General features: G+C 37.4%; 4 protein-coding genes across 5 annotated transcripts in view; 3 read left to right on the forward strand and 1 right to left on the reverse strand.

Annotated features, from left to right (window-relative positions):
* Positions 1 to 36381, forward strand: part of tomm70a (translocase of outer mitochondrial membrane 70 homolog A (S. cerevisiae)) — an 87425-nt gene extending 51044 nt beyond the window's left edge. The window contains exons 6-12 of the mRNA XM_039744996.1: positions 8723 to 8930; positions 12227 to 12361; positions 13882 to 13989; positions 14256 to 14372; positions 26753 to 26850; positions 27629 to 27751; positions 33458 to 36381. Coding sequence (XP_039600930.1) covers positions 8723 to 8930; positions 12227 to 12361; positions 13882 to 13989; positions 14256 to 14372; positions 26753 to 26850; positions 27629 to 27751; positions 33458 to 33611 — 943 coding nt within the window. The 3' untranslated portion in view covers positions 33612 to 36381. The remainder of the gene's footprint in view (positions 1 to 8722; positions 8931 to 12226; positions 12362 to 13881; positions 13990 to 14255; positions 14373 to 26752; positions 26851 to 27628; positions 27752 to 33457) is intronic.
* Positions 36382 to 52144: 15763 nt separating this feature from the next.
* On the forward strand, positions 52145 to 172626 carry tbc1d23 (TBC1 domain family, member 23). Of its 2 annotated transcripts, XM_039744997.1 has the most exons (19): positions 52145 to 52203; positions 105542 to 105653; positions 112668 to 112773; positions 121454 to 121658; positions 123785 to 123908; positions 127381 to 127505; positions 132420 to 132466; positions 132882 to 132985; positions 136602 to 136724; positions 136860 to 136952; positions 138763 to 138933; positions 145003 to 145045; positions 148083 to 148192; positions 149070 to 149212; positions 149739 to 149783; positions 163126 to 163214; positions 163921 to 164056; positions 168512 to 168706; positions 172281 to 172626. In XM_039744997.1, exons 1-19 carry the CDS (start codon positions 52154 to 52156, stop codon positions 172360 to 172362), a joined length of 2103 nt encoding a protein of 700 aa, XP_039600931.1. In that variant the 5' UTR covers positions 52145 to 52153; the 3' UTR covers positions 172363 to 172626. The 2 variants fall into 2 exon arrangements, with proteins under 2 accessions (XP_039600931.1, XP_039600932.1); XM_039744998.1 differs by lacking the exon at positions 149739 to 149783.
* A 31857-nt stretch (positions 172627 to 204483) lies between these two features.
* LOC120524650 (acrosin-binding protein-like) lies at positions 204484 to 228829 on the reverse strand. Its single transcript, XM_039746476.1, has 6 exons — positions 228796 to 228829; positions 223571 to 223786; positions 223098 to 223192; positions 216464 to 217567; positions 207482 to 207703; positions 204484 to 205046 (listed from the first exon to the last, which is right to left on the reverse strand). Exons 2-4 carry the CDS (start codon positions 223641 to 223643, stop codon positions 216659 to 216661), a joined length of 1077 nt encoding a protein of 358 aa, XP_039602410.1. The 5' UTR covers positions 223644 to 223786; positions 228796 to 228829; the 3' UTR covers positions 204484 to 205046; positions 207482 to 207703; positions 216464 to 216658.
* An 11923-nt stretch (positions 228830 to 240752) lies between these two features.
* On the forward strand, positions 240753 to 268108 carry nit2 (nitrilase family, member 2). The gene is made up of 10 exons (XM_039744999.1): positions 240753 to 240837; positions 243108 to 243226; positions 248088 to 248208; positions 260084 to 260172; positions 261906 to 261999; positions 262159 to 262233; positions 262662 to 262740; positions 264549 to 264647; positions 265667 to 265722; positions 266104 to 268108. Exons 1-10 carry the CDS (start codon positions 240789 to 240791, stop codon positions 266196 to 266198), a joined length of 876 nt encoding a protein of 291 aa, XP_039600933.1. The 5' UTR covers positions 240753 to 240788; the 3' UTR covers positions 266199 to 268108.
* The last annotated feature ends 4486 nt before the right edge of the window (positions 268109 to 272594 follow it).

A 272594-nucleotide genomic window follows, 5' to 3' on the forward strand; every position in this document is an offset into this window, starting at 1 on the left:
GAAGCCAATATCCCTCATCTGTAAAATGTTGAAGTTAAGTTAGTTAAGTATGTTTTTACATTTAATTTTCTCTTGCTTCCAAGAGTTAAGAAGGTTGTACAAACAAGATAATGGTCTGAAATACACCTCAAAAGTTACAATGGAGTTGCTCTAGAAGCACAAGCTAAAGGTTTTGACATGACCTTCACAATTCCCTGACCTAAACCTCATTACAAATCTGTGGATAGATCTCAAAAAAGTAGTGCATGCAAAATGGCCCAAGAATCTGGCAGAATTAGAAGCCTTTTGCAAATTAGAATTCAAAGAAACGTAGATGGCTACCAAAAGCGATTACAAGCTGTGATACTTGCCAAAGGGGTGTTATTAAGCACCGTACATCTCGGTGCCCAAACCTTTACTTCTGGTCTTTTTCATTTTTTTTGGTATGTTGTACCTGTGAATGATGGAAATGAAAATGCAATATTGCTTAAAATATTAAAGAAATATGTCATATTCATGGCTCACAAAATTTCAAAATCCCTGGTAGCCCTTCGGGGAGGCAATCTTGAGATTTTGGTAGCCTGAAAAGAATTTAAGTAGCCTGAATAAAAAACTCAGTCTCTTAATACAGAAAGTTAGATATAGTCAAAAAATTTATTAAAAGAATTTATTTTCAAAACAAAAATGCCAACAATCATGCATAAATCATTCAACAATCAAGTAACAGTTATCAACATAAATATGCATTTGGTTCTAACTGAATTGAAACTTGTATGAACAATATGATGAATTTAACCATGAACCCATCTGTGTCAGATTCTGAATCCCAGATCTCAACTGAAACTACAGATGAGAGAGTACCACACAATGTTGATGGTACAGCTTCATCAGCTTCCACCCTTGGCTTCTGTGCATTAGTTTCTACTTCTCTGTTCTTTGATCTTGCCGGTGTGTTATTTTCCCGATGTCTTGAACCTTTTCCAGAATACATCCAGGAACTAATTGCCTTGTCTGGGCAACAAGTTTCAAACAATTCCCCATTTATAGAGAGATGGCTTGAGGTCATTCAGTGTTTCAGATTGTGTGACAAGATAATTCACCTCTTCATCTCCATAATTTACCAGTTCTTCTCTGGGGCGGGGAACAGTAGAAGGGTCAAAAACTTTGCAATAAGAGAGAGGCTTTTCAGACAGATTTTTAAATGTGCTGTCCATGTACTTAACTCTGTTGTAAATAATCTTCTGAAACTCTGCCCTAAGGGTACCTTTGTCTGTCCCCTCACTACTTCTAGCTTGTCGTTGGCTTTTTATGAACTGAGTTCCACAGTATGCCCATGCTACTGTCATCTTTCAGTGTGAACTTTGTTTCCAAGATTTTGTGGTATTCTTCTGATTTTGTTTGCAGTCTTGAGTTAGCATGATGTGGTGCTTTCCACTAACTGATTTGTTTGCATGATATTCTCCATATGCACATCAGTGGCAGTGTAATTTTATACATCTCAGCCTGCTTGGCAGCCACTGTGTGCTTATCAGGCCACTGAAATCAGCCACTTTCTCATTAAGCAGTTCACTTATTTCACTTGGTTCTTGGTTCTTTTCACTTCTTTGGAGAATTATAGTACAGTATATCTTAAAGATGATTTACAGATGGTTTTACATTTAGCAATACAGAGCTCCATATGCACAAAGCATACAATTATACAACTCAAAATTATATATCGTTCACATCTGTCTCAACTAAAACTCTCCAAAATGTTTCCAGGGCATGATCCAACCTGCGAACGTTGCAACCAAGCCCCAGCCTCACTGAGTCACATGTTCTGGGCCTGCACCAAATTAACATTATTCTGGACAAAAAATTTTAATTACCTTTCAGACAGCCTGGGACTCACAATCCCTCCTAACCAATTAACAGCTGTGTTTGGGGTTTTCCAGAGGGGCTTAAAGTGGAGAAGGACAAACAAATTGTGATGGCATTCACTACACTCTTGGCACGCAGACTCATTCTGATAAACTGGAAGAACCCAAACTCTCCTCTTTTAAGTCAGTGGGAAACTGATGTGTTATATTATTTGAAATTGGAAAAATCAAATACTCAGTTAGAGGATCCGTACAGACTTTTTTCAAAACATGGCAGGATCTAATCAGTAATATTTTAAAATAAGTTTATAAAGCACAGAGAATTTATTAATTTAGGTATGTTAACAAGTCTTAAATTTTACGCCGTTTGGCTTGCTCTCTCTCTCTCAGGGGTGGGGATCGATCTGTTCTTAACTCAATTCTTCTTTTTGTAAAAACTTGATTGCTTTGTATGGATTGTAATAAAATTAATAAAAAAAAAAAGAAGGTTTACAGTGTATACTCACACTTGACCAGATACTCACAACCTTTCACACTATCCAATACTGCAAGTTATAATTTGTGTGCCACACATTGGATTTTTATGATGTGGGGTATCTGCTGTTTCAGTCTCACAGCTACCCCTGTTTTCTCATCCATCATCACTGCAGCTCCATCTAAATTTGCACACACTACTTTCTCCTTCCATGTCTCTTCACTGATACCCATTGTGTTCACTACCTCATCAATAGCTTGCTAAAACACCTGATGCATTTGCTCTCTACACTGGTTAACATTTGATCATGTAAGTGGATATGACACCATTATCTTTCACTTACCTGACATGAACCAACACTTGTTCTATGATGCCAACGTCTGTGCTGCCATCTGCAAGAACTGATAAAAATTTGTTTTCTTGTATTTCCTTTTCAGTCTGATCTCTTGACGTTTGTGCTATTACTACAATACATTCTCTGTATGCATGATCATTGCGATAAGTAGAACCAAGATCTAGGCCATTTACGACTTGAAGTTTGCACAGGGTGTTACATTTTGCTAATGGTAGTTCACTTTTGGCAACATTGTATGCTGTTCTGAAAACGTTTGTCAAGACTTCATGTTGTGCTTTGTTCATTTTTGTTATGTTCTTTGCTATTAGTGTTTGTTCAGAGGCAGAAGCTGCTGACTGGGAACCCATACAATTCTTGTGATGCTCAGATTTGTCATGCTTTCTGATTGGGTCTTAACTTAAATTACTGCTTTCAGTAACAAAAACACTCGTCTAGTTGGAACATTGTGTCATTTAGCTTATCAAGTTGCAGCCATGGAAATTCCTTTGTCCTTGACATCAAAAAGTTGTGATTTCTTTTTACCTCATAGTCAGATATTTCTGAATTCTTCCACTTTGTGGAGGTTTGCTCTTTTTCCTCTGTTCACTGTTCTTCATTTTGACTTGTCTGTTTTTGCGGAGTAGGGCTGATAAATTTGTGTAAATGCACATACACACACACACACACAGGTGTCGGCAACTTTGCACACTATAATTAAATTAGATTCATGGCCCATGCAAACACTACAGAGCCTGTAAAGGGACATGGGCAAAAAAAAAATCCTTAAATTTCTGTGTGAGCACCAGAAAGGTGTAAAGGATTTTTCTGTTTGTCCCTTTAGGGGCTCCATAAAACTCTTATCATTTAGCAACAGTAAATAGATTATTATACGTTTTTACATGGGGTAGCAGAAATGCATCAATTGTGATTGCCAGACATCATATTGTAATAATTTGGTTGGAGATTCAGGGGGCAGATGTGGCTGGACATCTACTGAGCACTGTACTGCACTGTTCTTACATACCGTGCTGCACTTTTTTTATCTGCACACTTGCTGCTCTAGCACAGTGTGTGCACCACCTCGCTCTCACCAACGCCTAGACAGAACATCTCTGTTCCAGCAACTTCCACACTTCATCCTGTCTCTTGTGTTCTGCGCTTTATTTGCGCATTGCACTGCACCTTCTGAAAGCACAGTGCCCGTGCTTATTAGCTGTCCATGACCCTCTGATTCTCCAGCTGGATCATTACACTATGAAACAGAGAAGAGAGAAGTAAACTCATTTCTCATGCACATAAGCATATATGTTGGTGCCGACAAATTGTCATGATTAAAAACCTATTTGTTCCATGAACGTTTTTATTCAAATAGCAAGTCATGAGAGTGGAAAAAACAAATAAAGGAGGGAATTTGATTTCACTCGGAGTATAATTTCAGGTAGCCCATCAGATGAGGCGGTGTTTTGGTAGCCTGATGGGAAAAGTTAATAGCCCCGGGACGATGGGCTACCAGTTTTGCGAGCCATGATCTTTAACTTTATGCCTTTTGGTGTTCAGTTTATCTTCTGCTCGCTTACCTGTTCACATTAAGGGTGTCCAAACTTTTGCATGCTACTGTATATTCCATCAGCATCACACTTAGGGTCATGGACCCCATAGATGTTAAACAATTCTGTTTTTGGGCTCTAATAGATTATTGCTTCTTGGTGCTCCTTAAATGTCACAAGCACAAAAAATTGACTGTTGTGGCCAGTGCCCCAAACCTGACACAGACGCCAGGCACAAGTCCAGCACACACAAAGGCCTTACTCAGTGGGAAATACTTCCCAAAATGTTTTTCACTAATGCACAGTACAAAAGCACCAATCAGGACAGATAATAAAGCACACAGCTCTTTTCTTCTCTTCTTTATCCTTCCTCCTCCACTCCTCCTCCTGGCAAGCTTTGTCCTCCTCCTCCTCCCGACTCTGGCTCCTGGAATGAAGTGATGCAGTCCCTTTAATGCTGCATCCTGGAGCACTTCAGGTAGTCCATCAACATTATCCAGAAGTACTCCCAGGTGTGGTGGAAGCTCGAAGTACGGCTCTGCAGCACCCCCTGGCTCAATTCACGGAACCCAACAGAGCAGTGCCAAACTCCAGTTCTCATGGAGCACTGTGGGAATCAGAGGTGCCACTACAACCCATGTGGCTGCCATCTAGTGATCTGGTTGAGACAGTGTCCTGTGCACATGTGATCCCTTGGTCCTTTCTTTACCATAACCCCCCCCCATCCCCCCCATCTGACACAGACAGGCACATCAAAATGTACACTAAGAAAAAATAAAGACTTTAACTGAACAGAATCTGAGGTAGTAGCAATAACTTTTTTCTACTTTTGAAAAAAAAAAAAAAGCATTTTTCCCACATTTAACCCAGGCACATATCAGAGTACATAAAATCAAAAAGTACAATATAAATTGTTTCCTTCTAAAATAAAATAAATATTTTGGCCATATATGACCCAGGTACATCACAAAGTGCATTTAGCCATATATGACCCAGGTACATCACAAAGTGCATTTAACAGAAGAACTCTCAATGGTCTCAAAGCTGTCAGTGCATAAACCTATAACAAGTGGTAACAGTGAAAAATACACATGAATACTATGTCTATTGCACACTGAGGAAACATAGGGTGGCTTTAAATCAGCACATGTGTGATTATCAGTGACTTTTTTGCAAACAAAAAGGTGGTGGTGTGCATATGTTGCGTTTGTAGAGTTTGAGGTACTGTGAAGGTATATTGTGGCCTAGAGTTCTAGTGCTATTTGTTTTGTTTATTTAGTGAAAAAACATAACATTTGAAATTGAAAAATATAAATGAAAGTATAATAATTCTTTACATTTATATAGTGCTTTACTTGCTACTCAAAGTACTTTGCAAAAACTCCATGCAGGGATTACCCGGGACACAAACCTATGATCTCCTTATTGTAAAGTAGCGACACTACCATTACACCACCTGCGTAGGTGTACTGTTCTGCATAAAATTGTGCTTGATAGTTTAGAATTACAAACGCAGAATTTTTTAAATTGAAGAATATTAACCACAGGTTAAATGAGTTCTATATTCTACAAAAAAATTGTTATGTAGTCCATTAAAGCAATCAGTGCTTAAGTTTTAAAGAAAATTTCAAACTTTTTGCATGTTTTTACCAAATGCAGCCTTTCTAATTTATTCTTTGCTTTGGGTGTTAATTGCTAATAGTTGTCCTTGTAACAGCCATGAATCCATATGATCAAAGCATGTGAGTTGAGGGCCAACCAATCATATGAAAAGTGTGGAGACGATGCTTGTCAGTAACAAAGCTTTCATTGAAGTAACAAAACCCATGTTCGCACTCACTTGATGAAACTGGAATACAACCAAGACGTGGCACACAATTGATTATAAAATTATTTAATATGTAGTCAATGCCACAACCAACTGGCATGGCCCAGGTGCAGGTACAACCATACTGAAGTGTACTGTCACACAACAGCACACTGAATTGTGGGTTGAATGTTGCTAGGATACGTGGAGTGCTGTACTGGTGTTTGTTCCTCTCCTTTTTTTTTTTTTTTTTTTTTTTTGTGTGTTTCTGGCAGGACCACAGGCTTGGGTGACTTCAGTGCTGCATGTGGCCTTTGGGCCGCCATTTGAATAGGCTGGGCCTAGACCCTTTTTGAGTTATCAATAAAACAACTGTGTGTTAGGGAACAATTTAAACCTGAACTATAAGACTACGCTGATTCAAGTGAAACTTGATCAGCTGTTTTAATTTCATAAGCCTGCTTGTTGGAGTGTCCACTAGAGCCACATACAGTGAACATTACAAAAGCAGTATAAAAGAAAGTATTTTAAGATATGTTTATATGTGAGGCTGTTTTTCTTTTTTTTTTTTTTCTTCTTAAAAACCAAGATTGCAAATATAATCTGATCCCTACTTTTGCATGCTGGGTACAGCATCCTTTGGCACAGCTTTTCCTATACTCTTTGCAATATTTTTATATTTTTATAGAACTATTGATATTGAGCAAGTGAGGTGTCCATTTTCTTTTACTCAACACTTTCAGTGTAGCAGTTAAAAAGTGTTTTATGTCAGATGTGTACTATTAGATACTAGTTTTGTGTATGTTACAGCTTTCTTAAAAAGACATGCTAAGTTTTGTAACCATAATATTTTAGTACTTCATAATGCTGTTGATCTTTATAAGACTTCCAGGGTTATTGTGAATAAGATAAAACATTGGCAGTCTGCCACAATATTTCAAGGTGAACATGTAGGCATGCCTCTATGATCCAAAACGTGTTAATGTCATCACTAAGTGGTGTTAAGTTTTGATCTCTCATGACCATATAAACTGGTTATAGTGGAAGTTCCAATGTACTTTTGCAAACCTTTTTCTCATGAACCAAAATTTTTTTTGTTTTTGCAACCCTTTCAGAATAATGGGAAAACCGACTAGATACGATGAAACAATGCATTTCTCCATCACTAACTTATAGATTTTAAAATTTTATTGCAGATTGCTTTTTGTTAGTTTGAGTTACACGTTTTCTTCTTCACAGGTCTATGGTGTTACTTTTTATTTTAAGGTTAGTTATTAATAATTGTAACCTCATTCTCCCAGAATGCATGAGTTTGGTCCAAGCATTCTAGTTTCCTCTCACATCCCAAACATGTTTGTTTTAGGTTAATATGTTTAAATTGGCATAGAGTTCAGTACAATTGGGTTTTTGCACAAGCGTACTCTGCAGATGTAGCAGTTCATCCAGGTCACTTGTTATCACTTTGCTATATAAATCAGCTTTAGTTTTGTATATTCAAATCAAATCAAAGGATTGATCTGCAGTTTATTAAGATGCTTTGGATTCCACTTTTATCAAGGTGCCAATAGTAATTAAATAAGCTGTATGTTTAAGTAATTATCTAATCAACATGAAGTGTCATCATTACTATGGTTTAAAAATGTCATTTTTTAACGCACTGGTTCAAAAGCAACTGACATACAATATTTTGCTGTTTTTAATAAGATAAATAATGCAATCCTCCAAACTTTTTGTATTTAGTGTTCTGTACATTTTAAATGATAGAGCATTGTGGGGAAGGCTTGAGTTTCACTTTTGTCTGACCTGATTAACACAGTTCATTTATTGAAAACACATTAGGCTAACCAGTCTGTTTTTCGTCTGTTTCTGCCAGTTAAACAGAAACATCGTTAGTAACAGAGGTGTGTCAAACATGCTATTTTTGAGAGCCAACCATTAGAATTTTGTCTTTGCATGTTTTCCTGTGTACACCATCATATTAAAAAACTTTTGTGGTATAACAGGAGTGCAGTAGATTAAAATATTTGAGAGATTTGGAATTGTTATAGGTACAGTATTAAATTAATTCAGTGCTTTAAGTAATATAATATGCAGTCTATAAGACATCACTTTCCTCCTACACTGAATTTTATAAATTTCACAGTTGAAATCCTTAGAGACCAAGGTTTGTATGCCAAAGTTTGGGTACCTATCAAATTCACTGTTTTACTAGATCCTTAAGTGAAAGGAATTTAACGCTACCCCTGAACTGTAACATGGCAAATTTCTGAAAATTTTTAAAAACTATATATTTGATAAATTTTGAAGATTGATATTTAAAAGCTTCTAGTTAGTTGTAAAAACTCTGTGCTATCCTATTTTTAAAGTCTTGATGATGTATTAAACTATCCAATACACTTTTTTAATCTTCAAAGCAGTTTTAAACCTTAGAGCATCCATCCTGCTCTTGTTTAGTAACAATTATGAATATCTAAATTAAAGAAAGATATGGATAATAGTGCTTAATTAATGCACTGTCAATAAAGAGAGCGAGATTATGATGGCATGCATGTTTTATACTTTTACTAAACAGCAAGTAACTATAAAGTCGTTGCTTTAAATTGTTGAAATTGCTTTCCCACAGTGTTTTTGATGATTGTTCTATGAATCATTTTATTGTGTATTCTATTAATCAAAATAGCCTCCTTAGTTTCAGTTTCCTTCTCGTTTTTTCCCCTGCAGGTCGGGTTACCTTAAGGCTAAGCAGTTCATGCAGGAGGAAAACTATGATAAAATCATCACTGAATGTACTAAAGAAATAGATTCACATGGGAAGTACACTGCTGAAGCACTATTACTGAGAGCTACTTTTTATCTTTTAATTGGCAATGCCTCCGCTGCTAAGCCGGATCTTGACCAGGTCATCAGTATGGAGGATGCCAATGTCAAGGTGATTATATGCTGGAAATTGTAAATATTAAAAACACATATTGGAAAATTCATCTTAAGCCCCCTTTATATTTACACATCAATTTATGTTGTAATAGTGTGCTTAGTAGAACTTTTCACCTGGGTAGAGGGTAGTTCATTCAGGCTAAAAAGACTACTGTTGATGCATTTTAAGTTGAGTTAATGAAACGTACAATAGGTTTAACTGTAATATATATAATATACACTGCAGCACTATGTTCAAACATTAACTTTCTTGTATTGATAGAGTTCCCTGACTTGCACATTATCATTTCTGATGGGGTAAGGCTACAACAGCATCATGCCCACAATACCTCCAAAAATGAATGGTGAAGAATTATTTTATGATGTTGCTTGAAAGTGTTGAAAGAAGGGTAGTGTTTTTGGCATGTTGACCATTAATGCAAATATTATGTATAAAGGCATCAGCTGCAGTAAGTATCTGTATCCTGTGTCTTGGTCACTTACTTTCATCAAGGCAGGGAAGATATCATCTCTAAATAAACCAGCAGCAAGTCTCCTCACAATAGTGTGGCAGCACAAGGCTGACATTGGAAAGGAGTCATATTTCCAGATATTACTGTAAAAACAATACTTGGGTCAGATATACAGTACACCCCCAAAATTCGCAGGAGCGTTCCTGGAGCACCTGCAAATTGTGAAAAACTGCAAATTTTGGATGTGGTTAAAAAAAGCCTATTTTCATAGTTTAAACCTAAATATGCCCCTAAAACACTTTCATTACAAAATCAGCTTAATACATTACCTAAAAATAAAAAATGTAAAGGTAAACCTGTATACTGTACTGCTATGTCTCCCACAGTGCTAGAATGTAAAATACCGATGTTATCGCTATATGTACTGTAATTCATGCAAGTGCATTTTCTTTGCCAGAAGCCTTAGATGGTGCAGTTCGTTTCAGTGGCATTTTGGGGCTTTAACCCTTAAACTGCCACATACTTGGGTGTTAATGCATCCCTGGATACCAAATACTTTTTTGCTGCACTTTAAGTAAACGTTACAATTAACAAAGAAAATGTGAAATTTTAATGGAACACATTTTTTTTTTCATGCAAAGAGCATCAAAATTACTGCAACATTGATCATTTTACACACTGCTAATGAACTGTAAAAACTATTTTAAAAACTACTGGAACAATATGTACAAAGTGCAGCTGATGCCATGGATGAAAAAAAAAAATCACTAAGCCAACTGCGATTGAACAGGCTGCGAGGTAAGCGTTGATTCTCTCAGGCTCCTCTAGTGCAGCGGGTCAGTCCCAGGGACAGGGTGTCACGCTTGGGTCACAGAATTGCACAGAAACACAGGAGATTGTAGAGACAGGAACTTTATTCAAACACTTCAAACAAACATGTCTCTTTCAGAAGTTAAAATAGCTCAGTATGCAGTTATCAATTAAAGAATAGACAAACATCATAGGGGAGCACAACCCCCAACAGGAGCAGAGAATGTCTTGGGGAGGAGAGAGAAACAAAGCAATCAGCCAAAAAGGACAGGCACGGTTCAGACATTTTAGTAAGCGTAGCGTTGTGCGAGAAGCCACAGTCGAGAAGATGGTGATTTATATATTTTTATGGTGGAGATTCCAGCCTTGACCCGACGCGCGTGCACTCACAAATGGAGACAAAAACAAAGCAAACAGCAAATAAAGAATGTAATGAAAACAAATTAAATAAGAAAATGATACCACCCCAGTTCCCCTTACGGTGATTACACATTAAATACAACAAAGCACAAACAAAACACCCACAGTAAATTATGAAAAAGTTGATTAAAAACGGCAATGGATGAAAATAGATAGTTCAGAGATCTGCACGTTGAATGGGAAAGTAAAGATAGACCTAAAGGTAGTTTCTGAAATGGTGAAGACGGGTGGACGGTTCAAGAGCGCCTTTCTTTGCAGGATGACCATGAATCCACTTACAGTCCTCATGTACTGTATACAGCAGATGGCAGACAATCCAAACGCACAAAATGATCCAGGACAAAATTAATAAGTACAGGTAACCCAACAGAAGGAAGGCAGACAGACAGGAACTTGAAACACAAATTATTGCTTTTGGTCACCGTCCCTCATTTTAAAAGCTGCACTGACATCCTTTGACCTCAACAACCCCAGCACCCTCAGCAAGAGACCAATCAGAGCCACTACAGGGACTGCTGGGAGTTGCAGTTTCAAATTCTATTGGCTACTTTCACCATCCCAAGTCACGGTTCTCTCCACAATACAGTATTGCCATGAAAAAGCCATAAAATTGCGGAGGATATTTGCGGTTTCCACGAACAATTATTAGTTAGGTTCTAAGGAAAAGTCCGCGAATGACTGAGGCCGCGAACTCTGAACCGCAACTTCGCGGGGTCTACTGTACTTCTGTGGTCTGACCTAGCAAAGCATGTTGTTTTATTTTAGCTAAGTGTTTCCTGGGAAGATGACATGAAATTTCAATAAGCAATAAAAGAAAATATAAGGAAAACAGAGTCTGAATACCATAGGCAAGACTGGAGTTTCAGCTGCATACCCATGAAGATGGGTTGTAGGATGTTTGTGGACAGGTTTTTGTGTAAAGCAATTACCGTGTTAAGCATTACTGGTACGCATGAGTGAAAGGGTACTTCAGCCAACAGTAAGCACAAGATCATAGTCTAGTGTGAAGAACTGTCTGTGTCCTCGTTGTACACGCTGAATAACAGGGAGTAGGTAGTGTTATATCTCCTCAAAGGTCTATCGGCGTGCTGATGTACACAGTTTATATAGAAAAGTCGGTAGGAGCAGGACTGTCTCCCTTAGTGCTGCAAATGGACATATTATTCTTATAAATAAAGGCTGGTAATAGGCAGAACTTTATTTGTCCCCAAGAGGATATATGATCTGAGCTAACAGTATGCGTATATTGACTAAAGGGAATGGAAAAATGCTGGTACAGAGTAATGCACTGCTGGTAAATCAGACTTTACACCACCTCCTGGTATAAAAATTAATTCCATCCAAATAAAGCTTAAAAATTACATAGATCCTCCAGTAATGATTACTTTAAACCCACCTCCTAGTGTAAAACTAATCCTGTCCAAATAGAATTTGCTGTCAACAGAGTAGCTAGCACAAGTATCTTGCATGCACCTATAAGTAAATTTTAAAAAGCTTGGGAGAGGATTAAATTGCATTAAAAATATACTTTTTATTTTGTTTATTGTTATGGTTAGTTTACATATACAGAGAATCAGTGTTTTTAATCCCCACAACTTCCTCTTTTCAGCTTCGTGCAAATGCTCTTATAAAACGAGGAAGCATGTACATGCAGCAACAGCAACCTGTGCTATCTACACAAGACTTCAACTTGGCAGCTGAAATCGACCCTCACAATGCTGATGTTTATCATCACCGTGGCCAGGTGAGTCTGCAGTTTTTCTGTACTCAGTAATGTGTGGTGCATCATCTTCCATTTCCTTATGTGCATCGTAATTAAGTTGGTTAAGGCTGGGTAAAACCAAAGTGGAGTAGAATGAGTTATTTAAAAAAAATATATAGCTGTGGTCTTGGTTGGAGGAAAGTGGGAGTGAAGAACAAATCATTGGCACTTGATATCACTAGGTAATTATTTCAGCACTGAATGTTCTAGCAAGCTACAAAACCTTAACCTGCAATTGCTCCGTCCTGGGTATGACATCCGTTCCTGCATGTAGGCCCTCCAACCTGCAGGGAAAAACTTGGGGGTTGGTGGCAGAATTGGCACTCCAGCCACCATACAAAAAACCTCACACTGTTCCACTACATCTGAACTAGTGTGGTGCTGAGGTATCACCCGTCGCATGGCTGCACTCGGGTCCTAATTTGGATCCTGAGTTGGTTTGTTGTGTGGTGTGTGCGGCAATGCACTGTATCAGTGTGTGCTCCAAACCCCTCTCTCCCTCTTTTTGTTAGATATGTTAAAAAGGAAAGCATTTTGAATTTTTTCATTGTACAAATGTTTAACCTGAAAATATTGGATTCCTCTTTTATTTCAGCCATTGTACTAGTTAAATTTTCATTTGTCACAGCAAAAGCAAGGACATCATTTGATGTTTTAATTGAAATGCAAGTTATTTCATTTTTTCTAATTTTTTTAATAAACCAAAGTCAAAACTCTTGTCCATGCAATAATCTAGCCATAAGATTATACATATCTGTAACAAAAACAAGAGTTAAACTCAAAAGTTACTGCCCAGCTTACAGGAAAGCAAAACGGGCATAAGTAAGAAATTTTAGTTTGAACAAAGGATTGTATTGTGGGACCAAAATAAGTATGCAGCTAGGATGCATAAAAGTACCAAGGGTGTGTCTTATTGAACATCCAACTAAGCACTGTCCACTTTCTCCTCCAGTGAGCATCTGGAATAGAACATTCCAGAAATGCTGTTGAAGAAATAAAAAAGGGCATTGATGCCACATAAGACATTTCTAGAAGATGACAGTCATGCGGTTGGATATTGTCTTTATGAGAAATAGCACAAAGTAGCCTAGCAACATTGTTGTAATGAGTAACAGAAACTGTGATGTATCCTTGCCTGATCAAATTGCACTGTTTTGTACTTTACCACTCACCATGTGTAGCTACAGAGACATTAACTCCATGGCAAAAGCAGAACTCTTTGGTGCCGATTGATTAATGCCATTTTACATCAATGCAGACTACTCAAAGAAAGAAGCTGTAATGGATATTTTCAGTGGAGTCTGTAACAATGTTACAAATGATGAATCTTTTCATGATCACCTTGATATACCCCTGTCCAGTTGTTCAGACTGCCTTTGAATTTCGCAGTGTTATTGTATAATATATAGGTAGCTGAAGATAGCCTAATTTTTGCTTTGCATATTTCCATTTCAGATACACTCTATTTTTAAAGTTGCTATTTTGTTCTCATTTTTTTATAGCTCAGAATACTGCTGGATCAGGTAGAAGAAGCAGTTAGTGATTTTGACAAATGCATACAGTTAAGGCCAGACTCCGCTTTAGCACAAGCACAAAAGTGCTTTGCTCTGGTAAGTCTTCTTTTCATTATCTTTTTTTTTTTGGGGGAGGGGGTTTCAGATGAAAGATAATTTTGTGATTCTAATAAAAAAAAAATATGTTGATATGCATCCATAAATATTCTGCGTTGTTATAAGATGCAGCATCACAGATAAACCTGCTTTCAAGTTTGTTTGACATTTCAGAAGTGTTGACTTTTTAAAAACATTTTTTAATTTAAAATCCCAAAACAAATGAAAATTTTAAGTCTGTTTTTTTTTTCCTTTTTTTTCCCCAGTATCGTCAGGCATATAATGGAAATAATCTTTCTCAAGTTCAGTCTGCCATGACTGGCTTTGAAGATGTCATTAAAAGGTTCCCAAAATGTGCTGAAGGCTATGCCCTGTATGCACAGGTGAGTTTTTAGTTTTTTCTTTTTCTTTTTTTAATGGAATTTCTTATAGAGAGAACATGCTTGATTTTACTGTATAATTTCCAGTATTTTATAATGTCAATCATGTAAATCGAATGCAGAAAACTCACACTATTGGTTCAATAGATTATATGCTAACGCCCATCCGAGAGAGCAACCACGCAGCTCACTGCATTTTTTTCTATGTATTGTGCCTACGTGACCACACAATAATACCCGAACTATTATGAAGCGACGTTTGCACTGTTTTGTTTTTAGTATCTCACACCCTCATACACTTGTATCGTAAGAACATCCCTCATCTACGATGGAGCTTTCGATCAGAAGAAAATATGAAGCTGGTTTTAAATTGTCATTTAAGTGGCAAAAGAAATTGATAACTGTGCTGCTGCAACAAAATTCGATGTGTCTGAGAAACTGGTACAAGATTGGAGGAAGCAAGAAGATGTTAAAAAATAAAAAACGTGTCGCATTTTTGAATGGGTGTATTAATCAGGGTCTGATTTTATGATCGATTTTTCGGGTTTCAAGACCCAACTTATACATGAGTATATACGGTAATCACTTTGAGGTATGCTAGAGAAAATGAGGAAAAAATACAGGAAAATGCGAGCAAATTTGAAAATAAATTTAGAGCACTTGATACTCAGCTTGAAGACATTAAGCAAATGTTCACAACTTGTTTTGAAATAGTTGAACAATAGGCTTCCGCCGCTGACAAAAAAGCAATGGCTACAAAATCCAAATGCAAAGTGCTTGGAGGCAGACTAGCTGCGCTGGAAGATAGATATAGAAGAAGGAATATCAGAATCAAAGGTCTCCCTGAAAACCATGAAAGCCCAAACCCAGTGAAACTCATCGCTTAACTATTATCTCAGATAATTGCAGAGGACTTCAAGTAGGACACTGGCTTGCCGCATAGTTTGCTGGAACATCTCAAAACCTCATTGTACGTTTCAACAAAGTACAATCTAAACTAAATCTGATGTCACTTCTCAGACTGAAACAAGATTATTTTTGAAATAACCACATTCACATCTTTCCTGATTTTTCACCTTCAATAGCTGCTAAACATGCCACATTTTACAGCATTAAACAGCACTTACAGAAAGCTGAAATCACATACAGCCTCTTTTATCCTGCTTAATTGAGAGTGGATGTTCAAGTCAAGTTCTACATATTTAGTTCTCTGGATGAAGCAGAAGAAGTGCTGGGGGGAAGAAGACCAGGGACACCCGGAGTGCCTCCGAGTGCACAGCCGCCACTTCCGCCACACCAGGGAATGCTGGCAGGAATTCGTTGGGATGCACCTGGAGCACATCCAGGTGAATATAAAAGGGGCCGCCTCCCTCCATTCGATGGGTGGAGGAGTGGAGGCGGTCAGGAGAAGGAAAAGGCATTGGATAAGAGGCCTGGACTTGAGGGTGTTTGATACGGGAGTATTGGGTTGTGTGCACTGTAAATATTGTATATAATGATTAAATGGTGTGTTGGTTGGTGAACCATTGGTGTCCACCTGTCTGTGTCCAGGCCAGCTTCCACAAAATAAATAAATATTTATTAAATATGATTAGCAGTTAGTTTGAAGGTGAAATTAGAGTCAGGTGTTTTCAATCAATGTGATGACAATCAGGTGTGAGTGGGCACCCTGTGTTATTTAAAGAACAGGGATCTATCAAAGTCTGCTCTTCACAACACATTTGTGGAAGTGTATCATGGCACAAACAAAGGAGATTTCTGAGGACCTCAGAAAAAAAAGAGTTGATGTTCATCAGGCTGGAAAAGGTTACAAAACCATCTCTAAAGAGTTTGGACTCCACCAATCCACAGTCAGACAGATTGTTTACAAATGGAGAAAATTCAAGACCATTGTTACCTTCCCCAGGAGTGGTCGACCAACAAAGATCACTCCAAGAGCAAGGTGTGTAATAGTCAGCAAGGTCACAAAGGACCCCAGGGTAACTTCTAAGCAACTGAAGGCCTCTCTCACATTGGCTAATGTTCACCATCAGGAAAACACTGAATAACAATGGTGTGCATGGCAGGGTTGCATGGTGAAAGCCACTGCTCTCCAAAAAAAAACATTACTGCTCGTTTGCAGTTTGCGAAAGATCTCATGGATATATATATATGTCTGTGTGTGTATACGCTTTTTACCCCCCCACCAAAGGGTCTGTTTAAAATCACAACCTTGGTTTATTGTATTAGGATTGTACTATCTTACATTATCTGCTTCTCCATGGGTACCGTTTAACATCATACCCTGGCCTGTTCAAGATTATATTCTAGGTTTATAGTATTTGGACTGTATTGCCAATGGATATCTCTACTTTATTCCTTCTACACCATTGCTTGGAAGGGGTATCTGGGGAAGGACGTAAAGATAGCAAGCTATTTCTTTCTTTTTTTTTTTTTATTAATTTTACTGTAATCATTTCATACAAATCAATCAGTTTTTACAAAAAGTAGGATTGAGAACAAGTCGACCCCCACCCCTCAGAGAGAGAGCATGGCCAACAGGGTAAAACTTAAGGCTTGTAAATATACCTAAATTGACGAGTTTAATAAGCCAATAGAGAAAATGGAGTAGAAAAAAAAAATGCAGAAATAATTGTTTCCTCTGTGCTTTAAAAGCTTATTCTAAAATATTACTGATTAGATCCTGCCATGTTTTGAAAAAAATCTGTACAGATCCTCTAACAGAGTATTTGATTTTTTCCAATTTCAAATAGTATAAAACATCGGTTTCCCACAGACTTAAAAGAGGAGAGTTAGGATTCTTCCAGTTTAGCGAAATAAGTCTGCGTGACAAAAGTGTAGTGAATGCAATCACAGTTTGTTTGTCCTTCTCGACTTTAAACCCATCTGGAAGAACACCAAACACAGCTGTTAATGGTTTAGGAGGGATTGTGACACCAAGGCTGTCTGAAAGGCACTTAAAAAATTTTGGTTCAAAATGATGTTAATTTGGTGCAGGCCCAAAACATGTGACCCAGTGAGGCTGGGACTTGATTGGCCTGGTCAAGATTATATTCTAGGTTTATAGTATTTGGACTGTATTGCCAATGTATACTTTATTCCTTCTACACCATTGCTTGGGGATTTGTTTTGTTCTGGATGTGCTCTGTTTCTAGGCATGTCAGGAGACTGGGACTTCACGAAGTGTGGTCTAGCCTCACTTGGGGAGGAAAAATGGGGGGAAGTGGGGATCTGGGGAAGGAGGTAAAGACAGCAAGCTATTTCTGATCCTTTTTATCCCCACAATTTTAAATGCCAACACAACAATAGGCTTCATAGCCATAGCTCTTGTCAATATTGGAAATTAAGGTTAAAGCCATCATATGTAATAATGTACTACTCTAATTTAAGATTATTCAGTGACAACAGAACTTCAGAAGCAATTTCTGTATGACCATACAGTGAACTTTGTGAGCTGGAATGTCAAAGGTTTCAATCACAAATTAAAGAGGAAGAAAGGATTCTCTCACCTAACAGGTCTAAACGCCAAGATACTGTTTTTACAGGAGACTCACTTAATCAACAAGGATCAGTTTTGGTTGCAAAGAGGCTAGACTGGCCAAATTTTCCATTCCAGCTATACAAAAAACTAGAGATGTGGGAATCTTAATTCAAAGAACAATTTAATTTGCAGTATCAGATGTAGTATTTGATCCTGTAGGGCAATATGTGATGGGTAATTTATTTAATTGTAAAGTGATTTTGATAAATATCTACGCACCCAATGTGGATGATAGAGACTTCATCCAAAACATATTTGCACCCATTCCTTGCTTGAACATTCATATAATTATAATGGCTGGAGACATTAATTGTGTTTTAAATTCATTCATTGTTATTAGCTGATGATAACTGTGCAAAAAGTATATGTATTGATTACTTTTTGAGACAAATGTGTCCTCAGAGGTTTCTGCAAGAAAATACTCTGGGGACACTCTGAAGGCATTTTTAAGAGGACAGATTATCTCATGTCTCCCACAAAAATCAATCGGAAACCAAGAAGGCCTCAGAAATAATCAGTGAAATTTCCAGAATAGATCAAGAACATACCAGGTCTTCAAATGAGGCACTTTTTAGGAAAAGACAGGCTTTGCAATCAGAACTCAACCTCTTGACAACAAAAAATCCAACAACTCATTTTTAAATTCGCACATCATTACTGTGAACACTAGACAGAAGAGATAATAAGTCTTAGCTCATAAAAATATAATGCACACATTTAGAGACTACTGTAAGTTTTAATATTAGCACTCAGATTAAAGAATTGACAAAAAATACACACATCTAATAAGCCTCAGTTTAAAGAATACAAGACACAATCTAATGCGTTTTGCGATACATTCAGTTTGTATTAAGATTATTTCAGACTACTTTAAAGTAGAGCGCAGTACTAAACAAGGATGCCCCTTGCCACCACTGCTGTTTGCAATCGCCAGTAAACCATTGGCTGTTCTCTTTCAAAATGCATCAGACATAAAGGGGATTTTCAGGGGAGAACTTGAACTGAAAATACCACTATATGTAGATTATATGGTACTGCATATATCAGACCCACAATATTCTATGCCTGCAGCCCTAACTGCACAAGCAGAATTTAAAATGATATCTGAACTCAAACTTAATTTGAACAAAAGTGTGCCTTTTCTATTGAATTCTCTAGCAAACGACAGTAGATTGGTCACCTTCCCTTTTGTCTTTGCAGATTAGTTTAAATACCTAGGGATAAACATCACAAGTAAATAAATATAAAGTTCTTTTTCAACAAAATTTTGCTGTCTGCTTGGAAAAACTTAAACAAGACATGCATACATGATCTACCCTCCATCTTACTTTAGCAGGGAATATTAATACTAGCTATCAAGATGGATATCCTCCCTAAGCTTCTGTTTCTATTTCAGAACTTGCCCATATACTTTAACAAATCTTTTTTAAGATATTAGATTCAATCATAACTTCATTTGTTTGAAATTTGAAATATCCACACATCCAAACAGTAACCCTACAACAACCAGAAAGTGGCATTGCTCTACCTCATTTTCAGTTTTATTACCCACTAGCTTGGTCCGCAATAGAAATGAAATCCTGCAGTAGTTCTTTATATTCCTTGCTTTGTACACCAGTAAATACAAGGTATTGTCAAAATACTAAAAACACAATTGTAATTCTTTCACTTACAATATAGAACCAATGTAGGAAGCACTTCAAGTTAGAGAATATTTTATCTGTTGCACTTCTACATGATAACCACATTTTTTCACCCTCTCAAACTTACACAGTTTTTAATGTTTGGAAAACGTATGGGATAAAATCATTTAGAGTTTTGTATGTCTTATGCATTCTACGAACAATTACACTCCAGATTTAGCTTCCCATCAATGCAATTTTTCCACTATCTCCAAATTAGAAACTGCTCAACAAAATCTGCCCAGTTTTCTTCACTTCCCACCTATTTCTGTTCCATAATATATAAAATCATTTTCAAGTCCCTTCCTTTTAAAGATCCCGAAGTACAATGGGAAAAGGATCTCTTACACATTTCAGAAAAGAAGTGGAAGGTGGCCCTGTACAGAATTCACTCTAGCTCCATATACACACAACAGTCAATTACTCGACTTAAAATTTTTTTATCGAGCACATCTATATTGTTTACAATTGTCGAAAATGTTTCCAGGGCAAGGTCCAACCTGCAAACCTTGCAATCCTGCTTCAGCCTCACTAGGCCACTTGCTTTGGCCGTCTACCAAATTAATATCATTCTGGGCAAAAAAAAGTTTCAATGCCCTATCAGACAGCCTCTGTATCACATCACTCCTAATCCATTAATAGCTGTGTTTGGTGTACTCCAGATGGGCTTAAAGTGGAGAAGGACAAATAAACTGTAATTGCCTTTACTTCACTATTATCATGTAAACTTATCTTGCACAACTGTAAGAATCCTAGCCCACCTCTTTTAAGTCAGAGGGTAACTGATATTATATACTATTTGAAATTGGCAAAAAATCTAATTCTCACTTAGAGGATCTGTTCAAAACTTTTTAAAAACCCGGCAGGATCTTATCTTATCAACAACATTTTAGAATAAGTGTTTATTTTGGGGAGTAGGACTTTTTTCCCTCTTTACTACTCTGTTTTACTCTGGCTGTTGGCCTTTCTCTCTTTCTCATGGGTGGGTGTTAAATTGAATTTATTATTTTAAAGTTTGACTTCATTGTAAAGAAAGTTACATGCTTTTAATAAATTCAATAAAAGATAAAAAAAAAAGAAAAAGAAAACATGCCTTCTCTTCTGAGGTATGTTTACATCAGCAAAAGGAAATTGGATGTAATTTATTACGTTTTTTGACACAATTTTTCCTGAGATAAAAATACATTTTTGTTTATAGTAACAGCCGTGGATGGTGTTTTTATGTAAATAGAAAGTTTAACAAAACCCAATGTGTCAGAAGTCATTTAGCACTATGAAAAGCAAGTAGAAGTGTTACAGTAACAGCAGTGGAAGTATAATTTACTAGCAAATTAAATGTTTTATTAATTAGTAGGTCATTGTGTACAGTGACATGGTAGCACACTCAACTTTCATTCCATTGAAAAGTTTTTAACACTTGATAAAAAAACACATTTAAATGATAGAAACTAACTCATTTGAAGATGACCAACGGTGTCAAATCTAAAAAAAAATTGACTAGTATGGTTCCTGTGTCCGAGCACTATTTCAGAATTCAAAACCAACCAGCCTCACATATTGATTAAGAAACTAAGCAGTATGAATATTAACTAATTTAAAACATTACGAATATAGAGCCTTGTTTTACATCTCTCACAGACTGTCAAAGTACATTCCACTTTTTCAAAAGTTATGTGAAATACGCCCCTGAAGGATGTGTTTTGTCTTCATTATTATTTAAACTGTACAAAAGTGACATTAGACTGAACAGTGACCATTGTTCCATTATCAAGTATGCAGCGGATAAACGTCATTATTTAAATCAACTGGTCCACTTAGTAACTTGGTGTTTAAAGAACCATCTGCATGTTGACCCATTATTGTTGTGGCGGAGGAGGTAGAAATAATGATTGAATATAAATACTTAGGAACTACCCTAGATTATAAGCTTAATTGAAATATTAATACAGAAAACATATACTCTAAATGCAATCTGCAGTTATTTTTCCTCTGTAAACTCAGATAAGGACCTTATTTTCATCTTCATTGCCTTGTTTACTAGACTGACAAACCAAAATTAAAAAAAAAAACTCTAGCTTATTACCAAACATGCAACTAAAGTTATTTGGGCTGACCTAGATAATGAGAGAAGTGTTTTTCAGAGGGCTATGTTGATAAAATTGGAAATTCATTAAACTGGTGACAGACTCCAATTGCACGCAGAACTTGGCTTCAGTAAATCTGGGAGGATAGTCACTTTAAAGAAAAACCCATACAAATCACTCCAGAAATGTCTTTCTTTCTTGTGCTTTAAGTCTCTTTAATAAGGACTACAATATTGGAGATCAAAATCCTGCACTTCTGGAATTTTTTTGTGTGCATCATGTAACATTTTAGGTGAAAATGCACTATCAAGCAGTTTGAATTAGTTGTAAAAGAATCCGTTTTTCAAATGAAGTAAATATTTTAGTTTTGTTCTGCAAGATTTTAACCCAACTTGCCTCTGTTTATTTAAGTTCTGTCTGTTATTGGATGCAGCTGAGAAGGCAACTTCAATGTTTTCGTGTGTAAACATGACTAAATGAAAACCTTGAACTGCTGCTTCATGGATCTAGCATCCTGATTTTGAACCTCCTGCCAAGTTATTGTCAATGTTGAGTTTTCATGTTCTTCCCAGGTTAGTGTGGGATTTTATCCCACATCCCCAAAGACATGTAGGATTAGATGAATAAGCAGTGAATAAGCAGTTCATACGTGAGTGGATGAGTATTTGTGAGCTGGTATAAAACGACATATTATTTGTCTAAAGCAATGATTATTAAACACAGTTTCACTGTCAGCTTACAGCAAACCTGTGCAGTGATTTATTAATTTGAGTTATACTTTTAATTACAGTTATACTTTTTATTTTTAGTTATAACCATTTCTGTCATAGTTTCAAATTATTGTATGGCAGTAAGTAAACCATTTGTACAGTTTGGCAGTAAAACTTTCAGATAGTCAATTCTGCTTTAAACAAATGAAAGGACTAGCTTTTTCAAGACCCTAAATTTTGCAGTATTTCTAAACTGAAGAAAGAAGGTTTTAGGAAATGTAGGCATTTGTGAACTGAAAGTTAAATCAATGGTAAAAATTAACACCTGCATTACGTGTGGGATTATCTTACACTAAAATAATTTCAGTGTTTTGTTTTCCTGAATGTAAAACTATATTTGCTTACCCATGTGTTAGCTCAATAAAGTAGTAATTAATTATGCAACCAAAGAATATCATTTGTTTTGAATGATGAATATACTGTAGCCAGGTATCATCGACATATGGATGAAGGTGCATGATATCGCATAAGTAAAACATATAAATAGAAAAGCAAATTGGTCCAGGCAACAAAATTAGATGGTCACGATGTTTAACTATATACTGGAATAAGAGGAACTATTTTCAGACATTGCATGTCTTGAAAACAGTTTATAAACTACTAGCAGAATACCCGCGCTTCGCAGCGGAGAAGTAGTGTGTTAAAGAAGTTATGAAAAAGAAAAGGAAATATTTTAAAAATAACGTAAGATGATTGTTAATGTAATTGTTTTGTCATTGATATGAGTGTTGTTGTCATATCTATCTCTCTCTCTCTCTCTCTCTCTCTCTCTCTATATATATATATATATATATATATATATATATATATATATATATATATATATATATAGCAAAATACCCGCGTTTGACAGTGGAGAAATAAAAGAAAAGGAAACATTTTAATAATAATGTAACATGATTGACAATGTAATTGTTTTGTCATTGTCATGAGTGTTGCTGGCATTTTATATATATATATATATATATATATATATATACATATATACATATATATACATATATACTGTATATACACATATATATACAAATCTACATATATATTAGGGGAGGGACTCGATTAAAAAAATTAATCCAATTAATTAGAGGCTGTGTAATAATTAATCTTGATTAATCGTATGTAATCGCACACGTAAATTTGCCCCAAATCGCATATGTTTTTTTTTAATTTAAAAGGGTTTTAGTGGGCGACAGAATCAAATAATAGACATGGACATGAATATTGTAAACTCAAACTCTTTTAATTTCTGAAGAAAAAAAAAAAGCTTTTAAGCTGCATTTGAATTTAAAACTGCACTTATGAATATGCTTGTATGTATCAGACGCTTCATATTTTTTTGCTGCCTTCTCAATTGTGTAATTCGGTTTTTGTTCAGCACTCTTTGGAACTGTTGCTTTTTGTCTGTGCACTGCATCAGTTCACGTGAGCCGCTTAGTGTTCTTGCATCGAAGGTTCCCAGCTGTGCTGGTGCCATCTCGTGCGATGTCCACGGCTGTATGTAATGTCAGCTAAGACCCGGCACTTAAAAGTTTCTCTCGCAGATTCACTGGGTTTGTGCCAAACACCATCCTGACCATCTCATGTTCCTCTGCATAAGCACAGTCCTTCACCCGTGAATATTTAGCGTCAGTCTTTCTATTGGATTGCCGCTGACAGACGGCCTTATATGGGCAGGCACTAAATTACAAACACCAGCGGCAGCCTGTCTATGAACTTAATTTAAACTTTAGGTTTACATCGTGCTTTGTTTCCGAAGTAGCAGCACTCATGAATATGGTTGTATATGTCAGTCGCTCGCTTCTTATTGTTTCGCTGCCTTCTCAATTATATAATGCATGTTTTCTTCAGCGCTTTTTGAGCTCTTCCTGGTTTTCTACGTATTGCGTTGATAGTCAGTTCACGTGATTACATGGGAGGCGTGATGACGTCACACGAAACACCGCCCCCCACGGCCATCCAGCTCAACTCCATTACAGTATATGGAGAAAAATAGCTTCCAGTTATGACCATTATGCGTAGAATTTTGAAATGAAACCTGCCCAACTTTTGTAAGTAAGCTGTAAGGAATGAACCTGCCAAATTTCAGCCTTCTACCTACACGGGAACTTGGAGAATTAGTGGTGAGTCAGTCAGTCAGTGAGGGCTTTGCCTTTTATTAGTATAGATAAGAATATAATTTGTGACATGAATTAAGGTAGTTACTATGCTGAGGTGTAGCTGAACTGAAATTTCTCAAAATACTGTGTTTTAAGGTAACATTTTAGTTACAAGATTACAGTTTTCTCTAAAACTTCAGTAAAATGCGGCAAATTTAAATTAATCTGTACTTCTTAAGAACATTCAGATCTTACTCTGATTTCTTTAAAATATATGTTGATTTTAATTTATATTTGTTGAATTGAACTTATATTTACTAAGGTATTAATGTCAGTGGGTGATATGTTGTGATGCAGCGGCTTCTATGTATAAAAAAGTTAATGCTTAATCTGTAATCCCATGGCATTTAGCATACTGTGTCAGACAGTTTGAATTTCTAATTAAGATTGTAAATATAGTATTTAATCTGGTGTAGTAATCGTAGCATGCATTGTGCACTGCTTTGTTAATTAAAAATTAGGGGGCAAAGCCTCCTGCTCGCTTCGCTCACCCACCCGCTCACGTTGCTTTGAACATTTAAAATCCTGTACAGCAGCTGTCCTTTTGTCTCACTGCCTTGTCTTGCAGGACATTAAAGTGTCACCGAGAAAATCATGTCTCGTCTCCTTCCAAGATTTTTTTCATAATAGAGAGATTTAATTCTGTTGAGACAGAATTTTTTTACCTCAATTTACTTTGCTGTTGTTATCTTGCTAGCATTGTCACTAATTAAGAGAAATAATTCCATTCTGAATGTTAAAAACCATAAGAGAGAATTAAATCTAAAATGTGGCTGAGAGTATGGACTACCTTGAATCAGTTAGGGATAGGCAGTTATTGAGTGTTTCTTTTCCCATGAAGTGATACAGTAAACATTAGGAACATTCCACCAAGAATATGAAGTACACAAAACCATTTTAGAATACACATATGTGAAAGATTTAGTTTATTTAATATATAACAGATTATTTGAACAGGCATTAAAGTGGGAGATATTTTAATTTGAGGTTAAATCGTATTCTCTCTAATAATTTGTAGTTTTATTTGCAGGTGATTCAGAATTTGAATGAAAATATAATTTGTGAGATACCATCAATGATAGCAATTATAGGTAAAAGTTGGGACAAATTTAAATATGGAATAATGTACAGCCTGTAATTTTAAAGTTGCAGAGCTAAGGATAGTGATCTTAATACTCAAAAACATAAGTGCAGTGTGGCAGTTCCAGTAAACTATTCTTCACACTCCTGAATATAGTAAATTCATGGTTGTTACTTAGTAATTGCAGTGAAGTGTTTTTGTACATTCCAATGTTAAGTAGGCAGAAATCAATAAGCAGGAATACTTTGTCCACTTTATCTAGTCTACCATACTAATAGAGTAAAATAGTAAGTCAGTCCCAGCCAACTCTCTTATCATCTTGTTTGCCTATTATTAAAATAGCATTTCATGTAATAAAGGAGGAAATCTTTAAGGATTATGTTGCCTTTATCCATAATATTTATGCAATTATATAGTTGTTTTTGTTTAATGCTGATGGTATACCTGTGTTCCATCTATGTTCTTCTGGTCAACAAATCTGAATACATTTACACATCTATGAGATTTACTGGGAAGATGTGTGTTTGATACTGTTTTTTCCAGATATTTTAGTCTTTGCGTTGACTCATTTTTTTATCCCCAGGAAGAATGGAGCTACATTTTTCCAAAGAATTCCATGACTGAATCAATGCCATGGCACATACATTGTAGATCAACTTGCTATTAAGTAATTTTACTTTACTGAATACAAAACTACACTACAAGTCAAAAGTTTTGGAACACCTTGTTTTTTCTTCTAATTTAATCAGTTGAAATGCAATGAATGACCTACGATGGTGTAGTAAATTGCCAGAAGTTTAAATTTAAAGTTTAGTTTAGCAAAAACTGAAAAAAGGAAGTATTAGAATATTACAAATGGGCCTTCTTCAGGGAACAACTAATTAGTATTTTAGTAATTCATTGCATTTCAACTGATGAAATTTGAAGAAAAACTGGAAAAGCTGAGGGGTTTCTAAAACTTTTTACCAGTAGTGTATTACTGAAGTGAGTATAAAGTTTCAATATGTTGGTATCATACATATTTCATTCTTTTTAATTTGTTTTTCCCCCATTATATCTTTTTGTTTAGGCTTTGACAGATCAACAGCAGTTTGGAAAAGCTGATGAAATGTATGATAAGTGCATCGAACTTGAACCTGACAATGCTACAACCTATGTTCACAAAGGGTGAGAAAGGATTCATGTAACATAAATAATTTCAGTCTTAACTAGGTCATTTTGGATCAGTAGGAATTTATTTCATTAATAATAATGACAATTTACATTTCTGTATTGATACAATGCAAGTATATTTTACACCGTAAGGATTTTGTCACTGAAGTATAAATTGCTTATTTTTATATAAAGTAAAAGTAGGCAGTTTAAATACTTGATTAAATACACGGTACAACAATTTAATTTTCAGTATGGCACACACATTTATAATACATTCATTCTAGGAATTGTTGCACCTTTTATATACGTATGTAGAACAGAAGTAGAGAGTGACACCTTTTTTCATATATAAATGTTTAAAATTTTTGGAGAAAACAATTGTTTCAACCTCTATTTAAGATAGATGTAAGATCTGTTGCCATATGATAGAAGTATGTCTATTGTCTTACTGTTTTTTCAGACTCCTTAGCAAACCTTGTATGTGGCATTTAATAAATTCTGAATTTTTTAGTGGACATTTTAATTGTGGCTTAGTGATATGTTCATTCCTGAACTGTAGTTATTATTGATGACTTTAGTGATTGTTATAACTGTTTTCCTCAGTTAACTTGATTTTGTCAGATATTATTCCAGTGTAATAATATAATTTGTGTAATTTTGAGTCAGCATTTCAACAGTGTATAATGTTTGTGTTAAATATTTTATTCCTGATGAAATACCTGACAAATTGCATCCCCCTTGCCCCAAATCTGGAGAAATAATCTGCTTTGTTTCATTTCCTCTTTTGTAGACTGCTACAGCTTCAGTGGAAACAAGACCTTGATAAAGGATTAGAGCTAATCAGCAAAGCCATTGAAATAGACAACAAGTGTGACTTTGCATATGAAACAATGGGAACGATTGAAGTTCAAAGGTGACTAATTTTTTTGCAAGTATTAGACCATCTGTAGTAGACGGAGGATATGCTTTGTTGCATGTGGCAAATTTTGAAAGAGCACATCTCTCTATTTCTCACTCTCTCTAAGTTTTTTCTCTGTATATGCGTATTAGAGCAGGTGTGATTTAAACATAAATCAACATGCTGATATAAGTCGGGACAAACCTTATCAGACCTAAACATTTTAAAGTCTTATATCTGATTTCAATTGACATATGAAAAGGCAATTCATTGAATTGATAGGTGAGGCTTAAAAATGTATCTTAGCCCTGAAGATGTTCTTCGTAATCTCATTTTCTGCTATTTGGTATAAAACATATTACAAACTTTGAAAAAGAAACTTTTTGCTATAAGAGTGATTTGGGGTTTTTTTCTTTGTTTATTTAATTTATTTTATTATAATGACTCATCAGTTTTCTCTTTACTATCCACTAAACTGACTGCATTGCAGACTGAATGTCCCAAATTAAGTTGTTAGCTTAATTGGCACAATTCAACCATATCTATATTCTTTTTGTTTTTTTTGTTTTTTTTTTTTTTTCATAAAATGAGATAGCAGTCAAGTAGAAATCTGATGTTGTGAAAACCTGATTAATGTATAATGTTTTGGATGACAGTTCAGTCATAGGATTATACACTATAATGAAGAAGGAAAAATAAATAGCTATAGATAAAAAATCTTTATCTGGTAACAATGTGATTTCAGCATGGAATTTTTTTTTTTAATCTATGGACTTTCCTTCCCATTACATCTGTATTTTTACCCTGTTTAATTGTTCCTTAAATACATTTTATTGCAGGCGGCTCATACATTTCCATGTCATTTTGTTCCTACTGTCAGGTGACCTCTGCTGTATTGCATTTGTAGTGATTAGGGAATCCATTCCCAGGAATTCGGGAATCCCGCATGTCATTCCCGGGAATTCCGGGCTCCTGTGAATGACACAGTGCGCGGGCATCTCACATGTGAACGGTTTTAGAACAACCGACACTTATTTTTAATAAAACTACTGTAACCTTGACTACAAGCAGTTCATGCTGTCATATAAGTGCATGTATCTAGTTAGTTGCATAATAAGAGTGTAGAAAGCACAACGTGTCGAGCGTGCGGTCGTCCAGGCAAAAGCGCACCTTTCGTGCAGAGTATGCGAGTATGAGAAAGCACGCTCTGCCTCCACTGAAGTAGGCGGCACAATCATCAGATACTGATACACTTGTTCTAAACAACGCCCGCGCTTGCTGTTGCTCTGAAACACTGCCATTTCAGCTTTTACTGATGCATTCAGTTTCTTGTCATCATTCTGTGATGGTAAGTTTCTTGGCACAGCTAATGCGGATGCAACAGACTGACGCATTGCAATTTAAAGTTGCTGTTCAAAGCTGTTGTCTGATGAAGACATCAGCCTGTACTGTCAACAGCACGTGCCACAGACATCAACAAACTCTGCCCTGTCCCAGCATTCGTGATCTGCAGAGTGCAGACACCTCCCAGTCCACTGTGTTCAGTCTTAGTGGGAGCTGGGAGACTGACTGCTGCTGGTCTGTTTTTGACTGAATTAATGAGCAACACACTACACCATGGGCCAAAAAACCGTGCCACTTAATTATTTTCAGCTATAACTCTGTTATTTCTTGATCGATTTTTACATTTTTACATGCTATATATGCGAACTTGGCCATTCCCGTTCAGCCAGGAATTAGAGCAGTTTCATTCCCGAGAATGCTGGAATGAAACATGTCCAATTACCGGGAGCCCAGGATTGGATTTCCTAGTAGTGATATATGCTAAGACTTATTCTAGATATTACTGTGACTGCCCATCACATGTCTGTCTATTAGTGTACAGATATTTATATAGCTCACTTTTGGAAGAAGATATCATTGAAATATGTAGATATTATGTAGATATTGTATGAACATTTTTTTATCTAACCAATAAATATTTCCCAGACAGGGCTACACAAATTTCAATATTGTTTAGTTTGTCTATGCATGATGCAAGGAAGAGTGTGTTGGTCATGTTAAGTAGTTTATAGCATTTTTCATTTGTGTTATTTTCCATCCAGAAGCTTTATAAATCCACAAAAAATGAAGAAGAGACTGTAAGATAGAAAGGCTGTAACTGCTTTAGGCAAACCAAACAAATGTAACAATTCAGATCTTTGATTGCTCTTAAAGAACAGACCTTCCATTTACTAGCAAATTTTCACTAATAGGAGAATAATAAAGAACACTGAAACTTTTTAACTAACACACATCATCAAACTATAATGAATTCCAAATAATAATAAACATATAATGGTTGAACATTATAAATGATATTAATGAAGTAGTTCTAGCTAATGGTGAGTTAGTCTCCTGTTTTCTCCAGACCAGAAACATTTCATCAAGGCTTGTTCTCAAAATAGTGTTTGAATTCCAGCAGAAATATTAGCCCATTGTAACTTCATTGTCTCAAATGGATGTTGGAGTTTTGCCAATGGTGAATCTCTGTTTTTTTATTTCGTTCAAAGGATTGATTCAACTGAAGTTTAATGACTAGGCTAGCCAATTCATTAAATTGAATTTCCCTTTATGTTTCAGGAGTCATTCCAAGATTTTTGTAGCCTTATGACATGTAGCTTTCAGTCTTCAGAAATTCACATTTATAGATGAAAACACTGCTGCCACGAAGAGAGAAATTAATTTGGCAGCAATGTTAAGACATTCATTTGCATTCAGGTGTTATCCTCTGTTCACATCTATGATATCAGTGGATCTAATGAAAGCATACTTCTATTTAAGTACCACGACCAGGATAATGTGTTACTATAGAGACAGAACACTAAGCAAAGCTGGGGAAAAAAGATAAAGATCAGATGAAGGTGCAGTATATCACAGTGTTAAAGAGAAATATTTGGTGTTAAGGTGATACTTTTTTTCTGCTGTGCTCAGCACAAAATCTAAGGTTATGATCAGGTGCTGTGGTCCACCAGTCTTGATTTGGAGGGAAGGTGGCCTCAGAGGACCTAGTTTGATAATATCTTGGTTGATATGAGAAGGATAAGTCTCTTCCCAAAGGAAGTCCAGGACTGCAGAGATGGGAGCAAAAACCTGTTGGGGCAACCCAGCTACACCCAGAAAATTACTGTTACACTGGTGGTGGTGGTAGTGGTGGTGGTGGTGGTGATGATGATGATGATGATGCCAGTCTATGTTGCAGGGTTAATGCATAGACTAATACTGTTTTTGACAACTCTGGTATGCCCATCAGTGTGAATGAACAGAAACTTGCATTTATAAGGCTGTAGGGAGTTTTTGTAATCCTTCAGTGCTGGTGTTCTATTGCTTACTACAGCTGCGCATTTTTCTTTCTTGTTGACAAGGTTAGAATTCTCTTGGGTCATTTAGCTAACAGTCACCTGCTAAGGCAATGTTTGTTAGTAGTGTTTCTTTCAGCAGCACTGTCACACTTGATTTTAATTGCCAGAGATGTAGTGAGTCTTCTAACTTTACATAAGCCATGTTGGACCCTGTGTGATGCTTTCATAAGTAATTTTTTACCATTGGGGCCACAATTGGTTACGTATTTTTCAGGTGGACATTTCTTAATTCAGTGGAACCTCGGGTCACGAACATCTTGGACCACGTACAGGTTACAACCAAAAAGTTTGCCAAACTTTTGCATCCGTTCACGACCACACACTAGAGTAACGAACAAGTGAGTTTCCCTTCCGGTTCGTACGCACCAATGATTTCCGCACATGTTCAGTCTCTCCCTGTGCATTCGCTGTGAACTCTTTGTGCTCTATTTCGTTTCTCTTCCAGGTCGTACGCGCTGATGATTTACGCACGTGTTCAGTCTCTCCCTGTACAGTACATTGTTCTTGGTCAGACGTGCCTCGTGCAGAGAGACTTTGTGGTATAGCGGGTCCACAGCTCATGTCAAGAGGCCAGTTTTAAATAAATAATTGCCACGCTTGCAGCTTAGCGAGGTGGCGTGGTGGTTGATTGCTACAGTGCGAGGCGGCTAAAGGGAGGAAAAAGAAAAGAAAGAGGTTGCGGAGTGAGGAAGTAAGCAGGAAGCAGTGTGGAAAGAAACGTTGTGAGCGAGCACGTGTTCGCAGGCAGGCAGCTTGGCAGTGAGCCCAAGCAGGGGTGTTTTGGCCGACACTCGGTGGGGCAGAAGGAAGTGGTCGCTCCAGCTGAGAGATTAAGGAGCTGGAGTGACCAGAAGAATGACGGCTGGCCGCGTAAGGCAGTTAAAGAATGCACCGGGCTTGTTTTTAAAGAGACTGCTTCGAGCATTGTTTTAATCTCGTTGTATTTAATGACGACTTTTTTCTATTGGATTTTAATCTCCACTTCTGTTTTTATGGGATTAGTTATTTATTGAAAGATTCTGAAAGCACTGCACTTAATTTAATTTGGGCATTATTTTTGATTGTTGTTTTGTTGATTTTAATAAAAGCACTTGGCACTTTTTGCGCCATCCGATTGCTCCATTGTAGTGCCTCACTGTTGTGCTCATCAGTAACATTACTGATGCAGCGAAACCGCATCGTCACAGACTTTACCTCAAAACTGTAATCTCCTTTCCACCCATTTCCTCCTCACTTCTTTCATGCCAGAACTCGACTCATGCAAGGTTAGTTTATGGTTAGTTTTTGTATTACGGATTTTTCAAATGTTTGTTTTTTGGTTCGTAGCATGAATTGCTACAATGTTGCTTTTCTTGGTTGTTTATTAAATAATGGATTTTTCAAATGTTCATTTTTTTCCCGGTGCCTAAAACTCATTAAAAAAAGTGCTTACAGTGAGCAGTTCGTGAATTCTTGCAATGTTACTTTTCTCTGTTCAAGGTTTTCTCAGTGTTATTCAATGTTTTTACATTTAGTTTACTATTACGCTGTGCATTCTATGGTATGTAATTAACTATTTTTGTGCTTAAAATCTTAAAAAAATAAATATATATTTACATACAGTTTGTACGGTCTGGAACGGATTAATTGTATTTACATACAATCCTATGGGGGAAATTACTTAGGGTTACGACCAGAGTTTTGGAACGAATTACGGTCGTGACCCGAGGTTCCACTGTATACCTATGACATTACCATGTGCAAAAACAGCAGCAGGCTTCCAGATACAAATATGTTTGGATGACCACTAATATGCCAATAAGCAGCTGTGCACATCTATAAAAGCTGATTATAACCAAAATCTGCCAGACTGATGGAGATACTGTAGTTTTGTAAGGCTTTTAATCTCAGTGGAAACCTTTGGCAGGTTTACAAGCAGGTATGCAGTTTTTCTTTGTTTTGTTAGTTTAGATTGAACCTACCACTGTACAAATTTCATATGTTGCTTTTTAAATGAGTTTGAACTAATATTGTTATGACAGTTTGATGTTGTCATTTATGAAGATTCCATACAATTATTTCCATATTTCTCAAATCATAAGAAGACTTTTTTTATTTTAAAATTCTAATAATATTTAGCTTTGCTCTTGCCATGGCATTGTTTACATGTCTTGCATCAAATAACAAAGTATTAAATTATTTTGTCTACATGTTAATTTTTATGGTTTTGCTTTAAAAGGTTTGTGAAGTTAGGCTGAACTGCTAAAAGTAATGAGCTTACTTTAAGAGTAAAATTTGTAAAAGAAATGGCTGAACTTTTTTCTCTTGAATATCTTTACAGAGGTAACCTGGACAAGGCAATTGAAATGTTCAACAAAGCTATAAACCTTGCCAAGTCAGAAATGGAAATGTCCCACTTGTACTCCCTCTGCGATGCTGCCTATGCCCAGACTGAAGTGGCTAAGAAATATGGATTGAAGCCTCCAACTCTTTAACGCAGCAGTCATATATTCCTCCTACTTGGCTATTGCTAGGGCCTGAAGAGTTTTCATTTCTTTTGTAAAAGCTGTGTTGGATGACTACATGTGTATTGTGATTCTGTAATTCTGATTTGGTTGACATTTCCTTGGGCGTTAAGGTAACTAAAGTATTGCAAAAGGCTCAAATTTACATGCAGGGGGAGCAAAAGTATGTCTTTAGATTATTCATGATTATTCAGTCAGTCAGGACTGGTTTCTAAGGGTGTCATGTGATCTTGCATCAGTTGTTTCTTGTCATCCTCCCAACCCAGCTGCTCCACTGCATCACGATGTAGGGGTTGCTGCACCTGAATCTTTCATACACAACTTTTTTGTGCGAGTCTTCTGATGGGGTACTCATGTTATCTTTACAAACACATTCTTACCCATGTATAATCAATTCCATTTTCTGTCTATCTGCACTATTCATATAACATGTGTTGTGTACTCTTTATCAGCCAGTACTAGAAATGTTTCATTGCCAGCCAGTTCACTTTTGAAATTGTCTAGCATTTGTGGGTCTATGGCACGTCATCCTGATCAAACATGCCAACCGTTACAAATAACTTGGTGTAGTCTGGATACCTGGATCTTGACTAATACCTAATATTTGGCTACAACAAACTTTCTTTGTAAACCTGACAGATACTTGGCATCTTTTAAAAGAAGTCCATCTTCTAATGCTGTAGACTGCCAGGGCTAATCAAGAAAGCATCACAGAGCTTGTCAGTTTTTTTTTTTTGTTTGTTTGTTTTTTCCCCCCCACCTCATTCCCCTTGCTCATTTTATTCTTGTGAAGACCGGAAAATGCTGTCTGCATGGGAGATTTTTTTAAATGGTTGGGGGAGAATATTAGGCTATTCAAAAGTTTTTTGTTTTTGTTATAATTTCTTTTTATATTCTGTACAGCATGAGTGGGATTATTTTTTCTTTCTTAATAAATATTAATATAATTGTATTGTAAACTTGTTGGATTTTACTGTGAAATTCATCAGATTGAATTATACAAGAAAATACAGAGAGAGAATCATTCAACATATGTGTTTGTCTGAAACTCAACAAATAAGGTGAATGAGTCATTGTGTGTTTTAATGCTGTTGTATTACATTTGCTGCAGTCAAAATATGTAACTGACCTGGCTTAAAACACAGCGCTAAGGACCACATAATAAAGTCTAAAACCATACTATGCAAAATAAGATGTAATTCCACTCACAAAAAATCCTGGCACGTATAATTCATCTCTGTCCATTAAGAATTACAGATATATGAGGAATGAGACTCTTCTCTAGACATTCATGCTGGTTTGATGTGTGGTTGCTGTAGAATCCTGTGAAATGGTAGAAGTTGATTTCTCTTGCTTTGCCATTCCAGCTGTTGCTTTTCAGATTTGGAATAACATAAAACTTGTAATGAGTATATTGTTGCTGTAAGGATTCTTTTCCAGTCTTTTTCCTTTACAACTTAAGATGTTGACTGTTGGAAGAAGATTAATTAAATGTATTCTAATTAATATTCAGTATTAGCGATGTAAATCTTTTAATAATTTTCTCTTGTCTGATTAAAACAGTAAGGTCTAGACTTTCTTTGTAAAGAAAGCAATTGCTCTTTATCTCCTAATCTTTTTGCTTTAAATTTGAGATATTTTAAGAAGGCAAGCTATGCTTGCTTAATGTTACTTTTGATTAAATTACATAGCATCTTTTTTCCTCCTCTGAATTTACTAGCTAATTTGCTTGTGGACCAGGTACAGGGTGGTATTTTTACATGAGTGGTGTTGTGCGGCTTTCTTATATTTAAAAAAGAGGAAATGGCTCTATTACATATTTATAAACAGAGCTAATTGTATACCTTCAAGCTGTTTCAGTACTTTTTACTTCCTGGTGATCTGTCACTAAACACTAAATACAAATAATTTAAAATAAAAAATGTTACTTTATTATATCTGGTCCTCCACAGTGCAGGGGAGGTTGTTGAAGTGTTCAGTTTTGAATTTAAAAAGTGGTAACAATCACTCCTGAGCCAACAGGAAAATGTGGTGCAACTACTGTATGTTCAAGAAATTAATGTAACATGCAAGAGTAAATGTAATGGTACAGGAAATCGTATATTCTCTGAACATGAAGAAATCATACCAGTAAGCAACTGCCAGAAGTACCCCTTCTCTTCCTTTTGTTGCTCAGACTCACTGTAGCCGTCGTACTTCTTTCTTTCCATTAGCAGGCTCTAATGTTTAATTATTCAAGCCATTATAAGAAGCTTGAATAATTAAACATTAGAGCCAATTATATAAAGTACCCACCTCAAATGTAGATCTATGCTTCCCACTGGATTTTAACATGTTCAGGGTGTAGCAAAGTAAAGTGTGGCAGGTATGATGCATTGTGCCAAGCAGGTTATAAATGTCTTTGATGATTAGCCAAAGATAAGTAAATAGGTCTCTTTTTCTTTTTTTTTTTTTTTAAAGGAAGGCCGCTATTTGCTCCAATGGATGCCCCTTTTGTTTTATTTTTTTAGTTAGCTTTTAAGAGAATTTATTGGGGTCAGTGTGCATGTGCATATGTGTGTCTGGGTGGCCTGAAACTTCTCCCTAAACAGTGTGGGGCTGTACAAGGTAACTGCATGTTCTCTAACCTCGTCTCATAGACAATTGCCTGTTGCAACCAACTGCACTGAAGATTTTTGTGTCTTTTGTAAATGGATTATAACAATGTAAATTGAGCAAATAAAAAGAACAATCTGGTCAATTCTTTCCAGTCCTTTTCTGTAAAGCCTTAATGAAAAAAGCAAGTAAGCATGCAAATAACGCTTATTGGAAAGTGTTAGAAGGGGAGTAGCTTTGTCCCCCCATTATTTTTAAAACCTGCCTATTCCATTTTGGGACTGTAGAAGGCCAAAGCCTATCGAACCAGTGGATGTGTACAAGGAAGGAACCAAACCTGGAGAAGACACTGAGGGAATACTCTTATGCATATGCCCACTTCTGTACAAGACACTACTATATATACGAATGCTTAGAATTTCCAGTTAATCTAAAATACATCTTTGGAATTTAGTAGAAAAGCCCACACTAATACAGGGAAAATTTATAAACTCTTAATAGACCTTGATTTGGTCAGGATTCAAACTCCTGCCTCTAGAGCTAAGAATTAGCAGCTCAAATACAAGCTATTATCCATCTAAGTTAGACAAGTCTTTGTTTTGAGGATTTTGAATTCTATGTTTTGGTTTTGAATATGTAATACAATTTTAACACTGTTTACTGTGCTAACATTGGCAAGATCCATAAGTTAGAAGGTTTATTAAAGTGTGTGATATAAAGTGGTTACAAAATGTGTATGGTAGGCTGAAGAAGGGTAAAACCAGTTGTTTTTAAATGTTTGTCAAAACAGCTTAAAATTATGTTCTTTGTGAGAATATATGTCATAAGAAAATTACCTTTGACAGTGCAGAGCTATGTTGCCCTTTTAAGGGGATGGGCAGCCTAGGCTTTTTAAGGTTCAGAGGTGTGGAAGACTTGGCACTTCCTGATCTTAGCCGTAATCTTTGTCTAAGGTTTAAAGGACTATTTTTCAAGTGGACACGTTTTAATCTTAGAAATCCTGAATTAGATAAAGTATTTTTAAAATGTTAATAGAATTGCAAAAGTTAAAATCTTAACTTTTTTTTTTATAATTTTTTTTTATTATTATTAAAATGTTTTTGTAAGCCTGCCGCTAAACTTGTTTAAAGTATTTGAACGTTGGGAGAGACCCGAGACATGCGTCAAGTAAAAGGCTGATTGTACATGGTCTTTGAAACAACAATTTAAAACTTAAACAATTTTAAGGCTTTAATTTCTAGTACTAGAGATTCTATATATCTTACATACAACCTTCTCTACAATGTGCAACCATAACACGTGAAAAAAAGTATTAAGGCAGTTTATGCAATTACAACATTTATATTTTTTAACTTGAGAACAATAGCAAATTTTCTTCTGATCCTGGTCTGGTAACTGTGTGCTTAGTTTATATGGTTTCCATGTGTCTGTAAGGGTTTTCCTCCTACATTCCCAGGATGTGAGTTAATTTAAATGACAGCTCTACTTTGGTCTATTGTGGCAATAGTAGGCTTCTCTATGTGGAGTTATTTTAATATGATGACAGTATTATTATTGTATGCCTACTAATTATGAACTTAATGTGAAGAAAACGTAAAAATGAATACATACTTTAGAACTCATAGAGAAGGTTATTGTAGATTATGAGAAGAATGCACGAAAGTTTATATCAAAGGTTCCTTTATACTAACATCAATACATCTGAATAATGCTACATAGCCAAGTCAGAACTTTTCTTTCTTTTGAATTTTCTTGCTTTGTCTATCAATCAAAACGGTTACATATTTTGACAGGAAGAGCCGGTCGAAAATTCAAAGTTTCTTCATACAGCCCAGATTGTCCCGTGAAAAAGTCATCCTTCTGAAATGAGAGATGAAAAAACATGATAATGTGAGCCATTGTAAAGAGAATAATTACTTCACAAAAACTTGAAGGATTTGGTGAACGTACAGTGGAGTAAATTTGCATCATCCATCCATGTCAAGTGCTCTGCCTAATACTAGTCTGAACTGTGGTAAAAATAAAATGCAAGTCTGATACAGTGCAGAATTAGATGCCTCTGTTCTGCATAACCTCATTTTAAAATAGAGAATTTGAATTACAGTATGTAGTACAAGGCTAAAGGAATGGTTCTAGCTAATGGGATAATCAGACCTGAAGAAAATAAGTAAAAAATATGCACATCGGAAAAAAACAAGATGCAAAATAGAAAATATGAAGAATATTAAAGATAATAATGATCAAAAGTTATGTCAGAGCAACATAATAATTAAAATATGAACATACTTTTTCAACACAAAATCCTCACCCAATTCCATTGAGAATTTCTGGCCCAACTTGAAAGATATGGCAACTTGCAAGCGATAAAGAAATTCTGCCAATTTAATCGGACTGTGTTATTGAAGCTGTGTTATGTTTCTAGAATTACTAAAAAATATTTAAAGTTGGCACTGTTTCTGCTATTCATGAAATCTGAAAGTTGACTGTATCTTGGCACAGCATTGAGCTTTTCACATCAAAAGTTGATGCTACTTATTGGATGGACTATTTTGATGTAAACAATAGTGCAGATGTATCAGTGCTTTTGTGCTTGATGTCAACTATTTACTTGGATAGCTAAGCTCTTCCACATCAAATTATCTGGGGCCTCATGTATAAACGGTGCATACGCACAGAAATGTTGCGTAAGAACTTTTCCACGTTCAAATCGCGATATATAAAATCTACACTTGGCGTAAATCCACGCACTTTTCCACGGTACCTCATACCTTGACGTACGCAAGTTCTCCGCTCGGTTTTGCAGACTGGCGGCACCCAGCGTCAAAGCAGTGCTACTGTTCCTGTGGGTTACACCTTATTTTCCTGACGCGGCTTTATAAATACACCGAAACTAACCGCATATTGTTTATTAGTGTAATGCATCTGATTGTAATTAACTTGTAACAATGTAATGGTAGAGGGAACAGCCATAGTATTCCAAATACCATAACTGCTTTAGCGTTGTTACTCTCACTTCTTCTTCTTCTTCTTCTTCTTCTTTCAGCTTCTCTTGTTAGGAGTTGCCACAGCGGATCATCTTTTTCAATATTTCTCTCACTGCACCACTCAGAGTATTTATATCACTGTATCTGAGTGTGAATTACAGCAGCAGCTGATCGGAAAGAGAATTATCGGTATACAGCTTCAAGGACACGCTGTCTCAGCCACTGCAAAATGTTTTAAAGCCTTTCCTGCATGGACCTCGCGGTTCAGAAACAGAAACGATATCATTTATAAGGTGAAATTCAGCAAAATATGTTTATTAAATTATACAGATAAAACTTTAACTTCATTTAAATAATCTATATTCTTCACTGGGAGTGTCGTTAAGGATAGAATAATTAAACATGTACTACGAAGACATTTCAATGTTCTTTAAACGTTTTGAAGAATCGGCGCTAAGCTTACAGATGGCTTAACGTCTATTACAGAGCTGATTGTATGGCGATCGGTTATTTGGGGAAAGAAAAGCACTGACTTCAGTGACTGCTACGCCAATATATATTGAATATAAAACAGAAAGAGAAAATAACACAGCTAAAAACAGCGACAAATTTCGGCAAAAGTTAAATGCTTGTGTCATGAGCACGAGGCGGCTATGCAGCCATCCACTGTGCATAAGCTACCTTACTGACGGGCGGGCTAAGGAGCCACCGATTCTTTCTCTGCCCAGTGCCACCACAAGCCTAGAGCCGCCCCTGATTGTACTGCTGCAATAAATTATTTCATCGAAGTGAAACGCATGTTTAATAACGTGCTTTAACTCCTATCATCATGAAAATGACATCACGTATACATCTCAGTATTTTAGTTATTCAGAGAACTGTAATATTACGAATGTAATGGATTCTGTGTCCAGTTGGAGGAAGAGAGCCGGTTTAAAAAGCAAGTAGTGATTCACACACATAGAGCACATAGAAGATCAAATACAAAACAAAGCATTTAACGTGCTACTTTAATTACGATGTGATTTGAGAAACTGGTTAATTAAACGATTTTAAGATGAAGTTTATGATGTTCTACTATAATGACAAAATAAACTACGTGATTAAAGTGGAAATGTCGAGATTGAAGTTGACATTTCGTGCTTTTTCCTCACTGTGTGCCTTCTTTCTCTGTACCCTAATAAGCTTTCATATGACACTCAGACAGTGGGCTTACAACTCGGCTTTTCACGGCGACTTTGATATGTGACTTCTTTTTTATTTCCAGCACTGTGCGATTTGTGAATGTGAGCTTTCAAGTTTCTCCAACACGCTATGCCACTCGATCAACTTCCTTTTGTTGATTATACCACGGTTTATTTGAACAAATAGTATGTTTTTCATTTGCCTCCACTTGGTATTCGCTGAAATTCTTATATTTTCCCCGTGCTTTTCCCATTGTCTTTTCACAGAAGGCTGCGCTTAAGGGCGATTTATATTGATTTGCATATTCAAATAGGCGTAATTCTGGGAGGATTTGGGGCGTCACATAATGCGCGTGCACGAGCGTTAGTTTTCACGCTGGTCGGGATTTATGTAGCGGAAGAACGTGGAAGTTGGAGTACGCACAGATTCCTGCATCTGGATTTTTCTGTGCGTAAGCACATTTCAGCTTTTGTGCTTACGCCATGTTATAGTGCGAGTTCTACGCACGGCGTTATACATGAGGCCCCTGGTGAGCAGCCTCAGATGCGGTTAGGGTGACTGCTTTATAGGACACACGGCACTGTTTTCATTTTTGACAACTTTTGATAGGTAAACTGTTCCAAAAAACTTGCAGCATTGTGGGAGTAGTGAAGTAGTGAGAGCAAGGAAGGAAGCAGTCTTGGGTAGGACACCAACCTCAAACTTAACCACTCATGCTGGGGTTATTTAATGTTTCCTATTTGCCTAATGCAGATGACCTTGGATGATGAGAGGAACATAGACTAATAAGGAAAAAAAGCTGAACCTACGTTACAGGAGTTTTAAATCCTTGAATTGCTGTATCATCCAAATTGAAAAACATTTAAATGAGTATCTTAAGTGGAAGACTTATCTAAATTAGCTTACATATCACATATATTTGAACATACAGTGGTGTGAAAAACTATTTGCCCCCTTCCTGATTTCTTATTCTTTTGCATGTTTGTCACACAAAATGTTTCTGATCATCAAACACATTTAACCATTAGTCAAATATAACACAAGTAAACACAAAATGCAGTTTTTAAATGATGGTTTTTATTATTTAGGGAGAAAAAATCCAAACCTACATGGCCCTGTGTGAAAAAGTAATTGCCCCCTGAACCTAATAACTGGTTGGGCCACCCTTAGCAGCAATAACTGCAATCAAGCGTTTGCGATAACTTGCAATGAGTCTTTTAAAGTGCTAAAGAAGGAATTTTGGCCCACTCATCTTTGCAGAATTGTTGTAATTCAGCTTTATTTGAGGGTTTTCTAGCATGAACCGCCTTTTTAAGGTCATGCCATAGCATCTCAATTGGATTCAGGTCAGGACTTTGACTAGGCCACTCCAAAGTCTTCATTTTGTTTTTCTTCAGCCATTCAGAGGTGGATTTGCTGGTGTGTTTTGGGCCATTGTCCTGTTGCAGCACCCAAGATCGCTTCAGCTTGAGTTGACGAACAGATGGCGGACATTCTCCTTCGGGATTTTTGGTAGACAGTAGAATTCATGGTTCCATCTATCACAGCAAGCCTTCCAGGTCCTGAAGCAGCAAAACAACCCCAGACCATCACACTACCACCGCTATATTTTACTGTTGGTATGATGTTCTTTTTCTGAAATGCTGTGTTCCTTTTACGCCAGATGTAACGGGACATTTGCCTTCCAAAAAGTTCAACTTTTGTCTCATCAGTCCACAAGGTATTTCCCAAAAGTCTTGGCAATCATTGAGATGTTTCTTAGCAAAATTGAGACGAGCCCTAATGTTCCTTTTGCTTAACAGTGGTTTGCGTCTTGGAAATCTGCCATGCAGGCCGTTTTTGCCCAGTCTCTTTCTTATGGTGGAGTCGTGAACACTGACCTTAATTGAGGCAAGTGAGGCCTGCAGTTCTTTAGACGTTTTCCTGGGGTCTTTTGTGACCTCTCGGATGAGTCGTCTCTGCGCTCTTGGGGTAATTTTGGTCGGCTGGCCTCTCCTGGGAAGGTTCACCACTGTTCCATGTTTTTGCCATTTGTGGATAATGGCTCTCACTGTGGTTCGCTGGAGTCCCAAAGCTTTAGAAATGGCTTTATAACCTTTACCAGACTGATAGATCTCAATTACTTCTGTTCTCATTTGTTCCTGAATTTCTTTGGATCTTGGCATGATGTCTAGCTTTTGAGGTGCTTTTGGTCTACTTCTCTGTGTCAGGCAGCTCCTATTTAAGTGATTTCTTGATTGAAACAGGTGTGGCAGTAATCAGGCCTGGGGGTGGCTACGGAAATTGAACTCAGGTGTGATACACCACAGTTAGGTTATTTTTTTAACAAGGGGGCAATTACTTTTTCACACAGGGCCATGTAGGTTTGGATTTTTTCTCCCTAAATAATAAAAACCATCATTTAAAAACTGCATTTTGTGTTTACTTGTGTTATATTTGACTAATGGTTAAATGTGTTTGATGATCAGAAACGTTTTGTGTGACAAACATGCAAAAGAATAAGAAACCAGGAAGGGGGCAAATAGTTTTTCACACCACTGTATATCTGAAGTGTGGTGCCATGAAAACATTTTTCCTGCCTTAGTTCAACTTATTATTGCAGATTTTTGACACTGAATATTTTCAGGTCTTCAACCAAAATCAAGTATTAGTTAAAGGGCACCAAAGTGAATAAACAACCTCATTTTTATTTATTTACTGTGGTGTGCAAAAGTATTCAGTTCCCTTGGAAGGTGTCATAATTTTCTGCATGACAATAGATTTGTACACATATTTATCCATTCAGTATTTCTAATATGAACTGTCATGCTGAAGCAGTACATTTCCAAAGTTAAGATAAAGCAGATGTTTAACTGAAGAAGAAAAACTCAAAGGTTGGTGTTCACACAATAAGAATATCATACTAGCAGTCAAGCCTGGTGGTGGTGGTGTGACAGTGTCTCCGGACCTTGACAGCTTGCTGTAAATAAATCTGAATTCTGCTCAGTATCAGAAAACTCTTGAGTTTGAACAAGAAATCATTTAAAAGATAATTTTAATAGTTGGGAAAACTAGACTTGTAAAAATAAATTTCACACTGGTCGTATGATTTGTCATTACTGTTATGACTCACTGTGTCACCATAGATTTGCTCTGGCATGGTGAATATTAGTGGGGATCTAGTGATGAGGAAGAGAGAGACAAGAGATTCACTTCTCATTTTGGTGCTCAAAATATAAAAAAACGAAGTAACATTTCCCAAAATGCAAAGATTAAATGAAACTGCTTCCTCTCTTCATTGTTTTTGAAAAATTTCTCAACATACTTAAAAGAAAGCAGACAGAAGAAATGGGAGTTCAGCATGCCAGAGTCAATGGTACAGTGAAGGTGCAGTCTCTGGTATTGCTGTGTGACAAAGGGCACATCATCTAACTCTATAAATATGAAAACTATTGTACTATGCACCTGTAATTTGTGACTTGCTTTGGATAAAATTATCAATCAACATAAACAGGAATTTATAACTTATGTTTATCTCTTTGCTCATCCATCCTTTGTAGTGAGCCCATTTAACTAAGTTTTAGGGTTGCAGTGAGCCAGACTCTGTATCTTAACAGTAGCAAGGCTGGAACCAGCCCTTTGATAGATAACTAGAATCAGTGTTATTTATTAATGGAATTGTTTTTATGAATTTATCTTTTATCATGTTTATGCTGTTTAAATTCGTATCTATACTTGAAATCAGACTTATTTGTAGAAGTGTCATAGCATTTACCGCGTTACGAAGTGGCAACACAGAGCTGGATGTTTTCTGAATTGTGTTACTTTAGTACCACCTAGTGGACAATTGTAAAGACCTATGGCAGTGGTTGTCCACCTTTACTCCTCCAGTGGCCCACTACACAGGCTATGTTATTTATCGTCTTGTGCTTTGCTGCAGTCTTGACAAAGGCATTTATTATTATCTTACATTTATTAATAAATGTGTATCTGCTGCTATTACACTGCCTGGAGTATCTTTAAAACATAAAAAAAAAATTAATATGCACTTTTCAAAACAGCTTCTATTTTTTTTAATAAAGGTTCATTTTACTAGTGCCTGAATTTCTTATTCATAACATAAAACAATTAGGTATCTATTTTGGATTTTTAGATAAATAATTAACCAGCAATTGCTAAAATACAGAATTTGACACTACTGTACAGGTATATTTGATAAAAAAAAAAAAAATTTAAAAAAAGCACTTCACTACACACTTTATTTACATACGGTATACATAGACTTTATTATCCCAGAAGGATTTTTTTTTGAAGCAGGAAAGTATAAAAACAGAAGACATTGCTACAGAGATCCAATAGATAAAGAAGAACACAACATTTGATAACCAATGTTATTTAATAACATGTTGACTTTATTCTTGACATACACTTTTTTTCTTTACTGTGTCCGTATTTTTTTTTCTTCTCCATGCCTTCCATACACTCAAGATCAATACAAAGAAGAATATTTACTTTCAACAATACATAAAATAATAATGTAGAATTTAACATTTAGCAGCATCCCTACAAGTAACAGAATTTAAAATGTTTATAGCTCTAGGGATAAAAGATTTCTTAGATCTGTTGCTCTTTACCTTTGGAAACCTAAATCTGCCACCTGATGGCAACAACTGGAATTTAGAGCAAAGAGGATGGCTCCTGTTTGACAGAATTGAGTTGACTAACCTATTTGCAACCTGTTTGCAATACATTTCACTGACAGAGGTCTGCTGTGAACCAATAATCTCACTGCTAATTTTTATAATGTTGTTAAGATAGTTTATATTCTTATTGCTGAGGCAGCCAAACCAACATATACTAGCAAATGTAACAATGGATTCAATAAAGAGCTTATAAAATAGTGTCATTATGATTTTGCCCTCTTTAAAACGATTATTTCCTAAGACAGAAAAGTCGTGACTGCCCTTTTGTTACAAATTTGCTCTGTGCTAAGATCAATGATTAGCCTGTTATCAGTGATTCTTCCCAGATATTTGTAGTGCTCTACCATCTCCACTGACTCCCTTTTAATTAAAGTTAAGACAGTGGGTGGTGGGGACCACCTGAAATCTACCACCATATCTATTGTTATGAAAATATTTAGTCATAAATTGGAGCGATCACACCATTGTACAAACTTATCGACAATAAGTCCAATGTCTGTCTTCCTTATCTTGTAAAAGAGTCATCTGCAAAGTTTAGGATATGTCTATCCTTATGTGAACTCCTGCAGTCATTTGTATATAAAAAAAAAACATTAGAGGAGATAGGCAGCACCCTTGTGGAATACCAACAGATGCACTTAAGCTAAGATCAAGTGTAGTATCTATTCTTATCATGGGCCCCGCCTGGTCCTCACAGATGGGAGCTTGTGTGCCAGAAGCTGGTCATGGAAGGCTCGTGGACAGGTGGGGAAAAATAAGCATCTGGAGCTCCTCCAGAACCTCTAGCCCCAACTGGCCATCACCAGTATGATGGTAATGGCTGGAGACTTCATCTGCCCCCTGTAGGAGGACAGGTGTAGCTCTGGCACATTTTCAAGACTAGACACAACATCCAGACTGCTAAGGGAGATGGTGATGAGATTTCCCTGTTGAACACAGCAGGGACTGCTGGGACATACTCGGCCAACTGCACCAGGAGCCAGCCCAACAGCTCAGCCCACTCCCTGATCAACTTTTTCTCCAGAGCACTGAAAGCTGTACACCTTGGTCCCCTGCTTCTTCTCAGACAACAGGGCTATTCAGTTCCAGGGATCCCTTTGCCAAAACTTTCCCCATGGCCCAGGATCATGGAAACTGAATTGTAGCCTCCTGGAAAGAGAATACCTCATGCAGGAGCTAAGGAATGCATACACTGCCTGGAGGAAAGAGAAATTCTACTTCCAGAAGGTAGGTGACTGCTGGGAATGTGAAAATTAAACTCTATAGTTTCTTTCAGGCCAAAGGAAGGTAGCAAGCATGCCAATGACAAAAGGATTTCTGCAAAATGCAGAAAAAGCTGTAAACCCTGCAAGAGCTTCATCAGTGTGACTGGGACATAAGACTTGACTTGGAGATTACCAGAGAGAGCCTGTGAAAGCACTTTGAGGAAGAATCCAAGCGCGTAGCCTTTCACTGTAAAGTGGAGAACCTGGAGAAAGGTGAAAAGTGCAACTCCTTCTCCAGGGAACTGCAATATGAGGAAGGCATTATCAGGACCAGGAAGGAGGCCATGATGGGAGTGATCTGGGATTACTACAGCAGCCTCTACTCTCCAAAGATAACTGAAGCAGACTTGACTAACAGATTCTTAGCATGTATAAACAAAGCTGTGGACCCTGCAGGTGAGTCAGCCTTGAATGTACCCTTGACACTGGAGGAGCTACTGATCCTTCAGACCCGGAAGGACCCTGTGCTGTGACAGATTACCAGCCGAACTCTGTGCCATGCTGTGGGACCTCATCGGCCTGGACCTGTTGGAGCTGTATCAGCAGATGCTGGTAGAGGGCAGAAATGATCACAATATTGTGCAAACAAAAGGGAGGGAGATGTGAGCTGAGAAATTAGTGTCAAATCACCCTCCTGACAGGTCATCCACCCAGACCAGACCAGTGGCATCCCTGAATGCAAAATTGCAAGGGACTCTGTACACTATGTGAAGGAGCATTGCATCACTGCAGCAGGAGAAGATTCGAAAGGAAAAGCACTGGTGCTGTGAAAAGAGATCCTCCCAATTTTGCAATTCCCAGCCCACACAAGGCCACCCGTTGCCACGGCCTACAGAGTCATCACCAGCATGGTCTTTCACTTCATATGGGGCTCCAGGACGGACAGAGTCAAGTGGTCAATCATGTACAAGGAACTCCTAAAGGGTGGAAAAGGTTTCGCTGACATCTCCACCTTGCTTAGGATTCTCTTTGCCTGCATCCACAAGATTCTGATGGAGTACAGTAACAGCTCATCCTGAAACTCCATGTCCCACTTCTTCTTCCTGCTCATTTGAAAAAAAGCTTGGCTGGGACAAGTGGGACCCCCCATGGTTCTACACAGATGTTGTCCGGTTTATAATGTAACACAGATTAGAGGGAGTCTAGCCAGACCTGTCAAAGCCAAAGACTATCTACATGCTCATCAGCACTAAAGACAAAATGGAACCTCACAACTGCCACAGCCACGGTGGTCTGGGTAAGCACAGCCTCGATAGTTTCATGTACTCTTTGAAAAATGCTCACTGGGTTGCCAGGAACTGCCTCTTTCTCAAAAAAGAAATGATGTCAATCGAGGACTGCTGCAGATATATCCGCAGCCTACTGGGAGACTACTCTATCCTGAAAACTTTGAAAAATCGAAGCAATGCAGATTTTGATGGAAGAGAGCCCAAAACCATAATATAGGGAGGGCATGGGACTTATTTCTCACCCAATGGACTCAGAACCACTGGTTTGTGGTTAAGCTTTCGAAGTCTGGGACCCAGTCCAGATTACAATATGTTGTAGAATGTAATAGATTGTGAAATATTGTATTAGACTATACTCAATTTTAATTGATATAATAGATTGAAATAGATTGTACGAGTGTACTAAATTGTGTTTATATACATATATATAACCTAAATATATGCAAATAAAGAATATTTTTGCAAAACAAAAAGAAAAAATCATCAAAACAGCCATTGAAACTCTCTCTTTGTGTTCTTTTTATTAAAAAGTCCAGAATCCACCCCACTAAACAGAACGATCAATCAGTTTTTACAATTAAATTAAGCATAAAAATGTATTTCTAAAAATACAAAATTCCAAATTCATTTGAAAAGTGCATAATTAATTGCCACATCATTTCTACCATACCTTAATTACAGACTCTGTTTCATTGCCCTCTGGATACAGCACTGGAGCGTTTCCATCAGTAATAGCCACATTTAAGAACAGTGGAAAAGCTAATGTGTTGTTTCTCCACATACAATGATCAAGTCAGTAGAAATGACAAAAGCATCATGCGGGGTGGTGGTAGTAGTCAGGGGAGCTATTTGAGCAACGTTGAATGTCACAGCAGTGGTGGCAGCGATGTATATAAAGTCAACCTACCATTTCTTTCATGAGAATGTCACAACTTTGGCATCATGATAAAACATTACATTTCTTTATGGCGATGACATGCTTTTTACATTTTCTTGTTGCGTGATTATAGGCAGCCAGTCTCCATTTTAACAACAAGTTATGCGATGTGCTGTGTTGTATGTGAGACCACTAGACCCTGAACTGCTGTACATGCGTGTGGAGTTCATCTGATATTTATCAAGACATAATGAGGGTAATGGAGACATAGTTTAATGTGTACATTTTATCCAGATAAAATACACATATATGGGTAAAATCTATAAATGAAAAAAACTTTCAAAGTGGGTCTTTGAGAAACTAACAGTCATTACAGGTTGTATGTAACAGGTTTTAAATTCTGATGAAGCGACCCTCGTAAGTTTTTCATAAGATTAACACCCTTTGCTCTAGATTGATTTTTAGTGGTTTAAGTATTTTTATTACTATTTTGTAATTGTTTTCAGTAATCTTGCAGCTCCTTTTGAAGTTTACTGGAGGCCTCTAGTGGGCCACAACCTCCCACAGTTGAGAACTATTGTCCTATGGAATGGAACAAGAGGAATTCTACAAATATTGTTTATATGGAATGTATTATAATGACCACTTGGGTAGCCATATAGGGAACTTGATAGTTCTGGTTTGTAAGGTGCCAAATTAAACTTTTGTTCTAGACTATCAGTGGACATGCCTTACACTTTCCTAGTTAAGCCTAAGTAAACTCAATAAAATGGCAACAGGGAGTAAAAGGCAATTCCAAAATTACAAGAAAACAGCATGTACTGTATGTCTCTCAACCTACAACATGGCTCCAAAATGTTTAAAATTCCTAACAGAGTCTGTGAGAGTGTGAATCTAGATTTTATTTTGTAAACAATGTGTTTTATACAAATAATTAAAAGGTAAAATTATCAAACTCACTATGTATAATTCCTGATCATGGTGAACCTATTGTTTCAGCATTAGACACAATGCAACAACAGACACTGAACGACATACTCACCTACACACTTATATTCACTCTTAGCTGATGTAAAAGTCATATTTGAAGCTTATCCCAGGACGATTGAGCCTAAGACAGGAACCAGTCCTGCAGTCCTGGACAGGACGCCAATCAGTCTAATCAGCACATCATTTTTAATGTAAATACAAAGCACAGTACCCTAGTGAAATGAAGAAACAAAATATGGGGAGAATGCATAAACACCATTTGATCCAAGCTCAGGCTGGGACCCTAAAACAGGAGTTGTGAAAACTGTAGCCACAGTTACCTACTCCTGTTCTCAGCTTTTCTTTATCCATCATTTTTATTCTCGCAGACTTGTTTTCTAAGCAGTCAAAATATATTATACCTAAAACTTAATATTTAATCAATATGCTGTTTGGCTTAACTTATTGTTAATCTTTTCAAATATTTTTACTTCATTTACTAAGCTTTATTTTTCTTACATCAGGCACATTAATAATCATTGAATTATAAAAACAACCTTATTCTCCCCGTCTTTTTAATTTTGTTATCTTTCCTGCCTCTCCACTTTGCCTCCTCCCCATACTGACGCCCCCTTATTTTTTGGTAACACCCATGTTCATTGGTAGACGGGAGCATAGACATACATAGATAGACACCACATTCACTGTGTTGCCCAGTCGACATGATACTTCAGCGCATCCGCCATATTACGAGTGGCAAAAGTGCCATTTAAACTAATACAGGTAGACGTGGAAACTGGGTTTTCTGATGAAAAAACAATAACGTTTAAAACAGTATCGTTTACATATAACAGATTTTGGTGAATCATTTAAATGCAATTATTTATATCCATTTATACACTAATAATGGCAATTATTAAATAATAATAATAATTATTATTATTAAATAATTCCTCCCATATAAGTAACATTTCTCGGACTGCCTTCTTCCGTCTCTAAAACATTTCTAGACTTCATCCTGTTCTTACGAAAAACAGTAATGAAATATTGGTTAATGCCCTAGTCACCTCACGTATAGATTATTGTAATGCTATTCTATTTGGCATCCCACAAAAACGTATCTATCACTTACAACTTCTTCCGAATTCCGCTGCCAGGATAATAACCTGCTGTTCTAAATCCACTGAACATACTACACCAATTCTCTCTCAACCTCACTGACTCCCTGTTAACTACAGAATACAATACAAAATACTGCTCTTAACATTTAAAGCTCTCCACAACCTCATGGATCGCCTCAAGACTTACACTCCCTCTCGCTCACTTAGATCCTCATCTGCAGCTCGACTTTCTGTACCACACATCAAACTCAGTTCAATGGGAGCTCAAGCATTCTCTTGTGCTCCTCAACTCTGGAATTCTCTTCCTTCTCATATACGTCAGCACGATTCAATAACACATTTTAAAACTACCCTCAAAACGTATTTTTTCAAACTGGCATACCAATTGTGAATTTTGCACTGTTACTGCCAATTATCTTTATTTGTTTGCTAATTATTGAGACAAAAACTTAACCAATGTCTGAAAGTCAAAATAATAAGACTGCAACTGGCAGCCTGGTCTTTCCTTTAACAGTAAATTGATACACTCAATGACAAAAATAAACAATTTTATTGTATACAAATTGGCTTAATCATTTCTGAAAACATTTTACTCATTCCTCTCTCAATCTCTCTCTCTCTCTCTCTCTCTCACACACACACACACACAATGTGGTTACTTAAATATATACAGGGTAGAATCTAAAATCCTTGAAACAGAACTGTCTTTACATAGCTTGTTCCGTGTTGCCACTCTGTAATTTGAGAATATTCAGTCTGGCAATATGGTGCAGCCTTAGTTTGTGGAAGACAGACACAACTAAAGACATTAGCATAAAATGATGATTGTCATTTAAAACTGTGTTTCCTCAATGTACTCCCTGAGAAAAAACACATCAATCTTAGCCTGAACAAACTGATTGATCAAAGATACACTGACAGCTTGCCCTAATGTCGCCTGATGGATAACATGCTCAGCTACTTTGACCACCTTGATTGAACTCTCAAAAGGAATCATCAAACATCCTTTGTTTTTTAATGTGAGCAAGTGGTAGCTTTGATCATATGATGCCGGTACAGCATCTGTTACCAAACTAGCATGGCACACATCACAGGACAGCTTTCTCAAAATCTAAGGGCTACCTCCCACTGCTTCCTGAGGTGGATTTCTTTGGGAAACCTTCAAAGTTTGAGAAATGTTAACAGCTAACAACAATCTACATAAGTTAGTGACTAAATACGTTTAGCCAAAACGTTGTTTGAAATCTCACTTGAGCACATAAATGTATAGCTTTGCTATCTTAGCTTGGCGTAGCTAAAGTTAAGATTATAAAACGGGATTTTCTAATGGCCAAATATAACCAAAACAATTATTCAGCCTTACCTATGAGATGTAATCCCCCGGGATCTGGTTTGGAGCGTACAGTGGTTTTTACAATCCCAAGCAGCACATACGTGAGGCATCTTTATCCATTACTTCACTCCACAGCAGTGCCACTCGCAATATGGCGGCGACGTTGACGTACGAGGGTGCTGGTCATGCGGCGTCTTCTACGTCTATGGACGGGAGGTCTGGGCTGGTTTACGACAGTTTTTCCTTGTTTACGGTAAGCAGCCTTGACGTGGATGTCAGTAGCAATGGCGGAGGCAGAAGAGCAAGTCCTCCAGGGCAGCTGGTAAGAGGAAATGCTCTGCCTAGTGTTTGAATTAAATGGAGTTCTGTTGTTTAGGGTAGAGGGTAAAGTGTTGTTTCCAGTGGAAGACTTTTCTTTTTCTTTCTAATTAATATAGCCAGTATAGGTCTCTGATTTGGCGTTTCTGTTTTGTGATTTGATTTACCGTCGAAAACAAATCAATTCCCCATTGAACTGCTCGTGGTTTTGTGCAGATTGTCTGTCGCAGTTTAAGGGAGCGGAGTTCGGGAAAGGACAATACCATATTCTTACGACTAAGAATAAGCAGTGCTTGTAGTTGAGCTTTACGTTGTGCCACTATCTCAACCTATGCTCTTAACTGCGTTTACTGACATTTAAAGTATGAGATGCGGTTTTGCTTTTACTTCAAAAGACTCAACATGAAGTAACAGAAACGGGTGTTTGAAGTGATTTTCATTCTTAGTATATTTGATTGGGTGTTGACAGTATTTGGAGAAGATTCTATTGTTTGGAGGATATAGGCTGCGATGTTTAATATCGTACCAGAAGGTGTGTCAGTTGGTCCTTAAGAGAAGAACTTGATCGGTCGACCGTTCTATCTGACAGGACCTGTGCTGTACTGTCCAGGTTACATAGTTTCTATCCTAATGTTCCGTCGATTGGAGTTGCAATTTTCTGGATGAAAGGTTAGGCTGTACTATTACATGCACACTTGTCTTGTTCGTGGTGCCGCTTTTATAAAAATGTGTTATGTAAAACGAGTAAAGTATACTTTATACTGAAATCTAAACACCTCCGAAGTACCCTATAGCTAGATATGCATTTTACAGAGTGACTGTAAGGGCATTTATTTGTTCCAAAAATATTGACGGTACTGTAAATAAAAAAAAATAAAAAAAACCCACAGCAACTTCTAGAAACCTCATGTTTTGTCAGTCAAATAACCCGCTTCATCTTTAAATTTCTTTCGCATTTGGAAACTTAAGCTATTCCAGGGCAGGTGGTTCTGTAACTGTGAAATTAAGAAATCTGGTGAATTCAAAATCCTGTAACCTAAGGAAAACTTCTGTAGCCAAGCATTTAAATAAAAAAAATAATAATGAAACTGTCATAAATACAGTACTTGAAAGTAATAGAAATAAACCAGTATAACGTCAATGTATTCAGTTTTAGATGAATATAGAAATACAATATTAGATTTTAAGTTTGCATACTTTAACCTGTTAATTATTTTTTAATTAACCCAAACAATGTTTTGATGAATTACTGTATTCGTTTAAAAAAATTTCCCAATAGTGATTAATACACATAAGTATTAATAGCTGCAGCATTTGTTTTCAAAGTGCAGCAGCATTAATAGTGGAGGGCAACTGCAATATTCCGTTTGAGAGCAGTGGTTTATATCCTTCAGATTAGACTGTTTTATTATGGATCTTTTGAAGATTTTTTACTTTCATGTGGAATTTTAGATATTGTACCTGTTATTTCAGTGAAATTAACATATAAATATAGTCATCTGAGAGCTGTAGCGCAGAAAGTAATCTGTAACACAGTGAGTTTATGCTGTTTAAGAAATTAAAGTTCACAGTAAATTGACAATATGCATTTTGAAATTGTATGAAAATATAAACTTAATTAACTTTTACACTTTGGTTGTTTTTGCATTTTTAGCATGAGTAAAAATAGGAAACGGAAGTAACATTTTCCATCTCTGCTTTGTCCTTTTGTTTCGCTCCCTCAATGACGAATATATACTGCATGTATTGTGTCTGGAATGACAAACTAGCATTGTCAGTTGTGCTGCTGCCACACAATAATTTGGCTTTGTCATTCATTATAATGTTCTAAAATCACTGGAAGTCACTTCTCCAATATGGATTCACTCAACACTTCCTTTATAAAACACAAAATCTTTAGACTTTCGCAGTCTACCCATCTCTTCACTGTCCTTCCATCCATTAAACTGTTTAGGTCAGTCAAGCACAGTTCTACTAAATATAATTAGAGTACTCGATGAGGTGTGCGCAATATACAGTAATTTCATGCACAATAACAGTGGTATAATTGCAGAGATGGTGAGATTTTGTAATATCTCAATAATGTGACCTCTGCACAATGGGCATCAGATTAAAAAAAATAATAATAATAAAAACGGGTATTTTCCACAAGATGTGAAGGTTTAAGTTATGAGTTACCACATTCACAAGGAGTTTAATGTAAACACTATCAAGTAACAAGGCATCATCTTCGCAGATACTGGAATTAATGAGAAATTTTCTGTTTAGAGCTACACACAGCTGTTTGAAAGAAAGATATGAGGAGCTCAGCATGTCACCATCTTATCATTCTTTCATGCAGGTAATCCACCTTGGTGGTCTTTTTCAAATTTTGGTAGAGGCAGACATGCACAATCCAGTAGTGCAGTTCAAAGAACACAGTGTCTTTTTATCATCATCTTTTAGTTTTCTATCACCTTCCTGTTCCCATTTACAATCACAAGCTAGCAATGATACTGCTACATCTTTTGCCTCCCTCATCTGTGTGCTTTGTTCTTAATTTGTTTAGTAAATGTGACGTTTAGGATGACCAAATTACATTTTTCTTTTGCTGGATATGCCTTTTTTAAGGTTTATAATATCAGTCTGGTTAGGATATTTAAAATTCCTTATACTGCCTGGGATGTAGTTTTGATTGTTACTCAGTCTTGGTTAAAAACATAGGCCTACATATTTAATTTGTTCCATTCATTGCTGGTAGATAATTTACACAGTTTTACCATGCTTTAGAGTTTTTAGAGACTGGACTTGTGACATTTCACTATCCTGTTTTAGTGAGGTCATGCAAGTTTCTGATTGCCATTTGCTTCTTTACAGACTAAGTAACATTTCTGGCAGATCTAGTTAAATTTTTTATATTATGCAGTTATCTGAGGTGAAAGGTCAGTACTACATCTCAACTTAGAGAATTCAAGTATCACTATCTTATCCAAATTTAGACTTGGATCTCCAATGTAGTTGGGCATTCACATGAAATTTCTGACTTGGAAACTAAGACTTCCTGTTTATCCAATAGCATTTGAATGTAGCTTTAGTGTTCTGCTTGGCAAACTTGCTGGGAAATGCAAAAGGGTTTGAATTAAAAAAAAAAAGGCACACATGGCAGTTTCACTTTGTTGGCAGCTATGGGGATGATGAAGAGCTGTGTTATGACTGAATACCATATCTTAGGAACAAAAGATGCCTTTACATTTGCAGACAAGTTAAAAAAATAAGTACCAATGTTTTCGATCTGTTCACAAAGAGTCAAAAGCTGAATATACTAAGTAGGGATGCACCGATGTGGGAATTTTGGGCCGATGCCAATATCGGATAATGTCTGTACTTATCTGCCGATGCCGATATACATATTTATAAGCTACAGAGAAAAATGAGACTTGATCTGTCTGGACAAGAATTACAGACAAAGTGATCATTTATTTGTATAACAATTTTGCACACCACATTCAATCATTAAAAACAAATGATATCTGCCAGTTTTGGATGGCTACCTGTTGGTTATATGAGAAACAGTTTTGCAGGTTGTTGCTTTAAATAACACTTTTCTCTTTCTTTTTGATGGAACAAATTCAACAATAATTGAAAAAATGAAAACTGAAAAAAAATGGTAAAATGTACAATGACAATGAAATAAGAATAACAACTTTTACAGATTTACAGTTATTAAAATCCCTTCTGCTGAACCACATTTGGCTGGCTATCTGATCCTTTGTTTTACAGTCTGCAGTATTAAATACTACACAATGCTACAATGCTCTTTACAACCGTAAAGAAATAAAATTACTTTTTTTCTGGAGGCTTATCATTTTTTTCTATTTTTTAAGCATGATGGGGAAGTTTTTCTTAACGAACAAGAGCTTCTCTGCCTTGTTGCAGGAAATTCTGTTTCTGTTTACGTTGATCACATTAGAAGCCAAATTGAATAATCTCTCGCTGTCCACGCTAGTACATGGGGCTGACAGGAACTTGTATGCTACTTTGGCAATGGCAGGAAACCGACTCCAGTATATCCAGTATATCATTGGATTTTCATTCCTCAGGATTGGTGCTTCAGAAAGAAATCCCTGCACCTGCCAAGTTGCATGCATACATATACAGCATTATATTCTGTGTAATCTTATCTAAAGAATAAATCTGCATTATGGCTTTTACCAGGGCTCTCGCATTAAGGTTAGAATCACAATAAAAATAAGTATATGGCATTTGAATTGAATGCATGTCTGTATTGTATTTGCTGTTTTTTGAAACTTTTTATTATTCATTTTTTTGCTTTTTATTGTCGATCATGATCTGCTTACAAGTTGCTCATTATTGCTTAAGAGACTCGGGTGAAAACAGTGGCTTCCATGAATGTGATTGGCTCCCTTACAAAAAGCAACGCAAAGAGAAATAAGACACACACCGCACTGGCACTTTCTAACGACAATGTTCAAAAGAAAAACAAACAAAATTGTCAGTGATTGCTCAAACAAAATAAATACAGTCATTTTTTTCTTTTTTTCCTAGAGACCAGAGGATCTTATATCCCTGTGTCTATTTTTTACAGTAAATAAACTGAAGCATTGTGACCCTTTACGTGTTTTACAAATGAAACAAGTGTATTAAATGTTACTTTGTGGTGGTCTTTTAAGTATTTTGTGTATTATAATCAATTATTTAGCAGACAGCATTTTTCAAAGTAACAAAAAAATGTAAAATGAGTAAGTGTTTAATTACGAAACTATTTAGTTAACACGCACCGAACAAAAATATGAAGCAAAGAAGCATAGGCTATAGTTGATCTGTTGCTTGATTGAAAACTAGCGATCTTTAAAATGGGTGTGTTTAACACAGAAGATGCCGACCGTTTAACTAATGACTAATAACAATATGGGTTAACAATACAGAAACATGTATAGGCTGATCCTAAAAAGTTTGGTGCAAAAACAGATCTATAAAATCACGCAATAGTGTCCAGCATGTCTTAAGTAACATGAAGCCAAAATTAGTGCAAGGTAAAACCAACAACCGCTCTTTTACATTTGATTGCCGTTTTTCTTTCTTGCCTTCCAAGATATTTTTTTTTTTTTTATTTATTTATTTATTAATTTTATTACAATCAATACATAGCAATCAAGTTTTTACAAAAAAAAAAAGAATTATGCTAAGAACAGATCGATCCCCACCCTTGAGAGAGAGAGCAAGCCAAACGGTGTAAGCCTTCCAAGATATTTTATACATTTGAATTATGTTAGAGTAGTGATTTTCAATCTGACAGCCCTATTTATTTACGTAAAACAATGTTGTAAAGATCTCCACATAGCTTTTTTTTTTATTTTTTTTTATTATAAACTCTCCTCTGTTGTCATCTGGCTGTTTTCCCGAGGCATCAATATGTTCTCTTCAAGAATTTTGTTGTACATTTCGAAGAGCGTGCATGCCACCTCTTCATTTATCTTGGCCCTTTTCTGTTGTGGACAATCTATCTGTGATTTACTTGTTTGCATTTCGTTCGATGCAAGTTCCATCAGAGCTTGCAACATTATGAGTGCCAGTGATTTTATATCTGCATCGAAATATCTCGGGTCTACAATAGTGGCAACACAGTACATGAGTTCCGTGTAAATCTCAATGAAACAATTGTTTACAGCCTCCAAGAGAGCATTTTTACTGGTTTTGACTCCGAAGTCAGTATGAGCGCTTTTAGTGAACAGTCATTTTAAAGCATTAACTGAGGGAATAACCTTAGACTTCAGACTGGCAAATTTCTTTTGTCAGTTGTTCAAATGGAGCAAGGAGTGTGATTATGTTCTCGATCAGACCCCACTGACTAGGTGTTAGAGTTGCAGGTAACTCAAAATCGGAGGCATAAGCCCCAAGGGCTCTTTTCTGCTCCAGCAAGCTTTGCAGCATATAGAATGTGCTGTTCCATAGAGTCAAAACATCTTGTTGTAACATTTTCGGCTGCATACCAAGTTCAGTTTGTATAGTTTTGAGACACGAGTTGGCTAATTGTGAATGCTTAAAGTGACCGACTATTTTTCTGCTGATCACTATTGTATCCGAGACGCTGCGCTGGGATAGTACGCTGTCATTCACGACAAGCTGTAAAGTATGAGCCATACATGGCAAACTTGATCACACATTCCTCCATAGCCTTTGCAACGTTGGGTGTGTTGTCTCGTAATACTACATGAACATCCTCTTTCGGTATTTTCCATGTTTCAAACATTCTTTTTAAATGGCACAGAGAGTGCAGCACCCGTTTGTGATTCAGAGCTTATTGGGCATGCAGGATTGCTTTCTACAGTCCAACTATGCGGTCGATCCACTGAGTAGTTAAACTAAGCATACTAATAGCACTCGTATCAGATGTCCATATATCAGTGGTAAAGCTTATGGCTGTGACATCTTCAGCAAGGAGTTTGTGCACATGACTTTCCACAGTCTTCTGTGACCGTGGAAGCGCTATGTCAGAAAAATAGCTGTGACTGGGTATCTGGTAACGGGGCTCAAGATGCTCAAGCAGCCTTCGAAATCCCATATCTTCTACAACAGAAAATGGCGGATCGTCCAGAGCAATAAATTCCATCACCTTTGCAGTAATTGTTTGAGCTTTACGGTTATCTTTATCAAATTTCTTTGATTTATTTCAAGTAACTGATCAACATGTTGAGCAACTGTAGCTTTTGATTTTCTGTACGGTGGCGCATGATTCTCCTCTTTTACTCTGAGGAGTTCTGTATATTTGTCAGGATGGCGTGTCTTCAAGTGTGTAATTAATTTCGTGGTATTGAAATTTCGCACTTTGGTCCTTCTGTGCAAAGCATTAGTCGAACAAGTGTTGCAAATGGCATATTTTATGTGACTCTCACTCACTTTGAAAAACTTTCACACCGCAGACATTTTCGCACAGTAGCCCAGTGTCGCCTAAATGTCTAGCACATGCGGAACACAATGAATGCGTCATCAATATCGGTTTGAATTATCGGTCAAATTTAGTCATCGGTCCGAAGCTGATAAAATTATTTTAACCCATTATCTGTCAATACAGATATACTGTAAATACGATATTATCGTGCATCCCTACTTTACAAACAAGCTACATAAGGGATACTTTAAAGTATCAGTAGCAAGTAGGCAAGAAACAATAAACTCAGCTCATGATACAATTCATATTTCGATTCAGGCTTGACCATACAGTATTACCATGATGTGAAATTTTCATAAAAGAAGCTAATGCATAATACTTGTGAGACAATAATAAATCAATACACTGCAAAATAAATGAAAATTTGTGCAAAATGAGCAAATTTAATGTACATTTTTGTAATTTTACTTTTTCATTAAAATAATAAGTATTAAAATACAATATTTGCACTGTAGAAAGATGTGTTGCATGTTGAATAGGAAATGCAAGTTAGAATTTCACTGTACTCTGTACATGTTACACTAATCACCCTACAAAACTATAATATAAAGTTACTATAGTGGGAAACCATCCAAATTTAAAATTATCTTTTTGTTTTCTGAGTTAGCATTGAACTTTGCTCCTACAATGGCTGTTCTTTTAATGCATGCTTAAATGTTTGACTGGCCCTATGAAGAGCTTATAATACTTTGCATGAAGTTAAGACCTTTCCTGTGACAATATCTCCTGCAGTTAAAAACACTCACTCGCTGGGTAAAGACATAGCAGGAATTTGGAAATTTGTCTTTCTCTTCCATGCTCGAGGACTATTGTTGAGAGCCTACTGCAATATTTTATTCCTCCTTATGTTAGCTACCCCAAGTTTTGAATCAGTATTGGTAAAAGGTGTACAGTAATCCCTCCTCGATCGTGGGGGTTGCATTCCAGAACCCCTGTATAGCTGAAAATCCGCAAAGTAGAAACCATATGTTTGTATGGTTATTTTTATATATTTTAAGCCCTTATAAACTCTCCCACACTGTTAATATTATTAGAGCCCTCTAGACATGAAATAACACCCTTTAGTCAAAAGTTTAAACTGTTCTCCATGACAAGACAGAGATGACAGTTCTTTCTCACAATTAAAAGAATGCAAATATATCTTCTCTTCAAAGGAGCGCCATCAGGAGCAGAGAATGTCAGTGAGAGAGAGCACAGAAAAGCAAACAATCAAAAAATCAATAGGGATATTGGGCTTTTAAGTATGCGCACCACGATAAAGCAGCCGCAAAGAAGGGAGCAATGTGAAGATACTCTTTCAGCATTTTTTAGAGTAGCCTCCGTATCCTCTAGGCAAACAGCCTCGGTGCAAACAGCCCCTCTGCTCACACCCCCTCCGTCAGGCACAAAGAGCATGTCAGAGAGAGTGAGAGAGGACGAGAAAAGCAAACAATCGAGCACCGCTCGGGAAGCACGTTGTATATCATTGAGGAGTTTTAATTAATATGTAATACATGCTCTGATTGGGTAGCTTCTCAGCCATCCGCCAATAGCGTCCCTTGTATGAAATCAACTGGGCAAACAAACTGTGGAAGCATGTACTTTAAATTAAAAGTCCCATTGTCCGTAGAAATCTGCGAACCAGCAAAACATCTGTGATATATATTTAGATATGCTTACATTTAAAATCCGCGATGGAGTGAAGCCGCGAAAGTCGAAGCGCGATATAGCGAGGGATCACTGTATTGACATCTCATGCAGAAATTCTCACATGCACATCTTTTTACAACTTGCCACTAAGTGCAGCTTGCGGTTCCCAGTAGCACTTGAGTATATCATGAAAAGTGTTCCAATACAGTAAGTTTGTGCTTTGCTGGTCCCTGTTGATTTGAAAATAGGCCTCTGGACGTAGTGGTGCATCTTTAAAACAACATTGCAATTCACCATTCTTGACAGACTCACTAAAGTCTGTGTGTGAAACACTTAGCCCTTGGTCCCAGCCCACTTTCAAGGACAGTAATGTATCTGTTGTGTGCTGACAACTTTGTCCTTCACATAATTATAGAGATAGTAATAAATGGTTCTACCAAGGTAGAGTTAGTTGTTATACATTAGTTCTAGTTTTTCAGTCATCTTTTTAAATCATTGCTTGTCACTAAATATGACAAACGTTTTATGAGAAAAGGTAGAGGATGCTATGGCTGCAGCTGTGGGTAATTTGGGTATAAGTCCATAAAATGTTTTATTAAAAGTTTAGTAAAACTAAGAAACGTAAATTAGGGATCGACCTATACTACTCCATGGTATTCTTATCTGTCTGGTACTACTGCCTAGATACTCGTATGTGGTATCAAGTGAATCTTACGGCTGGCTGTTTATTAGTACCAAATGAATACTTGACTCTTAAGGGCAGGCAGCAGAAAATTTAAAACATGGACTTGGGCATAAAGTACAAAGTTGTAAAAAGTGGCTGGAGGTAAATCAGTAAGTCACCGATGTCAACTTCTCTTACAAAAGAAGGAAAGAGTATGTAGTAGTCAAAAAACTTAAAGCAATTGTTTTTCAACTGTGACAGTAGGGGGTGCTATCGCTCCCTTGAACCCTCAGGTACCACGCCAAACGCCAGGTAAAGATGCAATAATTCCTCTTTTTATTATAATAATTATGTGCACCAAGCACCCTCAACTCCACACTACTCATTAACTAATCAATACAATACAATAATAATCAATCCTCCAACTCCCAGACACTTAGCCACCGTTCCTCCCGGCTCAGCTCAACGCTCTGGTGTTTCACTGTCCTTTTTATAGTCCTTGACCCGGAAGCATTTCACCCTCTCTGTCCATGTGACCTGAAACACTTCCGGGTCAGAAAAAAATATCCTCCTTTTTCTTCACCCAGGAAGCACATCATTCCCTTTGTCCACGTGACTCTGACATACTTCCTGGGCGTAAGGCAAATAGTCTCTGTGCCTCCCTGCAGCATCCTCTAGCGGGCCCCAATGTATCCAACAGGGCTGAGAATAAAAATTACATTGTCCAGTATTCCCTGCTGGCATTCGGGGCATCTCCACGTTGCAGAGAGGACTCCACCTGGCAGCTTGGGGGTATTGGCCGGGATATGCTGCCGGCCATATCCCACACAACCGAGAAACCAGGACAATGGCTGCCTAAAATATCCTTATGTATTTTAATATTATTTAAATATTATCTCTTTAATATTTGAAGTAACATTCAAAGTTTCAAAACTTTCCACTTAGCTTTTTATTAATGCATTTGACACTGTGAGACATTTTCTGGAGGATTGTTCTGTGCAGTGAGGTATATGAACAGACTTGGGCAGCAGCCAGGCTTTGTTTGGAAATGTCACTAATGATATAGCAATCAGTACATACTTAATGGTAATAAGAAAATGAAAAAAACTGATGTAAAAATAAGGATAGATTAATTTTCCTAATCACAAAATACCATTGTGTCTTTTACTATTTTGAAGGGACATACAGTACATAGATCTCTTTCAATGTATTAAGAGTTCTTTTATTTTACATGTAACATATGTGTGTAGTGATTTGCTTATATCTTGAATTTTGCACACATCACCATTCCCATCAGCCTTTGTTTTGGGTTTACTTGCATGTACTTCAAATTATTCTTGGTCAGTTGTACTTCAGATGTGTCATATCTTTAAGTAAACATCACATGCAAACAAAGTTACATCTACTGTTTGGAAGATTTTTGGAGAAGATTTTCAAATAGAAAACAAAGCAGTCAGTACCATAAAATGCGATCGGGAATTTTTGGGGGTTGCATCATTTTAAAGCCATATTGCCCATCCCAAGTGCCAATGTTATATTGTTTTTATACTAGTGTTATTTCTATATTATTTTTTCTCTTACTTGGAAATTCAATTTAGTTTTAGTTGTACTTTATTTTTACAAGGAATTTTTAAAATAAGATAATGCACGTGGTTGGTCTACCAGTCGGCAAACATCAGCCTCTTTGCATTATTTGACAGTAAACTATGTAACATTCTATCATCTGCTTCTCTCAACTGAAGAGGGCCCCGTGGTGGATCTGTTGTTAGTACACGTTAACCAAAAAGCAGAGCAGAGTGGTTGAAAACTCTGTTCATTTTATAAATAATGATACAAACCAACAACAACAAAAAAAAATAAAAACGCTGATTGTGGAAATGATGTGCAAAATACATCTAAAATAAGAGTAGTATTGCAGTATAGTGTGTCTGGAGTAACACAAAGCCAAAATTAGTGAGAGGTAAAATAAAGTGACATCTCTAATTTACCAATTTTAACTCAATATTTAGGACTATTATACTAATAAAGGCAATCACTGGTTTCCTAGTTTTGGGAATTTGTTTCAGTCTCACTCACATAAGATTAAGAGAGAGTCATTTTTTGTGGGTCATAAAGCTAGTCTTCAACTACTACTATTCTCTCTCACACCCACCCACCCATACCAAACTCAATATACTGTATGAGAGAAGTACAAGTTTTATTTGTTGCTAGCTGATACTCATGCCTATGCCAATGACCATTGTAGGCATACACCAAGAACCGAACAAGATATTTTATTAGAAAGAAAACAATGATATCAGGTTTTAAACCAGAAATATATGATAAGCCACAGTGAATAAAAAAATGACTGTGTGAAGTCAATTAAAAATTAGAACGTATATACATTTATTGAAATTGACTCTTGTTAATATTTTCAATATTTAGCTAATATGTAAATATTTTCAATATTTAGCTAATATGTAAATATTTTCAATATTTAGCTAATATGTAAATATTTTCAATATTTAGCTAATAATGAATACAAATAGGGTGTTCCCTGCATGAAGTTTGAATGTTCTCCCCGTGTCTGCATGAGATTCCTCTGTGTGCTGCTTCGATTTCCTCCTACAGTCTGAAGATGAAGGACGTTAGGTCAGTTGCCAATCTTAAACTACCCCTATTGTGTTTTTGTGTGTGACTACTCTGCTGCTACTGCAGTTGCTATGTGACTCTGCCCTGGATGAGTGGGTTTAGAAACTGGTTGGATAGATTCAAACTCTTAACTGTATTGGCTATTTAAAAAAAATCCCTGCAGCTTAATTGCAATTCTTGCCAACTGAAATAAAAGTATAACTTTATTAGGCTTTTAAATGCTAGAGGGAGTATTTTCTTATCAAATAACATTTCTGCTGTATCATTGACCAGTCTGTTTCTTCTCTTATCCACAACTCTTGAACCTGTGCTAAACATCCCTTCACTGACTGCAGTGGTACATAGTGCTGACAGAAGCTTTTGTGTTAAATTAACCAAGAAAGGAAATCAGACTCTAGTATTGGAGAGCACATTCTGATCTTGGGATAGTCCCAAAAGAAGATATATTTGAACATTTGTACTATATTTGCTTTTTGTATGTTATCAGTATTTTTACTTTTTTTGGACTTGTATTTCATTTGACTCATGCAGTGTTGTTTAAAACAATGTTTCTCCACCTGAAAGTCACATTCAGTGGGTTACCAGCTAAAGTTAAAAAGAAAAAGCCAATTCAGTGGCCAAGTACCTCATGTATTCCCCACCCCGCTGTATTTACCCACTCAACCCCTCCACTTTTTAGTGTTACACAGTGTGTTACTAGAGTTACACCCTCCCCACCCTGCTCTATGATACAACATACATATAGAAATGTGCTCAGAACTCCAGTGGGAACAACCTCCCCTTCTTTCAATTGTGTACCTCATTTGCAAAGAGCACAAAGAAGCCAACAGACTTAGAGAGTACCATATTTCATTAGTGTTACACTGTTATTTAATGTTACAGGAAAATTGTTGCCTAGGGTGTTCACTGACTAAAAACAGAGGCCAAAAAGTTTGAGAACCACAGTTTTAAAACCTGCATGTGAAAACTGCAGGTTTAATGAAGGTAACGCTTGAAAACACAACCCCCTCACAAACCGAGAAAATCTCTGCGCACGCAAAGTGACTTATGCAAAAAGAAAGTGTTCTGCCATTTTATCCTAGCTGCACTTAACAGTTTTACATTAGTAATGTGAACATTTCAAGAGTAAAATAAATCAGAATTATAAACTTAATTTTCTCACATTTGTGATATATATACTTCATAAAAAATGTAACTTGAAGTCTGAATAAAATATTTTAAAAATCCAGTTAATGCTGTTAAGAAGGGACTGAAAAGGGGAAAAAAATGAGGCTTTCTGCAGGCTGTCATGCTATGCTTTTTAAACATTTAACCAATTTAGGTTCAAACTGTTTGTACATAAGCCCTACCCCCTTCCTGCTGTATGTGTACCCTAAATCACCATGCACATTATGAAGAAAAAAAAGTTTTCTGTGTCTATTCTATAAATTTGATTTGATTCAGTTGTGCAAATTTAGCTTAACAACAAAATGAACTCTGACAGACAATGGTGAAACGAGCTATGAAACCTTTCCTCACTAGTCTTCCCCAATTTGCACACTTCAATGACATACACAATCAGAACTTGTTAATGCAGAAAGTCCTTAAGTAACAGTTGCACCTTTTTAACACAGGCAAGGAAGTAGCAGAGAGGTTAAAGTCAAGCAGCGAAAGCAGAGAGAAAGCGTACCTTGGTGAGACTGAGATACTACCTTGTATAGTATGGATGCTAAAACTAAGCAAAAAGAAATGTCAGAACTTTCTTAGGTTAAGGTCACACAATAAGCAGTAGTCATCATTATTTAGAAAGTGTGTCCATGCCAGTGTGAACCACTTTAAGCATTGATGGTGTTACTTGCAAACTGGGCTGCTTGTGTGCTGGTTTTGCACAGAGCTGTATATTGTTCAACATTTTAGTTGTCATAAAAATAAAATTATGAGTTTTTAAAATGTGTTGGAAACCAAAAGTGTTTTGCTGTAATAGATTTTTTCCCTTAGTTCTGACTTTGTTTTTTATTTTTTTGTTAGCAATTTTTTATTTGTTCAAGGAATTTAACATATACACATAGAAAGAAGACCAGTTGCAAAAAGGGAAAAACTGTATTAATTTAAATTCCTTTTTATTTTATTCCACATTTTACATGTTGAAGTGAAATGGCTAAAAACAGAAGCAGACAGAGTCAAGCTGTTTTATCAGCTACTTCATACTGTATCTGCCCTAGCACGAAACACATGAACAAGAGAGACAGAGGGAATGGGAGAAGGAGGGAGAGCTCTCAGTAAGTGGTCGACCTAAAAAACTGTGTGATACCAAATAGAAGAACAGTAGCATAATACATTGAATAAATTTCAGATATTTGGTGTCATGCTAGCATACATTCTCGAGGCACAGTATGGTCCATGTGATCTGATACTTGGCAGAAATCAGCAAGATTTCTTGCATTTTAGCATTAGTAGTACTTAGCCATATCATATGCAATATATTTTTATAGTCTCATTATTGTCAGATATTCTAGGGTGAAGCAAAAAGTAAAGGCAATTTGAAAATTACATGATGGCCACAACAGACAGAAGCTGTCGCAAAACATAATAGCATTCTGCCATTAGTTTAGTTGAAGCCAAGGTCAAATGAACATGGACGCTTTGCTGCTGAATGCACTATTGTTTAACAGTGCACCCTGGTGAAATTTCTTAAAGGGAATGACACCTTCTGAAATTCACTGAAAGATGTTTGCTAAGTATTGAAGTGAAAATGGCATGACTAAACAAACTGTAAAGAGACCTGGGTTTGCTTCCTGGGTCCTCCCTGGGTGGAGTTTGCATGTTCTCCACCTTTCTCCGTGGGTTTCTTCCCACAGTCCAAAGACATGCAGGTTAGGTGCATTGGCAATCCTAAATTGTCCCTAGTGTGTGTGTGTGTGTGTGTGCGCGCGCATGCCCTGCTGTGGGCTTGTGCCCTGGTGTCCTGTCCGCAATTTTTTCCTGCCTTGCTCCCTGTGTTGGCTGGGAATGGCTCCAGCAGACCCCCGTGACCCTGTGTTAGGATATAGGAGGTTGGTTGATGGGTGGATGGAAAGGTTTGGAGTGGGAAGAACAAGTGTAACCAACGTTACTTGATCTGAACGACCATCAACATCATGCACACAAGCCCACATCGACATGGTGAATGCTTTCAACAGAGATGACCGACAGATTACGTTGGCAGCTTTTGAATGCACATTTTGGATATCGGCTATGAATCTGCACGTGCCATAGTGCAGGGGTAGTCAATTATGATTTAAGGAGGTCCGGATAGAGAAACTGTCCTTATGCACAGGTCCGCAGATTCATCATGTTTAATTTGCTTTATAATTTAGTTATACATTACAATTAATTTAAATATATTGAAGTAGCATTGCCATTGTATCAACATCTGCACTGTGTGAAGTCAATGACTCAAATCAAATGAAGAAAGCTATAATTCAATGCCATTTCAACAATATTTCTTTTCAGTGCAACTCTATAGAGCTACATACAATAATATATAATAAATAAAATAGATAAGAAAAAATAAATAACAAAAGTAAAAGCATGCTAAATTTGACATTCAACTGAGAATTATAAATAATAAGTACTTTCATAATAATAATAAGTTTTAACATTTCAACAAAAAAAGACTTGCCTCATATAAAAATCAAATATTAAGTAAGAGTTTTTAATATGTGCATAACTGAATAGGCTTAACCAGTTTCACAGTAAATGTAAACATATTTAAATAACTGTACATATCTTCCCCTCATATCCCACTGCCAACTTTTGTTTGTTCAGTGAGAGCACTTGCTTGGTCTGCCAGGATTTTAAATCTGGGCTGGAATGGTGTCAGTGCCATCCTAATGCATATGTGCAGATTGTCATCACTGAATGTTTTTTGTGTGACATCCCGTTAGCGAGTTGTTGGCCAGTAAATGAATGTGTTAAAATCCTCATTGACTGATCGTAGTTGGCTTTAAGGTCGCTTATTTTTTGTAGCCTAACTGGCAAATTTAGTGGGTAACTTTTTTCAAATGTAATTTTGTGCTTAATTTCATAGTGCCATTTTACATTCCCACTTTTAACCACCGCCACTTTCTCAGAGCAGAAGAGACACAGTGGTTTTGAGCCTCCTACTGGAAGTATGAACATAAACACCTCGGTCCATTTTGGATTAAAAGCCTGGTTTTCGGTGTGAAGCTTCTGCCGTTTAGCAAAAGACATTGACTCACAATTTTGCCACTTTTCTCTCTCTTGTCTTCTCACTCCTTTATATTTTTCTCTCCCTGTCACTGCTGCTGCCACAAAAGAGTGCCAGCTCTTCTAATGCAGAATACAGGTTTTCCGCACCTCTGTTCAGTGAAGGCCTGTCCTACTCTGCCTGTGATTAGCTGACATTCTTACTTTCACCTTGACCAATCTTAGTCTTCATGCTTAAACCCAACCAACTTGAACCCACAAAGGCAACAAGTACTATCCAATCAGAGACACATAGGAGGTCCCTTTCACTGAGTAGTGGTGTAGAAACACTGTCAGAAAAGAGTCGCCGATAAAAATGTAATCTCTGCCAAAACTAAATAAAACTCAGTGATATATCTGTTCTGAATCTGGGTCCGGACCTGGATTGCGGTCTGCCTATTAGTGACCATAGTGCATGATGACTTGGAGTACTGTAAAGTTTATTCAACATGGGTACCCAAACAGCTTCCTGATCTACACAATCCAACATCCTTAGCTGAATTTCAGCAGTTTCAGTCCCCCTGCCCCAATAAGTCTCACTATTGCATTTTATTCAACAATGTCATTTTACATAATCTACAGACCAAGCTTCGCACTGCTAGTGAGTGGAAGTGTGGTGTGTGTTGGTTAGGCATACATACAAGTACAAGTAGCATTGTACCCTAACTGCCTATTCTTTTTCCATAACTGGGTTGTTGTTGAGTTTGGCAGTAAAGCCAGTATTATGCTGCTGTAGGAGCCATAGGTAGCCAGACTTCTTGAATCACTTTCTTCCTGGAAAGACAGTCTTGTGCTATTTGTTTTGCATCTGCTAGGCCAAGTCTATGAATTGTGTAGGTTGTCCTCTGTTTGTTTGGTTGAAGTTTTCTTTGGTTCTGACCTTTGTACCTTCCATTGCACCTGGCGTTTCCTCAAAATTAGTTGATTTGGAAGTGATGTTCATCCATTCTGCAAATGCATCCAAACCAGCAATTATTGGTTGTTCGTAGCAGATCAATCAGGTGGTGTTGTTTATGAAATGGTCACGCAGGCTGATTCCTAAGATTTGATGGAGGAATTGCATTTGGAAGACCACCAGTTTGTTGATCATAGAGCATGATAGGCAGTACTAATGCACTATACAATCTCAGTTTTATGCAATTTGAGATGATTTTTCTTTTCCACAAGCACCAGTTGTCTTGAAGCTGTTGAGCTGTGATGTGCCTATCAAACAAACTGGTGACCTTCAGACACTCTGGGGTTGTGACTTTGCGTCTGCCAGATCTTTACCTATCAGAGTTTCCTCCTCCTCCAGTTGCTTTTGGATTGTGTTGGACACTGTACTCACTGAAACTTTGATTTTTTTTTTTAATTTTTTTTTGTAGTTTCTGTAAACGAAAGATGTACTCTTTTAAGGGTAGTAATGCTCTCTCTAATTGTATTTTCTTTCCATTATCACATTGCTCAAGTAGTACCTAAGAGGGTGTAGTAACACAGAATGTTCCAACTCTGCTTTAAGACAGACAGAGGTTTGTTATGTAATATGCAGAAGTTGGGACTCCTGCGCAAATTGTTTGCTTCAACTTGCAAGGCTTTATTTACTTAAATTGCAGCAGAATATATATAGGTTGTAACCTATTAGTTGTTCCCTGAAGAAGGCAATTATTTATATTCTGATATTTCCATATTTCATATATATAATGGTAGCAAAAAGAATTAAGATGATTACTTATAGTAATTAGTAACTGTTTCTGCATGCTTCATGGTGGAAAACGCCACAGATCCAAAAAGTGTTTAATCCTGTTTCAGTAATATTTTGTAAGAGAAAGTATTTTTTTGGTTATTTGTGGTGTTAGTGGCTTATGTAATTGCCACAAATATAAATAGTTATGAGGTAAATCTTTATTTTAGAGACATTTATTTTTAAAGAATAAAAATATTATAACGTTTATCACATTCATGGCAACACATTCATGAATATTTTAAAAATTATTTCTTATCTTAGAGACAGCAGGTTTTTTTTGTTCAGATTATTTATTCATGCTGCTTTTTTTTATCCCAGGTACCTTACTCTACTTCAGTTAGTAGAAAATAAAGTGTAGTATCATAAATTAGTAATGAAGCACTGCATAGTCACTGCAGCACATCTGTTTAGAAGGAAAGCAAAAATGAGAAAAGGATAGTTTTTTTTTTTTAAATTGGATTTTATTGTTTGAAGCAGAAAGAAATTGTGCAGAAAGACATTTGTGCATAGCAATAGTCACAGAAGCATGTAATTGAGCAACACAGCAAAAATGTGAAGCAGTCATAAATAGCTGTTAGTGATTATTCAGTAATGTGAGTATAGTGAAGTTTGAGGTTACACTGTTTTGCAAAACGGTATAAAAGTGAACAAGTGCTTAAGGCATAATCAAGGAGCTGTAGGGGTAAATAGGCTAAAATTAGTTCAGTTTTCTAGCCTAATAGTTTGAGTAGAGCATTTATAAAGTTCTAAAGCATTTTTAATGTTACTTGGTAGGATATAACATGGGTCTTCATGTTAGAAAGGAAAGGAGAAAAAGTATGCTGAAAAGGGTCATATGGAATAGGTCACATTCAGTTTCACAGCTTTTGAACTTTTTAGAGGCTTTTACAATGTATGACTTAATTTATTATAATAGGGCATGCTGCTTAGATTTGTTATTTCATTCAAGCATTCTTGGTTTGGACTTAGTGCTTTTCTTTGTTATACTGTTTCCACAGAGTCTCTTTCTTTTAGAACATTAGAACAATCTAGACAAGAACAGGCCATTCAGCCCAACAAAGCTCGCCAGTCCTATCCACTTGTTTCCTCCAAGAAAACATCAAGTCGAGTTTTGAAAGTCCCTAACGTCTTACTGTCTACCACACTACTTGGTAGCTTATTCCAAGTGTCTCGTTGTTTGTGTAAAGAAAAACTTCCTAATGTTTGTGCCAAATTTACCCTTAACAAGTTTCCAACTGTGTCCCCGTGTTCTTGATGAGCTCATTTTAAAATACCATTCTCGATCCACTGTACTAATTCCCTTCATAATTTTAAACACTTCAATCATGTCACCTCTTAATCTTCTTTTGCTTAAACTGTAAAGGCTCAGCTCTTTTAATCTTTCCTCATAATTCAACCCCTGTAGACCTGGAATCAGCCTAGTCGCTCTTCTCTGGATCTTTTCTAGTGCTGCTATGTCCTTTTATAGCCTGGAGACCAAAACTGCACACAGTACTCAAGATGAGGCCTCACCAGTGCATTATAAAGGTTGAGCATATCCTCCTTGGACTTGTACTCCACAGATCGTGCTATATAACCTAACGTTCTGTTAGCCTTCTTAATGGCTTCTGAACACTGTTGGGAAGTTGATAGCTTGGAGTCCACTATGACTCCTAAATCCTTCTCATAAGGTGTACTCTCGATTTTCCGACCGCCCATTGTGTATTCAAACCTAATATTTTTACTTCCTATGTGTAATACTTTACATTTACTGACATTAAATTTCATCTGCCACAAATCTGCCCAAGCCTGTATGCTATCCAAGTCCTTCTGTAATGATATAACGGATTCCAAATTATCTGCTAATCCACCTATCTTGGTATCATCTGCAAACTTAACCAGCTTGTTACTTATATTCCTATCTAAATCATTTATATATATTAAAAATAGCAGCGCCCTAGCACTGACCCCTGTGGAACACCACTCTTAACATCGCCAGTTCTGATGAGGTTCCTCGCACCATCACCCTCTGCTTCCTGTGTCTGAGCCAATTCTGCACCCATCTAAAAACATCACCCTGAACTCCCACTTCTTTTAACTTGATGCCCAACCTCTCATGTGGCACCTTATCAAATGCTTTCTGAAAGTCCAGATAAATAATATCATAAGCTCCACTTTGATCGTATCCTTTTGTTGCCTCCTCATAGAATTCCAACATGTTAGTAAAACACGACCTCCCTCTTCTGAACCCATGCTGACTGTTCAGAATAACTCCTGTCCTTGCCATGTGTTGCTCAATCTTATCCTTAATAATTCCTTCCATTAATTTTCCTGTGATGCTTGTTAAGCTTACTGGCCTATAGTTGCTTGGATCTGCCCTGTCACCCTTTTTATATAATGGGATGATATTTGCCATTTTCCAGTCCTTTGGAATCTCTCCGGTGCACAGTGACTTCCTAAAAATATGTGTCAAGGGTTTATATATGTACTCACTAGCCTCCTTAAGAACACAGGATAAATATTATCTGGGCCTGGTGATTTGTTTGATTTCATCTTATTTAATCTGAGCAGCACTTCTCCCTCTACAATTTCCAAATCCCTCAGTACCTCCTTAGTAGTTGTTTACCTCTGGAGGTTATCCACTTGCTCACTTGTAAACACCTCAGAAAAATGTAAGTTTAGGGCATCTGCTATTTCATTGTCTGTATCTTTTAATTCCCTTTACTATTCCTGATGAACTTGACCTCCTCCTTAACTGTTCTTTTACTACTAAAATACTGAAAGAATCTCTTGGGGTCTTCTTTCGCCTTATCTGCTATATTCCTCTCCAACTGTCTTTTAGCCTCTCTGATATCCTTCTTAATGGTTGCCCTCATGTTCTCATACTGCTCGATTCTCTTTGCAGTCATTAGTCTTATATGCCTTATACAGCAGTTTTTTCCTTTGCAACTTCTTTATTATATCTTTATTAATCTATCGTGGAGTTTTTTTTAGTTTCCTATTACTTCCAAATTTAGGTATGTATCTGTCCTGCATTACATGTAAAACATTTTTAAACCTGTTCCACTGCTCCTCGACTGTTTCCACATTTAAAAGCTTATCCCAGTCTATCCTACTTAGACTTTGTCGCATCTGCTCAAAATTAGCCCTGTCAAAGTTCATCTTAACAATTTTAGTCTTTGCATCTGTACTCTTACAAAATACTGAGAATTGTATTACATTATGGTCACTTGACCCTAGTGGTTCAATCACCTCTACACCCTCAATTCTATCCTGATTATTACAGAATACTAAATCCAGACAGGCTTCACCCCTTGTTGGTGCTTTAACATGCTGTGTTAAAAAAACAGTCGCTGATTACTTCTAAAAACTCCTGCTCTTGTGCTCCTCCATCTGTAAGGTTATCCCAGTTAATATTTTAGATCATCTTTGTCATCAGTAAAGATGTTCTGCATGATTTGAAAGTAAAATAATGTGACCAATCAATGGTAAATTCTAATTCTTTTAGTGTGTATTGCACTTGAATGACAGAGTTGAAATTCATTAATTTTTCCATACTGGCCTGTCCAGTTCAGTTCATGAATACTGGGTGCTGGTGCCTCTCCTGCTGACACTATAGGCAAGTGGCAAACTTGAGTGAAATGCCACGCTTACACTCCATTCAGAGGCCACTTGCACACATCCACACTGTGGGACATACTTAAGTTATTTTCAAATGATCTAACCTGTATGTCTTTGGGATGTGGAGAGAAAACATAGTCAGTGCCAGCTACAGTTGTAGCAAACCTAGACTGAGGCATATTTCAAACACGTGACTATCGCTGTATGTGTAGGTGGCCCACCACATTGATGAAATTAGATACTCAAACTGTTCATTCCAAAATAAAATTTATTTAGTGTGTTAAAATTTCCACATTGGCCAGACATTCATGTGGCTTAACTCCTGATGCTTTGAAACATGTGGCATGTCTAATAATAATGTATTAATGGAAACTCATAATTTAAAGAAATGCGCAGTTAACAGAACTGCTAAAACATCTGCTGAAAATGAAAAACGGCAACTGCTAAATTTGTATCATTCACTGGATCTTTAAAACCAAAGTTATGTTTAATTGGTGTAACAACTAAAATGTAAAAAAACTACTGCAGACATTAAACAGTATATATTTGAATGGTATAGGAGCAAACCGAATGCAGTCTCCAGTTTCAGTTAATATAGTTCAGCAATTAACTTACTCTTCTGCACTTGTTGTTACAAATTGGGGCCCCAACAACCCTTGAATCCTCAAAACAATTCAGGTCCTGTACTTTTTTAATTCAGTTCCTTAACTTTTTACAAATCTGGCCTACTGCAAATAGAGGATGTAACATAATTTCATGTGATTAACCTCCATTATACCTTACCACTCCTGGCCTTTTTTTTTAATTTCTTGCTGGAACCATGGACTTTTTAGAAACTCTGGAACCTTTGTAGAATTCCTACTGCAGGAAATCATGCCACTTGCAGTTCCTGATAATTTTTTTAAGCTCCTACTGTAGTGTATAGTTTTTGTTCAGCTAGGAATGTTTGTGGTTTGGGTTCAGGCAAAGAACTGTTTTGATTGACCACAAGCACTGGCACCATCTTACAAATCTGATAGTAGTTTGGACTTTGGTGAGCTATGAGTGAAAATGGAACACCACACTTCACACCACATTATTCTTCGTAGCTTTCTCCTTTGTGCAACGTGCACCACATTAAAGCAATAGTTTTCCCCATGAAGTCGCTACTTCATCAAGGCAATAAGGGGGTCCCCTGTTGTGGTGAGCTGATTTATAGCATATAGGTTGATAAATATTTTGTATGCCTTTATTTGTAAGCTGGATAAAACAAGTGTAATATTAATGTTTCAGCAAGTATATTCGCAGTGCTTTATTGTTTATCTGATCAATCTCAGGATTAGGAATTTATGGTGAGGGGAATGGAGCATGCACAGTATCAGACCAGCTTGGCATGGGTGATGTGTTTGGACTTTGAGCCTATAAGCCATCATCTACAGGAAGGCCATAAACTGACTAAACACAGCAACTAGGGGATGAGTTGTGCCTGAATTTTATTGGTGTAAAGTATATAGCTGTTTATGATTGGTTTTGCATTGTAGGCCATTCTTTAATGATGCCCCATTGGTTTGTGTTTTGTTATAAGAATGGTATAAAAATTGGTCACCCCAGCTTTACCTCCCTCTCTGTCTTTCTCACCATCTGGCCATGAAGAGAAGACCATGATGAAGACAGCTCTAATTTTGCAGCCATTCAAAGACCATGTGGTAGCAAAGCAAGCTAGACTGAAAATAAGCCGAGAAGCACCTATAGACCCAAGATGTACTGCTACGTAGGATGTAGGGTATGGCTTGCCTGTATTCATAATAGGGCTGCCACAAACTATTATCTTGTAAATGATTAATCAATCACCTGTTTTATTTATTAATTGGTTAATCTAGCGACTAAATTTGTCCAAATAATTCAAGTACAATGCTGTATGTGGATATTTATTAAGTAGTTTTATATATGGAATTTGAAAACCTCAGGGAATGAACAAAACACTACTAAAATAACTCCACCAAGAAGACAAACAAGAAAACATTGTTAACATTAAAATATTTAAGTCAGAAAATGTTTTTGATTAATGGACCTACCATAACTTCATGTCAGGAGGCCAACTTGAAACAAGACCAAAAAAATTAGGCCTATAGGTTCTTTTAGACCTCAGTGTTAGAACAGAGAAATGTTAACATATCCACTAGAGCTGGGCTGTATGACCAAAATTCTATATCACGGTATTCTTCTAAATTATCCCGGTTTCACAGTATTCAATGGTATTTTTTTAGGCAAATTGCATTAATATGGACCTTGCTTCAAGCTAAGTTATATACATCCATCCATTATTCAACCTGCTATATCCTAACTACAGGGTCACAGGGGTGTGCTGGAGCCAAGCCCAGCCCACATAGGGCGCATGGCAGGTAACAAACCCTGGGCAGGGCACCAGCAAAGCTATATACATAAATAATAAAACTGCAACTTGCATTTATAATGCTATTTGCGGTATAGCCCTACGGAATCGTATTAGGGCCACGGTGAAAAAAAAAAAATACAGACACAGGGAAGAAAAAAACAAACTATACCTTGAGAACAAAGTTGACATATTGACTTAATTCTCGACATTTCCACTTTAATCTTGATACTTACAGTAAGTCAAGATTAAAGTTGACATTTCCACTTTATTCTCATACTGTATATTTTTTATACAGTAGAATGTCCTAAACTAAACTAAACTAAACGTTTACTAGATTTTCTCAAACCCCGTCGTAGCACATTAAATGCTTTGTGTTAAGTGTTCCCTGACCCAGTTGTTAATCACTACGCTTCTTAAACTGACTTTCTCCGCACTAAGAGGAGGTGCTGGCAGCGATCGCCGCACAGAATCCATTCACTTCATGATATTCCTGCTCTCTGAAAATTTAGAATGCTAAGATATATACTTGATATCATTTTCATGATGAAATGCATTAAAGTATGTATTAAACATGCACAGTAGCGTGGCGGTAGTGGTGCTCCCTCACAGTAAGGGGTCCCCAGGTGTATGTTCAGTGTAGAGAACTTTATGGCAGGTGTGGCGAGGCTCCGTAAAACTGGATGTATGAATGGGTATTGCACAGGTTTAACTTAAATATTGTGTAAATGTTGGGTTTGTGATCTGGTGGTTGGAGACACAAACACAGAATTCAATGGATGTTCTTCTGAGCGGATTTTCTTTATTGCATGCGTGCTGTCTGTCTGATATACCAAACCCTCAGCTCCTATCCTACATTTTTCTTTCTCTATCTAACCAATCACCAAACGATAAACGTCTTTGTGAAATTAAAACTAGTTATAAACCTAGCCCACGGAGTGTTTAGAACTTTAAAAAAATCTTCGTTATACATGTTTAATTATGTTATCCATTCAGGGTTGCTCCCATCCCAGCAAGCATCGTGTGTGAGGCAGGAACAAATCCTGAACGGGGGGGCGCCAGCTCATCGCAGGGTGAATACGAGTAAAACATAGACTAGCAGGGTCAATATAGCATAACAAAACCCCAAATCCTACATGACTTTGAAAGGAAACTGAAGCACGCCAAGTAAACCCACCAGAAAAACATGCAAATTCAAGGCAGGGTACACCCGATACCCCCTTGCTGCAAGGCAGCAGTGCAACCTCCATGCCGCTGTGCCCCCACATGATTAAAGCATGTATTAATGCATTTCATCATAAAAATTATATCAAGTATTTATCTTAGCATTCTAAATGTTCAGGGAGCAGGAATATCATGAAGTGAATGTATTCTGTGCGGCAATCGCTGCCGGCGCCTCCTCAGTACAGGAGGAAGTCGGTTTAAGAAGCACGTACCGATTTAACATGGCTTGGGGAACACTTCACCCAAAGCATTTAATGTGCTATATAACTTACGATAGGGTTTGAGAAAATCTAGTAAATTAAATATTCATTTTACGATAAAGTTTAGTTTACGATGTTCGACTTTAATCTTGACATAAATGTCAAAAATAATTTAGAAATGTCAAGAATAAAGTCAACATGTCGACTTTATTCTCGCCATAAGCGTCAAGGTTAAAGTGGAAATGTCGAGAATAAAGTCAACATGTCGTCACACTATTACACAGTACCCAGGTACATTACACTGTATTGAAAAAAATGAAACAAGTACAACTTGGCTTGCAGTTTTATCTAGTAGTATAGAAACAGTTTTCACACATTTGAACATAATGGTCCACATCCGACCTTTTAAAACCAAAGTATTTCCAGGCAATGGACGTGACTTCATTCTTTTGGCAAAAGTTCTTGTGTGTCATTATGTTCAACTTTATCGTCAGCTACAGCTTCAGTTTCGGAATGTTCTCTATCCATTTTCATCCCGCAATACATATACTACCGCGTGTACTCCATTGCATGCCTATTTAGCGGTGTAGCAGTAAAAAAGGTCCCCCCTTGAACAGTTTCCCGCTGTGCCACGTTCCGAATTTCATTTAGGCAATTTAAACCGGTATTGCGGTCTTAAGAAAAATCCATATCATAACAAAAATAAAAAACGGTTTTCGGTATGAACCGGTTTACCGCCCAGCACTAATATCCACAATCTCAGGGTTAAGGCTGGCTTTCTTCTTTGTGACTATATTTTCAGTGGCTGAAAACAGGTGTTCGGAAGCAGTAGATGTGGCAGGTACAGCTAAATATGATTTTGCCAGAGTACCCAATGTGGGAAACCTTGCCTTATCTTTCCACCACTGCAGTGCGTTTTCACTTTTGGGAAGAATATGCTCTCCAAAATAGGTTAGAATCTCCTTTATCACTATTTGGCTGACTGTGCTTTCATTTGCATCTTCTGCACTGTCATTCTCACTGACTTGTTTTTGAGTCAGACCCTAGTAGTGAGTCCAGTTAAGACACTTGCCTCTTCCCCTCCTTAGCATGAGCTGAGTTTTTGACGTCAATGGTGGACTGTTGCTGTTTCTCTTCCTCTGTAATTCCCTTATTTGCTTTCAGTCGAAGGGCTTGCATTTTCAACTGCACTTTAGATCCTTCTTCTGGAGACAGAAATTTGAGCTTATGAAATCTGGTGTCAAGGGTCGCAGAAGTTACATTTACGTGTGCAGAGTCACCTCTATAGCTCAACTCCAGCCCCCATCTTTTGATAATTTTTGTGAAACTGTCACCTGAAATGCCTGCACAGGAGTGCATCAAAGGTTGCATTATGTGTGGACTTGAGGAGTCCTTTGATTGCAGATAGAGCAGAGATTTTTCACATATTATTCATCACTCAGATATACAGTGGCACACTCAAATGGTTTAAGAGCTTGTTCAAGTTCCTTATACAGACTCCACTGTTCACCATCAAGATCCAGGAAATACTTCTGTTTCTGCATCACATCTGGGTCTGAAAGATCTGCTGTAACTGGCCACTTCTACTCCCAACAAACAACTGATAATGTAATTTGTGCTGTTCCACCTAACACTAACATCTTCAATTAGTTTATATTCAGGGGTGCCCAATTAGTTTTGCTTGGTCTTGAGCTTGGAGCTGGCTTGATTAACTACAATTTGTAATGTGTGGCCAGCACAGGGTAGAAAGATATCCCATGCCTCTCTTCTAAAACCCTAAGCGCTGCCACCACATTTGGAGCATTATTATGAACTACATATATAATATTGTTTGCAGGAATCCACAACTTTTCAGCTGCTCCTTCAATCCAGTTTGCAATATGTACAGGGGTATATCGTTCTTCAAGAGGCATAGTCATTAAACTGCTGCTGCAAAGCTCATGGTTGTCATTAATGAAATGGCAGATAATGCCCAGGTATGCTTTGGTATCGATACTTGTCCATGCATCCATTGGTACACTAACACTGCTGTTGGAAAAAGTGGGGATGACTTTGACTTTCTGGAATGTGTTCTCATATTTCTTTTTCATTATGCTAGTGACGCCAGGTGCGTTTGAGGAGAATACAGCCAGATTGGAAAATTTTAGTCATAACCCAGAATCCCTCATCCTTCACCATTGCCAGAGGTCTCGTGTGTTTAATTAGCATGTTGAGCACACTGTTTGTCAGAGCTACTTCAACCTGTGGTGTGCAAGTATTGTTCCTTAAGAGGAAGTCATCTAAGCAGCTGTTTTATACTAAGAGATGGATGATACATTTGTGAAAAGAATATTTAGAACTGTAAATGTCAAAAATAAATGTTTTCTTTCATAGCTTGACTATAATTTAAATAAATTATCAAAAATTTTTGTGTATGTAAATCCACTCTTAGACTCATTACACATGTAAAATCAACATTCTATACTCTTTTATAGCTACAGCATTAAAAAATTGTATGTTAAACTTTTCAGCAACGATTTTGCACTGCCGATTTTTGTATAGCATTGTACTGTGTTCTGAATATGCAATGACTGCACAACTGATTTTTTTACTATTATTCCCCTTGCATGTTATTGCCATCGTCACATTTAAACATTTGGTTATTATTTTGGCGAATTGTTTCAGAACAAAGTGTTTTTATTGTTTCTTTGCAGAGCTGTTCTAAACATCTGATTTTTTTCATATATAAATGATAAAAATATTTGTTTATTTTAAATTCTTGGTGTTTGTCAGCAATTTTTGCGTTTATCAAAAATAACGTACTGAATATCTTAATCAGTAGGTTACTTTGAAAGTGTAATAAGCACATTATCAATCCATCAAAAAAAATCCATCCTGCACAAGAGGTTTATAAATTCACTCAGAAGAGTTCTTATGCTAATAAATACTCTGTTTCGGACATAGGAAGGGATGTGAAGAAGTGAAAGACAATCTTAATTAACACTGCAGAACACTTCATAAGTGGCATTCAGTATAACTCACACGTTGCCCTTTATCAATCATTAGCCTGTCCGTCTCAGCATACGAGAAAACATGGAAAGAGCCCAGAACCATTTTACTTCAGACATGCTTATTTTCATACCTTTTTATTGTTAAAAACTGGATTTTGCTGAGATTGTACAGTCTGCATATTTATCAATCTAAACTACAGTAAAAATTGTTTTTCTTCTCCAAACAGCCAGCTTCCCAGCTGTGGGCGGGGCACCATATACCACGGTGCCACAAACTCTGTTTCAGTTTGGATCAACTATGTCTAATACATTAGATTAATAATAAAAAAAAAATGCGTCTTCCTGAGTCAGCCTGAGCCATGTCCGAATAAAATGCCAAGAAATACTTAATAATGCTGTCTTTGTTTTTAAAGAATGTTATTGCTACTCAGTTTTGGCTACTAATAAGTGGTTTTCTTTCGGATCCATGAGATAGCAGTTAGAGTTACAAGTTGCTGTCCCTTGCATAAATATCTGAAAAAGAGTGAAAAATGTAACCCGAAATATACCTAGCAAGTGCATTATTATACTGTAACATTATGGTGGCAAATGTGTTTAACAGACCATTTATCTGTTCTATCCATAGAAATACTGTGGCTGTAACTTTCCTCCCAATGCTAAGCACTATTAGTACAAATTTCTCAAGTTAACCAGCCTCACAACACTAAAAGAACTATTGTCAAAGCAAATGTTACTTACTTAAGGTATTGTTGCGTTGTCCTGTGCTATACTTCCAGTGTGCTTAATTTTCAGGCGTTCATGCATTGAACTGGTGTTACTGTGGAACACCATCTGCTTTTTACATAACAAACTATCAACCATTTTCTCAGATTTTCGGGTGAAATGCTCCCACACAGAGGAGGATTTTGGCTTCCGCAGAATGTGGTGCAGTTACCGCCATGATTAGTTTACTCAAACAATACAGAGCAACATAACATGCCTGCAAGAAACATTTCTCGAACAATTAGTCGATTAAGAAAATATGATTTGATTATTTTTTTAGTTGATTGGTCGATTACATTGGGAATAGTGGCAGCCCTAATTGACATTGTATTCTGCTTCCATATTTTTGGGCATTTTTTTTTTTTTTTATCAATAATACATAAATAAATGAGTAACTTAACTCCTGCATGGAGTCTACCTGAATGAGATTGCAGATATAGAAGGGAAGGAGGGATAAAGTGCTAAAGTACTTGATCACAGAGTGATAAGTATATGGGATTTTAGATATTTTATTAAGGTCTATACAATAAAGAGTGTAAAGGTGAAAACAGAGTCATCATTGGACTTAACACAATAGAACACCTGTGCACTCGCATCACTTCCGCACCACATCAACAGCAACAACATTTATTTATATAGCACATTTTCATACAAACAGTAGCTCAAAGTGCTTTACATAATAAAGAATAGAAAAATAAAAGACACAATAAGAAAACAAAATAAATCAACATTAATTAACATCGAATAAGAGTAAGGTTCAATGGCCAGGGGGGACAGAAAAAACAAAAACTCCAGACGGCTAAAGAAAAAATAAAATCTGTAGGGATTCCAGACCATGACACCGCCCAGTCCCCTCTGGGCATTCTACCTAACATAAATGAAACAGTCCTTTTTGGATTTAGGGTTCTCACGGAAGGGCTTGATGATGATGATGGTCACGTAGACTTCTGCCTTTAAATCCATCCATCGTTGTTGGAGCATCATGAAGCTTTGAGTAGGTGGAGGTGGCGCAGGCCACCACCACAAAGAAACCGGAAAAAGAAACAGAAAAGAGAGTAGGGGTCAGTACGGATTTTAGAGCCACCATGAGTAGTTGTTATAAGGAAATTGAACATACAGAGTATCAGGATTAAGTTAAATTAAATTGAATTGAAGTTATAGAAAGGTCATGTTAAAATAATATGTTTTCAGCAGTGTTTTAAACTGCTCTACTGTATTAGCCTGGCGAATTCCTATTGGCAGGCTATTCCAGATTTTAGGTGCATAGCAGCAGAAGGCCGCCTCACCACTTCTTTTAAGCTTTGTTCTTGGAATTCTAAGGAGACCTTCATTTGAGGATCTGAGGTTACGATTTGGAATATAAGGTGTCAGACATTCCGATATATAAGATGGGGCGAGATTATTTAAGGCTTTATAAACCATAAGCAGAATTTTAAAGTCAATCCTGAATGACACAGGTAACCAGTGTAGTGACATCAAAACTGGAGTAATGTGTTCAGATTTCTTTTCCTAGTTAGGATTCTAACAGCTGCATTCTGCACTAGTTGCAAACGATTTATGTCTTTTTTGGGTAGTCCTGAGAGGAGTGCGTTACAGTAATCTAGTCGACTGAAAACAAACGTGAACTAATTTCTCAGCATCTTTCAGTGATATAAGAGGTCTAACTTTACTTATGTTTCTTAAGTGAAAAAACACTGTCCTAGTGATCTGATTAATATGCGATTTAAAATTCAGATTACAGTCAACAATTACCTCTAAGCTTTTTACTTCCGTCTTGACTTTTAATCCTAATGTATCCAGTTTATTTCTAATAGCCTCATTGTATCCATTATTGCTAATCACTAAGATTTCAGTTTTCTCTTTATTTAACTTGAGAAAGTTACTATTCATCCATTCTGAGATACAACTCAGACATTGTGTTAGTGAATCAATAGAATCGGGGTCATCAGGTGCTATTGATAAATACAGCTGTGTGTCATCAGCATAGCTGTGGTAGCTCACGTTGTGCTCTGAGATAATCTGACCTAACGGAAGCATGTAGATTGAGAATAACAGCGGACCCAGGATAGTGCCTTGTGGAACACCATATCGGATATCATGTGTCTTCGAGTTGTAATTACCACAACTAACAAAAAATTTTCTCCCTGTCAGGTAGGATTCAAACCAATTTAAGACCGTGCAAGAGAGGCCCACCCATTGACTAAGGCGATTTCTAAGAATGTTGTGATGAATGGTGTCAAATGCAGCACTCAGATCTAAGAGGATGAGAACAGATAAATGGCCTCTGTCTGCATTCACTCGCAAGTCATTTACTACTTTAACAAATGCAGTTTCTGTGCTGTGATTTGTTCTAAAACCTGACTAAAATTTATCAAGAATAGAGTGTTTATTGAGGTGGTCATTTAACTGCATAATGACTGCCTTCTCTAGAACTTTACTTAAGAGAGGCAGGTTAGAGATGGGTCTAAAATTTTCAAGAGCCGAGGGGTCAAGATTATGTTTCTTAAGAAGGGGTTTAACTACAGCAGTCTTAAGACAGTCTGGAAAGACCCCCGTATCTAATGACGAATTTACTATGTCAAGAATATTGTCAATTAACACGCCCGGTACTTCTTTGAAAAACATTGTATAATTGCAAATAATCCTGGACCATTGATTCCATCTATTAGGTCACATGTAAGAACTCTAGGTGTGATGTTTGATTTTGAACTTAAATTTGACAAACAGATAAATGCTGTTGTAAAGAGCTGTATTTTTCATCTTAGGGTTATTACTAGAGTCAAGCCTTTTCTGTCGTATAATGACTTATAAAAGGTTATTCATACTTTTGTCTCCTCTTGCCTCTATCTATTACTGTAGTGTGTCTGAGTTGTATTTGTCTCGTCTTGAGTTGGTTCTGAATGTGGCTGTAAGGGTGTTGACTGAGGTTGGGAGCATGTGTTAGTAGTGCATTGCCGCTCCCACCACACTTTAAACCACCTGGAGTTTGACCCGAGTGCAGTGGGAGACACCTCAGCACCACACTGAAACAATCTGAGATGTTTTCTGTAGTGGCTGGAGTGACAATCCTACCACCCGCCCCCAGGTTTTAAGGACCTTGCTCAAGGGCACAGCGGAGTGGAGTCACTTCTGCCATTTACTGGATTTGAACTGGCAAACCTAATTGCCGGCACAAATCCCTAGCCTTAAAGCCACCACTCCGCTGTTGACTCGCACCAAAAAAAAAAGGAGAGCATATCTCACCTGTTTTGACTTCCCTGCACTGGCTTCCAGTACAGTATAGGGTGAATTTTAAGATTTTAATATTTGTGTATAAGGCACTGCATGGGTCTGCTTATTACAGATCATTGTTAATTTTGACAATGCATTTTGATTTAGTTTTAATCTTAGTCTTCTAACTAAACTATATTTTATTTTTAGTCAGACTTTAGTCATTACTGATAGATTTAGTCTAGTTTTAGTCAACAAAAAGTAAATTAATTTTAGTCGAGAAAAGTAAATTGGTTTTATCTGACTAAAAGTAAATTTGTCAAAATCAAAATCAGATGAATATCATGTTTAAAATATGAATATGCACAGAATGTACCGCACCTCTAAACTAGTATACTAACATATACACTAAGGAGCCAAACCACATCAGGGCTCTAGACTAACTTTTTGCACTGGTTGCACTGGTGCGCCTAACTTTTTTTCTTAGGTGCACCAGCACAAAAGTTAGGTGCACCCAAATTTTCAACCGCATCACATTTAACACCACAGTTTTACAAGTTCACTTTATTTATTTATTTATTTTAAATCACTGTCCATATAGGCAATATAGACTTGTAAATGATTAACTAACAATCTGGTCAATATAAAGTTCTTTATTTGAAGGCAAGCACAATTCTACAAGAAAGGTAACTTACTGAAAAAGTGTTGGTGCTTAAAGTGCTTTACTGAGCTGAAATTTAAACTTAAAAAATCTCAAGATAAATTAAAAAGAAAATCTAAATTAAGTGTTTTAAGGGCTTCAAACTGAACATCTCATGGCTCAATGTCTTATGGACTATCCTCCATTGCAGTCACATGCCCCTCGGATGGCCAACTCCTGTAGTTTGGCCTTCTTGATCTTTAGCCTTGACTAAACCAGCTGGCCACACTCTCTCTAGCATCAAAATCTTCCAGGCTTGGGCATGAGCATGCACGGCCTCAATGTGTCCAATAAGTATATTCATCGGTCTTCCTCTCCGCAAGATACGACCGTACACAATGACGCATTCCTTTGTGGCGATATCTGTGTCTCCGTCGATCAGGAATGCCATGTACGCACTGTTCGCAATTTGCACAGACGTCTTTTTTTCCAATGTACCTGCGATAACTCCTATAAATTGGGCGCACGCGACATCATTGCTGTACGTCGGATTTACGTTCAAGCCATTTTTCTTCATAAGAATTTTTTCGGACTTGAATTTAGTGAAGGGAAGTTCTTCTTTTGCAATATTGTAGGCAACGTTAAACTTAATTATCATCTCTGCCTCGTCTGATGATCTGTTTGCTGCTGCCTGCGCTGAAAGGCAGCGGGGAGAGGGGACACTTGAGCAGTGCATTTATCGCGGCATGTAATGTGTTTTATAGATGCATTGTGCTTTTTCAGCGTTTCAATTCTAAATGTATTAGAACCAGTCACAAATGCACTACTGCCAGCCATGGTCTTCCCACACTCTTTACAGTAAATACAGTGCATTATATTATCGGCTTTACTGTATCTTTGCCAGGGAAACTGGTCAAGCCACTCATTTCGAAATGTATACACTTTACCCCTTTTAATTTCAGTGGGCTCGGACTCGATCGTATGTGGCTCATTATCTAATGCCGTCTCCGGACTAGGGCTTGCTATAACTTGGGAGGTTGATGGCTCCGTGTCAGAGCATTGGTTTTGATTTTCGGACGGATCAGGCCCTAATTTAACATTCTTAACGAAAAAGCTGTCAATCGTTCTTTTTATCTTCTCTCATAATCCGCGGCTACATCCACTGTTTACCTGATGGGCTACTCACCTCTCTCTGTCTGACTGCATCACATGCATTTTCAAATGTACACAAACGTATAGGAATATCTGGACCACGGCCAATCAGAGGGGGGGGGCAGGATCCACCCTTCACTATCTCTGATTGGTTTAGACCACGATATGGGCCTAATGTGTGTCTGTTGTTGAACAACAGGGAGACTTTAAGAGTCACGGAGTTTCGTTTTTTTTTCCCTCTTGAACGGCTGGTCGCACCGGTGCAACCTTTGATTTTTTTTAGTCGCACCATTGAGAAATTAGGTCGCACTCTAGAGCCCTGCACATGTAGTGATTTTTGAGCATAAAATGTAAAGTAAGTGTAGAAAGTATTTACTCCAAAAGCTCATGGTCAGATAATGGCAACTCTTGCTTGTCATAACGGTTTTCTAGCCTTCAACATGCCTTAGTTATGCTGCTATAAGATTTTACGAAAAAAGCCTGGATCAAGCAACACACATTTCATTTCAGCATCAGGTTTATAAAGAATGAGATTCATTACCTGACCATGTCCATCCATCCATCCATCCTCTTCCACTTATCCGAGGTTTGGTCGCGGGGGCAGCAGCTTAAGCAGAGAGGCCCAGACTTCCCTCTCCCCGTCCACTTCTTCCAGCTCTTCCGGAGAATCCCAAGCGCTCCCAGGCCAGCCGGGAGACATAGTCCCTCCAGCGTGTCCTGGGTCTTCCCCGGGGCCACCTCCCAGTTGGACGTGCCCGGAACACCTCACCAGGGAGGCGTCCAGGAGGCATCCTGATCAGATGCCTGAGCCACCTCATCTGACTCCTCTCGATGCGGAGGAGCAGCGGCTCTACTCTGAGCCCCTCCCGGATGACTGAGCTTCTCACCCTATCTTTAAGGGAAAGCCCAGACACCCTGCGGAGGAAACTCATTTCAGCCGCTTGTATTCGCGATCTCGTTCTTTCGGTCACTACCCATAGCTCATGACCATAGGTGAGGGTAGGAGGGTACCTGACCATGTGCACGTTTTAAATTTATTCTCTGATAGTTTTTGCCCACCAGATGAAAAATAATGCTTCAAATAATACTAAAAATAAAAATTCAAGCATTATTATATCTGTACTGTTCAATTAGTGAATTCTAAAATGCTTACATTTAAACACACCCTTAAATGCTAGTTTTGTATCATATACTTTTAAAATCTGGTTTATGAGAGAATCACTCACGTTTGCAACATTTGCTATTATAAGATTTATACTTACACAATTAGCTTGTTAAAAAAACTCACTAAAGAGTAACATTTAACAGAGGAGTCATATATTTTATATATATTTTTTCCAATATTTCAGAAATATTGTAAAAGAGCCTTTGCTGTGCTGTTTTCAAAGTGCCTTACATGAGTGATATGACTTTATTGCTTAGCCTGTGAGCAAATCCACAATTACAAAAATTACCTTTACTCAATTATTTATAACTAAGAGACTGCATTACATTCAATGTACCGTTCTAATATACCATATGACATAAGTGCTTTTACTATGTTCTTCACTTTCAATGGGTTTTGCACATAAACATTAGTTTACTCTCAAAAACCAAACGAATAACAGAAATGTAGTGTTTGCAGATTTGTATTCAGGAATGAAGCAATGTTGTTTTGCCATGCTATACATGTGCATATCGTATTGATTTGGAGATGCACTTTAAGCTCTGAAATCCTAAATCCAATGCACAAATGGTGCATCTCTTTTCATTGATGATGCCACCAGCCAAATAGCTCCTTTTTTTGAACTTGCCTCAATTTTTAATTGGTACGACTGTTGCCATTTCTGCCACTGTGCCCATATGTGTAAGTGGATGTGTGCAAGGTGGTTTCACTCACAACCCTGAACTGTGTCCACCAGTTACAAAATAGATGGGTGCAAGGATGAACATGTGTAGATGTTCTCATTACAATCAAAGAACTAATGCAAAGTTTCTATTGCTTTATCAGGACTTTTTAGGACACTGTATTAAAAGCGATTAATCCCATGGATTAATTAAATCCATATGTCTGACCTCTTTTTTTCTCCCAAGAATCATGTTGGCCAACATTGCAGAATGTAGTGGAGCAGCATTCTGGCTGACGTGGTGATTTGCTGATGATACCCAAACTTAGTGTTATCAAATTACGAGCGGCTTACAAATTTTTTAAATTGCACCAAAACATTTATGCTTATTGTTTGTTGTGTAATGGAGATGTACAAAAAGCATTACGTTGTTCACTGTCCAGTTGTCTGTCTGTAACATTTTCGTTTGGTTTAGTTTTTGTCAACAATGATTTTAAAAGCATTCATCTTCGTATTCGTCATTAAATTTAATAATTTAAAAATTTAATTTTTGTTCTGTTTTCACCATGGTAAAAATGTCTTGAGTATTTTTCGTCTTAGTTTTTAATCAACAATATTAATACTGCGTAAGATTAGTTATTATTATGCATTCCTTGGAACTGTGGGAAGCTAACAGGTGACCATGCTTTTGCAGCAGTGGCTCTGAGGCTTTGGGACACTCTGCCTTACGAAATTAGAGCTTCTCCCTCAATTTTTAGCTTAAATCTAAACTGAAAATATATTTTTATATGTTATTTCTTATGTTTATTTAAATTTTTATATGTTATATGGATAATTTGTAAAGCATTTTGGTCAACTTGTAGTTGTGTTAATTGTGCTATATGAATAAAGCTGACTTGACTAAATAGAGTAAATATATGTGTTAGCAGTTAAAAAAGTGCAATTAATGATTAAAAACTATTAAAATCTTTTAGTGCAAGTATATTTACATTAAAGCAGTTTAATTGCCAATATCAATTAATTGATTGTGTGAATATAATTGTTTTGAAATGGTGAAGACTACTTTTTTTTATAAATATTGTTTCAGATTGGTACATTACAGAAAAAACTTGACGGCTTGTAATTATGACAAGCATTTTACTTACTTTTATGCCATATGTATTATGGATAAATATTTTTGTACATTTTTTATTTTTATGTATTTTAAGGGTCATTAAATAATCATTGTTATCATATTTTTGTAAATAATTTATTTTGTTTCAGTATTAGTTGCTCACATGGGTGCTGAATCTTTAACAGCTTCATGATTCCTTTCTTTGTGTTCTGTTATGTCATCAATGTGAGCTTCTCCCAGTGTTCATTGTGTTAACTTTGAGAGGGGGAATTGTACCAGCAGAGTTTGAGCACTCGTATGTTTTCTGTTTTAACATTTCAGCCTGTTAATAATAAATATTAACAGATAAGGGAGTTCGGTGTGGTTTCATTACCCAATTCATGGCAGCTCGCATGAAGAGGCACATCGAGAGTCTCCTTCATTTTTGTGTCAAGATCAATTGCCTTTTTTCCTAGTAATTGTAAGACAATGTAATTGAGCGTAGACAGAACCATTGCTGGTAATAAACTGAGATCGAGATGAATGAGTTATGCCGTGCTGAGCAGGCATTGTGAAAACTGCCATCTGCATGTGAGACGCGGTAGCAGTCATCAATCGAATGGTCGTAAGATGTCGTAAGTTGACAACTACCTGTATTTGATTAAGAATATTTTAGGAAACACACAGTGATCTATTTGCTTTTGTTGTCTGTCATAGGTGAATTTAAACATTGGCCAAATTTTATTTTTTATTTTCAGTGTAGTTAACATTTTGAAAGGATTTAGTTTTATTAGAATGCTTTTTTTAAATATACATTCTAAATAGTAACTCTGAATTGTGGGGGAAGATTCTTTTCTGTTAGTTAGACAATTTGATTTCAGCTGGAACTGTAACTAAGCAACAGGGCTTCTCATAATTACTACGTTTTTTATTTGTTTATTTGATGTGCCACAACGTTTGTAATAAGCTTTTCAAACGTATCTCACACACCTAGAAAATATCAATACATAGAGAATTGTGTAACTAGTATGTAAATCTTGAACTGTTTAATATTTACAGGATTTTTGACAAACCATATAAGTGTTTCTTTACATTTTTTATTTTTAGAGCTGGATAGTAGAGTATTTTAAGTTGCTCCTTTTTTTAACAAACTAAATCAATGTACTTGTTTTATCATATCCTTAATTCATTAGAAGACTCATTGCTTTATGAGAATGCAGGATTAGCTTCCTGGAGCTAGTGAATTATCTATACTAATAAAAGGCAAAGCCCTCACTGACTCACTCACTCACAGATTCATCACTAATTCTCCAACTTCCCATGTAGGTGGAAAGCTGTAATTTGGCAGGCTTTTTCCTTACAGCTTACTTACAAAAGTTAAGCAGGTTTCATTTTGAAATTCTACGTGTAACGGTCATAACTGGAACCTAACTTCGTCCATATATACAGCCATAGCCTGCAGCTCGGTCCCGCATCATCACGCCTCCCACGTAATTGAGTGCCTGCCCATATAAGGTAAATATTCGCGGGTGAAGGACTGTGCTTAGCATATTCATAAGTGCAGCTACTGTGGAAACCCTCTGTATGCTGAACAAGCCTTTGTACATATATCAATAGGAAAGCAAGGTGTAAAGCTTAAGTTTAAATTACGTTCATAGACACGCTGCCGCTAAATATTCGCAGGCAAATCCACAGCTTAATACCGGGAATGCCTATTAAACATCTTAGATTCACGAGTACCGATTTGGGTAGTGATCACTTCGATGAATGAAACCTGTTCAAAAAACGCATTACACAATTGAGAAGGCAGCAAAAGAATATGAAGTGAGTGACACATACAAGCATATTCATAAGTGCAGCTACTGCGGAAACAAAGCATGGTGTAAACCTTAAGTTTAAATTAAGTTCATAGACACGCTGCCACTGGCGTTTGTCATGCCTAAGACGAATACGACATTCGCGAGATACAAGTTTATTGAGAGGACACAGGGTATAATCGAGACTTTTGATCACTTTCTAACGGAGTTAAAATTGCTGGTGAAGGGCTGTGCTTATGCAAACGAAGATGAGATGGTCAGGGATAGAATAGTGTTTGGCACAAACTCAGCGAAAGTGCGAGAGAAACTTTTAAGTGCCGGGTCTGAGCTAAAATTAAATAAAGCCGTGGACATCGCAAGATCGTACGAGATATTCGTGAGATACAAGTTTAATGAGAAGACGCAGGGTATAAAGCCTCGATAATAAAGTCCTGGCGAAGTCATGGAGAACATGGAAGGACGAGTTCAGATTATACACAGAACTTGCAATGCCGGAGGCAGAGAAAAACACTAAGGTCAGATTATTCCGTTATCTTATTGGAGAGAGCGGCAGAGAATTGTGTCAGGCGCTGACCGGTGATGTAAGACCTGATGAGTTAACTATGAGCTTGATGATACGTAAATTTGATGAACCTTACAACCCAAAAATAAACAAAACTGTAGAGAGGTTCAGATTTTTTTCAAGAAAGCAGGCAAGGGGTGAAAATACAGACAACTACGTCACAGATCTGAGAGTGTTAGCAGGCACATGCAATTTCGGGGAGATTAAAAGTTCCCTTATAAGTGACCGGAACCAGTGATGCAAGTTTGCAACAAAGATTACTGAGAGAAGACAGACTGACTTTAGAGAGGTAAATACAAATATGCAGAGCCACAGAACTGTCGAAGGAGAACAGCAGAACAGTCACACGGGCTTCCCTATTCTATACTTCTCCCAGTGCATCTCTCTAAACCCTCCGTGCGGGAACATTATCATAAGGCTTAACAATCTTATTGTTAAACCTTCTATGTACACCCAACTGTCCTTATTACGGAGTCTTCCTTGCCTTACCGCTGGCTGCTTCTTTCCATTCACCTTCCTAGCTCTTTATTTAAACAGTTTTCCTTCTCACTTTTCCGTTCCTTCGCTGTCTTCTCCCTTTTTCGTTCAAAATATGCGGCTCCTTGCCTTTTTACAGTCAGTTCCCCTTACGTCACACCATGGTACATTTAGCAAGGAACCACAGGCGTAGTTTGCCCCCAATTCTTCTTAAACAGATATCTCACAGATGGTTAATTACTGGGACATAATCTCTAAAAGGAAGCACACAGCAGAAACAGTTAAAGGCACACAGTAAAAAATTTTGTGACAACCGTTACAAGGCGCTGTCGCTAAAAACTCGCAAGAGATTCCACAAGTTCATAGACACGCTGCTGCTAAATATTCGCTGGAAAATCCACAAGTTAATACCGGGAATGCCTGTTAAACAGCTTACATTCACGAGTAGCGATTTGGGTAGTGAACACTTCGATGAATGAAACCTGTTATCTTTACAACGGTTGACAAACATGGAATGTAACTTCAAGACAACACGTCCTCCAAATACAAACCTGATTGAAAGAAATAATGATAATCAAATCCTTGGTGATAGCAACACTCATAACAGTGACAAAACAATTACATTCACAATCAGGTTATGTTATTTTTAAAATATTTCCTTTTCTTTTTCATAACTTCTTTAACCCACTACTTCTCCGCTGCGAAGCGCGGGTATTTTGCTAGTTTATCGTAAAAAGGTGACATAATATTATACATTGCCCCTTGTGGAACACTTCAAAGCATTTTAAGTGTTATTCTCCTTAAAAATCCCCTATATATTTGAACTTAATATTGAGGGCAATCTAGCCTTTCTTTTAAGCCAGTAGACATTTGTTATTTTCATAATTATCAATTTATAAAATTAGTTCAGAAATAAAAATGACAAATATTTGAATGAAACTGTGGGAAATTGGATCTGGGCAGCAGTTACACATGTTTACCACATGTATTCCAGCTCATTGTACACAGGCTGTAGCAAAATCTGAACACTTAACATGAAACGCCTTGAAAATGAACAAAGGCTGCTATTAAGGAATTCTAAAATAGTAATACTCTTTGACTAACAGGTTTTAACATACAACAACCTATGTTTTATAGTATCTTACTAATACAGTGCAGTTTCGAGTGCATGCTAATTTTGGCTTTAATTAGCCCTGGACATACAATGTGAGCCTCAGGGGGGTATTTAGCCTAGATATTTTTTTTTAAATCATAAAGGAAAGGAGTATTTTGAATAATTTATTTCTTTGAATGCATGAATTTGCTGACTCCTGATGTCTATGGTAGACATGGTAATTGTCAAAAGAATAATGCCTTGGTAGAACTTCTTCAAATGCTATTATAATTATGTAACAAAAATTAAATTATAATTAAAACAAATTCATAGTTTTTCACACACAAAAAAGATGCCATTTTGACAGTCTTTATGATTACTCTTGTCTGGTTAGGTATCTGTCCATCAGATTTTTGTGTGTGTACGGATTAGAGATTAGAGACAGGGAGAGAGATTTACTAACTTACACAGAATACAGTTTAATGGTTAGGTTAAATGAAACTGAATAAAATTAATCACAGATTGAGATAAGAATGCTTGCTTTCATAAGTACCATTTTTATTTAAGAGACAACTGAGTGGATGGAGGATGTCAGGGAAGACATAAGAGTAAGCAGATTTGCTACATTCATGTACTGTGTGTCTTCAGAGTTCCCACTTATGACGTCTCAACTTCCCACTTTTTTTTTTTATTTTTATTAAATGCAAGGTCACTATTGAGTATTGTCTATAAAAGTAGCATTTGAAGCTAGCCTAATAGCCCTAAAATTAAATTTATTGCAGAATTTAATGTTGTGATATGAGATGAAAGATAAGAGTTGTGGTACATCTCAGAGAAAGTTGGGATATCATTGTTTTCTCTGTATTGTCCAACTCAGAGTTCCTACTTTGAAAGCTTTCATATAAAATTACCAGCTATGAAACTAGTATTTCCTATCTGTCCAATAGAAAGTGTTGTGTTCATTTCAAGATTTCAGATATGCAAGTAACAGTGTTGGACACACGTTTAGAAACATATGAACACAGTCAGCATTGTGGGAAGAGTATATATCCTGAAGATCAGTGTGAAGATAACAAAAGTACAAAGTTTATTGGCAGTACAAAAAATTTTATTTATTGTTGTTAGGTGGTCATTAGGGGAGTACAGGTTAAGGGTGCTCACATATAAAGTACAGCTTTAACATATCAACGTCAACAAATTACAATACCTTACCAAAGTTTGCAGCAATCATAGAGAAGCACCTCTGGAGAATTCACAATCATTTATAACAGGCATAGTTACGGTTACCCCGTTGCATAAATTCTGTAATATAACAAACATCTGAAATCCGAAGTGGAATAAAGTTAAATACAACTACGTGGACCAAGCCTTTATTTTTGAGCAAATAACTAACAAAAAATTTTAATTACACTTAGTTGAATAATATGAGTTTGTCATAATGTAAAGAAGAAAATTTGGTAGGAAATTAGTTTTTTATAGGGTATTTATGTAAAAGTTTATTTTCTAAGAGCGTAAAAAATAAATGTGTTCATTTTATTTCCTATTTATGTGCTCATTGATCATGGGCCTAGTTCGTGTTGTTCTATGGTTATGCAAAAGCAAGCAGTAGGTGAGATTTGTAATGAAAAATTCTGTTTTGCCACTGACACTGTTTTTCTGTTATAACATTTGCTTGTTTTTGCATTGTAAATGTTATTAAAAATGACTACTTTTAAAGTACTGTTAAATATTAGAATATTATAGAAACACGAGGAAGCAAACACTAAAATAGTGTACTATTAAAATTGCTTACAGTTACCTAATTTCTACGAAAAAATCGTTGCTTTGATGCCAACCTTCTGTCTATCACATTAGACACTATTGATTTTGTATCTAATTAAATTTCCTTACAAAACATTACCAACTAGGCCTAGGTAAAAATAGATTGTATGATTCATTTTTCATTTAACCAATTCCGTATCGGTTCTTGAAGTCTCAAGATTGATCTAGTGGATTTCTGTCCTGCTCTATTACTATATGTAGATTTTAGCTGATCTTCATTTTTGCCATCGGATCCAGTAGATGTCACTAATGCACATGTTGCAGCTTTCTATGGAAAAGAGCTTTGTACTCTGCACAAAGTGGCATGTCCTCCTTACCTGAAATCAGTGCCTTTGGCACTAAACGAAGATTAGAAAAAATCTGCATATAGTATTTCTCACAGACTGGTGTGTCCTCCTTAACTGAAATCAGCATCTTCAACCTAAATCAGATGTGTGGACTTACTACAGTTTCAACCAGTGTATCATAAAAGCACAGCTAGATAAAAGCAAAGCCCTGTGTAAGCTGTGCAACTCAGAAGGTTAAGTATTGTGGTAACACAACAAATTTGAGAAATCACTTATCCCCACATCACCCAGAAACATTGTCTCAGTTAACATCCAAATGAGTAGAGTGTAAACAGTCTATATTGGAGACAGTATTTAACTCCAAGCTTAATTTGTCTCGTGTCCAAAAAATAACAGTCTATAGCAGTTTTTATCTGTAAAGATATCAGACCCTACACCAGGGCTATTCAATTACAATTTCAATTGGGCCAGATTTTCAAACCAATAAATTTAGCTGGGCCAGACATTTTCAGCAGCCAGTAAGCAGCAGGTAATGACAAATTTTAAATCAACACAAATGAATGTATTTAAAAACAAGTAATGTTTATTCCTTATTTCTCTTTTACATTTGGTCACATCTGACGCAGGCACATCAAAAATGTATAAAAAAAACAAAAAAGCTGTAACTGAACAGTAACTGAGGTAGTAGCAGTATTCTCAAAGTGCATAAAATCAAAATGTGCACAGTAATAGCAATAACATTTGTTTCCCTTTTGAAATATGAGATCTATGAAATGTTAAGAGCAAGGCATCAGGTATGGTGTGAAAGTAGATTGGTACATTTATTTTAATGATTTGTCTTTAAAATGTCTTTTTACACAGTTCGTGGTATCAAGTAATGTAATTATTAATTATAATTATTACTATTATTTTTTTTTTTTTTACTTAATCTTATTTTTTTTGTTTCTTTGTTGTTAAGCTCCCATTGAAGAATTTATTGGTAACAGAACATATAGTGCATACACCAAAACAACTGAAGTAACAACTAACAAAGTGGTATTTTTTTGATATGGTAAAATGACTGTAATACACTTGCAACCTTAAAACGCAGACTTCATCACATTGATGTGTGTGACAAAACATTAGGCAGGTGACTGCTCACACATGTTTACTGATGGACAGGCTTGCATTTTGCATGGAGTATGCTTTAAATCAAAAGAGAAACAGCATGCAAAGATGTGCAAACACAAGGAGATCAGTGACAATCGCACCTTAGTGTGACTGCATGAAATCAGAAGGGACTACTGAATTCCACGGGGCACAGATATCTTCATAACAAGGGACCTATATAATAGGCAGAGGAATTTCAAATGTTTTGCATGCCTACTTTTTGTTTTGATGACCGGTTGCATTATATTCAGTCCTTCATTCATTATTCTGGCAGAAGCGTAACCAGTCTCTCATTGAAATTCACCTTTTGGAATACATGGCCATCCATCAGCAGCACCATGTACATGAAATATTTTCCTGCATGCGTGTCCAAGACATTATTTTTGCCACAACTCCCTCACTCCCAGCGCAGGATATAAACTAGCCTTTATGTAGCTCAGGGAAAAGCCCATACTGACACATATGTTAACAAAAAATACTTTTTGACTCTGTTACAATATAATTTGTTTAAAGTTTCAATGATTTCATTCCCAAATGGCGAACTAAATAGAAATGATAATCACCAAAGCCTATTTTTGGTTGAATTTGTGATCAATTTTAGTTGCAGTCTGGAACTCTGGTGGGACCACAGGCTGGGCCACTCAGAGGTTGGTTCTGGGCCACATGTGGCCCGTGGGCCGCCATTTCAATAGGCCTGCCCTACACTGTTGCTGACAATGAGACTTTAAACAAATGATACAGGTTTTGGAACTGCTGTATACTATACCAACAGGAAAGCACATGAGTGAAGTCATTGCACCTAGGCCTTATGAAGATTTTAAGCAAAGCTTTGCCAGTCTCTTAGGTACACGGAGAGAATGGTCCTAACTTGTGACAAATGGATATCCAGGGCAGCTGATTCCTATGTGACAAAATCACTTATCATTACCTGAAGAACGACTGGGTGTCATGTAGCGGGTTGCAGACAAGCGAGCTACATGCCAGTCACACCGGGAGCATCCTCACTGCATATACAGTATGCAGAGCTGCTGAGATGGTGGCCGTTGTTCTAAAAGTGTTTCTAGCATATCCAATGCATTGTTTTTTTGCATTGCCACATTAGTCACAAACTTGTGTGTTGGCAAGTGCAATACACATTGCTTCTCTGTTAGCATGTGGCTACAATAGCTGTACTGCTGCAGTGTAAAATATTTACAACACCCCACACCAGGCCGAACAAGCAGGCAATTGTTGGAACTTTCAGAGCAGTCTGCACTCTGGTCCCAGTCCAGGTGGTTCGTCATGTGGTAGGTGCGGCAATGTGTGAGCAAAGCAAGTAGGTTTATAAGCTCTACTGTACAGATTATATTAGTGGAGTTGTCAGTCATGGTGGCTTTGTTTTTTACGTTCCATTCATTCAGTGCCGCCGTCAGCAAGCCTCAGCATTAGATCCTTGTTTTAATATGCATCCTTTTGTGTCTGAAGAGGAAGTGTGAGGACACATTTTTGAGACTGCATTGTATTAAAACAAGGACCCCCCATAATACCTATATGTGGACTCTGATATGGCGATACATATGTTTGCTAAATTATGGTGAATTTTGAATGTGTGTAGTGCTGTGAGCCGTGAAATTTTGTTATACATCTTGCAAGTATTGATGTTAACTGTTCATAACTGATCAAGTATTGGTTCTTAAATATCATTCCATGCTTATGCATATGTTTTGAAGACAGTATATAGACACCCTTCAAATAAAGTGGTCCTCAAATGTGTCACATTATCTTGATGCTATCAATGCATGGTTATGTAATCTCTAAAAAAGCCAGCACTTCAAATGTCAGTGCATGCTAACTAAATGAAGATAAAATCTATATTGAATCAAATTGGGACATTGTGATATGAATCAAATCGTGACATTAGTGGCAATACCCAGCCCTGTTATCAACGCTCTTATATTTTGGAAATTCAATTAAGACATGTATCAGCAGGCATAAGCAGCTATTTTAAATGGAAAAAAGTAACTTAATTTAAAATAAAAAACCATACTAGTGATGGTTTTCAAAGAAGTATTGTAACAGAAGTTTTACTGGAACAGAATTTGGGTCTGTTGCCTGCAGCATGTAGTTTGGTACTTACAGATCTGCTTTAGAGCTATAGTTGTAACTGGCAAAGGAAGACCCGTGGAAGAACATGACATTTAATATTGTTGATGTGATTTGGAAAGATGCCCGTACAACACCATACAAGGCTTTCTCTCTCTATCTCTCTCTCTCTCTCTCTCATTTAACAACAATTGTCTGGGTTCACCAAGATTAACCAATTGCTTATTTCATATTGGGGCTTGGACCAGAATTTTATTTTGGTCAGATACCCTTCCTGCCCCCAACCTCCCTTTGGTCACCTTTTACAGCATCAAGAGGGACCTTAATTTCACCCCATCTCACAGGAGTTTATCCAGGTATCTGCTTATACATTGTCATAGGGCATTGTAAGCAATTCCAGGAGCAACAACATGAATGCTTTAATTATATACAAAAACACAGGACTGTATAACAAGAATTATACCACATTATCAATATGTTACTGTATTATTGTGGAATTTTGCCTTATTATAGCTACCTTGTAGCACCCCACATGTACAGTTTTATCTGCATATGGACAGTTGCTTTAAGCAAGGAGACTTGCTACCTCAGCATAAGCAGACCTATGCCAGTCACCAAAGCAACATGTTGCTACTATTAGAAAACGTATTTTACTCGGCTTCTAACCCCTATGGGAATATGGCAGTCACCCACACCATGTGCTCTTATCACTCACTATACCTTAAATATATTATTATGGAGATTCCTATGTTTGTTATTTTGGGTTGCCTATGCTGTAGTTACTGTTAACTGTATTGTTTAAACAAATGTTAGGTATCTGTTTTATAGCGCCCCATGTGTACAGCCTTAACTGCATATGGACAACTGCCTCAAGCAAAGAGACTTACTAGCTCTGCATAAGCAGACCAAACAGTTGTCTTCAGACCTGAGGTACACCTGTGCCAATCTCCAAAGCAGGTGCCCACTCACCACGCTGATTTCTTTTGAAGATGTTTCTTCTCAGCTACTAATTCCTGTGAGAATATGGCAATCACTTACACCAGGTGCTTTTAACAATATACCTTGACCCAATCAAACAGTATAAAATCAATATTGATATAAAGCAACATTCATAAAAACACGGTAAAAACAATGGTAGCAAAAGTAGAGATATATTTGACAAGAGACTTTAAAGGTAAAGAAATTACTTTGAAAAAGGGCTTTATTAAAAATTCCTATGCAGAAAATAAAGATGGTGAAAAATCAATCTTTTAAAGTCTAGGTGCAGAGTTGCCAGAGAGTGTTCAATCCACAGAAGTCCTTGTCAATGTCTTTGAGCTGTTCTCTTTCTCGGCTATCCTTACTTTTCCTCCCCAAACTTAAAAGCCTAAATTTGCATTGAATTAACAGTGATTACAAGAATAATCAATAAGTGTTTGTCTTTCCCAGGCTATTTGTTCATTCAGATCCTAATTATTTCAGGTCTAATAAATTAACAGCTTGTTTAACATTCTGAAAGAATGATGTAAAAAATACAGAATTTAAAATCAATCTATAGCATTTAAAATATACACAGAGTGTGTTTAAAATGAGATTAAAGACACCACAATTTAAAAGTTTAACGAGAATCTGTTTATGTCAGCAGGTCCAGGTTAATTACTAGCTTTTTACTTAGGTGACCTTATTACTAGCAGATTAATCAGTGTTAGTTGACACAGTTTACATTTTGACTTGTATTTGCAGCCCAAGTCCTTAACACTAGAATTACCGGAGCCTACGAAAAAACTCGTAGATCCGTTCCACCTTAAATCGCTTCTTAAATCCGTTCACACCTCTCCGCCAGCGTCTTTTGTCATCTAAATGTGCAGATAAAGACAAGCAGCATGCAGCCGGCTGTTCCATCCCCCCACAGCTGCAGAACCTGCACGAGCTTCTCCCTGCTGATGCCTTGATTGATTATCTGGGAGTGAAGTGGAGTTTTAGAGTGGAAATAACAGATCGTTATTTGGAACACATGCATTTCATGTCTGTTCCATTTCTACAGTAATCTGTGTAAACACATTGTTAAAACAGAAACATTTTTTATATTCTAGTAGAAGATGACAAAATGTAGGTATAAACTATATAATGTATGAAGCCTGAAGTTCAAATATCAAAGAAACACTTTAACAAAAAGTACAAATATAAGACAGCAATTGCACTTTTATTCAAAAATATAACTGCAGGAAAAAAAAAAACACCTTAACATGCGACATTGACATGACTGCCTCTGTGGCGCAATAAAATCAGCTGCTGACTGGGAATCAAAAGGTCGCGAGTTCAATCCTGCACCACTCCATTTTGAGAAGTAAACTGCTCTTATTCTTAGTATTATAGAATAAAAACATACATTTGATTTCAGTCTGTAACAGCCGGTGTAATTTATGATACTTGTAAAGGTTAGTTTTTTTTTTTATTTTTCATTAGTCAGTTTTATTATCTCAGCCGCGTTCACAAGCCCAAACACACCCCACCCCCACATTTGACACTGCTGTTTTCACATAGACGTGCTATAACAAAGGTTAAACTCAGCTCCCTTCTATGTCCGAGCAAGAATGCACATCGCACTTTTGCCATTGCTGTACTTTGTATATGTATATGGGAAGCTCTGCATTTTACTTGTGCCTTTACGCTGTTGGAAGTGAGTAAATAAATAAAGGTAAATAGGTAAATAACATTCTTAAGCAATGCTCCAATGTAGAACGCAAGTGACTCTACATGCTAGTGTTTAGATCTGGACGGTGTATGTGCCAAAAAAAAAAAAGTCCAACTGCATTCTCTTACCATTGCTTGCGTACTAAAGTGTCAGCATGCACTTTTCGTGGCATTACATGCATTTTTTGAGCATGCCCTCTGCACACTACTTGTGACTTTAGGCTTTAGGAAGCAAGCAAATAAATAAAGGTAAATCGTGTTCGCCCTTCCTACATTTACGACATGTGTACTTGTTGTAGTGTACACACCTCTCTGTGCTATTATTCCTATTATACTGAATGAGCACCTGACACTGTACTGTACTTTCTTCCCTGCGGGAAGCTGAGGTCTTAGAACTGAAGCTTGTTGATGCTGCATCATCTTTTCTTTTTCCATCGCCTTTTCCTGTAAGAAGCGTTGTACACACTTCTCTCTATGCTGTGGTTTCTATTAAACACCTGAAAGAAAGAGACAATATATGTGAAAACATCATCACACTAATGCAATATTATTTGAAAACGAATAGCGTCAGATCGGGTTTGAATTTATGCTGGCGCTAGTACTTAGAGTCAGATCAGGCGCTTATTCAGTGCACGCAAGAACATGCAGGTGGCCAGATGCTGTGTGCTACAACATGCTGGCGGTGATCAACGCACATTTTAAAAAAAGAAACAGATAAATATATGTGGCATTTTGAAGAAATCATTTTATGACGTGATTTACCTTTATTTATTTACTTACTTTCTAAAGTCACAAGTAGTGTGCAGAGGGCATGCTCAAAAATGTGTGTAATGCCACGAAAAGTGCCTGCTGACACTTCAGTATGCAAGCAATGGTATGTACATTCTTACTCGGACATAGAAGGGAGCTGAGTTTACCTCTGTTATAGCGCGTCTATGGGAAAACAGCAGTGTCAGGGGTGTGTTTGGGCTTATGAATGCTGCTGAGATAATAAAACTGACTAAAAAAAAAAAACAAAGCTAACCTTTACAAGTATCATAAATTACACTGGCTGTTACAGACTGAAATCAAATGTATATTTTTATTCTAAAATAGTAAGAATAAGAGCAGTTTACTTCTCAAAACGGAGTGGTGCAGGATCAAACTTTTTTTGTGCCACAGTGGCGGTCATAATAAACATGCGTCAATGTCGCATGTTAAAGTAGGTTTTGTTTTTTCTGCAGTTATATTTTTTAATAAAAGCACATTTGTTGTGTTTATATTTGTACTTTTTGTGAAAGTGTTTCTTTGATATTTGGACTTCAGGCTCCATACATTATATAGTTTATGCCTACATTTTGGTCATCTACTACTAGAATATAAAAAATGTTTCTGTTTTAACAATGTGTTTACACAGATTACTGTAGAAACGGAACAGACATGAAATGGGCGTGTTTCAAATAACGATCTATTATTTCCACTCTAAAACTTCACTTCACTCCCAGATAATCAATCAAGGCATGAGCTGAGAGAAGTTCATGCATGTTCTTAATTGGTGGGGGGATGGAATAGCCGACTGCTTGTAGCTTCTCTTTATCAGCACATTTAGAGGACAAAGGACGCTCGCGTAGAGGTGTGAAGGGATTTAAGAAGCGATTTAAGGTGGGACGGATCTACGAGTTTTTTCGTAGTATCTGGTAATTCTATTGTTAAAGGGGACAGCTCAGTAGTTTTGAACATTAAAATCTTCACATCACTTATTTTTATATCAATAAAATTACTTTGTGAGAATACTTGCTTAAGTTTCAGTTAGTCAGGTCTTTCTCTGAGCTATAAAGGGCCTTCAGTGTAATGTATGGCACATTAATGATATTTAAATGATTGTGCTTTTTTAATTTAATTTCTTCACTTCCTTTGAAGTTTTTTTAGTTATATCTATCAAACTGTCCTGTTAATTTAGCCCAATTCCAAGCTTTTATACTTTAAAAAAAAAAAAAAACACAAAATTTGTATGCATGGTTGCCATGACTTCAAAATTTCAAACATCGATACAATACTAAGAAAAGTATTGAACTTCAATACCTTTTTTGATTCTCAATACAGTATATAATGTAACTCAATAAAAAATGTATTTAAATAAATTGCAGTTCTGTACAGTTCTGTATGCATTAAAATCTTGACATCTTTACATTGATGGAAACAAATAATACAAATTTTTGTCATTAAATGCAAATTCTTCAGGTAGTGAAATCTTTTGTAAAAGTTAAGTTTTTTAAACAAAGAGTAAAGAAGTTAAGAAGAGTAAACAGTTTTTTTTTACCTTTGATGAAAACAAATACTGTTACTGAGGTCGTAAAATGAAATGTTACAGATGCTATTAAATGTTAATTGAATAAGTATTGCACTCTTTTGAAAACAGTATACTGTACATAAAAATCTAACATTGAATTGAAATTCAAGTAAAAAGACCATTTACTTGTTGTTTTGTAAACAACTGTTTAGAATTGTACAGCAGAAACAAACCACTTAAAAGACTTTGCACAATGACAACAGTACATATTGAATTTTTTTGTAAATAAACTACAATGTATTTTTTTACAACAAAGACTAGCATGTCAATGTGCTCTTCTGTGAGGTGTGTTTTTCTTGGGCTGCAAAAACACCCTACATACTAAATAGATGCTCTGTATCACAGCCTCAGTGTATGAGCACATGGAGGATTAGCACCATTGTTTATGCAATTGATCAATGAAAATGTATAGAGCTTTACATTATGTAGTAAATGTAATTAAATATAATTTTTAAAATCGCTTGTAATAAAATAATGCTCTACAGCAACACACTTTGCGGCGAGATTTTAAAGTCATGGGAGTGACAGAGCTGTAGTGCTTAAGAGTGCTGAATGAACAGGATAGAATAAAACAGTCCCGGAGGTAAAAACAATTGCAGACCCCTGTCTTGATATGTTAAACAGGCTGCATAAAATATATTTATATGTAAAATGTATAAATAAATGTTATTACTCTATTAAATTTTTGAAGAAAATAAGCATCACACTTCAAACGCAACAGTTTACAGGTTTATACTTATTATTTTTCTGGAATTTAGATATCAAATATCTCTTGAAATTTTTACTCACATGTCAGTCCATCAAGTGTTTGACAAAATTGGTTGTGTTATATCTTTCAATTGGTATTGCGTGTTAGCAAGTCTTGCATACAGGCTTGCATGTATCTTGTGGTTTTCTGTCCACCTTTGCCATGAAACTGAAGTATTTCAAGATGTCACACTGGCTGCTCTCTGTCACTTAAGCATGCTGGTGAAGGTTGTGACAATGCTGAAGTTGCTATCATATTAACACCTGTGAGTAATTGGAAAAGAGGCTTTAACTCCATCTATGCTGATTCATAGCCTATAAGGCTTAACATTTAAAAGCCAGAGTGAACTGGAAATGCATTCTTGATCTATGCTGTAAAATTGATACTATAAAAAATGAGTCGTGAAGTGCTTTAAAATGTTAAAATTTATACTTATTGATATTTGTATACTTTTGCCAAGCCTATTATGTACTGCATTATCTGGCCCTATAATTTATCTGGGAAGCTCCAGTCAGCAAATATACATTGAAAGTGTTTTTTTTTTTGCTGTCCATCAGGTATCTCTTTAAAAAATTTATAAATTAAGAAGTTTGGGCTGCAATTAGCCATAGATCCTTCACAACCAATCACTAACAACAGTACATCAACCAATGCCATTTTACATTATTTGAAATGTCATCTGCTGTCTATGAAAGCTTTTAAGCCACCACAAGCCTATTTGGGCTACCTTTTCAACTACATTTACATCACTGAAAAGTGCTTTTTTAAAGCATGTATTTAATGTACTCTACTGCAACATGCAATTGCATTCAATTATTGCTGTTATTTTTGTATGACTTTCCATTAAAAAATGTAATAAACAAAAATTAAGTAAGTAAATCTTTGAGGAAGTAACTAAAAAAACTTTCAGTTACTTAAGTTCCTAATTAGACCTGAATGTTACACTACCATACATACATTTTCTAACTTGTTCAACATGCGGTGGCATTGTAGAATGTAGTATGTAAAATCCTGTCATTCTGCCAGTTTTGCCAAATGACCTGTTCTGTTCTTGGTAGTCTGCAACCCTTCCACTGCTCTCTGACTTGGTACTCAGTTTTGAGGGCAATAATCGTCAAATAAGAATTTTGTGGTAAGCATGCACTTCTAAGTTAGAATTTACAGAATAATAAGCCGGAATTTGGTGCAATTCACTTCAATATTAGTTTACTTAAGACAATGACATTAAGGTGTGGACTAACATTACACAAATGTCTGTTAATTAGAATACATTCACATTGATTTAATGCGTGTTAATTACTTAGTAGTTTAGTTTAAATCTCGTCTTTGGGAGATCAGTCTTCCATAATGCATATTTGTCTATAGCTTATACTTGAGGATATTTAACTATTTCCCTATTTCTGTTTTCTGTAGGAACAGAGATCTTTCCAATGCTCTGGAGTCTAGTAGCTGTGAACTTGAAACAATGCAGAATGTCATCCAAGATCGAGATCTACCTACTGAACAGAGAGTCAAAATGTGGAAGGTGAGCTTTGCACTTGTGCTAGATTGTATTTTGGTATGAGAGCACAGTTGCAAAAAATGTGAAAGGCTTCACTATCTTATTTTAGGCATTTTTCCACTTTGTTTTCAGGGACAAATGAGGTCCTCTATGATGTAGGCCTAGAGCCACTTATGGTCCCTGACCACATTTATGAACCTGTAACTTTTACGAAAAATATGTGATGTTCAAAGTGATGTGCGTTCTAGGGTACACAGGGCGACTCCCCCAACGTATTGCTTCGAACTAACAACAACATCACAGGATATATTATTGCTTCAATGCAGTGTATGGAGCAGTGCACCAGGGAGGTGGCTTTAAAAAGTGAAGAGGTGCAGAGTGTGGTATAATCAGGAGTTTGTAGGGGACACACTCGCCTCATTGCTTCAATCCAGTTGTGATTTCATGGAGGCGATTATTATTTTGATCTGGTGCATAGGAGTTATGAAGAGTGATGCAGTGTAAAGTGCTGCACTTCATCTTCACTGAAAACAAAGTCCAAACTACTAACAGATTTGTAAGATGGAGGCAGTGTTTCTGATCAACCAATCAGCTCAATTCATCATCTAAGCCCCACCCATGATAGTTCCTGGTTGAATGAAGTGTACATACCCTCGAGTAGGACTTTAAAAAGAAAAAAAAAACAGAACTGCAAAAGTTTCTAAAATGTCTTTGGTTCCTGTGGTGTGAAAGCACCTTTTGCTGTATGATTGATCATCTCCTAATGGCGTTTTTGTTTTCATGTCAAAGGTGGCAAACATTCCGAATTGATTGAAGATTATTTTGACATTCTCTTAATGTGCCAGTTACTTATACTTTTCTGTCTTCTCTCAGTTCCTGATATTTTCTAATCTGTTTTGTAAATGTAGAGTTTTTGTACAGTGACCTTTCCAATACATCTTCTTTCTTAAACTGAGCTCTTTTCTCTCTCTTCATTCATTGCTTAGATGTTTGTAGGTTTTTACAGCTTCTCTCATTACTCCTATGTAGATGATACCTAGAACTTCTTTCTTTCAGTCCTCTGTCTTTGGCAATGATCTCATACAGCTTGTTATCTGTGGATCATTATCATCTTACAATATGCACATTTCTTGTTTGACTCAGCCCTGTTTTTGGACCTTTTTTTAATTCTTCTGGCTCTTGTCTTTCTCTAGCCTTGATTGGTACATCTCTTTGCCAACTTGGCTCTCATCCAGTATTCTCCACTCTCTACAGCTCAACTGCAGTGCTCTTACCCGTTTTTTGTATTTTGTCCCTAACTACAACAAAATCAACTGCTCTACTTAACTCTCTCAGGGGGCTCTTCTTTGACTAGGTTCAGTAATATTGTCTTGATCGACAGCTCAACTCTGTCCATGATTAGTTTTGTCTCTTTGTTGTCTGCATGTGACTATCAAAGGAGTGTTTTTTATGCTTTGTCCTCCTACTGGCTATCTTTGCCCATTACAAAGAAGCAACAATGTTCAATATTTACATTTTATACCCTATTACTCCTTGCTTTTCATAATTGCAGCATTTTTTATATTTCCATCTTGTTTTCGCACATAGTTCCTAGGAAATGTCTCTTTGTGTTACTTGGTTTAATAACATCTCTTGTCATTGGTAAAATGAAAGCTTTGTACCTAATAAAAAGAAGCTGCAGTTTCCTTTTCAGTTGGAGTATTATTTCAGAACCCAATGTGATTTTTCTGTACCCTGTTTTTCACATGGAGAAACTAGTCAGTGCATGGTTCTCTGATCTGTATTCTCCTAGCTACTTACATTCAGTCTAATCAGTACTAGCTTCCGAGTTATTGAACATCTTGCTAGACATTGTATCCACACATTGTTCATTTTAATTTCACATCTTGCTATGTGCGTTTACATGCTGTTTATTAGCTGTAAGGGTTTTTTTTGTTGTTGTTGTTAAATAGCTACTATACAGTGCATTCGGAAAGTATTCACGGCACATCACTTTTTCCACATTTTGTTTTGTTACAGCCTTATTCCAAAATGGATTAAATAAAATTTTTCCTCAGAATTCTACGCATATCACCCCATTATGACAACGTGAAAAAATTTTACTTGAGATTTTTGCAAATTTATTAAAAATAAAAAAATCGAGAAAGCACATGTACATAAGTATTCACAGCCTTTGCCATGAAGCTCAAAATTGAGCTCAGGTGCATCCTGTTTCCCCTGATCATCCTTGAGATGTTTCTGCAGCTTCATTGGAGTCCACCTCTGGTAAGTTCAGTTGATTGGACATGATTTGGAAAGGCACACACCTGTCTATATAAGGTCCCACAGTTGACAGTTCATGTCAGAGCACAAACCAAGCATGAAGTCAAACGAATTGTCACAAATCTGGGAAATGTTACAGAAATATTTCTGCTGCTTTGAAGGTCCCAATGAGCACAGTGGCCTCCATCATCCGTAAGTGGAAGAAGTTCGAAACCACCAGGACTCTTCCTAGAGCTGGCCGGCCATCTAAACTGAGCGATTGGTGGAGAAGGGCCTTAGTCAGGGAGGTGACCAAGAACGCGATGGTCACTCTGTCAGAGCTCCAGAGGTCCTCTGTGGAGCGAGGAGAACCTTCCAGAAGGACAACCATCTCTGCAGCAATCCACCAATCAGACCTGTATGGTAGAGTGGCCAGACGGAAGCTACTCCTTAGTAAAAGGCACATGGCAGCCCACCTGGAGTTTGCCAAAAGACACATGAAGGACTCTCAGACCATGAAAAACAAAATTCTCTGGTCTGATGAGACAAAGATCGAACTCTTTGGTGTGAATGCCAGGCATCACGTTTGGAGGAAACCAGGCACCGCTCATCACCAGGCCAATACCATCCCTACAGTGAAGCATGGTGGTGGCAGCATCATGCTGTGGGGATATTTTTCAGTGGCAGTAACTGGGGGACTAGTCAGGATAAAGGGAAAGATGACTGCAGCAATGTACAGAGACATCCTGGATGAAAACCTGCTCCAGAGCGCTCTTAACCTCAGCCTGGGGTGATGGTTCATCTTTCAGCAGGACAGTGACCCTATGAACACAGCCAAGATATCAAAGGAGTGGCTTCAGGACAACTCTGAATGTCCTTGAGTGGGCCCAGCCAGAGCCCAGACTTGAATCCGATTGAACATCTCTAGAGAGATCTTAAAATGGCTGTGCACCGACGCTTCCCATCCAACCTGATGGAGCTTGAGAGGTGCTGCAAAGAAGAATGGGCAAAACTGTCCAAGGATAGGTGTGCCAAGCTTGTGGCATCATATTCAAAAAGACTTGAGGCTGTAATTGCTGCCAAAGGTGCATCGACAAAGTATTGAGCAAAGGCTGTGAATACTTATGTACATGTGATTTCTCAGTTTTTTTATTTTTAATAAATTTGCAAAAACCTCAAGTAAACTTTTTTCATGTTGTCATTCTGGGGTGTTGTGTGTAGAATTCTGAGGAAAAAAAATGAATTTAATCCATTTTGGAATAAGGCTGTAACATAAAATGTGGAAAAAGTGATGCGCTGTGAATACTTTTCGGATGCACTGTATATAAGCATTATTCTCAGATTATCTGATTTTCTACCAAAGATCACTTTCAGCCAGCTCTAACATATCTAGGCTCAATGATGTTTATATAAAAAACATACTGTTACAAGCTCTTCCAAGTAGAGAAGTATCCTCAGCCAATAAAGAGATAAAAAAGCCATGGTAACACAGATGACCAGTTTTGTGGAAACCGTGTCTTTGAGTCCTCAGATTAGAAATATTAAGCAAGTGTTAAAACTTTTGTTTCTGGCAAATCCTTCTTCTCCCATGACCAAAATTGTAAGCCACTTGGGGAGACACTTTTTAAATATGTGTAATACAACTTAACTAAATAAGGCAAGAGTCTGGGACAGTTGACAGTGCTCCACAATTGTGAAAAGAAACCCTTAACTTCAAGAATGCTTAACCTCTCCTTAAAAGTGGAGGAAAGGAAATTAGTAATTTCAAGAATAGATGAAGACTTACACCTATGATTAGAAGAAGACTAGACCAAGAGTGCATGAAGAGGTCAGAAGCTTAAGAAATTCTAAGATGCTTAGTCAAGAGGTGTATTTTCAAGAGGCACCTGTCATATTTGTCCTGTGCTGTTCAAATACATCCTTTAAGCAATAGGTTACAATCCTTAAGTAATTTATTCTTTTCAGGCATCAAGTTTTCCCAGGCTTGATCAGTTAAGTATTTGCTGAAGTGTGAGGTTTAAATTTGGTTCAAGCTGCAAGGAAGCTCTATAAGTAAAAGAAGGATAATAATAATTTAATAATTAAAGTAAATTCTCATAATTAATTTACAAAGAACAGTATTGAAAAAGGAATAGTGTTCAACATACTTTTCTTTAAACATCAACTAAAATCTAATGAATGTATGGTTCTGTAATAAATTTTGTTGTGAAGTCAGCATGTTAATAGTAGTCTGCTTAATAACTGCATGTACCTCAAGTGGTAGTGTGCTACCCACATTTGAATTTAATTGGACAAATCCATATTTTAATATGAAACTTTGAATTTCTTATTGGTTAAGATAACAGCCTACTTAGAACTAACATTAATACTAAGATTCATATGGTGCAATGTATATTTTGCTTTATTCACTATCTTTGTCCTTTTTTTCTCTATATACTCAAATACATTGTGAACTACCTATTGTTAAGGTGTCTACTAAATGAAAGAGAATATTACTGAACTTCATTTGTGTATATGACATGATCATCCATTCATATATTGAACAAGCATTGTTTTCACAAACTGGGATCTTCAATGGCAAAATGCTTTGAGCATTTTTGGATGGTGTGTGTTTGTCTGCCTATATGTTTTATATATCTGTCATTTAAGAAATTTTGGTCATTACCACTTGTGAAATTTGCTGTACATCTTGCACTGATTAGTCCTCCAATTATTTAGATTTCATGTTTTTAAAGCCAATACCAACAGCCAGACCACTGCTCAGAACTTCACAAAATGTGTATGTAGGATTTTAAAACCAAATTTTGTGAATTTCTATTTCAATACAATACCCAAGGTTTGAACTTTTAATGTTTAAAAATTTCAAATGCAGTTCTCACTCTTATTACAAAGAAACATTGTTTGAATTTTATGCATTTACCACAATTTACATTTGTGTCTGGCACTTGCATATCTTTTTTTTTTTTTTTTTGTATTTGGTTAAAAAATTCCTGGATTCAAGTTTTGAACTTGGCAGTTTAGGTTATGAGATTTGGATGAAAGCCCCAGTGCCATACCGGCAGCATGGCAGGATGTTTAGGTTTCTATGCCTTCTTTGGTAATGTTTTTAACATTTTAGACATTAATTAAAAAAAAAAATTAACATAGTTATAGCTGAATCAATTCTAATAATTTTTTATTCATATTAAACCAAAAGAATGATTTATTTGAATAAAACCATGAAGTAGTTATTTTTTCTTTTTAATTAACTTAACATGTAACACAGACTAAAATGTGAAAAAGAAGCTTAAGTGGTATTGCATTTTTTCATATATTTTGCTAAATTCACACTGTATTCTTGTGTTGTAAATTCAGAAAAAGACATGTTCTGGCCACATCATTTAAAATCAGTTGAACATTGTGAGTAGGAGATGTTATTAGAAATACAGTAGTTTGATTTCATGATTGATAAAAGGCAACTTGAAACATTCATTTTTTTATTATTTGTTTTTAAATACCATAGCAGATGAGCATGCTTTGTAATCTTATTGTGTTTGCAGGCTGAATTGTGGGCAAAATTCATTGTTAATGAGAAGAATTGCATGCCCCTTCCATTTAAAAACCTTATGTTGGATTCCCTCACTCCCACAACCCATGTATTTACAAATGTTCTCTGCATATGATAATGGGAGAAAAGAGTCTCACTTTACAGGGCTTTACTTTTTGTTTAACTATAGGGTTATCCATCTCTGTCAGGCTCTGACAAACTGCTGGAGAGAAATCTTCTCATTAAATTTAACTTCTTAGCAGAATTCCATGGAAGCTGTGTGGCATTTGATTGCTGAAACAATGTGACTAGATTCTTAATAAAAATGATTTCTTACTAAATCTGAAATCCTTCTGACAAATTTAATAACGCATCTAATTGTTTTTATGCACTGTTTTTGTCCTAACCTTGAGTAGCTCCCTAATTCTGTCTGTGATGTTGCAACAGTCACCTTATCAGGGGTGCAATCGCTACACTTCACCACCCGAGAGAGAAATGGACGATGTTTGAAAGATATATCAGCCTTAAAAATCTTCGGTCCTTGACCCCTCTTCCCCCACTCTCCATGCCCGCCAATGCTTGAAAGAAACCCAGATGATAGTTAAACTGATTAAATATGTAAGTGTATCGCAATTCAGAATCCAGTGTGTATACATGTACAAGAAAAGTGACTGGTTGCTTGTTTTGTGAGTGATCCCTTTTTCCCCGGATGCCCTTTTCATCGTCCCTAATCTTTTTGCAACTAGTCTAATGCCAGTTGAATACATACTAAAGTTAGGAGAAAACAAACTCAGTACCGCAAGAGTATTGCAAAACACTTATTTGTAATACCGTTAATGCACAAGAATCAATGATTTGCAGTTTTGTGGCATCTATATGGCAATAAATTTATTATTTGCATTGCTGTGCACAGCTAACATTATTGCTGCAGAAATTAAATTCTCTATCTATAATTAATTAGAGTGGTTCTATTAGTTATGTTTTTGTAATGGTACAGGGTGGAAAAGCTTACTAAGAAAAATGCAGTTTGCCAGAATTGTCTATGAAAATTGTCAGTATATAATTGTATGAAAAACTATGGTGACAGGCTATAAGCTTATTTCCTTTGTGTCAGGTGAAATGGGGGGACCATGTTTAAAAAGTGTTGTTATGTAAAGCCATAAAAGTTGAAAGGGGACAAAAGCATTTCAGTGAGATTCTGTTTTCCAAGACAAAAAAAACACAAGAAAAAAATATTTCATAATATTAATCAAGCCTTCTTTCTGTTTCAGATTGCACTTAATGTAGCAGGCAAAGGTGATAGCCTAGCATCATGGGATGGCATCCTAGACTTACCAGAACAGAATCTTATTCATGATAAATGCCAACAACTGATAGGTAAGGATGACCAGAAGCTGTATTTTATAAAATAAACTGTGCTACTTTATGATATTACATTGCGGTTAAGAGTTTATTCTGTATCATGCAGACAGCTAATTCAACTTAGAAATTATGACTCGAAGAAACCTATATTATAAATTTCTTTACTATGAAACACCTCCATGAGATGAGACACTTCCATGAGATGTTGCTCTTGCTGTATATGTGAAAGTGTACTGTAAACATTGCAGAAAACAAAGCAGATTTTCAAATAACATGCCATTTGTTTATCTTTGATCTCTGTTTTCACTTCTAGATCTTTCTCTCACTTAAAAGTTTTGATTAGCTGCATTCAGCTACAGTTCAGTTTGTTAATTTTGCATAGTAAAATATAGACCTGTGTTGGATAATTCATGTTACTTCTTATCATCTCATTGCTGTGTCTAACAATGGAAATTATTTGTTGCTGTCAAATTCATGTCATTTTTATTTTAGCTTACTGTGTCTCATTCTTCTTTGCCCTTCCCAAGCTTTTAACAAATTGTAACTAGAATTTACATGAATAATGCTCTCGTTAGATACAGTAAAAGACAGAAGTCCATGAACTCAGTTTTAATAGATTCCTTTTTACTTCTAATTGTTTATGTTGAGTTATTTATTAGTATCTTTTGTTTCTGTTCACTCTGTAATTATGAACCCAAATTCTTGTTCATAGTGTGATTGTAATTATGCACCCACATCTCAAAATATTTCAGTTTGCACTGTTCTCAATTGGCTATGGGCCATTGTGAATCATTCATGTTATTCATACTTATAAGATAGAGGCCAGTGAAAAAAAAGATTTTGGAACATCATCTCCTCTGATATTTAAAAACATAATAAGATATAGCTCAGAAAAAAGTAGGTGTAACTGTTGGATTGTTTCCCTTATGTATCTTTAAACAGTGTATAACAAATATAATTATTTTGGCTTCAATTCACAACTACTGTAGATGTGTTTTTTGAGTTCAAATTGTTTTGTTTTTTTTGTCTTTTTGTCTTTTTGTTTTTTTTGTTTGTTTGATAGGATATGATGTGAAATCCTAAATACCCACTTTGTCTGGTTTTTTGTATTATGTATTGTCTACTGTTCAGGATTCTGATATTTTTATCTCTGCAGACTATATGCTGACATCATTGCTTCCCTTTCATAAATGCTTGCGGCCAGCAGGACTGTAGAGGCAGAATGTGAAGGTGGAAGGATTTGTCTTTGTTGTTGAAGATAGTATTTCCTTTGTGCAGTCAGCTTCAAAATAATTGAACAGACAGATCAAATTATGCACAGTATTGTAATGCATGCACATTTTTATCTAGCAGTGGAGTCTTTAGTTCACAAATCAGCTGTCAGCATCCTATGACAAACATTATCTTCCACATTTGCTTTTTGTCTAATTTGTTTGCAGTGTTTAGTATAACAGGGTAGTAATTTATCTGTAGTAAGAAATGGGCATGATTAAACCTATGCACACAATACAATACAATACAGTTTATTTTTGTATAGCCCAAAATCACACAGGAAGTGCCGCAATGGGCTTTAACAGGCCCTGCCTTTTGACAGCCCCCCAGCCTTGACTCTCTGAGAAGACAAGGAAAAACTCCCAATAAAAACCTTGTAGGGAAAAATGGAAGAAACCTCAGGAAAGGCAGTTCAAAGAGAGACCCCTTTCCAGGTGGGTTGGGCGTGCAGTGGGTGTCAAAAGTAGGGGGACAATACAATACAATATACAGAACAATTCCTTAAGACAGCATAATAATAAATATTTTAGAAGTACGGTTTAACAGTAGATGATATGACATAATTAGGTTTGGATATTTTAAGAGTCCTGGAGACCTCATCCATCTAGCTGCCTCCCCATTTGGCCATGCCACGGCTGAAACGTTGCTCCGATGAAAGGACCCTCTTTCCCATGATTCCTGTGATCCTCCATCAGGGATGACTTTACCATAGGCAGGCAAACAACTTGGCAGGTGGGCCATGGCACCAATTGCCACATTTGGGTACCGAGAAAAGAAACAGAATAGGTGAGGGTTAGTATTCAAATATAATTATCATGTTATTTATGTTATAGTGCTAATGACTAACAACAGAGATGCAGTATGTACAGTTAATCAGCAGCTCTAGTCAGGATATGCTAAACTGAAGTAGTGAGTCTTCAGCCGGGATTTAAAGGCTGAGACTGAAGGGCATCTCTTATGGAAGCAGGAAGACCATTCCACAGTTTAGGGGCCCTGTAACTAAAAGCTCGACCTCCCACTGTTATTTTATTAATCCTTGGAATCCTAAGCAGACCGGCATCTTGAGATCTTAATGTGCGCTCAAGTTTGTAAGTCATGATAAGTTCAGACAAGTAAGCCGGACCTTGGCCATTTAATTATTTATATGTTAAAAGGAGGATTTTGAAATGTGCCCTAAACTTAACTGGGTGCCAGTGTAAAGATTTAAGAACTGGAGTTATGTGTTCATATTTTCTTGTTCTTGTAATAATTCTTGCAGCCGCATTTTGGATTAACTGGAGGCTGTATAGAGAACAGTTTGAACAGCCAGTGAACACCGCATTGCAGTAGTCAATCCTACTAGAGATAAATGCATGAATTAATTTCTCACAATCCTGTTTATTTAGAAAGCGCCTTAGGGCGCCAATAGGGCTGTCGGATTGAGTGCTAATATTTAAATTAAACTCTTCTTCAAAAGGTCAAACCTTACATGTCAAAGAATGGCAGCTTGTTTTTTCCTCATATTAATTTCAACATCGTATTACTCCATACATGCTATGCAATGTTGTCAGGGGTTTACACATTGTAAATACATATGGTAGTCATCTGGGCTTCCAGCTTAGCAATCATAGTAATCTAGGTATGCTTTATGATAGCCCATCATTACATACGAGGTGTAACATTACCTAATATTTAAAGTCAGGTTGTGCATGAGTACATAGCACTCTTTTGCCACAATATAAAAGCAATCAGTATCTTGAAAGAGAACATTTTAAGTAAATAGATGATTTTTAAAGAATTATGTCATGTTGATGTGTGGTCTTTTTGTAATATATACAAAAATATTTGATAAACAATTACTGAAATACACCATAAATATTGTATTCTGGCATGTTGCTTTCAGATCTCATTTAGATCCCACTTATCTGTTTCTCCTTCAGGGATATTCTTAGGTGTACTATGTTCTTTACAGTGTATTACACCTTACACAACTAGTGATCTATGCATACAGCTGTATTCAAATTTGTCACACTTGAACCATTTAGTGAGTCTTCGTATTAGATGAAATTAGGATTAGGCCTGAAGCATGTTCACATCTGCAGTACTCAGGGTAATTGTAAAGAGCATTTTCACACAACCTTACCGGTGAGCATCTAATTTTTATAAGATTCCCTTTCCGTGACTGTATAAGGCAAGGTCTGTTTGTGATGGCTTATAGCCCTCTGAATTCAAAAGGTTACTATCCATTTCATGAGACTGAAGACATGAAAATTTGTGACAGGAGCATTGTTAAAACATTAAAGCAGTCACATGTAATCAGTAAGTTGCTGAATATTTTAGGTCATTTTCTCAGTGAAAGCAAGACCAGTGTACATTTTTGGTTTCCAAATTGTACAATTCATTAAATGAAGAATGCACTTTCACCAGCATGTTACATTTTGAAGGATTGTGAGTATAGTAAAAAATCCAATGTTAACTGTTCTTTCTCAGCTTTTCAATCCTGAAATTAGTTTTTCCTGAAAACAAAGGACTGTTTTTATATTCAATTTCTGGATGCCTTCTGCATACAGTAAGGTACATTTTCTACTTTGGTTGTGATTCTGTCCCCTCCCTGAGGTTGTCAGTACCTTGTTGAATATCCTCTATGTATAATCTGCTAAAAAAAGTGCTTCCAGTATTTGAAAAGTTATTTTCCATTTATTTTTGTGATAATGCAGCAATGCAGCGATTGACCTTATCATCTCCTCTTTTTTTTCCCCAACTTAACAAAGTATGCACTAATTATTACTTTGTATATTGCAGTAAAGTACAAGAAGATATGATGCCCCAGTTGTTTTACAGCTGATGCCATTCTTTCTCTTGTTGGCAAAGGAGCAAGGATAATACTCTATCAGAGTGGGCGATGTACACGATAAAGAGATGCACTTCTGATATTTTTGCATGACTTTCTTGCACTTTGATGACCATTTCTGATATATTTTTCTCTATGGTCCTCACGACCAGCATGCATGCATCAAGTACAGGCCAGACTTTATATGGTTGTCTGACGCACTTATAACAGCCGTCTTTAAAAGTGATACTTAAGCTAAGATGATACATTCAGAATTAGGTGTTTTGTTTTTGTCAAATTAGGAAAATATTGCTGGCGCCAATGAATTTAAACAGTCTTTGTGAGTCTTTAGTTTGGTTGTCTGGAATTGAAAACTAGTAATCCTGGGTGTCCAGACTACAACTTTGTACACCTCTGATTGTGGTATTTTGTTTATTTGTTTTTGGGACCATCATGTTTGTATTTTTGAATGATTAGCTAATATTATCCATTGTAAAATGGGGAATCTACTGCTTTTTAAATATACCTCTTTACAATGTATTTTGTAAATTAAATGCTTGGATCTGCTCCTGATACCCTTTCAGTTCACTCAGTTACAAGAGATCTAAGACAGTTATGTTAATAAAGTTAAAGCATGTCTCAAAACTTTGCTGGTTGGTCAATGAAATTACTCAAAGTGGACTAGAGGAAAAACGGTTTACTTAACATTATTAATTACATCTATAAATATGATAATAAGAAGAATATTGATAGTAATAAATACAAAAAAAATCTTTTATTGGTTTACTGCTGAAGTGATCATTTTGTGTCTGTTAGTTTTCATGAAGGGAAGTTTGTTTTACAATTAAAATGCATTGCTTCTCACTGTACAGATCTAATTATATAACAAAACTTCTTAAAAATTTAACTGCTTTTGCTTTAGCAGCAGTTTGAAACAACTTTCAAAACTCTGATTTGTCTAGTTTTGAAATTTAGATTGGTGCAATGCTACTTAAGTGTAGACGTAGTATTTTGTGCATCTTCAGTAATTTGTACATTATTATGACATTAAGGATGTACAGAACTTGTGTTTTCTTGTCATCAGGTTATCCTTATCTATAGAGCATGACCTATAGGTGTCAAACATTTCATAGAGCCAGTGGTATACTGTAACCACTGTTTTGCACAATATTTTTGAATTAATTTCATATTCAACTCATAAAAGTACTTCATTTTTTAGCATAATATAGTGCTTGCCATTTAACAAAAGACCGGTGCACAATCTAACAAGCTGATAAAAATATTTTTTATTTTTGGTTTATGTGTTTTTGTTTTCTCATTCTATGGGCTTTAGTGCTCATTTGTATAATAACATCTAGTTCATTATACTGTTAAACATTAAAGTATTGCTTGGTGTAGATTCCATAAACAAAAAGGTCATAGTTTCACTAAAAATAAAACAAGTAAAAACGTAGTATGCATATATAGATCTTCTAAATATTTCCATTGTATCATTATTATTATTGTTGTTTTATTATAATTATTATTATTATTATTACAACACCAGTATTTTCTGGGCATGCACAATCTGAGATAGTCAGATATTCTACCTGTCTTGGAATTGACTAAAGAAAATGAAGAACAAAACGTACATAATTTAAAGAATTCCCAATTATTAATAATTAATGTTTATGTTCTTTTACACAGGGCTGATACCATCAGCAGTATCTAATATACTGTAAATTGCGATTTATTTATTTGTTTGTTTTTCTTTGTCTCTTTAAATTGTTTTTACTCTAAGCCTCTGAATAACCAGACATAGAGAGGCCTTATGTGTCATATTAAACTATGGACCACAGTTGTTACCTGTTAATTTTTATTAACCATATGAAATTCTGTAGAATTGTTGTTCAGTAAGCATAAAATAAATAAACTTCCCTAAAAATACTTGCTTTTTAACTAACAATATTTACCACAATACACATGGCATTAAAAAAAATAGTGCTTCTCATAATTACAAGCTTTCAAATAGATTAATTTCTTCTCTAATATAGTTATCTGAAACAAAATTAAATTTTAAAAAAGTTTTCATTATTTGCTAAACAGACAATATATCTATTCTCGCACATTTACTCAATTTTATAATATTGGCAGTTAAACACTGCTTAAATGTAAATATACATTGATTTATACGTTTAAGTAATTTTTAGACATTAATTGCAGTACAGCTTTTTTACAGTTAAAATATGCATTTACTATATTTATATAGGGTGTTTCTTTTTTTCCTCCCAGTGTAACAGTTATGTATTCCTAGTTCTTGAGGCGTAATTATAAATATGGTGTAGCATTTCAGTTATACAGTGCTTTTTTCTTACCAAACCTTATATATGACACAAACAAACAAATCATAAACACGGTATAAACCTTTAATAAAGCTGCAAATCTATCAGATATTCATAAGATGTTTATCAAGAAGAAGCACGCAAACATGTTTAAAAGGTTTACAAGTAAAATGGACTAATTTTGCTGTTAAGCTAACAAGCCTATTGTTTGCTGAGCAGCAATTTCAAATTTTTCTTTAGCTCTTCTTTTTCTTATTGAAAACTAGCTGTCCTCCATGGTTCCGCCCACATAGTAGCGAACTTTAAAAATCAATAAACAAATAGGTTTAGCTAAGCAGAGGCAAGGTATGCTCCAGAACATGGCCAGTGGCATACTGATTCGAACAGAGGCTGGCCACCCCCCTCCCCTCGGCCCATAGCTGCTCTCCCTGATTCACGTAAATAAATCTGTACCGCAAGTGAATTATGATACTTGGCGCTCTGGCAGAAGTCACAAAATCAATGGAATGTTCAAGCAAATTATAGAAAAAAATCCCGATCTAAATCCATTAAGTCAGTGGTTCTCAACCTGTGGGGTGGGCCCCCCTAGGGGGGCGCGAAGACATGAAAAAAAGAAAACAAGAATCAAAAATATGAGTTAGATAAATGACGATAAAAGTTAAGTAGGTATAATAAAATATGCATCTACATTTCAAAAGTTAGGTGGGGCGCGATTAAAACTGTTATGAAAACTCGGGTCGCAAATACTTAAAGGTTGAGAAACATTGCGTTAAGTAGTTCTCTCGTGAAAAGCAGACAGACGTTGGATTTTTATACATATAATTAAGGATGTGAGATGCCATACCTAGAACAAGCTCCCCTCACCATTCAAACTGAGGCAAGCAGTGTTCATTTTAAGTAAAGGGCAAAATAAAAAGATCGGAACTCATTAAAGTAGCTTTTCTCACTGTTGTCCTAATTGCACAAGAAGATTCCACCGATTCATTTTTCTCAATTTATTACTCCACTTTCTTTAATGTAAAGGCTAATTGTCCAATATTCTCTTTGTCTTGGTAACGTCTGCCTTACTGCTCACTGCTTTTGTTCACAACCAAAAAAGACATTTGCTAGCTCAACTATGAGCTGATTTAAATCCACGGCCAATCAATTGGAGCATCACTAATTTTGATTCCATAGCACACCTTATCATAAATGTTAGAATGATTTTGTATTAGTGCTGTTCTCTTACTGACTGTCAGTGCACTTTTACACATTGTGAAACAACCTGTAGCTAGTTAATCCATTAGTTAGTTGCAGTCAACTGCTTAGCAGCCATGGCATTGTTAGGTTTTTACCGTAGTAGAATTAGTAGGGTTGTTTCTGTTTGTTTATTATTGTACTCATTATAGCTTGTTTCATTTAAGTTCAAATTTATTGTCATATGTATATAATATAATCAAAAATCTTACTTTAATTGTCCCTTGGGCCCAGAACAGTACTACAATACCAGCAGTATACAATGAACAGTAGACAAAGACCGTGAATATAGCAGTATTCTTGTAAAGTAACATCAGAAGATATATATAAGAAGCACCCTTGCATTTTTCAATGAATGGCTGCTTAGTAGCCATATGTGTTATAGTTAAAATCTGTGTCTGTATCTGTTTGCGTGAGTGAAGATGGCTTTATAGAGAGCTAAGATCTCTAATAATATTGTTTGCTTTTCAAAATATGTTGTATCTGTTTAGGCTCTGGACAGTTGCCTGTTGTGTATCAGTAATAGTCTGATCCCACTCCAGGGTTGTCAGTGATTGGTAGCTTTTTACTAATTCATGCATTGTAAGAAGTTTTTGTGACTTATGTGGATTATTTCTGGCTTTTCAAAACCAGTATAACGAGCTACATTTTCTTCCTCGTACAAGCTAATTTGTAGCAGTACAAATAATAGTAGAAATAATCTACTGCTTATTAGCTGTATTATTAAAAATTATACCTGTATTTTGAGAGTAATTTTTAAATTGGTCAGTAATTTTTAAGTTTAAGTCAGTAATTTTTTTAAATTATACTTTGTCAGAAATTACACTGCTCTGTGCTTATATATTCATATTGTTGTTTGGAAGTTTGTATATGACTATTGTCTCCCATGACAATGGCAACAAGAACAGTGCACAACATTTAGGAAAACAATTTAACCAAAAACATTTTGAAAAACAGTTTACCCAAAATGAAAACTGCTGTTACTTACTCATATACATTTATTAGGTAAGAATTTTTTGTGTAAGATTTTGAACTCCCCCTTGTATTTCTGTTATAGATCAACTGCAAGCTCCAGAAGATGAGGCTTTGTCACTGCTTGCTGATGTGGAATCAGTTATAACCTTTTATTGCAAGTCTCGAAACATCACATTCATGGAGAACCTTGGCTGGCCAGATCTAGTGAAACCTCTCCTCTGCCTGCGACTACCACGAAGTGACCTCTATAACTGCTTCTATGCTATCATGAGTAAATACATTCCCAGGTTAGCATGTACCACTGCAAGAAGACCTACAGTATGTATACAGTACATGTAGTCTTCATCTAAATCAATTGTTAATTCTCAAAGTTATACTGAATCTGAAAAGCTTTGAGCTTAAAATCACAAAATTAAAATGGGTGTGGGTCCTGGAGTGCAGCCATGGTTAACAGAAGGAAAGATGTGGTGGAATAATCACGTTTTGTAAACGGCTTCCCGGAAAATGGATAAATGGATAATAAACAAAGTCTTGCCACCAGAAGCCAGAAAGTGTGTGTGTGTGTGTATGTGTTTGTTCACAAGGAGCAATGGCAGACTAGGACTGCTGTCCTAGTATTCGATGGCCATGTAAATCCTCCTCCTTGTGGACGTCCAGTTCATAAAGGGTTTGTAGGTACTGCTAATGATGAAGTTGGTGGTAAAAAGGAAAAGTCAAAAAATCCCACCACATCCTTCTTTTCCAGTTTTATATGTACAGTGCCAACATTTACAAACTGCAAATCCCACAAGCCTGTCTCCATTCAAGCAAACCTGTTTAAAGTAACACACTCCATATTTACAAACCATGTATCTGAGCTACTAGTGTTGTTACTAACATTCAGAATCACCAAACAGGACATCCATCCATCCATTTTCCATCCCGCTGAATCCGAACACGGGGTCACGGGGGGTCTGCTGGAGCCAATCCCAGCCAACACAGGGCACAAGGCAGGAACCAATCTGGGGCAGGGTGCCAACTCACCACAGGACACACACAAACACACCCACACACCAAGCAAACACTAGGGACATGCTATACTAAAATGAAAACCCCAGAGAGAGAATGTTCAGCACTGTTCATAATGGCACTTAGTTTTGTTTTAATTCTGCCCTTCACTACTACCTCCAGTGGGGTCCAGAGTGCATCCCATAACTTAGACTGCCCTTTTAATTATTTTGTTAATTTGGTGGGCCTTTCTTGAAATGATCCCACTGGGCCAGCACACCATGGAGGCATAGTGGGATTCACAAAAAGAGAGTGGGATGCTGTGTTAAAAGTCCAGCCCATATAATTTGTGTGAGGAATGTGTGCATTCTCCTCCTGTTTGTGAGATTTTGTTCCTGGGTAGTCTAGGTTCTTCTCACATCTAAAAGACATGTATATCAAGTTAAACAGTTACTATAAATTGGCCCCTGAGTGTACAGTATGTGCATGAATGTGTAACTGTGCCCTACAAAGGAATGGCAGCTGGTCCAGAGTTAATTTTTGCCTTGAGCTCATTATTATTGGGGATAAATTGTGAGCTCCAGTGCCCCTCTAAATGTGGAACAAGCAGGTTCAATAAATAATTGAATGAATGCAAATTTAACAAAAATTAAAGTAGTACTCATTCATTTATCATAAGATTGCATAATTTTTTTGAGAACAGTTGTGGGACTGTTAAGCAAAGAATATCTGGAATTGCTTTCAGTGCGGAAGATGAAACCTTAAATGATTGCAGACAGGCCTTGGTATGACTTCAGCCCTTCCATTACTGTTCTATTGAGTAACGAAAAATAATGTGTGATAAATATGAAAAAAATTGTTTTGTATAGAGAGATAACTGCAGTTGCTTAGGGTTTTGACTTTTTCAAAATGATAAAACAAAAAAAATAATGTACATAGTTCTAGCCTCTTAAGAGTAATAGTACAATACCTTTATTGTCACCATACAATACAATAAAACATCATGAAAATCTTAAAAAGATTCGCTTATTTGTTTTTATTTGATTTGGTTCAAAATATTTCAGTTCCTAGAATAAATTACAGAGCACATAAAACCAATTGACACGTAACACTTACTACTTATTGAGTTATTTATTGAGTTTTCATTGTCATTTGTCCTTCCCAATGTTTTCACTTTATGCACTGTAAAATAACAGCAAAAATATATTTCAATAGCACATTTTATATAAAGATTGTAGCTCAGTGTGCTTTACATGTCAAAGAAATAAAATAGTTTAGAAACAACTTTTTAGAATTCCTGCCTAATATATGTATAAAGTATTTTTTTGCATTCTTGTTTAAAAAAAAAAAAAAAACTTTAACTACTATTAACAGTTATATACCTTTTTTTTGTGGTAACTCACTATCACCTTTCTTTATTCATCAGAGACTGTATCCGCAATGGACGTCCCTTCCACTTATTTCGCCTTTTGTTGCAGTACCACGAGCCTGAACTCTGTTCCTATCTGGACACCAAGAAGATCACACCGGACTCCTATTCCCTTTGTTGGGTAATAAAGACTCCCGTTTTCTTTTCCTCTGTTGTTCTTATTAATATTTGAAAAATTCAGTTTCGTGACGACGATCGTAATGAAAAACACATTCATAGCGCTCACATTTACAGTAAAAAGTTCTTACTAAATATAATTCCCAGGAATATTATCATAATTTTCTTTTTTGTTTTTTAACTGACATATTATTTGAAATTGACACTCTTTAGTTCAGCTGTATATGTTTTTCGGTCTCCATCTTCTGTTTCTAATCTTCAGATTCAGCTAGTTAATTGAATAAATTGTCTGAACAGAAGTCAAAGATTGTATGTTTTTTATAAACAGACCATGCCATAAACCATCCCAAAACCATCTGAAGTTTAAGTGACCATTCATATCCCAAATAACCTTAAATTAGTAACAGTGCTTTTAATCTCTGAAGTAATGAAATAATTTGAGGTCGTTTGTTTGCTGAAGAAACCCAGAGGAATTCTCTCTCTCTGTCTCTCTAATATTTCTTTTTATAACAGTAATAATTATGTTACTGTTGAATTGGCTTCTGATGAACCAAAAATTTTATTTTTTTTCTTGAAGGATTTTTAATTTGTACATACTATATACTGTATTGCCAATATAGATTGATACATTGATTTGTAAAAAGGTAAATAAGGAATGACTTGTCTGCAAAAGCAAGGTTATTTAACAAAGCAGTATGACTAAGTTTTAAAGAAAAACTGAGTACTATGTAATATACTAGATAGGGTTTTTGTTTGTTTTTTTAAGATAAGATACATATTTAACTTGATTTTACCCATAAAGTATAATAACTATGTCTGAGCCTAAAGCTAGATATCCTCAATCTCCTTCACGGAGTGGCACAGATGCTACGTTTTTTGATTCCATGCAGTTTCTTAATTAAAAGTCAATTATTGCACTTTCTTCAACATACTTTATTTTGCTTATTTTTTATTCACTCTTTAAAATTAAAAACATGTAATTGCTGCATCAATTTCTGAATAACTTCATGTACATTTCTCGATAATAGTAAGATGCAAATAACAAGGGAACCAGTCACTCAACCACTTGCGTCATGAAGTACGCAACGGACTTCATATGAAGTGTTTTCATATAACACAAGAGGCAAACCATAGTGTACTTTTGTCTTTGAAATGGAAAATAGTGTTTTTTCTAACTAAGCAGAATTCAGTTTTATTGAGAGATGTCCTGCCCAAAGTTTGAATATAGCATTCCTTTAAGTGATGTACAAATATGAGATTGTAGTGTAATACATGCTGCAGTATTGCATAGCTGTGTCCAGAGTTGCTGATTGTAGATATTGAAGAATATGTGTTGTATTCAAGCACTGCCATTGGTGAAAATGAATGCCAGAAAGCAAATGGGAACAGCCTGTGAATCTTGCTTACAGTAGGATATTGGCATCAACTGCACATACTGACAATGCATTGTTTTTACTAAAACCGTGTAACCGTTCTGTGCAATGCAGACACTCATATTTAAGAGTAACATCACATAAAGTCTTAAGTACAGTATACAGTATTTATGCAAGCTTAACATTTGTAGAGATAAAAATTAAAGATTAAAAAACAGAGAAATAGTAGTCTTCTCTGGTGCAAAATCTAAAGTATCAAAATGTCTGACATGGTTAAATGATCTCACTAACAAGCTACAGAAAAGAATTACAGGCATCAGAAACAGCAAGAATTGGCATGTAATGAGTAAACTGGAGCAAAAAACACATGCAGCCATTTTGGCTCTCTAGGACCACAACTGCAGAAAAAATGTGATAAATACTTGTTGGCCTGTTAGGGATCAATAATGAGATTTGGAATTCATCAACTTACTTTTAAATAGATGGCATTTTGGAGACTGGGAGATAAGGTGACTAATTACTGTGAATGTCATATATAATTAGCCATCAGAGAAACATGATTTGTACAGGATGTCCTACAAAACGCTAAGATCACATCCATGGATGTTCAAACAGAACAAAACATTTAGCAGAACCTTGCCCAAATAGAGACAAACAGGAGCCCTGCACATTGTTATAATGTATAATTTTTTTCCTCTGCATTACCTTATTCTCCTGTTATGATGCTCTTTTGTAGTCAAAATTACAGGTATGATAGTTTTGTTCTTTATCGACTGTTTATTAAAGAAACCAGTTTCTGTGGTCGTCTTTTTGAAGTTGGAGTAGGGCAGGACTGCTTTTAATTCAGTTTAAAAATTGTATTGTTTCATATAATTACCAGCATTTCATCTGTTTATATGGATGATGTTGTTTTTAAGAGTCATTGAAGTTCAGTGTTTTGTTTTGTCAGAACCATTTCATATTTACTTGGTTATTATGTTACATTAAATGCTAACTAATACTTTGTCCTCCCACTATATACTCCAAAATTTTTTTTAATCATTGATCCCATAAAACAAATGTCATCCAGTAGGCGGCTGCACCATTAATGGATTACCTAATTTGAATGTAATTTCTTAATCATTATACAGTAACATTTACAAAGCACATCACTATGACTCTAAATAACCTGCAAGTAAGCAGACGAGTATGGCAAAACAGCAGTATTGAATTCAGTTTAAAGGCCGGGTTCGCTTCCCAGGTCCTCCCTGCTTGGAGTTTGCATTTTCTCCCCGTGTCTGCGTGGGTTTCCTCCGGGTACTCCGGTTTCCTTCCACAGTCCAAAGACATGCAGGTTAGGTGCATTGGTGATCCTAAATTGTCCCTAGTGTGTGATTGGTGTGTGTGTGCCTTGCAGTGGGCTGGCACACTGCCCGGGGATTGTTTCCTGCCTTTCGCCCTGTATTGGCTGGGATTGGCTCCAGCAGACCCCTATGACCCTGTAGTTAGGATATAGCGGATCGGATGATGGATGGATGGTTCACTTTTTACACACATTAATTACTTTGTGTCTGCTTAAAGTGTACTATATGTTTGATATAATAAATAATGAAACTTATTTTTTGAATGTGGATCCTTTGTTTAGGGTATTTAATTAAAATCCAGACTTCAAGTAAAGCATTAAGGTTTCATTATGTGAACTCTTAATTTTTCAAGTAGCATTAGTGATGTTAAAACAGAAACTTAAAAGGTCAACCAAATTAACAAGGCCTCATTTAATAAAGAGGCACTGAAAAAATCATACTTGCTGAAAACAGCATTGTCTCTCTTGTGTACTACTTTTGCCGTACACTGTATTGCAGATACTATCACAGCTGAGTGAAAAGTGAGTTAGCAGCATTTTGACAATTGACCATTCATTTTGTTCATTTTTTTCTGTCACTAGTTGAAACTTCAATGCTCTAGTTGTAAGTAGTTTCACTGCTGCATCCTGTTTTTTTCCTTAGCATTATGGTTCTATCTGTCATCTCATTTTGCTTGTTTTTTATTTATTTATTTATTACTCTGTTTTGCAGACTGTACAAAGCAGATTTTATTTAGTTTATATCATTTTTGTTTTTACAGCTGGGGAGCTTGTTTACATCTTGCTCTTCACCAGAGGTGACTCAGGCCATGTGGGATGTGTATTTTCAACAAGCCGATCCATTCCTTATCTTCTTCTTAATGCTCATCATTCTCGTCAATGCAAAGTAGGTTTCTGATTTATTAGTGGTGTTTTTTATTATACAACAGCATCTCTCTTCAGTGGAAGCATTAAGTATGTTTAATGATATTGATATTCTGTTGGGGGTTTGTTCATTTGCTAGTAATACTAATTCCACCATAAATCGCTTATCTGATAGGAAAAATAATGGCACATGAAAATTCTGAAAACATTATCTTAATTAGAAAAAGTATTTCAGCAAAGCATGAAAAAGAAAAAAACACACATATTACTAGAGTGGAATGACCTGATGATTACCAATTCCATGGCAGTGATTGTTAGAAGGACTTGGAAAAACTTTTCACTTAAAGGATTACTTAATCCAACAACTGTTTGTTTCTTTAAATTTCTTTTCTAAAATGATACTTCCATTTACCTCATTCAGTTTGTAGTGGTGACTGAGAAAAAAAAAATTATTTTGTGTTTTTGCAGAGAAACAACATTATAAAGTTTCTGAAAGAACAGAACCCAATAGTAACCAATCCTGGACATTAGAAAACAATATAAAAAAAATCTCACATTACTTGTGTCTTTAAGTCCACATGTAAAGTCATCCAGGCAAATGCTCACAACATGCAAAACACATGTATTTTGTGCTAAATTATTGTTAAATAAACAATTCTTGTAATATAAATAGTACACAAACAGGAATAATCTTTACACAGGGAGGCACTTTTGAATTCAAGATCTTTTGGTCAAGAGTCCTGTTTTCAATGTATGTTCACATCCCCATGTGAAGGGTATTCCTATTTATTCCCTACTTTCAGTTTCCAGAGTTATTTACAAGTTATTTAATGGAAGGGAATGCTTTTTTAAAATGAGGATAAGAAGGTTTGAATTTTATTTCAGTATTTTTGTAATTATAAATTTAGCTAAAACCAGATCATGATGATCCAGTAAATTTAAAATTCATTCTTAACAGTTTTCATTCCCAAATACATAGAGAAACTAATGAAGTGCCCAGCCTTGCCCAGGTATATTTGTATAATGGGTTAAAGTATCCATCCATCTATCATGCACAATACCGCTCAGCTACAATAATTATCAAGTTTCTCTGCTCTTTTGAGTCAAGAATTTGTTCTTTTTGTGCATGATTGGATTTCTTAATTGTAACCGCTGCTCGGTTAGAACCGTGAACACTGCTTTTTTTTATTTCAGGTTTTAGTGTGATTCAACAAAAAGATGTTTAATCCCACATTAATAAATTGGATGACTTGTTGAATAATTGAATCCCTGGGCCATGGAAATCGTATACAGTTAGGATGCCATGGTGGTTTGGGGTTCACAGACATTGCTGCAGGTCTCTTTATTAATACATGAGAGAGCAACCGTGGTGGTATTCAACAAAATAATCATTCATTAATCATAATTGAGGTAAAATGTTCAATTAATATTTATATTGATTTGAGGTCACATTGCCTAGCCCTAGTTTGTATATACACACACTTTGCAAACTGGATTCAGTACGGTTTTCTGCATAGCCACATTACATAAGTTCATGTACTTCTGTTGACCCGGGAAATTACTATATCAGTTGTCCCAATACTTGACTCCAGCTTTATTTGTAAATGCCATGAAATCCTCTATATACCTTAAAAAATCTAAAGAAGCTATCTGACTCTCCTTCAAGAAAGTCTAAAGAACCGCAGTCATTCTTACTAATCAGTGAGTTTCTAGTCATTTAATTCCTATTCTGTATGATATCTGGTCACCTGCTGCATGTGTTTACTGTTAATGAATGCAAGGTTACAATGCTTACCAACGCGATGAAGTCTTCGCGACTGATTTATGGTTATATTCTGTTTTACAAGTTTTTCCCAAAATAAGAAAATAGCTACCTGTTCCTCCTTTAAGAAAGTCTAAAGAACAGGTTCATGGTCACTCGCCTTAATCATCAATGAGTTTGTAGTCTTCCCTGTACGATATCTGGACAAATAACAAATATAAATTTGTGCTTCCATTGATTTTTGTTGTCTATTTCATGTGAATGGACTAACAACATTCAGTGCAGTCAAGAGCCATAATCTTAGCAGCAAGTCTTGGGGAAGAGGTGTATGTATTTACACGTACAACAGTTGGTGCACTAGTAAATGAAATTGTCTCAAGCTGCTGTTCTCAAAATAGAGTTTCTAATACTGCAGTGCTGACCATTCTGCTTACCAAAGGAATTCACAGCTATTAGCATCATAGCTGTATACGTTCCTCCCAGTGCGAACACAAAAGACACACTATCCATGCTGTATCCGTCCATCATCATGATGTAAAATACTAATCCGGACTGTGTTTGTATTATAGCTGGAGTCTTTAGCATGTGGACCTTGCAACCAGGGGAGAAAACACATTAGACCTTGTTTACAAAAACTTCAAACTGGCATTTAGGGCTGCTCCCCTCCCCTACCTTGGAAATTTGGACCATCTCTCTGTTATGCTTATTCCAGTCTACAGGCCACTGCTAACTAGAACAAAGCCATCTGTGAAGCAGATAATGATTTGGCCAGTGGGAGCATTTTCGGCACTCCAGGACTGTTTTCAATGCGCAGGCTGGAATTTGTTTAGAAAGGCTGCCACTGTCAACCCACACATCAGTCTGTGATTGGATTCATATCCAAGTGTGTGGAAGATGTGACTGTCAATAATAATATCACCCTGCGTGCCAACCAGAATCCCTGGTTCACCAGGGAGGTGCATACGCTTCTGAGAGCATGAAATGCTACCTTCAAATCTGGGGAGAAAAATGTTAGATCTACACAAGCCAACCTGAATTGGGGTGTGAGAGTATCAAAGCATGCTTATAGACAGAAAACCCAGGGTCACTTCAGTAATTCAATAGACACCAGGTATCTATGGCAAGGCATACAGTTGATCACAGACTACATGTCTCCTCCACCACTCTGTGATGACAATATTGATTTTCTCAGTACACTTAACACTTACTTTAGCTGATTTGAAGAAAAGAACAATGAAATCCGCTCCCAGCACTCTATCTTGACCCAACTGGTTTTCGGAGAATACTGCTCAGGGTCTTCCCACGGAAAGTCCTGACAACATACCAGTGTGTGTACTTGGATTATGTTGATCAACTGATGCACGTACTTACAGACATTTATAATACTTCCTTGAGACACGCCATCGTACCTCTATGCTTCAAGGCCACTAATATCATACCAGTTCCAAAGAAGTCGCCAGCATCAGTGCTCAATGACTATCACCCTATATTTCTCACCCCCATCGTGATGAAGAGTTTTGAAAAGCTGGTCAAGGCTCGTATAACATCCAAACTCCCTCCAATATTCGATCCACTTCAGTTGGCATACTGCCCCTAAGTGCTCCACTGATAATTCTACTGTATATCGACAACACTCCATCTGACCATGGCCTATTTGGAAAATAAGAATAGTTATGTGCGGCTGCTCTGTATTGACTTTATCTCTGCTTTCAATACAGTTAACCTCCAGCACTTGGTAAGAAAACTTGACCAACTAGGAATCAACACCCCTTTATGCAACTGGATATTGGATGTCCTCACATACATACCCCAGACTGTACATGTTGGAAAAAACATCTCTTGAGACCATCAGCATGAACACTGGGGTCCCTCAGGGCTGTGTTCTGAGCCCCCTTTTGTTCACTTTGATGACTCACAGCTGTTGTGTAAGGCATGACTTGAATCATATTATCATATTTGCAGACAACACAACAATGGTGGGCCTCATCAGCACCAATAATGTCTCTGCTTACAGAGAGGAAGTGAACTAACTCATCTGGTGTGACAACAACAACCTGTCACTGAATGTCAACAAGATGAAGGAGATCATTGTTGACTTAAGGTGGAAATGCATGGCACATACTACACTTATAATCCATGGCATCACTGTGGAGTCAGAAAGAATCACCAAGTTCCTCAGGGTGCACATCTTGAATGACCTGACATGATATACAAACACCACCTCCCTTGTCAAGAAAGCTCAGCAGCGCCTTCACTTTTTGCAAAAGATTAGGACAGTAAACTTCCCCCAACCTGTCCTCACAGCATTCTACAGAGGTACTATAGAGAGCATTTTGACCAACAGCTTTATAGTCTGGTATGGCAGCTGCACTGTTTCGGAATAGAAGTCCCTCCAGAGAGTGGTGAAGATGGCAGAAAAATGAATTGCAACCACCCTCCCATGTATACATTATCTGTACTTGTCATGCTACCTTAGGAGAGCTACTAAGATAGTCAGAAGTCAGAGAATGGTCTGTTCAAACTTTTGCTCTCTGGCAAAAGCTATTGAAGTATGCTGTGCAAGACTGCCAGACTCCGTAGGAGTTTTTTCCTATGGGCCATCAGACTACTCAACTCTCACTAATAACAAACTGCATGCTGACATATGAGGACTGTTAAATTCCTGAAAACACACACACAGACACAGAACATATATATTTCAGAATTTTGCATCTCCTAAAATGCTGTTATGTCTGTGTATTATGTATTATTATTCATATTATTATATTAACATTATTCACCAATTTGTCTATTGGATTATGCACAGTATATATTCTGTCTGCTTATGCTATCTATTCTGTTTTTCTGTTGTTTTATAACATGCACTTGTCTGTAAGTTTGTGTTTGTACATTTAGTCTGGAGAAACGCATTTCATTCAGCTGTGCACTCCTTGTTGTATGTTTTGTGTGACAATAAAGTAAATCCAATCCAGTCCAAGATAACTATTATTGCTTGACTGCATTCTTCAGTCAATGATAAATGGTAACATGGAGCTTCAATAGATAGTATGATTAAATTGATGGTAGTAAATTTCTCTGTTTTCTTTGTTTCTGTGATGCTGCTTTATTTGTAAATTTGTTTTTGCATTTATCATATAGTCGTAATTGTATTTATTCTCCCGTTTATTTTTTTAGGGAGAGCATCTTGACACAGGAATATAACAGCAAAGAGGATCTCATTAGTAAGTGTTACATCCTAGCCCATAACCAAAAAGCCAGTGTCTACAGTAACAGAGTATAATGATAACAATGTACTTTTTTCATTTTGGCAGAACTCTAATTTCTGGCATAACAATTCTCTCAAATCTTTAATACTTATGTGCAGTTTTTGAAAAATGTATACATTGTAAGAATTTTGTCAAAGCAAGCATTACTGTTCATTGACTTGTTGGTTCACAAGTCATGCATCGTCAAGTCTATGTGTATATATGAATAGAATCTATATAATGTGCCTATTTTAGTTCAAGTAATTCTTTTACTAAATATTTTGTTGCTGAAATTATGTAGTAATGCAGAAAACTGAACAGAGCTAAGACTTCATCAAAAGATTGTGTCTATTTATTATTTATTATATTATTTTACATATTTTTTTATTAGATGTGCTTGAGACATCACCAGCCCACTTGGAAGTGGAAGATATTGAAGATCTGTTCGCTTTAGCACACTACTATTACAGCAAAACCCCACTTTCTTTAAGAAAGGTACATTTTTCTTGGGAATGCAAAATTGTGCATATTTTTCATTTATATAGATTTTTCTGCCTGTGGGCAGTGAAAGGTTTGGGTTCCTCTGGTGATATATTTAATGTACTGAAAGTACTCTTATGCTACATTGAATGACTAGTAGGCAATAACCTTTGTTTATTGATTTATTTTTTACTGTTTTACCATCTATGACTGCAGACCAGATAACTGATTGCATAGTAGAAATATTCAGAAGAAGGTTTATGGGGTCAGGGCATTTCCTAGTGATGATACAATCTAAAGTCTGCTTAAGCTCAGTGTAGTGCAGACACTGTTGAATATATAGATAATTGAGTATGTATAGGTTGTTTCATCAATTAATCTGTCAAACACTATACATTAAAATTTTACATAACTAAATAAAAAAAAACTAGACGTCTCATTTTAAAGTCTTTAAAATATTATACTGGATAAAGATAAACTAGAAATCTGAAAAATCTCTTTATGAAAAATATAAACACATAAGCAGTATTTCAAGCTATTCAGTTAGGCCTGATAAAATGTATGTAAAAAGGTGCAGAATTTAAGCTGTTCAAATTAAAATGGTACCCTCTCACTTCTGTTGTACTGCTGTTATCAGCCAAAATTATCCTTGTCTAAAATCATATGTTAACTTACTCTTTGATGTACAAGATTTTCTCTTTAAAAATATATTGTAAGCTTTTCTACTGCTCTCATTTGTCTTCAAACCTTACCAGAATGGGTACTGCACAACTGACTGTGACTTTGGGGGAAGGGGGTGTGAGATTTCTACTAGGTACAGGACAGACTTTAATCCAGTAAAAAAATTGGTGTTGATTAGCTTTTTAGTAGCTTTTTTATGATGTATTGTGACGTAGTTTTCATTTTGAAATGATTAGTGACATTCTCCAATTAATTACTTCATATGTGGCCTCAACTCATCAACTTTTAAAAAAAGCACAAATGAATGTGCAATGGAAATAAAGTGTCTTCTCTGTAACCAGTAGTCTTAAGCCATTAATAGATGGCTTTCATTTGCCAAATGACATTTTATTATAGCATTACTAACCAGGTACACTGTACTTTTACGTACAGCTGATAATTGGGGAAAAAATAAAAAGTTATTTAATTACAATAAGATACACGGGCACCTTCCATGCTTTACAGATGCCAGCCTAGTATGTATAGTGCTGTGAGAAAACCAGCTGGCAAGATAACTAAAATTGCATTCAAGAGATCTGAAAAATGTCAGTATTCTGTTATGAATATTCATGAGTTTTTGTTTTTTATTGTTATATTTGATATTATATTTGATATTTGATTATATTTTATTATATTTGGTATACATCCCAAAAAATCACCTTGGGAGCCTGCATTGGTAAGTAATTAGTAGATAGGGTTGTTTTTTAAAATACAAGATAACCATTTGCAAACCATCAGGAGGATCCATTTTTGAACTCATCATTAGGCTTTGCTGTGTTCTAAAAGTATCTAAGATGAGTTCAGAATTTGTCTAAGTTTGTCATACTGATTAAACTAGGAGAATTGAAGCACAGACATCAGGAAATTTGTAGAGCCAGCAGAGATCTACAGCAAATGTAAGAAAGCCATAAGTTGAATAGCACACTACAACTGTACACTGTCCACAGTAAGCATTACTGCACCCTGTGGCATCAGTCTTGGTTGATACCTGGATTTCTTGTTTTTAGATGCTGCTGCATATTTGTTGTGCCTTAATGATACGCTAATTTTGTTTTACAGTGTTGACAGGCAATTTTATTTTCTTTATAAAAAAAAAACAGTGCTCCCAAACCACAGACAAATTCTAATTCTTTCTGCTAGGACCCTAATCCATACTTTGTTGATTACTCACAGAGGTCACTTTTAATCATGTATTTTTTTTAATTGAGTAACTTTATTACTTGTGAGACTCCTAGTTCAGATATAAAGGAGGCATCAAACAGGTAAGCTTTTTCATCATCCAGGAAAGAGTCAGCTCATAGAGTAGAACTCCTAAAAATGTCCATTTCAATAGTTTGGTTAGTAACGAGAGTAAAGTTACTTCTTCAAAGAGTAAGTGCCAGCAGTTTCCTTGGCTTGGCTCCAGACACATAGTGGTGCGTGGTGAATGTCAAACTCAACACGCTGAAGAAAACTGGAATAAAATCCCGTTCTAATTTTAGTGACTGGTGCCTAGGGTCCATTACATGAGGATGTATGCTGTCAAGATATTATAATGTACATATAATTATTTCTTAAAATATGAATGTTAATATTTTTTTTTAATATTAACAGCATGTCTCTCCTTTTTCTATTCTCAACAGATGAAGAACAGTATTATGCACGTATGCTACATACTGTTTTTGAGCAGGCAAAATTGTTTCATTTTGTAATATTTGAAAACTATTGTGGCACATTTTTGGTGAACTAAAGAAAAAAATGGTGATTATGCACGGAAAGCCATTTATCACTTTATAAAAAACAAAAAAAAAACAAACGTATATACCTAAGCATTTTTTCGTTGACAAATATACATTCTAATGTAATGGGACAACAAGATGGCACAAGGATTAATAATGCTGCGTAATGGGTCCATCACCCTGAATTTCAACACCATACACAATAGCTGTCTGGGTGGAGTTTGTCCTTGTGTGTCTGCTTAGATTTTTTCCCTCTGGATTCTCTGTTTTTCGCATCCCAGTGATGTGCATGTTAGGTTAATTGCAATTCTCATTTGGCCTTAAGTGAGCATGAGTTGTCCCTGCATTTGGCTGGCTCCTCATCTGAGCTTGGTTTCTACCTTGGATGTAATACTGCCATGAAAGGCTTGCTGTATATTTAAATTTAAATAGCTGTAATATTTGTATTTTGCCAAGTTAACCACCAGACTAATAAATCATACAAGTGGTGGTTATTTATCTCACAAAAACTTAATTACCAGTACATTACCAGTATCTTCATTAATAGTTAGTTACGCTTCTTCTAAATCTAGTAAAACTGCAAAATGGTCACTTTATGCTACTTTTTTGTACTATTCAGTACTTTATCTATTACAGAGTGAGATTTATAAATACTGTATAAAACATAACATAATAAAATGCCTTGGTATATATAAAATTTCCTTGAGTAAAGTGTAAATTTGATCTTTATTCACTTTAAATCTGTTACATTTCATATAACAGTGCCCTCAACTCATGTTTATCTTATTTACCTTTAAAAGGATTTTTTTTTCTTCAAATCATACATTAGGAGAGCCAATGAGGAAGCTGACCAGTAGGTTCTGTGAGAAACTCGGATAGTGTCGATTGACTTAAAGTTGTTCTGTTGTGTTTGAAAAAGGGAGAACAGCTCCTTTTTTTTAAAATGCTTTTGTGTGGACCCCATTATTATTATATTCTGGTAATTATTATTATTATATTCCAGATCTGAACCTGCAAAAAAATAACATGTCTTAAAGTTCACCTGTCAGCCACATTTTATGTAGGAAGACATGTCAACTTTGTATAGTATTTGTTTAATTGAAATTATTTTAGTTAATCTTAACATTTTGCAAGTTTAGACATTTTTATGGGAATCTGTAATTCTTGGAACATATTTTCATATTCCTATGCAGGATAACCAAAATCTATTTGGAAGCAGTCTGGTAGCACTGAAAGATGAAGATATGGATCTGAGTCAAGCCCTCTGCCTTCCAATATCTGTGCCAGAGATTCTCCAGGCCAATCAGCAACTGGGGGTATGTGCTCTGATTTGTGAGATCATTTAAAGGTTCTAGGTAAATTGATCTGTGGTCTTTTTCTGGGCCTAGTTAGGGATTGCTGCATTATAATTTTCATCTATGTCAGTCTAATATATTTGATCTCATTTTCAGGATGGTGTGAGATTCTTTGTGGTTGATTGCAGACCTGCTGAGCAGTATAATGCCGGACATCTTTCAACAGCCTTCCACTTGGACTCTGATCTTGTGAGTAGCTATCTTTGCACTGTATGTGACTAAATAATCATACTGCATTATTAACTCTGATCTTTTTCAAAGCATATCCATGTTTATGTGGTACATTCCAATATTAACAGAATTTTTAGAAATTTACTATTTAAAACATACCTGTGAAATTGCATCAGTATGGCTTTCAACATCAAAATCTCAAAAGTGGGCAGTTTTGGAAATGCTGGAATGAGCATAAAAAACACCTTTTTATGTCTGAATAAACAAGGTGTAGACCAAAGGTTAGCTTTTTATTTGAGCTTTAACAGGATGAAATGTCAGTAATGCTCACAAATTTGTTGTTCCTTTGTTCATTTTATGGGTGTTGGTTAGAACATCACACTATTTCAGCATTAAGAACACAGACACCGATTTAATTAGATGCTTGAATAGTTTCCGGATGTACTGTTAATATTAGGGACAGATATTGATAATCAAGTGTACTTTGAGTACTCCTGTTTGCATTACAAATGTTGTTTGACTGCACTGCTATTTTGTGTTCCTGTGTGTGCATTTAAAAAAAAAAGAGAGAAATATCTCACATCCTAAAAGGCAGATCAAGTGTGCCTTGTCCAGTTTCATTTTGTGATGCTCAGATTGATCAGCTGGTTTTTACTACAGATGACTTCCAGTGATTAAGAAAGTCATTATTTCTTAGTTTGTTTTTTTATAACCATCTAGAAAGTAAAAGATAGCAATTCAGTATTTTTCCAGAATGAAGCAACAATACATATGTGTTAGATGGGTAAGAATTAATTCTTTTTTCTTTTAAAGGTATATTTTAATTTCTTAAAGTTCCAGCTATTTAGGCAATTATTTACTAATAAGCACACAAGTGAGTAACACTGAAGTAGCTGCTTCGTTGAGAGTCATTTGTACTAGTCTACTCTGCTCAACATTAATTGTATTCAAATACAACTAAGAAAGCAAACACTACAGAAAAGGTGAATTGAAAATGTAGAGCAAAGTAAGCATTTAAAGATACAGCAAAAACACGTATTAATTTTCTCTAAAGTGTTCGTCTTACACTACTGCTCTTTTATAAATGCAAAATAAAAGGATAAAAATGGGTCAGATAATTAAACAATAAGATCAACTAAAGGTAACAATGACTTACTGATTTAGAAACAGGTTGGAACAAAAACCTTCAGTCATAAGGGGCTCTGAGGAATGAACATTGAAAACCACTGGAGTAATAAACTGAGGAAAATGGAATCTGAAGTCATCCAGTGAATGGAAAGAGCCACGTTAGACATGTATGTTGCCCTGCCGAACTCTGAGTGGAAATAAAGAAAACCCCGTTAACAAAGAGGGCAAAAATTAATAGAAGTTGTTTTAATAAGCTCAGACCTTTTCATTTTGTTCTTTAGTTAAATTGGAAGCTGCTTGTCTGAGTATGGACATTGAGCAAGCTTGTATTTAGTACAGCAAGTCACATTTTGAGTAAGAGATAGGGTTATTATCCCAGAATTTGTCTGTTTTACTTCAAATACACAGTATTATAGATATCCTCTTTTTCTTATTTTGTTTTTTTGTTGGTTGATTGATTTATTAAATTGTTTATTACATCACAAGACAGCGATTAGCATAAGGAAGTAAATCCTTCCAAATGCATGTTCAAAATAACTCATCTTGTGCATTTTTGATGGCAGTTTTGTTTAAGTTAAGAATAGATGACTAAGCATCTAATCTTATACAAATTAACAAAATAATTTTATAATTCTTTATTTCTTAAGACCGATTAGCAAGTGCGTCCACTGTATATTATTTTTTAAAATTTATTTAACAGATGCTGCAGAACCCAACAGAGTTTGCTCTATCAGTCAAGACTTTGCTAGAGGCCCAGAAACAATCTATTGAGTCAGGGTCCATTGCCAGTGGGGAGCACCTTTGTTTCATGGGCAGCGGCCGTGAAGAGGAGGATATGTACATGAACATGGTTCTGGCACACTTTTTACAGGTTGGTGCGTTGTTTCCACACTTTATTCTGTCATTTATGTCTATAATCCTTACTTATTTCCCTACTTCTATTTTCAGGATTTTGTTATTGCCACTGGTATCCCATTATGGAATTAGTTCAGAAATAGATTTGTGTATGCTTTGATAGCACAGATATCTCACTACCTGACTATAAGCTCACTACAGTTTCTGTGCTGAAGTTTTAAAAGGTAACAATGCTGGGACAGTTACCGTATTTAGACACTCCCATCTTCACATCAGCAGAGTGTATAAAATAAGGAGGACCAACATGGAAGGGTTCTTTTATTGTCACTCATCTGTACACATAGTAAATGGTTGAATGAAATTTCATTCCTTACAGTCTCCAGTGCATAGGCAAAACAACATACATTTAACATACACCATAACATTACTAAAACTACTGCAACAATACAATGTAACAAAACAAAATATGCAGGACTATAAAGCTCAATGTCCATAGTAAAGTGACAGTACATAATTTATGAAATGTTATTAGGGATATGGTGCTGGGTGACATGTAGGAGTTCAGAAGTCTGACAGCTTAGGGAAAGAAACTGTTATAGGACCTGGCTGTGCTGGTCCTAATGCTGCAGTATGTTCTGCCTGTTAGCAAGAGGTCAAAAAGTATGCATAATAGGTGAGAGCCATCTTCTACAATGGTGGAAGCCCTACGCAGACAGCATGTCTGAAAAATGTCTTGGATTGAAGAGAGGGAGACCCCTATGATCCTCTCAGCTGTCCTCGCTACACGCCGTGGAATCTTGCGTTCATGGGCTTTGCTGTTCCCAAACCACACAGTTATACACTTTGTCAGGACGCTCTCCACAGTTCCTCTGTAAAAGGTGGTAGGTATTGGTTGTGGAAAGCTAATTTGCTTCAGTATCTGCGGAAAAGAGATGTTGTTTTGCCTTCTTGACAGCAGAGTTGGTGTTAATTGTCCAGGAGAGATCATCAGAATTGTACACACCAGGAAACCTGTTGCTACTGACTCTCTCCACAGATTTGGAGCCATTGATGAGCAGTGTGGAATAGTCAGCCAATGTTCTCCTGAGTCAACAAGCGTCGCTTTTATATTTTTGACATTTAGAGACAGATTATTTTCACTAAACCACCTCATCAGATGTTTTAACCTCATCTCTGTATAATGTCTCATCATCGTTGCTGAATAAGGTTGTAATACCTACAGAATTGACAATGATGTTGGACTCATACTTGGTGGTGCAATCCTGAGTGAGCAGCGTGAACAGCAGCTGGCTCAGCATGCAGCCTTGAGGGATACCTATGCTCAGCCTGATGGTGTTTGATGTTCTGCTGCTAATGCATGCTGACTGTGGCCTCTATCAAAAAGTATAGAATCCAAGGCCCAGCAGAGAGAGTTTCCTCGCCAACTGTTGGGGAATGATTGTGTTCAACACAAAGCTGAAATCATTAAACAGCATTCTGACATACATATCCCCAGTTTTCAGGCAAGACAGCACATCATGCAATTTATTGGTGATGGCACCATTTATTTATTTATTTATTTATTTATTTATTTATTTATTTATCTATCAAGCACCTTTAAACAACTTTCATTGACCAAAGTACTGTACAACTAAAAGACAAAAAGGTTAGCAGGTACTACACAGCGCATATATACTCAATATACATTGCACACTACTATACTAAACCAATCAATAAAATTAAAACAAAATAAGTAATAATAATAATAATAATAAATAAGATGAAATTAACTACATAAAATCAAGAGGAATTAAATGCACATGAAAACAGATGTGTCTTAAGCAGGATTTTAAAATGATTAAGATTCTGGGCCGCTCTCAAATGCAAGGGGAGGCTGTTCCACAAACTGGGGGCTATTACCGAAAATGCTCTGCCTCCTCTGGTTTTAAGCTTTATTCTGGGGATATGGAGTAACTGAAGATCAGAGGATCGCAAGGTTCTGACAGAAGAATACGGAACAAGAAGCTCCTACAAGTAGACAGGTGCCAAGTCATTTAAGCTTTTAGGTGTGTAATTGCAGAGATGAGTGATGGAAAGATGGCCTAAAGAAGATGTGAAAGGTGGGAGGGGTGGTCAAGTGGACAGGTATTGGGATGATTGGTTAGAGAAGGTTGGAAACAGTGGCAGAGAGTGTTGGGTGATATTTGGGAGGAGGCATAATAAATGGCAGTGAGAACTGACTACTGATAGCAGCCTCCATATTCTGAAAAGAGGTGTCAAAGTCATCAGCAGTCAAGGAGGTTGGGGGAGAAGGGTTAAGAAGCAAGGTGAATGCGGAGAACAGATAGCGTGGGTATTTATGGTGGTAGAAGAAAAGATACAAGAAGGGACTGGCACTTATCCAGGGCTGCCGTAACCCTTGATTTCCTCCATTTCTTATTGGCTGTCCTGAGCTCAGTCCATTGATTGCAGAGTGCTTCAGAGAGCTAGGGAGAGGAATGTCTTTCATGTGCAGGCCTGGAAGAAAGAGCAGGAGGGCAGATTCGAGCAAAGGGTGTCTATGGCAGTATTGTTGTCAAGAGAAAAGTGGTAAGGAGGAGGGATAGCAGAGAGGAAACTATGGAAGAGAAATGGATGGGAGAGAGGGAGCGGAGGTGATGACGGAAGGATACAGTGTGGGGAGGAGAACAGTGAGAAGAGAGAAGCAGCAGAGAGAACTGAATGAAAAAGTGGTCAGATGTGTGTAAAGGAGAGACAGTTCCATTTGTGAGTGTGAAGTTGCATGACAGAACAAGTTCCAGCAGATTATCAGTCTTTTGAGTCGGTGGGATGTGGAGTTGTGTGATGTTGAAGGAGGAAAGAAGAGCAAGAAAGTCAGCACCAGAAATGCTGTCCAGGTGGATGTTAAGGTCACTGAGAAATAAAAGTGGACTGCTGTCATCTGGGAGGGGAGAATCCATCCAGCTCATCAGGGAAGGTCTTGAGCAAAACTTTGGGGTGCTAAATAACAATAATGTTTGTGTTAATTGGAAATGAGATTGTAAATTCATGGTACTCAAAAGTAGTAAAGTTGCAAACATTACCAAGGGGGATGAATCTCTAGCTCTTGGACGTAAGGATACCTGCCCTCATACTCTCATCAGTGAATAAACTGACTACTGATAGCAGCCTCCATATTCTGAAAAGAGGTGTCAAAGTCATCAGCAGTCAAGGAGGTTGGGGGAGAAGGGTTAAGAAGCAAGGTGAATGCGGAGAACAGATAGCGTGGGTATTTATGGTGGTAGAAGAAAAGATACAAGAAGGGACTGGCACTTATCCAGGGCTGCCGTAACCCTTGATTTCCTCCATTTCTTATTGGCTGTCCTGAGCTCAGTCCATTGATTGCAGAGTGCTTCAGAGAGCTAGGGAGAGGAATGTCTTTCATGTGCAGGCCTGGAAGAAAGAGCAGGAGGGCAGATTCGAGCAAAGGGTGTCTATGGCAGTATTGTTGTCAAGAGAAAAGTGGTAAGGAGGAGGGATAGCAGAGAGGAAACTATGGAAGAGAAATGGATGGGAGAGAGGGAGCGGAGGTGATGACGGAAGGATACAGTGTGGGGAGGAGAACAGTGAGAAGAGAGAAGCAGCAGAGAGAACTGAATGAAAAAGTGGTCAGATGTGTGTAAAGGAGAGACAGTTCCATTTGTGAGTGTGAAGTTGCATGACAGAACAAGTTCCAGCAGATTATCAGTCTTTTGAGTCGGTGGGATGTGGAGTTGTGTGATGTTGAAGGAGGAAAGAAGAGCAAGAAAGTCAGCACCAGAAATGCTGTCCAGGTGGATGTTAAGGTCACTGAGAAATAAAAGTGGACTGCTGTCATCTGGGAGGGGAGAATCCATCCAGCTCATCAGGGAAGGTCTTGAGCAAAACTTTGGGGTGCTAAATAACAATAATGTTTGTGTTAATTGGAAATGAGATTGTAAATTCATGGTACTCAAAAGTAGTAAAGTTGCAAACATTACCAAGGGGGATGAATCTCTAGCTCTTGGACGTAAGGATACCTGCCCTCATACTCTCATCAGTGAATAAACTCTGTTTTGTTGACTGTAGACCAGCAGTTCCACAATCAAAATGAATTATTGTTATTAATTACTGTTTTCTCTAATATCACTAGCTAGATGGGGATCTTATTTAGATAGTATTGATAATTCTTTTATACTAATATTGGTCATTTGTTTTAAAAGTTATTTTTTATTAGTTAATTATTTGATCCTACTCTATAGAGTATTATTTCAAAAATCTTATCTTCATGAAAACAACCATAGATAGTCATAGACTAGTATTGGATCGGTACTAAAATTTTGATTTCAGTATCGATATCAGCATTCAGACCTTAGTACTGGTACCAAAATGGTTCTGATGCATATAAGGAAAAACTCTAAAACCCCCAATCTAACTTTAGCCTCCTATCCTATCTTGCCAGCTGTGAAGTTCTAATCACATTGAAGAAATAAGCTTTCTCCTTAAAGTTCAAATCACAAGGAAAACAATAAAAGGTGTCCCCGTGATCCCCAGAGCATGTCAAAGCAATAGTTTGCCTTTGAAGTCCAGGTCATGTTGAAGCAATAATTCCCCTGTGAAGCTCCTATCATGTTGAAGCATGTAGTTATGTTTAATGAAGTTGATGACATGGACGTTTCTCCACAACTTGTAATAGCAAGTATGGCGGATGGCAGGTGGGGGATTGATAGGAAAGCTGATGTTTCCTTCTGGCACTGAAAATTCCAAAGTGGTCGTATTGTACCATTTTCAAATTTTTGTTTTTTGGTACTTTTCCAATTCTGGTAACACAGACCTTCCACTGCTAACATTCATCAATCAGTCTTATTTTCACGTCACTTGAATTAGAATCTCCTGTATGTAAAGGCTATTGGGCCACCACAGACCTATTTGTGCTCTGTTTTTAACTCCTTTGTCAAGTGCTGCTATAAAGTAATGCCGTCTACTAACACATGTAATTACGTTCTATTGTCACTGTTATTTTTGAATATAACTAATCATTGCAAAAATACTTAATAAACAAAAATGTAATAATTTACTGACTAAGGTAAAAAAAAAATGTTAAATGCTCCAATTCTCATAATAGTTAATGTAGTTGTTGAATGCACATTAATGTTATGCCATGCATACATTTTCCAGCTTGTTTAATTATTAGTTTGTCGGTGTTTCTTAAATTAACAACACTTAACAATATGCTTTGTTTGTTAATTAGGGTTTGCAACCTGCCTTGAAATGTATTGTGCATTGTGAGCTCTAGCAGTAGAATGAAGTGAACATTTTATTTCTTGCTAAAGGATAATGGAGTAATCCTGTTATCTTTGAAGGACACTAAGAATTTTTAACAATATGAGAAGACTTTTAATGTCTAAATTAATTAATCAAACGTCATCTAAGATAACAGGAGCCTTTCAAATCATGGGATGGAAATATTCTGTCATCAGATTAGACTCTACTATATATGCCCAAGAGGGGGTGGGGTGGAAGTCTAGTTAGCCTAGCTCTGTAGGACTGAGACTGTGTCTCACTTTGTCCTTAACTTCCTCTTATACAATTGATTATGGACCTCCCAGACATTTGTTTTCTGCAGGGATGGTGCTCATTGGAGTTTTTGTCTTCTCCTCCTTTTGTTATTGGACATAGTTCAACAATTAATTAATGGACAGATATTGTTGGTTATATTCATGCTATTCAGTTTCATACTACTTTGTTATCCCATGTATTTAAACAAATCTGTGTCTTTATGTGTACTAATCCTTTTTTTAGTAATTTGTAAAATTTACACTTGAATTTTACAAGCAAACTTCTCACTGCATTTTGTGCATGCATTCAATGAAGTGAGCTATACCAAAAAAAATAACTTGAATGGAATTCTCTTTAACAGATTTTCTTTTAATATTTCTGGGGATTTTGTGCAATTACTGAGTGCTGGCAATTTATGTTAAGTTGCTGTAATTGAATTAAGCAAATTTATAATAAGCTAAATAAAATGGTAATAATTGATGTGCATCAGTATTTTTTCTGATGAGTAGATGTTGAAAACTTTCTAATTCTTTACATGCTTTTATTTCAGAAAAATAAGGAGTATGTCAGCATTTGCAAAGGAGGGTTTATGGGTGAGTTACAAAGATAACATTTGCTTGTTTACTATAAAGAAGTTAATTATAGAATTACAGCAGGTCAGTTAGAGGATTAAAATACAGCAGATTTTATTTCAGATGCTATGCATATTGTATTTTTGCATACTCTTTCTTTTTTATTTTTATGACTAGAGGCTAATCATTCTAAGATTTATATACAAACAAATATTGTAGTTTCATTTAAAATTTTCTGTTATTGGAGTTCCAACACTTTTACATATACCCTTTAAACTGAAAAGTGTGTACATTTCAGTCAAAGCATTCTGCCTTTCTTAAGACCAGAACATATGAATACGCTTCTACCAACTCAAAAAAATCAAAACGTTTGGTTGACCTTTGATCAACATTTGAATTTGTACTTCTATCAGTGCACAGCAGATGATCAAATGAATGCTTTGATAGTACATTTAGCAATTACACAAACCTTATTCAGAGTAGGAACTGTATTTAATGTTTAGTTAATAAGTGAAGAATATTTTTACTGAGTCCTTACTTGTGTACTGTGATTTGACTATTTCCAGTACCAAGAGGTATTTAGTGTAGATTTTTAAAAGCACCACCAAGTCTTTCTTGGCAGAATATATATGTTTTCTCTCATGGCTGGTTTCATTGCTGGTTGCATTATTATGGTATAACTTGGGAATGATGGTTGACTTGTGGAAATATTCTTTCTAGTCCCCATTATTAACTTAATAGTTTTCTGATAAACACTCAAAATTCCTTTTACAGATTATTTGTAAGTTGGTCTCAATTCTAGTATCGCAAATAAAATGAGGGAAAAAATACTAAAGATAAGTACAAATACTTAAAGATCACAGTTTCTTGATTTGTGAACTACTGTGAGTAAGTGTGCTTTTCTTTATGTTATAAAAAGATGGTAGAAAATAGGACTTTTTCTGGCCTCTCAGTCCATAAAGAAACCATAGGTTTGGGGGGAAAAAAGAAAAACTTGATTATTGACTGCATTTAATGTGTTTTAGCAACCACAGACAATTTTGCATGTTTCTTATTTAGATTAATGAATTACACTACTTTGTGCAAGCAGTAAATACCACTTTTGTGAAGTGCTTTATTTTTAAGTGCTATGCTTGCTTGACTGTACAAATCATAAGGTCTTAATGCTTTAATGAGTAAAACATTTCTGCCGTAGATCAATACTTGCTTTTCTTAGTGACTGATCATGGCTTTTCTTGATGGTCAATTTTACAGGAAACTTCAATTCACAAAAAGGAATTAGTAGAAATAATGGTAATTTTGGTAATAATAATATTTCTCTTATAGCACATCTTTGAATTTAATCTGTAGTCTTGTATCTTTACAAAGTTTTGGAGGGTTTAGATCAAAACCACTGAATCATGGTTTAATTTAACTTACTACATACAACATTGATGTTTCCAGGTTGCACATAAACATTGTTCATGCAGTGAATTGGACATTTTAATCATTGTACAGAAAAGAACAGGTGAAAAGAAATAATATAGTGAACTATGTACAAAGTCCACCTCCTGCTTGTCCTCGTTCCTTGGACGAAAGTCTCCATTACTGAGCTGTGCAAATGGTTAAACTTTACAAAGCATGCTTTCTCTCTGGGCTTGTGTTGTACAAGTCTACATTTTCCAGACACTTTACTGTTTCTTCTTTGTGAACCATAGTGTAGCAACACAAAATGGTCTGACATTCACGGGAACACCTCAATCCACTGCAGTATTACATGTATTTCACCACCACGGGCTACCCATTCCCCCATACTGTTCATCAAAGTTTTTGTATATAAGCGCAATTGACGTATTTGTATGTATTTTATACCGCATCACAAGGGGTAAGAAGCCGTGGACAGATTAGGAAGTAGTGCGTGTACCAAAGGACACAACTTGCTAAGCACATCTTTTTTGAGATTCTCTGCAGTATATGCCTTCCAGTTAGCTTCTAGTAGCAGCCTTTGTTTGCATAAGGTTCAATTTTAATTTAATTTAGTCAAAGCATTTTTTTTTATCCTAAATATTGATATATTTAAATGTCTTTTCTTACTGTGCCAGATGTACATTCTGACAAATTTTTAACAGCTTTTTAACTAAATAAGAAATAGTGACTGGTTAATGAGTGAGTTAATTTTGCATTACGTACAGGTTTTTAACTTAACACTGATGTTTTGCTGTGCATGATAAAACAAAGTGCTTTTTACGTTATCTGATGCACAAGCAGTTTGTCCTGTTTGTATGTGCATATTTATAAAATGGTGATTGTTTTCTGAACTAGTCTTAGGAAAAACAAAAAGTCAATGTTAGATCTTTTAACCCACTGTTTTCATTTTCATAATATGATTTTAGGGAATCACCATGAACTTAATTGTACCAAATATTCAAATGAACATTTTGATGACCCTGGTGTTTTATTCATTTAGGCATTTTTTACTAAAGTTGCAAGATTTTGTAAAGTTACCAGAATTGTAATATCATAATAAATAATTACGACAAAAATCATAAACTACACAATCAACTTTAGAGCAGGCTACAACTAATCTATTCTTTTGAAAATTGCCAATAAAGGTGATCATTGAAAATATTGCCTGATCATCAATATATGAAAAAGGCATCAGTGTCAAGCCTTGGTTCAGGAGGGACTTTAGATTTTCAAAGTTTTTTTTCTGATCCAGAATTGCAGATAACAGATTGTGGATCTATACTGCATAAAATGAAGTCTTGTATACATCGTCAGGTAATACTTTATTGCAGAGAACCAGGATTTGCTTACAAAGACTTGGATAATATGCATCCTTATTTAACCCATATGCCCCTCCCATTTACTGCCAAATAATGTATAACCTGTAGGTTAAATTTGAAAATACAATACCCTCTGCAATAAAAATTGCCCTAGATGCCATACTTGATTGTTTCTTGGCCACTTATTTTTAGCTAAAAGACCACATTACTTAAATTTCAGATGCTATATCATAGATAAGAAAACTATGAGTTGCTAAAAGTATTTTCCATTAACTGTCATATCTCTCTTGCAGCACTCCAACAGCACCTGGCTGATATCAATGTGGATGGACCAGACAATGTTTATGTACACTGGATTGTCAGTACTTCTGGTTCTAGAGGCAGCATCAGCTCCTCTGCCGATGTAAGTTTTCTTTATGATTATGGAACAGCTGCATTGTTTAATCTGTAACTGGAAGCTCTACCATCTTCAAAGAGTACATTGTATTGGTCTTATACAAATAAATTATTGAACTGTTATCTTTATAAGATAATACTATCTCTACAAAAGTATCTTGTACAGTCAGGGAACACATTTTAATTTCTCTATTGTGGAAGTAGAAGATTAGCATGTACACACTCATAAAGATCCTGTGAAAGGTGCATTTATTATTAAAAGTGAATGAATGGATTTATTTCCACAAGAACACTTAAATCCTTTAAAATGTAATTTCTGCAATATGATGGAAAGTATCAAACAAAATATTAATAGATGGTAATCCGTTTATCTTATAGTAATTAGCTGGGAGAATTAATATTGTAAAAGTTATTATAATCCTAAAGCTCCTACAGTATCTTTTTCAGAGCACTTCAATACAATACCGGTATGTTAATAAATCAGAGCAATACATATTTACAAAAGAACAATTAATTCAAAGCAGTTTCTTGAAATATTTTAATTTTGCTAACTGAGCAGGATTTCTTATTCTACTGGGAAACATTTTCCTAATCGCTGTAATAATAAACTTGGTAACTTTAAAATAATTCAAACTTGAAGTTACATGGTAAATTATTACAGTGTATTACCAAAGGAGTGTAGACCTTCATTAGTAAAATAGCAGAACCCAGGAGGGGGCAGGTTGTGAGTTCTAATGGACTGAAGTTGAAAATTTTTGTTAAGAAGACAATTTCTTCATTTCTGTATTTCTTTTTTAACTCATTTTTATTCAATTGCCATAAGAGTAATTCATCTGTTTTCTTTTCTGACCTGTTGTTATTATTTTGTTTCTTGTTCCATTCAGAGTGAATCCTTAAACAGCTTGGTTGATGGTAAAGGGGTCAAGTCCCTGGTCAACAAAATGACTTTTGCTCTCAAGTCTAAGTCTGTTAATGTCAAGGAACGAGTAATCAGCTTTATTGAGAACACATCTACACCTGTTGACAGGTATGATAATGGTGTCAAGTCCAGTCATGTTCTGAGATTATGAGGAACAGTGATTTGGGAACTTATAAACATGTAGAAAAATAAGGATATCTTGCTTAAACATCATAAATTTGAAATAAATATCTGTTCTAATTTCTTTCATGTAATACTTAAGCATACCAGAGATCAAACATTAAAATGTTTCATCAGAGGGTACACAGGTATAGTTGTGAATCTTAAAGTAACTTCACTAGTTTTTCAAGGACAATATAATTTTTTTCTGTAAACTTAAAAGGCACAGATAAAGTATGCTGCTAGGGATTCTTTATATAATAACGTTGGGTGACTCCCAACAGAGAGAATTTGCCCTTAATGTCTTTTGGATATTGATACTATGAAAATCATAAAGTATTAAATGCATAAATTATTTTGCTTTCGCTTTGTGCCTTACATTCCGTATCCTTTTCAAGAATGATTTTGCTATTTAAACCATTTGTTTTAAAATTTTACTAGCATTCATTCTGACCTGTACCTTAATTCATAATAGAATATCTTTCAATCTGCCATGGCCAGAAAAGATGATCCCTGATAGGTAAGAAGCAACAGATTTCATACACACATTTCCTTGCGAGCATGAAATCCGTAATAATAAAGCACCTGTTTAGAGACACAGTGATACCAACTGGGTTGGATGTCTACAGTTGAGATATGGATGACTTAACAACCTAAGTGTTAATGAGCACAGGCAATATAATTTCACACGGCTTGTTACTTCTCTTTTATATCATGATTGCAGAAACAATTTACACTGCCCTAAGGTGCTGCTTTTATTTGCACTTTCATTTATATGGGATGTTAAAAGTCCGTGGACCTCCACATGTAGTAATAAATCTCAAGCTGCCATTAAAGAAGACATGGGAGTATTTTTTTTTTTTTCCCCCCACACCCCAGAAATAGACTGTACTCCATATTTTGTGTATCACTGTGATCTCTGAGGTGGTTCATCAAACACTAACAAGGCTTTGCATTAGCTGCTGCACAAATAATCACCCTATGGTTTTCTTCCACACTCAAAAAATGGTAGTAGCTGCTGCTTACGGCTGTTGTGCTTCTCCTCTGCTTTTGAAGGTAAAGATACTGAACTGGCATAACAGCATGCCACATTTTGACTAACTGATTCCTTTAAGATGGACTCTGGACTACTAGTACAGTAGACTGTTTTATCAGTTTCGTCCACTGTCTTAAGCGTAATGTAATTATTTTATAATGCCTTGTACTGTATGTATCATTCAGATCTGTTGTACTAAATGTTGATGAGTATATTTAACCTAGATCTATACATCATTTGAAATTGGAATGGAACTATTGCTGTCCTTAGACATTTCTGTGTTAGTTATTCTGACATGTTAGGTAAAACCTGGCGAACAGTGTTTGGGGATAAGTATTTATTTAGTATAAGTAATTATTGTGTGAATGAAGTCCAATATCTCTCTATTATAAAAAAAAAAATCCTGGAGAGAAACAGTAAGGCAACGAGACGTGATCTTCACATTAAGATCACGGAAGACACTTAAAAGACCCGTGAGACTAAAGAGATTGGCCACAGAGTGTCTCGCTGGGACCTTAAACATGAGACTTTGTGCCAAGAGATTGACCCAGGACCGTCTCGCGATGACGTAGAACATGAGATTCTTGCAAGACATGCCCTACTTACAATCAAATAACAGCACAGGCAGCAACACACTCAGCCGTGTTTTGCCTTTGAGCACACACAGATCCAGGGCTCTCAGCGCATATAAAGCATATAAGGACAATACATTATAAATGAAACATAGACGACTAAGCGAAGAAGAAAGCAGCACAGAGAAAAGAGACTCAAAAGCGTTGGAGAGGCAAAAAAGAAAGAATTATCTAGGTGCAAATTCAGAAAATAAGGAAAGTAATTATCAGCCCGGAACAAGTGGAATTGAAAAAAAAAAAAGCATGTCCAATCCAGACGTTGGCGCTATACAAATGCAGAGCAGGTTAGAGATTATGAAAGCAGTGGAATTCGAAAGGCTGAAAAAAAAAAAAAGTTGTCGCGATACACATTTGAAGAAGGTTAAAGAATATGAAAGTAGGAAAATTAGAAAGTATAAAAAAAAAAGTATAAAAAAAAAGTATAGATCGCAGTAGTGCAAACAAATGGAAATTATTACTCGAAAAAGGGAAAGTAATCACCACGGACCAGGTGTCATTGAAATAAAAGCAAGATAAAGCGAGGTCAGAAATAAAAGACAGAGTAGAAAACAAAGTAAAACATCATAAAGAGGTTAAAAAAAAAAGTGACCAGACATTTGCGCAATAGATATATGAGCGCCCATTAAAACGCGGTGTCAAAATCGCGCCAACAAAATCGCGAAAGTTTCATTAAATATGAATTACTAGTTTAAAGCATATATAATAATGTTTATTTTAGAAGTCAATATTATGAGACACGGCACGCAGATAGTCCTTAAGATCACGCCCTGCATATGTAGGAAGAATTGCAGCAAGACGTCTTGATAGTTGAGCGTATTTAGACTTGCTGGCTGTCTGACTGCTGGTAATTCCGCTTTGTATACGACACGTTATGCCAACCCTCGACTGAGTTATTTGTTCGCGGCATGCCATCAGCAGTTATAACAGTTATAACCTAGCACATAATGTGTACATAATGCGCACGTACGCATCCCACTCTCTTGGCCTCTCTCGCGATTTTGTTGGCACGCATTTGTCGAAAACCAGTTAGCGAGTTTGTTGGCGCTCATTTGTCCGTCGCGGTTTTGTCGGCACTCATATGTCTATCGCGCTTTTGTCGGTGAACCAAAAAAAAAGGGGGCCAAACACATGCAGAGCAGGTTAGAGATAATGAAAACTGGAATTCAAAAGAATCAAAAAAAATATAGGCACGAAACGCATGCTGAGCAAGATACAGAATATGAAAGCAGAAAAAAATGACAGTGTCAAAACAAAGAAAGGAAACATCACATTAGCGCAAAGAAAGAGAAATGAATACTCGGAGAAATAACGAAAAGGCAAATAGAGATGGAATATATGGACATAGGTGATATGTCAGAAGTATGTAAATATTGTAAGGCTTTGAAGTTTAAGTAAAGAGAATTTCAGAAATGGAGTTTAACTCACATACATCTACTGGTTACTTTGTAAAAAAAATTAACTGCTGATGATCGTTTTGTCTGTGCTGAAATTCCAAACAGAGAAACCTATCCTGAATTATGGTACAAAGTCATTAAACACATGTCTCACTGACCTCATTAAAAAGATTCAACACATTGGGTCTCGAAAGATTCCAAATATTGTTTTTAAAGAAGTTCTGAAATTAAAGTAAAACTAATGATCCATCCATTCTCTTCCGCTTATCCGAGGTCGGGTCGCGGGGGCAGCAGCTTAAGGAGAGAGGCCCAGACTTCCCTCTCCCGGCCACTTCTTCCAGCTCTTCGGGAGAATCCCAGAGGCGTTCCCAGGCCAGCCGGGAGACATAGTCCCTCCAGCGTGTCCTGGGTCTTCCCCGGGGCCTCCTCCCGGTTGGACGTGCCCGGAACACCTCACCAGGGAGGCGTTCGGGAGGCATCCTGATCAGATGCCGAGCCACCTCATCTGACTCCTCTCGATGCGGAGGAGCAGCGGCTCTACTCTGAGCCTCTCCCGGATGACTGAGCTTCTCACCCTATCTTTAAGGGAAAGCCCAGACACCCTGCGGAGGAAACTCATTTCAGCCGCTTGTATTCGCGATCTCGTTCTTTCGGTCACTACCCATAGCTCATGACCATAGGTGAGGGTAGGAAGGTAGATCGACTGGTAAATTGAGAGCTTTGCCTTACGGCTCAGCTCCTTTTCACCACGACAGACCGATGCAGAGCCCGCATCACTGCGGATGCCGCACTGATCCGCCTGTCGATCTCACGCTCCATTCTTCCCTCACTCGTGAACAAGACCCCGAGATACTTGAACTCCTCCACTTGGGGCAGGATCTCTCCCCCAACCCTGAGAGGGCACTCCACCCTTTTCCGGCTGAGGACCATGCTCTCGGATTTGGAGGTGCTGATTCTCATCCCAGCCGCTTCACACTCAGCTGCGAACCGATCCAGAGAGCTGAAGATCACGGCCTGATGAAGCAAACAGGACAACATCATCTGCAAAAGCAGTGACCCAATCCTGAGTCCACCAAACCGACCCCTTCAACACCCTGGCTGCGCTTAGAAATTCTGTCCATAAAAGTTATGAACAGAATGGTGACAAAGGGCAGCCCTGGCGGAGTCCAACTCTCACTGGAAACGGGCTCGACTTACTGCGGCAATGCGGACCAAGCTCTGACACGGTTGTACAGAGACCGAACAGCTCTTATCAGGGGTCCGGTACCCCATACTCCCGAGCACCCCCACAGGATTCCCGAGGGACACGGTCGAATGCCTTTTCCAAGTCCACAAAACACATGTAGACCGGTCGGGCAAACTCCCATGCACCCTCAGGACTCTGCTAAGGGTGAAGAGCTGGTCCACTGTTCCGCGACCAGGGCCGAAAACCACACTGTTCCTCCTGAATCCGAGGTTGACTATCCACGGACCCTCCTCTCCAGAACCCCGAATAGACTTTTCCAGGGAGGCTGAGGAGTGTGATCCCTCTATAGTTGGAACACACCCTCCGGTCCCCCTTTTTAAAGAGGGGGACCACCACCCCGGTCTGCCAATCCAGAGGCACTGTCCCGATGTCCATGCGATGTTGCAGAGGCGTGTCAACCAAGACAGTCCTACAACATCCAGAGCCTTAAGGAACTCGGTATCTCATCCACCCGGGGCCCTGCCACCAAGGAGTTTTTGACCACCTCGGTGACTTCAGTCCCAGAGATGGGAGAGCCCACCTCAGAGTCCCCAGGCTCTGCTTCCTCGTGGAAGGCATGTTAGTGGGATTGAGGAGGTCTTGAAGTACTCCTCCCACCGACCCTAGCGTCAAGTGAGGTCAGCAGCGCACCATCCCCACCATATACGGTGTTGACACTGCACTGCTTCCCCTCCTGAGGCGCCGGACGGTGGACCAGAATCTCCTCGAAGCCGTCCGAAAGTCGTTCTCCATGGCCTCTCAAACTCCTCCCATGCCCGAGTTTTGCCTCAGCAACAACGAAGCCGCGTTCGCTTGGCCTGCGGTACCTATCAGCTGCCTCCAGAGACCCACAGGACAAAAAGTCCTATAGGACTCCTTCTTCAGCTTGACGGCATCCCTCACCACCGTGTCCACCAACGGGTTGGGGATTGCCGCCACGACAGGCACCGACCACCTTGCGGCCACAGCTCCGGTCAGCCGCCTCAACAATAGAGGCACGGAACATGGCCCATTCGGACTCAATGTCCCCACCTCCCTCGGGGCGTGGTTGAAGTTCTGCGGAGGTGGGAGTTGAAGCTACTTCTGACAGGGGACTCTGCCAGCCGTTCCCAGCAGACCCTCACAACACGTTTGGGCCTTCCAGGTCTGACCGGCATCTTCCCCACCATCGGCCAACTCACCACCAGGTGGTGATCAGTTGACAGCTCCGCCCCTCTCTTCACCCGAGTGTCCAAGACATATGGCGCAAGTCCGGCGACACGACCACAAAGTCGATCATCGACCTGAGGCCTAGGGTGTCCTGGTGCCAAGTGCACATATGAACACCCTTATGCTTGAACATGGTGTTCGTTATGGACAATCCGTGGCGAGCACAGAAGTCCAATAACAAAACACCGCTCGGGTTCAGATCGGGGCCATTCCTCCCAATCACGCCCTTCCAGGTCTCACTGTCATTGCCCGTGAGCATTGAAGTCTCCCAGCAAAACGAGGGAATCCCAGAAGGTATGCCCTCTAGCAACCCTCCAGAGACTCCAAAAGGGTGGATACTCCAAACTGCTGTTCGGCATACGCACAAACAACAGTCAGGACCCTTCCCCACCCGGGCGGAGGGAGGCCACCCTCTCGTCCACGGGGTAAACCCCAATGCACAGGCTCCAGTGGGGGCAATAAGTATGCCCACACCTGCTCGGCCTCTCACGGGGCAACTCCAGAGTGGTAGAGAGTCCAGCCCCTCTCAAGGAGATTGGTTCCAGAGTCCAAGCTGTGCGTCGAGGTGAGTCCGACTATATCTAGCCGGAACCTCTCGACCTCGCGCACTAGCTCAGGCTCCTTCCCCTTCAGAGAGGTGACATTCCACGTCCCAAGAGCCAGTTTCTGTAGCCGAGGATCAGACCGCCAAGGTCCCCGCCTTCGGCCACCACCCAACCTCCTTGGCCCCTCCCATAGGTGGTGAGCCCATGGGGAGGAGGACCCACGTTACCTCTTCGGGCTGTGCCCGGCCGAGCCCCATGGGTGCAGGCCCGGCCACCAGGCGCTCGCCATCGAGCCCCACCTCCAGGCCTGGCTCCAGAGGGGCCCGGTGACCAGCGTCGGGCAAGGGAAAACGTTGTCCACAGTTTTTATTTTTCATTGGAGGTTTATTGAACCGCTCTTTGTCTCATCCCTCACCCAGGACCAGTTTGCCTAATAAAACTAATGAAATAGCAACAATTCAAAGAAAAAAAAAATCTTAAAAGTGTGTATCCGGAAAAACAAAAACGGGGGTTGGCGAGCGAAGCTAGTAGGGGGCAAAGCAGTCATAACAGTCATTTAATTGGGCTTCAACTGTCTACTTCCACATAAATAAATAATTTCCTTCTTTGCTTGCTGTTTTAACTGTATTGTTCACAGATCTGACAGGTTATGCTTATATGGTGATGTTGGGATGTCATCCTTTTATTGTACCTTTGAAAGATTTTTATTTCCTATGAGACATGTTTGAAGTGTAGAGAAGAAAATGAAGTGAGCTAGTCATATTGTGTAAAGTTAAGCTGTGTTTGTCATTCTTATTCATGTAATCTTAATTTAAATTTTACTGCCATTGAAACAAATGCATATTATTTCAAATAACGTATCTTTTGTGGAACAAGATCATGTAACCAAAAAAAAACAATAATTACATGCACAAAATGAAATAATTTCTAAAGATAGTGTGTTTTGGCTACCATTGCTGGAACTAAAATAGTAAGTAAATGTTCTGAATGGAGCAGCATAACCATTGGAAGGAAAGAGAAGTAGAGAATAGTATGAGAGAGTGACAGCTGCCATACATAAGTGTACTTATTGTTAAATTAGAACAAAAACTGGATGTTGCGATTTCTGCAGTTATATTGTCTTCACTGCTTTTTTAGAGATCCATCATTGGATGACTGATAGGTTAAAAACGAGATGCTTAGCAGGTTTAACCGTCTTAAGAGCTTGATAATACAATGGATAGCTTTTACAAAAAGAGTAGTTTTTTTTACTATTTCAACCTCCTGCTCTTCATTCCCAGAGCCAGTTTTCTGCATTTGTAGTCATGGAGTGCAGATACAGTTATGCACTAATTTACAGCTGACTGAGTTGAGGCCATTTGTGCATATGGCTGAGGGCCATAGGAAAACAATAGGGTAGTAATATTCTACAGATTGCAAAGCCAGATGCAATAATAAATCTTTTTATTATTATTATTGTTTTTTCACAGGGCCTTGTATGTCTACGGACTTTTGGAGGGCCCTTTATGGTGGCCATTCCATTATGGTCCCGTGACCCAGTTTTGCCTTTATTATAACCAAATTACTGATAGATAGATAGAACTTCATTTATCCCTAGGGGGAAATTTGACTTTTTAATTATAAACAAAGTTATTTTGATAATCCACAGAAAGTTTGTCATTCTTGGCAAACTGTAAGCGAATCTAGCTTTTCTAGTAATAATAATTCTTTAGCTGCATTGTCAACCTGCATCTTACCACATTTGCTCTGTTGCTTAAAGCCAAAGTCGCATGTACACAGCATCAAGAAATTGAAGGGCATGTCTAATTAGACGATTCCATAATGAGCTTGCCCTTTTTTCTGACCGCTAAATATCATTCTGCCTTATGGAGCCAGTGTTCATATGAAGTTTTGCAGGTACAGTGAGTCAGTTGCAGTCTTGGACCATTTTTTTTCCTCCTCCTATTCTGTTGTGGTACATAAAAGTCAAGACAAGTCTCTTTTTTGTTTGTGGTGTCCAAAACACCCTGTTCCTAATTCCTTGTCGTCACATTATATGTGGTGTTCTTCTGGGAGAGCGTTCATTGGTTGTCAGCTATTTCATGCACAGAGCCCACCCCAGTGACTTAAGACAAAATCAAACCTGTCAGGGCAACTCAAAGTTCAGTTGACTGCCGATCATGGGAGCACACCATGACTGCATCAAATGCTATGTGGTTATGTAAATGAAGTCTACAACTAAAAGTTAAGTTAGTGATTAACTTTAAATTGTTTTCAAATTGCTTTGAAACACATCTTATGTAAATTTTTACCAGCAGTCTTTCTGAATGCATGAATAATTTTGGCATATTGAGTTACCAACTTGACTGTATGGTTAAAACCTAACTTTCTCAGGGGTGGAGGCTGATTTGTTTTGAACCTAGTTTTGTAAAACTTGACTTGCTTGTATGTAATGTTATTTGATTTTTAATAAATTCAATAAAATAAAAAAAATAGATTAAGATACTAATGTAAAAGCTATAATCTTCAAAATGATCAGTAATGATCTGTTAATTCCTTGCACTTGGTGCGAAATCTTTTCAGTTTTAGGGGATGATCAGAATAGGGGAAAATATTTTACATGTCCAAAAAAATATATATATATATACTAGCAGAATACCCGCGCTTCGCAGCGGAGAAGTAAAAAGAAAAGGAAACATTTCAAAAATAACGTAACATGATTGAGAATGTAATTGTTGTCATGAGTGTTGCTGGCATATATATATATATATATATAATACCAGCCAGCTTGCGGAGAAGTAGTGTGTTAAAGAAGCAATGAAAAAGAAAAGGAAACATTCTGAAAATAACGTAACATGATTGTCAATGTAATTGTTTTGTTACTGTGAGTGTTGCTGTCATATATATACACACACACACATACAGTCTTTGGGGTGCGAGCAACTGTTGCTGGGGGTGCCAGAATCCATGAAGGAAGAAAAATGAAAAACATTATTTGTACAAAATCTTTTATTTATTTATCCATTCTTAAATAATTAAATGGGCAGGCTATTTCGTATCAGTGCAATACGCTGTTTGTTAAAACGGATGACTCCCGCTGTTACGTGCAAGTCTGCCTGGATATTATGAACTATCATATCTGTTCAAGTTCTATGTAAATTTTAAATAGAAGGAATTTTTATTTAGTTGACAGAATATTATTCCAGAATAAATCAACTCAAACCTTAAATAACTTATAATATTTTGTTCTCCATAAAAATATATCCTGTCTAAATTATACAAGTTAGAAATAAAGTCAACGTTAAAAGAACAAACATTTACATTTCTTTACTCTTATGTAATTTTATATAAAAAATAAACTTAAATTTTAAATATCCCAAAAGATTTTGCTCTCCATAAAAATATATCCTGTCAAAATTATACAAATTCAAATATGAACATGGTGCATAACAAAACCTGGAAATATAAATAAAATTTGTTCTTTTCAGCAATAACAAATCAAATCATTCAGTTGTCTTTGCTCTTATGTCATTTTATCAGAGCTGGACGCCTGGCATCTTTTTTTGGCAACACGTTTGTTTGTTTGTTGTGAGGTTCTGTGTTGTGGAGATTCTCAGGATGGACTGCAGGTGCTCATCAGTAGGCGACTCCTGTGTGCTGTTTTGTTAGTCTTCATGACTGAGAACAGCTTCTCACACAGATATGTGCTACCAAACGTGCACAAGGTTCGAGCCACATGTAGACGGAGCTGGAGCATTTTTGCGGGAATGGATTTAATAAACTGTGCGGGCCCTGCAGTATCGTACTTTGCCTTCAGTGTGCCATTACACTGCAGCTCAATCACCTCCATCTGAATCTGCACAGGTGCAATTTCCACATCGACGGCAAATGGGTTGTGAAACAACTCAAAATTCTTTTTTTGTTCTTCAAAGTCACCAAAGCGCAGTGCGAACTCAGTGCGCTCAGTTTATCAGCAAAGTGCGTATTTGCACTGTTGCATTTGTGTCTCCCATAAAAGCAGCTTCACTTGAAATCACTTTGTGATTTTGCACGGGTAAAAATATCTGCTGAAGTTTCAGAATTTTCTTTAACTCTTCTGCTTTCTGTATCTTGTGCATTGCATTCAGGTCTTTCAGGTTATCTTGATGTTTTGTCTCATAGTCCCGTCTTAGATTAAATTCTGTAATTACAGCCACATTAGCTCCACAAATGAGACACACGTGTTTACCGGCAATGTCAGTAAACATATACTCAGCCTCCCATCGGTTTTTAAAGGCTCTATGTTCAGAATCACCTTTCCTCTTTGGCATCGTGTGGGCTAGCTTCGCAATAACTTGCAGCATCATAAGCAGACTTGATTAACGCGGTAAGTGTTCGGCAAGGCAGCTGAAGCGCTGCATTATGGGATCTGTAGTTTATTGTGTTACCAGCGCTTCATATCCCCGGGCCATTAATAACAATAATATTTAAAATGATCTCGCGGGACAGATATAATTACACGCAGGGCCGGATGTGGCCTTCAGGCCTTGAGTTTGACACATATGGACTAAATAGAACTTGAAAAGATATATTTTTTCAAATGTGATCGCGCAATTCAGATCGAGTTGACTCGCACTACAGTACATCGAGCCCGCATGCTATTGTGGTTTTGCCTGCGTGCCTCAATAAGTTACCCTTCCCTCGCTCTTACTTTTTTACCGTTCATCTAATGAATACACTGAGTATGGCTTTACCAAAACAATCATTGATCGCGAATAATGTATCCATTATTCATAAAGCTTCAATTGGTGATCTGTCTTTCTGCGTTAACCGCATATTTTTTCATACGTCTTAAACCAAGGGGATGCAAGGCTAAAATGAATCAGGAAGCACACGTACATACTCGGTGCATCCTCTCTCGGGAATCGAACCTCGGACGCCGGCACTAGAGGCGAAGCCTCTACTATTGCGCCACAGCGTGTGGTTTATCTATTTGAGCGTAGCAGTTTAATTCGGTTTTTGTTCAGCACTCTTTGGAACTGTTGCTTTTTGTCTGCGCACTGCATCAGTTCACGTGAGTAGCTAAATATGGTTTTATATGTCACTCGCTCGCTTCGAATTATTTTGCTGCCTTCTTAATTATATAATGTATGTTTTCTTCAGCGTTTTTTGGAGCTCTTCCTGGTTTTCTATGTACTGCGTGATTACGTGGGATGGCGTGATGATGTCACACGAAACTCCGCCCCCACGGCTTTCGAGCTCAACTCCATTACAGTATATGCAGAAAAATAGCTTCCAGTTATGACCATTACGTGTAGAATTTCGAAATGAAACCTGCCCAACTTTTGTAAGGAAGCTGTAAGGAATGAGCCTGCCAAATTTCAGCCTTCTACCTATACGGGAAGTTGGAGAATTAGTGATGAGTCAGTGAGTGAGTCAGTCAGTCAGTCAGTGAGTGAGTCAGTCAGTCAGTCAGTCAGTGAGTCAGTCAGTCAGTTGAGGGCTTTGCCTCTTATTAGTATAGATAGAGATATGTATATATATATATATATATATATATTGTGGCAGTAGGGGGCAGTAGTGCACCCTTGAACCCTCAGGTATAATTCCAGACACCAGGTAAAAGTCTACGACCGTTTTATTTTCTTTTTTCACAGTGCACCAAGCACCTCCCACACTACTCATAAATCTCACAACAAATAAACTCAATAACCTCTCCTCCTCGCCCAGACACTTTGCTCCTCTCCCACCCAGCACAGCTCAGTGTCTGGACTGAGGCACGGTCCTTTTATAGCCCCTGACCCGGAGGTGTTCCTGTCCCAGCAGTCCACAGTTCCTTATTCCTTCCGGTCAGGGCAATCAGTCTATTACTTCAACCCGGAGCACGCCATACCTTCCTGTCACGTGACCGTGGCGTACTCCCGGTCATAAGGCACAACAGAGCCCATAAGTCCCCCCACAGCGACTCCTGGTGGCCCCCAAGGTATCCAGCAGGGCTGTGTATAAACACCACAGAGTCCATAAGGCCCTGCTGGACCTCGGGGCACGATCGCGCTGTCGGGAGAGCTCCTCCTGTCGGCCTGGGGTGGGGACCGGCCTGGGAAGCCGGCAGTCTTCCACAATATATATATATATATATATATATATATTTTTTTTGTGAACAACTGAAAAATACAATCTATATGAATGCTTGGATAGGTAGAGCTAGGAAGAAGAATCTGTACTGTATGGTAATCTAAAAGCACTTTTGTGATATGGGTCTTTTGGGTTTGTCTTACCTTTTTGTGTACTGTGGAGCTACAAAATGTTTTGTCGAGGAATCCTAGAAGAAACCATTCATCACATTTAGCCCTGCGAGTGCTTTGTACTTCCTTATCCCAGCTAGCCAAAGTTCCCCTTAATGTAAATTTGACTGCAGTAAGTAGTTAAAATAAGAATTTATTCTTTAAAGCACTTCATCCACAACTCTTGCTTTGAAATGTTAATTTATGAAACACAAAATGAGACATTATCAGAAAGATTTGTATTTGGATCATATACCTGGACCTCCTGACTTCATATATGTTAGGAATATGCAAAATGTTTTCTTCTGTTATTCAGAGTGTTTCCATTTGGACTTGCAACTTCTCCTTAAGTATATTTAAAATAAGGTCAGAATCAGCCAAGCCCCATGACACTAAGGGTATGCTTCATCAGGCATTCTGCTCTATTGTTTTAGTTACCTCAAAAAAGTTTCAAACTTTTATGTTATAAAATTTTTAAGTTAATGATTTGATAATGCACTTGTGTCTGTCTTAAATTCCAATCTAATTTCTTTGTCATTGGGATTTTTGATTTGGTTTGTTTTGATTTGGATTTTTGATTTTGTATTTTTTCATCTTATTTCTTTTTTTTTTCTCATATGTCCAGTTGGATTTAGGCAAAACATTGGCATAGCAGTTACATTATATATTATTTTTTTTTTAACTTTTTTCCTGAATAGTTCATTTACAAGTTGGCTTTACTGTGCTTGCTGAATATATATATATATATATATATATATATATATATATATATATATATATATATATTTTTTTTGTTTTTGGTTTGTGTCTTTTATGATTTGAATTAAGTTTTCATCACATTTCAAAGCAATTAAAGATGATGGGGTACATCAGACGCCGATTTTATTGTCCTGTCTGCCTCTACAAACACAAGTCACCATATGATTTTTTTTTCTGACTTCTTCATTATCTGGATTGCTGAATTATTTTACCTTTGAAAATAAGATAACTTGCAATTGTTTTGTTTTTGTTGTAATCATGAGTCCAAAGGGCACAGACATAAACCAAAGCATTTTACAAAACTGATTAATAAATAATAGAATACACTTTGCATGTAATATTTTCTAAAATAATAAAACATTATTTTGTTCCATTTTCATGCTTTTTATGTCCAGCTGTGAGTTAATTAGCAAAGATTTGTATTGATACAAGATCACACAATTATTGTGATTCTTTTTTAGTGATCTGACTCAAAACTGAAGTGAAATTCACAGGACTGAAAGAACAAAATAAACATGACAGTTTCACATTGGCTGACAGTTAAAATAATACTTAACGCCTAGAGACATCGTTCATTTCCAGTATTAGGGATGGTGATTCATGTGCCTTTGTTAGTACTTGAGTTATATGAGGCTTTATTAATACCTAAATATAACATAACCAGATTTTATATATAAAGCTACAACAACTTTCATTTGTATATGCATTGTATCTTTTTGATATTTTGTAACATACTATTGTATTTTGTGACTTGCTGTTGTAATATCTTGTAGAATGTTAATTGTAATTACCTTGCCTTTTCTTTTGCGCTCCCCTCAAGGCACGTTAGCAGTACTGATCGAGTTGGAAAGCCATACCGGGGAGTAAAACCAGTCTTTAGCATTGGTGATGAGGAGGAGTATGACACAGGTGAAGCTCTTTGTATTTCACATTTTTTAATGCTTGCATTTGGAACCAGGATTTATTTTTTCCTTAGCTAAAAGCTAATTTGAAGACTATAATACACCTAGTGGTAATTAGACATTTTTTCCCATTTGAATGGGTAGTCATTGAATTTTGGCATAGGTCTATCAGATAAGATGCCACAAATACAAAGAGGCTATGTAAACATTGATGTTCACATCAGTCTAAATGATAGTTAATACTAAATGGCTGACATTGCATATAGATCAGTAAAAGACAGCTTGAAATGCCACCAGGTAAACAAAGCCCACAGCTGAAATCCTGGCAAACAAACCATACCAAAGGTATTGTTAGGTATTTAAGGTCCATTTATCATAAAATAGAGATAACAGATTTAATTTTATAATTGACCATATATATTGGAGAAGGTTTGCCACTGATATTGAACATTTAAAGGAAAGGGAAGGAGTATGGGCACAAAAAATGATCATGAAAAAAATTGCTCTTTATTCCACCAAATATGATATGGTAGCCTTTCTCCGCAGTTCAGAACTTGTAAATAAATGCTTTTATTAATGTGCAGAAGGTCAGAGGATCTCTAAATGCCAAACCTTACAAACATCTCTGAAGAAGAGTGATATATAACTTGTGTGTTAAAGTTTTTCATTAATTAACAAAACTTGCTTGGTAATATATAGTTTTCTCTTTACAGATGAAATTGACAGCTCTTCCATGTCAGACGATGATCGCAAAGAGATAGTCAACATCCAGACATGGATAAACAAACCAGATGTTAAACACCATATTCCTTGCAATGAGGTGAAGGAGACTGGGCACATGTTTCCCAGGTTTGTGTGCTTATGTGTTTGTGCTAACTTGGCTGCTGTCATAATATCTGGTAATACTCGTCATGATCCAGGTATAGAACATAGACTTCTGTTGCATAGCACTGTCTGCAATTTCCAGATTGTAATTTTCTCAACAATTACAAAAAATGTAAAGTTCAGGCAAATTTATTCTCCTCTCAGAACTTCCATTAAAATTTACTTTATCTAGTTACTTAGACACCCAGTCTTCAGAAACCTCTGTACAGCAGCCTCTGTTTTAGTTGTTAATATTGTGGAGAAACGCAACCTTAGTTCGCAGTGTATTCAATCTTGTAATATTAACTGAAATGCTAGGTAGTAAAATAATTTAGCAAAAGAATAAATCATTACAACTTTCAACAGATAATGGAGTAAATGTCTACTAAGTTGCACTGTTAGTTTTATGTTGCATTGCACTGCTCGGCAACCAAATTTCTAAACACCAAAAGAACATAGAAATCCTCAGGAATTAAAAGTAACAGGTACATTTGTTCATATATAGACAATATTCTACAGTTATAGTTAAGAGTTAAAGAAGGAGTGGATAATAAAGCTTTTTTGTAAAGAACTGTGCTTGTAATTTAATATAGAAAAGGATATGTTAATATTGTGCTAAAGAAGAATCCAACCCTTAGAATCTGAAGAAAAAGCTAAGAGTGTGAAAAAAGTTTTTGTGTTAATTATGGCAGCATAAAAAGAAAAATATGGTTCTGTTCTAGCCTTACTGTCTGACTGGTGTTGCTCTATGCCTGTGGTTAGTGAGTCTACATGGTGGCTCCACAAAGCTTTTGTTGGACTGACCTTTATAACGGGTTTGCTGCCACACTGGCTTAAACCTGTCCCAGACTGAGTATAGTGGCAAAGACCAGGACTTATGAAACAATATGCTCTGGGAAAATGAGACAAAGATAGTTATTTGGCTGCAGTATCGGAAGATATGTTTGGTGGAAACCAAAGACCGCATTTGACCAGAAGAGCCTGATATCAACTGTAAAGCATGGTGCTGGAAAATATATGGTTTGGGTCTGCTTTGTTGCATCAGGGCCTGGTCAGCTTACCATCAAAAATTTCAATATCAGTTCTTCATTGTACCAGATGGTGCTTAATATGAGACCATCTGCCAGAAGTTTAACGTTCAACAAAACTGGATCTTGTAACATGACAATAATCCTAAACTTATCAGTAACTTCACCAAGGAATGGCTGAAAAGAAAAAAAAATAGAGGAATCTGAAATGGCTATGTCAAAGCCCAGATCTGAATTCCAAGATGCTGTGGGGAAATTTGAAACAGGTTGTGCTGTGCTCAAACATGGACAAATGGGAAAATAATTCTCCCAATCAATTTTATAGACTGGATTGTCCTTTCTCTGGCTCATTTTAGATCAGCTTGGGAAGGGTAAAGCTAGCACACATGCACCTACAGACAGCAAGGCTCTAGTGATCATTGAGTCACAAAAGACCCCACTCCTCCAAAATAACACCCAAGCAAGCTAAAGTCAAAAGTAGATACTCAACCAGTAGAATTTTGTGATAGCCAGTACCACACACAGAACCTAGTGAACACCATAGTCCAATCCAGAGTAATGAACAAGTAAAATTTTATTAGAAAAAAGGAAAGATGCTTCATTTTTCAAATGTGATCAGTACATTATTATTTAATAGGTTATAGTGAATAATACTTACTTTATTTTATTGAAGCTGTTTTTAATATTTAACAAGTACATACAAATGTTCTTTAAAAATGGAATTCTAAATAAAAAAATGAACTGCATCCTAATTGTAATTTTGGCAACTGAAATATATATCTAGCTTAGCTAAACTTTCAAATGTTACAGGCATGTTCTTCTTCTTTTTTCTTCAAAAAATGTTATCTCTAATACAGATTAATTTGTTTCTTCCCTATTCTATAACTCTTGAAGCTGTGTTAAAAGACAGTGTTCTGACATTTTATTACACTTTATCAGTTCATCAAGCTATCAGAAATTGTTAGATTTACCCTGATATCAATAGTGTCAGACATTTGTAGACACTGAGAGCAGGTTGTTTTGCTAAGTAGGATCTTGTATATAAATTGAGATGCCGAGAGCCTTCATGTGCTTTAGAAATTAAATAATTGAATATACTAAAGGTTGCATTGTGATTTCCTCTTTATTATTATTTATTACACATGATGATACAAGCTAACCATTAAAAATGCAAATAGGCTTAATTGTGATTATGATCTTTAAATTAGTATTTTGAGGTGTTGATTGCTTTGTTTTTAGCTGAAAATTTTCAAATCATAGAAGTGACTTTGTTTACTGTACATTTAAAGTTTATTCACAGATTAAGCTTATTTGAAGTATGATCGGCAGAGACTTAAAGGTTGTCAAAGCAAAATTTATACAAGTGTTTGAAGCACCAGGGAGTACAAAAATTCAGGGCAGTGTCAAGTTGTTATATATAAAGTGAAAAGAAAACTTTCATTGCCAGTCCTATCATAATGTTAATTGGCGTAGTGGCATATTGTGATTAATATGTAATATTAGGTGTTTTTTATTTTGTTTTTAGCACAGGTCCATTATTCATGGTGCTACACATAAATTTTGTCTGCAGTCCTAGCTTGATCATATATCTCACTGCATAGGCAGTGTCCCATCAAATTATATTTACAGTTACACAAAGCAGAGTTGAGAAATTGAACACTTTAAATTTAATTTCAAGAGATACTGTATGTAACATAATTCAGACAAGTGGCTCTGAGGCTAAGGATCTGCACTGGTATCTGGAAGGTTGCTGGTTCAAATCCCATTACTGTCAGAAGGGATCCTACTCTTTTGGCCCTTTGAGCAATGCCTTTAACCTGAATATTGCTGCAAACTTCCCCTTGGGGATTAATACAGTGTACCAAATACCAAAGTTCAAATTAATCCAATGAAATCAAATGTGACACCTGTAGGGGGAAGTCAACTTGGGTAAGCCACGTGTTTAGTGGTCATCATTTTGCACAGCTGGTGTCCTCTTTTCTCCAGCAAAAAAACAGTCATTAGAAGCTCTTACTGATTTACTTTCCACCTTGTGATTTTCCAGCTTTTTGTATTTTATATCCAGTCCCACAGTATCACACTTTACATTTTGAAGTCCATAATTGTAGCAAAATATGGTTACGTGTGAGTGACCATCAATATCTAAGGTTCACTCCAACATCTTATTCTAAAATCAACAAAGGTAGTTTGGCCATATTAACAGTGGTAATTTGTACCCCTTTGTGATACCAAGAAGAAAAACAGATATAGAAAGCTTGTAATTATCGTCTCACTTCTTAGAAAAGTACCCGACCAAAATGAGAAAGATAATAGAGCTCATGACCCAAATGGTGTTTTAATCAGCTAGCTATGCAATTTTGTTGCCATCGTTTGAGATGCCACATAACCTTTTTGAAAAAGTCTGTCATTCCAAACTATGGAATCAAAAGAACACATTATCATGGAATGGAAGCAACTTTTCAAGGCCCAGTATGATGACTAGGATGCAGACGCGTAATTTTTGTTGCTTAGACTTGCATTGATCTCTTACCTACTCACCCTTGTTAAGATGTAAATATTACAGGACATATTGCATTTAAAATGTACTTTCAAAATTAATGGAAAGCATGTAGTTTACATTTTAAATCACATGTTTAATATTCAAGCTAGAAGAAAGCTGCCACGCTTCAACCAGAATGTTCACATTGCTGCCATGAACAGCTAAAAAAAAACCCTAGTTAACTGCATGTCATGGCATTAGGAAACCTCTGAGGAACATTTTAACTCAGGCTGGTGTTGGGTGTTTGTAGCTGAAGCATTTGTATTTGTCATCTCTTTGTTGCTTGCTTTGAGTCTACTGCTTTGCTGTCACTCTATCAGCTATTGATTTAATTGTTCAGATGTAGTATCAGTCTATTATTTCCTGCAGTGAACTCCATGAAGAAGTAATAAGGGAGTAAAAGAACTATGAAATACTGACGCAACACAGGAACAATGATAGGCTATGTAAGAGAAGTATGCAGGTTGGGGAGACTTGTGTAAGATCTTTGGTCTGAAGTTAAGAAACCATCATAAGAAGGAAAAAGCAATGTAAAAGTAAACCTAAAACCAATGAAAAAGATTATATGTATGTTTTTTTTTTGGTGAAACCAGGTTTCAGTGTTATTTTTTACGTTAATGTTTTATTTTTGATATTCAGTTATCGGTTTGTCCTTACTTACAGTATTTCATGTACTACCTTTTATAACAAAGTATCGGGAGGTGATTTACAAAACTCAAAGTCTTTGTTTTATGGTGCATATTAAATGTGCTTGTTTTGCACAACTACAGTACCAGAATTGAAACAGACAAAACTTGTTATATTCATTATCTGCTTAATGCTTTAGGATTTCTTTTGTTGCTTGTTTAATCTCTATTCTCTTCTACCTTCTAGCCATCTTTTGGTGACAGCCACGCACATGTACTGCTTACGTGAGATTCCCTCTCGAAAGGGATTTGCTTATATCCAGTCACGGCAGGCACTTAACTCAGTAGTGAAGATCACATCAAAGAAAAAACATCCTGAACTGATTACATTCAAATATGGGAACAGCAGTGCTTCTGGTGTGGAGGTGCTGGCCGTGGAAAGGTAATGTCAGTCATGATACAGGCTGTCATGTGTTACTTCCTGATGGAGTTTGCTTGTTTCCCAATTTGTGTGGGTTTTCTAAGGGGTTTTCATCCCACAACTCCAAAGACATATATGTTACATAAATTTGTGATTCCAAATTGTCCCCGATGTGAGTGTATGTGTGTGGGGTTGCAATGAACTGATATGTTCCCTGTCTTGTGTCTAGGGCTTCAGGAATTGGCTCTGCCCCCTTGTGACCATTAATATAATTAAAAGGATCAGAGAATGTGATGTGAAGTACACTACTGCCATTCCCAATTGTATCCATTTCAGTTATTCTTTCTCTACTGAATTATTACTCTGGGAGGGCAGGGCACATGTCCTTATCCCTTCCTTTTATACTCTAATTTACATATTTGACATAATGAATGGTTGAAGATCCTTATACAAATTGTACTATTAATAATAAAATCTCTCTATTATAAAAAAAAACCTTGAAAGTGAGATGAGACATGATCTTCTCGGAAGACACTTAAAAGACCAAGTCTCATGTTTAAGGTCCCCGCAAGACGCTCTGTGGCCAGTCACTTTTGTCTCGCGGGGACCTTAAACATGAGACTTGGTGTAGAGAGATTGTCCCAGGATCGTCTCATGGGGACGTGGAACATGAGATTCTTGCAAGTCACGCACTACTTACAACCATTTTCAAATAAGACCATGGTCATCAAAACTCTCAGTAGTGTAAAGGCTTTTAGCAGACTCAGATCCTGTGCTCACAGCTCATATAAAGCATATAAGGACAATACGTACTAGATGAAACGTCAACGACTAAGTGAAGAAGAAAGAACAGTGCGGAGAATAGAAACCCAAAAACGTTGGAAACAAAAAAATGCAAATAAGAAAAATAATAATCTATGTGCAAATTCAAAAAATAAGGAAAGTAATAATCAGTCCGGAACAAGTGGAACTGAAAAAAAGGCACGTCCAATCAGGCTCAGAAATAAAAGACAAAGAGTAAATTTCAAAAAGGTTAGGGCGAGAAACATACAGAGCAGATAAGAGATTATGAAAGCAGTGGAATTCGAAAGGCTCAAAAAAAAACGATGGCGCTATACACATGAAGAGAAAGCTAAAGAATATCCATCCATTATCCAACCCACTATATCCTAACTACAGGGTCACGTGGGGTATGCTGGAGCCAATCCCAGCCAACACAGGGCGCAAGGCAGGAAACAAACCCCGGGCAGGGCGCCAGCCCACCGCAGGCTAAAGAATATGAAAGCAGTAAAATTCAAAAGTATCAAAAAAAGGATAGTAAAGATCACATTAGTGCAAACAAACGGAAATTCTTATTTGAAAAAAGGGAAAATAATCGTCTCGGACCAGGTGTAATTGAAAAATTAGCAGGACAAAGCGAGGTCAGAAATAAAAGACAAAGAATAGAAAACAAAGTAAAACGTCATAAAGAGGTTCAAAAAGGAGGGGGCGAAACACATGCACAGCAGGTTAGAGATAATGAAAACAGTGGAATTCAAAAGTCGCAAAAAAATGTAGGTGTGATACATGTGCAGAGCAAGTTAGAAAATATAAAAGCAGAAAAATTCGAAAGTATCAAAAAAAAGATAGTAAAGAGCACATTGGCGCTAACAAAGAGAAATTATTACTCGGTGAAATAACAGAAAGGCGAATAGAGATCGAATATTTGGATATAGGTGATATGTCAGAAGTATGGAAATATTGTAAGGAATCATAATTCAATGCGACCTTGAAGAAAAGGTAATTCCAAATATTGTTTTTACTGAAGCTTTAAAGTAAAAGTGCAAATAATGAAATTGAAACAATTCCAAAAAAAAAAGCTTTTAAAATTGTATATTTGATTAACCAAACACGGAGGTTGGTGAGTGAAGCGAGCAGGGGGCAGAGCCCCCAGTATAAAGATAAAATAAACTAGATAGCATAAAGCACCATTTCTAAAATCTTACTAAATATACTTAAGTAATAGTTATTCAGCACCTGTATTGCCTGTGTGAAGAGGCGGTTGCCCCCCAAACAGCCAACATACAGTGGGGGAAATAAGTATTTAATCCCCTGCTGAATTTGTAAGTTTGCTCACTTACAAAGCAATTAACAGTCTCTAATCTGTATGGTAATTTCATTTTAATGGAGAAAGACAGATTATCTACCAAAAATCGTGAAAAAAACACATTACATAAAAGTTATAAATTGATTTGGACGTCATTGAGAAAAAGAAGTATTTGATCCCCTACAACCCAGCCAGAATTCCAACCTCTCCACCATCATGAGCAAGACCAAAGAGCTATCAAAGGACATCAGGGACAAAATTGTAGACCTGCACAAGGCTGGAATGGGCTACAAGACCATCAACAAGAAGATTGATGAGAATGTGACAACTGTTGGTGTGATTATTTGGAAAAGATAGAAATATAAAATGACCATCAATCGCCCTCAGTCTAGAGCGCCATGCAAGATCTTGACTCATGGGGTAAGGATGGAAAAGGTGAGGGATCAGCTCAAAACTACCAAAATGGAGCTTGTTAATGATCTGAAGGCAGCTGGGACCGTAGTCACCAAGAACACCATTGGTAACACTTACACCTCTCATTAGGAAATGGTCAGATTCAGGTCTTGATCACTCCACAGTCAAGAAAAGCTTAATTTGTGATGACCTGGAGATGCATTTTAATAGCAATGGAAATGACAGATGCTGAGTAAGGCCATGTGTTTATGAGAGGTTATGAGAGAACATTAAGGCACAAAGAGGCATGAGCTTGTAAAGGTGACCCAGTAAAGTCTTGAAAAACTTACTTGAAGATGTTAAGGAAATCATGGTATCCTCAGTGATACATCTCTCTATTATAATAAAAAAAGCCTTGGGTCGATATGTGATCTTTTCAGAAGACACTTTGATGTCCCGCGAGACAAGGCAGTGAGACAAAAGGACAGCTGCTGTACAGGCTTTTAAATGATCGACACGCAGCAGCAGAAAGCCAGCAGCTGGTCCGTTCACATCTCCTTAACGTATGTTCAGCGCCATTCACAACGCGAATGGCAGAGACACGAAGTGGCTAGAGCGTAGCTCGCCCCGGGTTAGAGGTGTAATTTCATTGCTGTTAGTGATATCAATAAAAGTGATGACTGCAGAGGTAATTGAGAAATTGAAAAGAGTAGGAATTTAAGAAGTGGATAGTATAAAGTCACTGTGGAAGAAGGCAGCCTGTAGTACAAATTTGGAATGACCAAGGTTGTCCGTGACTGCATTGCAGATGTGGTAAAGAGGTACTACCATCAATGCACCACTTCTAACAAGTGTTTTTATTAAAAGTGCAATAGTGGGATCCATTCTGTAGTGCAACCTTTTGTGTGTAAGGCTGATGCTGGATCTTGTTGTAGTAAATTTAAAATTTAGATATCCCCATTTGAGCTAGAATGGTAAAAGCAGGGATGATCTACTTTTTACCTTATGTGATAACTGGAAATGAAATTGCAAACTTGATGGTAGTGATATATCTATGCACTGAGGTTGTGCCTATATAGCATCACTAAAGTGACTCTTTCTTTATTCTTTGTCCAGGTATTTGATACCAAATGCAGGAGAAGCCACAAAAGCTATTAAACAGCAAATTGTGAAGGTCCTGGATGCCCTGGAGAGCTGATAGATGGAGGGATGCCATATATAGCAAAACTGCTAATCTTTTAAGGACCAATGGCAGACCGCATTGCATAATGGATTGAAACTGCCAAGGGAATCACCATTCCCACTCCTTTCCAACCTATAAGAAGAACACTTCTGCCTGCCTGCTGCCCAGAGAGGTTTGGAGTTCCAGTGTTGCAGGAAACCGTTGTGGTGGGAAGTTGGATATAAAGTTATATGAATTACTCTTTTGCTTTAAAAAAAAAAAAAAGTTTTTTTTTTTTTTTTTTTTAGGTCTTTGGATGAACTTGAAAGATGCAGCATATTGAAATGGTCATTTTAAAACTTTCTCAGTATGGCATCTAACAATTTCAAAATGATATACAAACTGCTCAGTAAGGGTCTCAGGCAAAATTGCTTTTTGCAAATCTGATCCCTGTCTTAACTTCTTCATAGAAGGGTCTGTCCCAGACTAGTGTAGTTTGAAACATTAACACATAGTTTAGTCTCAATTAGGAGCTTTTGAATGGTGGTATAATTCAAACAGCACTGCTCTAACTAATAATGATTGCAGTGCAAATCATGGACCTGTTCATAAATGACATAGCCTGACCGATGGAGCATTTTTCTTTGCTACTGGTCATTTGCACTTGAGCAGAAGGTTGCCGCTTCTTCCAGCTCAGCTATCCTTCACATGGAATTATTTGTTCATTTAATTATGCTTTCATTGATCTATTTATCATTAATTTTGACAAAGTACATCTGGTCAAATACACGCCAAATGTGAACATATATATATATATATGTGTGTGTGTGTGTTTGTGTGTACTTTTCTTCATTAGACAGTTTAGGAGACCCTTTTGATTAATTAGCTACCTTATGCTGTGTGGCTCTTATGGTTAGAACCACAGCCATGTAGGGGATACAAATAACCAAAAAACCTTTTTTTAGATTTTGCCGTTCAGATTTACTTGATGGGCCTAAAACCTACTCTTTTCGTGTAATGCTTGCTGGCCGCACATTATGGTGGGAAGTTTAACACGGAGCTTTGGGTATGATTTCAGGTGTCTGAGTTTTGCAGAATGTGCATTAAATAAAAGAACGTTGCAAACAATTCCATAAGACAGCAGGAGGGTCTTATGTGACCATTTGAAGGTGTTTAGATTTTGCATTGTGTGATATTTTTTTTAAGTGAATAATATTAGAGGTGCCATCTAATTAACAAAGACTCGATGGATTTTTTTCTGTTTTAATGAGACATGACCCAAAGTTAATATCTGCAGTTTTTTCTTCTTTTGACAAGCCTGCATGGCTCATGCAGTGCTCCATTTTTTTTTTTTTAGACCTGTGGAAGCTGTGCACGAGTATGGAAGCTCCTGTGGAGCACAGAGGTGTTACTCAGCACAGTATTTATTCTGTTGTCCAGTATTCAAGTCCTGTAGCTGCTCCTAAGTCTCCCATCGCCAACCTAAATTATGCTCCTTTATTATGTGATCAGTTTGATTGCCGGCAGTAGACTTGTTTCTATATAAGGGGTGATGATTACATTAAATGTATATATGATGCAGTATAATTTTACTTCAAGAAATTTTCTTACTTCCAAAATAAAAAATAAGTGTTATTATCATTTTTGCACCATGTGAGAAAAGTAATGTTTCATGGTGCTGGCCTTTCCTAGTGGTTCATCACAAAGTGTGTGCACTTGACATGTGACAAGAAACACTACAGGAAATGTGCCCATGCACTCCTCCGTCTGGCTGTGTGCCTCCTGCTGAAATAGCATGGGGGGAGGTTCTGGGTGGACCACTACAGGCTTTTTTGGCAGCCTTCCTTTACTATGCAAACCACAAGAAGAACAGCAGCTTCCTTGGTCCTGCATGGGAGGGTGCCACTTGAAGTGCTTGAAGATGTCACTAATAAGTTCAAGGACGCTGCAGTGAAATGAAGTTTCAAATTGACCTCATTAATATGCTTCAGCTTTTCTAACCTCACAAATTTATTTGTAGAGAAAACGTGGATTTGTGTTAACTGCACCTTAATTTTTGGAAATTTTCTTTATTTTAATAAACTATCGATGAAACATCTGGTTTATTTTCATGTTTGAGAATTATTGCACCCATTTTTTTTTTGGGATTATTGTGTCGTTTTAGGACACTTTTTTTGACAGAGAAAGAGAGGCCAAAAATATCATGCAATGTCTTACTATTTTGGAGATTTTCAGTTGTTTCTAAGGTATATTCAGTTAACTGCAGAGGCTCTTGTTTTTTAAAATGTAAAAAGGCATGTGAGGTTCAACGCTAATTTAAGACAGTAGAGTGTTCAGTATTACCAGTTGCAGATCCATTGGAAAGCATTACAGAAACATGCAGAGTTGTTTTCAGCATTGTTACATCCTTGTCTCTGTCTTTGCCAGCTCACTTTTTTCTTAGCTCTCTCTCCAAAAAAACACTTGTGAAAGGTCCCTAGGATACATCTCCAGCAAAAATCCAAAGCACTAAATGTCTTGTTTTGATCAAGGACAGCTGAAGTAGTAGCTTTTCTGGGTAGTCAGAGTGGTTTGACTATTTCCTCACTGCATTACAGCGGACCCTGTGGAAGAACCTTGTTTTGGATGTATTTGCCCACTATATGTACTAAATATACACATTGTTGGAATTGCCCAAGGAGCTTTTTCTATAAATGTACTCTTAACCAATGCAGATTTTGTAATGTTATGATATATTGGACATTAAAGTACCTACTATAATTCTGTGACATAATTTGCTAGTTAACCTTTAGTTATAGTGAATTGTTTTGTTAAAGTTAGAAATGGGGAAATCCACTTGTATAATCTCTTTATACACAAAATAGTACAATCATGATAATGACTAAAACATTTTAACATAAAATTCAGACTAACACACATGGATATACAAACATTGCCAAAAATAATTTTGTTAATATAAAACATGTGGTGCTGAGAGTCCTAAAAGGGAGGGCTGAAAAAACTTACTGCAATAAAAAGTTAAATATCATGCAGGGTTTGCTCTCAGGAATTGTGTAGCTGGACTTTTTTGGGGCAGTTTTAAGCTATTAATAAATACACAAAACCCTAAAGGCCAAAAAGAGTCCACTATGTCTCTATCAGCTATTAAGAGAATGGACCAATATTTTAAAAGAACGGGTGATGTTGTTAAAGGATCTGGAAAGCTGCCTCATGGCGGGATAAGCACCATCTGAAATGTATGGTTCTCAAAGAATGAAAATAAAACCCTGTGAAAAGTGTCAGAAGAATTCAAGACCTCAAATGACAAGACTTTATCTAGAAGGAAAATTACAAGAAGGTTTCTCTTGCTGGATTTGTGTCTATAAGATGTGTTGAAAAGCTACTACTGTCACAGAAAAACACCAAAGACAAAATAGAATTTTTTTTCCAGATCAAGAAAAGTTTGAGGTAGATTTGTGTGGAGTGATGAATCACAATGGTGTACATTGATTCTTCAGAGAGACGTCTTTAAAGATCTAAACAGAAATATGGTAGTGAATGCATCTAAACCAAAGTCAAGTATGATCAGCAGAGATTGAGCTACTCATTTTTCGGTGAGAACTTTGTGATATCTTATTAAGAAAGGCAAATACTTAGCCCAACCCACTATATTCTTTGACAAACCAATGTTTTGTGCACCAAGATCATGGCTGACCTTCATCCAATAAGAGTGGCAGTACATTCCCAATCTAGGTAATGTGCAAGTAGCAAACTGACTTGAATTTACAAGAACATGGGCACAATTTAAGTTTGGGCAATAAAACCCACACTCTTGCAACACTTCCCACAAGAAACTCCCAGATTACCTCCAACTGATAAAATTTAGACAGGGTGGCCAATCTCCAACCACTCTTCAGTCCTCTACGAAAGGTAAAAAAATCTGTAAATCTGTTAAGTGGCCAAAAAAGGTCTGTATTCCTTTTGCTGCATTGCTGGTTCAACTCTTCTCACATCTGACACACCAATTCCTTGGTAAATAAAAAAACATCCTCTTATCCCTTTGCTTTCTAGCCTGATCTTGTCCACCGCTGTAGTTTGACCATTATAAAGCTTGGCCAAGGCCACAGTGCTGCTGGCTGCAAATATAGATCCAACCCCACCAAACATTTCTGCCACTTTATCTTTAAAATACAGCATACCTGCAAGGTTCAAGAGGTATTCAGAATGATCCTACCACATTCCAGTAATGTCCCCTTTCACGGTCAACATTTCCCTTAACATCCTGAGATGTTAAATGACTTACCAGAGTCTCTTTAGAGACACCCAAAAATCCTCCATGACTTGCTCTAGTGCAGCAAGTTTCTGGTCAGACTTTTTGGAGAACTGTGAGGTTGCTGTTGAAAAGCTACATTGTCCATGCAAAAAGCAATTAACTAAAGATGAGCTCTACCTTTTTGTGAAAATATAACAAAATGAAATGTATTTAATGTGTATTGCAAATCTTCATAAATAATTCAGCCACAAATACTGACCAGGTTATTCTTCTGTTATATTATCGATTGAGTTAAAAGGTCAGTTTTGGATTACCACTCAAAAGAATTCTAGTGACCCTGTTATCTCCAAATTGTCCCACTTTACAGGGCATTCCCTTCAAATTTTTGACTGATAATCTTCTATTTCCAATAGCGTGTGAGTTCTGTACAATCTCAGTCTTAACTCTTAATGTCAACTAAGATGCTGGTCATTGCACAGATTTGTATCTGCTAGTAGAGTCTCTGCAAGCTTCAAGCTATTTTCTTTTATGAGGAGACCTGCTCAAAATTGTATGTTAGGGGTGGCCAGCTTCGAACTTGGAGAGCCACAGTGGCTACAGGTTTTCATTCTAACCACTTTCTTAATTAGTGGTTAGTTTTTTCTACTAATTAACTTTGTTTAATTTATTTGCTATTTAAGACTCAGACCCTTTAAATCAGGGCTGAGCAGCGTCAGTCCTGGAGGGATGTGGTAGCTTCCGGTTTTTGTTCCAACCCAATTGCTTCATGAGAAATCATTCATTGCTGATGGAGCACGTAATGCTCAAGTGACATTTTTGTGCATCATTTTAGTTGTCTCACTCGTTAGTGTTTTGAACCCTTAATTGCTTATTTTAGTCTCAACTGCTGATTATTAGCAATAAAATGCAAATGACAAATGAACCGGCAGTGCTACATGTCCCTTGTCTCCATTTCCACCCGTATGTATTCATCATTCACTATTTAGTTTAATTAATTACTTAGAAGGAAAATGAAGAACTGAAAATCAAATCACTTGGATTATTAGAAAGGAATAAAAAACTATGGTTTAAGAATGAACTGACATGGTAGAGTTAAAACACTAACAAGCCATGAAATTAAATAAGATCTGTTATTGGTGCGGATTGGCTTCTAATAAAGCAACTGGGTTGGAACAAAAACCTGCAGCCGCTGTGGCTCTGTGCAGTCAGAGTTGGCCAACCTTGCCATTAGTGCCACCAAATGACAATGCCAGGCACGCAGCAGGCTTGCAAAACCTTGGAAACCAATTCTGTTGTACAATCACAAAACTAAACTTTGATAAAATTTTCTTTTAAGCTCCCTGTCATACTAGAGTTTACTTCCTACTACAAGACTTATGGGGCACTGCCCACATTAACAGCAAAAGGAGAAAAGAAATTGCAAAGTCTGCCTAGCAGCATATAAAGTCCTGAAAGTGAGGCTCAAATTCACAAAGAAGGATGGCAACCTAAGCTGCGTATCTTGTATACTCCTTACTTCTGTCTGATCACGGATGCTTAAAACTGGGTATGTGAACATTTTTTTCTTGTTTATTCAGTCATTGAGAGGTTTAAAGAATGGAAAAAAACAAATTAACAATGCTATCCATCTGTCATTATGTCAGGTAGTAATAACATTAACACTGTCCATTCCTTTCATTGCTTGACTCCCACTGATCCCTGTGCACAGTCAAGATGTGATCATGAAGTTCAATACTTCAACTTGTCCACTGACCCAGTCGCAACATCACTGCTCATCCCTATCTTCTTCACCTTGAACCTAAATCTCTTACATTGTAAACAATCATTTTACCTCTCACCCTTCCATTTGTCACTCCTGTTCTCAAAAACCTGTCCCTGTAACTACACACCTATCTCTAACCTTCCTTTTCTATCAAAGACTCTTTAGAAGGTAGTGGGCTCTCAAATACAGGCACATATGTCTAATAATAGTAATCTACGTGAGCCCTTCCAAACAGATTTCCACACCCATTACGGTACAGAAACAGTTCTTCTTTGAGTTTTAAATGACCTCTGCTGACTCTGGTCAATATTCTCCTCCTCCTCATTGATCCTAATGCTGCTTTGAATACGGTTAATCACAACCCTCCCCTCTGCAGTATCCTCTTGGAATTTGTGATACTGCTTTAGCCTGGTTCAGGCTCTACTGTACTGACAAGATATATTTCATTTATATTGGGGCAACGTAAGTATCATACTGCTCCAGTTTCTCAAGGAGTTTCACAAGGCTGTGTTATATCCTCTTTTGTTTAGCATACACTTGCTTCCCTGAGCTGTATTATCCATTAGCATGATTTGCGGTTACATTTTTAGGCAGATGACACCTGACTACAAGGGTTATGTGGTAAAATACGGTAAAAAAAAAGAAAGCAAGTTAAACACCATTTTTTTGGAAAGAATCGCTTCAAACGTCTGTAGAAGGTAAACAACGTGTCGCTTCTGGCTGAAAATTGGCTTGACCTAGTTTGACACTTGCTAGCTGTGACATCACCAAATGAACTGTAGTGCCATCTTATAGAAATTTAGCAAACTTGCCAAACAACCCTCTCAGCGCCCAAACCACTGGTCCCCTTCCACCTTCTTGATAAACACACTGAAGTATATTAAGCTATGAAAGGCACCTAATTTTCTTGTTAAACTCTGGGGCCCGACCTCCTGATCGCTTCGCTCGCCCACCCCGGTGTTTTGTTATCCAGATTTACAATTTAAAGAGATTGTTATTTTCATGGGAATTGTTACATACTCTTTCGATTCTATGTTGCATCGCTTCTCCACGATCATAAATATACACCTTACCGAACTGTGGTTTCTTCAAAATTAATTAAACTTGTCGTAGCTTTAATTGTTGCAGGACCTCAGATTCTCATAGCATATGGTCCATTATTGTGTAAATCTATATTTTAAGCATTGAATGATGCAATCACGAAAAGATTATTGTAGACTCTGATTTTTTCCCTGTAGTGTTTGTGGATTTGACTTTCACCAAACAACAAATCTTTTAATTCTCGCAGAGACGCCACTTCATTGGGAGAAAACACTACTTTTCCCCGATGGCAGCATGAATTAGACAATCTACAAGTCGCCGACTTAAACTTTAAAGCCTTACAATATCTACATACTTCTGACATATCACTTATGTCCATATATTCAATCTCTTTTTGCTGTTCCGTTATTTCATCAAGTAATAATTTCCATTTTTTTGTGCCAATGTGATCTTTACTTTCCTTTTATTAATACTTTCGAATTTTACTACTTTCATAATCTGTAACTTGCTCTGCATGTGTATCATTTTTGAACGTCTTTATGAAGTCTTTTATTTCTGACCCCAATTGGACCTACGAGGTTTTCAATTCCACTTGGTCCGGGCCTATTATTACTTTCCTTATTTTCAGAATTTGCACATACAGTAGCTGCTCTTTCTTCTTCGTTTAGTCATTGACATGCCATCTAGAACATATAAGATTTTTAAGAGCTGGAAGCACATGAAGTGTGTCTGCCAAAAGCATTCCAACAGCTGAGAAGTTAGACGTCCGTGATCTTGTTTTAAATTGTTTGTAAGTAGGGCGTGACGTGCAAAAGTGACCATCTCACAGGTCTTGCTTCCAAAGGTTGTAAAGTCTAGTCTCATGGGACGGCAAAATGTCTTTCCAAGAAGATCACGTCTCAACCTAAGATTTTTTTATTATAATCGAGAGATAAGAATAAGACAGAGGTCATGTTGATAGGGTCCAAGGATGCCCTTTCAAAAAGTCAGTGAGTTTTCTCTCAATTTAGGTGGTATGAGGGGGAGTCAAGCTAAAATTAAAAAATGGGATTTATCAGAAAATGGAACGAACCTTAACAAGACTGATAATGTCATTTCTCAATGTATTCTCCACCCTTCTAAATGCACTTGCACCACCTCCCTGGAAGTGCATAGATTCCAGCAGAATAAAATGTTTTGTCTTGTCCTCGCATTTTCTAACTTTAGCTTGAGTACAGTTTATAATCTTGGCGTCATTTTTGATTCCACTCTTTTTCCAGACACTCATTCATCCTTTAACTAAAGCTGTGTTCAATCATCTACTGTACATAATGTCTGTTTCTGGCTGCTCTTCACTTACTGTCCATGATGTAGAGATCGTAATTCATGCTTTTGTTACCTGTCATCTGAATTACTGATGTGCTGGAGCTGAATTATGAATAGTTATTTGTCTGGCATCTATGCCAAGGCCAAGATCCTAAGAGGGACTAGAGATGCTTGTTTTTAAAACTTAATTCTTACATAATGGTAGGAAGGCGCAGGAGAAATACAAGTGACTGAAAATTCATTGAGTGACTCCATTTAACTGCCTTGCTTTTCTTTAGAGATGACATTCTGTTTTTGCTCCCATAAGCCCTGACTTTGGTGTGAGTTGCCACCAGGATGCAAAAGTCCCAGATGAATCTTTTTCACTCTGTTGGACAGTGGTCCAAAAAAATTGGAATTATAAAAGCACTTTGTTAACATGATGATCAGGGGCGAAACCGGTAAGATAAGTACAATCTGCAAACAACATTAATACATCAATAACTTAAGTCACCGTCACAAAGTTAAAAAAATCTCTATATTAAAGGCTCACAGAGGGAGCTGGAGCTTAATTGGAAAAGAAAAAGGAGAGGTTTATAAATAGCAAATAATACTTTGTATCCCCTGTATTTACCTGGGCTTAAAGGCAGTACACCACAAATTTCGTCTTTTTAGGCTTGTTGGACGGTGTAAGCCAATAATGCTTGTAATGTGATTGCTGCATCTTGAACTTAAAGCTGCGTTTCCACCGAGGGTCTAGTCCTGTATACTCCAAATTATGCTGATTTGCACTACTTTTTTAAGTGGTTACAGTACTTTTATATTGTTTTTGGACAGCCATCCCATAACTGTTGCAGAACTTAACTGGGCCTGTCTGACTTTCCTTTTGTTTCCCTTTTTCTTGTCAGCCACTTCCCAGTCCGTTGATCTTGCATTATGGTATAAACTGCTTAAACTGAAATCTTACAGGAGTTCCTGTGAGCCATCAGCCATAATGCCTTGGATCAGTTGAACCTACTCAAAAAATTACCAGTGATCAACGAAGAGCCTGAATTTGATGTAACGGTGACCAAACCAGAAGGTTCTGCTGCCTGCCATGTTCGTTACTAAACGTCTGTGTTGTTTGATGCATGCAGTGCTGTATTCACCACTATGCATTAAATAAACATATAGTACTTGTTTTTTCATTTTGCTATCAATACAAGTAAACAACTCAAGTGGAGTTATTTTTTACTACAAGCGGATGTTCATACGTTTTCACAAGGTCAGATTTTTTTTTAAAGACTTTGTGATGATCCGAGAGCATAAATTATTATATTCCTATCAAACAAAAACTGTCTTTAAAGATTCAAATTGGAGCATAAAGTTAGGTTACCTTGCAGGCAGACATACTTCAGCGTTTGAAGAAATTTAACTTATCACTTCAGGAAACACATAAAACAATATTTCACCATTCTAACAAAATGGATCCAAATTAGAAAATTAAACTTTGGATATGACAAATTAAAATCAACTCCTTTGATAACTTCAAAACTTAACTGACCAAATGACTGAGTTGGAAAAGAGAAATGAAGATCACAATGTTAACCAACTAAAACTGTGATCAAATATTTACAAAATGTCATTAGTTAAATTTGAAATCAGGTCTGAAGAAGGATTTTGTGAGTTCTGGGTTCATTTAATCTCAATGAACAAAGAATGGTCTGTCTACCAATAAAGAAGGTATTATGTAAAAACCTGAAGACTAGTTTACATCTTGATAAACTATGCAAAAAAAAAAAGCAGATGTATACCTTTAAGTCAATAAACATTTTAAGATCATATTCCAGTTTGCATCCACATGCTTATGTGAAAGCAGATTTTTGACTGTCACTGCAATGAAAATAAAACAAAATATGACACCCGCTTTAAGACTATTTTTAACAACCCTTACACCATATATTGATGATTTGTATCATACAATGACAGCACATCCTTCTCATTTACATGTATGCGTCCTGTAACATTAACGTCTTCGTTCGCATCATTTAGGATTAACATAGTCTATAAACATTTTCGTAATTAAGATATACCTCACAACTGCTTATTGTATAACTTATGTATTAATATTTTTGAATTTTAATAGCGACTAGCAAAATACCCGCGCTTCGCAGCGGAGAAGTAATGTGTTAAAGAAGTTATGAAAAAGAAAAGGAAACATCTTAAAAATAACGTAACATGATTGACAATGTAATTGTTTTGTCACTGTTATAAGTGTCGCTGTGATACATATACATAGCAAAATACATATAATATATAGCAAAAAGTCGTGTGTTAAAGAAGTTATGAAAAAGAAAAGGAAACATTTTAAAAATAATGTAACATGATTGTCAAAGTAATTGTTTTGTGTATTTGGCGGCAGCGTCACAAAGTTGTTTTCGTCTAGCTGCATCAGAAAATGTACCACGACGATATATATACGGTAATCCCTCCTCGATCGCGGGGGTTGCGTTCCAGAACCCGCCACGATAGGTGAAAATCCGCAAAGTAGAAACCACATGTTTCTATGGTTATTTTTATATATTTTAAGCCCTTATAAACTCTCCCACACTGTTTATAAATATTCCCAGAGTTATACAGCATAATCCATTTGTATTCTCTTAGATATTAGGTAAGATTCATTGAAATTATGTATATAAACACACTGTTTATATACAGTAAAACCTAAATATTATTTTAAAGATATTGAGTGTCTCCGATATCACGTTACAGCCATTACGATAGACATGCCACCAGCAATAAATACGCATACAATGCAACAAAAATAGTATACAGTAAATGTGTGTACAGTGACACTAAACGTACGTACATGTACTAAGTACAGTGTACTGTAAGTAGAAAATTAATTATGGTTACTCACCAACAATGACACGATGACTTGTCCGATAACAGTGAGTTTTATTTTACTGCACAACAAAGGAGAGCGTTACAGCCCTTAAAGGAGCCACTTCAGGCGATTGTGTAGCACTGCCGTTATTCTTCTTCAATTCAAATCCCTAAAGCAGATTCCATCCAGACTACTGCCTTATTACATCCACTTACAACTTGTTTTGCACCCTGGTTAAAAGGACACTGCGGCCGTAGATCTTATATTCCTTTCCTACTTTTTAAATAAAAGAATCGTAGCCTTCAACAAATCCAAAACGTTTACCTTTTCGGCAATCGTTAACATCTTCCGTTTGCGCTTGGGCACGGCCCCTGAAGCAGTAGCAGATCGTTTTGGAGCCATAATGAAGGGCTTGACTATGCACAAAGATAAACACAAAAGAGCACAACTCTTTACACAGCGAAACACGTTGATACTGAATGAGCGAGACGAGACTTCCTGGTTAACACTGCATTCAGCACGCAGGAACTTAACTGCGTGCTCTGATTGGTTAGCTTCTCAGTCATCCGCCAATAGCGTCCCTTGTATGAAATCAACTGGGCAAACCAACTGAGGAAGCATGTACAGGAAGTAAAAGACACATTGTCCGCAGAACCAGAAGCAGCGAAAAATCCAGCGTTATATATTTAGTTATGCTTTCATATAAAATCAGCGATAGAGCGAAACCGCGAAAGTCAAAGCGAGATATAGCGAGGGATTACTGTATATATATATATACTGTCACACACGTGTGACTAGGGGCGAGCTGAAGGGACCAAGTGAAGATAATTACCCGCCAGGCCAGGGGGTGGCGGGGTGCTCTAAACCTTTCTCTGTTATTTCTGCAGATCAAATACGGGAAGATCTACCTGATCTCACGTCACTTCCTGTTCCGGCACCCAGACTGACGTCACTTCCTGTCCCAGCACCCATGCTGACGTCACTTCCGGGTTACAAGATATAAAAGCCTCCGTCTTGGCTACCTAAAACAGTTCAGTGTGGAACTCGAAAAAACAATATTCTCTGTCACCGACATAATCCTTTGCAGCTAGGAATAATATATGGGTGGCTGCCCCAACCTTTTGAAAGTGTTGAGACTCGTTCTTTTACAATACATATATACATATCTATATACATATCTACATATACACATAGGTATGTATATATATATATATATATATATATATATATATATATATATATATCATCATATATACACACATACATACACGCACACAAATTATATATATGTGTGTGTGTGTATATATAATGCAGATAGGTGTGTGTATGTGTGTATATATATATGTATGTATGTGTCTATATGTGTGTGTATAGCTTTGGTCACTGAGTGCAAGGGAAAAATAATAAAATTTAGTCTAAGTTATTAAACAGTAAAACATTAACGCTTTAAGAAGTAAAGCTACATTGAGCATTACAGGAGTGGTTTCGGGTAAACTACATTTTAAAGACATTGTAACACAACAGGTAAGTAGTACTAACAGCAGCTAAAATGTATATTGATGATCTCTCAGTAGTACATCCCTTTTGAAAGGTGCTACACGACGGCTGTGGTATAGAAATTACATTTTCTATGTGAACGTCCAAATTTCTGCCTCTGGTAATGTGCCTTACCAGTATTACCAGCAATTAAAGAAAATTAGTTTTGTGTCCTCTGCAGTGTTAAGAGAGAAAGGCTTTGGTTTAGGATAAAAGGAAAAAAGGTGTGAAGAAAGGAAAGTTGCGGTTTTTTTTATATAGTGTAGAGAGAGGTCTTCGCTGACGATATGAGCGTCGCGGTGTGTCTCGTGTAGACTGGAGAGACGGCCCTACCATTAACTGTCCGGGATGGCACTGTCAGTCCTCCACTCTTGTGCGTGTCTTCATAATCCGACCTGACGACCTCATAATCGTATACGTGTAAAAGAAAGTGTGAAGCACCTTAATATTAGTTTGCCGCGGTCTAGAAATGGGATCCCGTGTTTACAGTTGTCTGGGCTATAGCTCATGGGAAGGGGGGAAAAAGCCGGCTGCCCGACTTTTGTAGTATTTTTGCAGTGCAGGAAACGCCACTTTTTGCAGACACATTTACTTTCACTTAAGGCAGAAGCGCAGTCAGCGTCTCAAAGGCCGGCACAGCTACGCACGTGCGCGCGGACTGCCCGACTTTTGTAGTATTTTTGCAGTGCAGGAAACGCCACTTTTTGCAGACACGTTCACGTGAGCAAAACTCTCCGCGCTCTTAAGAGGTCTTGCTTTCTCTGCGTACTGTGTTAATAGTCAGTTCACGTGAGCCACTCGGAGTACATTCTGAGCTGTGCCTGTGCTATCTCGTGCGATCTTGCAATGTCCACGGCGTTATTTAATGTTAGCTAAGACCAGGCACTTAAAAGTTTCTCGCTACAGCAATTTTAACTCCGTTACAAAGTGATCCAAAGTCTTATTTATACCTCGTTGTCTTCTCATTAAACTTGTATCTCACGAATAAAGTATTCGGCGTTTTTCTTCAGCGCTCTTTGGGGGCTCTTCCTTCTTTTCTACATACTGCGGTCACAGTCAGTTTATGTGATTACGTGGGAGGCATGATGATGTCACACGCAGCTCCGCCCCCCCAAGGCCATCGGGCTAATGTCCATTACATTATATGGAGAAAAATAGGTTCCAGTTATGACCGTTACGTGTAGAATTTCGAAATGAAACCTGCCCAACTTTTATAAGTAAGCTGTAAGGAATGAGCCTGCCAAATTTCAGCCTTGACCTACACGGAGAATTAGTGATGAGTGAGTGAGTGAGTGAGTGAGGGCTTTGCCTTTTATTAGTATAGATTCCTTTAATTAGTGACATAACGCGGCCCCAGATTCAGTTCCTATGTTATTGTTGTCGTGCGTATGGATCACAGTGAAATTCTCACTTTTTTATTTTATTGAATTAATTAAAAGCAAGTAAAATTCCATACAAACAAGTCAAACTTAAAAAAAGAAATTCTTACTTTCATATGGTAATCAACATGCACTCTATAGCGCCAAGATCACCAAGTGTGAAATATCTTGGCCCGAAACCTCTGTCTTTCATATATGAATTAACCACCGAACCCAGAAGTTAGAATTGCAACGTCGTGTGACGGCAGCTGATAATTAAAACTGCTGGGCGTATGATAGTGGGGCTCAAGCTGTCGAGAACAATAAGTGAGGTCAAGGATTACTGGTACAGGAACTAGCAATTTGAGCAGTGTTTTTCTGTGTGCATTCATTTAAACGCTTATAAAGCTTAAATTATGTATTAGTCAAGTAGAAACAAAAAATATATCTTGTATTTGTTTATGTATTAAATATTATAACTACCCGGAGTCAGCAGTTACTCCTGCATCTTCCAGCCTCCAAAATATCGCCACAGTTTCGCGGACCTGGCAGGAAACAGCCAGGGACAAAGGCGAATGCAAATGAGTAGCCAAAGGTCGCTGTGGGCGTGGCAAGCCGCCAGGAACTCCATTAAAAACATCTCTGACCGGCAGGATGGTGGAATTAAAACCACGAGAAAAGTGGTGTTGACACATTGGTTCCTGTTAAAAGAGTAGAAGAGGAAATGAAATTTATTGAAAAAAAAAAAAAACTACTGCAAAGCATGCAATTAGAAATTAAGTAGAAGGGAGAAGACATCGGGACCTGTGTATATCAAAAATATTGCAGTTGTGGCTGCGTACTGAAAGATTAACGAGTTGCAGTAAGCACAAACTGATTGCCGATTGCGACTCAGACGCATATTGTCCCCATGGGACCCTTCAGTTTCGTGGGAAATACATGAGTAGACATCTCTCGAAGCCGCTCTCATCGCGGTTAAATAATCGGGCGTTGCTGTAGCCGTGAGCTTTCTTTTTGTATGAACTCTTTGCATCCTTTTACTAAGGAGTGGCTTCCGTCTGGCAACTGTACCATACAGGCCTGATTGGTGGATTTCTGCAGAGATGGTTGTCTTTCTGGAAGGTTCTCCTCTCTCCACAGAGGACCTCTGGAGCGCTGACAGAGTGACCATCGGGTTCTTGGTCACCTCCCTGACTAAGGCCCTTCTCCCCCGATCGCTCAGTTTAGATGGCCGGCCAGCTCTAGGAAGAGTTTTCAAACTTCTTCCACTTACAGATGATGGAGGCCACTGTGCTCATTGGGACCTTCAAAGCAGCAGAAATTTTTCTGTAACCTTCCTAAGATTTGTGCCTCGAGACAATTCCTTTGACTTCATGCTTGGTTTGTGCTCTGACATGAACTGTCAACTGTGGGACCTTATATAGACAGGTGTGTGCCTTTCCAAATCATGTCCAATCAACTGAATTTACCACATGTGGACTCCAATGAAGCTGCAGAAACATCTCAAGGATGATCAGGGGAAACAGGATCCACCTGAGCTCAATTCTGAGCTTCATGGCAAAGGCTGTGAATACTTATGTACATGTAGTACTGGGCGATATGACGATATGTATTGTGGGGACGATAGAAAAGTGTCTATCGTCCTATTTCTTTTCTATCGTTTCTATCGTTTCTAACCTAATTTTATCAATTACTAAATACAATATTGCATTAAATAGGCTATGACAAATGTATGATAATGTCTTGTCGCTATGCAATGCATACTCTACCCTTTATATAAGTGATAATCAAGAATAAAAATGAACTTTTTCGCAAAGAAACTCCGTCTTGTGGTTTTGCGACAAGACGCTTTACGTTGTTGCGACATGCTTTACGCTAGTTAACTCGTGAGTGCTTAAAGATGGAGACGCAAGAGGTTAAAGATGAATGCCCGGAGTCGCAACAAACTGAAACTGCTATGCAGGCAGCAGCCCAAGAAGTACAAATACCGAAACGTGGGGGTACGTCAGTGATTTGGTTGCATTTTGGCTTCAAGAGCTCTGACACGGAGCAGAAGACAGTCATGTGCAAACTCTGCCAAAAGATTGTTTCCGCGCCCGACGCTAACACAACAAACCTCTTTTACCACTTGAAGAGGTCCACGAAAAGAATACGGTGAGAATCGAAGAAATGCGACGTAAAGAAAGTTGTGAAACAGCCCGGGCAAGTGGCGATAAAAAATATAGCCAGCCTAAAATTAAAGAGTCTTTCATAAAAAGCACACCGTTTGAAAAAACGTCCCAGCGCCATAAAGAAATCACATGTGCCATCTTGCATTACATTTGTAAAGGCATGACCCCCGTGTATGCAGTTGAGAAGGGTAGCTTCCGAGACCTCGTCAAAGTCCTTGACCCGAGGTACGTTATGCCCAGTCGTAAGCACTTCAGTAAAGTCGAGTTGCCTCGCTTATATAACGCATGCCCGGCCCAAGTAGAGAAGGATGTTCGCAGTGTGGTCCATTATGCTTTGACAACTGACCTGTGGACGAGCAGAGCTACGCAGCCCTACATGAGCGTAACCATCCATTACATCAGCAAAGGCTGGATCCTCTGTGCTCGCTGTTTACAGACTGCGTACTTTCCAGATGACCACACGGGAGCCATGATAGCCCAAGGTGCGTTACTCGTGCAGTAATTTGTATGAGGTACTTTTAGTTTACTGTACTGTCATTTTTACTGTAGTAATTCCAAGAAAGACCCCCTAATAAAGTATTTATCTATCTATAAATTTGACAGTCATTTTTTCTACTTTTACAAAGTAGCCTTTTATGTTTGCACTTTTATTCATGGCTAATGCCTTAAACAGTGTTATGTTCAACTCTGATATTTACTTTTGATACTTTATTTGGGTTTGCAAACTTTGCACTACAAGGTTGAAAAATGTTTTGTGTTTATTTTTTATAATTGAGTGCTTTTCTGCTCAGAAACTTGAAAGGGGTTGTGCACTTTAATTTATTTATTTTTTTAATAAAGTTTATTTTGATAATACTATTTAAATAACTATGATGTGGATAAAAAAATGTGAAGGCTACTGTAGCTCTACCTCCACCACATCTGTTGTCAGTTGATACATTTATATTGCTAAACTAAAATGTATTTTTCTCATTTGTGACAGTTCAGTTAAATGTCACTTCAAAATAAAGTTGCAAAAAAAAGTATGCAATGATATTTTTGTCAAACTTTTCAGAGAATAACTGAAAACGTACTTTATTGTGGGTGGTATATTGTGATATATATCGTTATTGTGATATAAAATAATCCATATCGTGATATATGATTTTTCCATATCGCCCAGCACTATGTACATGTGATTTCTCAATTTTTTTATTTTTAATAAATTTACAAAAACATCAAGTAAACTTTTTTTACGTTGTCATTATGGGGGTGTTGTGTGTAGAATTCTGAGGAAAAAAAATTAATTTAATCCATTTTGGAATAAGGCTGTAACATAACAAAATGTGGAAAAAGATGCGCTGTGAATACTTTCCGGATGCACTGTATTTATATATGTCTATGTACGATGCTGCTGGTCATGTGGCGTTTAGTAATTCTATGTTTAAGAGATAAGGTGGAAGTCCTTTGTTCATAGTGTTTTCAGCACAGGACTTGGTTAAAAAAACACTGACAGAGTGAGTTAAACGGGTGTGTGCCAGCCGTCAAATTGAGGGTTTTTTTTTTTTTTTCTCAACAAACTGCATCTTTCAGGAAGCATTAACGCAGTGGTGCATTACACTTGAAGCTAACATTAAAACACAATTCAATTTGAATTCCCCGCCATACTTTTATATAATTGAAACATTAAATTTTAACAAAAAACATGGGATTTGGAACCAGTGGAGTTTTAATTTTTCTGCGTATTTTTAAATATGCTTAATATGTTCCACAAGTAGCACTCGGTTCAAATAAAGGGTCACCATATTTGCAGGTCTTGAGAAGTAATGGAGTTTAGCAGCTGAGCATTTTACCACATGCATGCATAATGCATTTATTGCAACTCAAACACCCATTTAATGTTTTTCATCAATTTTTGTGAGAGGAACTGGTACTGCCATTTTGATTTCTTTTTGAGTCTTTTGACTCTCTGAAAGCAATCTTGTTTTGGTATCCATCATGCCTTTATTCTGAGATTTAAGATTAAATAATAACTTGGATTTGTCACTTGCTCAAGATGTAGCCAGGTATTTACTATCAGTTATAATCTTGACTATATCATACTCCCAAAAAATATCGTAATGTGTAAATATAAAGTTACGTGCTATTCTTGTGGGGTATCAGACTATAGTCCATGTATATAATAAGTCTTTTCTTGGCCCGTATTTATAAAATGTTATAGTTCAATGGTACCCGCATTTAAACATTTGTATGGAGACTGTTAACAGAGTAAAATTAATTTGAACAGACAGTGCATATTACCTGGTTATTAACAAAATGTAATTTCCATAATTTCCTCCCACAATAAAATGTGCGGAGTGTTAGTTAATTTTTTGAATTACAAAACCGATCTATAATTAAGTTTACCAAAATAAATCTATTAACAAAGCCAATCTGGACATTCTTGCTTTATCTTGCAGTATATTGATATTTAACCTCGTAATTATATAAAGATATTAAGACAGTTTGTAATCAGTATAAACAGAGCACGTGTTAAGCTTTAATCGCCTTTCCTTTCGAAGCTCTCTCTCCAATGATATAAAATAATTATTGCAATAACAACACGGACTTGTTATACAATTACCTAATTTAAACGTGTCGCCAATTAATAACAACACACCTTTGTACTGGACAAATACAAATTCCTGTTTTAACTGTGTAACCCATCATTTTTCTAAGGAATCTATAATATTTTAGGGGGTGTATCAAGTTTACCACAGAATTAAATTTGTGTACCCGCATCGGACTGGGTAAACGTCACATGCAATCAATATGTGAAATATGAATTCCTTTTGTAACTTGTGCGAATAAGCAGCAGGCTGTGAGCTAGCAAGTAGATGCGTGCAGTTGGCTAACTAATGTCATTTCTTTTTACTACACATAGCGCTGGTGCTTCGCGGATCCAACGACCTGGGCTCGAATGTATAGCCTGCTTCCATAAACTTGCCAGTATCAATTTCGTTGAAATGCAAGTAAAACATCAAACTCTTAGCGAAATGCACGTTTTCAGAAAATGATGTACAGTCGCACGCGATACTATTCGATGCTCATCTAAATGCACGTTGCGCACACGCAATATTAGTTGTGCGACCCAGAAGTAAATGTTGCGCAGGTATGTGGTGGGCACCATAGTGAGCACGAGATAGAAGTAAGTTGTACGCACCAAATTGTTTCCCACAAAGAAAAATTACACCATATCCCCTCGAGGGCTCCATATATGTGTGCAGACTGACAGCTGTAAACATAAAGTATGTAACCAAACCATCCCACTCTTTTACAAAGTAAACCCCCATACACGTCTGCTTTTTATATCACTTAATTATACGAGCTGGAAGTGATGTCAAATTGAAGCGCCAATGTCTTGGTATAGTCGTAATTGGGTAGTCCCAAAGCTTACATTTCAAATCTTTTATTCTAACATTGACTCGTTAAAGCATTTCGCTCGTATGTTAAAGTATTCCGTATATACGTGAAAACATCCCGTACGTACGAAATAAAGGTCATTCCATATTTTGTTTTCCCACTGTGCTGCAAGGACCTTCGTTCCTAATTGGGCTTGTGAGCGGACCGCGGCCCTCGGCGAAAACACGCGCTGTGACGCTCCGCCTACTGCCAGATCACGCTGTTGTGTCTCAAAGTGTTCCCTGATGGATGTGTGCGACTGGGCTGGTGCGTTTGTCAAGGGATTGTCCCTGCCCTGCGCCCAGTTCTTGCTGGGGTACGCCATTTGTTACAACTCTAGATAAGCAGGTTTAGAAACTGAGTGGAGGTTTTCAAATTAAACATAAAACAAACATTTTTGGTAAAAGTATGGGTGAATGAAATAGTAAACGAGCGGCTAGATCATCCGGGGTTCTCCGTAGATTTTATATAGTAATCTTCAATGCTGTCGGTGTTACGTCACAGTCTAAATACAGCGTGCAGTCTAGCTTTGGTAAAGCGTTCAAGTATTCAGCTTAACAAGTAGTTTCAAAAGTCACATCACGGACAACCTCTGTGGCTGCAGGTTTTCATTTCTCATCGCTGCTAAACACACACGCGTCAGCATTAAATTTTAAACCCTAATAAAAACGGCAGAGAATAAATGGTCATGCAGATCACCAGCAAGTTCAAAACAACTCGACCATCGCATTTTTCTAGTAAAGAATATCGTGTATTTAATTCAGTTCCTTGTTGATGCCGTCATTCTACCACATGACATTTTTAACCAGTTGGACCCCCTAAACCACACCTGACCAACCTCCAAAATGTTTGTCATGACTTCACCGATTTGATACAGGTATTGTATAAATGACATGGGTGCAAATGGGAGCCAGACGGTCTAGTCAACTAAACTCGCTTTGTACATGTCTGCGTTGCTAGTTTAAAAAAGAAAAAAACTTTTAAAATCGAGACAATGCAGTCATTTTCAGTTAGCGTTAGTAATGGTGAAAGTAGCCGGAATACAAACCTGAAGCGACAGTGGGCTTCTAAGATGCAAGTTTGACACTTCACAGCGTAAAGCTAGACGTAGATTATAAACGAACCTTTGCTTAGACCGTTAATCATGTTCGGTCATCTGTTTAAGGTGTTTTAGGCCACTTCTCCATTTTAATAATCTATCCAAATTTCACACATGTAAAGGAAAAGAAAAAGGTTTTGTTCAGCAGTAGAATTCTGCTTTTACATTCACTTCACTGTATTCCCATATGCTATAACATCCGAATGGTAAAAGTCCTCCTAAAAACGCAGAATAGACGCTTACACACACAGACACAAACGTAAAAGGTTGACACGAGAATTTATAGACAAGTTTCTTTATTAAACAGAAAAAAAACTAAACCACAAAAGAAACATTAAGCAATATCGAGACATCCGTTTTTATAGTTGGTACAATAATAACTGGTAACAAATCATTCATAACCCTCTGACAGGAAAAACTCTCCCACGTACCAGTCCTGACAGGAAAAACTCTCCCACGTACCAGTCCAACATTCTCACAGCGTGCCATGAAGTGAAAAGATAACCAACGAACCAAGGGTTCTTATCAGAGCGTATATGCAAAATAGTTCTGTTCAAGCCTGTATTCCAATTGGCTGTTAAAACAGTGCAAAGCGCGCATCGTGGCTACGGAGACGCTGGGTGGAGCTTTGCAGGATCTAAACGAAAGCGTGTCTCAAAAGCAGGCAACAAAAGAAGGAAAAGGTCGACAAATTGCAGCTCCGCCCAGTAATGTAGAAGCTTCAGCCGACAGTCCTAACCGCCGAAGCCGTACAGAGTGCGGCCCTGCCTCTTCAACGCGTAAACAACATCCATAGCAGTGACCGTCTTCCTCTTTGCGTGTTCGGTGTAAGTCACGGCGTCCCGGATCACGTTTTCCAGAAACACCTTCAGCACCCCACGAGTCTCCTCGTATATAAGCCCGGATATGCGCTTTACTCCTCCACGTCTTGCTAGACGACGAATGGCAGGTTTTGTGATTCCTTGAATGTTGTCGCGCAGTACCTTCCTATGACGCTTCGCGCCACCTTTTCCGAGCCCCTTGCCTCCTTTTCCACGTCCAGACATAATTTCTTCAGGTGTATAAGACAAGCAAGACAATGCCTTCGGTAATTGTAATACGTGGATAGAACGTTGTTATTGCCTTGACGGGAAGAAGCCGACCTGTTCGAAAACAGAGGCACACTACGTAATGTTAGAATTTCAGGGCCGTCCCCTTGAGTAGTCACGCGACCTGGGAAACTGTAAAAACCCCAGTACATGGGGGAGGAAGTGCAAATCTATCACGATACGTGGTTTAGTTTTATGTAGCTACAGTTATTTGGGTCGGATGGCCTTGTTTCGTGAGGGCTACGAAATATCGCTCACTTTAATGATGAACTCTTAAAGAGATTAAAATAGGAAATAAAAAATACGAGATATAACAAATTGAGTTAGTAAAGACTAGCCGTGCTACGCAGACACCTTTCATTCCTTCTGACAAATTTACAGAACAACTGATTTTCGCACAAGTAGTTTCAGACACACGTTAGCAGTAACGGCGCAAGAAAGGGTGGGCCAACATTTGCTACTTAATTTTATTTTTATTACTGTTAAATATACATTCATTAAAAAAATGTCAAGTCATACCAACCTAAAAGGTGTCTTTTTGCATGTTTATTTTGAAAGGTTTTTGTTAACACTAATTTAAATCCACCTGCAAAAATAGATTAACTGACAGCCTACCGTTTGGTGATAACGTAAGACATACTAGCTCATTGCAAAGCACAAATGGCCAAATAATATCCATTATGATTTTGACCAGTATAGAACAATATAATTATAATTTGTATATGCATACCTGATATGTTTGTTTCCAGTCTCTAAATACAAAACTGAATCTGTCAACTAGATTGTTACTAAAATGGAAAACTTGCATCTTGTTTCAGTTGGTGCAATGTGGGTATCGGACAAGTCTGTGACCTGCCTTAATCAGAGTTTGTCAGTTGAGTGGCTGTAGATCAGGGGTCTCCAACTCCAGTCCTGGAGAGCTACTGTGGCGGCAAGTTTTCATTTAAACTCTTTTCTTAATTAATGACCAGTTTTTGCTGCTTTATTTTAATGACCACTGAATTCATTCTTTTTTCCTTAAACAGCACGTAAACATAAATTTGATGTGAAGTGAGCCAACAGATGACCAGCTAAGTTGGGGCCTCAAACTCCAACCAACTTCACTTCATTCACTTTCTTAATTTGAGGCCAATTCTTATTGCTAATTAAACCCATTAATAATTCCATGGTGCTCATTCTGCCATGGCAGACATTTTTAAAAACTGTTGATTTTCTTTTTTTAAGAGCTCTGTCAAAACGTTTTGTGGACCTGAGCAGATCCACATTACTGAGGTCTTCACTTTTCTTTATTTTCAGTTATTGTGTGATGGATGCAGGTTGCTGTTTATGTGTTGGTACCTTTTGTGTCTTAATATTGTTTGGTTGCTAATTAAGGAAAAAAGAAATAATTAAAAGGCCTGAGTCTTAAGTTTTGCATCAGTTAATATTAAGGCAAAGATTTAATTAGCAGCAAAATCTGGTCACTAAGAAAAGGGTTAGAATGAAAACCTGCAGCCACAGTAGCTCTCCAGGGGCATCATGTATAACGGCATGCATAGAGCTCGCACTGTAACATAGCATAAGCACAAAAGCGGAAATGTTCGTACGCACAAAAACATCCAGATGCATAAATCTGTGCGAATGCCAACTTCCGTGTTCTTCCGCTACATAAATCCCAGTCAGCAAGAAAAGTAACGCACGTGCATGCGCCCGCTGTCCTGCCCCAACAATTATTTAAATAAAGTTTAAGTTTTATCTGTATAATATAATAAACATATTTTGCTGCATTTCACTGTAAAAATGATATTGTCATCATATGTAAATACACTCTTTATAAAGTGGCTCAGGCTGTGTAATATAACTGTAGTGCAAGTTTACAGTGAGGTAATTGTACTTATAAGTGCAAACAGTTCTATAAGGAGCACTTGATGGACTGATTGAGTGTGTTTAGAGTCCTTGGGATGAAACTGTTTCTGAACCGCAAGGAAAGGCTCTGAAGCATTTGCCGTATGAGAGCAGTTCAATAGACAGCATGGCTGAGGCAGCGTGTGCTTGATGTTGTATACCGACAATTCTCTTTCTGATCAGCTGCTGTAGAGCTGTGATTCCCCACTCAGATACAGTGATATAAATACTCAGAGTGGTGCAGTGAGAGCAATATGGAAAAAGATGATCCGCTGTGGCAACCCTTAACGGGAGCAGCTGAAAGAAGAAGAAGAAGGTGCAGTGAGAGTAACAATGCTAAAACAGCTATCGTATTTGAAATACTTTGGCTATTCCGTGGACCATTATATTGTTACAGGTTAATTACAATCAGATGCCTTAAACTAGTAAACAATATGCAGTTAGTTTCAGTGTATATGATAAAGCCGTGTTAAGGATGTGAATCTAAAAAAGAAAGGGTAACCACACAGGAACAGTAGCACTGCCTTGACGCTGGGTGTCGCCAGTTTGCAAAACTGAGCAGAGAAGTTGCGTAGGCCAGGGTTGGAGCTACCGTGAAAATGTGCGTGGCGTTACGCCAAGTTTAGGTTTTATACATCGCGATTTGAGCTTGGAAACGTTCGTACGCAACATTTTTATGCGTATGCAACGTTTATACATGAGGTTCCAGGACTGGAGTTGGAGACCCCTGCTGTAGATTTTCCAGCACACTCAGTAATAGCATTCGATAGCTCACCCATCACTAAAGAGTACACAGTCTTCACTATCCATTGGGGCATCACCAAAATTTTCAGTTCTGACATTGGATTCTGGCACATTTGATACTGATTTTTTTTTCATTTTGCTAATAAAACCTAAACCGCCGGTTTGTCAGGAAATTTGTCATGTTTGCCTTCAACAAGACATAGCCCACCAGTAAATAAATGGCAATTCACGAATGGTTAATTCTTTCTGAACGACTTATTTCAGTGAATCATACTAATCCATTTAGTGGGGCACAGCAGGAGAGCTGCTATTCAAGTTCAGTAAGTTAGTAGTCGATAGCTTATTGTTAACATCATGTGTTTTAAGTAGCTGTGATTGATAACATTTTAAGTCTGTGCAGGCGTATACTGTATAATCGTGATCTACATTGTGGTCTGTAGGGGGCACTCCAGCTTCCCAAATTCAATACAAGCAAACACAAACAGAAGTTTTGCACAGCATATGTCTTCTATTCATGTGAAATGCATTCCAAGCAGTATTTCCTACAGCCCAGCATAATACACAGTTCACAGCACAAAGGTACTCAGGAATGCTTTCTCTTCTTCGCTCCGTCTCTGTCTCTTCTTCTGGCTCCAGTCCTTCTCCAGCAAGCTTTGTCCTCCACCTTCCAACTTTGGCTCCTGGAGTGAAGGCAGCAGGCTTCTTTTATGTTGTACCTGGGAATACTTCCAGTAGCCCGTTAGTGTGGTCCAGAAACACTTCTGAGTGAGGCGGAAGCCCAGTGAAATAGGGCTTCACAGTGCCTGCAGCACCCCTGGTGGCACCCCCGGAACCCAACAGGGCTGAGCCACCAAACTCCAACTCCCAGTATGCCCTGTGGAAACCCGTGGTGTCACTACAACCTAGGGGAGCTGCCATGTAGTGATCCTGGAGAGATAATGCCCTATGCCTGCTCTCTCCCTTGGCCTTTCCAGTTCAAAAACATCCCGGTCAGGTAAGGTCCCTGTCTATCCACCACAACATATATATGTGCTTTCCAGATACTTTTTATGAGTTTACTTTTCTAGTGCTAAAGGTAATGCTGGTGATTTTGCTGTGTAAGTACGAGTATATAATCATCTGATATCTGAGGCAGATCTACTATGAAACTAATAAAGGTTTAAGCTTCAGGGCCTCTAATCTCTGAAGCCACTTTATTTCACATTGCTTAAAACATTTCTGTGTTTACTGTATAAGAAGGGGTTTTAAAAAAATAATGTTGATAATATAGTGTAATTCAATACAAAATAATTGTTCAAATAAAAATTAAAAAGTTGATCTGTTGTGGAACAACCCCATTGAAGAAGATAACAGTGGTCTCCCATTACATGTAGGCCATATTCAGCAAAATGAAAAGAAATAAACACTTGAAATATATTGCTCTCTGTGTAATGAATCTATATAATATATGAGTTTTAATTTTTGAATTGAATTACTGAAATAAATTAACTTTTCGATGATATTCTAATTGATTGAGATGCATCTGTATACATGTGTGTTTATATACAGTATAGTAGATTCAGACCATTTTAATTTCTGCACACTATTGTGTTGTAGGTTTCATTTTAAATGGATAGATTGGCCATTTCTGCCCATCAGTCTACACTCAATAATACATTAATCACAAAGTGAAAACGTTTTTAAAAAGGTTTACAAATGTATTAAAGCTCAGAAACTGAATGCTCTCGTGCTTACTTGGAACCTTAATTCATGTGCATTTATTTGCGTAGTAGATGCTTTTATCCAAAGTAACTTACAAAACAGGTCAACATAATTGAGTAATATCAGTTTGGGGGGCTGTATGGGAGCAGGGCAAAGGTGCAAAATTGTCTATTGCAAGTAAAGAGCTCAGCACAAAACACTGGCAAGTTACAATTCTTAAAACACGTTGATGGAGTTAGAATTCCAAATTCAGGTAGGCATCTCATCTCATCCCACTGGCCAGCAGCTACATATGAAAATAGTCTAGACTCAAGAGTTGATACCACATCATCATTGGTATTCCATTGGCATCAGCAGATCCGAGTGGTGGAGAAGATGCATAGGACCTCACAAGTGTCTTCATATACAGTAGGTACATATCCATTGGCTACTCTGTTGGTAAGCATCAAGGATATGACCTTAATACATACTGTTACAGGGAGCCAATGTAGTGAGCTGAACAGAGGTGTGATATGTACCTGCCTTGGCTGGTTGAATACTTGAATCATCTACAGCGGCTTGGTGACACACAACGACACTTGCCAGCAGAGGGTTGCAGTAGCCCAGGAGCTGTGCTGCATACTTTGATATATGCAGTCTGATCTTGCAGATATTATATTGAATATGCATGACTGAGAGGCTATAGCAAAATTATCTCTGAAGGGTAGCTTGTCTTCGATCACCACCCAAAGGTTGCGTACCAACTTTGTGGGTGATAATGAACCTATCTGAACAGAGATAGGGTGCTGAGCAGATGGGTTAGACGGGATGACAAGAAGGTCCGTCTTTGCCAAGTTGAGCTGGAGATGGTGTTCCTTCATTTAGACTGCAATATCATCAAGACATGCAGTGGTCCTAGCTGACACTGTGTGGTCTTCTGGAGGGAACAACAACTACAGATGTGTATTATCAGCATAGCACTGATAAGAGAAGCAAGTGGATTGGATAATAGTGCCAAGTGTGGAGGTGTACAGGGAGAAGAGGAGAGGACCCAGCACTGATCCTTGTGGCATGCCCCCGTTTGCCTGGTGTGCCCTTGACATCACTCCACACCAGGACAAATGGTAGAATCTGCTTAAGAAGTAGGACTCAAACCACATGAGGGCAGGCCTGGTGATGCCAAGGTTACAGAGGATGTCAAGAGACATATGGTGGTTGATCATGTCGAAGGCAGAGGAGGGATCTAACAAGGTAATAATAATACTTTGCATTTATATAGCGCTTTTCTCACTGCTCAAAGCGCTCAGCAATTGCAGGTTAAGGGCCTTGCTCAAGGGACCAACAGAGCAGAGTCCCTGTTGGCATTTACGGGATTCAAACCAGCAACCTTCTGATTGCCAGTGCAGATCACAGCCTCAGAGCCACCACTCTGCCAGGGTGAGGACAGAGGACATGTTGGTAGTTCTGGCCTGCTGTAACAAGTTGATAATCTTAAGCAGAGCCATCTCAGTGGAACAGCCCTTCTTGAGGGCTGACTTAAGGAAGGAAGAGACCTGCTTAGAGACCACACTATTCCATTGATTTAGATGGAAATGAGAGGGGAGAGATTGGACTGTAATTACATACTTGAGATTGGTCAAGAGTGGCTTCTTGAGAAGTTATTAGGGCCTCTTTGAACAATGTAAGAAAAGTAAGTGTGATAATGATGACGTGTAATTGCAGATTTTAGTGAGGGAAAATCTTGGTGGAGATGTTAGTGGATGGTTAGTGGACGGTTGGAGATGTCAGTGGTGGAGAGAGGAGAGGAAAAGGAGAATGTTAGGGTGTGTTCAGTAGGGAGCAGACTACCCAGAAGGATTGTCGAGAATTGACAGCTGATGACAGTAACCTTTTCCTGAAAAAAAGTTGCAAAGTCATCAACCGTCAAGGAGGTGGAGGGTGGAGGGTGGAGGGTTGAGGTGAGACGAGTACTAATTCAGTACTTTGTAGAAGCCTCTTTTGGCAGCAATTAGAGCTACAAACCTTCTTAGGAAAGTCTCTACAAGGTTTGCATGCTTGGATTTAGGCAGTTTATTGTATTCTTCCTGGCAAATCCTCTGAAACTCCATTAGATTGGATATGAAGGATCTGTAAGCTGCCACAAAAAGTCTCTCCACAAATATTCTATATGCTTAGGTCTGGGGTTTGGCTGGGCCACTCAAGGACAGTCCAAGACTTGTTCCAAAATCACTCCAGCATTGTCTTAGCAGTATACATTCTACATAACAATAAACTTGAACTTGTGGGTAAGAAATGTGGGTCATTCATTCAATTGGGTGGTACACAAACCAATGCAAAGAGCTGATGTTTTTGAAATCATTTTTCCACAAGGCTTCTTTTGGCCATTAGAGTTAACTTGCTTACCTGTGAAATTTCAGTCGAGTTGTGAAACATTAAGAGGTCGCTCCATTCTTAGCTTTTGAGCCCCAGAAAATGGGAAGCTGTGCAGAAAAATGACTGTCATTCCTAAACTACTCTTATTTTTGGTAATCCTTTTAAATCAAAGCTGAAAGTCTATATTTCAATCACATAATGATTGCTTTATTTCAAATCCATTGTGGTGGCATACAGAGCCAAAATTATGAAAACTGCGTCATTGTCCATAAGTATATATGTATATATATATATATATATATATATATATATATATATATATATATATATATATATATATATATATATATGTATATGTATATATATATGTATATGTATATGTATATGTATATGTATATATATATATATATATATACACTCACCTAAAGGATTATTAGGAACACCTGTTCAATTTCTCATAAATGCAATTATCTAATCAACCAATCACATGGCAGTTGCTTCAATGCATTTAGGGGTGTGGTCCTGGTCAAGACAATCTCCTGAACTCCAAATTGAATGTCAGAATGGGAAAGAAAGGTTATTTAAGCAATTCTGAGCGTGGCATGGTTGTTGGTGCCAGACGGGCCGGTCTGAGTATTTCACAATCTGCTCAGTTACTGGGATTTTCACACACAACCATTTCTAGGGTTTACAAAGAATGGTGTGAAAAGGGAAAAACATCCAGTATGCGGCAGTCCTGTGGGCGAAAATGCCTTGTTGATGCTAGAGGTCAGAGGAGAATGGGCCGACTGATTCAAGCTGATAGAAGAGCAACTTTGACTGAAATAACCACTCGTTACAACCGAGGTATGCAGCAAAGCATTTGTGAAGCCACAACACGCACAACCTTGAGGCGGATGGGCTACAACAGCAGAAGACCCCATCAGGTACCACTCATCTCCACTACAAATAGGAAAAAGAGGCTACAATTTGCACGCGCTCACCAAAATTGGACAGTTGAAGACTGGAAAAATGTTGCCTGGTCTGATGAGTCTCGATTTCTGTTGAGACATTCAAATGGTCGAGTCAGAATTTGGCGTAAACAGAATGAGAACATGGATCCATCATGCCTTATTACCACTGTGCAGGCTGGTGGTGGTGGTGTAATGGTGTGGGGGAGGTTTTCTTGGCACACTTTAGGCCCCTTAGTGCCAATTGGGCATCGTTTAAATGCCACGGGCTACCTGAGCATTGTTTCTGACCATGACCACCATGTACCCATCCTCTGATGGCTACTTCCAGCAGGATAATGCACCATGTCACAAAGCTCGAATCATTTCAAATTGGTTTCTTGAACATGACAATGAGTTCACTGTACTAAAATGGCCCCCACAGTCACCAGATCTCAACCTAATAGAGCATCTTTGGGATGTGGTGGAACGGAGCTTCGTGCCCTGGATGTGCATCCCACAAATCTCCATCAACTGCAAGATGCTATCCTATCAATATGGGCCAACATTTCTAAAGAATGCTTTCAGCACCTTGTTGAATCAATGCCAAGTAGAATTAAGGCAGTTCTGAAGACGAAAGGGGGTCAAACACTGTATTAGTATGGTGTTCCTAATAATCCTTTAGGTGAGAGTATATATATGTATATGTATATATGTATATGTATATGTATATGTATATGTATATTATATATATATGTATATGTATATGTATATGTATATGTATATATGTATATGTATATGTATATGTATATGTATATGTATGTATATGTATATGTACAGTATATATGTATATATATGTATATGTATATGTACAGTATATATGTATATATATATATGTGTAAATATCCACACATATATATACACTGTATATATGCAGATATTTGCTGTCTACTTTTATTCTCTATACTTTCTTGTTTAGGTATTACTATACCACATTGATTTCACATTTCTATTCCTTTGTCTTTATATCTAGAGCGACTGAATAAAATATTTGGGCACCTGATTCAGGGCAGATTGCCATATTGCTCATCCTGCAGGGTTTATTAAGGCTGAGAGGTTGCACCTCAATAGAAGAACAAGGGCAGTAGAAGTGAGACTTCATTAGCTGGTAAGTGGCATATAACCAAACATTAGCTGGTAAGTGGCATATAACCAAATGATGTCTGGGGGCACCTATGCATTTGTTAGTGGCAGTGACTGTGAGTTCCTCTGTGGAGTACAGAGGAAGGATGGGATTCTATGTAGAATAGAACAGAATAGCTGGAAGTTAGGCCTTACTCACACGTACTGTAGCTGTGGAACATAATCTGTGTATGTGTGTATGGTCATGTTAAGGTATGAGAGTAGACCAACATAGTATCGGATTTAGCAAGTCTCACAAATCCCTAGATAGTACAACAAGGAATGGACGCAGTTTATTCTTCAACTGGTCACAAACCATCACGAGAAATTTCCAACTTCATCAAAGACACAGCTGATGTTGTAGACCTGCAAGTTGGGAAGAGTCGTCTGCTGTCCAGTTCAGATGATATAAATCTGCTAAATGGAGTGACCTCTAAATGTTGTCGTCATTAAAATTGTGTATGTTTGATAGAAGTATGTTAAAGAATAAAATTAGCATTCTATAGAACCTGAATTTTGTTTTTTTGGATCCACCTATTGTCACAGGCCTCCCTATGAGCTGATGAATCCTGATCACCTCATACAAAGAACAACAAGCACTCTTAGTAAGTGTATGAGGAGCGTGTGCTTGCCTCAGACCTTGAAGTTTGTTAACATGACCTATTGTGTTTGTATTCCCAATTGATATCCAGCAGTATTGGGTGGATGTTTTTCATTTGAGGATTTAGGTTTTCCTCAATGATTCAGACATACCCCTTATTTTTCATGTTACTACAGAGTAGCTGGGACTCCACATAAATGACAGTATTTACAGTCAAACCCAAGATCCTGGCCACCATATGTAAAAAATAAACTGAAAAATTCTATGCAGGTATATAACTAAATAATTTGTTAACTCTGTTTCTTAATCCATTTGGACAACAATTTTTTTTTTATCTTTGCTTTTCGTTAACACAATATTTAAACTTATTGTAGTAAATGACGTTACAATTTATGTAATGAAATGCACCTACAAGATTACAACAGTGCATTATTTTTTGGATGCACCTATTGCCCCAGGCCTCCCTATGATCACCTCATAAAAAGAATAACAAGCACTCTTTGTAAAGTAGTTAAAGCGAGTAAGAGAGGCTTTAACAGATGAAATCAGAATGGGGTGTGTGTGTGTGTGTGTGTGTGTGTGGTGGGCCCTGTGTCAGGGTGGTCTTCTGCTGCTCCAACTAATAATGTGAGGACAGAGCTGCCATGTTGGTTTGCAGTCCACAGCTCAAGCAGACAGCACGTTAACTCCGTGTCCTCCTCTGATTATGGCCATAGAATATTTTAAATCAAATGAAATGCCATTTGTCACATACTATTTTAGAAAGTACTGTTTCTTGGAAATTATTCCATTACATTTGTATAATAATTCTGTAAACCACCCTCTTTTTAAGTAATTTACTTGCCAATAAATACCACAGTCAAGCCATTATTTAAATGCAGATTTATTGTAGTAAATATATTTATTTTTCATGTTTCTAAGGTAAAAATGTGTATAATTAATATAAGCTTAACAACCAGCCATTTTATGTATTGAAATCAAGGGCTCCAGGAGGCAGCACTAAGTGTTTATCATGCACAACTGGTGTATTTGAAATATCAAAGCTATAGGAATAAACAAAACTAGTGCCAATCAAATTAATGTGATTGTTTTTCTAAGCTTACAGTATTTTTGATTTCACCTTTAAACTAATAGTGTTTAGTCTGCTACTCCACATTTCTTATATTCTTATCAAACTAAATATGACTCAATGGCACCAGATAAATAAGATAAGCCGTTTTTACTCCGACAGATACAGTAGATAAGGAGTTGGGTTTGTCTCCTGATTATTGGTTCCATTTCCCTGATGATCAGCTGGTGTAGCACATTCTCCACTCGGCTGCCCACCGTGTTCTTGTTTTTCGCAGGTTACTTGGCAGACACTTCCCTGTGTGACGTTGAGGATGTGCACCTCCCATCCAGAGGTGAATCCTGTCTTGACAGTTACACTCCAGATCTGTGAGACAAAAGCCTGGAAATGGTTCAGAAATCTGATTATTTCTACTTCATGAACATCTAAAAAAAAAACAAAAAGATATGCACAAACTAAGTGAGATAAGCCAGACATGTTTAATATTTCCTTCAGGATTATTTGATCCAGCAAAATGTCAAACAGTCAGTCAGTCATTTTCCAACTCGCTATATCCTAACACAGGGTCATAGGGGTCTGCTGGAGCCAATCCCAGCCAGCACAGGGCAGGAACAAACACCGGGCAGGGCACCAGCCCACTGCAGGACACACACACTAGGATCACCAATGCCCCTAACCTGCATGTGTTTGGATTGTGGGAGGAAACCAGAGCACCCAGAGGAAATCCACGGAGACACGCAGGGAGGACCCGGGAAGCAAACCCAGGTCTCCTTACTGCGAGGCAGCAGCAGCGCTACCACTGCGCCACCATGCTGCCCTAATGTCAAACAGCATCCCCTAAAAACAAAAAATTACAACATGTTTCTTTGAATTTGATAACATTTCTTAAAACATAAACAGGATGATGTAAAAAGTAGTGAGTAAAGTTAAACCCTACTCATATTTTTAATATACGAGCATAAACCCGAGGATGCTAAACAACACTCACACTAGTAATTGTATTCTCTTCATCGCTGTAATTTTCCCAGAAAGTGTTGGTGTCAACTGCTCCTTGAAAAATCACTAGAAATTACCAGCAAATACAAATTCAAAGGGAACATCTGGGCATTTTCATGAAGTCCTGGTGAAGACTCAAAAGCCAATACATCCATTTTTCAAACCCATTTACCTCATTTTTAAGGTTGGGGGGAGCTTTAACAGATACAAGGCAGGAGACAACCTTGGGTGGGACGTTACTTGGTCAGTCACACTGGGACAATTTGAAGGAGCCAATCGCTTTAACAGACTTGTCAAGACACCCGAAATCACACCAGGAAACAAGCAAACCTCAGAGAGAGAGTGGCATGGGAGTCAAATCTGGGAGCGGAGAGGCAGCCATTCTAAAAGGTAATAGAAGAGGACAGACTGTCTTCTCCCTTTTAAATGGCTCTGATGCACAATTTTACACTACTGTATCACATCCTTTATTAAGTCACAAAAACCGGTCCATACCTGTTAAATGTAAAACTAAACAAATATGATTAACTATAGTATGTTATTTCTGACATATTCTTACATTACAATAATTCCTCTCTATATCGCGCTTTGACTTTTGCGGCTTCACTCTATCGCGGATTTTAAATGTAAGCATATCTAAATATATATCACGGATTTTTTGCTGGTTCGCGGATTTCTGCGGACAATGTCTTTTAATTTATGGTACATGCTTCCTCAGTTTGTTTGCCCAGTTGATTTCATACAAGGGACGCTATTGGCGGATGGCTGAGAAGCTACCCAATCAGAGCACGTATTACATATTAACTAAAACTCCTCAATGATATAAGATATGCTTCCCGCACTGTGCTTGATTGTTTGCTTTTCTCTGTATCTCTCACTCTCTCTGACATCCTCTGCCCAATGGAAGGGGTGTGAGCAGAGGGGCTGTTTGCACAGAGGCTGTTTGCCTAGAAGATGCGGACGCTACTCTAAAAAATGCTGAAAGACTACCTTCACATTGCTCCCTTCTTTGCTGCCGCTTTATCGTGGTGCGCATACTTAAAAGCCCAAAAGCATGTATTGATTTTTTGATTGTTTGCTTTTCTCTCTCTCTCTCTCTCTCTGACATTCTCTGCTCCTGATGGCGCTCCTTTGAAGAGAAGATATGTTTGCATTCTTTTAATTGTGAGAAAGAACTGCCATCTCTGTCTTGTAATGAAGCACAGTTTAAACGTTTGACTAAAGGGTGTCATTTCATGTCTAGAGGGCTCTAATAATGTTAACAATGTGGGAGAGTTTATAAGGGCTTAAAATATATAAAAATAACCATACAAACATATGGTTTCTACTTCGCGGATTTTCATCTATCGCGGGGGGTTCTGGAACGCAACCCCCGTGATCAAGGAGGGATTACTGTATTTGTATTACACCCAAATTTAGATTATGGCTGCACAAAATAATATCAACGTTTCTATTAATCAAATAATAGCAGTTCTCAAATATCATATGCAACACTTAAATTTGTAATTATGTATGTCCAAATATTACACATTCTATAACAGAATAAGCATACTTAGTGTATCATTGCTTTTTTACTTGAAGTTAATAAAAAGTGAAATATCAACATGGTCAAGAAAAACATGTTTGATTTAATTTTCTTTATGCTTATTACAACTTCCTCCAGTGTCATCGTTCATTATTGTGTGGTGGGTTCATAAGAATACATTCACTCGTATAAAATTGAAATTTTACATTCTTCACTGACTTCTACAGTTGTAGTTAATGAGCACTAGAGACCGGGAGTCTATGGAAAATTCACATAAATAGGCTTAAAATCTTACCATGGTGCAGATGATGTGAATTACTCATCAGTTTTCACATTCCAGTGTTCCTCGATTCAATTTTCAAGATTATAAACTTTTTAATATACCTCAAAACTTTATGGTCATTCAAATATTTATATGGAGGAGGCCTTGGCAGGTTGGGCAGCTCAGTCAACATCACATCTGCGCTTGGACCTTGGGATGAATTCTGGCATCTTATTAACTCTAGATCCATATTACCTATAAATGAACATTGTTAGCATTAGCTTTACGACTGGACTTATTTTTCAGTATTCATTTTCTTGGCAATTAATTCTTAACATAAACTGCAAGTTGTAACAGGGCTTAAAATGTTTTCTTTTAAGAGAAAACTAACTTGCATTATATTGGAAGACAAAGTGGATTAACCCAAGTGATTGTGCATGTTGGGAAAGGATAGATAGATAGATAGATAAACAAACACTTGCTCAAGCAGAAATGTATACACATCAGGGTAGTACAATAGAATAGTTTCAAAAAGATGCTAAAATATCCTTGTCTCAATTTGGCAATAAGTATTATTAGATCTAACAAAAAATAATATATACTGAAATTATTTTAATTTGCAGTTTGCTGAAGAACGCTGCTGTGACTGTTCACATTGTATGTGTAGAAGCCATTCAAATGAGTAATCTGAATTGGTTAGTATTATCATTAGTTATTAACTTCTCTTCTTTTTTGAAGTAGCAATTTATCCTTGGTCAACCAATGCTTAAATTCATGAACTACTGAAGATCGTAGGCTCCAATGGTTTGTTTTCTCCAGGATTTGTTGTCCTGAAATTGTTGTTTTCCTCTCCTCCATTTCCATTGGACCACATCTATAGGGTGGTCCAGAGCTATCCATCCATCCATTTTTCAACCTGCAGAATCCGAACACAGGGTCACGGTGGTCTGCTGGAGAGAATTCCAGCCAACACAGGGAACAAGGCAGGAACCAATCCTGGGCAGGGTGCCAACCCACCACAGGACACACACACAAACACACCCACAAACCAAGCACACACTAGGGCCAATTTAGAATCGCCAATCCACCTAACCTGCATGTCTTTGGATTGTGGGAGGAAACCGGAGTGCCCGGAGGAAACCCACGCAGACACGGGGGGTCCAGATCTAATTATGCTATTTTTATTACGCTATAACTTATTAAGTTTATTACATAGAAAATCACCCAAAAAATCCCGGACCATTGAGAAGTGTGCGAACTGACGACATGAAGAATTGTCTTCCTGCCAAACTGGAATTGTCCTCACATAAATCAAAGTCATCCAAACGATCTGGATCTGCATAAATTAGATCTTGACTACCCTGTATTGTTAGAAAAATAAACTAATAACATCACCAAGTATTGATGTATGGGATAAATATTATTATGAATAGTTTTTAAGATATTCCATCATCATCATTATTATTATTTCTGCAGTATATTTATTACAATCTGTTTTTGTCCTTACAAAAGTAAAGGCAACTTACCCTTCAATACCAGAAATTGTGAGTAGATGAATATAACTGTTGTATCACTTCTCCACATAACATCCCAGCGGGTAAATGCACTTATTGTTTCATTCAACTAACTTCTTTATTAATTGGCTATTCCTGATTCCAGATTTGCACTGGATAAATAAATTATTATATATATATATATATATATATATATATATACATACACACCAATATACACACACATACATATATATAAACTGCTCAAAAAAATTAAAGGAACACTTTGAAAACACATCAGATCTCAATGGGAAAAAGAAATCCTCCTGGATATCTATACTGATATAGACTGGGTAATGTGTTAGGAACGAAAGGATGCCACATCGTTTGATGGAAATAAAATGATCAACCTACAGAGCCCTGAATTCAAAGACACCCCAAAAATCAGAATGAAAAATTATGGGCAGGCTAGTCCATTTTGCCAAAATTTAATTGCAGCAACTCAAAATTGTACGCAGCACTTTGTATGGCCCCTGTGTTCTTGTATACATGCCTGACAACATCGGTGCATGCTTCTAATGAGATGACAGATGGTGTTGTGGGGGATCTCCTCCCAGATCTGGAACAGGGCATCACTGAGCTCCTGGACAGTCTGAGGTGCAACCTGGTGGCATTGGATGGACCAAAACATAATGTCCCAGAGGTGTTCTATTGGATTTAGGTCAGGAAAGTGTGGTGGCCAGTCAATGGTATCAATTCCTTCATCCTCCAGGAACTGCCTGCATACTCTCACCACATGAGGCCAGGAATTGTCGTGCACCAGGAGCCACTGTACCAGCATAGGGTCTGACAATGGGTCCAATGATTTCATACTGATACCTAATGGCAGCCAAGGTGCCTTTGTCAAGCCTGTAGCGGTCTGTGTGACCCTCCATGGATATGCCTCCAAAGACAATCATTAACCCACCACCAAACTGCTCATGCTGAATGTTACAGGCAGCATAATGTTCTCCATGGCTTCTCCAGACCCTTTCACTTCTGTCATGTGCTCAGGGTGAACCTGCTCTCATCTGTAAAAAGCACAGGGCACCAGTGGTGCATCTGCCAATTCTGGTATTCTATGGCGAATGCCAATCGAGCTGAATGCTGCTGGGCAGTGAGCTCAGGGCCCATTAGAGGACATGGGGCCCTTGGGTCACCCTCATGAAGTCTTTCTGGTTGTTTGGTCAGAGACATTCACACCAGTGGCCTGCTGGAGGTCATTTTGTAGGGCTCTGGCAGTGCTCATCCTGTTCCTCCTTGCCCAAAGGAGCAGATACTGGTCCTGCTGATGGGTTATGGACCTTCTATGGCCCTTTCCAGCTCTCCTAAAGTAACTGCTTGTCTCCTAGAATCTCCTCCATGCCCTTGGGACTGTTCAGGGAGACACAGCAAACCTTCTGGCAATGACACGTATTGATGTGCCATCATGGAGAAGTTGGACTACCTGTGCAACCTCTGTAGGGTCCAGGTATCGCCTCATGCTACCAGTAGTGACACTGACTGTAGCCAAATGCAAAACTAGTGAAGAAACAGTCAGAAAAGATGAGGAGGGAAAAATGTCAGTGGCCTCCACCTGTTAAACCATTCCTGTTTTGGGGGTCATCTCATTGTTGCCCCTCTAGTGCATCTGTTGTTAATTTCATTAACACCACAGCCGCTGAAACTGATTAACAACCCCCTCTGCTACTTAACTGACCAGATTAATATCCCATACGTTTCATTGACTTTATGCTATTCTCTGATTAAAAAGTGTTCCTTTAATTCTTTTGAGCAGTATATATACATATCTACATATATACAGTGGGATGCAAAAGTTTGGGCCACCTTGTTAATAGTCATTATTTTCCTGTATAAATCGTTGGTTGTTACGATAAAAAATGTCAGTTAAATATATCATATAGGAGACACACACAGTGATATTTGAGAAGTGAAATTAAGTTTATTGGATTTACAGAAAATGTGAATTAATTGTTCAAACAAAATCACGCAGGTGCATAAATTTGGGCACCACTAAAAAGAAATGAAATCAATATTTAGTAGATCCGCCTTTTGCAGAAATTACAGCCTCTAAACGCTACCTGTAGGTACCTGTACCTCAAATCAATGGCAACCTTTTGTAGGGTGTGTCCCTGAGACTTATTAATTGTCATCGCAATGCAGAGCCTTACTGGAAATTGGAGGCATCTGAATTGAAATGGGAGATCAGAGGGTATAAAGGGGATGCGAGGAATACATTCAGAGTGTGGCACTCTGCAGTTTTTCTGTGTAGCTGCCTTCACACAGCTTCTCCGCTGCTTTATAAACGAACGCCATATAAGGCCGTCGTTTCTCCTTGCTTCGCGGTTCTGTACTGTTTTATTGTTTATTACGATTGTTATAGTTATTGTGTAGCTATTTGAGACTTACTTTACTGTTCAAGTACCCATTTCCTTTATTTAATCGCTTAATAGCTTGTACGCTATTTTTTGTTCGTTTATTACGATTATAGATATTTATTGATTCCCTTCTTTAGCTGACTGCCTGCTCATATAAGGCGCTCTGCTGGTTTTTTGTGAAGCAGCCTTTACACAGCTTCTCCGCTGTTTTATAAATGAACGACATATAAGGCCATCCTTTTTCCTTGCTTCGCCAAGGAAGCTGCCCTTTTTATTTAATCCACAGGTATTCCGCTGTTTTATTGTCGTTCATTACGATTGTTATAGTTCTCTTTATATAGCACTTTGTCAGTTCAGCAATCCGGTTGTAATATGGCGAAGCTGCGCGAGCTCACTCTTGAGAATGGAACGTATAGTTGTCTAGGAGAAAAGCAATCTTCCCTGAAATCAATGGCAACCTTTTGTAGGGTCTGTCCCTGAGACTTATGACTTGTCATCGTGAAGCAGAGCCTTACTGGAAACTGGAGGCATCTGAATTGAAATGGGAGATCAGAGGGTATAACGGGGATGCAAGGAATACATTGAGTGTGGAGAAACTCTAGAGACAGCGTGTGTATTAACTTGTGGATTTTTCTGTGAGTATTTGATGGCAGCGTGATGAAGTTACTTCCGCAAGACCGCGTTAGCTGTGGAGCTCAGCTCGGAGCATATTCTTTTCCTGCCTTGTCAATTGTGTAATGCGTTTTTTGAACAGGTTTGATGCATGGAAGTCATCACTCACTACGTTCAGTCAGTTCATGTAGCTGCTCTCTTGTGTGATGTTGCGATGTCCACGGCTTTATTTAATGTTAGCTAAGACCCGGCACTTAAAAGTTTCTCGCTACAGGAATTTTAACTCCGTTACAAAGTGATCCAAAGTCTTGTTTATACCTTGTGTCTTCACATTAAACTTGTATCTCGCAAATATGGTATTCGTCGTAGGCATGACAAACGGCAGCGGGAGCGTGTCTATAAACTTAATTTAAACTTACAGTTTACACCGTGCTTTGTTTCCACAGTAGCTACACTTATGAATATGCTTATATGCGTCACTCGCTTCATATTCTTTCGCTGCCTTCTCAATTGTGTAATGCGTTTTTTCTTCAGCGCTCTTTGGAGCTCTTCCTTGTTTTCTACGTACTGCGTTCACAGTCAGTTCACACGAGACTCCGCCTCCCACGGCCATCAAGCTGCAGTCTATTACAGTACTGTATATGGATAAAAATAGGTTCCAGTTATGACCATTATGCGTAGAATTTTGAAATGAAACCTGCCCAACTTTTGTAAGTAAGCTGTAAGGAATGAGCCTGGCAAATTTCAGCCTTCTACCTACACGGGAAGTTGGAGAATTAGTGATGAGTGAGTGAGTGAGTGAGTGAGTGAGTCAATCAGTGAGTCAGTCAGTCAGTCAGTGAGGGCTTTGCCTTTTATTATATAGATAGATAGATAGATAGATACACAGGATAGACAGGCATCCCAACCAGGAGAAGGGATGGTTCCTTAGCCAGACAGGAGGCTCCTAGAGGACAGACAGACATCACGCTTAAGGGAGAGAAAGGTGCCAGGCCTGAAAAGGACTTCTTGGGAGGATGGACAGACATCTCAACCAGGAAAAGAAGATTCTTTACCCGGGTGGGAAGCCCTAAGCAGATGCACAGGCGTCCTGATCTGACTTATTTTTGGGACCTTCCTGGGCCAGGAAGAAAGGAAAGGACAGGGAAGAACTGTTCCTGGGGGTGTTTATTCCCAACAATTTCAAGATGGCAGCAGCCCTTGATATCAGCACCTAATTGGGAGCCGGCAGGGCATGCTGAGAATTGTAGTCTGGCAGTGCAGCCCTGTTGAGGTCCATGGATACCACAAGAGGCTGCTGCAGTGAGATCTACTCCCTGCTCTGTCGAACTTTCGTGTGACTGCACTCCCTTGTCAACACAATATTGGAGCAGGGCAGTCCGATGGAAAGAAGAGAGGTGATTTGGAGGAGAGATAACTGTGTTTTGTGCTTCATTTGTGAGGTATTGTGTAATAAAACACCATTTATTTGAACCTGGGACTGTCTTGGTATGTTCATGTTGGGGTTTGGGGCTCTCTAGTGCCCCCTTGCCTTCACAATTGGTGTAGTCGGCAGTTTTTTCTGGTCATCTGGTGGGCAGAAACCTATATTAAATAAATTAATTGTGAAGGGAAATCCCATACACTATTTTTTATACTTTTTTCCCGTGACTATTACAACCATTAAAATAGGCAAGAAATCTAGGAAAAAGAATAGGAAGACTTCAGGAAGCCTGTCACTGTTCGTCTCTGGAGTTATCTGGTGGGGGCAAGGGGATAAGGCAGTGGCAATGTCTGCGGCAATACCTCCGCCAAAAGGACAGGAACAGTATCACAAGGACAACGTTGAAGACTCCCTCTGCAGTGGATGTAGAGCATACCTGTACTTGGAGGTATGTGATGTTGATGGGCCTAATCTTCTGGGGAAGACTGCCTTAACTATTCCCACCTCTTTAGAGCTGAAAATGCTTTTGTTAACTCACTGCATGGATTCCAACCTGAATAAGAGTCCCTCTTGCAGAAATATGAAATGAGGAGTGTTTCCTTTTTCAATTTTTCACCAGTGGTATTGTCCTTGCCAGTTTGTGTTTTTGTTGTCTGTAACTCTTCATTGTTTGTTGTTTGGATATTTCTGAGCATGTTTGTATACCTGCACTCTCACACACATGACATTCAGGCAGCTGCCTTTGAAAGATCAAGATACATTTCTATTACCACTTTGTTTCTCAAGGGAAACAAAATCACTGACACAAGAGAACTAGCTCCTTGACCAATGTCTTTTCCTTTTAAGGCTTTGATTTTTGGTTTAGAATGGTGTCTGTTAAGGCTGTGTAAGTTCTACTTTGCCCCACTTGATTTTGGTTGTGGTGTTGAATTAAGTGTTACTAACCCAGGCTGTCTATTTACTTGTATTTAATTCACCTGAGCTTCTTGCCACGTATATTTCTTTCAATCTACACAATAATCACATGTCTCTATATATATATTCTTCATTTGGATCTTGATCTTTGTTTGTCCGCGAATGAATTAGAAGAAGCACTAGATGGCAGTAGTGAGACAGCTAAAACATAGGCATTAAGAATCTCCTCCAGGCTTATACTACTGAAGACTGTAGTACTCCAATTACACCTCAAAACACAGACATTCAAACTAAACAAATTGTTGTGCTTTAAATTAACTAAAGAGATCTTAATTTAGATCTTGATCTTTGTTTGTCCACGAATTCCATGCACGCGTAGACCACCTTCCAGTTTAGTACGTTGTTGTTAATCACGGATGTCAACAATGTGCCGGAATAACGAAAGGAGTGGTGGACAGTGTTATGCTGGTTAGCTCCTGAGGCCTGGTTAGAGAATGAGATTGCTGAAGATAAAAGGTACGTGCCTACGTAACATATGAATGAAAGAAAGACAGTGGGTAAAATGAATGACAACGTAACAGCACGTTCCGGAAATTATTATTGTTACTTTGCAGCCGACGAGTGCTGCGCGTCTCACAGTTGTACCGTGGCTTGCTCACATATCAGTGAAGTGATCCCTATTTATGCTTTAAAGAGCCTGGATACCTATGTGTCCCCCTTTTATAACCATTGCTCCATGTATATTGCCTTACTCTTTGGATTGCCACAAAGCAACCTGGGAGATTGGAGAAAGGTTGAGAAGAGATCGTGAGAGGAAACGACAGAAATGCTCCTACACCACCACATAATTACTATTCGGACAGTGATTCCGAGTAGGTCGTTCCTATCGAATCAATATCCAAGGATTTTCTTTTGTAATTTTGTTTCCCTTATAAAAAATCATAATGCTGTGCGACAAAGGGCCCAGTTCATGACTGGCAGCCGCGTTTAAACAGGGAGCCCTTCACAGACAACTTTAACACGTGCAACGTAGTTGGGCACATATGGCTAGTTATAAAAATGACTTGTTCGTCAGAATCATGACTTCTGTGAATTGAGATAGTGAGGATACCCTCTGAGTGTTTCATATAGGAGGTGACAATGGAGACAAGTCTCTAAGAAACTTTAATGTGAATAGATGGAAAAATGTTAGGCCAAGAAAGCAAGATATAAGGACCATGAGATGAACCTGTATAAAAACTGACTTGCAGGGTCAAAAACCATTAAATCTGAATATACCATATCAATACCAAAATGTTAACCAAAAGTCAAATAATCAAAAGTGTTAAGTCTAGAGAATTAAACCAAAAAACCGAAGACAGACATTTTCAGGTCCATCTTAGCATGTGATGCGTGCTTAAAACGGTTACCGTGAAGCCACATACCTAGGAACAGGCCTTCACATTGCGACAACAGAACAACAAAATGATGGTAACCACGGGAATAAACAAAATAACAATACGGCTCAAGTCAAAAGATACTGTATAATGCAGACAATGTTACTTTTGGTTTCCTTGAAATTCCATGTTATTATTACTCATTGCAATTGTACTTTTCTACTGAACTTTCTATAAAGCAATTTAAGCCAAACATTCATTTATGAAAATGTGTTGTAGATATAAATATCATTGAAAATATGCATATACAATGCAGTAAAAATGTATTCAATATAAAAAGAATTTAGGAAAGTGTGACAGAGACTGGACATACTGTAATATGAAATTTGCATTCACCACAATTCTCTGTGGACTGAGCTGAGTAGCCAGGCATAAAGAGGAATGTAGTTCATTAAAAGTGTGTGCCATCTGATAGATTAGCCTCAATTATTTATAGCCTGGATGATCCTCTCCTCATTCATTTCTGTTCCAATTAAATTCTCTGCAGACATTAATTTGGAAAATGGGATTTTGGGGTATGTTTAGATACAGTAGACTTGTCTTTGGTGTAGGTTATCAGTTTCCATTGTTATTTATTCAGACTTTGTTTAGTCATTCATCTTTAAGTGTTATTGGTGGTGGTGGTGAGGTAGGGTGGTTTGTCAAGACTACTGGACTATGCATTGTAAATATTATGACATGTCTTAAGGCTTCTAAATTAGTTTGTCTTTTTCACTCACCTGCACCTTTACTGTTTTTACGTCAGTCTCCTCTTTTCTCCTGTTTACTCTTCTTTGCTGAATCCAGGTAAGTTCTAATAGTCTGGTCCTAAAGATCAGCGTTGTCCGATTCATTGGCCAAAGAAGAGAAGAAGACCATACTGGATAACTTCTCAAGTGGTTTGCTGGCTCTCCTGCCTCCATTGGCAAATTACATTAATGTGCACCATTGGTTTTCATGAGCACCTGGTACAACTGTTTTGAAAGCTTCTTAACATCATCCATGTTTCCTTCATTCACTGCCTTTGTTATCTTGTCATGCAGTGTGCCAACTCCAGGTTGATTTATCCTTTTAAGGAGATCTGCAAAATCCCCCTTCATAGGGTTTGGAATATGTGGATTATGAGCAGGCTGAATCAGGGATGTATATCTGGTTGGATCAGTGGCCTTATCATCCTCTTGTATTGACAATGCATTTCCAGCTGCTGCTGCCTCTGCTTCTGCAGCCTCATCTGTTAATAAATGCAGTGGAAGTGATCCCTGTAGGTTATTTTGTGGTTGTATATTATGATTCTTCAGGAGATTATAATCAGGGTTACTTGGGTTTTGAGCTGGCACAAGCAGCCTGCCCAACTGCTGCCGAGGGTGCCCACCAAATTCTAAAGACGGCCTCTCCAGCTCACTGGACGCATCCATATTTGTCTCATCTACAGCCACACTTGTCTCCTCTGCAGCCACATTTTTCTCATCTGCAGCCACATTTGTTTCACTTTCAGCCACATTTGTTTCACTTTCAGCCACATTTGTTTCACCTTCAGCCACATTTGTCTCATCAGAGGAGTAAGGATTATAGCTTTCAGATTTGCTACTCTCAGAGTCAAACATCTGATTATTCAAGCCACTTGCGCTTAATGGAGGAGTAACAACATCTTCAGGCTCTGGGAAATTTTGTTCTGTTGCTGTAAACTCCATACTTTCAGACCAGTTGGGGTCATTTGTTTCATCTTCAGAAGTTCCGATAGATTTAGTAGACAAGATAAGATCATCGGTTTGGCTAGTGAGTGCATCTGAAACTCTGGGGACAGACTTGAAAAGCTCAATGGGATCATCTGGACAAGGCACCCGCTGCAAAAATGGAGAGAGAGAAAACATCTGTTTCCTGGCCATCAATTTGAATTGCACAGGTTATACAGTTAAAATGTGCTGGGATCATGGTGGATCAAATAAAACATTTAGTTTACAACAAACAACCAAAAAAAAAATAGCATTTAGAGTAATTATTTGATTAATCCATCAGTGCTGCACAGTAGCTCAGAGGTTAGTGCTCATAACACAGATTTGCAAGATCCTAGGTTTTTAACTCTGGTAATAATATTGTATCTCTGAAGACTGCATGTTATCATAATGTTTTCATTCTTTTTCTCCTGATGTTTTATTTTCCAAAAAATAACTAATTCAGAGTATGAGTGTGCAGGTATATGAGAGGGTCTTCTGTAATGGACTGGTAGGCATTTTCAGGACTTTTCTACTTTGTGAAGAACCCAGAAATATACTGTACATGTGAGGTGTGTCAGGAAAAAGCCCTTGCTGTCCAAAAAGAATATTAGAGCAAGACTACAGTTTGCTATTGAACATAATTAACATGTAATTAATATTTACTACTCACAGTGCTCAGCAATTGCAGGTTAAGGGCCTTGCTGAAGGGCCCAACAGAGCAGAGTCCCTTTTGGCATTTACGGGATTCGAACTGGCAACCTTCCAATTGCCAGTGCAGATCCCTAGCCTCAGAGCCACCACTGCGCCTACTAACATGCAGGGAAAGATCAGACCTTCTGAAACGATGTGCTCTGGACAGATGGATAAAAGATAAAAGAGTGGCCAGAGCAACAGTAGACAAGTTTGGGGCAAACCAAACACAACATTTCAGAAAGAAGATCATCATACGAGCTATAAAGTGCGATAATGGAAATGTTATGATTTTGGGTTGTTTTTCTACATCAGGGTTTGGGCAGCGTAGCCTTGCAGTCATCAAGTCAACCTTTAATATTGCATCATATCAAAGTAATCTTGAGGCAATCTGACCAGAAATTGAAGTAGATCCAGAAATGGACCTTTGAGTACAATAATGATCTGAAACACACTTGCAATCCACCAAGGAATGACTCGGAAACAAGAAATTAAATTTTATGGACTGGCCTAGTCAAAGCCCCGATTTAAATCCCATTGAAATGTTAAAACAGAGTAGGAATAAGAACACACCCTTGACAAACCCAGAATCAACTGTGAAAAATAATGATGTTCTCCTTCCACTCTGCACAGCACTCACAGTATCAGAAACAAGAAATGGAATATTATGGACTAGCCCAGCATTTCTGAACCTTTTAAGTATTTGCGACCAGAGTTTTCATAACAGTTTTAATCGCCGCCCCCCCTAGCATTTTTTTGAAAGGAGCCCATTAATACCAATTTGTTCTTTTTTAATTAATGATATATCATAGATGCATATTTTATTATACCTGCTTAATTTTTATCAACATTTATCTAACTCTGTTTTTCTAGTATCAGAATGTAGTTTAAGTTAATTTGTTTTGGTTTCAATAGATGTATTTTTCATATTTTTGATTCTTGTTTTCTTTTTTTCACATCTTCGCACCCCCCTTTTTGTTACTTTTCGCCCCCCTAGGGGGGTCCACCCCACAGTTTGAGAACCACTGGACTAGCCAATCAAAGCTATCCCATTGAAATGTTGTGGATGGTGCAGACAGGGCTCCTGCCTCACACCCAGTACTCAAGGCACCCACTGAAATTTCCTTTTACAAATCAATTGGAAAAGAATAATTCAGTAAGTTTTAAGAAGGTTTAAAGTTTTGTGAATAAAACATTGTGAACTTTTCCTTTAGGAAATGTATTGAAAGACAATGATAGAATTGAACAAGATGCTATATCACATGCTGTTCATTTAGAAGACAGACGTCATCTGTTTCTAACAGCTATGCTGTCACCTGTGGGTATGTGAGATGTTCTGGTAAACCTTAAGCATTAAGCAGCTGGTACAAAGTTTCTGTGTTCTGGATATTATGGCCAACTCGTACACTGTACACTCAGCCACGGACCTCATTTATATAATCTTAGCAAGTCAAAGCTAGTTGATGGCGTGCTTCATTAACATCGGTCACCTAGTATGACATGCCCAACAACTCACTCCAAGTAGACCACGACTCAGCCCAACAAAATCAAACAGGCCTAATTTTGACCTTAATTGCAGTGGTGGGCTCTGAATACATGAGTGCTGACAACCAATGCATGCTCATCCAGAAGTGCAATACACAGAATGCAGCAAGGATGAGGAATAAGGAACGTGGGTAATTTAGACCTGATAAACACACAAGACAAGCTTTTCTGTCTGGTGTCTCATGTCAATTGAAAAAAGAAATAAAAAGGGCAGAGGTTGCAGCTTAACATGCTGTTACCTTCTAAACCTTTATACAGCTCACTTAGTCAGCATACTATTGGCTGGAAGGTTCACGCTTATTCTCTTATTTGTGACATATAGAGCAATTTTCAATTGTTCAAATTTAACATGGTCAAGCAATGAGATCAGCAAGTTTGACGAACCTTTGACTAAAAGATGTGTAACTTGATATTGGCTCAAAACAGATAGCTTTGAGCAAGGGAAGAGAGAAACTGCCTACCTGAAATGAAGAGCGTCAACAGAAAATGTAACAGTATTTCCCCACAGACATGCAGTCTTTATGGGGAGGACAAGAGGTCTGTTGCACGTGGTAATGTTCTTTAGTATTTTGCAACCACAAAGAGCGTAGGTGATAGCAGTCTCAGCTGAAGACAAAAGCCACAGGGCATTTCAATGACAAATGATTTGCAAGTTAATCCTGATGTTGTTGGGGTTTTTTTTTCCTTTTTTATGTTTTATTTATTTGTACAGTTAGGAAGTGACTATTACTCTTTAATGAGAAGGCAAAAACGTAAAATTTTATTAACGTATTAGCTTTACTATTTGAAAATGATAATAATAAACACTAAATTAAATGATTAGCTAAACAATAACAACCAATAAAGCATAAAAAGTAAATATTTAACTGAACAAGAAGTTTAAGAAATTTAAGAAACTCTGTGTAACAAAGCCAAAATGAAAATCAAAGCCAAATATCAAGAAACAGAAGAAATGGCAAAAACCTCAATGTGTCGATAGTTCTTTGCATGAAGAAATATTTCCTAACATTTGTTACAAATCTGCCTAAGTTTCCAACTGTGTCTCCGTGTTCTTGACAGAGAATTTATTTTAAAGTAACATCTGGGATCCAATGTACTAATTCCATTCACAGTTTTAAACACTTCAATCATATGTCCCCTTAATCTCCATTTGTTTAAGATGAAAAAGTTAGATTTATTTAATCTGTCCTCTACTGATTAGAGCCTAAGAACTAGTTAACACATACGCTGAAATTTAAAATCCTCATTTCCAAAACAATAATTAAAGACTAACAGTCATCTGTTGGTGATGTGATCAAGTTGGTCACCATTAAAGAAAAAGGTTTTATAAAATCTGGCAATGCCAGGGCTTATGATGTCACTGGGGCATAGTCATATCGTTTTGGTGGGCAACTTACTAAGGGGCAAGGAACATGTTCAGTGACTGCACTTTATTCATAGAAAAAGGAGAGACACTTTTTCTGGGATAAGAAGACTAGTTTCTCTGAAAATGTATTTTCAAGGATTTGCATTTGGATTCGACTGATGTTGTGTACCTGGCTTCAAGTCCATTTTGCCCTTCTGATATTGTATGCTTATGTTAAACTACCTCTGCTTGTCCCGAGTATCTTTTGCTTTGCTTTGTCCCTTTCCTCTTTGAAAGAAATGTCCATTCCACTCTGAATAAATGAAGAACGTATATGCTCCCTGCCAGGGAAGTATCAGCTCAGAGTTGCAAAATAAAAGGACAAAGACTCACTGGCAGGAAAGAAATGTGCACAGAGAATGAAACAAGAGACTGGCAAGTAAGTATTGATATTGGTACTGGAAAGTATATAAGCTGCTTCTACAATATCCACATCTGTGAAGATAAGTAGAGTATACTGCTTATAGCTTTTTATTTGTGGAGTCTGTTTTTATCAGACATGATTTTATAAGCCACCTTTTGTGCCATTTTCCTAGTACTAGCCATGCAGTGTAAAACATTTCTCAGGATTATGTTGCTTTGCGATGGAAGATTGCTATCTTTAAAGAGAATAAAGCAAGATTATGGTTCATCAGATGAGGTTAGTGTAGCTATGGTCTACTAGATATTATATGATAACCGCAACTTTTAAGTACGTATTATGATTTCAGGATTTTATAACTTGCAAAATTCACTTTACGTACTAACTGCTGGAAACAGTAGATCAAAATATGGGACATAGGTAGTTCTGGACCAGGAGAAAGTGAGAGAGCACAGTTAAAAAGCCAGAAGATCAACTCAAAACTAAAACACCAGAGCCCAAAAACAGCCATAAATCCTAATCTCTGAAGATATTTCAGAGACTAATGCATGTGATTTGCTCTGAATTTATCCGGAAATTTCAATGTTGGTTTTAGCACACCACCATCCTTTATAGTGACCAATTGGTGATATCATATGCTACAACTTCTGGTCACCACATTGTCATCTATAATACTCGCACGACAATCGGAACAGGCACAAAATGGCAGTGACCAAGATTAAATTGTTCAACATTTAAAAGCAATATAGGAAAATGAATAATTCCAAAACAAAACAAGCAAAAAAAAAACTAATTTCACAAAAAAATAATTTCTCCACGTTATAAAATCTTGAAGCTATGAAACTATGCACTTCTAAGTTCATTAGTAATATATTTCTGAGATATTACATTCTCTTCACATGGTTATTATGCCACTGAAGGGTTAACAAAATCTTTTTAAATAAGAAACCAGAAGAAGAGGTGTGAGTCAAAAAACAAGCAAAGATTCATGACCATGACTTTCTAATGCCAAAAATCAAACCTCTAAATCACTATCAAAAATACATAGAGCAGAATTTGCTTTGCTAGTAGCATTGATTAAATAAACACATGCTAAACATTTTTGTTATTTCTCAGTTAAATGGGATGATTAGGAAGTGAATGTCATGACCTTTATACTTCTAAAGCTATGATGTCACTGGCCACACACTTCTGGGACGATTACAACTTCCGTCACAAAATGAAGGTGCTTGCTATAAATAAACCCAGCAATGAAAAAAATATTGAAAAATTATTCAACTATGTTAAATAAAATGTATTCAAATAAAAGATGCAACACTTTAAATCTGGATTTGGATCAAACGGTTTAGAAAAAAACAAAAATAAAGTGACAGAAATGTAATTTGTAACCAAGTCATGGCTATAGTATAGTACAGTCTGAGATCATTTTTAATTGAACATGTGCAATAAACTATATTGGTAATGTGCAACATACTAATGTATTACAATATATAATATGTAATGTACTATTCATTAATAGGTGCAATAACTATTTATGCTGCAATACTTTGAGCAATAACAATTTGCTCTGGTTACTTGATCACTTAACACTGTATACAACATATTTGGAATTATTTGACTTTTCTTTAAATGCACCTTGGGACTGTCACATGACTTACCATGTCAAAGTAAACTCTGTTCTTACACCTGTACTTTGCAAAGGAACAGAAGTTTGGAAAGATGGGTTGATTCTTCACTGTGGTACAGATTGGTCCTAAGGAGACATTGAAAAGTTCTTTACATAAACATTCACAAGTCCAGTTCAGTGTATCTCAAATTCTCTTAGTGATTCAACTTTGTAATGCTTTCTGACAGGATGGGGGATACAGCTTTAGTGGTATTGATTAACAAAATTCAATAAACTCTTTAAATGTTTATAAATTAACTAGAGTGATATTGGACTACAATTTCTATATCTTCTGCTAGTACAGCCATTTTTCAGAGACTGGTCTCAATTCATTGTCCTTCATCTCTCCATTGTTCTTAGACCTACTAACACGTGAATCACCTTCTTCTAAAAAATATTCTCCTTTTGTTACTAAGAGCATTTGAAACATCTTCCCACCTCTTCCTTTGAGCCTAAAGCACTCACCTGTTGGGATCAAATTATTATTTTCAAGATTATCAAGTTCCTGAATCATCTGGTTCTCACAGCCATACTTCATTCGTACCCCACAAGCTTTCTGTGTTCGGTTCTCTGGCACCTGATGTTTAAAGAATTCCACGTATTCCAAGGCTGTGAGTGGTAACCCTAATGTCGACTGGGTCCAGGACTCCTGGGGAGGAACTGGAGTGGCCTGAACACAAACTAAACAAAAAATATTCCTTAATTACAGTTTCACTTTCATTTATTGAATTAGATATTCAAAGTGGAATGTCAAACGTGCCATTTCTCTTAACAAAGCTTAAATTACTTAACTTTATTTACTAGCTTATTGATCTGAAATATTAAGAGGTGATAGATCATGACATGTTAATTATATGATTTTTTATTACTATTTATTAGTAAAGTCAAACAAAATTGAAAAAAAAAAATGTTCCTCTAGACTTTTCACCATTTCAGTTATCCTAGCAAAGATTGCCATTTACTTTCCTAATTAATAAATTACACTTTTTTTTTTTAACACACACATTAATACAATTCAAAATTAACAAATGTGGTTTAACTCTTTAAGTGAGAAGTCCAATCCAAGAGATGGTTGCAAATTCTGGATGTGTAACAGGTAGTGCTGGGGGTAATTCTTTTAATGTCATCCAGAGTTAACTTCAGGTATGACTAAGAGTATATAGGTTTAAGTTGGTCCACAACTGTTGTTAGCTCTAGAATGCAGCAGTTTTTACTTTGAGTTTATGGTAGTTGAGAAAGGGTTTATAGTGGTGTGGACTAAGATTATCAGATTAATTTGCTGCAGTTAGGATTAGCATGGAGTCCAAATGTAATTTAACCACAGGTTGAACTCCTTTTAGTTGGGCTCTTTTCAGTCCTAGCAACTGACCGTTTCGCATCCAACAAACTGTCTGTAAAAGGTCTTGCTACATAACCAACTAATTGGACATGTTGAGTTATACATAAATTTCAATCCAATAATAAACTCTAGTTTAGCAGCTGACCACTGCAAGAGTCCTATAAACTAGCCACTATCAAGTCATGAGAAGACATAGGAGTTGTAACAGCGGAATTCCTCAAATGGCCATGTAGTGTCAACCCAATCACAAAGGCGTAGCCTATCATGAATTCACTGAACAGAGATAAACAGTCAACCAACACTGCTATTTAGAAGTGCTAAAAAGGTTAAGGAATTATTTTAGAAGGTAAAAAAACTGAACCTTGGCCTGACAAATGGACCACTTATGACATTGCTCTGATCCATGATGCGCTCAGTGTTTGCAACGTCCTGGTGAAGAAATCAATTACAACACTGGATCATCCACCCTATTTCATCTGACTTATCCCCCTGTGATTTTTAGGTCTTCCCTAAAATAAAAAGTGTCATGAAAGGACAAAGATATTCAGTCTGTCATCCAGTGTAACATGACAAAGGAACTCAAGGGTATTTCAGAAAAAGAGTTTCAGGTATGTTTCCAGCGATGGCAACATTGTCTAACTAATTACATGGCTGTAGAACAGTGCTTCCCAAACTCGGTCCTGGGGACCCACTGTGCGTGCAGATTTTTGTTCCAACCAGCTCCTAGGCTAATTAAGTTAACTGTTATTTCCCAAGTTCCATGTTTTGAGAACAATATAGAAATTAGAAAACTAAGTTTGGTAAAAAATATATATATATATATATATATATATATATATATATATATATATATATATATATACACTGCTCACAAAAATTAAAGGAACACTTTAAAGAAACACATTAGATACATCAGATCTCAATATGAAGTTGGATATCTATACAAATAACGACAGGGCAATGTCTTAGGAACAAAAGGATGCCAAGTCTTTTAATGGAAATAAAAGTTTTCTGCCTACAGAGGGCTCAATTGTGTAGACACCCTAAAATCAGAGTGAAATGAAGATGTGGCAGGCTAGTCCATTTTTCAAAAACTTAATTTCTGCTACTCAAAATGCTTTTCAGTATCTTGTGTGGCCCCATGAGCTTGTATGCATGCTTGACAACGTCGGGGCATGCTCCTAATGAGACGACGGATGGTGTCTTGTGGCATTTCCTCCCAGATCTGTATGAGGGCATCCCTGAGCTGTTGTACAGTCTGAGGCGCAACCTGGCGCCCTAATGGACTGAAACATAATGTCCCACAGATGTTCTATTGGGTTTAAGTCAGGGGATCGTGAAGGCCATTCAATTGTTTCAATTCCTTCATCCTCCAGGTACTGCCTGCATACTCTTGCCACATGAGGCGGGCATTGTCGTGCATTAGGAGGAAACCAGGACCTACTGCACCAGCGTAGGGTCTGACAATGGGTCCAAGGATTTCATCCTGATACCTAATGGCAGTCAAGATGCCGTTGTCTAGCCTGTAGAGGTCTGTGAGTCGCTCCATGGATATGCCTCCAAGATCATCACTGACCCACCACCAAACCAGTCATGCTAAACGATGTTACAGGCAGCATAATATTCTCCACGGCTTCTCCTGACCCTTTCCGTCTTTCACAATATACTCGGGGTGAACCTGCTCTCATCTGTGAAAAGCACAGGACGCCAGTGGTGGACCTGCCAATTCTGGTATTCTATGGCAAATGCCAATTGAGCTCCCGGTGCTGTGCAGTGAGCACAGGCGCAGTAGACATTTGGGCCCTCAGGCAACCCTCATGAAGTCTGTTTCTGATTGTTTGGTCAGAGACATTCACACCAGTGGCCTGCTGGAGGTCATTTTGTAGGGCTCTGGCAGTGCTCATCCTGTTCCTCCTTGCCCAAAGGAGCAGATACTGGTCCTGCTGATGGGTTATGGACCTTCTATGGCCCTCTCCAGCTCTCCTAGAGTAACTGCTTGTCTCCTAGAATCTCCTCCATGCCCTTGAGACTGTGCAGGGAGACACAGCAAACCTTCTGGCAATGACACGTATTGATGTGCCATCCTGGAGAAGTTGGACTACCTGTGCAACCTCTGTAGGGTCCAGGTATCGCCTCATGCTACCAGTAGTGACACTGACTGTAGCCAAATGCAAAACTAGTGAAGAAACAGTCAGAAAAGATGGGAGGGAAAAATGTCAGTGGCCTCCACCTGTTAAACCATTCCTGTTTTGGGGGTCATCTCATTGTTGCCCCTCTAGTGCATCTGTTGTTAATTTCATTAACACCACAGCAGCTGAAACTGATTAACAACCCCTCTGCTACTTAACTGACCAGATTAATATCCCATAAGTTTCATTGACTTTATGCTATACTCTGATTAAAAGTGTTCCTTTAATTCTTTTGAGCAGTATATATATATATATATATATATATATATATATATATATATATATATATATATATATATATATATATATATATATATATATATATATATATATATATTTTTACCAAACTTAGTTTTCAAATTTCTATATTATTTATATTATTGTCTATATTATTTAGGTTTATATTTATATCTTATTAATGACAATTAAAAATGAGCAGAGCAGACATCCAGGCAAACAACACTGAATAATCAGTACTTTAGCATCAGACCCACTAATTAGTAAATAATGGATTAACAATTAGAATACTTGGAAAAGTAGAATGAAAATTTAACATTTTTACATTTTAATATATATATAAATGTAAAAATGTTAAATTTTCATTCTACTTTTCCAAGTATTCTAATTGTTAATCCATTATTTACTAATTAGTGGGTCTGATGCTAAAGTACTGATTATTCAGTGTTGTTTGCCTGGATGTCTGCTCTGCTCATTTTTAATTGTCATTAATAAGATAAAACAAACGGAGAAAACTGCACCAAGAAAGGGCAAAATATAATGAAATCAACAAAACAGAGTTAAGCATTTAAATCTATAGCAAAAGCAGAAATATTTCTAAATGTCTTATAGATGTAAAAATCAGACAGCTGTGCTTTTCTGAGTGTAGAATAAAAGAAAAATAATACCAGCTATATCACAAGTATTGAACTTGGTATTATATTCAGAGTCCATCTTGGTAGCTTTGTGGACAAGGTAGGCATCAACCACAGAAAGCTCCAATTGTTATGAAGTAACCGAAACAGCAGAGTAAAAAACATCAACATCCCATTCCAGTGAGTTACTTTAAATTGACTCTATTAAGAAAGGTAACAATACAATACAATATCTAAATTAACAAATTTAATATTCAGAAAGGACATTAATAGCAAGAGTGAGAATGAAAAGGGTAATAAAGAATGGTTAAGAAATCAAAATTAGCAAAGCAACAAAAGCAGAAAATATAAATGAATTAAATAAGAAATTAAATAGTTACAACTAAAACCAGCCAATTTCATAGTGGATGCAAAGTCCAAAATAATAAATTATATTTAGAATATACAAGTGATTCCTGAAGGTGAAATCTCACTAAACAATAGCAAAGATTTATCTGTTAAGTTATGGAAGCATTTAGTTGTAAAGAGGATCTCTTGGGGCATAACCAGCAGTGGTCAAGAGAACTCCATAAATAGTTCTCTAACATGGCCACAGCACCTGAGAGCAATTTACAAATTTATAACAATCAAAAAATGCAGGGGAATGGGGAACAAATAACAAATAAAAGATTAAATGTGAACCAACCACAGGCAGGGAGAGAGAGAGAGAGAGAACCACCAGGATTGGGACCTGAGTGCAGCTGTGTACAATGGGCGACACCTCAGAACCACACTGGAACATCCATCCATCCATTTTCTAACCTGCTGAATCCGAACACAGGGTCACGATGGTCTGCTGGAGCCAATCCCAGCCAACACAGGGCACAAGGCAGGAACCAATCCTGGGCAGGGTGCCAACCCACCGCAGGACACACACAAACACACCCACACACCAAGCACACACTAGGGCCAATTTAGAATCGCCAATCCACCTAACCTGCATGTGTGGTGTTATGGGTCCACAGCTCGTTGAGTAAAGGCCATTTTTTAATCAATGTGCTCGCGGCTTAGTGAGGGGACGTTGGGCCATAGTGGGCCGTGGGACGATCCGTAGGGTGTGGGCGTTTCTTACCGTGTGCACAGGTGAGGAACTGCCCACATTCGTGATTGTCCCGCGGCTAATGCTGCAGCTGCTGTGGCCCTCGTCATTTTAAAAAGAAGCGCGAGTCGGTTTTAAGGGGAGAAGAAAAAAGAAACGTTCGGGAAGAGAAAGAAACGATCGGAGAAAGGAAAGGAGAGGACGGAGGTTACCGGGAGCAGGAGCGGAAGCAGGTCGGTGAGAGGGAGAGAGCCGCGAAGAGCGAGCGGACGTGCGAGCGAATGAGCGCTCGTGGACAGCTGCATGGAAGCTGGGTGTTAGGCCGACACCCAGGTGTTTGTGTAGATGTCGCTCCCGTTGAGCGAGCAGGTAGCGGGAGTGACCAAGGTGAAAGCGACGAGCCGCAGAAGGCCGCAGAAAGGCAGCGGAAGTCGGGAGGCTTGGAGTGGCAGTCCTTGGTGTGAGCGTCCTGGAGACCAAGGAGTCCAAGTCTCGAGGCTGGGATGAGAGCCAAACCGAAGCCAGGGATCGGGAGGTCTCCAGTCTTGCGTGTGTTTGAGGAGGGCAGCTGTAGAGAGCGTCTTGCCTGCTGCTTGGCCCATACGGGATAAGCAGGTGAGACGCATACAGAAAAGCACCGGATTTGTTTTTTTGTTTTAAAGACTGCTTCCAGGAGAAGATTTTAACCTTCGTTTTTAAAGGATTGTTGTGTTTATTTATTGGTTTTACCCCACGTGTTCTTTTTATGGATTATTTATTTTATTGAAGATCTGCACTATTTATGAACACTTGTTTTGTTGGTTTTTAAATAAAAGCACTTTTGTACTTTCAACCATCCCCTTGCTCAGATGCTCAATTTGCCTCCATTGACTGGCTCACTCGGTTTCATTATCGACGGTGTTGGGTTCAAGGGTTCCCAAACAGCCATGGGAGCGTGGAGCCAGAACCCACATCGTCACAGCATGTCTTTGGATTGTGGGTGGAAACCGGAGCGCCCGGAGGAAACCCACGCAGACACGGGGAGAACATGCAAACTCCACACAGGGAGGACCTGGAAAGTGAACCCGGGTCTCCTAACTGCGAGGCAGCAGCGCTACCACTGCACCACCGTGCCGCCCCACACTGGAACAGTGTAAGGTTATTTATTTTTTTTTTTTTTACGGTGACTGGAGTGCCACTCCTGCCCACCAACCCCCAAGTTCTCCTTGCAAGTTGTAGGACCTGCTTGCAGGGCTGGATGCAGATTAACGTCATACCCAGAATGAAGCAATTGCAGGTTAAAGGCCTGGCTCAAGGGCCCAATAGAGTAGAGTCACTTCTGGAGTTAACGGGATTCGAATTGGCAACCTTCCAATTGTATAGGCAATGAAATGTTTAAATAAAGAAAATACAGAACTAGGGTCTTTACACCACTGATTCACAGACATTGACTGGCTCAATTAGAATCACCAATTAACCTTTAATAGCTTATCTCTGAGATGTGGTAGAACAAAACTGAGCATCTAAGCAAAGGTCACACAGATACGGGGCCATGTACTGACATAAAGACAGCAACTGGCTGCAGGTTTTGACCCCAAGATAATGGACCCATGAGGTGGTAGCACTGATCAGTCGTCAACTAAAATGTGATCCTGAAAGGGGCCAATGGACAGCTAAAATTATGTGAATCGGGGGACTGTGCATCATTTACTCTTCTTGAATTTGTTTTAAAATAAGTGACTGATTTTTCATCTTTTGCCTATGGAAGAATTTTAAACAAATATTATACACTGAATATTTTACTGAGAACTGCAGTTTTCTAACTTTATAATTTATGCAATGGGCAATACATACTCAAATTACAGCATTTTCCTTTATTGTTGTGACTTTCTAAACTAAGAACAATCCCATGGTGTTTTACAGCCACAGAGTCACAATACAGTTGTACTTATGTGTGTATACTGGATAACAACAAGTGCATCGGGTGCTTAAGTGACTTGCTGTTGATGAGAAAGTCAGCAAAAGGCAGGAGACACATATGGTCCAAACCATGGAGAGCTCCCTCATTATGGAGAGGCCAAAAGTGTGGTTACAGACTGTTACAATTTGGCAAAAAATATATATTTAGATTACAATCATTTTTCTTAAATTTGAACATAGTTTTATGGGGGGTTGGACCTCTTAGAATATGAATTTACTGTTATTATCTCTGTGTATTTTCTTTAGTGCAATTTACATTTTTTGTATTTGCTGTATCCCATATTGTTCTTGTGGGGGCCACCTTTTTCTGCCTCCACTGACATGATGTAAAATTCTGATTTTTAGGGGAGAAGTTCCTGAAAGTCACATTGCATAACATTACTGATATTAACACTTTATAAGCAGCACTACATGTCACACAGCTGTGGTTTACTTTTCCTCTGCGCACTTCCCCACCATAACCTATCTATAGGGGAGGAGCAAAAGCTTTTGATTCATCAAAAAGTTCGATCTCCGTTTTCGATGGATCTCAAAGTTTTATGGTCCCCTGATACTGAAAACATCGATATCTCAATGATGGGTACGTGTCTGTCTGCGTCTGCGTCTGTGTCACAGTGTGTTGAGGACAGTCTGGAGCTAAAACAACAAGATGGAAAAATACCAAACTCGAAACGTAAGCCTGTTATGAGATATCAATGTCCTGATTAGTTTTTGAACCAAATCATCCAAGAGAAAGAGGCACTATAGAGGAACCCTTAAATATCGTAATTCTACAATTATTTATGAATTCTCCTCATCAACTGCTATCATAATGACCTATTTTATAATCAGAAAGATCAGCATCAGGGTGGTAAGTAATTACTAAAATGTTACAGAATAGTTCAGGTAAGTTGGTTCCTGGGGCGCAAAGCCTGTATACAGAAGCTCACGTCCGAATTATTCATTTCCATTCATAATGGACTTATTATGAATATTATTTTGGTTATTTAAAGTCTTACTATAACTTAGTTATTAATTTTGGCTGTCATTTTGCTGCTTATGTTTTATTTTGCCCAACATTGTACTAGGCAATGAAATTTAGGTTAAAGGAAAACTTGCTGGATTGTAGCCTTAAACACAACAGAAATCAACATCAGAAGATCAAGAAAAACAGAAGCCAAAACCAAAACTGTAGGAAAACACCTACTGAAATAATGCTTGCTATATTTCTTAAACCATAAACCATTCAATAGACACAAGCATGCATTTAATTATCAATCCACAATCTCACATGCTGATAAGAGTACCATGTCGGCTTGCAAGGAGTTGTGATGTGACTTCTGGATCACTGCCCTCAACAACTGAACATCATGTTTTGGCAATGGCACCACGACATGGTGGTGCCCCACAAACAAACAAAATGACACCACAGTAAAACAAAAATGTGATGATGAAAATTATTAACATATGTCTAGAGTCAATAAATTACAGGGAGAAAAATTTCAAATAAGCCTGAAGAAAAAAATATTCAAAGCAGAAAAAATAGATTTTCATCTGAAATGCAACAGTTTTGGCCTCAGTGGCTACCTTGTGTATAGCAACACATTCTCATTGCCATCAAATGACATAAATATCGTTGCTGCCTTACAGTAAGGAGATCTTGGGTTCATGTCTCGGGTCCTCCCAATGTGGAAAGCGCTTTGAGTAGTGAGAAAAGCACTATATAAATGAAAAGAATTATTATTATTTTTAATGTTATAAAGCCAGGATTCTGCACAGTCAACCCACGTCCGTACAAGGGGTTTAGGGTCCAAAACGTCCACGGATGTCCGTGAGGGTGTCAAGTAATGGCCAGCAGTTCAGTCCAAAGCTGCTTTATACTGCTGTCCCTGGAGGGGTGCAGGGCCGAGAACAACTCTGCAAATACTGGTGCACCCCATTATGAAAAATAAGGGCTTAATTGTACTTTCAGAAAGACATACAACTCTGCAGCAGAAATAATGGGAAATTGCCATTTTTTTTAACGCATTGTACGATGAAATGTTATTAGATAATTAAGGGCATCTAAAATATCATTAGAATCACTTACAATATAACAGCTATTATTAGGAAGAACCACAGATTATTTTCAAAATGTAGCTTTTGTAAATTTCTTTTCAATGCAGCAAACTCTCTTACTAAATCACCATAATCCAAATTCCTGCCGATTCCTTTTAAATGGAGATCATATTCAATTCAGTTGATCTCCCTCTATACATTGGTGCTTTTGAAATAATGTTAGGAGTAGGGCCATCTTAATATATGGGCACAATGGGCACTGGCTGGGAGCCCCAAAGGCATAGGGCCCCCCAATGTTTCTGATGCCTATGTATGTTTTTGTTCTGCTTTCAAAACAGAGGTCCCAGTGCACTGCTTTACCCAGGGGTCTATGATGCTGGTAAGAGAGCCTTGGTTAAGAGATATATTTTAGATATTAGAGATAAAAGATCGATGAAATGCATTTAAAGTATAGATACAAATAATTTTGGTATTAAATATATTTCAGTTCAGTTATTTGTGATTTCTCAATTGACAGCCTTTCCCTTGGACAAGGTAAATGTATTTATTGGGTCTGGTGAAGGAGAGAGAAGGATTGGGGGAAAAGGTAAGTGTTTGGTACGTTCGGTGCACAAAAAAAAAGTAAAGGCTGGAAAGGAACCCACAGCTAAAATGCCTTTACTCACCTTTTACATATACTTTAAAATACTTAAAAAGCTTTTTCATCGAGGACCGGTGAAATATAAAGTGGCCCAGCGAGAATGAACCATCCGACGTGGCCTTTAAACACGGCAGATCGTCCCGTCCAGTGCAACAGATCTGTAAAAGCGCCAGGTTTGCTGGTGTCTTATCGAATTCTGTCCCCCCGTGTAACGGGGCAGAGTTTCCGGACTCTAGACTATTGGCACCCATGGCAGTACGCTCCACCTACTTGGAGCTCCAGGATGGCTGCAGAGTTATAGCCTTGCAATCACCTCATTTGCCCTCCCCAAAGCATTGACCGGAGTTGATACCTCGTTTCTGATGCTGCGTAGATGAACCAGGGCTTCACAGTAAAAACGACCGTTATTATTGATGAGAAAACGTAAATCCTGACAGACATAAGCAGATATATGTGAAAAATAAATGAAGAGGAAAGCAAAAAGTACACGGGCAAAGTATTACTCAGTGGAATGCAAGCCACAAAAGATTAAAGGCAAGGTTACTTTGATTCACACCACACAGCAACTTTCAATACTCAGTTAAGATAAAGAAACATAGACGCGTTGTGTCTGTTTAAAGGATTAATGACTTGCAAGAACGAGTTTTGTTGACTAAACTAATTGCAATGAAAGTATACAAAACCACAAGTAACACCATTCTCTTTAAATGTAACTTTAATTCATACTATGTGATCATTCAAAACACAAGAGGACACTGTTTGCACTCTTGAAAATAAAGGCGCCTGAGTGGTTCTTCTTCCCAAAAGACACATCCGCATGAAGGATCCAGAAAGAACTTTTATTTATTTAGATCCGTAACAGGCGCCTTACACTAAAAATGTATTTTTTAAGGCACTCATTTTGTGTACCACCTCTAACTGTTTGATGTCCGGTCCACTTTTTATTGTTCTAAACTACTGGTTAATTTTAAAATGTTTCAGATTTTTATCTATATTTAAGCTCTATGTAGGTGGACAAACCAAAATAAGTAAATTTGTTTACAGCAAAGAATCCAATAATAGAATAACAATGGTCTAATCATAGACATCTCTGATGCAGCGAATTAGACAAATCTCGTCTGGTGTTTTACAGTGGGAGCCGAATCAGATCCAACTGAAGGACCTGGCCAAAGAGGTTTATCATCACGGCCTTTTAGGTATTCAAATTAACGGATTTTGGTGAATCTAACCTGGATACAAGGGTGACTGTTTGCGAGTGAAGGGGCCCTGAGATTGGCTGCAGCTCGCCAACTGGTGCCTCATAACTTTAAGAAACACGAAAATCAACGGATAGGAAATTGCTTATTCCATTCGGGGTTGAAATAAGTCGAATTACATCAGATCGCGTCAAGTGTTAAATTTTGTGTCACATAGTGTACTTCTATGCGAGATATTTAACGTAATGCCACTTTTGCTCTTTTAAAGCCCAACCGAGAATAGTCCGCATAGGCTTGGGCTTGAGGTGTCGCCATGAACGCCACCCGGTGTGGTTTTATGAAATTAACTCACCAACAACCACAATCAGGGGCCACAATCTCTTCATCACACCTTCTCGCATCAATACCAGTTCTTCAAATGATATAAGCCTTTACGTCACTTCGATATCATGGGCTGTTCTTTATTACGTCAGAATGGCGGAAAGGTCTACTTTGAACCTCGATATCTGGCACATTAATTAATAATTCAAACTAATCATTTGTGTTCACACATAATATAGCAAACCCGCATTAATTAAATTATTAAGTAGCATTCAATTAACCTTTAAAACTGAATATGTACTCCAAATATAGCAGAGTAACGCATTAAGCTAGCAAACCGATTATTTCCATTCACCCTATTGCCAAAAATTAAATAAAAATTAATTTAATGTTGATTCATATTGATTTGCAGTACACTATTTACTGAATTTTTCATTTGGATTTTTTATGCATGTACGATTGAAATTTTGCAAAACATGCAGCATAAAACTGCAGCTAAATCGTTTTTTTAACAATAATAAAATAGCCTCCTCAGAACCGACCTGATATAACCAAGTGCCTCTGAGGTTCTTTTGTTGCCTGAGACCAAAATAATATTTTAGTTAATACTGATTATCTATTTTGTTTTATGATCATTAATTATACAGCAAAACACCGCTTACCACATAGTTCGGTTTTCTTAAGGTATCCTTCAGATATGATGGAAATGCCAACGTTTGAGAAGCAGTATTGACTTTGCCCTTTAGCAATATAATGAAGCTATTTAATGAAGCAGACGGAAACAAAACTATACAAAGACTATTCAACAAAACCTACAGAAGTGACAAAATTATTTAACAAATGGTTTCAATTAGGAAAGTGGTTAAAAGGATATATAAAAAATGGCTTTAATATTAACAGACCATTTCAACTACTTACATGGTATTATCAATTGCTGCTGAATTAGTCTTTTTAAGTGAGACTTAAAGTATCCACAGCTAGCTAAATACTTAAATTTATCTACAGCACAGATACATGTCTACAAAAATTCAACATTTGCTTGAAATTTAATTGTATTTTTCCAAAAGTGCCTCTGTGGTCTCACTGAAGAGATTATTACCATCATACTCACTTATATTGTTTTCAAAGTTTCTTTTAGGTCTTCTGTTAGTTTCCTTATAACTCAAACCTTTCAGTACTCACCAAAATCTCTGTTGTTCTCTTTATGGTCATTAATGCACATTGCATTCCAGATGTGGAATAACAAGTATAATAAAAGTTTAAACAAAAAATCTGTAGGGGTGCAGGGGGAGTTACTTTGGCCTCACATTTGTGGAAGAGTCTCTAAACTGTGTGTGAGTTTGCACATCTTACTGATATTTGGATGGTGCCAAATACTTGAGCTTTTTTTCCCTACATCTGAAAAACATGCCAACTAGATTAACTTGCTACTTTAAATTGGTCTGGCCTGTCTAAAAATGGTTCTTGCCTTGCCTCCAGTTGTGGCTCTTCACAATCCTAAAGGAGAATGGACCATATCAGTAAATAGTTGGAAAGATCTATCTATCTATCTATCTATCCTTCAGATTCAAGTTCTTTTTAATTGGGTTTGCACAAGAGCGGTTTGGACATTGACAGTACCTTATTCAAATATCTGATGGTCACTGTCCACAAGCACATTATCTAATTACATCTAACATTTTTCCATCCTACATACAGTGGTGTGAAAAACTATTTGCCCCCTTCCTGATTTCTTATTCTTTTGCATGTTTGTCACACAAAATGTTTCTGATCATCAAACACATTTAACCATTAGTCAAATATAACACAAGTAAACACAAAATGCAGTTTTTAAATGATGGTTTTTATTATTTAGGGAGAAAAAATCCAAACCTACATGGCCCTGTGTGAAAAAGTAATTGCCCCCTTGTTAAAAAATCACCTAACTGTGGTGTATCACACCTGAGTTCAATTTCTGTAGCCGCCCCCAGGCCTGATTACTGCCACACCTATTTCAATCAAGAAATCACTTAAATAGGAGCTGCCTGACACAGAGAAGTAGACCAAAAGCACCTCAAAAGCTAGACATCATGCCAAGATCCAAAGAAATTCAGGAACAAATGAGAACAGAAGTAATTGAGATCTATCAGTCTGGTAAAGGTTATAAAGCCATTTCTAAAGCTTTGGGACTCCAGCGAACCACAGTGAGAGCCATTATCCACAAATGGCAAAAACATGGAACAGTGGTGAACCTTCCCAGGAGTGGCCGGCTGACCAAAATTACCCCAAGAGCGCAGAGACGACTCATCCGAGAGGTCACAAAGACCCCAGGAAAACGTTTAAAGAACTGCAGGCCTCACTTGCCTCAATTAAGGTCAGTGTTCACGACTCCACCATAAGAAAGAGACTGGGCAAAAACGGCCTGCATGGCAGATTTCCAAGACGCAAACCACTGTTAAGCAAACAGAACATTACGGCTCGTCTCAATTTTGCTAAGAAACATCTCAATGATTGCCAAGACGTTTGGGAAAATACCTTGTGGACTGATGAGGCAGAAGTTGAACTTTTCGGAAGGCAAATGTCCCGTTACATCTGGCGTAAAAGGAACACAGCATTTCAGAAAAAGAACATCATACCAACAGTAAAATATGGTGGTGGTAGTGTGATGGTCTGGGGTTGTTTTGCTGCTTCAGGACCTGGAAGGCTTGCTGTGATAGATGGAACCATGAATTCTACTGTCTACCAAAAATCCTGAAGGAGAATGTCCGCCATCTGTTCGTCAACTCAAGCTGAAGCGATCTTGGGTGCTGCAACAGGACAATGACCCAAAACAAACCAGCAAATCCACCTCTGAATGGCTGAAGAAAAACAAAATGAAGACTTTGGAGTGGCCTAGTCAAAGTCCTGACCTGAATCCAATTGAGATGCTATGGCATGACCTTAAAAAGGCGGTTCATGCTAGAAAACCCTCAAATAAAGCTGAATTCCAACAATTCTGCAAAGATGAGTGGGCCAAAATTCCTCCAGAGCTGTAAAAGACTCATTGCAAGTTATCGCAAACACTTGATTGCAATTATTGCTGCTAAGGGTGGCCCAAGCAGTTATTAGGTTCAGGGGGCAATTACTTTTTCACACAGGGCCATGTAGGTTTGGATTTTTTTCTCCCTAAATAATAAAAACCATCATTTAAAAACTGCATTTTGTGTTTACTTGTGTTATATTTGACTAATGGTTAAATGTGTTTGAATATCAGAAACATTGTGTGTGACAAACATGCAAAAGAATAAGAAATCAGGAAGAGGGCAAATAGTTTTTCACACCACTGTACAGTATGTGGATTTACATTCAGCTTTATTTGATGCATACAATATCTACCCAATTATTCTTTTTTTTTTTTTTTAAGGACAATCTGTAGGTATTTACAGTAAGTGCCTCCAGGATACAACGTACACGTACAAACTTAAGTAGCTTGTTTGGTATGGTTTTATTTAACTCAGGGGATCCAACTCCAGTCCTAGAGAGCTACTGTGGCTGCATTCTCTCTTTCTCTCTATGTGGGAAATGTATTGAATGCACATTATATGAAATTCTCACCAGACATTTGTATTAACTCCAGAAACTTTAAAGGTCAGTTACTTGGTTTTATGTGTAATAAAGTGGAATGACACTGGGAAGAGTATTGAACATACTAAGAAAAACAGTACAACATGGTAAAGAACTAGCTGAAATCCAGAGGTAGTAAGAAAGTAATTCCAACTCCTATCTCTGCAAATTAAAATCAGCTTGGTTAGTATATATTGATGGGGTATATAAAGGTGTTTTCCTACCGTGAGTAGCAAAAGTTCCTACTTTGCAATTAATGCTGTCAATTAATTATTTTATAATTAATTAATTAATAATTAATAATTAATTAATTAATTAATTAATCCAACCCGCTACAACATTAAGTGAGTTACGTTCTGTTATTATACTTGAATGGAATCTGTTTCATAATACATTATTCTCTTCACATTTAGATTTCTGCCAGTTGCTTATTATTCTTGCAAGTACATGTTGTGCTTTTATTTTTTCCTTTTTGTTAAATTTTGCAAGGACACTCTTTACTTCAGCTTTATAGTAGCTAATGCTGCTGTTGTGTTAAAAACCACTTTGCTTGGTTATCAAATCTTTGCTGACAAATCTATGGGCTAACATTGTTTTCCACACAACAGCTAAAACGCCAGCATGGAATTAAATGTTTACACGTTAGGGCTCTAGACACACGTATAAATTACTACATTTAATAGGTTAAATTAATAGTTTGTATTTTTCTGTGTGTCACTTTTATTTTACTACTAAATTAAAAATAAAATCAATTTATTATGCACAAACTTAATCTAACAGTGGAAGAATTAATAAAACATTACAATATACCACTTGCTGCTGTCCACGGCTATTCATAATATAAGTCAAATTATATACTGCTGAATTAAAGAATAAAAAGTACAGATTAAAAATACATATTTAGTGTTAGTGATTTAATGCTGCTTATTTCAGAACGGCCAAATATCGCTCTGTAATCTAATGTTTTAAAATTATACAATTAACCTGCAGAACAACGGACTGTACACTGAATTGTGCATAATCGGCTTATTTAACACTTGACTCTTGTGACCTATAGCACCAGAAACATTTTATCTTACTTCTCAAAAAAGTGATGAACAAGGTTTGAAAAAATATAAAATCTCTTTACTAAACTCAGCAAAAAAAGAAACGTCCTCTGACTTTCAACTGTTTTTACTTTCAGTAAACTTAATGTGTAAATATTTGTATGAACACTAAAAGAGTCAACACCATAAGACATAAACTAAAAATGTTTCACAATGTGTCCCTGAATGAAGGGAGGCTCAAAATCAAAAGTACCAGTCAGTATCTGGTGTGGCCACCAGCTGCTTGAAGTACTGCAGTGCATCTCCTCCTCATGGACTGGACCAGATTTGTCAGTTCTTGCTGTGAGATGTTACCCCACTCTTCCACCAAGGCACCTGCAAGTTCCTGGACATTTCTGGGGGGAATGGCCCTAGCCCTCACCCTGCTATCCAACAGGTCCCAGACGTGCTCAATTCCTTCGACGATAAACACAAATCCGTCCATCACCCCTGGTGAGACAAAACCGTGACTCATTAGTGAAGAGCACTTTTTGCCACTCCTGTCTGGTCCAGCGAAGGTGGGTTTGTGCCCATAGGCGGCGTTGTTGCTGGTGATGTCTGGTAAGGACCTGCCTTACAACAGGCCTACAAGCCCTCAGTCCAGCCTCTCTCAGCCTATTGCGGACAGTCTGAGCACTGATGGAGGGATTGTGTGTTCCTGGTGTGACTCGGGCAGTTGTTGTGGCCATCCTGTACCTGTCACGCAGGTGTGATATTTGGATGTACCGATCCTGTGCAGGTGTTGTTTCACGTAGTCTTCCACTGCGAGGATGATCAGCTGTCCTTCCTGTTTCCCTGTAGCGCTGTCTTAGGCGTCTCACAGTGCGGACATGGCAATTTATTGCCCTAGCCACATCAGCAGTCCTCATGCCTCCCTGCAGCATGCCTAATGCACGTTCACGCAGATGAGCAGGGACCCTGGGCATCTTTCTTTGGGTGTTTTTCACAGTCGGTAGACAAGTCTCTTTAGTGTCCTGCGTTTTTAGAACTGTGACCTTAAATGCCTACTTTCTGTAAGCTGTTAAGGTCTTAACGACCATTCCACAGGTGCATGTTAATTAATTGATTATGGTTAATTGAACATGCATGGAAAACATTGTTTAAACCCTTTACAATGAAGATCTGTAAAGTTATTTGGAATTTTAAAACATTATTGTTGAAATACACAGTCCTGAAAAAGGAACGTTTCTTTTTTTGCTGAGTTTATAACAACTATTCACCATCATTCTTCTCGAGGTTGTTTATAAAAGGCGTCATATCCGTTCTTCCCAGAGATCTCCGTGGCTTGAGGGGCGTCTCCATCGCCCCGCCTACCTCCATGTGACTTTATTTCCCAGAAAGCTGTTCGCCCGAAGTGATTGGCCCACCGGCGCATCAACACTAGCATGCAAGAAACAGCTGAGGGCGATATGTCTGCTTTTGCGATGTCAAATAGTAAGAGAACTTTTAGTACATATCTCCGGGTTAAATGTGTAGCAAACTGTAACTTCATCATTGTTAAGATTTGAAATTTTGTTAAGAATCTTGGGTATCGAATTAAAAGTTTTAAAGCATTTAAAGGGTGACCTCATAGTCATTTGTGATATAGGCGTTTTGACGGGTGTATCACCCCTAAAACGTTAGTTGCTGATTCTGTTGTTTAGAAAGTGCCTCATTGCCAAAAAAAATATATCAAAGCGGTGTTTGCTACATTTAATTACAACTCATGTCTGACAGCTGCATATGCGTTCTTTTTTCATAAAACGAACACGCACATTTTTACTAGTAAATCTGAAGTGAAATTAAATTGTGTCCTATCATCATTTCCATGAAATTACTGTATTACCTTTGCGACCGATGTTGGCAAGATAAACTCCTGTCAGCATTCGATCCCGAATTGGCATAGCTTATTCCCGCTGGTTCTGTATCGTTTCTACAATGTCATCTATAATATCTCGTATTGTTTCGTATTGTAGCAAGTATACCCCGGTTTGGAAAGCGGCAAGATATACTAACCAGATCTGATTTACATTAAAGAATCGGCTGATCTTTGGTTTGGCTGCCCCTCCAAGTTCCCTTTTACTTTGGAAGACACTCAAAGTAGCTAGTTTATTATTGCCATGGTGGTTTTATATTTAATGGAAGGAAACTACAACTGTTTTGATTAGATTAACTGACTAGTGAATGGTTTGCTGTGCACATTTGGTTATTTATATTTCCTTAGAGTACCATACTATACAATTTCTTAAACTCATGTATACATATACTGTAATTGACTTGCCAAGGACAATCTATTGCATAATTGTTGGAGTTTGATTACATATACAGTATTTATGGTTTCCATTTTAACATCAGGGTACCCTACCTATATTATAAATGGGATTATTTGAGTGGGTTTATTTAAAGTACCACCTTGTATAGAGAGCACCAAAGCTTTAAAGATATAATGATTTTGTCTCTGCTTTCTACACGTTGGAGCATATTCAAGTTCAAGTTTGTTTTTATGTGTACTTAGTTCAATGAAGTTCCTACTTGCCATTCTCCCACAGATTAATAAAATAGCAGTGTGATACAAACAAATGAAAATGAATAAAACACTGTAAAATAAATACAGTATCACAAAATATATAAGATGTTCAAATTGGATATACTGATGTAGTTAGTACACATATATGACCTGAGGATAGGAACTATTAATGAACTTAGTGGAATGACTGAGAAATGTCATAAACCATTTGCCAAAATAGAGGAGAGGGAAAAGTAATTGTGTAAGTATAGCCGAGGTAATCGGTAGTACTTTTTGCCTTTCTAAAACCACTTGTGTTATAGATGTGCTTAACAAAAGAGAGTTGTGTGCCAGTAATATTTTATTCCAAGTTCTCCATCTTATATAGTCATTTGTCGTGCTCACCTGGGCAGCTTTCATACCAGTATGTGATTCAGCCAGTGAGGATGAACTCCACTCTGCACTTGTTGATGTTGTCGAACATAGATGGATGTGTGAAGTAAAGACATTGCTAAGATTTCATAATGATACCTGGCAGTTTGAATGTGATGATGAAGGTTCACAGAAATTTAAATCTGTTGACCTCCTCTACAACATTCTCACAAATGTAGATGAAAACATAGTCTGCCTTCTATGTTTTGAGATATATGGTACTGTATGTCCAGCCCCATGCTTTAGCTGGCATCAATGTCCTGAAACCACTGCTTTAGAAAGTCAATCTGATCTATTTAAGTCTTTTCATCTTTGTTGATGAACGGTCCTAAGATGCTGGTGTTATCAATGATTTTAATGATGTAATTGGAACAGTGTCTGGCAGCACAAGGGTAAACAAGAGTTCATAACATTCTCAAAGCCCACTTAGTCCAGTTTAGGCTTACAGGTGTCCAGAGCCTATCCCAGCAGCAGTGGATGCAAGACTGGAACAGCCCTGGACAGGACTCCGTGAACCACAGCTCACTCAGATACACCCTCTCACATTTGTGTAGGGGTTTATTTGGAATTGCCAATGAACCTGAATATCTCTAGGAACATGGGAGGAAAAAGTTCAGAGTTTTATGTGCAGTCTCCACAGAGACAGCAGCCATGAAGTGGCAGTGCTAACCACTGCACCAATGTGCCACCCATTTTTAAAGAGTACCTCTTTTAAAACACACAGATTTATATTTTTAAAAACTGGAGAACCAGGTTCTTTTAAAAAAATCTGTTTTTTTTTTTGCAGAATTTAGAATAGGGCTTATCCAGTTAATGGTGTCTTCTGCTAAACTGGAAAACCTGAACAGAGCAACGAAGCTGGTGAAGGAGGCAGCAGAGCAGAAGGCAAAAGTTGTAGTGCTACCGGTAAGTAACCTTCAATCAATATGTAAAACTGTCAGTGGTTTTGAATAATTTGTATCTCATTCTGTTTCAGAATAATCTTTAGTGTAACTATTGATGATGGATTTAATTTTGCAAGTGATCTGTGTAATTTCTGCCACCAATGATTTTGTTTTAAGAGAAGACTAAGGCTATAAGCAAAGTAAGGTGTAGTTCATCTTCTACATATATTGAAGTAATTGTTATTGCTTATTAAATTTCAATTTAAACCTGTAAAAGCAGGGAAATCTTGCGACACACAAGAAAATAGGTTGATTGTGTTTACAAGTATGCACATGCCAGCTCTCACTTGTTTTCCATGTATTAAATAACCAACTGTATAAAACCTCGGTGAACTTTCCACTAATTGTAGGTAAACACAAATTGTTCTAACTAGTTAACTGTACTGTGGTGGGTAGCGCCCTGCCCAGGGATTTTTTCCTGCCTTGCGCCCTGTGTTGGCTGGGATTGGCTCCAGCAGACCTCCTGTGACCCTGTGTTAGGATATAACGGGTTGGATGATGGATGGATAGTTAACTCTAAATGTACAATTTTTTTGTCACGGTAAGACCCTAGGGTGGCTGTATTTTTCCTTTTAGACTCTTTATTTTGTAAATCATAATGGAATCATCCAAATACCATATTCTTGCCACACTGTCAGGATTGAATGCTATTGTATTTAAATACTCCCTTTCTTTTACATCTGTGAACCTAGGCAATTCGAGAGAATGACACATTTATTTACGTACATAATGTCCCCTAAAATAGAAACAAAATACAAATATCAGTGCTGGCGAAGTAATATTAATACAACCTGGACATTATTAGCCTACCAGGTGGCTGTCCATCATAGTGTATTTTGATTGATCTCTGGTCTGAATATGGACTGGTATGGCTGTTGGATAGCACTGCCTTCTCCATGAATGGAGCTGCTGAGAGCAAGCAAGAGAGAGAGAGAGAGAGTGAAATGTCCTCTTCTCACGATTGAAAATGTCTGAGAGAGAGAGAGCTTGCTGCATGCAATCTTCCACTTATTGTGGGGTTGCAGTATTCACCAATGAAATCGCTCAAGTATGACCCACCCCCCCAGTTCAACTGCTTTGTTCCTGCAGTTAATCATTCTCTCAAATTTCAGACAAATGAGAAAGAAAAGATATACTGGTAATTGGGTCTTCAACTGACTTCTCAAATCAACTTCTCTTCCATAGTCATAATTTTACTTGTCCTTTTCTGTCCAGGCTTTTTTCCTGTAGAGATGGACTCCTGTAATATAAAATTCCCCTGTCTTTAATATTTGGAGCTTCCTCCTTCCTTCACATAATACTCTCCTGTAACACAAAGTTCTTATCAGTGATCACATTGATAAAACTTTGGGGAGGTACAATGGCTTATTTTTAGTAAGCTGCTTCTTTCTTGAAGTCAACAATTCATTCCTTAAATGACATTATACAGGTGTCAGGAAAAGTAGGTTTACAGTTGTGAGTACGCCAGACACAGAGTTTATTCCTGTATTATTATTTATTTAGTATTTATTGTATTTGTTTGTCTTCATATTTTTCGTAGTTGTCTTATTATTGTTATAATTAAAGTGTGCTTGAGTGTAGCAAATAGACTACAAGAATGTGTAAATAATGCAGGCCAGCAATTGGAGCACTTATGAGAATACACCTAAGTGCACTGTGCCATTGTGACATTCTTTTGAGTTAATAAAGCTATTGTAGTAATCATAACCTGCATGTTTTTTTTTTCCACAAAAACAACTGTAAACCTACTTTTGTTGACTACTGCATAATTTGGTTATCAATTCTGTAAATATTACAAAATCATAGCGAAGTGAAACAATAGCAAAATAATATAACAAATCAGTGTTTCAAAATCAATTGCATTTGTTTAAGCAATTAACTCAGTTAATTTCTGTTCTGTATATTTTTTATTTTTGAGCATTTTTTTAATCACCATAGCAACCATCCAAATGAAAAATTCTACCCGCATTAATACTTAGAAACCAGGATATTAGAACCAATAATCCTTTCAGCCTTTCTTTTAAATATATTTTTTTTTCTACCAGATCACTAAATGCTGTTTATCTTAGAAACATACTTGTGATGTAGCAATGATGAGTTTGTGCTGTAAAAAGCCCTTATTGCCTGCTTGTGAAAACATTACTTTTTATTATTTATGGATAAAAGGCAGGAACCAACTGTGGATGAGACACATGTCTTACTGGCACATGTTTAACAATAAAATTCGAAGGGTTTTAGTGAACGGTGTTTGACATCATACCTGTTTAGAGCTTAAGGCATAATCATTTTATACAGTTACCATGCTGGTGGTTTTCTTAGGAAACATAGGAACAGGTGTAAGGATAACCTCAAATAAGCTGATTTATATGTTTCTATAGTTCATTGTGTTGTGGCACCAGAGTTTGGCAGTATGTTGTGTATTGATTGTAAATGCAACAAAGAATTTCACTGTGCTCTGAAAGCATGGCAATAATGCACACAATTAGATCAGAATTTATTAAGCCATTACGTGCTTCCTCGCTTTCAGCTCCACTTTTTATAACGCAGGCAAGGAAATAGCAGTGAGGTTATAGTGAGGCAGTGAACAAGGAAATTAGGGAGAGAGCGTACCTTAGTGAGACTGAGACACCTACTTTTATAGTATGGTTGTTCAGACTAAGAAAAAAAATGTCAGAACTTTCTCAGGGTTGGGACATAATATTGTGAATACAATAAGCAATTTTTATCATCATTTATAACAGTTGATAATGTCAATTAGCACATGCAACTTGATGGTGTTATTTGCATCTTGGCTGACAGGCATGTTGGTAGGCTGGTAGTGCAGAGAGCATTGCGTTTAAAACTGAAAGACGTGTTCTAATTGTTCTTTTCTCTTGGTTCCTACTGGAGTGGTGACACAGCTTTTTGTGGTGTTTTAGTACCTCCAATGTTGAATCCCTCAGCAAAGGAGTGATCAATAAATTTGATGGTCAGTTACGTCTTGGCATTTGCTAGTTAGTTGCCACACATGTAACTAAAAACTGTCTTACTCTGTGTTGTTTAAATAGGTCATGTCCAGCTGAATAAAGTTTTTCCCATCCACCTTTTGAATGTTTTTCTATTTTATTCCCCTTTCACACGTTGAAGTGAAATGGCTAAAAACAAACAGAAGCAGGCAGAATCAAGCTACTTTATCAGCCACTTGATGCCTGCCATAGCATGGAGTTAAAGACAAAAAGAGCAAGCACAGCAAGTGGCCAAGACCAGAAAAAAGAATGCATTCTCCAAACATTTACACCCTGGCTCCCAATGTTTAAGCACCATCCATGTACATTAGCATAAAATATGGAATAAACTGTGGAGAATTTTGAATCGCTCTACCAGACATTCTAGTGGCATACTGCAGTCTACATTACCTTCCAATACTTAGCCGAAATCACCAAGAATAAGATGAACAATAAATCTGCCTATTTTGAGTTGCTTGACATTATTTATAAGTTCAGATTTCATTTTAAGTATTTACATGCTTCTGATTCTTTATATAAAACATTCACCAAATGTCTTGGAATTTAACATCTCTACTCTGAACTTCGTTGAAAAGAGTGGATGACCTTGTTCCATAAGAAAACATAACTGTACCTGTGGGTCAGTTTCTTGGTTTTAGGCCATATGGATATGGCGAAACTGTTGATATAAATTTTACCTCTTGCATTCCTCATCAGAAAGGAAATGTTTGCAGGGATGAAAATACTATTAATGTGTCTATGCAGTTGAAATCGAAACTTCCAGTGCACACTGCGCTCATTTTATGCCAGCATTACAGGTGAAAATATTCTGCTCTGTGTGTAAATCATTGATTCAATCGGCCTACACTTAAGTGGTCTTTTGCAGCAGAAATCTAATATTGCTGGCAGATAGAAGTCTTTAGTGGAAAAGATGATGACCTGATGTGGCCATGATGCTTCAACCACATACAATTCACTCTTCATTGCTTGTTAGTGCATACAGTAAATGTACTTTTGTAAGAAGTCTCTGCTGAATGGTCTTAGATTACCCTTTCTCTGTTGAACCTTGATTTGTTTAAGCTAGTAGTATGTTGCCTAAATGGGCAAAAACGCTTTTAGCAATAAGTTTTGCCTTTGGCCTGAAATGTTAAAATTGATTATTTTAAAGCTGATTGTGTTTTTTACAACTAGCAGTAAGTATATTGAAATTATATCATGTGTTATGTTTTTTCAATAAAAGTCTGTTATTGTTTATTTTTGATGTGTGGTCTTTTAAATAAATGATGATGTATTTTTCTTTAATTAAATGCTGTTTCTAACTAAAACTTGACAGTTGTTCCACCTAACATGTACTATATGAATATAAGGCTTTTTTGACATTTCAGTCACAATAATTTTGTACAGCACTCTCCTGCAATGTAAAATGAAAATATAATAGATTTATTTTTATTTTCAACAATTAGGAATTTTACTCTGCACTTTTTTTACAATTTCATTGTAACACATACAGTATGACCAAATATTTTTCCCAGTCTGGGATAATAAAATTTTCCATCTTAAATACTTAAAGACCGTTGATGTAAATCTTACCCATTTAGCTTCAATATACAGTAACTGTTAAAACAGTCATCATGTGGTACCATTGTGAAATGCTTAAATGTCTTATTACTGTTTTAGTATGGTATACAGATTTTTCATAATTATATCCATTAAAATATAAGTGATATGCAGTTTATATGTAATTAATGTTATGATATATAGTGTTAAATATTAAAATTAATTTTTAGTAATTTGCAGTATGATAGATTATACAAAATTAAGTGATCTAGTTTTACACAGGAATGTTTCAACTCTCCATATGGAACAAAATTTTTTCCTGAATACGCTGAAAAGATCCCAGGGGAGACTTCACAAGTACTTTCTGAAGCTGCCAAGGAGTGTGGGATTTATCTTGTTGGAGGTGAGTCGTGTTGGGTCATTTTGCTTGTTTGACTGTCATTTTTTTCCCCTCCAGAGAGACCCTTATTTATGTGTTTATATATCTTCAACCATAATAAAGATGTCCCTATATATTAGGGTGGCACTTAAATGGGTGTAAAAATTAAATGTTGCAATTTCTCAACTCTTAACACCTGAATGTTTTGAATGTACACATTACATGAAAGGCAAAAAAATTTGTTTCATTTACAGCATTTTTACTGGTGTTACAAAGTATGGAAAGTTTCAGAGATAAATGAAATTCCATACATGTGATGCTTACTATTCAAAATATTCATCATAGGTTTAATGTTGGACACTAGTATACAAAATTAAAATACAGTGTCTCTGCAGATTCTGAATAGCATTCTACTGTGCTTTTACAGATAACAGTAAATCAAAATTGTTTTGCACAACATTTACAATTGTTAACTAGAAAATGACTAGATTTTCTACTGTCAGGAAACAACTTCCTGTGCCTTTCAACTTTCTGTAGAATGTATTGTTTTTTCTCCTTATCAGTTGTTATTGCAAAGTTATAATCCCTGAATAAGTGCAATGTCTATTTTGGCAAAGTCATTTACAACTCGCAGTTCTCTGACACGACGCACAGCTGCTTGATAGTCTGGGCAAGCATTCCATTCATTTGACCTAACCGAAAGATAGTCGGTTGGTCGCATCAAACTTTCGATCAGTTGCTACACAGACTGTGTAAAAAAAATTGTCTCCATTGGATGCCACCTTATGACAACTTATATGAGCAATTGGCTCATCAAGCAGCCACACTGTACTCTGCCTGCATGTCAAAGGTGCTGACAAATTGCTGCCATGTAATTACATGAAAATCAAACAAAACAAATGGTGCAAGCAAATTGCAAAGTAGACATTGAAAACGTTGACCCTAATTATAATTATGCAGTAACTTTAAGTAATAAGTATAGAGGATGTAAAATAAGAACACATTTCCATAAAATAATATAAATGCTATTAGTTAAGAAACAACTTGTAAAAAGCTCACAAATTAAAAACTCACCCAATCACATTCAAAAAGCAAATTACTGTAATTGTTACAAAGAGTAAACAACAAAATGGCAGGCAATAGTGATAAAGACGTAAATTTCAAAGGATATTGTAAAACAATAGTAAGTATCATAATTTACCTGCAGTTAGTACGGTAGTAAAACCAACATCTGAAGTTGAAACAACACCAAAAGCAATTCTAGTTCAAGCTGAATGTGACACCGCTAGATTTTTTTTTTTTTTTTTAAATCCGTAAAATTTTATGGAAACAGACAGCAAGCACTTTGCAACTGAAAAAATGGTTCAGACCTTAAAAATTTTAAGTCATTTTAAGTGCCACCATACTACATATTGTATCCTTTAACTGTGACTGTTCTCTTGTCATTATATGGACTCATGTCTGTCAATTGAGTTCCTTTTGATATTATGACATTTTTATAATGACGTGCTGTGAACTGCTGCAGCACCAGTATTATTTTTAGACAATACCCTATTCATATTATCACATAGTTTTATATTTAGTGCTCTTTATGTTTGTGATAATCTTTGAATAAAGGGAAAAACACAAAAATAAGTTAAGATGCTGCATATGGGGAAAAAAAAACGGTGAGGAAGAGACAGACAGGCTATAGTATGACATAAGATCTTGAAGAAAAAAAAAACCACGAACCCATGAGCCCACTCTTGTGTGAAATTTAATATTTGAAACAATCAGGCCAGCTGGTTATTGAGTCCCAAGAGCACACAGACAAACATGTCTTTTTAACTGTCAGAGATCTTTATATTTCATGTACAGTTTCAAAATGTGGAATCACTCTGTATTAACATTGTTGCTTCTCAGATATTCTTTTGGGATGTGTGTAGTGTCTGAGACCAAGAAGAGTATTCAAGTGAAATCAACAAACTGTGCTAAGCTTGAATGGCTACATTTTCTTCTGCTTAGAACTGCCATTATACCCAATATACTGATCCTTTCATCCTGGGTGGTAATCTTGACTATCAGTAAAAAGAATCATAATGTAATGCCAAGCATTGAATGATTTCTAGTTATATTCTGAATTGGAAGCTGGCAGTAAAAGAAAGAAAATATGTCAGAAAAAGGCAGGGGTAAGTTTATGGCAGTGTTCGTCAAACTTTTTCCATTATAGTATTCCTGAGTTCTTCCAACCTTCTGCTCAAGGTCCCAGCATTGTAGACTTGTGTATAAAGAGATAACAAAAGAAACAATACAAAAAGTAATGAAAGCCCCCTACAATAAATGTCTGATTTTTGACCATCTTTGCTGCTAACTACTACACAAAAGAAAAGTTTTAGAATTTATCCACTGAGCAATACAGAACATTGGCAATGCGGGTATAATTAACCTAGAGATAATTGGCTTGACCCTTGGGTTGACCTGCTGTCACAAGAATCTTAACCATTTGGGACTTGCAGAGGCCTAGAGCAGCACTGAGACCAATAGAAGCAAAATGGATAACATGTCAACCTAACTGTGGTTACATGCATTTTTAGTTAAATAACACATCAGTACAAAGAAAGATAATATTACAATCACAGAAAACCAAGAATGTTGACAGGGTTTCAATTGGGAGACATGGGGAAAAAAAATTGTACCCACATATGAGCCAGCAAAGCCAATTTAGAAGAAACCAACATCGCTCTCTTTATGATTAATGAATGAATTATGAATGAACCTAGGACCCAGCTTCTTACATGACATATATATACATATATATTAAAATTAAAAAAATTTGGAGGATAACCACACCTTGTGACCTATTGTGAATGGAGGAGACACCCTGCAAACCCTATTAGCTACGGCCTTGAACTTGGCAATGGAGACAAATGTTCCCTAACGAGGAGCCAACGATTATGTAAAGAGGTCTAAAACTGAGTCAAAGGTGATTTTAAACTGAAAATCGCACGCAAAGTTGACATTTGAAAATAGGCATTAAATGTGTTGTGTGCAAATTCAGCAAAAGGGAAAATGTGAACCCATTCAAATTGGGAGGCTTTAACAATGCAGGAAGAAACTGAACAACTAAACCATTACATTCCAGGTGATAGCCTGAACATTAGCAATGCAGGCATATTTAATCCAGAGGTAACTGGCCTGACCCACAGGTTGATCTGCTGTCATAATAATCTTGAACAATTCGGATGCACCGTGGCCCAAAGTGTTGCTGAAAGGAAAATGGATTACATGACAATCCGACTGCAGTAGTGTGTGTTTTGCACCAAAAAAAACCATAAAATACAACAGTGTTTTGATTATTATTTCAATTTATTGAACCCAGTACTTACAAATGCAATGCAATAAACAAACATTGTGTATCATGAACACTCACATTGTTATTCACTCTAGGCCAAATAAAGAGGCAATTCAACAATAACAAGTCTTTGAATTGTTGAAGAAAACTCTTTGTAAGTTCTCACATACAGACTCTATCCAAAAGACATCCTGGGGTCCTTGCACTGTATACAGCTTGGAAAATAACTATTAAACGTTTTTCTCCATTGACATGAAATTTACACTAGATGTCAGTAACAACCCAATTAATCCACACATACAAAGAAATCAAAACACAAAAGTCCATAAATTAAGGTATTTGTAGTAAAGTGGAATGACATAGGGGAAAAGTATTGAACACATGAAGAAAGGGAGGTGCAAAAAAGCATGGAAAGCCAAGAAACCAGCCGAAATCTGTCAGTATTTAGAAAGCAATCCTGGCCCCTATCAGTGCAAATTAATATCAGCTGGTTTAGTCCTAATTGGTGGCTTATTAAAAGGTTTCTCATTAGCATGGTGTCACACAAGAAGCATCTTGTCATGGGTAAAAACAAAGCACTCTCTCAAGACCTTCTCAACCTTACTGTTGCAAAACATACTGAGGGCATTGGTTACAGATGTATTTCTAAACTTCTGAATGTTCCAGTGAGTACCGTTGGGGCGATAATCCAGAAGTGGAAAGAACATCATTCCACCATAAACTGTCCACGACCAGGTGCTTCTCGCAAGATTTCTGAATGAGAAGTCACAATAATAATCAGAAGAGTTGTCCAAGAGCCAAGGACTACTCGTGGAGAGTTTTAGAAAACCCTTAGCAGGTACAGTTGTTTCAAAGAGAACAAGTAATGCACTCAACCGGTACAGTCTCTATGCACTCTCGCCACACAAGACTCCACTGCTGAAGAAAAAGCATGTTGAAGCTCGTTTTAAAGTTGGCTGCACAACATTTGGATAAGCCAGTGAAATACTGGGAGAATATAGTCTGGTCAGATGAGACCAAAATTGAACTCTTTGGATGTCATTGCATACACTGTGTTTGAAGGAGAAATGGCACTGCACATCACTCCAAAAACATGCTGTTTTTCAGCATATGGTATTGGCTGTCTTCATATAATTGAAGGAAGGTTGAATGGAGAAATGTACCGGGACATTCTTGATAAGAATCTGCATGAATCTACCAGGATGCTGAAGATGAAACGAGAGTGGACATTTCAAAAATACAATGATCCTTAACACACAGCCAAGGAAACTCTCAATTGGTTTCAGAGAAAGAAAAAGCTGCTACAATGGCCCAATCACCCAACTTGAATCCAGCTGAAAATCTATGGAAAGAACTGAAGATTAGAGTTCATAGAAGAGGCCCCGGAACGTTCACGATTTGAAGACAGTTTGTTTGGAAGAAAGGGCCAAACTTACACCTGAGCAATGCATTGTGGTGTAGCGGGTCCACAGCTCGGGTTGAAAAGGCCAGTTTTTTAAATAGGTAATCTCTGCATGGTGGTTTGCACCCAAAATTGATGCTAGGAGCTGCTAATCGCCACACCTGAACCATGTCCACATTACAGTATATATAATAGGAATGCGAATGTGGAGGGGGAGAGTAAAAAGAAAAGGGAATGGAGGTTAAGGAAGAAGGCAGCTGGAAGTGAGTGAGCGAGCACAGACTCACGTATGTTTGCAGGCAGCTGGGAGAGGCAAGCCCTAGCGGGGTGTTTGGCCAGCACCTAGGGGCCGACGGTAGTGGTTGCTCCTGCTGAGTGCTTGTGTGGAGCAGGAGTGACCAGGAGAAGGTTGGCTTGCCACAATGAAGGCAGCTGGAGTCGGAGGTTTGGAGTAGAACCCCAGCGTGAGCGTCCTGGCTGTTGTGGGAAGCCAAGTCTCGGTCTGGCGAGGGCTGAGCGAAGCCAGGGATTGGGTGGCCACCAGACCAGCCAAATGGAGAAGGTCAGCTGCAGGTAGGATGACTCCCCTGGTGCATAGCCTGGATGGGAGAAGCAGGGGAGTCGCCAGTAGGAAGAAGGCACCCGGCTTTGTTTTAAAAAAGGACTGCTTCCAGCCATTGTTTTTAACCAAGTTTTAAAAGGATTTATTTATTAGATTTTAACCTCCACTGTTCACTTTTAATTGGATTATTTATTTAAGGATTGTTTATGAACACTGAACTATTTATTTGAACTCTTTGTTTTGGCTTTGGTTTTTTTTTATAAAAGCACATTTTTGCTCCATCCCCTTGTTTCGTGATGTCCTCATTGATCAGCTCATCCGGTTACATTTGCACATTTTGCTCCATCCCCTTGTTTTGTGATGTCCTCACTGATCAGCTCATCCGGTTACATTACCGACGGTGTCAGATTCAAGAGCTCTCAGAAGCTAGACGGTAGCCTGAAGCAGAACCCGCATCATCACATGCAAGCGACTAGTTTCTTCATACGGGAGGCGTCTTGAAGCTGTCATTACCAACAAAGGCTTTTTTTTACTTAGTTTTATAAAAATTTCTGTAAGCGTATTCAATACTTATTTCCTGTGTCATTTCACATTATTACACAATCTTTTTTTATGTTATTATTTGTTTTGATTTCTTTATGTGTGGAATACTTGGGTTGTTACCAACATCTGGTGTAGATTTCATGTCAATAGCCCTATTAGAAGTAATAATAATAATAATAATAAATTTTATTTATACTGCACTTTATATAAACAATCTCAAAGTGCTGCAGAGTAAAATAAAGTAATAAAAAAAACCCTAAAAAAAATACTTCAATAATAAAATATCTTTATAAAAGACAAGTTTCTAAATCTCATTTAAAAACATCAATCGACTGTGGGGCTCTCAGGTAATCTGGGAGGGCGTTCCACAGTCTCGGAGCCACAGAAGAAAAGGCCCTGTCACCCATGCTGCTGAGCTTAGTTCTGGGAACTTGAAGAGTGTTAATGTGTACAGAGCGGAGGGTACGTGAAGAAGTATGACAGGTAAGGAGCTCCTGTAAATAATGGGGGGCATGCCCATAAATACACTGATGAGTAAGGAGGGAAACCTTATACTGTATTCTAAGTGAAACAGGGAGCCAATGAAGGGTTTTCAAAATAGGAGTGATATGGTCATACTTTCGCACCCTCATCACAATTCTGGCAGCACAGTTCTGAATATACTGGAGTCTCTGGATACTCTTACCAGGAATTCCGATAAAAAGCGCATTGCAATAGTCTAACCTGGAGGAGACAAAGGCATACACAAGCCTCTCTGCATCCGCCAGAGTAAGTATAGGGTGGAGTTTAGCAATGTTCTTGAGATGATAAAAAGAAGATTTACAAAGATATTTAATATGGGTATCAAAAGTGAGTTGAGAATCCATCTTAACACCCAAATTAGTGACAGTTCTAGAAAGAGGAATGTTTTGACCAGAGAACGTAATACCAGTAATGATAGAAGAACGAAGATGATGTGGTGTGCCAACTAAGATGGCTTCTGTTTTGGATCTGTTCAACTGAAGAAAGTTAAGCCTCATCTATGCCTCTATCTCCTCCAAGTAGGTAGTCAAAGTAGATGTTGGCAGGGGAGCATTAGAGGAGGTGGGAGTAGTCTTGAGGTAAAGCCGAGTGTCATCAGCATAACAATAGAAGGATAAACCATGTCTGCCAATGACAGTTCCAAGGGGAAGCATATAGATGTTGAAGAGAATAGGGCCCAAAACAGAGCCTTGTGGGACACCACAGGTAACATTGTGGATATAGAATTTTGTGCTACCCAAGGCAACGTACTCAGTTCTACCAGTCAGGTATAATATAAACCAGTTAAGAACATTTCCAGAAAGTCCAATAGTGTATTGCAGGCAATGAAGGAGAATGTTATGGTCTATCATGTCAAAAGCAGCTGTCAGATCAAGAAGGATAAGTAGAGAAGGAGAACCAGTATCTGCTGTCATTGGAAGGTCATTAGTAACCCTGACCAGGGCTGTTTCAGTACTATGGCCAGGGCGTAAACCAGACTGAAACTTCTCAAACAAGTTATTCAGTTTGAGGTGATCATGAAGTTGAGCTGCAACTATTTTCTCCAGAACTTTAGAAAGAAATGGAAGATTGGAGATGGTCCTATAGTTAGAGAGAACTTCAGGATCAAGGGTGATTTTTTTCAATAGAGGACTGATGACAGCAGTTTTTAATACAGAAGGAATATGACCAGACAAAAGAGAATGATTTATAATCCTAGTGATAAGTGTAGAGACAGCAGAGATGTTGGCCTTCAGCAGAGCTGAAGGGAAAGGGTCCAGGGAACTAGTAGACGATTTCATTTTCGTGATAACGGCCTCCACCTCTTCCCATGTGGTAACAGAGAATAAGCAAAGGGGCTGAACAATCTCAGACAATGAATCGAAAGTTGGAAAAGGCACTGTGTCTATGGTAGAGAGATACAAACGAATGTTATCAACCTTTTGTTTGGAAAAAATTGATATGCATGTTGCACCTCTCATCGGTAATCTCAGAGTAAACAAATGAAGGAGGTTTTAGAAGGTGATTTATAGTTGAGAAAAGCTTTTTGGGATTCTTGGCACTATTACTAATAATAGTGGAATAGAACCTGGACCGTGCAACCTTCAAAGCTTCTGCATACGCCCTCTTATGTTCCCAATAAGCCTGTTTATGAACCGTCAATCTAGAAGCCTTAAGTCGCCACTGAAGGACACGCCCAGCCGACTTCATTTTACGCAGCTCACAGGTATACCAGGGAGCTGAGCAAGAAAATGAGACGGACCTAGATGTTAAGGGGGCGTGAAGGTCCAGGAGTTTGCTTAGGGAATGGTTGTAGAAATCCACAAGGTCATCAACTTTGCAGGAGCTGGTAAAATCAGAGGAGAGACGTTTAAGGTCCAAGGCCAAGGCATCCACATTAATGTTCTTCAGATTTCTGAAATGAATCTGTCGTTTTGGTTTGGTGCAAGAAGGGGATAAAAGGCCGCTCCATTGACAGTACTTTATGATCAGAAATACCAATATTATATACTTGTAGATTACTAATTGAGACAGCATTTGAAATGACCAAATCAAGTGTATGACCCCTAGAATGTGTAGGGACATTAACATATTGTTTTAAATTAAGAGAATCTAACCGCTCAAGGAAATCAGCAGTGAGATAACCAGTGGGATTGTCAACTTGAATATTTATATCTCCAAGGATTATGATGTTAGCAGAAGTAGCACAAAGTGTGAAAAGATCAGTCATTTCCAGGATGAAGGCAGAATTGGGTTTTGGAGGTCGATAAATAAGGAGAACAGTCATGGAAGTGGGGGCTTACATTTAAATGCAAGGTACTCGCAGGAAGATATTGCAGGTAGCAAGTTAGGGGACCCTAGTACTGTGCACTGCCTCCAAGTAGCTTTAGCCAGAAGGACAGGCTTCATTTAGAGCAGAGTAAACCTCTGACTGGTGCCAGGTTTCTGTTAGACACATGAAGTCAAGTCCTTTCTCCCTAATATGTTTTTCAATCAATTTGGATTTATTACCAAGGGATTGAGAATTAAACAATTCAAATTTGACCAATAACTGTGGAGTAAATCTCTGTACAGGTTGTAAAACATTAAAATCCACTCCACGCAGCTTAAAATCCGCTCCATCACACATTTCCAACTGAGGATGTAGGGCTATCGCAGCATTTTTCACAATGGCTCGGGTATTTCCCATGCTAGAGTGCAGAGATCTCGCAATACTTCCAATGTTAATAGCAGTTGGAGCAACAGTCCTCTGATGTTCAAATGTGCGACGAGTGACCAGAAAGATGGAATGCTGGTAGCAGAGCACTTTTGCTGATTATGAAAGATAAACTTTCGACCAGAGCCTCTATGAATGTACCGAGGATGGCGAAGAAGCCCAAGTTCTTCAACAATAGGGATAGCAACTTCAGCATTGGTTCCAGGATTAAATCGGCGAAGTTGTCAGCTGGAATACCTGAACAACATTCTGACCAAATGGAAGGAATGCCATCCAGACAGCGCTGTAAAATCCAAAACGGATGACAACACCGTATATCCAGGCACCAGGGGCCTCATGTATAAACGGTGCGTACGCACAGAAATGTTGCGTAAGAACTTTTCCACGTTCAAATCGCGATGTATAAAACCTACACTTGGCGTAAAGCCACACACTTTTCCACGGTACCTTATGCCTTGTTGTACGCAAGTTCTCCGCTCGGTTTTGCAAACTGGCGGCACCCAGCGTCAAAGCAATGGTACTGTTCTTGTGTGATTACTCATTATTTTCATGACACGGCTTTATAAATACACAGAAACTAACCGCATATTGTTTATTAGTGTAATGCATCTGATTGTAATTAACTTGTAGCAATATAATGGTCCAGGGAACAGCCATAGTATTCCAAATACCATAACTGCTTTAGCGTTGTTACTCTCACTTCTCCTTCTTCTTCTTCTTCTTCTTCTTTCAGCTCCTCCCGTTAGGAGTTGCCACAGCGGATCATCTTTTTCCATATTACTCTCACTGCACGACTCGGAGTATTTATATCACTGTATCTGAGTGTGAATCACAGCAGCAGCTGATCGGAAAGAGAATTATCGGTATACAGCTTTAAGGACACGCTGTCTCAGCCACTGCAAAATTTTTAAAGCCTTTCCTGTACGGACCTCGCGGTTCAGAAACAGTTTAATCCCAAGAACTTTAAATGCACTCAATCAATTGCTCCTTGTAGAACGGTTTGTACTTATAAGTACAATCACCCCACTGTAAACTTGCACTACAGTTATAATATCTCACAACCTGGGCCACTTTATAAAGCGCGTATTTACATATGATGACGATATCATTTTTTAAGGTGAAATGCAGCAAAATATGTTCATAAAACTTTAACTTCATTTAAATAATCTATATTCTTCACTGGGAGTGTCGTGAAGGATAGAATAATTAAACATGTACTACGAAGATATTTCAATGTTCTTTAAACGTTTTGAAGAATCGGCGCTAAGCTTACAGATGGCTTAACGTCTATTACAGAGCTGATTGTATGGCGATCTGTTACTTGGGGAAAGAAAAGCACTGACTGCAGTGGCGGCTACGCCAATATATATTGAATATAAAACAGAAAGAGAAAATAACAACACAGCTAAAAGCGCAGCGACAAATTTCGACAAAAGATAATGCTTGTCATGAGCACGAGGCTCATGAAACACGTTTAATAATGTGCTTTAGCTCCTATCATCATGAAAATGATATCATGTATACATCTCAGTATTTTAGTTATTCAGAGAGCTGTAATATCACAAATGTAATGGACTCTGTGTCCAGTTGGAGGAAGAGAGCCAGTTTAAGAAGCAAGTAGTGATTCACACACATAGATCACATACGATTAGAAGATCAAATACAAAACAAAGCATTTAACGTGCTACTTTAATTACGATGTAATTTTGAGAAACTGGTTAATTAAACGATTTTAAGATGAAGTTTATAATGTTCTACTAAATGACAAAATAAACTACGTGATTAAAGTGGAAAATTCGAGATTAAAGTTGACATTTCGTGCCTTTTTTCTCTGTACCCTAATAAACTTTCATATGACACTCAGACAGTGGGCTTACAACACTTCTTTTCACGGCAACTTTGATATGTGACTTCTTTTTTATTTCCGGCACTGTGCGATTTTGTGAATGTGAGCTTTCAAGTTTCTCCAACACGCTATGTCACTCGATCAACTTCATTTTGTTGATTATACCACGGTTTATTTGAACAAATAGTATGTTTTTCCTTTGCCTCCACTTGGTATTCGCTGAAATTCTTATATTTTCCCCATGCTTTTCCCATTGTCTTTTCACAGAAGGCTGAGCTTAAGGGCGATTTATATTGATTTGCATATTCAAATAGGCGTAATTCTGGGAGGATCTGGGGCGTTACATAATGCGCGTGCACGAGCGTTAGTTTTCACGCTGATTGGGATTTATGTAATTGAAGGACGTGGAAGTTGGAGTACGCACAGATTCCTGCATCTGGATTTTTCTGTGCGTAAGCACATTTCGGCTTTTGTGCTTACGCCATGTTATAGTGCGAGTTCTACGCACGGCGTTATACATGAGGCCCCAGGTGAGTAAACAAGAAAATTTGATAAAACCCATAAAATCCACAGCAGACGGCAAAACAGTGTATCCGGGCGTCAGGCGAATAAACAACAACAACTTAAACTTAAACCCAGACTCCAAACAAAGTCAGGGGGAGAAGTGGCGAACATTAAACGCCAGCGTCTTCTCCCCAATTAGTGTTTGCTCTCCAAGTATATTTACTGAGGAAAACGTTGACACATTCAATACTTATTTTACTCCCTGTATATATGTACTTTACATACAGTATGTGTTTGCTCTGTATCTCTCTTTAAATATATATATTTATAAAAGTTTAAAAAAAAATATTGCATACAACTTTTAGAAATTATGAGGGTTCTTTCTAATTTTGAGTTTTTACACTATTGTTTGGAAAACAAGTGTGTCACTTTGGCATCACTTATTTATTGTGATGATATTTGATCTTTACCTTAGCTTGCATCTTGCCTTTCAGGATCCATCCCAGAGGAAGATGGGGGAAAACTTTATAATACCTGCATGGTATTTGGACCTGATGGCTCATTACTTCTGAAACACAGGAAGGTTTGTACAAGTCATTTTAACCTCCAGGGTTCTGTACTCTATCAGATGTTTCTAATGTAACTGATAATTTACTCAGTAATTTGTTGCTTTATTTATTTACAAACCAGTTTAAAGCATTATTGCAAAAATGTTTCAGTAGTCATTTTCACCTGGATACTGCACATAATTTAACACTGGCACAGTGGTAAACTAAAGAAAGATGGTAAACAATCTAATTAAAATAAAAGTGACAGTTTTGAAGAAGTGGAGAAAGATAAAGATGCATGTGCTCCAGTTTTGGTAAAAATATACACTCAGCTGTGTTATATGTCTGTGTCACCTAGTGTCTGGGGTTGAAAGATGTTGTAGAAAATAAAGGTTGATTGCTTGTTCTTCCTTTTTATGCCTTCTGTACTCACTTTAACTGAAGTAAATCCTTTGAATACTCTGATTTAGTTTAGAATGTTTATATGATGCATGGCTAAATAATTCTGTATAATTGTTAAGACTGGAAAATTGTTGAACTGTTTTTTATTATTTGTGAAAAATTATTGATTTAATAGTTTAATGTTAATAGATAGATAAATAGATAGATACTTTATTAATCCCAAGGGGAAATTCACAATTAATTGGCAATATGGTTTGCTTTAAAATAAAAGAAACACTCATGCACACATACTTATATAAACATAACCTCCTCAAACCACTTTATACTATACGAGGGGAAGTCAAGCTAAAGTTAGAAAATGGAATTTATCAGAAAATGTAAAGAACCTTAACAAGACTGATAATGTCATTTCTCAATGTATTCTCCACCCTTCTAAATGCACTTGGACCACCTGCCTGGAATTGCCTGGGTTTCAGCAGAATAAAAAGTTTTGTCTTGTCCTCGCAACCACTTGTGCTCTGCTTTCTTCACGTCATCATCTGTCTTGAATCGACATCCACCCAGCTGTTTTTAAGGGACCAAAATGGTGCCAAATCTGGTGAATAAGGCACATTAGGCAATACCTAAAACTTGTGGTACACAGTGTGTGGGCAGGCATTGTCTTGCAGCAAAAGGACTCCTTGAGACAGCAGTCCATGCTGCTTAGATGAACTTTTATTACTATTCCTTTTCTTGTTATTTAACTCTTATGCCTCACACTGAGTCGACAGCACCTTCAGTTTCTTGTTTTTTTGTGAAAGTGACAATGACAATAAAGACCTATCTATCTATGAAATAGCCAGCTTCACATTGGTCTCCAGCAAGTCACAGTAACTTACACTAGTGACTGTAGTAGCCCTCGGCATGTAGTGTTTTGACAATTACTCTGGTGCACGAGTGGTTGTGAGGACAAGACAAAACTTTTAATTCTGCTGAAATCCAGGCACTTCCAGGCAGGTGGCACTAGTGCATTGAGAAGGGTGGACAATACATTGAGAGATTACATTATCAGGGTTGTTAAGGTTTGTTACATTTTCTGATAAATCCCATTTTCTAACTTTAGCTCTTGACTCCCTCTCATATATTATATATTTTTCAATAAGCCTCAAAAAGATGTAAAAAATCATTACTTTGAGATACTTTTGATAATAGTATTGCTTGTGTTTTTATCTGCATGTAATGGTAGCTTATGTAATTTGATTAGAGGCAGTAATTTTAACATTTATGAAAAGTTAAAGATCAGGCAGATAAGTCAATATACCTGGAGACTTAGGACCAAGTCTTTTCTGTTTTTAAATTTGAATTTGTTCTTCTATTTTAAAATTAGATCCATTTGTTTAACATTGATGTTCCAGGAAAAATCCGCTTTCAGGAATCAGAAACACTCAGCCCAGGAAGCAGCTATTCTGTGTTTGACACTCGTAAGTCCTGGTATATTTTAATTTGATCTCTACTGAAGTCTAGCATGAGAGAATGGAATGTTTAATACTGGACCAGAAGCCTGCTCTCCTTTACTGTTTTTAGTGTCCTGTCATCAGAAATGTGTGAGACTGCTTAAATAAATGGCATTGTCTTTGCAGCTTTTTGCAGGATTGGAGTGGGTATTTGTTATGACCTTCGTTTTGCAGAACTGGCACAGATTTATACTCAAAAAGGTCAGATAAGTGATATTTTGCTTCTGAATTCTTGTTTCTGCATTCTTCACTGAAGCACTGTGCATCACTTGCTTATTTTAGAGAAATATTAGCTATTTGAACTTTTTTCAAACTCATTCATGAGTGGTAGGGGTTTGTGATTACAATTCATTTATTGGATATTATTTGTCAATTTATGCAGTGAGTCTTTGCTGAAAGTACAGATATTTATCTACATTTTGAAGAAATGTATTTTTAGATTTGTTTTCAAGGTGTTTTTTTGAAGAATACTTAGAATACTTTTCTATTTTGAAGGGCAAGTCTCTATTTGATTGCAGCCTAAAATTTACACCCAGCTTTATCACACCAAATCGCACCTAATAGCCCCAAATCTTTTAACGAAATAATATGCCAGGCATTTATATTACTGGCAATTTCTCTTTCTCAAGGATGCCACCTGCTAGTTTATCCAGGAGCCTTTAACATGACCACTGGACCAGCCCACTGGGAACTGCTGCAGAGGGGGAGGTCAGTGTTGGTGTCAGGTGGGCACTACCCACTTATTTCTATAGTTGATAAGCTACTTTTCTTTTGTAATTATCTTAATTGTTTTGTAAATAACTTTATGGCAGCATAAACTGTGAAATGCACTCTAAAACTGCTGCAAAATGGCAGTTTAAGAATGCTTTGTATCAATGATTTATAAAAGCAGCACAAAATGTGTGAACTGTATACAGAGAAGAATCTGTAAAATGATATACTGCTTCATTTAAAATTCTTCGGAATAGTGATGAATTGCAGGATGGTTTTGACGATAAAGTTGCATTTTGGGAAATGCATTTTTTATTTTATTTTTTTGAAAAACTTCCAGCTCTAGCAATAAGGACAAATGACAGCATCTTGTGATTGTAAATAATAACTTAAAAAATACCACATTTATTGTAGATGTGTCAGTCATGTTTATATGTGATTTACTGCTTTTTTAATATGTTTAAAGTGACCTTAAGTTTATTTTATATATTATGCATCTGTATTATAGACTGTGGCTACCCTAAAACTATAAAAATAAAGGTATTTTCTCTGTTCCAACATGTCAGTGAGTCTTCCATTAATATAGCTTCCTTCAAGGCATTCAAGATGCTTAACCAGCTTGTACACTAAACATATGAGTGTGTTTCTGTGTACTATGTCGTAATGTCTCTCTACTATTAAAAAAAAAAAATCTTAGAAGGAGATGAGACGTGATTTTCTCAGAGAGACACTTTCACGTCCTGCGAGATGAGTCTTTGTGCCAAGAGAATTAACCGGGTCGGAAATAAATGACAAAGCAGAACATCATAAAGAATTAATTCAAAAATGTTGGTGCAGTACACATGCAGAGCAGGTTACAGATAATGGAAGTATGAAAATTCGAAAGTCTTAAAAAAAAAAAAAGAATTCTAAAGATCGCATTAGCACAAACAAACGGAAATTATTACTCGGTGAACAGCGAAAAGAGATCGAATGTATTATACGGATTTAAACTGTAAGTCGGAGACCTGTAGATCATCTAATTAGTGTTGCCATCAGGGAAATACAAAGTAGTGTTTCTTCCCAATGAAGAGGCATATCTGTGGGAATTAAAAGATTTGTTGTTTGGTGAAATTGAAATCTCGCAAGAGAAAATTTTAAGCCCCGCAAGACAAGAGCTTATGCACAGAGATTTGAAAAAGTCCTGCGCACATAACCACACACATGGTTCAATCTTTTCTCATTTGCATGAATGCTATTGTCAGACATATTTCTTGTAGTGAGAAAGAAACAATATTCATTCACTGGTGGTTATATGTTGCATTGTCACGATGTAATTACAAACACAGAATCAAAATTCAATGCAATATTGATGAAAAGGTAAAAGCGAGAAGAGATTGAATTATATGGACATAGGTGATATGACAGAAGTATGTAGATATTGTTTGGCTTTAAACTTTAAGTCGGAGACTTGTAGATCGTTTTATTCCATCAGGGAAAATTAGTGTTTCTTCCCAATGAAGAGGCCTATCCATGAGAATTAAAAGTTTTGTTGTTTGGTGCAAGTGAAATCCACATACTCAAGCGACAGAAACGCCAAATTGCTGGCGCTAAGTGCAGGTGGGGGGCGGGGGGGTTGTCTGGCAAGCAGGGGGCAAAGCCCCATAGTACATTAAAAATGTTAAGTGCTTCACAGAGACACTTGCTGTTTGAGCTGTTGTTTCAAGTAATGACTTTTCTTTTGGTCCTCTTTCTAACTTTTAGTCTTTTATGTTAGTAAATAATTCCTTTTATGCAAACACTTTCTCTGTCTCTGTCTTTTGCAGGGCTATAGATAATCAGGTTTATGTAGCCACGGCATCACCGGCCCGTGATGAGAAGGCTTCCTATGTAGCTTGGGGCCACAGTACAGTGGTCAGCCCCTGGTGAGTTCCTAACTGAATCTACCTCCTCCATAACTGGCACCTTTAAAGCATATGCATACATCATACAGAGAAAAAGTATCCTAAACAGATATAATTACAACAAACAAGGCAACGCACAAATCTCAGATAAGTGAAGATATTTTTATTGGTGGAAGTCAATTCCTTGTGGGTCCTGAAATTATCTGTTCTTTTTCCAGCATTAGAAATTCTGAACAAAATTGTACTTATCTTTATATGCAGGAATAAACCTCAAATCATAAGAGGAAAAGGGATGTTTTTGTTTTCTTTGTTTTGTAATATTAAGTGGAATTAAGTAATTGTTTGATTGGAAAATTCAGTGTGGTATAATACTTCAAAATATTACTTAATGGATTTATTTCTAATAAAAAATATTTTTTTTTTTGCAAAATAGTCATATTAAAATTCATCAAAGATCCACTGTACTTTTGATTACCTTTTCATAAAAACAATGCATATAATTGACGCAAGTATTAAAACGTGACACTCAGAGAAGCACTGGCTTGACTGTAGTCTGATGACCTCCCTGAAGGCACAAGTGGAAACCAGTTAGTCACCACAACATCACCACGGCTCACATAAATTATTCTTCTGTTGGCATCGGTTCTACATACTGAGCAGGAGCCAAAAGTTAATGAGTGGTTCTAGAAACATTTGGGATGCTAATGAGACATGAACCCGTCTGATTCTGAAGGGTAATTGTACAGTGAAATGAATGTTCTGCTTTGTGACTGTAAGTAACCCTCTGGCCAATCTGTAAGATTTCCCGTCAAAAACTTCAGCCATAATCATAACTCTAATACTCAGCTAGTGACATCTTCAATGGAAATGCATATCTGATTTTTTTTTTCTTTTCTTTTTCTAGCATAGAGATTCCTATTATTACTTATGCTGGGTTATTAATATCTAGTCCTCTTGTTAGATTGTAGGAAGAGTAGAGGATGGAAATTAAAATATAAACAAGCCAATAGGTACAGTAGCAATCTTGTTTTTAATTTCAGGGGAGATGTGCTGGCCAAAGCTGGTTCAGAGGAGACCATAGTATACGCCGACATTGGTAAGTAGCACCTTGCACCATCTTCACATTTGAGTTTTAACTATCCAAACCTGACTCGCTGTTTTTTTTTTTTTTATCCTTCAAATTCATAAATGATGGAGAATCAGTGTTAGGCACTGCATTCATTAAGTTAGTTATTTGTGGAGTTGATGCTTTAGTTTTGTGATTTTGAGGATTTTTACAATGCCTCTACCACAATATAAGCATCTTCAAAGCACCACTCAACGTATGCTCTTTGATTATGATACTTGTATCTAAAAGACTATTTTATGTCCTGTTTTTATAACTAGATTGAAGTATGAGATATATGGGGTGTTATTTTTTGTTTAAAATCTTGGGCTTCATGCTTTTTCTTACATTGTCCTTTTCTCCTTATTGTAGATATGCAGCATCTGACTGACGTCCGGCAGCAGATTCCTCTTCACACTCAGAAGCGTCATGACCTTTACAAAGTGACTGCCATTCAGGAGGGATAGAGTACTCTGCATCCTGAATATTTTAGGAAGCTCCCAGAATGAATTTGAAAAGAAAAAAATGACAAAACCAGCAAGAAAGTTGTTCCCTTACTATCAATCAATAAATAGATATTGCTTGCTATTTTAGAACTTGGACACTAAGCTGGTTAGGATGACCTACTGATCTGGTTTTACTAATCACGGTCTTGTAAGAGAAATTATTCAAAGCCAGTCGGGAACTTAAGAAGATGATTAAGTTATGCTTGAGATTTTTTTATTCATTAAAGTAACAATGGTACTGTATGTATTCAGAACAAATCGATCACACTAATAGTTATTTTTGAATGTAAGATTTTCTAATTAATAAGAAAGAGTGTTAAAGGAGAATTTAAATATGAATGATTAGATTTGGAATACATCAGAATTGTTGATTTAAGAAGATTCTGAAATTATTTTTATTTAACAATGAAGTATTTAACAATCCATTATAAAAGTTGCTTAAATCAGTTTTGGGGTGGGACAGATCTTATTTTAGCAGCATCCAGTGCAAAGCAGGAACCAACGCTGAACAGGCTGCCAGTCAGACACTGGGCAGGGTCACACAGCCACCATATACAGCACCGGTGTGGAGTCATCAGTTAAGATGTGTTACATGTTTGAGATGTGTGAGCAGAACTCGCATACATACTGGTAGAACAGGCTCAACTTGAACTGTAAAGCAGAAATACTACCCATCCAGACCCACCATGAAATTTGCCACAGTAATTTTTGTTTTTTGAATGTTATTGGTGAGTGAGAGCCTAAGCCAGCAGCAAAGTTCTGGATTAGTTGATGGTCCCTTATTGAACCCTCACAACACTTACTGAAGAATTGTATTGAGTAAGGATCATTGCTGTTGTAGGTCACAGTTGGCATTTCCTATTTTGCTAGGCTTTTTAGGTGCACACAAGGCCTGTTAAGACAGCAGATTTAACAGGATACAGAAATCCAGCTTTACACCCAACCTGTGTTTATGAGAAAATGGATTACCTACAGCTCATAACATTCTTGGTCAGCCCTGTACTTCTTCTGATAACAGATTTAAATCGGAGTTGAACTGACTGAACTGGCAGAATCCTTGAGACATGGGGGCGTCTAATAGACTCTCAAGTTTGAACAAAAAAACTATAATTCAGTGAGTGACAACTTTGATTGACAAAATAACATGCCTATGAGCAGTCACTGGTTCTGTAACTGGAAGTGACCTCGATCCAATCTCCAGAGGTTACTCCCTTCTTTAAAAACTAGCTGAATTCATCTCTTCAAGGTTTGCTCTCTCTCTCTGCCTGAAACCAACAAGACTTTCTCTGTGGAACACAAAGCAGACAATCTCTTCTCTTTATGGACTTGAATGCTGAGATCTGCTTTGCCAGATCAAGCCAGTGACTGAGCCCAGTTTAAGAAGACTTGAGTAAAGGCTGCTGCTTAAAGAAGAGAGCTTCAGAGCCTAAACTCTTCTGCCAGAACAAGTAATGCTTTTCCTATAAAGTTGCAGAGGACACAGCAAAGAACCTGAGAAAAACATAGCACACCATGAACAAAGAACCACATCACAAAGAGGAGTACACTTAAACCCAAACCAACAATAGCGACAACTTCACATTTCAGAGCTCATTCTCAAAAACTGTTTATCTGTGTCATGATAAATAGAACTCTTAAGTAGCCAATAAACAGTCAACCTCTTCTGTGTTGCACGTTTGTCTTGTTTTGCCCTGTCTTTTATATCAGTATATATGCAGTTATCAGATTTCTATAATCCTTGTCTTTATCAATATATTGTATTATTTTGCTTCTTGAAACAAGTGTGATTCGGTTACCTTGATAAAATTCTAATGGTTGGAAATCCCTCCAACATGTCAAAGGCAAAACTGATAATAAATTAACCAACTTCAGATTCTCTCTTCTTCCCATATTATTTGGCATGTGTGAGGGTGGACAAGCTAAAATCCATTCTTTTTCTTCCCAAACTCCGTGCACAAGTGTAGTGAGTTTATCTGAAGCAATTCATAGGGTACTCTTAATCTTACACCTTTAAAAATAAAACCACATTCTGTTGCACAGCTCCAGATAACCTCACTTTGGTTCCCTGACAAGTAAATGTGTGAATGTTTTTTCTACAGATACTCTTGTTTTTTCATATGGCTTGAAGACATGCATGTCTGGTTGATGGGTGACTAAGGGCTGGTTTATACTTCTTGCTCAGAACACGTACACTCATTTATCTTGGCTGACACTCGTTAACTGTGTACATTTGACACATCCTCTGAGCATGGCCTTAGAAATTAATTTGACTCATGCGTAAGTTGCAGTACCAGAAAATCAGGGGCGCAGTGTGATCAAGTTGGAAAGCGATGTCAGGGTCTTTGTTTACTATGTAGCAAAGCTACATAACTTGACAGTCGGGTTGGCCTCCTGGACTGTTTGTCACTTTATTAGGTTGGCTGGAAGGGTGCTTGTAAATAGCCCTCAGACACCTTTGGTGACGTTTCAGTCTGGGAGGACCCGCCGTAGTATTCCAGCTGCCTGTTGCCAGCGTGAGGTTGCCATAACAACCGAGAGGGGCAAGGATGTTTCGGCGGGAAAATTTTCCTATTTAAGGGGAATGGCGGATCAAGGCAGGAGGAAAAAAAAGAATCAAGAAGGAAGGAAAAGGCTGAAGGCAAGGAGTGACTATCCATGCTTAAAGGATCATTCTGGATCTTTCTTCACCCAGGGACGTCTGCTATTTGTGGGTGTCCACCCCGAAGAAATAATCCGGTGACGAATCCCCGAGAAGAGGCCAAGCTGGTGTTCTCCGGGTGCTCCCGTCTGGTGAGTCAGATTCGGAATTTGCATTTTCTTCGTGATAGTCCGAGGAGAAGCCGTTTCCACCGAAGGAACTGAACTGCAGGATTTATTTTCCTTATAGGTGGATTAAGTACATTTTTCTTTTTTGACGTTTCGGAGAACATTATTTTTTATTATTATTATTATTTTGTTTATTGTCTACGTCGAACCAGGGATTCAGATTTGGGCGCTGGGGAGGGCGTCTGGGAAAGGTATTCACTTATGAGCACTCAGGCACCGGGCACGTAAATGTAAATAGTAAATGTTAATATATTTTCATTCCCACTTTCCTTTCTTGAGATTTTTTCCAGTTATATAAGGACGTGCATAGGGGACAAGAGGGGCCGAGGACCGAATATGGTAATGCTGCTTTAACCTTCTTTTATCGTCCACTTCCCTTTGGGTTGTGAAGTGTAGGAATCGCGTGCATTTTTCTTGCGGTTGCTACAACTATCAACATGTTAAAGCAAGCTGCTTTGGAGATCCTACAGGATCAATCTTATGTGCTTTGATGTTTGATGAATCTTACGATGTGGTGAAGCAAATCATCAAACTTAAATGCGGACATAATACAAATGTATTTGTGTTGCTTCTCTTCATCCATTTCTCACACAGGCAATACAAGTATTGCATATTCCCCATCATAAGGACGTGATATATTTTTAAAGTCTCACATACCATCTTCTGTGCCCTTTTTTTTTTTTTTTTGCACCTTTGCAACAGCAACAATGTACAGAAGCGTATTTGAGCCTCAGAGAAAAAAAATTAGGGACACTGTGAAGAAAACAAAGGCCTGTTTTGTGATTGAAATGGAAGTTTCCACTTTAATCTCGTAGTTTATTTTATCATTAAAGTAGAACGACATAAACATAATTTTAAAACTGACCCAGTTGTTAATCGCTACATGCTTCTGGGGCTTCCTCCTGCACTGACAGCAGCGGCAGGCAGTGAATGCCACACAGAACACATTAAATTTATGATATTCCAGCTCTCTCCACATTTAGAATTCTTAGATTTATACTTGATATCACTTTTATGATGAAATGCATTAAAGTATGTATGTTATATTTTACTGATAAATTGTTAACTTCATTTAAATAATGAATATTGTTAATAATTACACATGTCGGTGGTGTGCGGAGGTGGAGTGGTAGCACTGCTGTCTCGCAGGTTGTCACATCCCTGGTGTTCCCTGCCTGGCTTTTGCATGTTTTCCTAGTGGGTTTCCACAGTCTGCTCCGGTTTCCTTCCAGAGACATGAAGGTTTGGGGATTTGGTGGTGCTAAGATGACGTTAGTGCATCTGTGTGCTTGTATTCACCTTGCAATCCCCATCCTGGGATTGTTTCTGCCTCGCACCCGATGCTTGCTGGAATGGGCGCATCCCTGGATTAATGGATTTAATCATTAAACATCTATCCTTTTTATAGACATTGTGGCAAGGTGTCCTGGGAGTTTAATGGATGTTTCAGGAAATCCACAACACAGCAAAGCTGAATGTTGTTTTCTCACCGTGATGATATCTCACACTGCCACCTGGTGGTATCATTCAGATTTGCATAAAGTATAAACAGTACACCGCCTGTGTAGAAGTAGCATCTGCAGGTGCACACGTTGCATCATGTGAAATATTAACCCAGCCTAAATTAGCTCTGTGTGGTTGGCCAGGAATTGGCCGCCATCTCAAATAGGATTGTTTTTTGTCTTGTGCTTAATACTGTCATATAGCTTGCTGATGAAATAAGCAGTTAAAAGGAATAGATGAAATAAAAATCACAGAACAAGAATTCTTAAGGAATGTTATTATGGAATTTATGTTCTGTCATTAATAAATCAAAATTTACAGACTTCACAAAATTTACAATACACATTTAACCTTACTGGCCTGTGCAGTGGTCAGTCCAAACATCAATGTCTGTGGGTGGAAATTTCTAAAACAATCACCATAGTGCAGTTTCTTGTAACCTCTGATGAAATACACCTTTCTCTGTAGGGTGCATCTGAGAGCAAAAACTATCATGGAGACCCCAGGACAATGCTTCGACCTCTGATATGTAATGGTGGCTACTAGGGGGTGTTGCAATCTCCCAAACCTCAAACACACTTGCACCAACTACAGTTTTAGGTTCAGAAATAAAGCCTTTTTATTAAAAATACCTTGTACACATTTCTTCTTTAAAAAAACATAATCACAGTTACAAATCCTAGTCTTTTTACCCTTCTCCAGTCTATTGCCCTCTTCCTCCCAACTCCAACTTCCTGAATGAATGTGAGGCACAACCTTTTATGAAGGACCTGGGAGTACTTCCGATGCCAGGACTCTGCATGAAAAAAGCACTCCCGGGTCAGGTGGAAGCCCCACAAAGCAGGGACACCAATTATCTGCAGCACCACCTAGAGGCACCCATGGACCTCAGAAGGGCTGCTCCATGGGACCACAATTCCCAGTATACCCTGCAGGTGTGTGTATGGACACACTCGCCCAGGAATTTAGAAATAAAACATTAAAACAATCTAGATGAGAACAGGTCATCCAGTCCAACAAAGCTCACTAGTCCCATACAGTTCTTAGAAGATCACTAAAGTCCTACTGTCTATCATACTACCTGGTAGCTTATTCCAAGTGTCTATGGTTCTGTTTATAAAGAAAAACATCCTAATGTTTGTGTTAAATTTACCCTTAACAAGTTTCCAACTGTGTCCCTGTGTTTTTAATTAACTCTTTTTAAAATAACAGTCTTGATCCACTGTACTAATTCCCTTTGTGATTTCAAACACTTCAATCACGTCTCCTCTTAAATTCTTTTTACTCACACTGCAAAGGTTCAGCTCTTTTAATCTTTCTTTAGAAATCAATCAGCTTAGTTGCTCTTCTCTGGGTCTTTTCTAGCGCTGCTATGTCCTTTTTGTAGCCTGGAGACCAAAACTGCACACAGTACTCAAGCTGAGGCCTCACCAGTGCTTTATAAAGGTTGAACAGAACCTCCTTGGACTGGTACTCCACACATCTTGCTACAGTATATAACTTAACATTCCTTTTGGCTTGTTAATTTGATTCTGAATACTGTCTGATGATGTGTAGAGTCCACTACAACTCATAAATCCTTCTCATAAGGTGTACTTTCAATTTTCAGACCTCCCATTGTCTATTTAAACCTAACCTTTTTACATTTATGTACATTGCATTTCTTCTGCCACAATGCTGTCCAAGTTCGTCTGTAATGATTTAACGGATTCCAGATTATCTGACAGTCCACCTAGCTTGGCATAATCTGCAGATTTAACCATCTCGTTATTTATATTCCTATCCAAATCATTTATATATATTTAAAATAGCAGCAACCATAGCACTGATCTCTGTGGGACACTAGCCTTGACATCAGCCAATTCTAATAAGGTTCTGCACACCATCACCCTGTGTCCCCACTTCTTTTAGTTTGATGCCCAACCGCTCATGTGGCACCTTATGAAAATATTTCCATCTATTCAAACTAAGGAACTGGGTAAGAAAGACCTTGGTCCGAGCATTCTAAATACTGTCTTCTATTGTGAG

Source organism: Polypterus senegalus, chromosome 2 (assembly GCF_016835505.1).
Source record: "Polypterus senegalus isolate Bchr_013 chromosome 2, ASM1683550v1, whole genome shotgun sequence".
Classification (NCBI taxonomy): Eukaryota; Metazoa; Chordata; class Cladistia; order Polypteriformes; family Polypteridae; genus Polypterus; species Polypterus senegalus.

What these genes read in the sequence shown, in the direction of transcription:
- nit2 (XM_039744999.1), top strand. Translation starts at nt 240,789, where the DNA reads ATGCAAGAAACAGCTGAGGGCGATATGTCTGCTTTTGCGATGTCAAAT. An exon ending in CAAAAGTTGTAGTGCTACCG is followed by an intron (nt 243,227 to 248,087) that starts GTAAGTAACCTT and finishes AGTTTTACACAG; the next exon opens with GAATGTTTCAACTCTCCATA. An exon ending in TACTTCTGAAACACAGGAAG is followed by an intron (nt 260,173 to 261,905) that starts GTTTGTACAAGT and finishes TTTTAAAATTAG; the next exon opens with ATCCATTTGTTTAACATTGA.
- tbc1d23 (XM_039744997.1), top strand. Translation starts at nt 52,154, where the DNA reads ATGTCAGTAGCAATGGCGGAGGCAGAAGAGCAAGTCCTCCAGGGCAGC. An exon ending in TCCACTTGGACTCTGATCTT is followed by an intron (nt 136,953 to 138,762) that starts GTGAGTAGCTAT and finishes TTTATTTAACAG; the next exon opens with ATGCTGCAGAACCCAACAGA. An exon ending in ACATCTACACCTGTTGACAG is followed by an intron (nt 149,213 to 149,738) that starts GTATGATAATGG and finishes AATTCATAATAG; the next exon opens with AATATCTTTCAATCTGCCAT.
- LOC120524650 (XM_039746476.1), bottom strand. Translation starts at nt 223,643, where the DNA reads ATGAAGTATGGCTGTGAGAACCAGATGATTCAGGAACTTGATAATCTT. An exon ending in TAATAATTTGATCCCAACAG is followed by an intron (nt 223,193 to 223,570) that starts GTGAGTGCTTTA and finishes ATGTCTCCTTAG; the next exon opens with GACCAATCTGTACCACAGTG. An exon ending in ACAGAGTTTACTTTGACATG is followed by an intron (nt 217,568 to 223,097) that starts GTAAGTCATGTG and finishes CCATTTTTGCAG; the next exon opens with CGGGTGCCTTGTCCAGATGA.